Source organism: Hippoglossus hippoglossus, chromosome 1 (genome assembly GCF_009819705.1).
Source record: "Hippoglossus hippoglossus isolate fHipHip1 chromosome 1, fHipHip1.pri, whole genome shotgun sequence".
NCBI classification, from domain to species: domain Eukaryota; kingdom Metazoa; phylum Chordata; class Actinopteri; order Pleuronectiformes; family Pleuronectidae; genus Hippoglossus; species Hippoglossus hippoglossus.
In genome coordinates this window covers 7,286,783-7,492,770 of record NC_047151.1, presented here as the reverse complement: position 1 = coordinate 7,492,770, position 205,988 = coordinate 7,286,783, and the positions used below count along the sequence as shown (strand labels likewise).

Below are 205,988 nucleotides of genomic sequence, written 5' to 3'. Positions count from 1 at the left end.
CAAGAAATATTATTTCTCCACTTGAAATACACATCATAAACAGACTCCTGTAAGTTAGAGCAGAACGGTTGAATGTCACAAATTAAAATCTTAAACCTCTTATGATAGATAGATTTCTGAATATTCATGACCTGGTTCAAACTGTTAAACTAAGTCAAACATATTGTGCAATTTACGAAGATCAGCATGACCTGCGCATGTGTGTGTGCACGTGTGTAACACGTTGGAGCTTTATAGGATTTCTTCCACTGTTTGATGCGGAACAAGTTTACCAGGTAACGTGTAACTCGTCGGGCCACAGTGCAATCGGCCAATCGAAAACCTAAAGTAACACTTCCAGGTAGAGCTGTATAAATAAAATCTTTGGTGAAGGATGTGTGGTCACATGCAGGACCTTATATGGTTTTGTTCTGGTGACCCATGCAGGTGCTGGGCAGGATTCCCAGGATGACACTCTTGGTCTGTTTTTGTGTCCACCACCTCGTCCGAAATGAAACATCTAAATCATCATTGTTCATGATCACCAGAGGATGAATCCTACTGACGATGACCACGAACAGGTTAACGTTTTCGCTTATCCTGTAACATATTTGAATATTTACTTGATAGAATGGCTTTAGCAGGGTCTTTCTGTGAAGCGTTTACATGTTTTCGTGGCCTTGAGGATATTTCCTGGCATAGGTTGATTGTGTGACAGTGATGGTTTGTCTGTCAGCCCTGTGGTACACTGGCAACGTGTCCGGGGTGAGAAACAACATAAGACAATAGAAAAAGGAAGCATTTTAAAATTAATAAAAAGAGTGACATGGAGAATACAAATTAATTAATTAATTAAATACAAGATAAATTATAAAATAAAACAATAACAATACTTAGCGAAACACATTGAACACACATGAATGTGATAAGAACTACCTATGACCAATGACAAATGATATGGGTATATCAAATAAATGTATTTGAGGTGTACTTTTAGTTTGGCCCATGTCCCACCTGCTAACACGGAGGAGGCAGGGTTTATGACCTATTCCGCAGGCAGCCACTAGGGCGCGATTGAGCTCCATTGCCTTCACTTCCTGGCAGCTGTCATGTCGTCCATCTTTACACACAAAAAGAGAAAGTTTAACTCATTTTTGGGAATATAAGTTTCTAATTTCACCTATTTTACCTCCAGTTGTTTTTGATTCAAAAATGATGTACTGTATTTATTCTTATATTTATTTATAAGGCTTTCACTTTTGGTCTTGATTTTACTATTTGGCAAATTTGACTGTTTCTTCTTTGTGTTTTCTCTGTGTCTTGCAATGTTTTGAATGAATATAGAGTCTTATGGTTTATTCTAGTACCCTAAAGAAATTTGGAACAGCTGGTGTAAACATCAGTATGAGTCAGCAGTAGACAACAGCTGTGTGCGCTTATTGTATACATTTAAATAAGTTATTTTATTTTTAGATATATTCTCATGTGGCCCCTGTTAATTTTTTGGATCACAGCCTTTGATTTGTAATTTATTTTCAATCTTGTCTGTTGTACATACTTTGACTGCCACGGTATAAGATCTACAAGTATATATGAATAGCTTTTATGGGATGAGTGTGAAAGCAGCTCAGGTTTGTTGCTGTTAAATCTCCACACTGGTTTTACTGAGGCTGCTTCCTGTTAGAGGAGGAGGAGGAGGAGGGAGGAGGGAGGAGGAGGAGGAGGAGGAGGAGGAGGGGTCAGCCAGGGTGAGGATCCGACCCCATCTGAACCGATGAGCTGAGGGAAGAAGCGACACAGAGATGCGGAGCTGAGTTTTGTGAGGAGCAGAAACACCCAGACGAGCTGTGGAGCTCCACATGTCTCCTCTGTGACAGGATCCGAGCTTCTCATCACACAGCCCAGCTCCTGTTTGACTGTAAGTATCGTCTCCTCTGTAGTTTCACTTTACTGACACTGGCTCGAATCAGGAGAGTCCATAGTTTTTATCTTTGCACTATGTTGTGTGTGGTATTGAAAGTTGAATATTGTCTAGATTGTATTAGAGTTATCATCCTATATGTGAGTGAATTCATTTGATATCAACATCAACAACAAACCAACAAGCTGATCCGTCATCTATTTATGAAGTAGAGTTGACTTAAAATCTCGGTAGAGTTAAGTGTAAATGCCTGGTTAAAGTTATGATCACTGACTCCTAAACAAGTTCTAAAAAAGAAAATTTAAGATAATCGAACATTTCCAATCTTTCACTCTTTTTTTGAAACTTTTTTCAACCTTAAACTTTAAAAATATTCCATGAATTACTCTTTCAATTTGTTTGCACAGTGCATGCATTGATATAAATATGTTATATTGAACATTAACTGTTGAAATTACAGTTTTGATATCAAAACATCAAAATCGTGAATATATATCAAAGTCCCTTTATTACACTCAAATACTCATAAATATCTGTGTAATATTTAGTTTTATTATTCATTTTTGTATTATTCTTTCAATGTAAATACAGATGCAATATGTTAATTAAATGTTTTACAACATTATAAACAATTCCTCATCATATGTATTTGTGTATTTTCAACACTAGGTGGTGCCATTATCGTGTGTTTCACTCTGAACATCCAGCCAGCAGTGAGCTCCTGACAGACCCTGGAGCTTCCTGAGGTGTTTGTTGAGCATGATGGGTCAGCCCGTGGGAGCCATCATCCAGAGCCTGTCGGTGCCCCCCCTGCAGGGTGAGGAGGGACTTGAGTCCAGACCTCTGGGTGGGGCGTGTGGGTCCTTCACCGATGAAGCCGTTTCCATCCTGACCTCCACAAGCCAGCGAGCCCGAAGCCTCCTGAGTCGCACCTTTTTGCTCCAGCACAGAGAGAGCGCTGAATCTAAGGCTGGCAGCAGCTGCGATGAAGACAGCGGCAATAACATACGCCGCAAACGGGAGTTCATCCCCAGCGAGAAGAAAGACGACGGCTATTGGGACAAGAGAAGAAAAAACAACGAGGCCGCCAAGAGGTCCAGAGAGAGGCGGCGGGCCAATGACATGGTGCTGGAGAGGAGGGTCCTGGGTCTGCTGGAGGAGAACGCTCGCCTGAGGGCAGAGCTGTTGGCTCTGAAGTTTCGCTTTGGTCTGGTCAAGGATCCATCTGATGTGAGCATCCTGCCACTCTCTGTTCCCCTCTGTGCACACCCACCACCCACTACAACACATTACTACCAACCTCACACTGACGGACCCTTATACCTCAACACACAGCAAAGTCCCAGCACCCACCAAATCCCCTCCCACCCTCAGCAGCAGGCGTCCATCTATGGGCCGAGGGTAAGCGGGCCACTGTCAGGTCACTGTGTATCCGAGGATTCCGGTGTTTCCACCTCAAGTAGCTCAAACATGGGCAGCCCTGTGTTTTTTGATGACACGTTGAGTGAACGCGTCGAGCCTTCACCGAAGCAGGTGGCCGAGGAGCAACAGGGCTATGACTCCCACATATGTCCCGTGGAGGGGCAGTATGTAAACAAACAAGACTCCCATGACGGGTTAAGGAGTCTCCCGCACAAGCTCCGCTTCAAATGTATCGGTGTCAGCAGTGACGTAGGGGAGATGTCTCCTTCCTCTGATAACAGACACAGCGAACCACCTGTAGTGACGGTGGGGCCAAACATGCAGGTGAGGAACCACCAGCAGGCAGCGTGGGACAGTCGGGCAGCGAGTCAGGCCCCGTGGTCGAGGGAGGAGGCTGGTGGTGGACTCGGGCAGCAGCATCAGGCTCTGTCCTCTGGGTATTATAACTCCTCCTCTTTGCAGAACTCCCGGGACACTAAGCATACGACTGAGGACGTCAGTCTGAGGTCGCAGATCAGCTGCTTGTCTCAGGAAGTGGCTCAGCTCAAACGGCTCTTCTCTCAGCAGCTGATCTCCAAGGTCACTTAAAACCAGAACAGAGGAAGATCAGAGGCAAATCAATGCTAACGGACATGTTCCACCTCACATAGTACAAACTATCATCTATCTGGAACAATCCAACACTGCTTGAAGATACAACATTGGACATCAGATAGCTGGTGTCCACTGTTAGAAACAGCATTGCACCTGTGTGTGTCCGACATGACAGACTGTGCTTACATCCCCACCTGTTTCTCTGTAAAAACTCAGTTTAGTGATCTGTTTGTTCTGCGACGATCAGCACACCACAACCAGGAGAGACAACTTTTAAAATAATGCTCAACGACTGAAGAACTAAAGGGGATTCATGTGTGACTCATTGGATCAGGCTGAATTCCAGCGATTTGACAGACGCAGTAAAAAGAATGTTAAATATTAAGCATGCAAACCAAACCTCAGTCTCATCATGTTCCACACACATGTGAACATGTTAAAGTTTCTGTCAACACAAACAAACGGTTGTTCAACCTTTTCAAATAGAGTTATGTTGAGTATAACATTATACATTATAATATGTGATACATACGACGCTTTGGAGTTTACTGTGGTTTTGTGCTCTCTGCTATATCTGCTTCCCATTTATGACTGCAAGGTACATAGAAATCACTGTCATCATCACTGTCCAGCATTGTAACTGTATTTGAAAATAAAAGTATTTTGTCCAAGAGTCTAGTGAATTTTTTTAATTATTTTAGTATACCAAAATACTAATGTTGTATTTGTTCTAAAGGTAACATGCATTTTGAGCATGTTTCAACTGCAGTTTGTGTTACATCACAGACTCTGCGCAGCAGGGCAGAGGGAGCGATGTGAGCTATGGCACCACTGCTCAACAGTATGAATGATATCACAGTTTTCTTTGACAGCTGAAGTGATATCTTTTGAATTTCATGTATGGCCTTCCTCTCGTTAATAAATTCTGCTAAATGCTAATGCCACCTTGGCATCGACTAAGGTCATTGAAGGGAAGGGGGGGGCAGTGGCACTGACAGTGCCAGGGAGAAAGGGAGAGGAGTGAGATTACTCTGCATGACGCATCTTCCACGTCAGCAGTAGAAAGCTATTTTTAGGCCCCAAGTAGCTGCGGTGGAGAGTGATTGGCCCAAATCGGAGTGAAGGATGCAGGTTCAGACTACATTAACATCTGGAGACAGAATGGTACCGCAGATAGATTCTCAGAGCAGTGGAAATACTGCAGTAAACACTGAATAATGCATTTTAGTATGAATATGATTTATTCGAGTGAATTTTGTTATTCAGTTTGAATAGTTTCATCTATGGGACTCTATTTTTTGCATCAGCACCAGGTGGCGCCAAGTGCCTTTATCTGCACTGATCACTGACTCATTCATTCATTCATTCATTCACAGCAGTGTTACTACAGAGGTCATCTCCTCCATTGGGATTTCTGTAGTGCTACATTGTGTTTGAAGCAGAGCACTTCCACATTCAAATTATTAATTTCTTTCTCAATGCACGGTGATGCAGGAAGCTTGAGCTTGGAAATTACAATTGTGTGACCAATGCGAATAGATTGTGATGTTTAAGTGTGAGGTAGAACAGGTAACAGCAGACATGTGCTGCTGCAGAGACACGTTCTTTAGGCCATGGCCTTGTTTCTCTCTGCCTCCAAAACAACAACAACAACAACAACAACAAAGTGTTTGTAAGATCTTTTGTCTGTGATCAATCTCCATCCAGCCCAGTCTGCAACCCCCCATGCCACATAGGAACGAGCGAGAGCCTTTTGGTTGCTAGGCAGGCACCACCACAGTTGCCAAGGGAATGCCTGCATGCAGAGGCAGCTGCATGCGGAGATGGAGCAGTGTGTTGGGGGTTGGTGGTTCCAGCACAGATATGGTGGGGGGAGGAGGTAGACAAGTTCAAGGCCGCCGTTTCCCCCAACATGGTCTAATGGTGGGGGTGATGGTGTGTGTGTGTGTGTAGAGACAAGGAGGGGGAAGGGATGTAAGGGAGAGAATGGGTTGGAGGTGGATGTGTGCTTGATACAAAACAGGGCTGACGTAACCGCACATGAAGTATGGTGGTTCTGAGGACAACAGGCTTTGTGGGATAATAAATAGAAAAGCTCCTAAGCAGATGATACATTTCCTTTGCCTGTGTAGATAAACAAAAACAAAGAAGATGAAATGGTGAAATCCTGAAAGATAATGGAAATTATGTACTGTTGTTTGATGTAATGTTTTATTATTATATTATTTTATATCATAGTGATTTGATTGTCAATTTCTCAGCAAGGTTTCTTGGCAAAATTAAAATTATTTATATCAACAAAAATCTATTGATTTAAATCTTAATACTGACCATGGCAAAATAAATACATAATGAAATTGATATTTATATAAAGCAGGAGAAATAATCAAAATAATTCAAATTAAAAATAGCTTATGTTTTTACAATAATATCCTCTGCTGTCTGCCACTGCAAACGTGACTCTGATCCAACAGAAATAATCTGAAGGCCATCAGGATGAATTCACACCATGTGTATGAGCGAGACATAATAGAATAAACTAGAAAGGCATGCTTCCATAAAATATTCCCTGGAAATCAAGGTACATTTTCATAAACCTCCTATCTCACACTTTTAGGAGAGTGATAAAAAATTGAATGGATCCACCCACTGATCCGGGTCTGCACCAAAATGTTTCTCCACCGACACAAACAGGAAAAGGATGGTGACTGTCAGAATTAAAAAAACTTTTTAATAACATTATACACTTTATAATATATGTAACAGTGTTAGGGTGCTGGTGAAGATGTTTATACAATTTTCTCCCCACACGAGGGCTGGAAGAGGCATAGTCTTATAACCTGCTTATAATAATGTCGCAGTGGATTCACAAGTGTTGTATAAATCTGCTAGAATAAAAACAATATGCGAATATTATATCTATGCAACAGTATCAAACAAAACTGTTATAAATATAATGAAGAACAAGCATAGATGTGTTGTTGCTTGTACTTTGCGATATTTTGCGCTGTAGAAAGAAATAGCAATATACTACAATTTAAAGAACATTAGAAACATCAAGCTCCAATTGTATCTCTACGCAGCGGTGGAGTGAGTTTATTCTGTTTATATAGCTAAATATCCCCAATTATACATTTGCCTTAAAGAGAATGTTCACCGAAAAATGAAAATCCACCCACTATCTACTCAACACTATGCCGATGGAGGGGTGGGTGAAGTGTTTGAGTCCACAAACACTTGAGGAGTCTCAGGGGTAAACGGTTTTCAGCCAAAGTGACCTCTTCTTCAGACATAATATAAAAACATTAAAAAATGCCTCCATACTGTTCATGTGGTGTCATCCAAGTGTCCACAAGCCCCGACATTCATATTCGATCAAGTTTAAGCCTAAAAGTCCACTACCGGAAGTGACGATGCTAGCGGGTGCCATTGGGTGAGAGTGTGTGCGGTGTTCTGAGGAGGCCATCTGAGGACATTTAGATTTAAAACTTGGTGTAAATGACACTGTTTCAAGTCGAATATGATTGTCGGGGCTTGCAGACACTTGGATGACACCACAGGAGCAGTATGGAGGAATGCTATGTTGTATTGTTTTATTACGTCTGAGAAGATGTCACAATTGACTTCAATTGTATCTGATTCGGCTGCAATGCTGTTTACCCCTGAGACTCCAGAAGTGTTTTGTGGACTCAAACAATTCACCCACCCCTCCATCGGCATAGTGGTGAATAGATTAAGAGTGAATTTAAATTTTTCAGCGGACTATCCCTTTATGGTGCTTTCTAATATTTGCATACACACAGCACACCCTCTGATTTTAACTTGCCAGTAACAGTCCTGCATTAACAATCATACTAAAGCTAACAGAGGGGTTATCAGCAAATAGCACGTTAAGCATCCAAAGTAAAGTGTTCATTAACCAGCAGATTGCCTTGTACTCATATTATTTTACAATTATAAAGTATGTACAACTACTTTAAACAAAAATATATACTGTATTTATTCAAGGTGGAGCTTGTAACTACATATGTGCGTGAAATAACTATAAAAAGCGCAAAATTCCTCTGAAATCAAGTGGAAGGTAAAAGTACCTGGAAAGCATATGACCACTGCTAGCATGCCCCAGGCCTGTTGACATTTGGTTGATGAGGACAGTGATCTGTAGCTGGCCATGATCTAAAACAAAACAGTTTTTATGCAAACCCTGTATATATTATGTCATAGCTGCATTGTTACACACTCGCATTGTAGTTCTATCTGAGGACACTCAGTGACATAATACATTCCCTAGCCCCTTACCCTAACCTTAACCATCCAAACTAAATGCCTAACCCTAACCTAAACCTAATTCTAACATTTTAAACCGAGTCTTAACCCTCAAACAGCCCATTGAAAAAGCGAGGACCGGCCCAAATGTCCTCACTTTCCAAAAATGTCCTCACTTTCTAAAAATGTCCCCTTTCTATAAATGTCCCCACTTTCAAAAATGTCCTCACTCTGTAGGGTCTATGCTTGAAATGGTCCTCACAAAGATATGAGTACAGGAACACACGCACACACAAAGGTCATTATCGGGATGAATGAATTAAAGAAATAAATAATTGTGGTTTTGCATCAATAAACATCGACGATCACGAGATAAAAATACACGATGAGAGAAAATAGGTGCGCTGACACCGAGCCCCTGTTCAAGGACAGGCTGCTACATGCCATCAATGGACGCCTCGCTAACATGGTGCAAAACGCATCCATGTGCGTGTTGTGAACTTCAGCTCAGGGATGAAGGTGGAGAGAAAGCACGCACACACACACACACACACACACAGGGAGAGAGAGAGAGACAGATAGAGGGAGAGAGGTAGATCGAGAGAGGGCGTCGCGAGGAGAGACAGAGGACAAAAACGTGACTAGGCAGCATAAGAGCTGTTATGCAACCGCTGACCTACTAACACATATTTCTAGAAAGGGAGCCGGGGAACTGGAGCAAAGAGTCCGGCGGCACACAGCGCACAGGCAGCCCGAGCCAGGAGAGACTCACACCGCATCCAGCCCACCCGCTGACGGACCCCAGCACACACAGGACCGCAAACTTGTTTGTCTCCCATTTTTTCCCTCCGCTTTGCTTTTCGGGAGGTTTCCTGTAAGGAAAGAAAAAAAAAAGCAGCAGAGGGGAACAAGGAGACGAGGAAGCAGGAGCCAGACAGCTTTGTGTCGGGGAATCTTTTCTTTCTTCTCCTCCGAGGTACGTGTGAGCGAGCCGCTGCGTTCTCAGCCCTGTTGCGTTTTCTTTGTGTCCTCTACACACAATGTGTTGTGTGCTTGAACGTGCGTGTGTGACTGTGTGGACATGGGGACATGATGCTCTCGGGTGTTGTTCACATGGCGGCTCTCCGGGGTCTGAGCCGCGACCCGCGGACCTCGCGCCTCCGCCCGTGACTTTGAGACGTTCACGGCCGCTTTGTGTGGGATGACAGGGAAATGTGCGGAGCTGCTACTCCGCCGCTGTCGCGTTCTCCCCCTTTGTTTTCTACTCTGAACACGAGGCAGGAGCGGAACACGGGCGGCTGGCCACCCTCCACATTGTGTGCTCAATGTCAAGGCGACGTAATTTCCTCCATGCTGGTGTTTTCCAGGGAATGAGAGCGGCAGCCGCGTTGTCTGGTTAATGCAGACACACCGTGGTTTATTTTAGCTCGTGCACGTGGTCTGCTGCGCTATGTATGTACGTGTATGGTGTTCTCTGTTATTGCAGAGATTTTTAAAGGAATCTCTCCATCTGATGGAAACGTCACGGCTTCCTTTAACATACCAATTCATTTAGAATGTATTATTTTAGGGCACATTTGAACAAAATCTGTAAAAAAAATTAATGAAAGATTTAAGATCAATGAAGCCAATAAATAACATACATAAAAGATGGCAAACAGCATTATATTGTAAGAATATATATCCTTTATTATTATTATTATTATTACTGTTTAATATTTATAGTAGATACTACAGGAGAAACTGGATCAACTGAACATTTTCATGCTCAGGTCTCCATTAAATCCCCTGTTCCCCCACATGTGTCCATCATCACCGCTTTCAGGTTGCATCACTGTAATATATGTTAAAAGTAGAAATTAGCACACGTTGTCTGATTTCTGTTGTCTGAGTCAGTGGATGGATTTTTTTTGTTTGTTTGTCCTGAGGTGTGTTGAGTAAAGCACAGAGCCTCGCTTTCAGGGAGTTGGAGACTATGACATAACCAGGCACAGCAGGGAGAAGCCATAAACTGCAGCCCTCTCCTGGGACAGCGAGGCCAGTAATTGATTCCCGTTCACACCCTGTGCTTCCTTCCCACCCCTCCATACCCACAGTAACACACACACACTTATTACGGAGGGAGAGAGATGTTTAGGAAGATTGTATTTTACAGCCAATGCTTTTACCCGTGAGGTGACACAGCTGCTCGGTGTATGCGAGCTATTTTTAACTTGCTCAGTCTTTTCTGCTCTAGAGAAAACATGGAAGAAGAAAAAAGCAGAAGTGAGGCGAAACCAGATGTAACAGTGTTTCCTGTTTTGGGGCAACAAAAAAAATCTTGTCTCCCAAGATCCCAGCGAGGTCTTTGCCAGGGCCTTTGTTGTGAAATTAGAACAGCAAGTGAACATCCAGGATGTGATGCAATGTGTGGAAACTCCTGTGTGGCGAAGGGCAGGCATAGTTCTGGTGAGCTCTTAGTCCGCCCCGCTGCCAGCTGGTCTGGTTTTCAGGGGCGTCTGCATTGCTCTGTCCCAGCCAGCTCCCTGAATATAGGTCAGACGGGTTTCTGGGTGATGAGACACATGGGGTATACGGGGCAAGGCGTGGACTACTTTGTCCGCTCTGTCTGTCGCTCTCTGAGGAATCCAAGACCACATACTCATGCCGGGTTTAGCAACTCTAGCTATTTGCCCAGTTCTCTCACTTGACTGACTGTGAATCAATGTGTTAGTTCATTTGTTTAAGTTTTTGAATCTGCTGAGTGTAAGCAGGTAAAACCATTGACTGGTTAGTAAAGATGTGAAGATGTGGGAATTCAGATTTAAGTGGAAAAGATGTAGGTCACATGTTTCTAATTGAACAAGTAGGTTTAAAATGATTAAATAGCTAATATGTACTAATGAGTACATTTCAAGATAAGGTCAAAACCTTTTCCCAGAAAAGTGCATTTATCTGTAAGTTCCTGTAGCGGCTCACTACAAGTTGAAGTGCTTTTAGTCGTATATTCCTGTGAGGAAGTGTTAAACAACACACAGTCACGTAGGTCTCACTAACTAACCTGGTATGTCTGGATTAAAGCCTCCTCGTTTTTGTCTTTGGGCAAAATGGAGGCTACTTGCAGGGGCCCCTTCCACGTGTGTGGGGTTGGATCACTTAAAAGATGGAGGCGGGGAAGAGGATGCCTTGCGTTTTACTCACACTTGCCTCAGAGGAGGTCAGAGGTGAGGCATTCCTCCTCGAGCGGCAAGTGCCCGGGAACTACTTCCCTCACTGCGTTTAGTGAGAAAAACACAGAGACCCAGTGTTGTACAGTAGCTGCAGGGAATCATCCCTTTCTAATGGGAAATCAACCTCCACACAAAGAGCCAATTACACAGTGTACCTTGCCCAGTGTCTATTCTCTTTTTCAGTCAGGGAACAAAACACAGAGAGGAGAGTGAACAAGGGGAGATTTGAGGCATTCGCAGCCAGAAACCTGTAGCTTCTGCTGCTATGTAATATGCATGTGTTACAAAAGCCCTGCTCCGCCACAAGAGAAATTCAGAGCACGTACGCTACGAGCAACAACAGCAGCCCCTCCCCATGCAGTCCTGAGAGAGAGAGAGAGCCTGTTTTGTGTGAATTTGGCTGCAGAGATGGGTGTGTGCTCTGACGTCAATGCCATCTCTCCGTCTCTCGCCGTGGTTTTTCATCTGCCACCGGTTCATGTAGTTACGCTCTGCATTAGGCGGCGCAGGGTTTCCAGAGTGAACGGGAATTAATGTTGCATGAAAAATCACTGGGGCTGTCATAATCCGATTTTTTGGGCAGATGGCGTATTCAAGTTAGTGTCTTTTTTTCCCCTCTTTCTTATTCCCCCCCGCCACAGTTTGTGTAAAATTCCTCTCACTTCCACCCAACGAATTCCTCCCGTCACCCCATCGTTCCTATGCTTCCTCCCTCCCTCACCTCTGTCTGTCACTCTATTTTTAGCGTGCACTCTAATACTCTCTTTCCCTCTCCTGCCCTCCCTCCCATGCAGTTCCACTGACCTATTTTATGGCGCACCGTCAAAGACAGGAGGAGTGTTTACCGCTTAGCGCCGTTTCTAGGTCAGTGGGACAGCGCAGACGTATGCGTGCTTCCTTCCCGCCTGCCTTTGTTTCTCCCCCCCCCCCTGCCAGTCTTTATGAAATTTATTCGGGGTTGGGGGGGGAGAAATGGGGGCTGACCCTAACATTTTCCCACATCTGTTGGTGGCTGCGTCCAAATCCCCGTCTGTTCAGCATTGCTTCACCCTGGTCCTTCAAGAAAAGGAGACAAACAAGGGAGGGAGGAACTCATGTTTTGCCACTCACAAGAAGACTCGATTTGAAGAATAGCACCCAACCTATGTATCCCCTGAGCTACAATGTCACAGGCATGGTTTAATAGTTACGTAATTATTGTTAGCTGTAGCTAAACTGTTTCAAAGTCACAATGTGTTTTTTTTTTAAATGTGAGATTATGTAACAGGGTCATTGACTCCACGCCGAAGCAGAGAAGTGTTGTACGCAGTCTAGAGAAGACGTTCACTAGATTAAATAGTTGTGTGGCATTGACACTGGTGTTACGTCAGTAAGTGGTTTGTAAGTTTTGTTCCACCGGAGCACAAACACTTGTCTGGTCGTGATTTTCGGCTGTTCTTTTGCCCTCTTGCCATCACAGTTTAAATCACAGGAACTGTAGGGGGAGATTATTTGTTCAGGTCTCTGTCTTCTTTGCTTGCACCATGTCTGGTCAAAGTTTCCACACTTCATCATAGGACATGACAGAAATGGTGCCATGAACCGGGACCCGGAACTGTTTGTTTTTTATCAGCAACGCCCCAAAATTCCTCTAAATCTCCTCATGCCTGACTTCATCTTTACATGCAGAGTTATAGTAAATAAATAGTTTTCACTGATTGTAGGTCACCCTTTTGCCCTAAATTTTGCAAGGGTTTGTAATTCACTGTTGCGAATGAAAAGTGACACCAAAGGAGTCATTGTTACACACAGACCCGGTGACCTAGATTACTGCAGTGTGTGTGTGTTTGTGTGTGTGTGCGTGCGTCATTAAAATATGTTTTGATGTTTGTAATGCACTCCAGGTCTCAGTGTAATGATGTGTTATTAATTACCGCATATCCACTGTGTAATGCCGTGCAGTGAGGAATCAAGTCTAAACTAAGTGCAGATCCAGTTATTGCATAATACCGGACTGCCGTCAGCATCCTCTCATATCTGCACCTGGCTTGTTGTTCACTTTATGCCGCAAGACCAGTAGATTGGGCAAAGCTTCCCGTAGAGCTACGGTGTTGACACAACATAAGAAGGCTAAGCAGCTTGCAGTGTTGTGTAATTCCAGACAGTGTCACAGCTACAACAGAACCTGAGCCATTACAGATGTGACAGCCTAATATGACCTGACTAAAATGTAAATATACCACAGTATATACTCCAGTGCTAATCCAATTCTCTCTGCCTCTCTCCCTTTTCCTCTTGCTGTCTCCTTTCATAAACTAGGTAGTGGTCAGGAAACATCAGCACTAAAGCCACATCCTCACGGAGCCCCAAAGTAGACCGACTGACCTATATCCTGTGTAAGACGCTGAGGGAAGGAGGGCAGCAGCCTGACAGGCATCACAGTACGGCTGAAGATTGAGGATAAACTCAAAATCACCTCTAGTGAGGCCACAGAAGCTGCTTTGAACAAATCACCAAGCCAACTGGAAGACTCTCTGCTCAAAACCCAAACTTGTTACTTTTTTTGGAGTTCTTCGTACTCAACACTAGTTCAATGTCTGAGGTTTTTGTGGAGTTCCAACTCTTTTTAATCTTCCTGGCTAATTTGGATACTTGAACATTTTGATCTAAAAAAAATACGTAACAGAAATCAATGAGGCAATCGCTTCAAGGAGCACAACCTCATCCGGAAATTTTTGCTGATCCTGCGACATAGATCACACTTCTTATTAACAGAGCAGAAGGCTCCTACCTTTTCCCTTTGCTAGAGTCAAACTCTGGCCCCCAGTTGGGAAAAAATGGAAAGTCTCCATCTTCACCTTCCATCCTCCAGCAACAAGAATGCCATGGATGTAGACACTTTTTCTAACTACAGCGGAAGCCTCCCATCCCCTGATCCCGAAAGTGGAGGGCGTGGCAGTCGCCAATCTAAAGGTAGCAAGTCTGCTTTGACTTCTCGTCGCAAGCGAGAGTTCATTTCTGATGAGAAGAAAGATGCTTCCTATTGGGAAAAACGCAGGAAGAACAATGAAGCAGCCAAGCGCTCAAGGGAAAAGCGTCGCCTTAATGACATGGTGCTAGAGAACCGGGTCATGGCGCTGAATGAGGAGAATGTTCGTCTCAAGACAGAACTCCTTCAGCTCAAGTTACGCTTTGGCCTCATTAGCACAGCCGCCTACATGGAGAAAAGTCAGCAGATCTCCAACAGTGCTGCAAATGCCAACAGTGGTAGCAACGGGAGCAGCACCCCAAACAGTAACACCTACCTCTCAAGCAGTGGATACTCCAGTGCGTCCCAGGTGATGCTAAATTCAGACTCGTCGGAACCTGAGCAGTCGAGCCGTGGTGAGCGCCACACCATGCTCCACAAATACTCTCCCCGTGGCTCCATCTCTGACATGTCAGACAGTTCCTCCAGGGACAGCCCGGAACCTATGGGCTACAACATAAAGCAGGAGCCCTCAAGCTTGGAGATGGCCAGGTTAGAAAGCAACGAGATTCCAGATGGGCTCGCTAATGGGTTACCAAATGGAATGCCAACTGGGGCTTACCATGGCAGCCACACTGCTCTGGTTTCTCCTCACCAGCAGGGCACCCCATTGTCTGAAAGTTCCATGGACTACCAACACCACCAACTGCAGCAGCAACAGTGTCACATGGATGCCTCCAGCCCCGCTCCTCAGGCCACCTCTGCACAAAGGAGCGTTATCTTGTACCGCTCCAGCAGTGGCTGTTACCCCATGGAAAGCCAGAGGTCAGATGGCCAGCAGGTCCAGCAGAGCAGACCGCCACAGCTTTTCCAGCAACCCTCCACCTCCAAGTTCTCTGACTGCTCATTGACCATCACAGAGGTCGCTGAGAAGCTAGAGAGGACAAAGACCATGGACTCGCCTCAGTATGAATACACCAATGGTCATGCTGAGTCGGTAGAGGAGCTTCAGGAAAAGTACAATCCCAGTGCCCAACAGCAGCATTATAGCTACCAGGGTGAGGAGAGTGGTCGTCAGCAGGCAGAAAGACACCAGAACCCCTTTGCCCCTGAGCTGACCCACAACACTGAGGAGGGCAAGTCCTCCTTTGTGCAGCACAACGGCTACCTCAACACACTGGATGAAGAGCCCCCAGTGCTCACCTACGAGGGGGGCCCCCGAGCTGATGGTTTCTATCAGGAGACCTCCTCCACTAAGGACACCTCTTCCAGTGATGGGGACCCTCGTAGCTCTGACAAGGAGGGTTCCACAGATGATGAGTCACCCTCCTCGTCCTCCTCAGACATCAGCAGCTACCACCAGAAGGCAGCTGGGGCTGCCAGTTTTCATGTAGAGTGCCAAGCCGAGGTCAAAGCCACTGCCCTGCCACACAAGCTCCGTCTCAAGTACAGAGCACTGTCCAGTGGGGCAGCAGGAGCACAGATAGAGGGCCCAGTCCACATCTCCATGTCCCCCTCTCCCACCTTGCCCCAGCACCCGTACTTAGCTCTACCCAGCAACCCTCACAGCAGCCACGCCAATGGGGAGAGCAAAGAGGTAGAGAATGACACTGAGTATGCAGAAGTGGTTAAGACTGTAAATGAGAGGACGGACGCTAAGAAGGATGAACTAAAAAAGGGATCCAGCAGTGGGAGGGGTGGGCGTAATAAGAGGCGAGAATAAGGACAAATGGGAGCAGCTCGAGCATCTGCTCTTTGTTGTCTATAGCAGACAGACAACTACAACTCTGACTCACATCGCCACCTTACAAGACAGAAATGAAGACAGTGATTTGTGTGAGGTGTAGTTAGGATGTGATTTCACCATCAAGTTTCACTGGGTCACCTGTTCCCCTTCCCTGTACTCTCTCCTACCTCCCACATATCCCTCAATTTACAATAACAAATCTCTTAATGAGGGAGGGGAAAGAATGAAACTCTTCAGAGGTGGAGTCTGGGATATTTCCCTCGTGGAAAATTCAACAATATTCAATTATTCATTATTGTAAGCTGCCTGGGTGGCTGGTCCGCATTTACCGTGGCATTCTGGGAACATTCCTTTGACCAAAGATACACATCCTTCCTTTTTTGGCAAAGAGTGACATTCTTCCTCCCTCCGAACAGATCAGAACCATTTGATCCCAAACCCTCTCATCATCTGCACACAAGTTCTCTTACATTCTGAAGCACTTAGATTGTATATTACTGTGACATATAAATTTGCATATATGGAATATATTTTACGAATAAAAATGTGGCAAAAAAAAAAAAAATAAAGTAGTGGATAATGGAAGTTGTAGACTTTAAAGTGATCAGTTTGTTCTTGTGGAGACACCGTGTACAGTCCCTCTTTGTCTAGAAAATGACTCAAAGAATACTTTGAGTATGAGCCACAACTTATAAAAAAAAAAAAAGAAAAGGAAAAAAAAGTTTTTTTCAGACTCTGCTCCGGTTCCTCGTTCAGGTGATCCAAGCTCTTTGACACTCAAAGCTGTCAGAGCAGTCAAGGCCAGTTACTCTTGTATCAATCAAGGCTATGCAGTCACACATGCTGTCGGCAAAACCTGACAAGCACAAGGCGAGCCTCGTTTGCAGGCCGTTCACAAGAAATCAATACAACTTCATTTTCCAGACGAACATCGTCTGTCTAATAAATGAAATGGCTCTCCGGTCGTAACCAGCAAAGCTGCTCTCGCTTCATAAGGTGCCTCTTTATTGTGTTGTCCCTCGTCCCCTCAATGTCTAAACGACCCCACTCACCTCTGCACTGAGTTGTTTTAGCTACAGTAGCTGCAGTAGATCACACACGTCTGTACAACTGTTTCACTTCCTGGTGCCTGCCTTTGGTCACTATGTATAAATGTAAATTTGTCTCTATCTCTTGTATACTGCTGTCATTATTTTATTATTATTTTATTAATATTGTTATTTTCTATTATATTCTGTTATTATTTTGACTTTTATTATGTGTATTTTTATGTCATCCTGTTGTGTCATTTTGCTCAATGCTCTTCCTGGTTGTGCTGTGTATTAAACCCTTGCTGCCCTTTGCCCCAGTTACCATTTGTACTACGTGTTACTGTATAACCCTTGCTGTTTGCCGAAAGGCTGTTTCCGAAAATGGAAGACAAAAAAATTCAATAAGGCTTGTCCAGAAGTGATTATGTATTGCTATACTTCACGTGGATATGCAAAATGGTCAGAAAAAAAACACTCATTTTGGAATGTGAAAGATTCAAAATGGGGGGGAAAAAATAAAAAGGTTGTTGAATTTACAAATGTCTCTTTGGTACTTATTGAGTGGCTCTCTTATGAAATGCTTTCAGAACTGATGCACACACTCGCAACCAGACTAGCTTTTTTTCGGGGGGGGGTTGCAGAAGACCAAGTGGATGATTCACAACTCACAGACAGCAACATCTCAGTCTGCTGGTGCAGCTCAGTGAGAGACAACACAGACAGAAAAACATCACTGGTTCACCCAGTCATCACTGGAAGCCTGCTGCCTGTTGGCAGAGATTCTGTGAAATGGACTGAAATAGGAACAATACACAGACTGTGATATTTTAGCACAGGAGGAAATCTGTTGTCCAAACCTCTGCCTGAATATTCACGTCGTGGAACATTCACAAAATACACACGACTCCAATGTAAACGACAAAGTGAACCTCATATTTTACAAACAGTCTGTCTCCTCACAAGAGCCTATTCATTGGATGATATATATATATAATAAAAAAAACTATAAAAACGAAGAGTCAGGCAGTCAAATGAATACATAGAGTGAGAATGAAGTGAGAAATCTCAAAAGGCACAGATTGTGCCAATGCAGCCATTTGGGGAGGACACCCTTTCATACAGCTACTAAAACCTCTCTAACTTGTCTCTGCTTCGCTACATCTGCAGGATTTCCTACAGGGCTCTAAAATTGTACCTTTCTTTAAGGCGGAAATAAAATATTTACTTTATTTTGTGTTCTATCTAAATTTACTCTGACCCATTAATATCTAAACTGATGTGTACATCTTTGCAGGATTCACACAAGTGTTACCTTTATGTAGATACCAAGATAGATAGATACCTTTATATAGATACCATTATTCATATGGACCCTGCAGTTGCTGATATGTACTCTATTAATTTTAGGCTCGTCCTTCAGGGGCGTGGGATAAGGGTCTGTAAGAGGTTAACTCAAATAGAAAGGTACAAAAGAGAAAAATAGCTTCGACTGACTTAATAGCAGATGAAAACAAGAACCAAAGTTCTAAATACATGCAATTAAAATAATCTTGATTTTAATCGACTGAAATAATTGCAAACTGGCCACTTTTCATTTTCATACTTAACTGGAAGAGGGAAGGTCAGCAGTAAAACACACATACCACAGTGTTACATCAGAAAGTAGTTCAACATTAGCAAAGTTGCTTTATTCTGCTCTTTGTGTCTGGACAGTCCATTATTGCTCAACGCCATGAACCAGGGTCCTAGATGGATAAAAACCAGAAAAACAAATCACAGCGTGTATCAGAGTGCATCAAGCAAAAAACAAGTTACACAACTGTCTTGGGAGAAAACTGCGTCAGACTATAAAGTGCACGCAGCCTCCATCTGACCCTGCTGTTAATGGAACAATAGCTGATAGGAACTGAAAGCTGGCATGGGCAGAGCTTGCCACTGACGCGGGTTACATAAGAGTCATTAAGGCGAGGAGAGCCTATCAGATACAGGGGTGTTGCTGTTTGAGAAGGAAACACCCAAACTTAATGAGATTCTCAGGATGTCAACTCTGGAAACTAAAAATGATATATAAATAAGCAAGAAAGCATAAAACCACCTGTGGGCATGTTTTGATCCTCAGAGTTAGTTACCAGGGGGCTTCATGTTGTGCAAATCTGTGACACAATTCAAATGCACGCACCGTACTTTGGGTGTGAAGCGATAGGAGCTTACTCCCGCAACAGATAGAGGAAGGATGAAGGTGTTTGGAAGCAGCTGACCACACACTAATGTGCAGCTCTAATGTGCCTTCACTTCTGCTCTCCGTGTCACACACCAGTCAGTTGGAACAAGTGGCATTCCTGAGACAGCCGCAGTGCTTTGTGTTGCACTTTCCTCTCTCTCCTCCACCTTTTCTCTTTCCCACCTTTCACTATCCTCTCACTATCTCATGTTTTCTTTCTCTCTTTCTCTCTCTCTCTCTCTCTCTCCCCCCCCGTCTTTGAGCTGTAAAAGCTCCTTTGTGTTGTGCGGAGGCTTGTGAAAACAGGCCAGGAGAGTAAAAGTAGGTCAGTGAGGAGGGATGGGAGAGGAGGGGAAGGGGTGAGGAGCAAGAGAGAGAGAGAGAGAGAGAGAGAGAGAGAGAGAGAGAGGTATTCAGAGTGGAGAGCAGGGAGGGAGAGGGGGGGAGGAAAGAAGGGAGGGAGGGAGGGAGGGAGGGAGGATTACGTCACATGCCTCTACAGTGTAAACTTGAGCAAACTACTCAGAAAAAAAAGCCCCTATCTTGTTGATGCATGATGGAGCAAGTCAGTGGCACACACGCACGCACGCACGCACGCATTTATCAGTTTGACGTTGCATCAAGTTGACATTTATATTAAAAAGCATACACAGATTGATTTTGTCGTCAGAGCTAATAGAATTATGTAATAGAAAGCTCCATGACATGTTTATGGTTGTAAATTGTTATTGTTATTATCATTGTTATCGATGATTTTATCTGACCAACTTACTAGAAATTGGGTGGGGTATTTTTTAGTGTAGGCCACCTTTGAGGAAACACAATATGCACCAGATGACTGTTGTGTGATTAGATGCCAACATCTAAACATTCAAGTTTGACCTAAGTTGGAATTCTCTCAGCATTGTTCCAGCACATGCCATTTGAATCCACCTGTCTGGCAGGTGTGACCTGGAATATTAATTTCCTGTAAAATTAAGACGTTTATGAAAACTGGTAGGTCATGGCGAAGAGTGTGTGTGTGTGTGCGCTGGAGAGAGAGGGAGGGGCTGTTGGCCCTGTGCTGCCTGCGGTGATCAACAGCCCTGACTGGTTATGTAACTGGGATGCTGCAGTATGTAGGTCAGCAGCACAGGGAGAGCCAGGGATGGGGTAAGGAGGATGGAGCCGAGGAGTGTGCGTTGATATATATATATGGGTGCGTGCGTGTCTGTGTGTGCGTGTGCATTCACACCTCCGAATTTCATATTTCAGTCGTTTTTAGCTCGTCATCCTCACAGAGAGGATGTGCAGTTAACATCCTGCTGAGCAGATGTCAAATACCATCGCTCACTGCAGAAATCCCAGCTACAGTGAGTTGAAATTCACTGAATGGAGACGAGCAAATCATTGGGAGGCCAACGAGGCAGAAAAAACCTCATTGTGCAATGGAGCTAAACTGACCCAGCTTTGAATATGACATCAGTGTTTGCTAGTGTGCAGTTTGTTTTTCACAATCCAGCTCTCGCAAACACTGAGTCTTTCAGTTTTGTCTTCTTGTGGAAGAATATATGTTTTAAAAAAAGCATGGTCTCATCTGATCATATAAAAATCCTTATTTTAATTCAAACTTAAATCTGTGTGGATGATATGATTAAGATCAGCCATAAGCCGGTTACACTGAAAATAATTGGATATTATCCCAATTTCTTAAAATAAAGAATAAGTCACTCAGGAATGCAGTTAATCAATTATTAAGCCCGTTGCAGCATGGCTGGACATGGTGTTAACCAAGAGTCTCAAGTCCCCTCAGTGACTTATTTATAAACCTTTTCTGAATTTCATCCCTTACAGAAAATGTCCTTTGATCTTTATTGTAATTTGTAATAATAATTTGAATAAATGTGTTGTTGGGCCTCACTTTCCTACCTTTAGGGATTTCTGGATGTTTGGTAACACAATTTCAAAATCTCAAATTAAACCAAATCAACGCATGTGGTGCAACTGGCCACTGGGATATCTGCACCGCGAGATGTGACTCTGGTTTGCACACGCCTGCAGGAAGCCTTAGAGAGAAAACAGAGTGAGGGAGAAAACAACTCGTCTGTTGGACATGCTTGGTTGGCTGCTGTTCAAGGGGGAGTTATGTTGCCTGCCATGACCCATTCAATCCCCGCTCACTGCCTCTGCCCTACACAGCTCTGTAAAATAGGTCAGGAAATGTGGTGTGTGCGTGTGAGTGTTACGTACATGAGCAAAAATTATGATTTGAGGAAGGCCAGTGAGTGGCAGACTACACACACACGCACACACAGACACACACACACCGATGCATTTACATCACAACGTAAATATAGGCCACAAGAAACTTGTGCATTTCTGATATGAAAGTAGGCCACTGGGATGTTTGTATGTGAGCGATGATTCAGCTCCATGTTATGCAATGTAAAACCACCCTTGGGTCCCATTGCCATATCTTGTGCCCTTGTGCCACAGGAAGTAGCCTGTCCCTGCATGTTTGTGTGAGTGTTTGTCAAAATGGAGGAATAGGACCTTCATTTTCGTTCGGCCACTGACCCGAGCAATCTATCATCTGCTTTTTGTAAACACGTCAGCCTGTCTGTATCTGAACAGGATCACATGTCAGGAAGAGATTGTCGACATATTCCCCTTTTTTCAGGGTTTTTCCAGAGTTTCATAAGGCAAAACAAAAGGCAACACTTTAACAATTTTAAATGAACTGAATACTATTAGTTTAGATTTTTTAAGATTTTTCCATAGATTTAATTATTGGGATTCTTTTTTTAGAAAAAATAAAAGGCACAAATTTTACAATTTAAAAGGACCTAAATATTGCTAACATGTCTGTATGGTGAATGTGGAGCTACAGACAGCAGCTGGCTAGTTGAGCGTGAACATATTCCCATTTTTCAAGATCTTTCTCGAGACTTAAGCTTTTACTCTCTTTTTTCCGGCAACACAAAAGGCAAAAGGGAAGGTTTAATAATTGTCTGTAAGGTAAACATGAAGCTACAGCCAGCAGCTGCCCAGCAACCTCACCATGACAGCAGACTCCAGGTAGTCTGTGCACCAGCCAAGAGAAATCGTTGGGCATGTAACCGCCCGTAAAACCATTTATTATTATAAATTCTTTTTTGCAAATCAACAATTAAGCAAACTAAAATGAGTGGTGAGCTAATTTTATTACGAGTGGAAAGAGCGAGGCTTTCTGCTTCTCTTAAGCTCAGCCACGTGAACTCAAATGTCTTTCCCAGAATGTCAAACTAATTCCTATAAAAGAAACTACTCACTTTAATTTTTTTCTTTTTAAAATTGTTATTTAAGTCAAAACCTATATGCGCCTCATTATTAACAGAAATCATGAGGGAGGTTAATAAATATTGTAGGTTTGCTTAGGTTTTTGTATGTTTGCCGTCCTATTTTAAATTCAACAGGGTTTTACAGTGAGTTTCACGTTGCCCACCAAAGAAATGCGTCACACCATCTGATGTAATCACATACTGATTCCATCCAGACACACAAAGTTTCCCGCGTAGCTGCTGGAGAGCTCTGACTCAGACGTTGTGAAGACCTCTCCCTGTCTGCCACGTAAAAAGATCCATATTTGTGAGCTGTGTGTATCCACAGAGAAAATATCTCACTGACACCAGAGGAGCTCTGATGAACACGTGGCTTCGAGTGCACAGTTTTAAATCCAAGCTGCCAACATTGTTCCATAAATATTTTAAGTGGAACATCAGCGGAGATCAACACAGTTAATTAAACACAGAGAGGAGGTTGGCTGTACCTGCCCTCATGAGACACTTTACAGGAAAGCATGTATGTGTTGTTTCCAATGAAGATTTATTCATTATTATTATTATTACGAAACAGCCCTTGCTCTGGCCAAGCTCATATCAGACTTTAATTGTCTGGGTTTGCCAAAAGTGGAGAGTTTCTTCCAAACTTGTGTTAACTTTTAGTGCTACATTTCCTTTCTGGGTTAGTATACCTGCACTCTGGTGGTCTGCACAGCAAAGAATCTGTACTGGGAAACACGAGTGAATTTATTTCAAAAAAGCCTCTGAATTAGGATGAGAACTTGATTTGGTTGTTGCAGAGTGCTGGATAAGCCTGATGCAAGCTAATGATGGAGTCATGCTCGGAAAAGTCTCTATAAAGACAGTATTGACATGAAACTTTAACATTTCAATAAACATACGGGCATGTGAGCAGCATATTAATATGGAATGCAATAAATCTGAGGTTCTTCTATCCTACATATCTATCTGAAGTTGATTCATTCCACATAAGCCAACATAATTGGCGGCGGAGCGACCTGACAGACAACAACATGTTGGAGCTGTGGTGAGTGAGGTAACCTGCAGTTCTTCATGGTGGTTATTAAGTGGATTAACCCCCTTAGATTAGTCTCAGCCATTTCTCCCATCTGTCTTCTGTTACACCACAAACCTGATAATGTACAACCACTGCAGGACACACACACACACACACACACACACACACACAGAGGCTTTAGAAAAATGCGGAGATGACCATTTGAGCAAATCTTCTCCCACTGATCTACCTCGCTGTGTAACCGTTGCGTGACTGGACAGGCACACAACTCGCACACACACACACACAGACAGACGCTTGTTCACATCACATGCTCACATTTGACTGTAGACACACTCACACAGTGGCCACGGCCTCACATGCAAAAAAACACGCAGCCACACACTAATCTGTGATTAGTCGTTAGTTATTATTCTCAGTCGAGTGAACAGGAGACATGCATCCCGTTTACAGTACTGACACAACACGGTGGAGTTGGGGACCCATGACTTTGGACATGCGTGTCTGTGCGGAGGGATTTAGACTGAATGTATGAGCGTGTCACTGTGCGACACTGCTGAAGGTGCATACATTTACCTTTTAATTTAGTTTTTGTGAAGTTGGATTTAGCTTCTTCTAATGGAGGCCTAAAGAAAAAAATGAAAGAAAAACCCATTAAAAACACATGAAAGCTTTTCTACAGTTTCATGGGACCAGGGGTGGATATTCTCCACCATTCATCTTGATCTAAGAAATATATTGAAAATTAAATTAAAGTAATAACAGCAATACTCTTTTCTGAATACGTGAAACTCTCAACTTAATAATTTACCCCTGCATATCACAGTACTCATTGTGACACACAGTTGTCTCCACCACCAAGATTATATTTTCAATACTGTTGTTATTGTTACTGTCTGTCTTGTAAGCAGATATTTAAAAATGAAACACACTCAACAAATTTCAGTAAAATTAAAAAAAGGAAATGGAGCCAGATTTTGACCATGTAGCGTCCACACTGAGACCATTAGTAAAGCCCATAACGAATCTGAACTATCAAAGCAAACTAGTATTTTTGGGATTTCTTGGTTTCAAACCTGGGGCCACTAAGTACAAATCTGCTGAAATGAATAGTCTGGTCTTTAACGTATTCTCCTGATGATTTTAATTTGGGCTTCAGGCTTCATTTCTGCCATTAAAACAAACAAAGACTAATTACAGCGGCTTCTCTGAGTGAACCGTGGTTGAACTGAGACTAATTCACATTCAGCTCTCATACGACGCCAATCACCAAATGTTACTGAGCCTGAGTCGGTTGATGGAACAGTTTGTGCAGTCTAGAGGTTCATATCAGGGAAGACGCCTGACGTGACCCAGAGCACGCTGCAAGAAGTCAGTAAGAGTCAAGCCGCGACAAGGCCCGGTTCAGAGGAGGACATCAAAAAACCACAACCACGAGTGTAGAAAAAAAAAAAAAAGAGACGGCTTCTGCCCTCATAGGGAAAATCACATCTTTGTTGTTGGGAATTCTCTTAATGTGATAGAAGTAATCAATTGAGAGCAGGGGAATATCTAGGATTTTTCTGAATCGGGGGCCATAAAGGGGCCAATTATATGTCCAACATCCATATTGTTAGTATTGTCCCTGGGTGACTAGTTTATTTATTTAAAGACTACTGGCAGGGTAGAGGCACCTCAGGGGCCAACCAGTTTTTATGTGAAGCCAGTGCCCCCCAGGCCCCACCCCTAAATCCGCCCCTGGTTTAGAGTGAGGTGAGGACAGGATTGACGTGCGGCACTAGAAGAGAGACGCAGTGAATCTATAGCTAATGACTCACATATGAATGAGGTATGTTTACCATTTGATGTATGTAGATATACTAATGAATACAAAGCATAGTGCAGCTCCACATAATGAACACACAGGTAAACACAGGCTACATAAGCAATAGGGCTCTGAGATAAAAGGGAGAGCAGAGGAAAGAAACACGTCGTTCAAGATAAGCAGAGAGGAGGAAATAATAAAGTATGTTATTCTTTGCCTCCGAACGCGGAGTTCTTAGAAACCTCACCACACTCTGGGAGAGACATTAAATTGTCAAGAAGTCTGTTCAAAACTACGGAAACTGGACACAGGTCACAACTTCCCACCACCACCACGCACACAAACACATCTGTCACCGTGAACTTTGACCTCCCACATTGCTCAAGGCTTCATCATGGTGCAGAGGCAGGGAAGCGACCTCGCTGACCTGAACCCGCCTCTGCTCATTCTGCTCCAGCTGCAGCTTCAATCTGATGATCGGACGTGGGTTTGACTTTTATCTCCGTCTGATCTCTTTCAACAACATTGTTTCCCCCAAAAGGATTTGATCTGAATCTGCTTCACGTTGGACAAAATACAGGTCACTGCTATAAAGACTTGACTCTGGAATGAACCAGTTGTTTGTTTTTGAATGGAACCAGGAGGAACTGAGCAGGACAAAACATGCAATGTACTTGTGTGAGGCTCCCTCTAGCGGTCAAACTATGCCATGTTTATCCACTCAGTTTCAGTTATGAAATGACACACCCACACTGACTTACAAAACCCCAGTTCATATCCATTATATAATTATTAGCTTAGATATTAACCACCACAGTTGATTTCAGGTTGATACCAGATTGTGGCACAGAGGTAAATTGTAAAGTGACTTTATTAATGGACAATTAATGCTAATTATATACAAGTGCTTAGAATAAACTTTAAAATAAAGAATCTGTTGGAATAAAAATAAAAAAAACAATGACACATCAGACAAAATTATTGTGTGCATAATGTTGATAACTTCACTTATGTATCAAACACATAATATAGGAGAATTGACAATAATTGACAAAAGTCTACTAATTATAGTCGACAGACGGACGGACAGACAGACAGACAGACAGACAGACAGACAGACAGACAGACAGACAGACAGACAGACACTCTTCCTTCATATATTGCAGCTGCCACAGCTCATTACCAAACTTTAACCTCACATTCCACAACCACAGTATCTTTTAAACTGGACTCAGTGATGCAAAACTCTGCTCCTAACACAACAGGGTTTTCACCATCATGTGCACATCTTAAAAAAACATTTTTGGGACTATATCATCGATACTCTCTATTAGAACTCGCAGAAAGTTCCCTGGAAACTTTGGAGGAGGGTTTCACATCACTGAGACGATCATGTATAAGTCACATCAGTTCACGTACTGAGACGTTTCTTTTTCACGTACAAGAACCGTTAAAATCTCGTTCACAGCATTTTCACGTAGACAGGTGGAGTTAGCCATAGTCCGTTTACAGCAGAGGGCCTATTCTTGTGCTTTTGTTAAAATGGATCAGCAGCCTCGCCTGAATCCCAGCCTTCATTCAGTGAGTAACAGAGACACCTCCATGTCAACATGTCGGCTCCTCTGTGGACTTTCCAGACAACAACACTGAACATAAAGTTTTATAACACGCATTCACATAAAGTCTCCTTCATTCAACAACAGCAGACGGTAAAAATCTGCTCTCTTCATTCACACAATCTTCAGTTGAGCTTATTAGACACCAAAGTTTCAGACATGTACATCTAAGAATAGTGTGGATCTAAAATAAACTAAAACATATAAAACAGAAACATCGTTATCATTACCACGTTTGCTCTGAAAGCTGAATACTGAAATGCATTAAATAATTTTAGTTGATAAAATTACATTAAGTTAAATTAAAACATTTAAATTCTCAGCTAGAGAACAACAGAACAGGAGTGGCGGGCGGGGGGGGGCACATTTGACCCAGATCTATTCGGACTGTGAACATCCCATAATAAGTCCTTCTGAGTAACTTTTCTTCATGGTGTTTAGTGTTGGTGAGAAACTCAGCAGCTCCTGTTACTCATCCAACAAAACACACGCTGGAAATAACGGGTTGAAGCAGCGTCCCAGCGTGACGGCCTCACTCTGCAGCCACGCAGCCACATTCATCATGTTCCACTGACATGACACAGCAATGTTTCCTCAGACCAGCTGCTCCTCACGTCTGTAACTGGCTGACGTGGATGTGTTCGTCCAGGGTGAACCGGGAGTTACAATTCACAACGTGGCAAAAGTGTGTTCATGGGTAAATGTGTCTTGTTTATCCAAACACTGTCCGGATAAAAATCAGAGAATACCAAAATATCTCCTCAGGTTCTTCCTGGTGTCTCTCTTCTTTTCACAAGGACATTCTCCTCAAACTCTTCACAGTCGTGAATACTGTGTGATGTGAAACATTTCAACGTTGCTTCCAGTGCAGACGACCTCACGCTGAAAAACACTCCCTCAGGTCATTATTTTGAGTCGGAGCTCTCAGGTTTCTTGGGCTTCTCAGTGGCGGAGCAGCTCATACACTATCTGCTCTCCACTGACGACCACACAGCGATCAGAGGATACACACACAACCACAGACATGTTGTTGTTGCAGATGAGCACCTTGTCCGTGTCCCAGTTGTATTTCGAACCCGCAGTAGCTTATCACTTGGCGTGGCGACCCTTGGCTGGAGCTCCGGGGCTGAGAGAAGAGCCAGCATGTCTCCCGTGGCTCCTCCAGTGCTGGCGCAGGACAAAGTCATAGTTGGCAGTGGTGCACATGGCATAGAACACATTGGCTTTGTCGGGGATCTGGAGCTCTGAGGCAGAAAGAGAGATGAGGTGATGAGGTGTTGAAATTTGTTTCCTCTTAGTCTACTTCTACTTCCCTTACTACATCTCTAAGATTTATTATGAGGCGAGCAATTGTCTGAAATGTCTCCACTTTAACTGTTTGGAAAGAATGACAGCATAACTGAAGGCAGGGAGGAGCATTTGTTATTTTCTAGCTGACAGTTTTTACCCTGAAAGCATTATCATGTCTTGCAGCTGATTTGGATGATAGTATTTTACAGGCAGTGTCGGTGAAGGAACGTATCATGGCTTCCTCTACAGTGGATCTCCTGCTGTTTGTTATTAACACATTAAAAAAAGGCCAAAACGTTCCCTGCTTTCGAATTAAATACTGGCATTAATTATGCCAGTTAATACAGTTTGAAAAAGTTATAAATACAGTATCATTGGAGAATCCTATTCTAGAGAAAGACGTGTTAGAGTCAATCAGATTGTGAGCAATTTACACGGCTACCTCGAATTGACAGAGCAGATATTCACCTTTTCCGTTGTGGAGCATCTGGCAGAGGCTGAAGTCGTGGCAGCTGACGTCCTCCATGTTGTGTTTTTCAATAGCTCTCTGAATCACCTGAGGGGTGTGGTCCTGACTGGTCAGCTGGAGAGGACACATCACACTGACACTCAATACCTTTCATTATGAGCTGAGGTCATTGACATGCACAGCACATTCAGAAAGTATCCAGCCCCCCTCAGACTTTACACTTATTATTTATTATGTTATGTTATCATTGTAAATCCAGTTGTTGTTGAGTTATTCTGAGCGCACACACGCACACGCACACACACCACGAACTTCAACAAAGCAGGTAGGTCTCAAAACTGATTTTAAAAAATGTATCCCAGAATGCTTTTCTCAACTATTGAGAGCCTCTTAAATCCAGCTCCAAACAGCCGTGCTCTCATGACCCCAGAATCGAGTTTCCCTATAGAATGCAGGTGCTTGAACTGTGCTTAAGTGGACTCAAGCCTGAATACATATCAGACATGCTCAGGCCTTATTTAACTGTTCAAGAGGGAGGACGATGAAATACAGGGAGGTGCTGCTCCTCACCTTGGTAACATCCACGCTAAGGAGGTTGTGTTTTCCTCTGTGTTCGTTTGTTAATAGGATTTCACAAAAACTCAACCTACTCCCATTAAACTTGAAAATGCACGAACCAAAGAAGAACATATTACGTTTGGGTGCAAATCCTGATCAGTGTTTCTTTCACCTTCTTTAACGTTGCAAGACTGTCCTTGGTTTCAAGTAAAGGCCTTTTTATGGGACCGACATATTACCGACACTGTTGGGCCTTGGCAGAGGTATGTACTCCACTGAGTGACATTCTATTACTGTATTTTTATTGTATATTTAATAGAGATAACAGGATGTGGAAAGTTTCCAATTTTGTAATAAACTTGTGACAACACCAGTGTTACTGATTACCCAAGACAGACATTATACAAGAGAAGACATGGGTCCGTTCAGTATGTGTAGAGCACTTTGATCTGTAATATTAGATTTCACTGCGGGCAGTCTCACTGTCAAAGTTGAGTGAGTGTGTGTGTGTTGAGATTCGAAGTGTTACCTCGAGATCCTGTCCTTCAGACCACATAGTTTGCAGATTGCATCGCAAATGTTATCAGGTTCCTTTTTCGGTATGTGCGTTAAATACAAAATGTTTCCAAATATTTCCAATAACTCATCACGTGATAAGATTCCTGTGACACGACTCTTCTCTGCTGCAGCACGGAGCAGAGACATTCTTTTCAGTTACATTTTGTTGTTGTTTTCAACTTATAATGGATAGCTTGCATTTTACAAACGTTTTTTTTAATAGATTAATGTCGGTGCGAAGGCTAAATCATGAAAATGGACCAAAGGGTGGTGCCAGTAGAAACTTATGTAATCCAATCATTTGCTGGTTACATGACATTTGTTGACTTGATATTTAGCACCATCTACCTGCACTGAATATCATTACATTTTTAATACATTGAGTGACAGAACAAAGTCAATTGACTAAAGACAGTGAAAATAAGAGATCTGCGTGGACTGATTATGTTGATACAAGATGAAGGATTCCTTCATAAATCCTGGTTTAAATCAGTTTATAGTGTTTGCAAATGTCAGTAAAAACTGCTCAACAGTTAAGATTTCTTATCTTGGACAAAATGCTGTAGAAAAGTTGGTCAAAGGTAACCTTGCTTTAAATGCTCTTGGATGACAGGTCATTAACCAACACAAACCCCTCCCACTTCTGCTTTCTTTTTTGTTTCTTCTGCTTTTTTTTAGGAAGTGTCAAACTAAATCAGCCAACAACAGACAGAAAAAAAACACGATTACAAAACCCCTGCCCTCACCAGTATGCTCTTGTAGACGTTTCCATTGCTGACAGACTCCACACTGACCCTGACGATGCATGAGTCAGCGACCTGCTTGTTGTAGACGGGCAGCGAGGCCTGAGACGAGCAGCTGGATGATGACGACGACGACGACTCGGGGCTCAGCGCCAGAGAGGAGGAGCTGAGGTCCGGATGAGAGGAGCTGCAGGAGGAGGTGGAGAGGCTGGGAGAGGAGGAGGAGAAGTCCTCGGCTACGTCGAGAAGAGAACCGGACAGAGACTGAGGGGAGGACAGAGGAGAAAATATGCTTATTTTGTTCCAATTTCAAGCCAGTTTCCCAAATGTGTAAACCAACCAATGTCCCTGCGGTTCACAAACATGTGAGAGTCAAAGCTGTTGGTGTTTGTACCTTGAGTTTGAGTCTGAGGGGGGAAGGTTGAGGGGCGGAGAGGTCCTCCATGTCTGAACTGCTGGAGCCAGAGGACGACACACTGATCTGATCAGCATGGGTCTTCCTGATGGAGCTGTCACTGGCTGTTCGCAACCTGCACACACAATTTATATCACTGAATAGTAAAAATAAGTTTGAAGAACCACAAGTGCCACGAAAATAGTCATCAATAAAGTACATCTATCTCTGTTTTTAAATCTAAAACAATTCTGGGCCACAATTGTCTATAACGATGTGTTTTTTCATACAGACATTATTTACCACTACATTATTCTGAATAAATTGAAAGACATTCAGTTTTGACAGCTTTTATATAAAGTTGATTGCTCAGTCTTACGAGGCGAGCTTCTTCGTGAGCAGACTACTCCTCCAGGAGTTGGGGGAGCTGGGACACGGGTCAACTGGAGGCTCCAGGTCTCGGGACAGCTCATAGCTTCAAAAAGACAAAAAAACAGACTCTTAGATATGACACAATAGCGATGATTGCATTTATATCTTATTGCAGGGGTGTCGGTGCGTGTCCCACCTCTCCTGGTCTGTGAGCAGGGTGTGCGCCTGCAGCCAGGCTGTGATACGAGGGTTCACCGGGAGGCTGTAGTGGGAACAGGAAGCCTGAAGCTGTCGGATCTGGGAGAGGATCTCAAACTCCTGGAAAACAGAAGAAGAACAGACCATGAAATCAAAAAAAAGTGGAGCGTGTTGGTAGTCATTCACACAAGACACCACCAGGAGGCGACACCTACTCGTCTGCGTTTCTCAAAGTTGATGAGTCCACCCTGTGAGAAGGGAAGAACAACCAGTTCAATATGGCGTCAAGTGTGATAAAAAGATAAAATGCAAACAACAGCTTGGTCTGTGGGTGTGATGTGTTCTCACCTCCAATGTGTCAGTCAGTGCTGTGTCCAGCATGGTGAGGACGGTCAGATACGTGCCCAGGTACGGCACAATTCCACTGCTCAGGTTCTGGGAACAATAATCAAACCATGAGTTTACAACTGAAAAAAAATAGAATAAACATTTAGCTATTTTTGTTTAATAAAATGCATTGGCAAGACGTTGCAGATATGAGGGTAGTGATCTCCTAATTGTTCTCTCTTGGAGTAAGACTTGTTGGGATTAGCAGTACAAAATTATACTTTTTTATTCTTAAAATTCATAAGTAAGTTATCGTATAACTGCACAGCATTGCTACTAGCTCTCTGATAGCACATGATGAAGCTTATGATATAACTGAAAATTCTACATTGTTGACTTTTTAAGACCATAATAAATTTAATTTAAAACCTATGCCAAGTAAAACAGATTATAATTGAAGATATGGTGAAGTAGCCGAGTACTCAAACTACAGACAGAGGTATACGTAGTCTTTCCCACAGCCAAGCTGAGTGAACTGAAATAAATTCTGACGAAGGTGTTTGTAGATTATCAGTTCTCAGTTGCATGTTGGTCTTGTTTGTAATTGTAGTACAGGCAACCATAATATTTTATGAGGCAACGTGTGCATGACTACTGCCTATGGCCGTAGCCCTGGCTAGTGGAAAAGTCAAGCTAAACCTCTGGGATCGAGCCAGATTCTTAGATTGAAGTAAGAAATAACAAATTCCTTATATTAAATGGAGTAATAAGACTCTTGAGTCTGCGCAGACGATGTTACTGAGATCGCCCAATGTAATGACAATAAGAATCCAAAAATAAAACGGATAGAGAAACACAGACTGATTAAAAGATTTAAAAAAAATCAAATCATTTGAACAGGTTGAAGATTGGGTTGTAAAACATTTATACACAGCCCCACCCAGACTGAGTAAACTGGCAAGCTGTGGGAAACAATGCACGCACGTCAGCTTTTATTTAAAGGAGAATACCAACAGTGATACCAGTTCAGGTTAAGGGTTGGGTGCTGGGAATTGGCATATGACAGTACATACGAGTACAATGAATCATTATGATGAACGATGGCATGGGGCAAGGGAGGGGTACGTGGGTGTGTAACAGATTTACGAACATCTGACACCAACCCTGTTATACGAGTGGTTTTCTATTAAAAGAACAGATTGGAAACAAAGTGGAAAATGGGAATGAACTGACGTCTATTTAAGCAAAGTAAACCAGCTTGAGAACATGTGACTTTTAGAGAAGCACAAGTGATGACGCAGGCAGACACAAATATACCTCTTCCTTTCAGTTTTTACTGACTGGTGCAGCTGAAACAGTCACTTCACTTTGGTAGTCAAAACTTAAAACTGAGGAACCACAAGGTTATTTCCAAACCAAAAGGTTATTTTTCTTACCATCTGTTTGGACGTTGAGCAGAGCCGCGGTTTAGAGCCCGCGGTGACGCTGCTATCTGAGGGACTGTCATCCTGAAGGAAATGGGCGACAGTAATATTAGTATTTATAGAACAAAACAACAGAAATTCAGTGTCAATATTAGAGAGCTTGGCGTGAGAAGACAAAACTCGGACACACTAGATAAATGGTTGCTGCTGGGTGTTGAAGTGTCGGGCAGTGTGACAACTATTGTTCAGAGCCGGTCCCGTCCACAAGGTTACAGTCTGTTGTGTTATTTATGCCCTGAGGTGTGTACTGTATCAGACAGAATGTTCTCATGAAATCAATAACTGCTTATTAACTCGGCTTATGTCCAGCTAGCTATTTCTACTAGTGTTTGGTACGAAGAATGGCATTTTGATAATTCTTTAGAGACTAGGCAGCTGATAAGAGTAATAATCACTAAACACACATTCATATCTACTGCTTTTCAGTGCGGACAAAGGACACAGAGCAGCAAGAGGCCTGGACACCAAACACACATCCAGTCTCATGAGTTAAGGTGACAAAAGCACACAAAACAAAAGATGAGATTAGACCATTAAGGACAACCAGTTAACTACTAGGCCATTTCCTGCATAATACATCCAGCATTTTGGATTTATTACCTTCACCAAGAGGTTATATTTTCATTGCCGTTTGTTTGCCTGTTATTCAGCAGGATTACACAAAAACTATTGGACAGATTGTCACAAAACTTGGTGGAAGGATTTGGTATAGGTCAGAGAAGAACCCATTCAATTTTGGTGCAGATCCGGATCAGGGGGGAAATCCAGGATTCCCCCCCCTCCCCCACACACTTTTTTATTAACATTTTTAGATTGGGTGATTCTCAACATTTGTGTTGATTTCTCAAAGATTGATTCAGGGATCTTGATGAAAAAAATCTGGCATTTTTTCATTTGATATTTATGAGTGTGTGAAATTTGGTTCAGATCCAAATAAAAATCACGATGTGAATTTAAATGAGGTTTCATAAGGAGACTGTTGGGCCTTGGTGGAGGTTTGCATTCTAATGAGTGTCATTCTAGTTGTTATCTGGTCAGGAAAACCTTTTTTGAAATCATTCTTATTGGCCGACGTGTGTATAACACTTTTCACAATACACTGAAGCTGCAACTAACAATTGTTTTCAACTTTCTAGTATTCCTTTTCAATCAACAGATTGTGAATGGTATAAAATATCAGAAAATAGTGAAAAATGTCAACAGTGACATCAAATAAAGCTCCTGTTGATTCATAAAGTAAGCTCACACTTTCTTACTGCACTTCATTCAATGGAGCAATTTAATCCAATTCAACAGATCTTGCCCTCGTTCATTAGACATGCACTTACCTCCACGAGGATCTCTCTGGTGGTCAACACACAGTTTTCATCAGGAAAAGTGTCACACAGGTGTTCGAAGGTGGCCGCGCTCTCCCTGAAACCAAAACAGGTTCAGTCTGTTATGACACTTTCCTTCAATAGTCAAAATTCACCTTCAGAAAGGTTTCATGTAAAACTAGAAAGGCACTCAGAGAGTGCACGCCTTTGCCAAGGTGACCGCACTATCACGCCATGTTAAATAAAGTTAAAAACTAACTGAATCCTCCATCTATCTGAACTTCTCCCAGATTTCATCAGTTTTTTTGGGGGGTAATGCTCCACCCTTCTTTTTTTTTTTGAGTAATCTTGCTAACAATCAAAAAATCTAAACGCTGATGTAAACATGACTTCACTGGCGGAGTAAATAAAACAAACCTTTTTCTCAAGGAGAATAATACAATCCAGCCCGGGTTTGGAGTCAGTTGGTCAAATAACACGGAGGAGTAAAGTTTTGCACCCGTCTTGTGAATGTCCTGCTGTATTCTCACAAGAGACCACTCGTACATCATCCAGAGTTTTTACTAGGGTGCTGGCAGGAGAGATTTTCTGCGGCAACTGACTCAGATATTTGTCATATTCAGCCCGTCCGGATAACTTCAGAAGATTATCCAGACTTCAGTAAATGTCTGAAAGCAGCTGTACCGATGACTATATCAAAGGTGATTTAATATCGTTATTCTCTCGGCCAGTTTTCACTAATATTTTTCATTTTGTGCCATGAACACGGGTTTATTTAAAACAACTCTGTTCTCAATGTTCTCAGTAAAACAACCCTGCAGAGTCTTGAAGTGGTTTGCTGACCTGCTGACGGCTGCCCAGGTCTTCTTGAGGCGATACACAGCGTTGGACTGCAGTGCTGACAGGATCGCTCTCAAAGAGGAGAAATTCTTCAACTCTCTACACTCCTACACAGACACATAAAAAGGTTTTGTTATGCTTTTTTTTAAAAAAACGTACACTTATTTATGTCAGTAACATGAAATTACTTTCCACCCTGACCTGTGCAACAGTGATCCACCTCTCAATGATGCGTGCTCTGTGGGCAGGTCTGGCGTGCGTGCAGCGAGGTGAGCTCGGGGACGTGGAGGGGTACAGGAAGGGAGAGGAGATGGGCGATGAGATGGGAGAGGAAGTGGGAGGGCTGGGTGAGGACGGACAGAGGAGAGAGGTGATGACACGGTTGGTGATGGCGTTGAACTGGAAGATGGTGGCGCGGACGGTGGGCGCCAGGTTTCTGCTTTCTTTCTTGTCACGCTGGGACCAGACGCAGCCCAGGCAGTGGAAGGGCACCACTCTGACAAACAGATCCTGAGGGAAAGACCATGACAAGGACACACAGTGCGGGTTAGTGACCTGCTGTGACGCGGAAATAAGCTTTCAGATGTTTGTTAATGAAACCTACAGCGTCCAGTCTGGTCAGCTGCTCCGATATTTCTGTAACAGGGAAGTCCATAAAGCTGTGTTTGTCCTCCTCCTTAGCGGACGTGTCACCTCCGTCCTCCTCATCCCCTGGATCCTGCTGCAATGATTTATCACCGTGCTGTGACGCAGACCGGTTGCAATCTGTCACACACATAAAATCATAAATGAAAATCAAACAGGCTGCTCATGGAAACTTCACAAAACATTGACAAACATGCAATAATGCCTCACTTATATAGGAGAGAAAAATGGTGCCGGTATATTTTATCACCATATGTTAAACAACGGGTTTCATTTCACTGAATCATTTCAGCATATTGAGCCATGTAAAGCACATTTCTTTATTAATATACACTAGTGCAGTGCCTGTTCTAAATCTGTTTATTAATGCTCTGGAGCCACTTCAGATTTATTCCTTGTCATTAGTGAGTCCTCCTCAAACAGTTGTACAATATTCACTTTTTATTGTTTGTGTGCTGAACGTTGTGTGCAGAGCTGTTTATAGTCTATGGTGCAGTCAGAGTGGGTTCATCCTACCTTGTTTATCTGCAGTGAAGATTTTATGTTCAATGTTTTTTATCAAATGCCACGATCTTCAGACCCAAGTTCACAACTTTTCAAATTAAAAGCTCTGTAGTTCAGCCGGATATAAAACCCAGCAACAAAATAAACATTGAAGACAAATTGTGAAACAGGAAGTGAATCTGTGAATGTTGTGCCATGACGAAGATCTGCACCGGTAACTGGTCAGTCAGTTTGTGTCTGTGTCTCAGTCTAATATGTGAAATAAGTTGCCGACAGCTGCTGTAGTTTTTTGGGAGGAATGTAGAAGAAGACACGATCAACTCTGAAGGTACACAGCCTGCTACAGAAACCTGTTTTATTAAACCTTTTTTAATAATTAACGTATTAAGTTTCTAAAACTTCCAAACTCAGCACTGCACTTTGTTGGGCAATTTACAATACACATGCAAAGTGTGAAGCCGATTAGATGAACGCTTCTCAAGATGTGCATTCCACATACAGACAAAGAGACTTCTGTGAAATGTTTGTTCATATATATGTATATTCATGATTTAAAGGGTGGTGAACTGCTAATTTAAATATATTAATATGTTAATACAGTGATAATGTTCCTGCAATAATGACAATGTTTATCTGAAAACTTTGTTTTATGGTTGGTATTTGTGCCATGAAAGCAACAAGTCATACCTTTAATTATATTGTTTTAAAAGATGGTAGCAGAAATGTAATCGTGCTTAAACTTTGGTGCCTTTGCTCTATCAACCTCCGTAACACCAGTGCTATGTGCTTAACATGTTTATGTACAGCCCTGATCCTTGTTCACAGCCAAAGGCATTCCACTGTTCAGCTCAAGAGTCAATTACAGTGAACAGCTTTGAATATTGAGACACTGAGTTGCTTTAAATGCTAAATGAAGTTTTTCATATTACACACATCATGTATCAACAGTACACATGCACAGCCACCACCATCACCAGCAGGTCATGCACTGTGGTGCCAGGAGACAAACAGACAATACGTAACTGCACCTCCCATCCTCCTAAATACCTTGTTCCTGGAGCCTCTTGAGCAGGCTCTCAGCAGTCTGAGCCAGACGTCTGAAGCAGAGGCGATGCTGCAAGTGCGCACAAAGCAGCCTGAGGGCCTGGTACTTGGGGGGTTCATGGAAGTCTTCACTGTAGTCCTCCAGCCACAGCCGAATCACTGGGGGTAAGGTACTGAGGGGAGGAAGGGGAGGTTAGTTGATTCTACAGAAAGTATACAAAGGAAAAACTCAATAAACACGCTGGATGAAGGTGCCACAAAAATCGGAAGACCTGAATGTCAACACACCAGTTGATGCTCCCATAAACGTATCTATAGGTTCATAGGAAGTCAAATATATAAGCTGAAGCTTTTACTACACAAAATTATCCAAACTCAATTTGGATTGAAGGCAAAACTAGATGAATCTCACCTGCGAGGGCAGACAGTGCTATCCAGGTTGGCGATTGAGTCGTCTCTGTGGGAAAGGAGAACACAGTTATCAAAGGGCCTCATTCACCAATATCTTCTTATTGGGTTAGGTTAGGTTAGGTTCCTAAGAAAACGTCAGATTTATGACGCATTCTTATACTGCTTGTTTAATTGTTCGCATCTGTGATCTTATATTGATGAATGCCCTGTCTTCGTAAGTTAAAAGCGCGTGAATTTTTTTGAATTAGCATAGGGAAACACCCCACCAATGAAAAAAAGGGCATGAGACTGCATTGCCGTGTGCACACACAGAAATCACAGACACTGAAAAGAACATTTAAGAAGCCAGAAGTGATTGAATGAAAATCTAAAGACGCCGCCGCACCGGACTCAAACCGTGGAAAAAGCTGTTATAAAGTGTCAGCAGTGGACATAAAATACCAAAAAAAACGATACATGGAATGTAGATACACATTCATAACTGAAGTAAAAAAATTGTTTGATCTCCAATTTGAAGCCAAGATAAATATTGTCAAACACAGAAGAGAGAGGGGGAAGGGGAAAGAAAAGGAAGGAGTTATCTGAGCTGGAGCAGCGCATCACTGGAAACACTGCAGGTGAACCATCAGCTGAGCATCTGTGGACACTCGACCTGAGCCAGACAGGATCCATCAGGACCACACATGTCAAGACGGGTTCGGAGAAAATGTTTTCTGTGCACACACAGACCTGGGTGCGGTGCAGTGCGGTTGCATCTCCTGAGCCATCTCTCATCTCAGGATAGAAATAAACTCGTTTTCAGAATTAACAGGCTACACTTGGATGATCCCAGATAAGAAAAACATTGGTGAACGTCAGAATCTTCATAAAAACTGCATACGGGTTTAAAGATTTTTTTTTCCTCTTGAGAACAGTTGGTGAATGAGGCCCAATGACCTGGGAACTAAATATTCGTGGTGGGACAACACTGAGACATGGTGACAGAAAACATGTCCCTGAACTGATCGTCTATAGCAGCTTATCCTGTGGAAATGTAACCTACGGGTATTATTAAAAGAATATATAAGCTTTCGAACTAGAGCTGGGTTAGTCAATACTGTCAATAATCATTGCAATATAATTTTCATATATAGCAATATTAAAAATATTGATTGACATATTGCTTATACATTGTGTATTGAGGAGGTATAACACATAATACAAATACCTCAGAATTGTTTGTTTTGCTGTTTATCATGTTTGTCATTCTCTTCTCATAAAGAAGAGTTTTCAACCCCAAACTATATCCAGGAGCAAAAATCTTTAATTAATGTGATAATTATTGATACCGACTGAAATCTTTTATCAGTCCAGAACATTAAGGACAAGTCAAGAAAACAGCCAATTACAAACAGGGAGGTTTAGAACAGTTACTGTACTAGTTTAATCAAAATGTGACAAAAGAACCTGAATTTTGAAGTCCCGGTGTTTGTGCAATGTGCACAATCGGAGCAGATTATTGAGCGTGTTTGGAAGTTATAAGATAATGACAATCACCAAATAGCACCTATCAAGTTACAGTACAGGTGGTTTAAAAAACTAAATGTTTCCTGTACAAAATACTACAAGTCAAAGGAGGAAAAACCCACTTCCGAAGTTGTCCTGAGGCTGACCTCACAGGAAACCTGTTGCCACCAGCACCAGAGATATGAGGGCGACTGTTTGACACAATACAACAACTCTACAGAACGGTTTTATAACGGGAAGCAATTTGCAGCACAATAAGCAAAGATGAGCTTTGAAGAACGGACAAAGAACTGAGTTCTGTGGATTGTCTCCCCCACAGACGATTAATGACAGAGGAGTCTTGCTACGTCTAACTCTAACATGTATTAGTTGCAGAAAGGACATTCCTGCAGGTAATTTCTCAATCAAATCAATTCTCGATGCCAGAGATATAAAAACCACTCCGCTGGGCGTGGTGGGCGTAGCCATGGCCATTCAGTAATGGAACAAATCTCCCGGGGGGCTTTGTTGAGCTCATGACAATAATACCTGTCAAACTTGCAGAGCGTCAATAGAGACTCACTTCGAGAACAGCTGAGGCAACGTAAAAGAAGGTGTTACATTTCTATCTTTGGAGATTGATGTGTCATGCTGTAGAACTTGGTTTTGCATACAGTATGCTCTACTTACATCTGCACCTTTTAAAAATAGTATCACACACCAGAACAGGTATGTCTTCTGCAGAGAACACAGACCGAGAACATGCTGTGATGGAGCTCTGTAATGTACATTCAGAGGAAGCCTGTGAATCCTTCTTTTTTCTTTGTTCTCGAGACTGATTAAAATAAAGATGAAAAAGACTGATTCTTTTCAATAGTTTCTACTTTTCTTATTTTCAGTTTCACCAAGCCTGGCATCATCAGACCATTTTCAATTTCCAAAGGCATTATCAACAGTCGCAGAGCAGAGGAACAACCAGTCAGAGTAACAAAACATCAGAGACAGAAACATTTGAACACACTACAATGTGAAGTTTCTTGTTCTTCTTTCATAGAAAATATAGGCTCCCAGGCTCAAGTACTAAGTTAGTTTAAATCCGTCACATTGTAAAAACTATTTTACCATTATTACTGTTTTATTAACTTTTTTCCTTGTTAATATTTATCATGAATCCATATGGTTTAGCCTTCTGTATAGATTTTCCTGAGCACAACATTTTGAAAGGTCAACTGCACTTTTTTCTGTCTTATCAAGATTTAGACTAGACATTTTTTAAACAGTTAGCTGGTTCTGTTTGAAGGTAATAAAATCCTCCATAAAACTAAATGTTTTATTACATTTTTACACCTAAAATGTGTATATAAGTGGATTTTGTCATGTTATAAAATCCCTCTGGTTTTTGTTGCCATATGTCTCAGTTCAACACATTTCTGTATAGCGCCTCAGTGTGGACAGCTTCTCACCTCTGAAACAGCAGCTCGATGAGGGTGCTGGTGGAGGTGAAGGCCCTGTAGGTGGAGAGGAAGACACGGGTGAAGTCGGGCTCCTGGTGGTCAGGGTCCAGCAGGTGGGTGACCAGACGCTCCAGGGTGGCGGCCTTTAGCCGGCGCACCTTCACCGTGTGGTACTGGACGAAGCTGAAGGCCGTGGCCAGCTCTGGCATTTCGGAATTCGGCTGGACGGGCTCCCTGCGGAGCGTGATGCCAAACAAGGCCCCGTCCTCCTCCTCCTCCCCCCACTCCTGCACTGGGTCCTGCAGGGGAGAACGCAAGGTCATCAAGATCTGGCAAATGTCACATGCAAATACTTGATATTGCCTTTTTTTAAAATAATAATGTAGGTAAAACAGACGACTACGTAACACACTTAAGAGCTTGTCAAAAAAACATAATGGGAAAACACAAATTCCCTGAGCTTTATGGTGGAATCCTATAGTAGTGGTGCACTTTTTCAGTCTCCACGTGATCTTAATTTGTGCAGATATGCGAAGGCTAAACTAAGGAGCCTCTGTATGTTTCAAACTTCCCTGTACTTAATAACTACAACTATATCTTTCTAAACAGCCACGGAGCTCCCTCAACATTATCCACTTAACTGAATTACTGCGACAATCTCACATATCTGCAACAAATACCTCATGACAAATGCAATAAGCCTTCAAAATGAGCAATTTCATTTAAAAAGGGTCAAACTCAGCATCAATTAACCTCATTCTTCAGCTTCTGCTGGTGACCCAGTTTCGGACGTAGACATGGCACTCGGACCCATGAGCTGGCAAAGAGTCATTCACTTCCTTATGTGTTCATATGAACAAACAGGGGGAGAATTTATTGAACCATGACCCAGTTTTTTTTTCTTAATTCAGTTCTATCTTCGTACTTGTTACAGACAACAGCAGCCACACATTTTCCCTCTATGTGTTAGTGTCTTTGTTAGATGTGTCACTGCCTCTGGAAAATGTGAATGATAAGGGCAACTACAAATGAAAGGGTGCGGAAAAAAAATTCCATTACGATTGTAGTGACGGAATTTATCATATTCTCACGGTATTGTTAAAATGTGCTGAAAAGGTTCAAAATGTAAATTAAATCATATATTTATTCGAAATGAAATAACGTCATATCAAACTTGCAACGTTAACATTAAAGACGTCAAGTCAATTTTATTTTTAAAGCACATTTCATACACAGAGGTAGATTTAACATATTAGATTGCTAAAGAAGTCATTTCAGCACATCATGATAATGCTGATGACAGCAAATAAAAAATCTGTGTTTTCCAAAATTCAGTTCCCCTGACACCAAATTAGACTGACTCAAGATTTGTGTTCAACCATTTCCTGAACTACAGACAAACACAGGCAATGGTGTCACATAGTTACACTGGAAAATCCAACTGGTTTAATCAGCAGTGTTTTCTAAACCATTGTTGATGCTGGGGAGTATCAACCGAATCACCGCAGTATTTTTAGATGATTAAAAAGATTGAAATGGTGAATCTAACCATCGGGACGTGTATCACAGTTTAACATGTAACCATTTCATCCTTTTGGAAAACTATAATGTCACGATATTTATTCGAGCTTCAGCTCCACAACAGCAACTGCCATCACTTAACCATCATCACTACAGCACCCCAGTGACGTGTGAATGTTTTAGCTGCCTTCAGGGTGTTAGGGTGAGGATAAGTTTGGGTTCATAAGGTTAGGGGGAAATATAAATGTACGTGGAAAACTCCGATACAACACTGAAGCCAGATGCAGCTGTTTACAGTGAATCAATATTATTTAGGCCAAATCTGAGCCATTGTTGTTACAAGCTGGTCTGACAGCTAGAAACCAGCAGGCACATCTGGTTGGTTGACCAGCTACACAGAAATGCCAGGTTGTTGGTTTCAAACATGTAACATTTCCACACTATTACACATATTTTCAGTGAGTGGTGTCAACCAATCACAAGCCAAGACAAGCTGGACATATAACTGCTATAAAGCAGAAAAACTACGCCCTTTGGCACAGATAAAGATTGTTCGCAGAACTTTTTCATTTGTCATAACACGTCTCTGTAGATGATGATTTATGTAACAACTTAAATTTTGTACACAACTATAACAAAAATGTTTTTCAAAATGGCCCGATAATGGACCACACACCCCTGGCATTTTCATAAGATAATCTTAAGTATTTCTTATCTTACAGTCATGGCAAATATTGATAATTTTTCACTTGTAATTTAGCAGCAAAGAATGGAGAAAACAAATACCTCCAGATGACAGTTTATTTCATATTCATACTATTGATGATGATGAGCACTTATATTCAGCTATGACCAAGAACTGCGAGATGGATTCATACTGAAACACCACTTGACAAGTTACTGGATGATAAACACAAGAGAATAAATGCAAATCCTGCATGGCATGTAACTGAAGAGGACAATGTTTTAATCTAAAAAAAGATTTTATTATCATTATTATTATTATTAAAACAACAAGTTAAGGTTAAAGAGAGTGATTAAACAGAGCAAATTATATTAGAAATAAGTAACATTTACATGTCTTGACTGGTGTGTCTTTTATTTTGTACATCTAATTATTTAGCCTACATCTAAATCAGTAGGCTAAATAAGTAATACAAATATTTTTATAAAAATAAAAAATTTAATTAAATTCTAACCATCAAGGGGGTAGGATTAATTGTAGTACTGTTGGATCAGACTTCAGGAAGTTGTAATCAAGGTGAGCCTAATAATAATACTAATGTATGGACAGTGTCAGTGCACGTCCCAGGAGCCAGGCTGAGAAACACGAGTTGTTGTCAAAATGGAACACGCTGCTGGTCATAATATCTGCCTGTCACCCCACATCCAGCAAGTAGTCACAGCCCAGGAATGAGTCTCTAGCGCTGGACTGCCATCGGAAACAATGCGTCCATACAGACAAGTGGGATTTGTCACAGAAGCAGCAAACAAAAGAAGCAGCCAGTGTGCGAAAACACCTGATGACAAACTCCACACTAAAACCAGTGGGCTGACACCACTGGAGCATCTCAGACCAGTCTTTAAACTGGTGACCAGACAGACAACCAGGTCCACGTGTGGCTGACAACTAAACCTGGAATACAGATGAAAAAAGACTTCGCAATGACTCTGGGTCTCTGGTCGAGGACAGCCCGCTTACAGAAAGGAGAATCTAGAGAAACCTACCATAGATAAGTGCCATTTCCCCATGTTTGTCTGGCGAGTGGCTGAATCCCTGTGACGCGTGTACGGTCCCGCAGCTGTATGAGGCGGACAGATGTGCGGGGCAGCGGTCAGGAGGTCGGCTCCGTCCTCACACACTTTGCTACACACTCCTTCATGTCGGCTCGTGTCCAGGAGCTGCAGCTGAGCAGCGACTGAGAGAGAAGACGAGTCGACGGGAGAGGAATGAGCGGTATGCGGCGGGGGCGGGGCCAACCGGGCAGGTGTAGGCGGGGCTAACCGTACGAGCCAATGATAATTAGAGGATAAGAACAATTAAAAAAATAAACAAACACGAGGGCATAACTGTGAAAATAACTGGTATTGTCACTGCTGATTCAATGGATTATCGATTATTCAACTATAACATTGATTTCGTTTCATTTATTTGTTTATTTGACAGGGACAATGCTCATTAAAAGGGATGGTTCAACTCAAAATGAAAATCCCCTCATTATCTACTTAGCACTATGCCGATGGAGGGGTGGGTGAAGTGTTTGAGTCCACACAACACTTTTAGAGTTTCAGGGGTAAACAGTGTTGCAGCCATATCCAATACGATTCAAGTACATATACCTCCATACTGCTCCTGTGCTGTGATCCAAGTGTTCGGGAGCCCCGGCATTCGAATTCGACTTGAAACAGCATCATTTACACCAAGTCTTTAGCCTAAATGTCCTGATCTCTTCCTCTGGAGCAGCGCTCGCGTGCGGATCACAGAGGACATTTAGGTTAAAAACACAGTGTAAATGACCTCGTTTCAAATCGAATTTGAATGTCGGGGCTTACGGACACTTGGATGACAGCACAGGAGTAGTATGGAGGCATTTTCTGTTTTTTTCTGTTATGTGAATAAGTGGTCGCCCAGTAACTTGAATTGTATTGGATTTGGCTGCAATGCTGTTTACCCCTCACAATGATTCATCACAAAAGAACCCAGGTGACCATCTAAAGACCTGCAGTCCTCACTTCATGTCAGTGTTGTATGATTCTAGATTTTAAAAAAAGTAATCCATGGGAGAGTGGCAAGGCACAAACCACTGCTGACCAAGAAAAGCACAAAGGCTCATTCTCAGATTTGCCAAAAAACATCTTGATGACCCCCCCGAGACTTCTGAGACTTTCCTCGTTCATTGATACTAAGATTTTTGATATATCGTCATTAATGAGTCATTCAGCAGTGTGGTGTCGACCAGGAGAGCCACTACTCCCAGTTAGAGATGATCATGTAATGGTTTGTGTCATTTATGCTGGATTTATAAATCCAACCTCGCTTTTTTGGAAGTTGATAATAAAAAGTGTAGTTTCAACCCCACACATTATGACCAACATCATTGCTGTATTCTTATTGAGTTTTTGTATTAGACACACAATGCATCATGAATTATTATTACCTCTCCCTAGGAGGTTATGTTCCTTCTGCACTTGTTTGCTATTTAGCAGGATTATGCAAAAACTATTCAACCGATTTCCATTAAATTTTGTGGAGGAGTGGGACATGACTCAGGAAAGAACTCATTAAACCTTCGTACAGATCCAGGAATGTTTTTTCACTTTCTTTTAAATTGCGACACAGGGCGTTTTTCAACATTTTGGTAGATTTCTCCGAGAATAATTCACGAGTTTTAATGGGGGGAAAAATCCGGCAAGGGAACGATATTTATGAGTGAAAATCCAGAAAATCCAGATCTAGTGAATGTAAATGTGGTTTCCTCAGAGGGAGGAGGATGTAGGTTCTCTACTGAGTTTATGGTCCATTGACATACATGTGTGAAGGCCAATTGTTTGCATTCTTTTTTTAAATTGTCACCAAAACACTGGATCCAAGACACATAAACTGTGGGCATTTCCCAGCTATAGGTCCACTTGATGAGTTTCACTTCAATGAACATATTTACCTTCGCCAGGGAGTTTATGTTTTTGACTTTGTTTGTTAGTAAACAGGATTACACAAAATATACTGGACGGACTTCCATGAAACTGGTATAGATGAATAAACAACCTATTCAATTTGGAGTTGGGGGGATGGATCCAGGAATTTTTTTCACTGTCTTTAACATTGTGAGTTAAGGCGTCTTTCAAAATTTTTGGGAATCTCTCAAGAAATAATGCAGAGAGCTTAATGAAAAAATCAGGCATGTGTAGAGGGCTGATATCTATGAACAGGTGAAATTTGGTGTGGATCCATATAATGTGTATATACAATGTGGTGATGAAGTGGCCGATGTATACCCTCTAAAAGTTATTCTAGTTCTATAAACAGTATCTTTTTTCCACATTCTAACAGGCGATGCATATTTCCAGCTCTATAAAAGCACCAGCGATACTTTAACAGGAAGAGATCAAATGTAAGATACCAAAAAAAAGACTTATACAACTGGAAGCTGACTTAAGGCCAACATCCACATGCGAGGAACACTGCATTTCAGCGCCTCTGCCTTGAACAAAAATCCAGTCGGGACGGTTTTGTCCTCGTGGGCGTTTGTGCCTGCTCATACCACATACCACACGAAACAGGTCTGCTGCCTGCGCTCTGAAATGAGTCACCTCAACTCTGACTCCAAGAAAGCAGAAATCTCGAAAAAATTATTAAAATCTAGAGCTGAAAACACATTTCCCTCATAGACTTAAATTGTAATTGATGAGAGGCTAAATATTATCGTAACACTGACAAGCAGAGCAGATGGGACGTGATAGCTCCAAAAGAAGAATGAGCTTTTTGTTTCTCTAATGAGTTTCTGTCTCTCTCTGAACTGAACATCCACCCTCACTCTCCCACGTATGCCCGTACCACCCAGTCTCTCTCGGAGGCAGAACAAAAGAGCGGAGAGACAGCGCTATGCAGCAGAGACCTCAATTACTACTGATTAGACACATGAATGGGTGATGTGGTGGCAGGCAGGGCACAAACAAGAGCATGACTAAACCCCCTGGATTAGTCATTTAAGAGGATGTCCATACATGATGGTTGGAGTGATTTCCCTAAAAACGTCAAATGGCCAAAAGGGCTTTTTGAAGCATGGAAATACAATAAACGCAGCAAACTTCCTGGAGAGTCTGTTCAGATTCTTTCTTGGAGTCGCGAGTGGAATAATGTCCAGCTGAGTGGGAGCGATAGTGGAAGTTCCCACGACACAGAACATACGACACGGCTGTTCTGCCACAGATACAGATCGAGTGATACTGATACATCAGCAGTCAAATCAGCCTCGTGACTCATAAATCCTAGAGAACGGGGTAACCTCATCTCTGAAGAGTTAATCTAAGAGGTAGTGTAACAAAGACCACGCCAACACGCATACATGTTTCTTGTGTTGGTTTGTCAGTAAACCAATAAGTCAGGTGAGCAGGAAACTCATCAAACACTCTTCTGGAAACTCAATTACTCTTTTCAGTCAATTATTAAGGACAAATGTGAGACATCCGGTGCAGAGCTGCGCCGAGCCTCTTTACCACTGCTCAAAAAAAACCACTAACACTCGCTCACATCCGGCTTTTGTCTGCAGTGTGAATGGATTCAATCAGCATTCACTCCCGGGTCAAATGACTCTGCAGTTAACAAGAGTTTTTGTCGGCTCCAGCTCAGATCGACAGTGATGGAAACATTACACACGGGTGAAAGCATGAGCAAGAGAGCGGCTCAGTTTCAGCAAGGTGAGAGAGCGGCTCAGTTGTCGGTACATTCGTGACATCAAACACAATGCACTGGTGCAAAAAAATCCAAAAAGGAATATCCTCTACTGGCACTAGGAAAAGAGTCAATCTCCTTTTTACTGGGTTTACCTGCATTTAAAAGACTGTATATCTGCTAATTTTGGTGTAAAAGAGGTGTAAGCGAGAGGAGGGCTTCTCCAGGGGCCTTTCAGGCGAGGCTTGGGAAGTGAAAAAATAATACATAAGGTATCAAAAGGAGATCAAATAGAACAGGTTTAATGTGTTCAGAGGTAAGGTAAGAGATAGTTCAGAGGTATTTGGGTAGTTTTGGGTGAATTTGTTACCCAGAGTCAGACACTGATGAATGTTTTTTTTAGATAGACCTACTACTAGTACGTCTTTTACAACAAAATTAGCAGATAGTCGTGGTTTTTTAAAAACGTGGGTAAACCCACTAAAAGGCGATTGTCTCCTTTTCCCATTGGTGGTAGAGAAGTTTTCCTCCTGGTGCAACATGTTCGATGAACACACAAACAACTCTCTGACTTCGCTGTCTTGCCAGTGTTGTATTTTACCCGGTACAAATTCGGTAAATCATAAGCTGTTACAGTCAACAATAACTCACCTCATACTGTGCATCAGTGTCTATCAACTGGAAGCTCCTCAGCCACACGCCAGGCTCAGAGTCCATGTGCACGTCCACACAGGGATTGGTCCTGAGCCACAGCAGCTTCCTCATCCTGCCCATCCTGCCCATTTTGCTGCGGAGGCTGCGGGGCTCCCCTCCATCACCGCCTCCAAACGCCGGAAGAATGATCCTCATCTCCCCGGCTCTGTGTCACACCACGGGCCCACGCACTTCACGTCAGATCTCTCCCACACCTGCTGCCTCATCTGTGCCAGAGAGGAGAGCGTGAGTAGTTTCCTCATACCATCATTTTTCTGTAATCCTCTCTTTACTGCAAACATCGCCGTACTCAAAAAATCTCCTGTTTCCAGTCATGTGAAGTCCATTAGACAAAAAGAACAGCTCTAAAAACAGGGTCAGTGGTCGTTCAATAAGAACGTCTCATGATCACATTTACCATTGTAGCACAGAAATAAGGTTAATGCCTCAGACCAACTCAATTCATTAACGGCAGCAGCAGCAGCGACCCACTATGAGTTAAGTGACTTTAATTCACTGACCCTTCATAAAGAAAAGAAAAAACATACAACCAGCATAAAGACCAAATCTGTCTTCATGAATGGACAACTTGTCCCTTGAATTGCTGCCAATAATCTGTGTTACAAAGGAGACGATATACAAAGTTTCCTTTGTAACACAAATTGTTGCCAGCAATCAACTCCAGATATATAATTAACATAGTCATATATATAGCCTAAATATAGTATAAAATGTCAGAGTGCTGGAATAGTTTTGACTGAATTTACAAATCTGGCACGGTGTAAACTCTATATACAGAGTAACATTAATAATTAGGGGAATCTTTAACTGGCATCTTAATCCCTTATTGAAAATATAAAAAATATTATGAGAGATCCCTTTCTGGTCGATGTTCTACGTACTGAAAAAATATTTATTATAAATAATATATATTCCATATTGTCCAATTTGCTATACGAAGCACATACGTCTCATTACTTCTTTTAAATCAATCCTGAGAAAAATAAGATAAGACAACCCTTTATTGATGTGGATAATTCTTATATCACAGGAGCCCAGCAAGTTAAATACAGGTAAAAATATATATTATATATAATATAACTATTAAAACTATACTTTGTATGAAGTCAGAAAGCACATAGAACAGTCACTTAACTGTAATGGTTCCTCAGTTGAAGCAGCATGTTGTTGAATCCTGATGAAGAGCACGGTCAGAGCTGTATTCCTCCACAACACTATATTGTTATTGATGCGGAGACTAATGTGAAACTGCAGGATCGAGTCACTGAGAGCGAACTGCCTCTGCTTTGTGTTTGTGGGTGGATGATGATGATGATGATGATGCTCCTCTGTGGGCATGTGTGTTAACGCAGCGCAGCGTGCGCGTGTGTGCGCGCGTGCATGCATGTGTGTTGGAATGTTCTCAGTGACTAGATGCAATCTGAGAAAGATCTTTATCTCAACTCTGTTGTATTGAACATCCCATTGTTCCAGGTGGCTGCACCCCCCTCCTCTTCCTCATTAGAATGAACCTGCTGCTTCATTCTCTAACACATGTGGACGCTCTGATCCGGATTAAAAACATGGACAGTCATCCAGGATCATCCCTGTCACACTTTGTAGTGTGACTCTGATGTGAACGTCAGTGACTTGTTGATATTCAGTTGGTTGGTTGTGAGCTGATGTTTCTTACCTGTGTTTTGTGTTGGAATAAACAGCTCCTGACCAGCTGCGATCGCATGACGCCATGATGGCTGGACGACATGAACGCACAGAGATCACACAGACACGTTAGATCGACTCACGGTTGGCAGCAGATGAGAAACACGCTGTCACGCTGCTGGCTCCCATTCAAACTCAGCACCAGGAAGCGCAGCTCCGCCCCCTCTCTCTGATTGGTCGATGAAAAAAAATACACCAATTACACGTTTGTTTACCTCTTCAATACATATGCACCATACAGACTGATCTGCACTGTGTGCATGTAGGTCAGACAGTGTCTCCCATTATGGAGGTTCTTTAATTAACAAAAAAATACCTCTGCAGTGCCCCAACAAAGTCCCCTTGTGAAACCACAAAGAATGAATTCATTGGATCTGGATTTTTTTTTAATCAGATCTGCACGAAATTACACACACTCATATCAGTCCCCTAAACATGTATGATTGTTTTTCATCAAGATCCACGAATTATTCTCTGAGAAATCAATGAAAAGAGAAAGACCATTCCTGGATCTGCACCAACATTTAATTTGGTTCTTCCCTCAACAAGTTTTCCTGCTAATGCGTCCAGTAGTTTTTGCACAATATTGCTTACAAATAAACAAACCAACAAACTAACGGGCAGAGGTGAAAACATAACCTCCTTGGTGGATAGTAATGTTAATTTATTTAATATTTTATGCTGATGACACTATTTTGTACTGTACATTCTATGTTAAATCCCTTCAACACTGCTTCTCTGATTTACAAGTTGCACTTAATAACCAGAAGCTTTAGATCTCAGCGCAGACAAAACTACACTCATGTGCTTCACTGGAGCCAGAAATGTTGATTATAACGATCTGATCATCTCTACCACGAGTAGAACGAACATTGAAACTGTTAGAGTGGTGCCTTGGAATCTGGATTGATGAGAAGATAACTTTTTAATATCACCTTTCTAAACATGTGACCACCTTAAAAAGGAAAACAAGCTCCTCCTACAGAGACAAAACGTGCTTCCCTCTGACATTTTACACGTGCTTCAGATTACAACCCTCCTCTATCTTTCAATCAGCTTTGATATTCATTGCTGGTGATAATACAACAGTCATCATTGCGAGATGTACGCCGAGGTTGGATGGTCCTCCCTCTCTCTGTGCAGGAGGAACACGCTGTTATTGGTCCTTTACCCCCTGACATCACCTCACTGCTGTCTTTTAATGTGGCCTCTCATCAAACACGCTCAAATCACAGGATCACACTGCGGGTGACAACTGTTCGTACTCAGTGAATCCAGCTTTTCTTATCATGCACCTGCAACATGGAACAACACAGAAAAATCTAAAGCTCAACTGTACAATCACTGTCACCATTCTGCCTTGGCTCCTATGAACCTTTGAAGAAGACTGTTTTGGTTATGGACTCTTTAGTGTATGGACTTTTACCTTGGTTTCCTTGTGTTTAGTTGTTGTCCCTGAGCTCTCCTTTTCCAGTTTTATTTTAAGATTATGCTCCTTGTGTGTCTGCAGCTTGATTTCTGCCCTTCGCCGTTTTCTCGTCTGCACCTATTCCTAATGAGTTTGTGTTTAATCACCCCTGCCTCCTTCTATTTAAATCTCTGTGCTTCCCTTTGCCTTTGTCAGTCTTGTTCATCTTGTTTCTCTCGTTCCACTGTGTGTGTGTGCCTGTGCTTTTGGTTCTCCTCATGTTTCTTCAGGTATTGATTATTTTGGTCTTGGTTTTTTTGGACCCCGTTTTGATTAAAATATCTTTGGTTAAGACATTTTTGTTATTTTTCACCTGAACCTGGTTCCTGAATTTGGATTCTCCAGCGCGATTTATTTACAATTATGGCAAATGAGAGTAATATAAGTATAAAAAAGGAAAAGAAGTACAAAGATAAACAATTATGCAGGAGACAAACACAATGAAATAGACATTGGAGTTTTGATCTCCTCATGTGTCTCTGCCTCAGTTTTGTTGCCTTTGTGTTCAGCGTATGTTATGTTATGTGTGTTATTGTACTTTTTATGTTAAAGTTTAAGATTTTGAGCCTGATCCTGTCTCTGTATTTGTGTTGTCTTTTGTCTCAGGAAATATATCTGTGGCTACAAAGCAGAGCAGATGCTGTGATAAGATGGGTTTAAAAGGCACATGGCAAAGACAGTTCAATAATTCAGGCATATATACAAACAGGCATAAAAAGAGAAATACAGATGAGTGTAATAAATACAGTAAAATTAGCCTGTAGAAGTAAAGAATTGAGACAAAAGTGAAAATATATTTACATCTCATACACATGTATTTGTTTAGGGAAGATGAGGGGAAAATAAATTAGAAATGAACAAAATAAAAATAGACACTCACAGAACCATGAGACAAAATCAGGCTGAATTTAAATCAAATTTTAACTTAGATGTTGGATGGTGGGCAAAGACCTGACAGGTTAATGGGAGACTGGTCCAGCACTTGGGGGTCAGCATCAGAGTGTATGTGTATATAGACATTTGATTACTTAAGTATACATAGAAAATAATAAAGCAGTCAACAGTTAACCACTGATTGAATAATTGCAGAAAGATTGGCTTCAGAATAGTCACTTCCTGTGCTCCTGTCGATCAGCTTTCCGTCTGCTGCCGAGAGCCTGGTTGCATTTTGTAAACCATTCAGCCGCTGCGGCCATGGTAACAATCTGTGTGATGTCAGACAATAACAGGGAGAGAGATCATCACAGTACGTTGGAGTTAACCTCTAATGCGCAGGTATGCAAATATGAAGTTCTGCCAGTAGCTCAGTCTCAGAACCAGACGATCCTTCTTAACCGCAGAGCATTTGAGCAGAGAGGCAGAACCAATTCCTGACATGCAGAACATAGCAGACATAGTTCAGGTGTTGACGCTGCACTATGTGTGTCACAAACACAGGAGGGTTCAGCAGCTTTCTATCATGTCTTACAACAGAACAAAGCATGAGCGTCTTTAGCTTTGCTGTGATTCACCCATGAACAAAGGCTGCATTCGTCACAGGTGTTGGTTTTCAGCACACTTAGGGCCACGGTGCATCATGTCTGTAAAATAAAACCTATGATGCGCACAATGAAAAGGTTGCAATCAGGACAATAGCAGAAAATACCTTTGGGCACAGGTTACTTAGAAACAGGAGTTATTCAAAATAAGTGGAAGCATATCGGGATTGGTTTTACTTCTGTGAGGCTGCAGGGTGGAATTCTCCGCCTTGAAAAAAAAAGGTGACGTGAAAGGTGTTGGTACAACAGTGACACCTGACAGAGAACATTACTGTTGTCACAATAAATCCACTTATACAACAAGTAGCCAGCTTCAACGGCTCGATCTCTACAAAACAAATATCTACGAGCTGTTAAATTGGGCTCGTCTTTCAAAGAAGTCTTAAAATACATTTGTGTTTTCAGTCAAAATTTATTTGAAATGCAAGAATCTTTGTAGCAACGGACGACTGGAACATTAAATGATAAAAATAGTTGGCAAATGTGCTCAATTTTAGCTCTTTATTCACTTAAATGTTTTTTTGGTTCAGCACACTTGTTTTTCTGGAGTCTCGAGGTTGTGCTGTTGGATCATAACTTTCCCTTATTCTTCCAGGGCTTCTTCTTGGACTTGGCGTCAATGATCAGCTGAGACTGACGCTTCAGCGCCTCACGTGAGATGATGTCAGCTTCGTCCTCTTCACTCTCCTCCTCTGAGACACAAACAGTGACTGTTTTTAAAAAGCCAAAGCTATAGACAGCGTGTGTGTGTGTGTGTGTGTGTGTGTGCGGCTCCCGACTCACCGTCATTGAAGAGGTCAAGTCTTTGGTCCTCAGGGAGCTTGACTCGGGTGTTGTAAGCCGGTAGTTTCCCTTCAATCCTGACGTGGAACTGCTCAGAGCAACATACAGACACACGGTGCATAAAGTCATTGATCAATAACTGTCACCAGCGACATACCAGTATTTTCTTCCTTTCGTGATGTGATATTTCAATGATTAATATCTATTTACGATTAGAAATGCCACACTGCGGTTGTTTGTCTCTCCCAAAACAAGTGCTGTTTCAGTCTACATACATTTCTTTTCCCGACTCATGATGGCACTGGGACCTTTGATCACTGAAATCTAACCAGTTCATCTTTGAGTCCGAGTGACAACTGGTCAAAAGTTGAAGAAAATCCCTGAAGGTAAACTTGAGATTTCATGTTCAAGAGGCTAAAAACATGTTTTGTGAGGCCACGATAAACTTGACATGTGACCACCAAATTCCAATCAGTTCTTCCAGGAGTCGAAATGAACATCTATCTACCTCTTGTCTATCTATTATTGTTCAAAACTGAAATATGATTGAAATTTGAAAATCCCACAATTGATAATTACGATTCGCCGATATCAACATTTATAGGTTTATTTTTGGTGAATAGATTTTTAGACCTTTATGAACTTAATTTCAGATTTATCTACATTTTCTCATTCATTAGGAATGACTACATTTTTGAAGGAGTACATGGGAAACATGCAAGCTTAATTTGAAAAATGATTTATAAACTTGGTTTAGCCTATGAGACTGGGTCTGTCAATGGCAACTAAATCTGCTTAATTCAAACCTGGACAGCTGAGCCACACTCAACAGTAGCAGTCAAGCAAACAGAGCTGGGCTGATTTTCAAATTATCAGCTCAGAGTTTACGTCAGTTCTACAGATTACACCGTCTTAAAAACGGACCTGAGCGTAAAACAGTCAATGTCACGAGACTGTTGCATGTTTCCTATGGTACGCGCTGATATCCCCTGTTCTCAAACAGTGAAGGTGCTGCGGAGTGTTAATAATCAAGAACAAACACGTCAGGTTGCCTTTCCATTCAGATAAGACTTGAAAGAACAGCAGCAGGCCTGCATACATGCTCAGCCATGCTGTGTTCATGTGTCACACTGTGTCATGTTGTCCCAACGCGCCCTTTGTCAAAACTGCATTTACTGTTGGAAATTCAAGCTAGGGCTTTCTTTGGGTCACTAGCTGATTAATACCTACAGAAAAAGTATGACTGTAAAATGGAAGACCAGTCAAACCAATATTTGACTGGTCTTCCATTCAGAAATATTGAAGTTAGTTGGTTGGTTTGTAGGCAAGATTACACAAGATCAACTGAATGGATTTCTACAAAACTTGGTGGAAGGAGGATTTCTTTTCATTTAGGGGACTAATACCATATGAGTGTGTGAAGCTTGGGGCCGTTTGATTGAATTGAAGGGGACTGTTAGTCTTTTGCGAAGGTCTGTGCTCTACTAAGTGTCATTCTAGTTATATACTGTAATTGATTAAAATAAATCTCTACTTCAGTAAGAGGCAGAAAAGGCTGGATGAATAAACCATTTAGACATAAACCAGATTTGACTAAATCCAGTTTTTCAAAAATGTCCACCTGTCCACCAGGAGATGAAGATCTTCCAAGCTGCTGTAGTTATAGCAGCAGCAGTTTGCCATCGGTCTGATGGAGCTGACTGAGGAAGTTGAAACAGCCTCATGCCATCACATTCAAGACATTCGATAACCAACCAACAACCATTGTTCATTTAATCATTCTCATGTCCTCCCAGAGAACTCATTCCTCAAACATCAGGTCCTTTTCTAAAAAATTCTTTGACACAAACTAGTGTTTTTATGACATTCTCAAAAAGCTTCAATATCATTGGTTGTAGAGACATGTATTAGTGACAGGTGACATGTTGATCACATGATCGTTCAGTTGGGTGTTACGTGTAATGCTAATGTGTGCCAACATTCTGTGTTAATGAGAAAAGTATGTTCAGCGTGACTCATCTTTGGACCTGCCCATGTACTTCCTGCATACCTGTTAGTAAATCTGTGTAAAAACCTTCTGGGTACGTTTTCACCAACTACCTGTGAAAAGTGAACAACCCAGTCTCAGCACCTGAAGCTGTATTTTAAACCACTGATGGTGCCTGACAGTTTGTTGAGCTTCGTCTCACCTCCTCTTCCTCCATCTCCTTCATAATACCGGTGAGATCTTTTCCTTGGAGGTCGTCCTGAAGGAAGTTCAGCTTCCGATCGCACTGGGTCATCAGCAACAACACATACTCATCTGAGTGTGGAGACGCCTCCGCCGCTTGGTCCTCGCCCTAGAGAGATCACCAGAAATTCAAGGTGTATTATCCTCTGTCTAAAACCCTTGACTAGAGTGAGGAAAAACTACAGAAAAAATGCTTTTATCAGGGAAAAAGAACCAAGAAACGTCAGAGAGAGTCACAAGTGAGGGATCCCTCTCCCAGGATGCCTAGAAGTACAATATATGTTTTGTTTGTATCAGAGCACACCCACAAAACAACAATATTTATAACATTTATGAGAAAAGAGAGTGTCTAAGATAAATGGAGAGGTGTATAAATGTTTTGCATTTATACAAAGTAAAATGTCTGATAGAGATGAAGGGAGAGAGAGAGAGGGCATGGAAGGCAGAACATCAATGCAAATTGTAAAGATAGAGATATGTATGGTCTATGGTCAGTAAAAGTGGAACATGTGGACAGACACAATGTATATCTAGACAAGCTAGTTGTGATTATCACATAAGCAGCTGCCACAACAATCCAGGATGCGACTGAAGCTGGGATCCTGCATCTTAAACATCAGAGCAAAGCACAATCCAGGGGGAATCCAGGTGGAGAAGTCAAGTCAAGAAATGAATGTAGTCATTTCCTTCTATGTCTGTGTGGGCATGGTCACACATGCACGACAGCAAAGCAAATATCACGGGTTGAGGACCACAGCTGAACTCCACGCGAAGCCATGCTGCGATTCGCCTCACTAAAGAAGGCGAATGTTTGATTCGCCTCGCTACAGAAGGCAAATGTTTGATTCGCCCTGTTGCTCGCACAGATTGGAAGATCATAGCTCAAAGGGTTATTCTGTGAGAGTGGAAACCTGCTCTCTTTATTTTTAAAACTTCTTAATATCACAATTTATTTGCTTATATCTTGAAATTCGTTACACTCTGTTAGGCTCCTGCCCCAAGTTTCTAAAGAGTTGGGGACCTTTTATTGAGCATATTTGCATGAATAGACAGTCTGAGAACTGTGTGTATACTGTGTTTTTGCTTTTTACTGGATTGTCTTGTGTTGTGCCTGAACGTTGGGTGTTTCTGGCCTTCATTTTGGTCCTTCCTCAACCTCGCTTCTGAACATGCATAGATAGGTGTATTTTTTCTGTGATCAGGCAGTTAGTCTGTTTTGTTATCTATGTTTTGCTTCGTCTTGTTTGTTTGTTTGTTGTAAAATAGTAAAATATTTCATAAATAAGTATGGGGGAATAATGTATGGGGGAAAAAAAGGAATGAATGTGGTCAATGCTGTTAAGATGATATTTACCAGTGTGATGTGTTGAAGTTTGTCTGCCAGGTGCTCCACTCCGGCTCGGATGGTACTGAGCGTTTTAACAAGCCAATCCAGTCTCTCTTTAGCTGCTCTGCACCTCTGCTGCTGAGCCTGCAGCTGCTGCTCGCACTCCTCCAGCATCTGTTGGTCACTATAAAAGCAGCATATGAAGACATAAGCATCACACAGCCACACACACTAAGACCTTTGTCTCCCCTCCTACTGTTTCGTTGTCTCACCCGGAGAGTTTAGCCTCTCCAGAATATTTCATATCCTGAAACTGTTGGTTCAGCAGCTCCTTTTGCTCCTTCAGCTGCAGCAGGACTTTCTCATTTTCTCCCTTCAGCTTCTCCAGATGTTGTTGTGTCTCCTTTTGCGAGATAAAGCGCTTCACTATCTCCTACACACAGAGAAAAACCAGTATGAAATTATGAATTATTGCACAGCAGAAATAGCGATAATTTTTCTGTTCACATCCACACCTGTATGTTTGTGACTCCAGTGGCCTCCTTGATGCGCTGGAAGGCCTCCTCAAAAGTGGAGATGACCCTCTCCTCTTCAGCTGCCATCCTGGTGGTGCTGCGGTGGGCCTCACTGCTCAGTTCATCTGGCTGCATAGCTGTTCTCTGGGTGTGCAGGGAGCAGGGTAAATGTAAATTACTCATTTTCACCAAAGACAATGTCGCTGTTTTGAAGCAAATCACATTTTGTTTAGCAAAGATAAAGTGTTACATGTTTAATTACATGGCCAGCGATGAAGTTTTTGATCAAAAGATGGAAGAAGGGAACAAAATCTAAATAAAACACACAAGACACTAGAATAATATTCCCAAATTGTACATCCTGTGCAATATGTTCCACCACGTGTATCTTACCCTTCTATCGACTTTTTCAGCCTGGGCCTTGTGCTCCTCAACCTTTTTCCTGTAGCTGGCGATAATACGCTCTCTCTCTTTGCGTTCCTTGCAGAGCAGTTCCTCCAGCTGCTGTAACTCAGCCTAGCACAAAGAAGGGAGGGAAGGAGAAACGAAAACCAACAGATTGGGACAGCAGTGCATTAGTGATGAGGATGTAGGAGGCTGCGAGAACAAACACTGCACCTTCCCCCACCATGAGCGTTAGCTATGCACTGATTGTGAAGAAAGTAGACAGAGAAGTTGTCGTTTTGGGGCAAGATGGTTTGCAGAATGTGCAGTGATTAGGAATTTCTCATGTGGGTGAAATCTTAAGTTGTTTTAATCAAACTGAAAAGGTCACAGGTGAATGGAAGGGTGCTTGGAGAGCACACACCATTACGCCCTATCTCACCATGTTAAAGAGAGTGAATTCATCCAGATCCACTACAAATTTTAATGGTTTATTTATTGGGTCATACCCCACCCCTCAATTTTTTGGAAATTGGTTTATCCATTTTTGAGTAATCCTGCTGCCTGGAGGCAAGAAACACTGAAAAAGCCCTTGTAGCAACCGCACTCATATAACTTCATGTATATCAGTGTTGATGACAGTGGTGGTGAGGGAATCATCCCTCTGTGAGGAGGTCACCTTAGCAGCTTCTTTAGAGAGCTGGGCGTCGTTGTTCAAGACCTGCAGGCTGTGAAGCTCCTTCCTGTGCCTCAGGATCTCTGCCTCCAGACTGTCCAACTGGCCCTGGAAAGTCAGACTCTCGTCCTGAGTTGGTGAGAGTGGGGACACAAGTGAGGGACAGAAAAAATAAAGAGGGAATATGTGAAAAGGGAACGAGAGGAGAAAAATATATGAGAAAAGTCAAATACTTGACCTCTTTGCTCCTTATTACTGGCTTATTGTTACATGGTCTATTAAAGCCTAAGTTATACACATATTAAAATTAAAATTAAAATGCACATGAGACATCGAAGTGTGAATATGGTGCAGGTTGGAAAGTATTGAAGAAACAAGTTTCGGGAGACTATATTTTCTTGAATACCAGAAGTCAAGGTAAGTGCAGAGGTAAAGTGAGTTTGGGACAAGACGCCCTTTGAAAGTCTCACATCTCACTCGATATCACAGACACATGACACAGGCCAACACCGTGCCGAGCACTGCAGCACAACACCAAGCAACCACTGCTTCTGTGAATAATACCACAATGAGGTCATAAGCAGACTGTGTGCTTTCACTCTCATCCTCTGAAAGTTAATGCACTGTTACCATATTTGCACAATTAACGTGTTGTGCCTACAGTTAAAATGGCTACGTAAATAGCAAAATAATCTCTCCTATAGGTAACAGACACAAATCACCGGGGGAAACACTGGTAAATGGTTTGTATTTGTACAACACTTTTCAACTACTCAAAGTGTTACAAGTTGCATTCACCCATTCACGCACACATTCATGCAGCGATTCTATACGCAGCGCCTCTATCTGACACTGTCGACACTGCGATCAAGGGGCAATATGGAGTTCATTATCTTGTCCTTCAGAATGCAGACTGGAGGTGCCGGCCTTCTGATTAGTGTACAACCCTGTCTGTATTCCTCCTGAGCCACAGCCGCCCCCTGGTGTCAACACATACTACAGCAACATTTCCAGCAAGTAAGTGTGAGTTTATGTGGCGCAAAACATTATTTTAAAGCTAAAAATATGAATGTTTGACAAACCTGCAGGTGACCTTTGAGTTTCAGATAGTTAGTCGTGATGTTGTCAGCCTCCTTGCACTTAAACTTTGTCTTCTCCAGACTGTTCTCCAGTGCCCGCAGGTTCTGAGGACACACACACACACACAAAACATTTAAAGTTTTCTCTGATTGGACTCATCTGTCAACAGGAAGAAATTAAATTAGCACTTTCATGTTTTGCACATCTCTACATGAGTTTGAGGGCTAAGTACCATGGCATCTTCCTCTTTCTTCCGGGTGCGAGCATCAGCAGACTGTGCTCCACGGCTGCCCTCAGGTTTCAGTCTCTGCTGATCCACCCTCAGCTCTTCAAGGCGCTGCTGGTAGGTCTGGGTGGTGTGTTTGAGGGCATTGAGACGCTTCTTCTTAGTCAACATGCTCTGTTCTACTGTTGTCACAGCGGCCTGAGGAAGAGGCAGTAAAAAGAAAAGTGATAGTGAGCCGAGGCTGGAATACAGGCAGGGAGAGGGAGAGAGATCTTGTCTGAGGATATAATGGATTTTAAATTGTGTTGTAACAAAGCTAAAGATGCATGGACAGTTAGGACAAATATAGAACAAAACAACCCAGTCATATTTATTCTGCTTCAAGGTTGCCACACTTTTCAGGACAACAATTGGTCAAAAATGGTCATAAAATCTGATATATTTATAATATTGACACATTGAACCCCATTTCTATTCATTAGACATGTTTGTGTCTTGAATTGCTTGAATACTCACTTGAAATGTGTCAGTTGCTCTAAAAACACTGCAGCTCCCTGATGTGAACTTCAAACTTGGACCAAAAAATGACTTCTATAACCTCTATAACAATTTCAAAATGAAGGAAACCACACTATAAGGTAAACTGTTGTTGTTTCAACAAGTAATATTGTATGCACTCTCAGTAGGAGAGTGAACAGATTTCATTCTGTACAGCTTCTTACCAACCGTGAGCTTCATCTCAAACAAAACACATACTGAAGTTTACAGAGGCGATTTACAGAAGGGGTTAAAATACAGTAAATAAATACATGTCCAGGTTGTTCCCATGACTGTGCAGGGTTTTTTCCAGGATGTGTGAGAACCCTGTGCTTCCTCTCACCTTGCCTGACATGTTGCGGTAGGCGCTCTTCTCCATGCCTCTGCTGTGAAAGGCCTCTTTAATGACATGGTCATCACCCTGCAGGAGGCAAAACAGCCCAGTGTTAGTGCCAAGTGAGGTGTCACAGCTCTACTGTGTTCTGATGGTGATCAATGAGGACAGAACGAAGCAGAGCTGACAGATGAACCTCAGTCAGTTCACTCACTGTGTGAACCTCGGCCAGTTTCCTGTACAGCCTCTTGTTGTCCTGCCTCAGCTCCCGGATGTTCTCCGTGTTCTCCTTGATGCTGGACTGAGAGCTCTCATAGAAAGCGCTTCTGTCGCGCTCTAGTGGACATAATCAGTCATTACACCAGCAGCACACGGACATGGACGTCTCATTATTAATTTGCAGCTTTTAACTAAGTGTTATTCTCTTTGGTTTAGCGACATGTTTACAGTGGCTACTCACACAGCCACGTGTTAATCATGTGGCTAAATCAAGCTAACCACTAGCTAGCTAACTGTGGCACGTGCTTTATCATCAGCTAATATCAATGCTCAGACTAAAAAACACCAACTTACCCAGTAGTTGTATTTTACGCTGCATCTCCGCTATGTGCTCAAGCAGCGGAGGTTTCAGAGTGTCCCCACTGAAAGACATCATGTCTCTTACTGCTCGTTCCCTCGCTAAACTAGCATGTCCAGTTAGCCTGACCTGGACACAGTGTTGCCTAGCAACCTGTCAACACCAACGTGAGGCTCAGAGTTTGAAAGTGGAGCCATTAGTGAAAACATAAAAACTGGACCTTTAATCTCATTTACTGTCACAGCACTGACTTTAATCGCTTTTCATTCAAAATCATGTATTTACTGTATATAGGACTATGTTGAGACTCTTGTTTATTATTTAGTTTCAGCACTAAACTTTTTATATCATATAATTTAATGTAAAAAAATACCAGGCATGCTACTCTACAGTAAAATATTATGTTCATACTGTAAAAAGATATAAACACATAAAGGCCTGACCAAAAGTAGGAAGATAGAGCCTAAAAGAACAAAAAAGAAAGCACCTCTGGCCACTGGCTGTCGCTGGAGCGGACGCATAAAGTGATCTAAATGCTCTTATATTCAAACTCTGCTTCATGTATAGTTATTATTTTTCCCAGGGTTAGGCAACAATGTTAAAAACAGTGCATGATTTCATGTGTTATTTTACCTTAGAAGCAATTAACTCTTTTTCTTTCTCTTTTTCAACACCGGCATGGCAACACAGACCTTTATTAGTTTACAGCAAAACAGGAGGCAGTGCAAAACCTTTACAAACTAAACATTTGCATATTAACTATGGATATGTTTATGTTCAGTGGAGATAATAAACAAAATAGAACACAAGCTTTAAAATTAAGAACCGTAAAACACCTTGCGTCATCTGTAATCTCTCACGGCTTTATACTAAACTTTAAATTACCTGCTGTTTGGCAACTCTGCTTTGGTGAGTTAATTTTGAGTAGTGCAATATGCTTAGTTAATTTGATAAAGCATAACTTTACTCAGGCATCAGCAGGTTGAACCTGCAACAAACTGGAGACGTCACTAAAACATATATAAAACAGAATACACACAGAAATAAAAAATACCAAAATTTAAGACATGAGTTTTTTCAGGCAAACTTATTTAAATTGACATATCATATGTAACGCAAACTCCCAAACTTCCTTCTGTGATAAAATCACACTTGTTTAGCAGGTACAAGGAGACAAGGAAGACTTCGTAAGAACATAACAAAGGAACAGAAATGTACAGAATTAATAAATGAATCTCATTTGAAAGCAAAACACGTAAATTCTGTACCTACGTTCTGTAGCACAGAAAATGGCACTTCCTCCTATTGTTCATACAGACACAGACACAGACACACACACACACACACACACACACACACACACACACACACACACACACACACACACACAGCTATGACTTAATCTACAGACTTCGACTCCTCGTTGGACTTCTTCAGGAGGCTGAGCAGGTTCTGCGACATGAAATACGGCCTCTCTGCTGATCCATCATTGCGCTCCATGTCCTCCACTGTGACATGCGGACAGAGGAGGATGAGGAACATTTTCCCAACAGCATGCAAAGACTATCAATTACCCATGCTTGCATATATACATTGTCTATATACAATCAGTTTTGTCTTCAAGCTGTTAAAGAAACTAATCGTGTGATTTTTGGTTAGTCTTTAAATAATATGAAATAATGCTCCAAGTTCCCAGAAGCTTAGAGTATTTCTGTTACAAAGATAAGATAGTTTATTTTGTTTTGTGAAAGCTCAGGCACTGTAACGGCCACAGAAGACACTCAGACACTGTTTTGCACAGTTGTACTTCTGATGTCAGGATTCTTGTAGTGCCATTAAGACAAAGCCAGTCCTGTCTGATTTTGTTGGACACGTAGGTCCTGTTCAGACCTGGTATTGACGTACGTCCTGAGAGATCCAATCACACGTGGCGGTGTTTAGTTCCTCTGTTCACACCTGACATTGATAATGTGTCCTCAATGTGTCTCCTGTGACCATTTGTTATCGGAGCTCACTTCCCAGCTCTATTTGCAATTGGTCACGTATGTCATTTGTGTTCATGAAGACCAATGGATGTTGTTTTAACTCATTTTATATATACAGATGTGTGTGATGTCACTGAGAGAGAGAGTATGTGTGCGGAGCCAGGAGGGACTGAATGAATGAATGTGTGCAAATATTTAAGGAAAGCATTAATCCTTGTGTGGTGATCAGTGTTGAGTAGTGGTCATATTGTGGCCACAAACAGGTTGATCGGGACACTCAGGATGGACGTCAATACCAAGGTCTGAACTCAACTGCTTCCAAACACCAACTCGCCTTGACACACACATATTTACCCATAACAGAACCACTATGATTATAATACAATCACCTTTAATCAAGATTCACAGCCAATAAATATGGAATGTCAGCATTCATTTTAGTGGAAAATCAACTTACATCTTTCACAAGGTGACAATCAAGAGAAAAAGGTACAAAAGCATACAGAGGCTTAAGATGTTAGTTAAGAGCATTCAGGAGGTCATGTCAACACCATGCAGCACTTAAAGAGAGAGAAAGAGAAAGAGAGAGAGAGAGACAGAGGATAGGGAAAGAGCCAGGTAGTTATGGTCAGTAAACAACAGGGGGCGCTGGGTTCCACAGAGTCTGAGAGGTTGTGAGGGCTGCGTCGTCACGGCAACGCAGCAACAGCACTTAATGCCAGTCCAAGACATACCAAGGCAAGTAGGTGGCAATACAATACATGGGATCCCGTCTTGGCGAGGATCTCTACAAGACTGAAGCCAATAAATACACCATAGGCAAACGCTACTGTATATATACACAAGTTCCATAAGAAAAAAAAGATCCAATATTCATACAGTATATCAAATGTGTCTGTAAGGTTTTGGCGTCAGCTGGTTTTATTGTAAACAGTGAAAGAGATTCACCATCAGTGGAGAAGTGTTTGTTCTGACTGTACTAGTGTGACTCTGTATTGCATTCATTATAACAGGATTAAGACGACAGACATCAGTGACAGTAATCAGGCACAGGTTCAGCACTCACAATGTTTTACACATCGTCACAATATAAAAACCAACACTGTTCTAAAACCAACACAACAGAGCGTTTTTTTTTTTTTCAAGCTACAGAGATGCACTGGGCTTTTTTCACCTGCTTCACACGACCAACACAAACCTCCTCCGGCCGGACGTCAAGCCGCTCACAGAGAAAGGCCATTTGACATTTAAGCTTGTTGTATGCCGCACATTTATCAGGTCCATGTCACAAAGTTGAAGACAGTTCTTTCATTCTTTTTGAGGTTTACCAAGCCTCTCTTACATTACTGCTGACTTCTACTCCTGTGGTGCAGAGGGAGGATTTCCCTCCTTAGATTCCTCCTTTTCCTCTTCCTTTCCACCAGTCTCCTCTTTCTCAGCCTCCACAGCTGGTGGGGTCACCTCCTCCGTCTTTTCTTCCTGTTTTACCTCCTGCTTTTCTGCCTCTTCCTTCATCTCCGCGACTTCTTTCTTCTCAGCCTCCTCTGCTTGATCAACGGTCAGTTCCTCGCTCTTCTCCTCTTTCGGCTCCTCGGCGTCAGTGTTGGACTTCAGCGGTTGCTCCTCTTCTTTGTCCTGCTTCAGCACTACCTGCTCTGTCAGTTGGATCTCTCCGTCCTGCAGTTGCTGAAGAGGCGTCTCCTCCTCCAGTTTCACCTCATCTGCGGACTTCGCGGCATCCGCCTGCTCAACGCCATCGTGATCTTCCTCCGGCTTCTTTACTTTGGAGAGGATCTCGTGCAGCTCGGGGGACATGAAGTAAGGTCTCTCAGACGAGCCATCGTTTCTTTCCAGGTCCTCACCTTTTCAGTGTGTGGGGATGCATTTGTTGTGTTTGATTGGGTTAATGGAAATTAGGGGGGGCGAATGAAAACATGGAATAAAGGGAATGTGTAGAAATAAAAGTAAAGTGAAATTAACGGGGGAAACGAGACAAAGAGAAGTCAAGTCAGAAACATGGCAGGAAGAAGAAGCAGAACCAGCAGCTCAGTTTGAGACAGTTGTGTCAGTATTTGAAATCACGAAGAGTAGAGAAGATCTGCAGGAGGTTTTGCTATCAACTGAATGTAGAGTTACTCACAGAAGCAGAGGAAGAGTGTGTCCACACACATGGCGTACACACTGAAGAAGCCATGGGCGATGAGATAGGATCCCACTACCACTGTCTGGGTGAAAAAAATCACACACATAAAGACATGTTTAAATCATAGAATGCTTACAGACATGCACTGAACTCCTAGAGGGGCTGCATGTGAGAACACAAATGTCCGAGTGAGAGGATTTGGACTCTCACTGTTTCTCCTGCCAGCCCCTTAGTAAAAACTCCAGATAATGTCCATCTGAGCCCATGTGAGCACACAGCAGGAGATCCTCCGCAGGATTCACAGTGAGCTAGTGGGTGTGTTGATGGCGTTTTGTAATATGTGTAACAATTCAAAAAACAAAAAGAATACAGACATCTCAGGGTGGAAAATTGGTTTCACACACGTATATGACACAAACAAAGATGTCGAGAGAGTTTTTGGTGATGAGGGCTAACGCTGGTGTTGATGTGCTGTAAACAAAAACATGTGATCTCTACAGCGGAATTAATCTGGAGAATGTCAACACCCAATTGTCCGGACATTCTCTGGAGTTTGTCTAAAAATGGCAATAAAAATACATAGTAAACAGTTTTTTTTTTTATACCAGTATTGGCACCCAGTAGTAGTTCAGAGATGGAGCCGCATCCTCTACTGCTTTGATTCTCCCAGAGAAGAAGAAGAAAGAGAAGATCCCTGCGCAGAGAGAATAATAATGAGATGGATTTAAACTAGAAAGCCAGACAGCTATCTCTCTCCACTTGTTTAGAAATAGATACCTTTGGTCTAAAAAAAAACACACAGTCCCTTACCAACAATGCCAACAATGAGGAGCTTCCCAAGAAACAGCAGGAAGTCAGTCACTTTGTCGAGAACAGCCACTCTGAGGTGAAACGAGCAGAATATGAGCGTGCAGCAAATTAATCAGGCTAAGAACAGCTTCAATAGTGCACGGATGTATACGTAAGGTAATCCCACCTGAGGATGTTTCTCATGAGAAGGAAAAAGGCATCTCGAGCTGAAGCACAGAAACTCTTCCCATAGATGGCGACCTTACGAAAAACAAAATCAAAAAATGTAAATCTATCCAGATGCAGCATCTTTCCTGCAGCTGTATCCAGAGATTAGAACTCACCATGATGTAGGCGTTTCTGTTGAGGAACTTGATACATTTCTCCAGACACCAGAAGCAGCACTTCATGCAGGTCAACAGGAATTTAGCACACTTGTTCTGAGCACCTGAGGGATGAGAGACATTATGATAGAAAGCAGGAATGGGTTTACAACCACAGAATAACCTGACTGATCTATGATCAGGTCGTACTATGCACCTTTGATAACCTGTTGCATCTCTGTTACTATAAATACATCAGAAGTCACGTATAAGTTTAAAAAAGGTGCAATTGACACCAACGATAATAGACAGTGTTTGCCACTGTAACATATAGAATGTATCATAAAGAGTGTGTCCAGGTATTTTACAATCCATGTCTGAAAAACACCTGCTTTAATCCCATTCATGTTTTTATACATGCATGCATCGGATAGCCCGATTGAAGAATAACTGGTTTAACAAGAACAACCTAAATGTATAAAACCATAATTACTGATGAATATAGGCAATATTTATTGTGTTTATTTGTGCAATAAATTTCATCTGTGCAATGTCCCCTCAATTAAGATTTGTCACTATTTTCATATTTGTATATATATTCTATTTCACACTTTCCTTTACTTTAATGTCTTTCTGTCATGTGTGTTATTTAATAGGCATTTCTGTACAATAACAATTAAGATCTCCTGAATCTCTTGAATATAGGATAATGATAAAGATATGCAGTCAGTCAACAGCCATGTTCTAAACATGATGTTAAATCTTCTGACCTTTCAACTTTTGGTCCAGATACTCCAGAAGGACCCTGATGACCTGAACCACAGACAGGATCAGAGAGCCGAAAGCCAGGGAGCCTGTGTGGTATCTACACATGAGGAGGAAACAGGGACAGAGGTGGCATCAGACACTCTTTCTCTGTGATACAGGGCAGGACATAAAAATGACACCTTGAAACAGCCTGACTAACAGTTACTAAACCACATAGCAACATAGATCGCTCCCTTCAATGTCTAAACATATGTAATAGCACTTGCTATTTTCATATTATTAGACATTCACTGGGTTAATGCACAACTACATATATTGTACTGTACATGTATGATTACCTCCACCAAGGAGGTTCTCTTTTCACCCATGTCAATTTGTTTGTTGGTTTGTTTGGAAGCAAAATTACAAAAAAGAAAACTGATCACTCTCTAAGTGCCATTCTAGTTTGTATATGTACGTACAAATCCATCTTCAAACCTGAGGGCGCGTCCTAGTGAGGAGAAGATGGGGTAGGCGGGAATATCACCAGGCTTCTTGAAGGCCCAGTAATATGAAGCAAAGGCCCCCGCCAGGGTGACCTGGCCCAGGGCCGTCACGAAGTTGGCGCACCAGAAGAACAGGAAGATGTTGTAGAACTGGAACAGGATGAGATACTTGTGGTAGAGGGTCTCTCCGCCGTAGAAGGCAAACAGACACTCTGCATCTGGACACTGAGCAGAGATGTTGGAGATGTTGAATGTCTGGAGAAAGGGAGAGAAGGAGCGCACCACAGGGTTATTGGAAGATATGCACAAGGTTCTCTATCACAACAAAAATACAATTGAAGTTTAGTTTCCAGACCGCTGGAGGAGCTGCAACACAATAACTCTGCCCATTCTTAAAAACCTACTGACAAGTAATCATAACCTCTACCATGAAAATACTCCAAATCAAACAGGCACCTGAAACAAAATGTATTATTTTAGGTATATCTCTATCTGAACTCACATGAGAAATAGACAGATACAGGACACTGAGAACAGCGGCTATGAAACTGATAATGAGGAACTGGTAAAAACCCTATTCTACCTTTACTTAACAACTTGAAGACATATGTAAACAGCATTCAAGGACTGGAAAGAATAAACTATAGACTCAGAAATCAAGAACTAGAATATTTGAAATGATGGAATAACTGGATTAAATATATGAATCACAGCTAAATAATAAGACAGAATTCAAACCTGAAGAGTTATGGCTAAGGTTGTTATTCTATGTCATTATTGTGCATACATATTTCTGCAATATCCCTTTTTATTCACCATAAAATACATACATATTGTAAGAATTCTACAAGTATGACTAATATTATACAAGCAAATGCAAAACTCTGGCACTCCTACAATTAAGTACATAAAAAAAGAGACATACCTTGGGGTCACAGGTCTCTAGTGAGTACTCACACTCAGAGTTGTTGAAAACTTTGTACACCTGCTCATTAGAGGTGGACAAGAAACTGTCAGAGCTGTTAAGGAGACAACAAGGGGAGGACATCCCTGACAATGTCACAATTCAGTGATCTGCACCTGTTTATCATGCTACCCTGACACTTGCAGCATGGATAAAAGGGAATTAGAGAATAAAACTTAATATTATTTTGATCATCTTTAAATCCTCTCATGAAAAGTGAATGGATACACAGCAGTGATGGCCCAGTAGGCGATCACCACGGCCAGGAGGGCAAAGGTCAGCAGTGGGTAGAACAGCGATGACATCACGTGTCCAACAGCTCTGAAAAAGAAGACAACAGTCCAAGTGTTATTTTAACAAAGAAATGAAGCTTAGCTCTCCCTCACAGTGAAGGTGTGGTTCTCTACTGTAAGAACACAAATCAAAGTGTTGTTTGGCGTCAGCAGAACAATCTTTAAACGCAACATGGAGATTAAACTTTTTAAATGTGTTAAAATGGAAATAAAGTTAGCCTTGGCTCCGATGGCTCCACTTGTAAAATGCTCCCTGGATTAGCAACGCAGCTTGCCAAGCTAAACGGGAAGCCCAATGCAGTTGCGCCCTCTATAAAAGAGTGAGTCCAAAGCAAGGAATTGAGTTATATTTGCGGCTGTGATCGGTGTGTGACAGATTGGACTACAATTAACTGTCTGTCAGCTGATTACAGTGGGGGTGTATGACTTCTGTGTCCTGCATGAACGAACACAAAGCGTCTTTTATTTGAAGTTGTGTTTCTGGCTAGCTTCTGAATATTCCCTCTCCTTTTTAGCTCTGTTTTGGTCTCCATTGTCTGTGGAGGGACATATCTGGTTCTTTAGCTGTTAAGTGATTTACTGTGCTCACCCACCAGTTGCTAACTGCGTCTCTCTGCAGAATTGTGCTACTAAAACTAGCTCCCCCCTGTGGCAGGATACAAGAATGAAGAGATCTGTGACACCAAACAATACAGTTATGGGCTGGAAAACAAAATGAGCTATAATGCATGGTAGACCTGTGGGGAACTGCATGGTTGGGTGAATGTTTTCTGGGGGTTTCGTCTCTACAAAGCCGTTTTCACACATGCATAACACAGCCGGACGTTCTCTGCACAGACTCGCTCAACAGCATCAAACCCTCTGCATTATTCGGGTGAGAAGTAGAGGAGCAGGGTGCAGCAGGCAGAGGCAGGAAGTGACATTTTAACTCTGCTGCTGAGATCACCACAAACTCTCTTGACATCTTTGTCTGTGTCTTCTACCTGTGTGTTTTCTTTTAGTTTTTTCATTTTTGCATCTGTCCCCACCCCCCCCCCCGCTCACTATGAATCCAGCCTGGGATCCCTGCTGTGTTCACATATCGACTTCTCCTGGATTTCCAAGGACATTATACTAGGAGGCCAGACGGAGAAAGTCTGCAGAGACTGCTAAGCGTCTCACTCGGACATTTGCATTCCTCTGGAGAAAATACGGAGGAACTGCAGAGTTCAGTGCATGTCTCAAAGCAACTCAAGAGACTCTTTTAACTTCACACGGGTAATTGATTGAGTATAGGATGGATTTAAATTGGTGCAGCGTTGAAATTAGTGAGTGGGTCCTGTCACTTTTCCACCTTATCTGGGTAAACAGAAGAGAAAGATGCTGCACATTGCAAGACCAACTGACACTGACCTGCTGGCCTCTTTGATGAGAGCGATGGCGATCATGATTCTCTTCCGGAGGAAGATGAGTAGCAGGATGATGATGAATTCCACAATAGCCAAGATGATCACTGCAAAACAGAAAATAAAAAGCATTAACAGGATTCCTAAGCAGTTAATACAGAGTTGTATTACGAAGTGAAAGCATGTTTGTTCTTACTGAAGGCCAGCCAAGTCTGTCTGATCTGCAGATAGACTGAGAAGTCCGTCTGCAGGCCCAGGTCACGGATGGTGACGTCAGACCCAGGCTCTCCCTTCAGACTGGCAAATTCCATGTAACAGTGGAAAATACCTGAAGACATTGTAAAAATATTCAGTGGTGTATTTTTATAACAGTAAACACAAAGAAATCTTAAATAGAAACGTTATTATTTTCACAGACTGAAGACTTACCGTATCCAATGACAAGAATAACCAAAACAATCATGATCCAGACCATGATACCAGCCAGGAATCTCAGCAGGACGATGAAAATCAAGCTGACGACCATGGCTATCACCAGACCACTGGAGAGGGTGGACACATCAGATGTTTTAACATGATACTGTAGTTAAGACACTCTCTGAGCTGCAAGTTTCAACAGTCCAGGGTTTCCTCTAGGATTTGCTGCCGATGAGCGTAGCAAAATGTAACCGTAAATCATAGCATATTTAGTGGTTTGTATACAAAGGTCAGTCCCACTCATTGAGATGCTTTTTTACATATAATTAAGAACATATTTCAGCCCTAACTGTTTGTGCATCTGCTGCAGACTCATCCTGTCTACTGACAACAAAACCAGCAAATATTTTTAAACAGTTCTATCATTTTTTAATTTGTAATATTTTCCATTATCTTGTGTTATACTCTTGTTGTTGCATTTAACATGTTCTGTTACTGTAGCCAGCAGAGAGCAGACTTACAGCATTATCCAGTGCCAAGACTGTGTGTAGTCTTCAAAGATCCTCATGGCCACCTGGCGAGCTTCAACGACCACATTCGACTTCCTGTAGAAAAGGGAAATGGAGATAAAACCTTGATTTGAAATTTGATTTTGCATCAGTGTCCAAATCTGCCATGCATGGAGCCCTAAACTGAAAACATGTTTTAACAGGTGCTCAGACAAAAGAAGGCCTATAACTGAACCCATAACAAATAATACTATTCAGAATTGATTAATATGGTGAGTGTGTGTGTAATATCAGTGGAAATGTATAAACGACTGTATGGCTAGCTAGATTAAGTGAAAACATTGTTAGGTACATTTATCATAAAACTCCTCATCTAGCGTATGTATTGTTAATCACGAACATCATCATCGAACGTTGTCATGCAGACATACTTGTCATCTTGATGAATAACATTCAGGGAGTATTCCCCAGTGAGAACAACACAGATCAAAAAACACTGACACCAAGACCCTCCAGTCTGCCACTAACAAAGCAAGACCAAGGCAGGTACGAGCTGTAGCGTAGCTACGAGCACAAAGATCTTTAAATAGGATGTCAAATCAGAGCAGTGAGTTATCAGGACAATGTGATGTGTTATCTGTCAGCTGACACAGTACAGTATGATGTGGGACAAGAATGTTCAGGAAGAACCAGCTCATCTACCAATCTGAACACAGGGATTCTACAGGTCTCAACAAGTTATATGTAGGACTTGTCAAGACAATAGTTCATATATCAAGTATGAAAGATATGATGGAGTCCCAGAATTGTTAGTAGAGAATAACCTACAATATTCAACGTTATTTCTCAAACTACAGGCAGACAGTAAGTACCCATATGCCTTCCCACAACCAGTGTGTTAATATCTGTATCGTAATTGTAACATGATGGTATCTGTGTGTTAATCAAACAGCTTTGATGTTGTTATATTATTCATTTCTTTCGTGTGAATATACTGCACATGTTGACGCACAGTTAAAAAGACTCACTTCGATGCCTCCAGCACATCGGTGGCATTGATATTGACGCCCTCCCCGGAATCAAAAGTGGTTTCATTGCCCACCACCACGACCCCACCTTTCATGGTTCCCAAAGCAGGAAGGCAGCGACGCGTGACTGTGGAGGGAGGAGGAGGTGATCAGAGTTTACAAAGTTCTATTTGTTCTACTTCAATAGAAACCTGCGGACACAGCAGCTTGATGAAAACTAAGCACAGAGAATATTCTCACTTACAGGCTTTGCTGGGCATCAACAGGGCTGGACACAAGCCATCCCTCAGGATCTCAGGAGGACTCTGCAGAATGTAAAGCAGCCTTTCACGTAATCTTTTATATTTTTCTCATATTGTATGTGTATAATGTGAATAGTCAAATTATATACCAATTTAGCAAAGTTGACTCCTTCCTTGCAGAATTGTTTGTAGTATTCATGGTCTTCTGTGTTGCCTAACTTGGCTTTCACCAAGGTGAGATGCCTGTCAGGACAGCTCTCCACACATAACTGGACACAAATAACAACACACAGTCATGACAGTGAACATTACTGTTAGAAACCAGACCACAGTGGCAGTGAATATAAAGGATTAGCTGCTTGTTTCTAACCTGTGTGGTGGGACACTGGAACTCCAGCAGCGTCAGAGGACTGGCACATTTCAATATGTTGAAGTAGAACAGAAGAGGCTTCTTCCTGTTGTTTGAGAACAGTGAAACAAAGCTGTTAGTGGACCAACATCAGAAATAAAGTCCTGTTCAGACCTGGTATTAACATCTGTACAGAAAGATCCCATCACAAGTGACAGAGTAAAGTTCATCTGTATTAAAAATGTGTCCTGAACGTGTCTCCAGTATGCAAATAATTACGTAGGTCATTTGAATGCAAGGAAAAGTATCAATTATTGTGTGGTGATGACTGTTGATGTAGAAGCGTAAAAATACGTTTAAACTGTAGCAGGTCAGAGGATGTCTGAGTAGGTGGTCCTTCATTTGACCCCGGATGTATTTGTGTTCACACGGCGAAAAGAATGTGGCCACGTGTGTCCCAGACCACCTCTACATGTGGTCTGAGTGATCGGGTATCAACATGCATTCAGGACGCATTTGGGTGCATTCAGACCTGAACTTCCAGCTGACCACTTGTGATCGAATCACTCAGGATGGGTGTTCATACCAGGTCGGAAATGGGGTCTAAATGTCTCTTCAGTCCCAACTGAAGGGCATCACATCAATAGATATCATGTGAAGTGTACACAAGAAAAGCTGCACTCAAGCTGGTGTGATTACAGTGATGTTGCCATGTAACTTACTCCAGAGGTGTCCCAGCTTGTCCACAAAACTGCCCCCTGCTGTCTGTGGGATAGATCACTTTCCTGGGGTCACCCTGAGACCAGGCTGCACAAAGAAGAGTAAAGATTGAATTAAAACACTGAATTAAACGACAATATAATATTCTTTCTTATTGACAAATTGGCAAATTTGTAGGTATAAATATTTTCTGCTACCAATAAACTATATTAAAATCAAACCCCAGCACATGAGAACAGACTGTAAATACTGTGCCAAGGACATGGAATAACATTTGGTTTCTCAAAAAGCTCATAGCAAAGCATCATGTCTTAAATATGTAAACAATTCCTATAACAAACACACACACACACACACACACACACACACACACACACACACACACACACACACACACACACACAGCAATCTGCAGACCACTGTGACCTTCAATGTCCGCCCGTCAAAATAAAAACATGCTTTACAACTGCTCTCCAGGTCACCAAATGTCTTTGGTTCGCTTTTCTTCAGCATTGATTCATTGATCAGCTCTTTTATTGGCAATCAGTGCTTTGAAACAGTGTTTCATGATACGACTTGTACTCCTAGTTCATTTATGCTATATATACAGTATTCATTTTCACTTCTATTTCTCTTGGGCATTAAGATTCTAATAACAGTAAACATTGTACCTAAAAGTGGACAGCAAATAAGGAAACTGGAAACAACCTTGTACAAGACAGGCAAACAGTTTGGTGAGTAAACCTTGTATTAAAAGAAAATTGGTGTTACACTTTTTAATAGTGACTGGTCTTGTAAATGTAAACAAATAAATTCTGAACACAATTATAAAAGAATGGTTTCTCTGCTTTTCACTGAGGTGTCACAGTAGAGAAATAATACATATTAAAGTAATAAAGGCTCAGTCTTACCGATGATACCCACAGCAAAGTAGCCCAACAGGGCCAGGATGAAGAGAATGCAGCAGAGGACATCTGTGCAGCCCCTGAGCAGAGCCGAGGCACAATACTGTTACTCACTTCTCATACTGGAGAGAGAAAATAAATTATGATGAAGTAATAAAAACAATTGTCTCACCTGTTGTGGATTGGTCCCTTGAAGTTTGGATCAAACTTCCTGGATTCACCTTGGGATGAAACAGAAACAACAGACTTGTTATTCTTGATGTCCATAAACGGATATTTTAGAGATAAATATAAATGTCTCGCTTATGAACGGAGCACATGCATCATTAAGGCTAGTTGAGCAAAAACCTATGGTGTCACTTGAGGGACTAGAATGGCACGGTGGTGCAGTGGTTAGGGGTTAACACTGTCATCAAACAGCAAGAAGGTTCAGATTATCAGGCTACTTCCATTTTCCTTTATTTCTCTATAGTTACAACTAGACAGACATGTGTAGGATGTTTGGCTTTTGAGGAATGAGCTCTACTGCATGTCATTATAGTTTTATAAATTGAATTAGTTGCACTGCCTTATTGCTTTAATGAAATCGACACTGTCAGTATAAGTCGATTAGTTTCTGCACATGTCTGACAGACTCCAATACACAGACATGTTTGTCAGTGCATGGCTCTATCTTGTTTATTCTTTTAATTGCCCTCAACCAAATTGCTTTCGGGAGAAAACGCAACCTACTTGGTGGAGGCAAATATTTGTAATGTGTAATGCACTAGAGTACACAGAAACTAGAGTGGGTATTTGAGACCCACATGAGTACAATACATAATTGTAGGGCCCCGTATTGACAAAGACAAGACAATCTCCTGCACAAAAGGATTTTTCTGCCTGACTATCATGCCTAGCAACTGACAAAATGGCTCCCCAGCGATGGTGAACTCCCTGTCGACATCTCTAGCAGCCATGGAAACACCTCAGAAGCAGCAGAGGAGGAAACATCAACCGAGCGAGGCCGCTCTGCCCACGGTGAGATCATCATGAGCTAACTGTATGAGTCAACAATGAGCGTGGTATTCAGTGGCTTCTGAATCTTTTTTTTACAGTGATGCAACAACATAATCTCCTCAACTAAAATCCTCCAGTAAGGCAACCACAGAGCCGACTACACATCCTGTTATGTTACAGTAACTGCCTTGCACAGACATCATGGCAGTTCACATGCTGATGTAGCAGTAAACGGTTCTTTAAATGCTACAGTTAAAGCTAAGTCCACTTACTTGTTGTTGCTGCCTACATATTGACTGCCTCACACACTTCGCCCATCACTCACATACACACACACATACACAGGATGCAGTTTCTGCCTACATTTCAAACACGGGTGAAAGGCATAACACTGTATTTTTCAGTGAGCAATAGATGGAGCATTAGTCAACGTTACTAATACTAACTAACGTTACTATTACTCTTTCTGTCACGCTGGAGTCATGTCAACAACACATTCACCTTCAGCTAATGATAATAAATCTGTTACAGTACCTCGTCCATTGTGTTTAGCCATTCTCTCGTTATTTCGCTCAGGGACACTTTCATAGATTGCTCTCTCAGTGTGTGTTGTTTCTTCCTGTATGAGGTTTTCTTCCTCCAACCTCTAACTCTTCACTTCCTTCTTTCAGAGTATTCTGCTGCTCACTCAGCGTACTCCCTCTCTCATTGGTCCCTGTCTCGGCTGGTTGTGTGTCGGGGGAATTGCAGTATTGATAGGGGAATTGCAGGTGGAGCTCAAACCGGCAGGGGCTTGTGGCACCTGAGAAAATCCTGCTGCTAAACTTTGGAAATGTTTACACACATACACAAGACTAAAGTGTGCACATATTACACATCTGATGACAGGGAGTGTTAGTTCCAGTGGGACCTGCATCCTAACATGTTATTTAAGGCTTTGACTCAATTCATCAAATCAAAATGATGAACTGTGTTGTATGTTACCTTGTTTCCGCAGTTTGACAGTTTGCAGCATGTAGAGCAGCTGCACTCTCACCTCACTGCAAAACATATCTCACTCCACCAACACAGCACTGAAGACTAATAAGGGATAATTTGATCTTACCTTATCTTAACTCAACTCATCTTGACATGGCTACTGAAAACAAAAAACACACACTACAAAACCCTGCTATGAAACCCTAATAACCAATATCAAATTCAATTATATTCACTAGATTTCAAATTCAATTAAATTTTCTTCATTAAATCACAATATACACTTAGAGACTGTGGAGAGCAAAAACTCTGTCTTAACTGAACATCTAATGAGCAAGTGGACAGCCACTTGCTCATTAATAACCTTCTCTTGAAGTTTTCTCAGCTTCCTTTTTCTACTCCAAGGAAGCTGTAGTTTCCAGAGTTACAACACTTTGACAAAATAACTCCTAAAAAGTCCTTTAAATTCCAACTTCATTTCTGTAACTTCCTGGACAGTGGACAAGAGATTTCTTGAAATGGTTTCATTCGTTGCTAAAACAACCATTTGATTATGATGGATTGGGCTTGTTGGCGGACAAGAGGCGACGAGCTGAACTGCACATCAGAGATAAGATCGTCCTGCAAGTTCTCTGCTCAGCCCACCTCCACTGCCATGTGATGGACAAACAGCGTGCATGAAATACCAACTACTGACCACATACATGAGCAGTGCCACTTCCTACCAGATTCTTAAACCTGCCGCCGGTCGGATTCTGAAAATATGAGACTGATATCAACATATAAATTGGGAAATGTGCATATTTTCTTTCTTGCTAAGAGTGTGAGGAGCGAAATAGCACTAAATATAATAAACCTGCCGCCGGGGGAAGAATATTTACAGTCTTAGGCTCACTGATTAAAAGGCTTTATCCCATTTGTTTAAAGAGTGTGTTCACTCTGTCCCTGTTTAGTCCCTCGTTCCTCTCAGTGTGTGAGAGGAATGAGGTTTCTTCTCCTCCCACCATTACACCTGCACATCTCCACTTCTCATTCAACTCCCTGTCTCTGTGTTTAAGGACCAGGTCAGACGCCACTACTCTGTCAGAACGCCATCTTCTGTTGTGGTACTCACGCTTCAAACGAAACCCTGCTCTAGCTTTACTCTAGTTTTTTGGAAGTCTTGCCTCCCCTGTTCCCTTCACTATTTGGTGTAGGTGTGAGTCCTGTTATTGGTTAGCACCCCTCTGCTATACCCAAGAAGGTTATGTTGTCATTCACGTTTGTTTGTTTGTTTGTTTGTTTATCTGTTAGTAAGCAGGATTATGCAAAAACTACTGGACGGATTTCCAATACACTTGGTGGAAGAATGGGTTATGGAAGAACCTATTACATTTTGGTGCGGATCCAGATCATGGGTCTCAGAGAATAATTCATGGATCTGGATTTTTAAAAATAGGCATATTTAGGGGACTGGTACCAATGAGTGTGTGCAATTTGATGCAGATCTAATAAAAAATCTGGATCTAATGAATTTCACTGTGGTTTCATAAGGTGACTGATAGGCCTTAGTAGAGCTGCACTGTACTGAGTCACTCTAGTTTGAAGGCTGCGCCTCTGCCTCTGTGTTCTGCCATTGGGTCCTAAGTACACACCTCAACACCTCATACATGTCCTTTATGTGTCTGTACTCCAACTTATTGTTGCTAATTGTTCAATGTGTGAATATGAACATATCTTTGATATGCTCAAATGAGCTGATGAAACCAGTATCTAAAATACTGTAAAAGAAATCATAATTAGAAACCACTGTGTTTGAAACAGTTACTTATGACAGACATTTTAGATTTCCATATCTTTGTTAACCAAAGTTTAAAGTGTTTTCTGTCTGGCCTTACTCCCCGTCTCTGCCATCAGTACATTTTCTCATTCTTTACACCGACGGGAACAAACACTGAAAGTGATTTTTCCACCACCCTTTGATTTGTGGGACCATCTGTGTATGTGAGAGACACAGTTCCATTAGAGCTGGGCCAACATGCCCAGCTTTAACTCTTTTCCCATTTTGTGCCACGAACCAATCTTTGACTGCGCTGAGAAGCAATCCAGCAGATCTGTACAGCATAACAAAAGTCCTCTAAATGATAGTGTTTGTGAACATAATTGGCAAAATTAATGTTTTAGTGCTTTAGTGACGTCATTTTGCTACAGTACATAAAGAACTAAGGAATATTATTAAAAAGGTGTACACGTTTTAGGCTCTTTTTCCACATTTGGGTAAGCTGGTCTCACTAGGTTTACACGCCCTACCTGCACCCTACAGGGGCCTTGCATTGCCAGATTTGGTTTGTAGACTTGGTTGTATACTCTTGGTGTGTGTGTGTGTGTGTGTGTGTGTGTGTGTGTGTGTGTGTGTGTGTGTGCATTACAGGGAGTGATGATGTCATGGCTGATGTGATTCCCTAATAGGCCCAGAGGGGTTATCAGATGAGCCCTTCCCCGACTACCTTAATGGGTTAGTGGCCACTGTGGCTGTGCGTGTGCGTGTCTGTGTGTGCGTGTGCGTGTGCGTGTGTGTGTGTGTGTGTGTGTGCCTTTGTGTGTTCACAGATTGTACATGCATGGAGCAGGTTTAGTCTCCTGTGCTCTTATTCCTGACCAGTCTAACTTTCGATATAGGGAATGTAGATAAAGACAATTAATATGATATCGCTACAATCGCAGAACATATTACATAAGCTACTGGTCTACTTCTGTATCAAGTGGCTGCCAGCTGCTTCAAACTCCTCCTTGACTGCTACTAATGAGGTCATTGGCCTAGATACTGTTAAAAGACAAAGAGGAAAGAAATTAAAGTCTTGTTTGATGAGCTAAATACATAAAAAACTGACAACCACTGGCTCAGATCACATTCTCTGCTGGATGAAACAGCAACAGTGGGTCTCATTCTCCCAAAGCAACAGCCATGATCCAGACGACAAGCGGTCATTGTGAAACACTTAGCAGTGGTTGTCGTTGTGCATGCACGTGTGAATTGTGTGTGGTAATGCATCTGAGCGATTTCCAGCTTAATATTGACTGGAAGTCTTCTGACTGTGTCTGCTGTGTGGGAAGAGCAGGCAAGGCTGAACACAGTCCAGACGGTGCAGGCTGCAGCCTGCCTGCCTGCATGCATGCACATGGGCCAAGACAGAGGGAAATGGAGTAGCAACAGTTGTAGGAAAACTCTGCTATAAAAAACTACTGTTTAAGACTACTGGTGAGCTGCGATCTTTATTGTGTTCCTATTGGTGATTCCAGTTTAAAGGGGCTGTGGTCTTTGACCTTTTAGCTATAATGGGGGAAGGGGAGTAAGGGAAAAAGTGCTGTTTACATGGTAACAGGAAATCAACAAGGAAATGGTCTTCAGTGGGAGCTCTATGGATGGACATAAGAGGAGGTGTACGTAACATTGTGGGTGTGGGCTGAAGGGAGCATCTTACATTGTGAAAGAGGGAATAACTCCACAGTCAGACGGTATTAATGATGTATTCCTAATGAAATACCAGTGTGAGGATTGTGGCTAGCATTTCATTAAGACTGCCTATGGCCGTCCTTGCATGTAACAACACTGACAGGGGGAATTAAAGCTTAAAATAACACTGGATACAGACTTCATGACTAAGCAGTGCATATGGACCACAACCCAGCCCAGAGATAAGCTCCACATCAGGCTGACACCAGTGTTAGTGCTGGTGGTGGAAATGTGCATATGACACATATAACAATCGGCAGTGAGTCATGTGTTTGGCTGGGAAGGAGGATGGCTCCTCCATAATATACGCACAAAAGCAATTCAAATATGGGAAGTGCATGTGCCTCTCTGTTTGTGTGTGTGTGTGTGTCTGTGAAGGAAACAGAAATATGTCCAATTATAAAACACCAAATGGGTTTTGAGCCCAGAGGAAAAGACGGTAAATGAATAATAGCATCAGTGGATCTGTTTTTCTCCTCCTCCTCTGTGTTAGTTGTTGTTTGTCTGCAGTGCAAAGTACATGTAGTATACTTTAAACCCTCCTATTTCAGTAGGATCATTGACAACCTACTTTTTCTGAGCTTTATAGTTTAAAATACAGGCTGTTAAAATGGGGTAAACTAGTCAAATACAGCTTCCTGTCATAAACCTATTGCCTCCATTCACGGTTTACTGTTAGGTGATATATTAAAGATTAGATTAATAGACGTTTTCTGAGATTCTAGGTGTGGCCTCCTGTGAAAAACAAGCCGCCCGTGGTGGATGAGGATGCCTCCGGATCTGCACAGGAGCCATGAGGTCCACACCCATCCATCCACTGCAGTCATTGTTTCCATTGCTTCACAACAAGGATCCGGGAGAAAACGCGGAGACATGAGGAGTCGTCTTACCGTATTTACCGTCCGGCTTCTTCTCGTCCAGCTCCATTCTCACTGTTCACACCTCAGACAGGACAGTTACCATGGAAATGTGAGGGCAAGACCATCAGTAACAGTTCAAACCCAGAGAGAGATAGAGAGAGAGAGGGGGAGAGAGGCAGAGGGGGAGAGAGAGAGAGAGAGAGAGAGACCAAACCAAGCGGAGGCAGGGCGCATTCCTGGATAACAGAAATGAGACACAACCAATCAGAGAGCGGAGTTTAGTGAGTGACAGCTGCCACAGCCAATCACGCAGCGCTATAGCGTGACAAAAGCGTTTGTTTGGCAGTCGCTTAAATGGAATGTGTTGAGTGTGTGTTTGTGAAGAACCTGGTTGTATCTCAACATTTGATTAGAAAATATTCATTATAAATTGAGATAGTTTATTTATTTAGTCAAAAAAAATTGTATTTCAGAGGAAATAATAGTCCACATTTGCACCATCAGTGGTGGAGTATAACAAAGTACATTTACTCAAGTACACTCAAGGGTCGTCATTACTTCTACTAAGTGTTCCGTGCAGATTCATACCAACCCTCCAGGGGAACATTACACTATCTACTCTACTATTTGGACAGTATGTGTACGGTGTTTGCAAGTTTCATCTGCAGTTGGATTATTTTGCACACAAATCATAATAAGCTCTAAATTAAACCATAATATACACACAAAGTAATAACATGTGACCAAATAAACCATTAAAATGCCGAATATGCTGCTGTATTAAATAATAAATAATTCTCGTAAATAAAGAATAATAATAAAATGTCATAAAGACTTTAATCATGGGAGAAAAAAATCCCAGAGTAATCTATATGTGTCTACTGTCTGAAAATACAATTTCATGATACGTTACTCAAATAGACACTACAGCAACTTTTTGTGAACAAAAAAAAATAATTCATAAACAAAACCCAAACAAATTCAATAACATTCTTTAAAAAAAAAGAAACAGTGAAAGGCAAATTTCCTGTAGACTTCCTGTATCCTTAAATAACTCTGTTGGCTGGCGCTCTGCCCCACCTTTAGCCATGAGAGTGTCATGTGTACGTTTGCTGGTAAAGTAATGAATAATTCAAAGTCATGAAATACTAATAAGTTTCTTAAGAAAATAATGAGAGCATCTGAAATAACAACCAAACAAGCAAACCAAGCTTCCTGGTAACAATACATATTAATAGTTAATCAAAACTGGTTTATAATTCAATCGGCTGTTAAGATGTTACATTCATCTCTTCTCTTAAAAATGCTGGGATATTAAATAGTTTTAAAACAGAGCAGTTTGGTCTCTGGAAGTAGTTCACTTTTACTTAGTTAGTTTGTTAGTTGCCTCTTCCAAGGAGGTCATGTTTTCCCCCTGCTTGTTGGTTGGATGGTTGGCTTGATTGTAAACAAGATCATGAAAAAACTCCTTGATTGTTTTGCATGAAACTTGGAGGAAGGATGTTTTATGGGTCAGGGTAGAACTCATCAAAGTTTTGTGTGCATCAGGAGATGAATCCGGGATTTTTTTTTCACATACTGTAACTTGTGAGATCGGACAATTTTGATATATTCATTGCTTTCCCAGAGAATAGTTCATGAACCTTGATTACAAAAAATGAATGGAGGTAAACGCTCTACTGAGTGCCATTCAAGTTAGTTTCTTACTTTTCTTCATTAAATGTGTAGCATACATAAAAGCACCACATCTGGGATAAATATTATGGGGGCGCTGAAGGGCAAACGACAACGGCAAATAGAGAATTACAACAGCAAATCACAAAACACAACAAAAAGCAAAACACAGCAACAAATAGGGTATCACAACAACAAGACACAACAACAAAAGCAAAACTCACCTGCTATGACAAGGATCACTTCCTGATAGAAGCTAATCTCTCTTAAGTTTTTTGCTTTTTCGTTGCTGTGTGTCCTCATTTGCCATTTGCCATTCAGGGCCACCGTAAAATATCCCCACATTAAAACTACACAATAGAATAACTTCCGCCAAGGAGGTTACGTTTTCACCCCTGTCATTGTGTGGGTTTCCAAGTGTGATTTCCCAGAGAATAATTCAGAGATCTGAACTGAACAGATCTCTCTCTCTGTGTGTGTGTGTGTGTGTGTGTGTGTGTGTGTGTGTGTGTGTGTGTGTGTGTGTGTGTGTGTGTGTGTGAAGTTTGGTGCACTTTGATTGAATTTGAGGGACTGTTATGCCTCGTATGAAGTATGCATTCTGTTGCATTGTGGGTCTGCCAGCTGCAGTGTCACTTACTTAACTTGTGTACAGACTGTATGTAACAGGTACAGGGGCTCACAGGTTCAGTGCATGGCAAATCTTATTTTACCAGCCAATGAGCTGGGAGGGCCCGGGCCTCCACCCTCCACTGCCCACACACACCAGGCGAACACACGGCAACACCAGGCCGCCATTTTGAGTGAGGCCAAGTGTCGCTAATTCAATTTACACGCTTACTATAAATTAAACCACGTGCCCTGCAGGACACCGGAAGTAGGCTGTAGCATGCTGGATAGTTAAACTCACTGTGTTTTCAAAGTGTTTACTTCTCCACTGAGCTAGCTAGTTAGCAAGTTAGCTCGCGTTGTATAAATGCCTCACCTGTCATGGCGGACAGCAGCTCCCACATTTGCGGCGTTACGTATCCCTGTGACGTTGCACCGGCAGAAATATTACTTAAGCAACTTTCATAGCTCATTTCACCGCTGAGAAGTCATCAGATCATCACGTAAATCCACCGAGAGGAAAAAAGGTAAGTGGCAGACACTGGAGACTGAAAGAGAACTGCATGAGTGGGACGAGACTTACTGAAGCAAGGTCACTGAAAGATGTTACAGTGTGTTTACATTGTTGCACGGACATGTTGGTGCTGGTCTACCTGGTCTGTATGGGACCGTGTGTTCTGAAAGATCAAGATACAACTTTATTATTATTATTCTATTCCTGTGACATTCTAACACCCAAATCTCTGCCCTTTGTCATGCATGGAGTGATGATACTGTAGTAAGGACTGATCAATACACAATAAACACTTAACATGGGTTTATTAGCTTACAAAAATTACAATCACTGGGGGTTAATGATATTGCATATTGATATTGTATGTATTGTGGTTTGTGTTTGCCTGATTTGAACTGTTCTGGTTCCTCAACCTGTAACACAGGTACATAACAATGTTCCAATACCTGTCACACTCAGTCATATTCAAATATATTACAGCTCTAATAAATATGTCCTCCTCTCTTCCTCCATGCTCAGGAAACATGGCTCTCAGAAGTGCCGCGACCCGTCTGCTCTCCAGCAGCCAAAGATGTGCTGCTGTCACAGCGTCCAGAGCCCAGGGCACCATTGCAGCAGCTCCCAGAGGTACATTCAAAGTTATTCATTTATACAATATATACATAGACAGTGTGATGGTACGATAATGTTGGAGTGGCCATCCTTTTCACTGTTTTTCTTCTCTTCAGACGCTGAAGAAGTCAAGAAACCGACAAAGGCAGGTATGTTACGTGTTGAACATGGTCTGTCCAGATTCCTTTACATGTTCTGCTCCGGCATGTGATGGTGACATAACCCCTGTGTGTGTGTGTACATGTTTTTACCCTCAGCCAAGGTGCCATTCAACTGGCGGGACGCTCTGAACCTGGAGGGTCTGCTGACAGAGGAGGAGATCATGATCCGAGACTCCTTCCGTGATTACTGTCAGGAAAAACTCATGCCCCGTATCGTCATGGCCAACAGACATGAACGTGAGCTGAACACACATCCATGATCAGAGTATACCAGGTTTATACCATAGACTGTATCTACACAGACATTGTTGTTTATTTCTTGATCAAACAGGACAGAGCGGAATTTTGCACTGTAGAATAATTCAGTTTTGTTTGTTTCTATTAAAAGGTTTTTACAAGCTTGTCACCTTCTATTTCCCAACATGCATCGTGCTACAGATTTCCACCGTGAGATCGTCTCAGAGATGGGAGAGCTGGGCGTCCTGGGCCCAACTATTCAAGGTAAACAAAAATACTTACTTATACTCACTCAAGTCTTCAACTGATTGAACTGCGCAATAATAATTTTTGTATTTGTGCAAGACAAGTTCAATATCATACATGTACTTAATTGTTTTACTGTTTATATTTTGTTTACATTGTACATATTGCTGTCTTTTATAGTTATTTGTGTTTATATTGTATTTTTTACTTAGTTATTACCCTCTACTGAGTGTTTATTTCACTATTCCCTTTTTGCTGCTGTAACACTTTAAATGTCCTCTTAGTGGGACTATTAAAGGACCATCTTATCTTAGTTCCATCCTAAACATATTTGAACTGGGCAGTGTCGATATTCCTCACTGCGTCACTAAACCCAAGTTATTGTGGTTGTTTCATTCAGTGCAAAGTACATGTTCTTCAATGTATATAATCTATTCAATGTATTCAATCTATAAATGTGTTCATTTTTCTGTCTACGCTTCATGGTTTATTTTTGTCATGTTACGGTGGCCCTGAAAGCTCAATTCACTACACTTTAAGGAAACGTGCAAATATACAAAACACGTGCAAATGGGGAAAACATCTTCATCATTTTGACAAAACATGCACGGCAAATAGAAAACACCCTGCAAATACTCACAACACAACCAAATACTCACAAAACAACAGAAGTGACACACTTAGGGCACCAATTTAAATAATCTGTAGTATGGTTTATAGCTAGCTGACATGACTACAGCCTGTTTCTCAATCAGTTAAGAGTATTTCATCAGATTACTTGAATAATAAGCAGAAGGTTTACACAAGGTTCACAACATTCATCTGCAAAAATATCTGAATCATGTGATCACAATGTTAAAATAAATATTTATCTACTTTTCCAACAACACTTGCCAATTTCAACTAGTAACTTCACGAGTCACACACCATGGCAACAAGTGTATTTCAGCCATATTCACTTCACGTGTCTGCTGGAAACACATCCGTTGTGTAATGAGTATTAACAGCGTGTTTTCTATTTACTGTGAATGTGTTGTCAAACTGATGAAGATGTTTTTTTCTCCATTTGCATTTGTTCTGTCTGTTTGCTTTGTTTTTCTTAAGTTGCAGGCCGTTGACCCCCTCAGGGCCACTGTACCATATACATGGATGTTTTTTTTGCGGGACTGTACATTCCTATCTGTTTACCCTGCAGGATACGGCTGTGCTGGCACTAGTTACGTGGCGTACGGTCTAATCGCCAGAGAAGTCGAGAGAGTTGATAGCGGGTATCGGTCAGCCATGAGCGTCCAGTCTTCATTGGTCATGCACCCAATCAATGCTTACGGCACAGAGGCTCAGAAGGAGAAGTACCTGCCAAAGCTTGGTAACACACATTTTAACGCAACTCTGCATTCAATTTCAGAAACATCAGTATACTTTTATTTTAATCAGTATGGTGTGTTTGTGTTTTTTTTTATCTACAGCTCGTGGAGAAATCCTGGGCTGCTTTGGCTTGACAGAGCCAAACCACGGCAGTGATCCCAGCAGCATGGAGACCAAGGCCAAGTACAACCCATCCAGCGGCACCTTCACCGTCAGTGGAGCCAAGACCTGGTAGGTGGACAGACACACAAGAAGCACAGGCCCTTCTGATGGAGAGTTTGCTCAAAGCCACAAGACAACAAGAAGGGAGCTCAGAGAAAGCATACCTCCACCAAGGATTACATCCTATCCCGCCATGTGTAGTAGATCAAATAAAATTTAGAACATTTAATGGATTTTTCCATAGGTTATGCCCCACCCCTCCACAAAATGTTAAGGAATGGGTTTAATGGTTTTTGTGTAATCCTAACAAACAAAAGCGGTTTTCAGATATGAGCTGCGAGTAAAGTCCGGAGAATTGGATCCGGATTTGACCTGCAGTTTGCCTTCCACACATCCACAACACAGCAGGAGGTTTTGTGCACAGACAACAGCAACAATCCTCCACATTATTCAGGCGAGAGGTGGTGCCGCAGGCAGAGGCAAGAAGTGACGTATTATTTCCGCTGCAGAGATCATGTGATTGTCTTTACAACTCACAGACAACGGCGACAACTCTCCAGACATCTTCATCGGTGTCTTCTGTGTGAATGACATGTTTTTTTCACCAGGAGATATTTGTTTTCTTTTAGCTTTTTTGTGTTAGAAGCTTCATCAACATTCCCACTCGCTCGAGGTGAATCCAGCAGAGGATCCCCTGCTGTGCGTTCACATCGAATTCTCCAGACTTGCTGCTGACTTTATTCTAGGGGGCCAGGCGGAGAAAGTTCGCCGATAATCCGGAGGCTCTCACTCAGACATTTGTGTTCCCACATGCACCTTCTCCGTAGAAAGTGCAGAGAATCTCTGGAGTTCAGTGCATGTCTGAAAGCAGCTAAACAGACAAACAAGAGATTAAAACATAACCTGCTTGGTGGAGGTAAAAATACAGATGAGGACGCATAGTCCAGAAAATGATTTTAGTGATGTAATGCATATAAGAAAAATAGAAATGGTTTATTCAATTGCAAATTATATAAAATACCGTAAGGGACAATTCATTCTGTCTCAGTGTCCATTAGTTTTAGATCATAAATTAATTTTAAATATGAAGTAGGTCTGGTATTTGGAGAATAATAATATTAACAGATGTCGTGCTCCTCTCTTTGGGTTAGGTTAAAGCCAGACCAGCTTTTGTGTATCAGCTTAACTGCAACCCTGTGTTAAGTTCTTGGTGAATTCTCCTTCTTCTGCTAGGATCACAAATTCCCCCATAGCAGACATTGCAGTGGTCTGGGCCAAGTGTGAGGACGGCAGGGTGAGGGGTTTCATCCTGGAGCGTGAAATGAAGGGTTTTGCCACCCCCAAAATCGAGGGCAAGTTCTCACTGAGGGCGTCGGCCACTGGCATGATCATTATGGACGAAGTGGAAGTTCCCCAGGAGAACCTGTTGCCCAACGTCTCTGGTCTGGCTGTAAGTGGCTACTCACTCACACCAAGTTGAACAGAATAAGATCAAATGTACTTAAATGTAACAACATGAATGTTTCTCTGCGCTAATATCTTACATTTCTTTTGTTGTTGACCTTTGTGACCAGGGTCCCTTTGGCTGTCTCAACAACGCTCGGTATGGCATTGCCTGGGGAGCCCTGGGAGCGGCTGAATTCTGCTTCCATGCTGCCCGACAGTACACTCTGGACAGGTACGTTACATTCTGTGTTTGTGTGAACATCAAATCAAGTCAGAGGATCTGACAGAAGCTGTGTTTTGACAACAGAAACTCTTCCCAGGAAATGGGAACCTTTCCACCACAGGGTCTAAGTTGAGTTTTGGGAAAATGTTGTTACCTCTATCTGCTCAGGGATAGGACTTTGTAAAAGTAGTGGAACCCTTAGGCGTGGTTTGCAATGCTTAACATTTGTGCTTGATCAAGTACCTGAGGATTTTAATTTAACCCCCATTTTGCATTGCTTTTAGTGCCGGTCTCTTTCCCAGCATTGAGTAAATAATCTCAATGTTAAAGCAGTATAGTCTTGTTGTTGTATTGTCACCTGTTGGGCTGGAATGCAACAGCTTGTTGTAGCTTTTAGTTTTTCACATGTTAAGCAGCTCATTTGTCTAATCTCCCTGGGTATTCAGACTGCATTGGAACCAGGCAACCAACACTCTGAAGAAGCTTTGTAGTTGTTCCGAAAAGTTCCCGGGACTAAAGATATAAATCCAGTTTGAAAATGAGTGTGAAATTAGTATCATACTGCTCAGACTGTGTCCTCAAGTTCAGCCAGCCTCAGCTTTCTTTAGAGGTCTTTCATGTTTTTATATCCCCCCAATCAGAATCCAGTTTGGGGTGCCACTGGCCAGGAACCAGCTGATGCAGAAGAAGATGGCTGACATGCTGACAGAGATTACCATTGGTCTGCATTCATGCCTGGCCCTTGGAAGACTCATTGATGATAAGAAGTGAGTCTCTCTCTTTCTGTATTTAAATTTCTTTCACATTAGTTTTGGCCTCTGTAAACCACTGCAATAAAAACACTCTTCCTTCTCATTGTCATGGAACAGAGCGGCACCAGAGATGATCTCCATGCTGAAGAGGAATAGCTGTGGCAAGTCGCTGGATATCGCCAGACAAGCCCGAGACATGTTGGGAGGAAATGGCATCTCAGATGAGTATCACATTATCCGTCACGTCATGAACCTGGAGGCTGTCAACACATATGAGGGTAGGCACACACACATGAATGAGGGCACTGTTCTTAAATTGTAAAGATTTACCAAAGTACCACAACCTCCCAGTTGTAAGGCGAAAATGTAAGATATAATTGCAGTTATGTACGTCCACCACCAGAGGTCAGCAGTGTACAGATTGTTAGAGGTTGACAATTGATTAGTAAGGCACATTTTGAATGTCATTAAAGTTGACTAACTTGTTTTTAAAATGATATCTTTATGGATAACTCAAATATATCTTTAAATGAAAATAACTTAATTCATTACAATTAATGTTTTTATGTTTTATTTTTCCATAGGAACTCATGACATTCACGCCTTGATCCTGGGCAAAGCCATCACTGGACTGCAGTCTTTCACTGTTGGAAATTAAAGCTTTTCCGCTGTCTTCCTGAAACTGACTTTTTGTGGAATACTGCTGCTCATGTGCCCAGTGAGAGACATGTCATCTCTGGGCAGAACTCTATTTGTTGAAACATGATGAGCAATTATCCTCCTCACACGAGGAGCTATACCACGAATACTTCATTACATTTACAAAATATTTTTTGAACTACTGAAGGGAACCATCTATTACCACTTGGTACCACTAGTATCCGAATATGTAAGAACAAGTGAACAAAGCATTGGGTCCAAGTGAGATATTTGAGGGACGTTTGCACGGTTAATATAAGGTATTTATATCCATAACGCATGGAACAGTCAAGGCATTATGAGTTGTTTTTTCATAACTAAATAGTATGTAAATAAGCGGTTACAATGGGTTCTGAGATATGTGTGGCTGTGTGTGGAAACAAAACGATGTTATCTGTAATCAAAATAAATCTTTGTTACTGGTGGTTTAAAGATTGGCATCTCTGGTTTGATGGAATATGAAAGTACTGATGGCACATTTTGGCATGAAAACACGTAACAAATATAAAATGTTAACAACACAGAGCCAAATAACAAATAATATCGTGCTCTTGTATTCTGTAGTTTTATTCATGGGATCAACAGATATTGAAATGGAACATAAGTAAAACATGTATTTAGTTTTTGCTTTCTTTTTCTTTGACTGGAATCATGACCTGAAACCTGACCTGACCGACCTAGAGTCGCAGACAACTGTGTATTCTTGGAACAAGAGGAAGAAGAAAGAAGGAAGAGCAAAACCAGATGAGCAATCTTATCCAATCCAGCCTTTAGACAGACAACTTGAACTACTCTGAATACTCAATATAATAATAAACACAGGAACACAAACCTATTGATAATAAGATATTAATCAGTTCAATATCTAACAACAGTTACTAGTTTATGGGGACCCTGTCATTGTAATGGCCAGACCCTCTCTGAGCCCTGCCAGGGCCCGTTTGGCCTCCTGAAGCTCACGGCAGAGTTTAGTGCAGCTTTCCAGGACCTCAGACAAGTCCTGCAGCTTCACCTGCATCTCATTACTGTTCCCCTCGTAAACCATGTACATGTGCTCCTTCATCTGCTGACACCCCTCTCTCACCTGGAAAAAAAAACACATGACAATTAACCAGATGAGAACGTCTTTGCAGGGAGGGATAGTGCAGCACTCACAGTCATGGAAGTTGTGAAAGGAGTATTTGTTAAGCATGCGCCTAGTGGACCAGACAAAAAAACACAGATCAATTAAAAAAAAAGTTTTGTACCTTCTGCACCAACTTCTCATTAAAGCTGTCCAACACTTTCTGGTCACTGGTGCGGTCCTCGTTAATCTTTTCTACCAGCTCCTGCACCCTTTTGCTGATGGTGTCTATGCTTGAGCTATAGTAGATGCAAGTGTTGACAATAAAATCTAAATCAGTCTAATGTCTTAGTCAATGGTGGAACAATGAAGTACACCTCAGATGCTGAAAAAACACAACACTACATGAATTATTGTTGCAGTGTGTGCGTTGGTGTGTAGGTGATTGTTGACCTGGTGTGTTTCTCTTGAGCTTCAGTCATGCTCCCAGTTGAGAACTTCCCGAATGAGGAGTCATGGTTTGGTTCTGGTGTCTGTGACGCCAAGGACAAAAAAACCACAGTTATAAACAGCACAAAAATATTTTGATTTGGTCTGATGAGAACAAAATGTTAGTTTGGTGAAAGGTATTTTCAGTGGGGGCAGCATGGGATCAAGGTGTGTTGTGTGAACTAGTTATGATGAAAGGGTCTATTTTTCCATTTATGACTGAAACAGAACACAACAGTTCACATGATGCTGCCACATCTTAATCTCTCAAGGTCATTTTTCACACAGCATATGCAGGGTGGCCAGGTTCCTGGTCTCCTTGTGGAATCGCGCTACATTTGTGGTGTGGTCCACAGTTTGAGAAAATCTGTTTTTTATCGAGGGATCCCAGAGCATCAAAACAAGAGATAATGGAAAACATAAATAGTCCCATTAAAGAAGCTTTTCTGTTTTTTGCTGTACAGAGATCAGGTTCAGCCTTTTGCGAGATTAACAGGAAAGCTGAAATGATTTTCATTCCCTTCATTGTCTGTTTGCCCATAACTCACAAACTAAACAGTCCAGGCAGGATGGAGGAGGAAAAAGTTAAAAGAAAGAAAACACAAACAGTTTAGTTTGTGCATCTGTGAATTGGTCACCACATTCACAGAGTTATATTTTATTTCTGATAATACACAGTGTCTAATCACACAGGGCCATTGAGGGCCTCAGCTAGAGAACTGTCAAGGTGCATCTGCTGTTGATGCGTGGGCACTAAACCTTCATACTTTGTGCATATTACAGCTCATTCTGCAGTGATAGTGATGCTCTTGAGAAGCAATATGGCTGCTGTATGAGTGCTGGTAGCTGTCATGTGGCTGGTCTTGTCTCGCAGACCCGTCAACCCAGAACAGCTCTCTGTTTTTCCAAGAGAATCTCACTCCGACCAGCTCTCGTCTTGTTTTCACACCTTTAAAAATGCTGTATTCTGGTTTATTATAGGATTAAATGTTACCATCTGTGAGTCTCCGTGTCCGGTCTTAGGGGTGGACTGGGAGGTGGACGGTGATGCCATGTCCTCAAAGAAAAGATCCATTTTGGTCTGGTCGAACCTCGAGAGAAACCTGAATTAGAATAAATAATAATAATAAAAAAGAATAAACAACTGGGACAAATGTCTGCATCGTTTTCACACAGAGAAAACAGCATGTCAGTGCTGTTCTTTCACTTACAGCTAGCATTAGCACCATTAGCTTTAGCTAAAACCCCTTGGCTGTAAAACAGTAACTTTAGCTTCACACTTCCCCACAGAACAAATATAATTATTTATAACTTACACTTTACAGTGTCTCGCAAACCAATGGCTCCTTGTTTTACTTACAGGAATAAAGCTGCGATCAGGACTGAAGTGTTGAATAAGTGTAGCTGTCTCTGTAGTTATGCTAACCTATGCTAGCTAATCCGCTGGTTTCCTTCTATGTCATAACACAGGTGCTAAAATATACTGTATAATTTATACTGTTTATTTGACACAACATCAATTTTAAATACACTGATGAAATGTTAAAAATATGTGTGGGATGTGGTAGAAACCAATAATGACTTATAAGAAAACTAAAACCAAATCTTAGTCAAATGAAATAAATTAAAACTAAATAAAATAAAATGAAATACAAAACATTCAAAATCTTCCACATTTTGCGGGTAAAATGAGGAGGTGCTCCCAACTAGTAGCAGTTTAAAAAGAAATACTTAAATCATAAGAAAATATATTGTAATCAGAAAAACTTATGATGCTGCATCTTTTTGCTTTAGTGCCTTAATATTATTTTCTCTTATTTTATCACCGGACTGTTTTCAAGTAGATCAATGTGTAACAATTCAGCACAATTTCTAAATAAATACAATTTCGAACTATTATATTAAAGTTTTAATCTGCAAAAATAACAAACTGTCAGATATACGTGTTCTGCACAATATTTTCTTTTAATTGTAAAGGACAAGTGCAAAGAAGCATAAAACGCATATACTTGAGTAAAGTACAAGTACCTAAGTGGATTTAAATACACTCTTTTCCTGAGTTCACTGATTTGACCTTTGACACTCAAATGGTCAGGAATTGTTTTTAAAGAGACCTCCATGAGAAATTATATCACAGTGCAGTGTGTGTCGAGATAAATCTGGAAGTGGAGCAGGATTTCATTTCGGCCTTTTCAGACAGGAAGTCACTTCATGGAGGATTTAATTCTCATGACCTAAAAACAACTGAGAATTTGTTAGCAAACACTCTTTTTCCTTTGCTTCTTGGATATGTGTGTGTGTGTGTGTGTTTGTAATGTGTGTGTGTGTTTGCTGTGGATTAAGTCATCTCTGTGGGATAGGACGGTGGAGGGATGAAGGCCTGATTGATCGTGGCTGTGATTGGAAGTGTAATCCCCCCCTTCCTCTCTCTCTCTCTGTCTGTCCCTGTCACCGCCCACAGTCTGGATTATTGCAAGCAGGGAGGACACAGCACACGGCTGAAGGGCTGAAATGTCCCAGTGTCCCGTTGGCTTCAGGATGCACTGATGATAGTGATGTAGTAATGATCAAAGTAATAAACTGCTGTGTAGAGAGATGTCAGTGAGGCGGCACTGCAAAGATCCAAATGTGTGTAATCTGGAAGCTGCAAAAACTTGGTCTTGACAGGTGGGTGAATTTATTCCCTGGCCTATTTTCATATTGGTAGCTCATTACGCTTTAAAAATGTAAATAGAAAATGTAGATGCATTACATTCTCCTATTAAATCGTGTTGCTTCAGTTGAATTGAAATTTGATTTTATATCTGAGCAGTAGACCTAACCTAAACTCTGCTTCTCTGCATTTCAGGTATAGAGACATCTCAGCAAGTGGATAAATCAAATGAGGACCATTTTTACTTTGAATATAAATGTAACGGAGTAACTCTGGGAATATGGACAACTTTAATTTCACAGACATGGGAGGACAGTCTTTCCACTACTTGGTTCACAATGTGGAGCCTCTGTACAAGGAGTACAAGCCCCCGCCCAGGGACCTCATCCAGCTCCCCAAATCTGTTGTCTACCTCGTGATGGCCGCCCTGGTCGTGGTCGCCGTCGCTTACGCCATCGTGGGTCACCTCATCAAAGACCTCATGCTGGACATAACAGGTACTCAAGTCTGTGGGATGTACATCAATCCTCATTCATATACACAATACTGGATGATATTGTTTATCTATGTATAAATGCACTTATGTAGTGTTTAATTTTTCTCTCGACCTGTCCTCTGTTATTGATTTATTCCATTATTTATTATAATGTGAGGAATATTTCTACAGATAGTCCATTCATGAATAGGACATTTCACTTTAAGTAAACAAATATCTGGGTTAAATAATGATTTACATTCAACACCAAGCTCTTTATTCAATACAAATATTCAGTTAAAAATGTATTAATTAGTTTAAGTCGTCATTCAACAACTCAATGCATAATATGACCCAAATCTTAGCATTTTGAGCTGGTTCAGGTTTTTAATGGAAATGTAACAAAGCTAATTAGGCAATGTTTGATTTCACTGTGTTGAAAATGTGTAAATCTATGACACCATAATTAGTAGTATTAATAGTCGTTACGACCCCAATACAGGAATTAATTATTAAATGAAATAATTAAATAGCAGAAATAAAAGATTTTGGAGATTGTTAGTGAAATTTTCTGCAACAGTTAAACAAGACAAGACTTTAAATAACGATGGTAGGGACAACGTATTACCCCTGTCTGTTTACTTGTTGGTTGTTTTGTTTGTTTGTAACCAAAATTACACAAAAACAACTGCACGGATTTCCACGGAACCCGTTGGCAGGATGTGGTATGGGTTTGGGGAAGAAGCCATTCAATTTTGGTGTGTATCTGAATCCAGGATTTTTTTTTTTTTTTACTGTCTTTAACATTGCAAGATTTCCCAGGGAAAATTTAATGATCTTGATTTCAAAAAATTAAACTCATTTAGAGGACTGATGATGAGTGTGTGATATTTAGTGCAGTTTGATTGAATTCAAGGAGACAGTTGGGCCTTGTCGGAGGGTATGTGCTTGACTGAGTGTCATTCTAGTTTGGGTTAGTGTACAATCAAATTCTCATCTCTCCTCCCGTGTCCGTCCACAGACTGTTTGTTGGGCCCGGTTGATGACGACCTGAAAAAGGAGGCTGAGCTGGATCGAGTTAGCCAGCTGAACATGCCAGCTGGCCTCAGCCACTCCCACCCAAATGCGTTTCACGTGTGGGACCAGGATGACGTCCGCATCCCCATCACATCCCAAATCGAGAGCCCGGTGTCCAGCCCTATGATGGCCGTCATCCCGTACATACCCTCATTCTTGCCCAGCTCCCTCAGCATCGGGAGCCCGTCCCACAATCAGCCAATCCCGAAGGAGAGTGACGCATGAGTGAAAGGGTCCAAGGCAGTTTTCACGTGGTGCATCTTTACTGTCATCCTCCGTCTCCTCGTAAGGTGAACTTCTTTAGCTCCTTGTTCTCGCCTCTGAAACACCCTTTGCCCATCCACTGTTTTAAAGGTGAAAAATATTTTCTGGGAAAGCTGTGGAATAAAACAGTGAGTTTTGCAGGTCCAGTTTACCTGGAAACACATAAGGCCAATCAGGTCGAATGGATTTACTTCTGTTGGAGTGACGGATCTCTGTTTCTGACTCAGACAAAAACTCTGGAGTCTCTCAGGACAGAGCCTGGGATGCAAGAGCCTTCACTTGTTCCTTTTTCCCAGTGGATTTGTGCCAAGTCACCATCGTGATCATTCTCCTTCTCCTGCCAGTCTCACTTCCTACATGAGTCCGTTTGTTTGGATGTTGGATCTTTGCCTGATTCAACAAACTCCAGACGTAGCTGAGTTATTAGGAGCTTGTGACCACATTCAATGCAGAATACTCCAAATATATAATAACTTTTAACCACAAAACTCCAGTTAAAATCAATCTTTAAGCTACTCTGTCCTACTAGTTCTTTGCTGAGTATTGTAGACAGTGTGTTTGATAACCTGCAGAGAAATGGTGAAGAGATCAGTGTGCACGTCACAGTGCTGTATTCTCGTGTCGAATAAAGGTGAATACTAGTTACTTCTGAGATCATGTTTGCAAACACTTGTGTTTCAATCTTATTCTGATACTAAATATATTGTCTTTAGGAGGATCGGCCGTTATTACTTACTAATAGGGTGAAGTTAATTTAATTAGTGGCGGTGACCGCTTTAAGGTGACTGTGTGATACCTTTTAACAGCAGGTAGCTGTCACCTATACTAAAGATGAATATAGGGAATTATCTTAAAATAACAAAAAGTCACAAAGTGTCAGTAAATATCTGTTAAAGTGATGAATGTGATGATGTGAATTTTTAAGGCTCACAATTCTCTATTTTTGCTTGTTGGAAAAAAACACACACACGCACGCACACGGTCACACAGTCGGTCTCAATGACTTCAGAGGACATCACATTGACTTACATTGATTTCCTGGAGACTTATTCTAACCTTAACCCTTGTTACTTGCCTGGGTCTAAGATTAACCTAAATCTAATTTAACACCTAACTTTAACTTTAACCTAAACCTTAACTTAACATAACCTTAAAACATGCCTTCACCTTAAAATGTAATAGATTTCGTTATGGGGTCTTGTTTTTGCCCCCATTACGTGATGGTGTAAACAGATTTAGGTCCCCACAACATGAATAATACCAGGAGCACAAACACACACACACACACACACAGTTACATAACACAGAAATACGGATTTTAGGTTCTATTTTAAGCAGGATGTTGGCTGTGAAGCAGAAATACGGTTTCAAAATCACAAAAAGGTTGTGTGTCACAAACACACATATACACACATTTGCACGATATCAGCACTCCCATTAATCCCTCATTTCCTCTTTCACCTTCACTGACGCACTATCAATGTAATTACACACTAACTTTTTTTTTTTATCATCATTATTATTATCATTTGAGGTTTTGGGGAGAACTCTTATTTAGGCAACATTGCTCATTCCATCTGTGAGATCCAGAGAGCCTGTAGTCAGGGAGGGCTGGAGATTAGGGAGAGAAGATTAGATGAGCAGTTTAGCCTTTAATACAACGTCCTTTTATTACTTTTGAGCCGTGGAATTAGATAATCTGCCAGCAGCAGCAGCCCAATCTGAAACTCACCTTGTTATTGTGGTTGTGTGACGGGACTGATCCAGGCTCGGGAGGGCGCAGAGAGAGAAAGCAGAGATGCAGTGTCAGAGGAGAAGGGTGTTGAGTGAAGAGCAGAGGGGAGTCAGTGATGGATGGAGCAGGAAGAGCAGAGCGCAGCAGAAAGGCTCTGTTTTTATTGTAAAGCAGCAGGAGTGACTTGTGTGTGTGTGTGTGTGTGTGTGTGTGTGTGTGTGTGTGTGTGTGTGTGTGTGTTTCGTGATAGTGGGCTCTTTAAGATTATTGTTGGCCTGGGCAGAGGTCTCTGCTTCACTCATTGGGACTGGCCTGGAAAGAGAAATAGCAGCACTGAGACATTCGACATATTTTATCTAATGAGAGCTGATGTTTGAAGCAACCTGAAGGGAAAACAAGTGCACAGATGTGGCGGTGAGTGGGACTCGTGCTGCAGCTGTACAAGCTGAGGGGTGCACTGGTGCGGTGAGTGTGAAAGGACATGGAGCAGGCGTAGGAGGAGGGAGGTGGAAGTGAAACAACAGGTGAAAATTGAAAGTATTATAAATAAAAATTCAAGAAAAAGTTTAGTTAGAAAACTTGACTATGGATGATCTGATTTCAATTATATAAGTATTATTATGGGGAAAAAAAGAACTTTGAAACTCACAACTAGCCTTAGGATTTAGAAAAAAACAAGTGTGCCATCACTTCCTGTAGATTATATTATCTTCAAAGACCCTAAAAACACATTTGCTCTATCAGCTTCTTACTATTGAGGATGAGAGCTCTTATGAAAACACAATCTTCTGCCAAAGTAAGGGCAGTTTTATAAATTTGTGTAAAGTAGGTAGAGCTCAGTTGGAATTACATGATGTCATGTGTCATATACATGCACTGGTCAAGATTTAGCAGCTTCCTATTTGGTGCGCTGGCAACAAATAAACCCACGCTTGTGCCTTTATTTGAGGAAAACAACATGTTATATTTTAGATTAATTTAGAAAGAACTTTTCCTTTCTTCACTTGTGACTTGCGGTAAGATAAAAGGTTGGTTAATCCTATTTCCTCAAGCAGGAGATTTTAAAGCTCTTAACTTCTGACACGGTGGGGGGGGGGCGCACTGGCTGCACAGGATCTCCAACTGGAGCAGGGCGGGGGTTTGGGCTTAAGGTGGAGCTAATACAAAGGTCAGATTGAGAGAGAGATTCACTAAAGCTTCCAAACCACACAGCAATGACATCTTAACCCACTAATAAGGTTAAAACTAGAGGCTGAGCAGAAATATTTCATAATGTCCTCACTCTTATTATCTATCTATCTATATGTTGCATTACAGGTAATACAGGGTGATCATTTTAAATTTCCTGATGCTCATCATCACAGTGACAATGAGCATAGTGTGATGGCATAATGAAACAAATGAAAACACTGTTTACACAGGCCTAACTGCCTGCAGTGAGATCAGCCTTTTATCTGTGTCCACCATGGGAAGAGATGTTTTGGGATTAGAATTGTTGTCTGGGGATTTTGAAGCGGAACATGTGAGTGCAGGATTACTGCGCTGCACTTCCGTACATTTGGCAGCAGCTGGTAAAACCTAAAACATGCAACTGAATATAAACCTGTGAGCATGGGTTGGGCTGGGGCTGAATAAAACCCAACACGGTCACAAAAATTGTTCATGGTGATACTTGAATATGTTACAGATGTTAAAATACAACATGAAAAGACTCAAATTTAGGAGTAACTATATAAAAACCCAATAACAGAAGGAACTAGAGAACGCAATTCCCTGCCAAGGTCCAACAGTCCCCTCATGAAACCACATTTAAAATCACTATCCAGGTTTCTATTTGGATCGTCACCAAATTGCACACACTCATACATATCAGTCCTCTAAGCACGTCTCATTATTTTCATCAGGATCCAAAAATTATTTTGAGGAATGAAAATGTTGCAAAATTTCATGGAAATCAGTTGAGTTATTTTGTGTAATCCTGCTTACAAACAAACCAACAAACAAACAAATGCACGGTTGAAAAAGGTAAAAACACATTAGATAACATTACAGTTAGCAGCAACACAACATTGACATATCATCCATATGGTGAATTTATAAACAAACAGTTGCTATTTCACACAATTATGGCTCAACACTGTTGAATTTGGAGTTGTGTGTCCGGAAACACGATGATTGTTCATCTTTTAACTCCGTTTTTGGTCTCCACCAACATCAGAGACATACCCAGCTCTTTAGCTGCTAAATGCTCAACCAGCTACAGTCTCGTAACTAGGTCTGTCTGCTGCTTGGTACTGATCAGGTAGTGTACAGCTGTGAGTTTTATATCCTTTAGTCTGCTGTTGCTGAAATTGAGCTTAATAATGAGATGAACCTCACCACCCAGCTCAATGAAGCTAAAGGAGCTGCAGATTGGGGTTAAAATTATCTGTAGTTTCACCACTATGAGAGACTCCTGTCATATTGGTTTGAATTTGTTATATAGATTTGCAATGCCACATCCCAAAAACGACTCAAAACTCATCTTTTTAAAACTATGACCTGACTTAATGCAATCTGTCCAAAATCACTTCTGTGCACCTCCTTGACTTCGTCTTTGTCCCTTTAAATATGTAAAGCGTCCCTGAGTGTTAAAAAGTGTAATAAAAAGTTAAGTTATGATTACAACTATTATAATTTTGGATTTTAGCTGCTGAAATCAATTCAAATTGTTTACTTGCTTCTAACCTATTGGTGCACCCCTCAGGACCTGCAGATGACCTCATACATGTATATGAGCATAGAAATATCTGAGAGTGTCTAATCATCAGCCTGTCTGACTTGGCGAGGCTCCTTTTGGTCTACAGGTTAGTCCAGGTTAAGTGATCCTCACTAGTCCTTTATCCTCAGGTGATAGCTTCCTCTGAGCAGTGACTCAGTCCTGTCAGCCCTGACGAAGCATGACACCAGCAGATCATCCCATACCTGGACCAGGACCCCACGCACCAACAGTCATTAACCATGAAGTCGCCAATAAACAATAAAATGTCTTTATGCCAGGGGGGTGAACCTATAATCCAGCATACTGTGTGTGTGTTTGAATACATTTACTTTCTCTGTGCAGAATTGAAAAGTGACACTCTCTATAAAGATCTTCTTTCATCTCAGTGAAGCTCAACATCCAACATGTCAGCAAGAGAGAAGGGAGTAAAAAATAGAAACCCGTCTGCTGCGCTCTGTGCTTCGCTCCCAGGTTAATCGTCATTGGTTGGCTGGGTTTATCCTGGCCATGGTCACTGCCAATCTGCTGTCATCCAGCCTAATCCCGCATTGGCAGGCCAGGTGGCTCTCTGACGGGGGAAAGGAAGACTGCCGAAGTCTTGACCTCTCCTGTCCTTTAGCAGCAGCAGCCATGTCAGCATTTCCAATTCTGCATATATATGCTCCTGACATGATTAGCATAAAAACCACTGGATGTCCAGATTATTTACGGGCTGTGTGACAGGATGTAAATGAGTGACATGTTTGAATGCTGCAGATGATGTACAGGTATAAAATGATGCCTAAGAAAATTAGGGCAAAGCCACAGAATAGGTGAACAGCCAGAGCTGACACAATGTAAACAGAAATTTGACTAAGGGGCGACTGCTGGGCTCAGCCTGCTATGCATTAATGCATAATGTAAACCATAGGTGCTCCATATACATGCGTCACACAGCTCATTCTCTGATTTACTCTGGCAAATTGTATAACTACAAAATAAGCAGGAAAAGAGAGGGGGAAAATATAAGCCTTAGGGGAATTTTTTAATGTGTCAGATGTTTTCCGAGCTGCGAGTTCACTTGATATTAATAAACACTAACCTGATTTGACCAAGCACAGAACAAATGAGCCACTGTTTGTCTAGGCATAGTTACAATATAAGTAGACTTCTGTCTTCTCATGTCTCTCCAGAGATGTCCAAGAACATTTGTGTCTGTTCAAATATGACTGGAGTGCAACATTTGTGCATATGGAGCAATTTTACAAGACTCAAATAAGGTGCAAATTCACAACCCACCCAGCAGAAAGGCTGCAATTGCTTCGGACATGTAACCTGGCAACACTGCTCAGAACTGTAGGACTTGATTTCAGTCACAGTTTCATACAGTTTACTTTAAGAAACCGATTCTGACTGAACAGATTCACATCAGCAGAACACAAAGCACTTCTATAAAAAGCTTGAAGTCATCGGATCCTCCACACTCCACAAAGTATCAATACCTCAACTTCATTCAGCATTTCAGGAGCCTTGTTCAATCCTGCAATTTACATTTCAGAAATATTGCTACAGTCCCCAAAAACCTACAAATTATCCACACACTCATTTCCTCCTGCCTACACAACTACTTCATTATTCACCCGCCTGAATGAAGCAGCAGTTGCTCATTTAAAACAAAGGGGATGATGCTTTTAGCTCCAACACTGGAACAAACATCAGCAGAATCGGTGCTTCAGTTTAAAAAGCACCTGTAGAATAGTGTTCTTAGTTTCTTAAGTTCTTTTATATTTTTAACTTTGTTTTAATCTCCTTCGCTGTTTTGTTTTAAGGCATTGCCGAGTATAATCTGGTTTTCCTCACCTTTTCACTTTGATTTTTCAAGGCACCTTGTGGTGCTATAGAGCATCATTTACCATTATAGGCACTGGTAAAAATGTCGGTACACAATTTTTTACAAATTACAATTTATTCTTTTATCATACAAACATTTACATAAATGTTAAAACCAGTTGATTCTCTTTTAAAACATAATCAATTATTTTGAAATATTAATGCAGGATTTAAAATACAGGATTAACAGCCATTAGTCTGATCTCAAAGTACACTGTAGAATGATTCTGAGAGAGTCGACTGTTTCCCAGTCGCTCGTCTAGTCAAACTTCCTTTGAGAGAGGACGGTGCGATAGAGTGAGGTGCCCTTTGCCTGGTAAAAGGTCAGAAGCATCTTGTTCTTGGTGACCTCTGCATGGACAAAGCCTCCCAGCGTTGAAGCCTGGCCGGTGAAGAACTTCACAGAACCTTTAGGAACGTGCTTCCAGTGACGGACATCAGGATCCAGGAAGTTTCCAGCACCACTCACCACGTAGCCAACACCAGACTCTTCAATGTACTGAAGAGCACAGAGACAGGATTGAGACTGAAGCACATTTTTGAAAGCTCATAACATTTTTTTTTTTTTTGGAATTGTACCAACCTGCAGATTGTGGTCATGTCCACAGAGGTAGGCGGTGGCCTTGTATTTAATGAGCAGAGGATGAAGCCGCTGCAGCAGACACTCTGTGGGCCCGTGTTCCGACACCGACCACACGGGGTAGTGGCCAGCAACCAACAGGAAGTCCGCCTTGGACCGGGCCAGTCTCTCCCGCAGCCAGGTCACCTGTCGGTTGGCGTCCACAGCTCGCAGGGGGCCTCTGGGCTTCTCGTCAAGGAAGTCGTCAGAGTTGCCACACAGCATAATGGTGTCGAGCATGATGATGGTCAGAGTCTTCCCGGTGTTGGGGATGCGGAAGTTCAGCTCGTAGTAATATGAGGGAAACTTCCTGAGACGATGAAGAGCAAAGAAAGTGCAAGTGTCCGTCAGTTTCTTGGTGTCTGGACTTAATTCTACTTTCTCTAGTTGCTTCTCACCATCTGTCTGATTTTTGGCTGTAATCAATCTGGGCTTTGACGTTCCCTGCATGGTCGTGATTCCCAGCGAGCACATACCAGGGCACTCTGAGAGACTTTGCTGTGTACACAGTCTCAAACGTGTCCTGACGGGAAGATGCAAAAGACAAAGCCCAGTCAAATCCCATGCCACTTTACTCAGAACGCCAATTTCCACTCTTGCAGGTTCACTTAACTGACCTTAAACCGAGGAGAATCCACGCTGTCCACACCTTTATAGTAGAAGTTGTCGCCAAGGGACAGAACGAAGTCAGCTCCCATGTGCTCTGCTATTTTGCTCATCTCTCGAGCAGTAGCTTTCTGCACGGCAGTGATGTACGGGGGATAGGGCACGCCACCCCAGTCTCCTATAGCCAGGAACTTGATGGAAGTTCTGTTTTCTTTTTAAGAGGGACACAAGATATAAAAATCTGTAGAGTCCAAGAAGCATACTGAGAAATATTTAAACAATTTAAGCCAGTGAAAAACACTTACTGCCATTTCCCTCCAGGTCCTGGAAGGCAGTGGGATAGCAGTCGGCCACAGAGATGGCAGCGATTAGGATGGATACCAGAGTAAACGCCATCTTTAAAGATACAAATCTACAGAACTTAAAGAGAGACAACCACATTCGTCCATAACTGAAAGTGAACGAGTCCACAAGCAAAGAGCTGAGAAGAGGAACATAAAACAAGTGTGAGCAACCACAACTGCAGCTGCAGCTTACCACACAAGCCTACGCTTCCTGTCACCTTCCTCCTCATGACACCACGCTCTCTGGAGTTTTATGCCTTATGGTGACTTGTGATTGGCTGCAGCCCGGAGCTGACATGTCCCAGCTGCAGCTAATAGACGTTAATCAAAGTGTGTGTTTGTGTGTGTGTGTGTGTGTGTGTGTGTGTGTGAGAGAGAAAGAGAGAAAGAGAGAGAGGCTGAGAGCTTCAGGAATCACAAGGTCATGTTTCTTCAAGCTTATCATTCCACCCTTTTTTTCAAATGAGAATCACAAGTTATAAAAGCCACAGATCAAATGACCTTCACCGGCCTCAGCAGACAAACCACAACCCAAAAGTAAAGCAGAACGTGATGCATCACTCCTCTCTGACTCCTCTCCAAAACAAAAGTGACAGACAAGGAAAACAGCCAGAACGTGTGGTGTGAAGAAGAGATAGTAATGTCAAAGATAAAACACTCACAGCGGATAACTGCCCAGGATGACCTGATGGGACCCTCTCTGTCCTCGCAGCGCTCCTCCTGCCCTCCCTTTTATCAGGTCGCAGGAGGACGAGCCCTGGGACACGCCACAGGGACATGAGCATTGCTCACACCCTGACTCAGTCTTGGGACCAGCGGGTCACTTGGGCCACATGTGATCCGCAGAGATTATTATAGCTGGTGTCCAGACTCCACTTTTTCCACCGCTGTGTTAATCACTTGTTTTCCTCCTTCATTTGTAAAAATGTATTTTGGGATCATTTTGGAAAAGGAAATATAACAAGTATACATCAGCAGACTGATGGGTTGTGGCGAGTGCAAACTGCAGTTTCATAGAAAGCAGTCTTGTCATTTGTTTTGCATCATTAAACTTCCCGGTCCTATTTAATCTGTAAATGAAAACATGATTTACTGCAGTCTTCTCAATTTAACATGCAAATGCACATGACTGTCGGCTTCATGCTGAAATACCACTATACATTTTATTTCTATAGCACTTTAAGATTATAAAGTGCTTTACAAAATAAATAGGGATAAAACAACACACAACAAAAAAGAAAAATAACATAAAAGAAAATATTAAAATTGAAAGCAAAATCATTATTTAAAAATATGTTTCAAGCATTGATTTAAAAACAGGTGAAGTGCTGACGTTGAAGTTAGGAGATTCAGAGCCTGGTGGTCTTAATGGTCAAGGCATGGTTACCCTTAGTTACCAGCCTGATTTAAGAAACTACCAACAAGTGTTGGTTGAAAGAACTTAAATTACAGTTTGGATTATAGAGAGTTTGTTAGTTTGTAAATTAACTGAAAGGACCAGCTTTAAAAGTTATTAAAACATTAAAAAAATTAAAACTATACTTAACTTGCAGCTAATGAAGGGGGGTGAGAATAAGAGAGATACGAACACAACGCTTGGTGTTGGTTAAATGTGAGCAGCAGCGCCCTGCACCAGCCGAGGATAAATTGTGACTTGGTACTTTCTTGGTGCTTTAAATCACTTCCACTCACACAATCGAAGATATATATACACGTATATTTGGCCGAATGAAGCGGTGGTAATATAAGAAAATAAAGATTGGTACTGTGTATATACTACTCACATTAGCCTGATTAAAAAGGCACTTCACAAACGTGACGCTCAGGAGGCGTTCTCGTCAACTGCATGTTAATACAGCAGCATAATTTCCTCTTTGACTCTAGAGGCACTTTCTCAATTCTGAGAAAGTAACCCTGATGACACCACTATATGTCTATCTGTCTGCCTCTATCCATCATATCGGTCTGCCTTTGATGATCAAAAGACAGTTTGACTTTAAAAAGATGAATAAAAGATGTAATTGAGTAGAATAATGGGACATATGATATCAAGCTCTGGAACTTGACTCAAACCCTAGACTTAAATTCTGGATCTCAGTCTGTTGTTTCCATTTTGACCGTTTTTTATTTAAAATCAGTTCCACAACCTTTATGGAAGTTTAATACTAACAATGTGGAGGGCCCCTTTAGAAGGGGTCTAGGATTCATTCAGGTCTGTGGGTTTTAGGGTGATGATGTAGGTGTGCTTACTTTTTGCAAAGACAGTATGACGTCTTCAAATTATGCCCATACATATAAAATTTTATGTATTTCTCTTTTAATGATGATTTATTCTCCACCTGGCATTTACATTATCTCCATTATGTTCCATCTGTGTCCTTGTGCCATTAGTAATTCCTCCTGTGGAGCCTTTGCAGCTACAATGACCTCATTCCCCCACAGCGGCCAACAAGGCTTCATCCAGTCTTTGCTTACAACATAGCTGCACATGTGATATGACCATGCTACACAGTTATACTACACTGGGTGATAAAGTGAAGCATCTGCATACGCCGCAGAAGCCGCTTGCAGTTCCAAAACATTCCCAGTAACACAGATGTGAGGAATATCTGGGGAAGCTCAAGTTGACTCACAACATTTCAAATCCTACTGATGACAGCTCAACTCTGACTTGAGCTGGTATTTACAATATCCTAACTTTGTTCTTGTTTGTGAAATAGCAAGCTGATGGTCAGAAGTTTCGCTCCAAAGTCAGAATCATTTATTTCACTAGTTATTTGAGCATTTTGTGACACAAATAAACAAATCTTCAGTTTAAACTACAAGCAGCTTCAAATGTGCTGTAACAGAACCAGTGCGCTTTATTAAAATAACACAACAACCCAAGAAACAAGACAGAATGATAAACCAGGTATGTTCTTTTAAAACACGCTGACAGGTGTAGCAGTTAAAAGAAAACAGGGACTTGAATAAATCATAAACTTGAGCATCTGTCACCTAAAATTACTTTTACCAGACGCGAGAATAATAAACAGGTACAAAACAAAAACAGCAAAAATACAGTTTGAATGACAACACAAGCAATTTTCCTTTTCCTTTTGAGAAGTGGGATCCCCAGATCATATTCGAGGGGGAACAATCAGAGTCAGAAGATGGCAGAGTGAGGTGAGAAAGGCCGTAACATGACGTCATGACTAGTAATTCACGTTGCTGTATCCAGAGTACGAGCCCTGGTTTTGTCCTCCATAGCCCTGGTACGAGGTGTACCCCCCCTGCTGGTTACCCCAGGACGACTGGTTTCCCCAGCCTGTGGAATTAGATCAATTCCCATGTCAGATTTGTTTTTGTGTTTATACAGGACACATAAATGCAGCCACGGATCATTTTGAAGTGTGAATAGTTGCATCGGAGAAAGATTTGCTCCATCTTGACTCACCGTAATTATTATACACTTGGCCGCCCGTCACTGAGCTGGGGTAAGCGGTGCTGTACATGGAGTAGTTTCCTGCCTGGCCCTCGTTCTGGTTTTGTGTCAGCATCTTCTTCTTCTCGTCTCCATAGCCGTAGCTGTAGGGGCTCTCCTGATCGGCAGGGGGAGGCATCGACTGGTAGCTTTCTCCCTTGGCGGCGCTGGAGTCGGAGCTGGACATGGGTGGGCCGGAGTAGTTGGTGGTGCTGCCGCTGCTCTCGGAGTAAAAGGTGCCGCCGCTGCTCTCGGGGTAAAAGGTGCCGTAGCCGACGTTGCTGCCTGATCCGCCAGGTGCAGTGCTTTTGGCTGCGTTGTTACCGTAAAGTTTATCTAAAAATTAAAAAAAAATCACTGCTATGTAGAATTATTTGTCTCCAACTAAAAACAAATGTCCATTTTAATTTCCCAGGTCCCAAACTGTCATATGTAAATGGTTTGTTGAATCCAAACAATCAAATCCCCCCATCAAACACACAAAACACGTACAAATACTATTTGAGAAATTGATCAAACTTATTGACAGTTTTCTAGAAACTGTCTAATTGATTAATATCAAACTCTTTCAGCTGTATGTGTGACAAACTACAATTAAGTTCCTTCTATTATCCATCAATTAAAAGCTTCCATTTTATTTTTGTGTTACAATTTACTTATTAACTCCGCCCAGATTTTCATCTGTGTTTGTTAGTGAGCAGGATTACGCAAAATCTACGGAACAGGTTACCAGGAATCTTAGTGGAAGGATGGATCAGAGAAGAACCCATTCAATTTGGAGCAGATCTGGATCAGGGGGCGGATTCAGGAATTTTCCTTCACTTTCCTTAATAGTGTGAGATGGAATTCAATTTCCGTTGATGTCGTGGAGAATAATTCACGGCTCTTGATGAAAAATATCAGACATATTTATGAGTGTGTGCAATTTAGAGCAGATACAAATTAAAATCCAGATCTAGTGAATAAAACGTGGTTTCATATAGGGACTGTTGGGCCTTGGTGCAGGTCTGCACTCTAAGAATATGGGTTTATTTTCAATTTCACCATTGTGAAGTAAATGAAGGTTCTCACTTCTTTTAAGACTTAAGATTTTTCCCAGAAATATTTTGTTGCACTTCTTTATAATAAAAACAGTAATATTGTATTTGTAGACTAATTATTCAAATTTTGTATTTCTAAACAGCACAACCCTCTAAGGTGCGTCTCCACAGAGCTAACAGAGATGAGTAGTGTATACTTACAATGGCATGTGCCAGTGTTGCCCTCGTAACTGTAGTTGGCTGTTATGGAAAGAAAAGACTTCAGTGGATTTCCTCAAAGGTGTATGATGTAAATCTAAACAATCTTGTTTTTGTCTTTATACGACTGTCTTGTCTTTACACCTAGCGAGTGTAAAAGTGCTTACTCTTGTTATAGCTGGGTCCTCCGGTGAACTGTTTGCCTCGGCCCCTGCCTCGTCCTCTGTTGGGTCCCCAGCCACGGGATCCAGAGTCTGAAGGAATGCCACGAATTGTTCCAAACCCCGGGATGTGCTATTGATCAGTGACACAGAAAAATATTTAATGTAAAGTGTCCTTTATAATCAACTGAGTCTCACATTCTGATGATCACTGGCCTGAAACATTACCATGTCGGTGTAGGTGACCTTCTTCTTTGGAAGAAATCTGTTGGTGTTCGATTCCCCATCGTTTTCTGGGAACAGCTTCTCCAGAGCAGCGAGGGCAGCATAGGCCTTTGCCTCCTTCTTGTTAGAACCTCGCCCTTTAAACTTCTGCCCGTCCACCTCCACCTGACAGACAAGAAAGAGGGAACACTTCAACGTTTGGTTCCTTTTCAACTTTGCATACATCAGCGTTCATTCTTATTTGATTCTGCGAGATAGAAATGCTAACACACATCAGCTATTGGAGCTGTAATGCAGGGCAGATCCATTTACAGCAGAACCCACATTAAAAAGGTTTCATTTTCGTTTTTCAATACAAACTATCTTTGTAGTCTTGTTTTTGTGTTGTGATGGTGCTGACTCACCTCCATGACAAAGCACTTTTCATGGGAGCCCCCTGTCTCTGCAGACAGCTCGTACTTAAGGCTGCGACGCTTCTCATTTAGCTCCATCACAGGGTTTTTGCCATTTTTGGTCAAGATGGGGCCCTGGCCGCTCTGTTCATAACAAGTGGGCAAACAGAAATACAGATTTGGGTTACATTACTCTAGACTCTGAATTGAGCGTGAATGTGAATGGTGGCTTGTCTCTGTATGTTGGCCCTGCGATGGAGTGGCGACCTGTTCAAGGTGCACCCCGCCTCGCGCCAAATGTCAGCTGGGATTGGCTGCAGCTCCCTTAAAAGGGTAGGCGATATAAATGATGGATGGATTCTAAATTCAACACAACTGAAGGAGGAACACATGTGCGTACATCTTCTGACAAAGTAGAGGTCATCGTTGCATCTTTTACTGGTCCTTCAGCTTCGGCTATGGACTCTGGTTTAGAATCAGATCCCGTTGGCAGGCCGAGTTCCTGCAGGACCTGTGAATGACAAAAGTAAAACATGAACAACTCTTTACATCAATGCCCCGTTGGACTTTATGTCCGTAAACTACAACAGGAATACAGGTCAGAGAAAATGGCTTCTTCACTGTAGCCAGGACTGAGTGATTAACGTGCGTTTGTGAAACGAAGCATGAGTATCTTGCCTTGGTGGCTACGTTAAGCTTGGCAGCTCGTTTGGAAGGCCCGGTGGCCTCGTAGACGACCCCATTCAAGTCCACAGTCATGGTGAAGACGGGCTCGTGGACTGGACCAGTTTGAGATGTGAGCCGGTACTCCAGACCAGGTCTGTACTGGTTCAGACGCATCACAGCATTCATGCTAAAATCTTCTGTGACTACAAAGAAAAGGAATACAGGGTTTGTGAATGAATGAAATGTAAGACCTATGTCAAGTAGGACAGATATGAAGGAATATCAGAATACCAGAATTATTTACACTTGAAGTTGAAGATAAGGTGAAGTAGTAGAGAATAACCTTCAAAATGCCAAATCATCTCACAAACTACAACACTACTACAGAGACAGAAGGTATCAATAATATGTCCCACAGCCATTATCAGTGCCACATTGTTATTGTTTGTATATATTTTTAATATTTAAAGAATATATATATATATACACATACACATATATATATATATACACTACCCACATCAACAGCAGAAAAAACCCACAACGATATACCAAACACAACAAGAGGAAAAACAAAGATCTTGTTTGTAGTTTTATTACAGCATGATGCTCTCTGTATCGTTGAGAAAGAACTACAACACAAACATTACAAACTATGTTGGCCTCCAAAACAAAAAATATATTTTACAGGCAGTGGTGAGGTCTCTCGATACAAGCGGTCCCACAACGGAGCAGCCGGAGGATGGAGAGGGAGGAGAGCGCAGCGGCGGAGACGAACGCACTGGAGACAAGCGCAACTTGCGAAAAAGAAAACCCCCAGTGAAAAAGAGGCAAATAGGAAGACATGATGAATGTCAGTGTTCATTTTTCTTTAGGCTTGAGGTAGATTTTCTTCAGTTTTGTTTGGCTGCAGCCATCTGTCCATAACGCTGTGCTAATAAGCACCTACCTCTCAAGCGTATTAAATATAGACGCAGTCACAAGCCCTGCAATTATTTTCAGGCTGTGTAAATCACAATGTGTTTGCTAAATTAAAGTATTCTCGTCTACCCTTCTCTGCCCGATATTGCAGATTCATTAAGGCAAACGTACTAAATGGACAGCGCGGGTTATTCTGCATGCAATCCTCAGTGCGCAACGTTCAGCTTGCATGTTTTTTCGCGGGTGAAATAAAGTTTGCACACGTTTTTACACTCGCAAACCTTTAGTAGATCAGGCCCTAAGATTCTGTCAGCAGATTCAAAAATGTTCCCGATTCCATATTTGCATTGTTTACACCGATGCTGTGTTCACACCAAACGTGATGGGAATTTTTGTGCAATTTGACTGCACACAGTCAATGCAAAGATGCGTATAGACGTAAACTTCGTGTCACACATGCCGGACAATGTGAACGAGTCAAATTATTTGAAGAGTGAGCGAAAGATTTGCGTGATGTGATGTCGCAAAAGCCAATCAGCGTTGAGAAGGAAACTTACCAGTTAGCAGGTCATCAAACTGGCCGCTGGTCAGGTAGTGCTGGAAATGGCAGTCATCCAGACGCAGCTCCTGAAGAGGACGGAGAAATTCCCAAAGGTGTGGGCACCTTGAGATGGGCTAGTGGACCCACACACACTGGCTTCTCTGGCGTTTCCACAACATGTACAACACAGCAACTGTAGTTACTTCAGCCTAAAGTCCTCCTCTCCTCTTTTCCAAAGAGAACAGGCGAATGTTCGCGGGTTGTGGTTACTTGCGTTGCTCGAGTAAACACAAATGATCCTGCGGCCAAACTCACGCAGGTTACGCAACGCGGAAATTTGCTTCGTGTTTGGTGTGAACACAGCATATTGTGTACTCATGCACTATGGGAGTGAGGTGATTTGGTTAATCATAGAGTCCCGTTTTCAAATAACAGTCACGTATCCATGTGTGCTTTGAAACAATCTATGCTCATAATAATAATGAGAATTCATCACGGAGTTGAAGATTAAGACATTAATTAGGGTAATTTTCTCCAGTTCAGGAAACATTTAACATCTGCCAGGCCATGTCTCCACAATCAAAAGTGAAGCATTTGACATTCAAATTGCTCAGCCAATACAAAGATCTGTGATATTCATTACTGACATGATTTCCTCTGGAAGCGCTTCTGGAACTTGAGAAACTTCCTCTGTTTGCTGTTGAGTTGGGGCTCCTCCTCGTCTTTTTCCATCTCGGTGTAAGGTCTCTTCGCTGGCAGGGTGAAGTATCCAGCAGGAGCTATCTGGGCTGCAAAGAACAACAGAGACAAGCATTTTTTATTAAAGCATTACATGACTCATGAACTGTATGGAAAGGAGAAAGAGTCCAGACCGTTATTTACCTGTGTCCTCTCTGTTGCTGGCTCCCAGGGATTTCCGTGGCTTTACAGGTTTGTATTCCCTCCCCAACACCTTATGCATCTGTGCAAACGCACATAGCCTCAAAGCAAGCTGAGAAAAATATAGAAGTTAGATACTTTTTCGACAGGGTTCATGAATATGAGTGTGGTTGTGTTGGCCTGTATTTGCCTCGTCTTACTTGAGCACTCTGCGTGATGTCTTCACGCTGCTGCGGGGTCAGGTTTTCAGTGGCGTCGACTTCTTCCTTCTCACATGGATCTTTAATTCCAGGGCCATCTTTGCACATTGACAGATACATTTGTTCACTGATATTGAGGCCAAGGCATGAATGTTTGTTCTGGTTTGACTAACTCACCATATAAGAGAATTCCAGAGGCCACACACTCCAAAACCCGGCGGAAGGACTCGCCTGCTCCCATTGGTCTCTCAGACGTACAGATAGCCTTCTCGACCAGCAGTTCAAGAGGCTGTGTGGGGGAAACAAAAAAAGTATAAAATGCTGCAAATAAGAAAAAGTCAAGGATTTGATCACAGATATAGAAAGACCTCATCTGAGCTGCTGTTATAACTTAAGCTGTTTTCAATTCCGGAGAATGTCCACACAATGGAGTCCAGACTTTCTCCAGAGTTTGCCTTTCACACATGAATAATGCAGCAGGAGTTTCTTGGCTCGGAAATCTCCGGAGCATTCAGGTGAGGAGTGGTGCAGCATGTAGAGGCAGGACACAACGTATTAATTCCCCAGCAGATTTTACCCGTTTTTTACTTACAGCACATCAACACTGGCGAGTGGCGACAGTTCTTACCACTCTCGACATCTTTGGTTTCTTCTACATGTATGGCACCACTTTTTCATCCTGAGATATTTGTTGTCTTTTTCGCATCGGTCACGTGTTAGAAAGGTAATCAACACGCCACTTTGCTTTAGGAGAAGAGAGAAACTCCGGAGAAAGTCTGCAGGCTCTCACTCAGACATTTGCATTCTCACATGCAGCCCCTGCAGAGGTTGTCAGGAGATTATACAGACTTCAGTGCATGTCTAAAAGCGGCTATAATTTGCAACAACAGTTTCCTTACCCATCCTGAGAGTGGCGTCCAGGTCGGAACACGGTTACACAAGTCCCTCATGATCCGGATCACAACCACGGCAGAGTTCAGGTGGCTGACTTTGGCCTGGAGACACAAACAAAACCCAGTTCAGTCAGAGGAGCTGCCGCCTCCAATGGGACCTCACTCCTGTTTTTCTGGGTTCTCATGAAAAGAGCCGGAAAGCAAGGCAGCAAAGAAAGATCAGAACTGAGCCATCTCCAGATCAACAACTGTTGAAACCAAGAATTCTTTTTATTTTATATATTAGAAATGTATATCTACACGCACTTTTTAGCACAGGAGTACAAATTTAGAGAGTTCAGTCTGGCAGACGTCATTTTAATAAATCAAATTACATGCTGTGTCGATACCAATGATTTATTTAGTTTTGTCATTGGTATGGAACAGCAGATCATTCTCCCACTCTTCTCAAGTTCTTTCACATTTTGATATTTTAGGATCATTGAACAACATCTTGAAATGAAAACAGTTTAAGAAAGTGTTCTTGTCTCTAAAATGGAGAGAAAATAAAAGAAAATGTTTTAAAAGGAATAGATTCAACCTTATGTACAAATAAGGACGGGAATGCAAACCTGGAACCACTTGGCGTGGCGGAGAGACGCCAAGGCAGTTAGGCATTTCTGCCTGTCCAGAACGTCCGGCGGATCGATGACTGTTCGCATTTCTATTGACGAGGTGGGGTAAGAAGAAAAGGTACAGTTTGACCAAGGGGGTTGGCTCTGTCTTGCAGCTAAGGGAGTAGCAGCGCTCCACAAACCACCAGCAGCGGGGAGAGGGGGGTCAGAAATAGCTAGTGTGTTAAATGGTTGGTCCCAACAACCCTGACAGTCAAAGAGACCAGCTACCTTATCACCAGTGTTTGAAGGTGGAAGCAAAAAGACTGCCATAAAGTTAAGTAGTGTTTACTGTGTGTCAGTCTATGCGTTGGGTGTACAAACTGCATTAACCCCCCCCCTTCCCTCAGCCCCTTGGCTTGGGTTTGCTGCTTCCTTCCCCTCCTGAGACAGTTTGTCCAGTTGGTCAAAGGTCCAGCGTTCCTAAAAAAACTTGACAAACTAAAAAGGTAATCAGTTGTAAATCACAAGCATTTAGAGAATCTAAACGTCTGCCCCGTGCTGCAGCAAAACTGATGGAGCCCCTGTTCTAAAAGATGCTTTCTGAAGGTCTGGAAACACAGAGAGCCATACCAGCTGTGTGCAGCAGCTCATTCTACACACTAAAAATACAATTCAGCTAATCTGTCTGAAAACTGCATGTCATGTCTATACAGAGCCATTGTGAACTGTTGAAAACTGTCAAACAATGGTCAGCAGCAAATTAGCAGCAGAGCTGCATCATAATAACAATAATAATTTAAAATGATCATACTTGAGCATTTAATTCAATGTTGTATTTTAATTAAATAACATTTTAATGTGGTTAGCACTGCCAGGTCTGATTACAACTGGCATTCACAGTGTTCTTCTCTGGTATTTGATAGATCGTTGATGAAGACTTCGTCATTTACTGGCCCGGCATGCTTGTTTGACAACTTAGTAGTCGTTGCGGTGTTCTCTTCTGGACAAAAATATTTTAATTGAAGGCTGTGAGGAAGGGAATGGATTTATTATTGATGCTAAAATACTAAACACCATCATTGAGTGATCTTAAATGTGCAGCCCTGGTGTGAAGTGTCGTAACTGGACTAAAACTGCACTGAGACTGGTATGGTTCTGTTCTGTTCTGTATGTGGGGCTTCAGCAAACTCCCAATGACCAATAAACGAACTCACTGTAACTTTAGAATCTAGTGTAAATACTTTCCAGGTTGATTAACATGGAAGCTCAACAAACACTCCAATAACTGTCAAATTCCAACATAAACAGACAATCAGTCAGTCCTACCTCCTTTTTCCTGCGTGGTTGAATTTAAAGCCTCCCCTGAGAAACTGAAGGAAACTCCTAGCTGCAGATCAGTTTTGCTGCAGCTGGTGCCAAACATACATGTTCAGCATCAAATACATGCAATACGCGCTTGAACTTGTTATTCTTGAAAAAGCTTTCACTTTAAACATGAAAACAATTCTACAAGAATACACAAAGTGTTTTTTTTATGACTGAGGCAATGTTCTAAACAACATCAGCGACTTCAGAGGAAATGTAGGAGCTCAGAAACGATGAAAGGACTCTAGAGCGAGTGAAGAGCCAACACTGGTCGGTTGTTCACTGGCCTTGGTCTGAGACAGTCACTGTACAAGCTCCACTGAGGTTTGACACGCTGAAGGATTGAACCGTCAGAGCAGAGTTACAGATCAGTGGAGAAGTAGTGTCTGTATACTGAGAACACACAGATCAGCCCTGTGATGGTTGATGTCTAGTCTGAGGCTTGAACAACATATCTACCTTCTTCTTCTTCTACTGCTGCTGTTTCCGTCTTTTCTTCTGCTGCTGCTTCTGTCGTTTCTGCGTCTGCCACTTCTGGTTCTTCTGTCTTTTCTCCTTCTACTGCATCTTCTCCTCCTTCAGCCGCTTCTGCTTCTTCTTCTTCTGTCTTCTCTCCTTCTACTGAGTCTTCTCCTCCTTCTGCCGCTTCTGATTCTTCCTCTGCCTTCTCTCCTTCTACTGCTTCTTCTTCTTCTGCAGTTTTACATTCTTCCTCCATCCTGACAAGAGGTGATGTCAGGTGGATGGTAAGAGTCAGGGCTAACTCCGTTGTGCTCGTCACAACAATGGCCGCATCCCCCGGACACTGGCTTACTGTGTATGCCCCCGCTGAAATAGCCTATTGAAAAGAGGAAAAATAAATTAGAATTGCAAACACACTTTTTTGTTTAAAAAACAACCCAAATCTGCAATATCTGGTTTTTAATGGAGAGGGACATAACACAGCTGTAGTTACTGATTCCTACCTCTAACTGTGCCGTCAGTTTTTCAGCCACTTCTATAAGCAGGGTGATTGTTGGCTTGTTGGAACAAAGCAGCACCAGCTCCAAGTCTTTGTCTCCCTTCAACAGGAGTCCTTTGGCCACCAATCCAACCCTCATAACACCACGCAGGACACGGTCTTCTGAATCAGTACTTGGATGGTGAGAAGGAAAAAAGATTGAAAATATGATTTAATTATAAACATGAATAGGGAAAAATGCAGATTTAAAAGACTGAATTGAATTTGGATTCACTTTTTAGTCACTGGGACAGCTGCCACAGCTCATTTGGACACGTTGCTTACCTCTCTGTCTCTGTCTCCGTATCGTCTTTGTTTTCCTTTGAAGTGTCCATCTGGTCAGAGACAGTCTTCAGAGCACTCTCCACACGGGAGACAATTTCCTGCACAGCTTCCAGCTCCTCAGGTGTGGGATACACATCAGAATGTTTGGCCATTACGTGGCGATCATATGGTCCCTTGCTCACCTGGGAGGGTGCAGCCTCCTTCATTGGAAAAAAAACAACATTAGTCATAATATTGGTTTTAAAGTTTAGTTTTCAAACTAAAATTTTATTTTCCTTGAAATAACGTCTTCCTTGCCACTCCATAAAGGCAGTCGTTGCTCCACTGGCTAGTTCTGTTTTTAGAGCAGCAAAGAGGAAGTGAATGCTGGTGTGTTAGCGTTAGCCAGAGCGAGCTAAAGTAATTTGGAAATATTTCATCCTGGAAAGTCCCACAAGTATATTGGCCATGTGTGCTGTTTGCAAGACTTTGGTTTCGAGGGGTGGCTGGTATATTCCTAGATTTATTTTTTCAGTCAAATCCATACAGGGTTAATAGCACACAGCTATTAAAATAAGTCCAGGTACTTCTGTCTCTATGTGTATGTAAGTGGCATTTTGTATTTATATAAGACCTGCCCTACTCCGCCTGCGTGTATGTATAGAACTACACCGTGTACAAGTACTTTTCAAGCATCATCATAAACTTCAAACATAGCAATAATTCAAAATGACTGCTCGTTTTTGCAGTGCCTGTTCAACCTGTCCCGGTCTTTGCACGGCCCAGACCTGAAATCATCAGCTGGGGTAACCGCTTCACCATGAGTCTCCCCTGTCCTCAGTGGGATATTTAATACTGACCTAATATCTTCAGCAGATATGGCCTCATCTGACTCTGAGATGAGCCAGATGCTACAAGATAGAGAAGGCGCACAAGACCTCCCACAAACAACGGCTTGTCCAATTTCCGTGACTCAGATATGATAAAAAAAAGGTGAAAAAAGATAACGTTTAAAATGTATTACACAGGAGCCAAAAGACACAGAGAAAATGTTGGCATGCACATTTATTATGTGCTGGTTAAACTAAATAAAAAAATTAAAAAGTGATCCAGTGCAACCAACGTAAACATTTAGTCCTGGTTACGAAAAAGCATGATTTAAAAAACTTGGAAAAAGAAGTTGCATGCGCAGGATACAGCTTTTGTGCAGGTGGAAGAGCAATCTTTTTAAGGCACAAAAGGAAATAGAATGGTGACGGAAAACATTAGATGTTGAGTCTTAGGCCCAATCCCATTTCACCCCTTCTCCCGGCCCCTACCCCTTGTTTTTCGAGGGTTATCTTGCCCCTTGAAACAGAGTTACAAGGGGTAGTGGTTGAAATCTTCCCCTACGAATTGGGACAGCGCTTCAAGAAGCCGTTATGTCATCAGTAGTTGTCGCAGGAACCAGACACCAATCATAGTCATCAATAGTCGATGTAAATAGACGCAATAAAATGTTTTGCCGGGGATGTCATTGTAATAACATTGTCGAGATCTTAAATAAACCAATGCTATTGCTTGCATTTACTAAAGTGACAAACCTATAATATCCAAATAACAGCTATGCTAGAGCAGGTGAATCAAATTAGCATGTAAGTGCTCTGGACATATTTTCCTGCTTTCCCTCCATACTATGGCAATAATGGTAGAGCACAATGACATTTGCCATTCATACAATGGAAAATGAAAAGCTCCGATGCTCGGCATTATTTCACATATAAATCAAAAGCTCACTGATTGAGGCTGCTAGCAGTGGTGTGTAAGCAACCCTGCCTGGATGCTTTGTTATTAGAGGAGCAGTTAAATTCAATAAGCTTGCTGCTATACGCTGGTTAAATCAAGTGCATCGTGTATCTTCAAAAGAGCGCCATGAAATTATGTCAAAATACGGGATTATCGTGCATAAATCAGCAATAACGATGTTACGTTAGCATGCTAGCTACCGAGACCCTGGTAGGTGTAACGGTAGCATTTTCTTAAATGTTTGTTTAGAAAATAATTACCATAATACGTTGAAACGATATTAAACTAAGATATAACAATCATTATGGTAAATTTTTAATTCTTATTAATGGGGAATATACTACATTTGTTCCTGTGATTCGCAAGGCATCCTGGGAAAATTGTCTGCATAGCCCCAACACTTGCCCCTACCCATCCATCCCAACATGAATTGGGACACCCTACCCCTACGCGCTTTGGGGTAGGGAGAAGGGTTGAAATGGGATTGAGAGTGAAAGGAAAAAGTGGGTTAGATAAGTCAAAAAAAAAACTGAGCCCCTGGATAATCAAATCTTAATCGATTTAGCAGGTGAGAGAAGAACCTCATAATGCCGCTGATCCTCAATCTCCTCGACAGCAGCGATGTAGTCATGATACTGTCTGAGCTCCTCCTCGTAGCACAGGCAGTCATACCAGTAACGCAGCTCCTCATATCTGGAAGAATGAGAATTAGTATAAGTAAGATGTATGAAATGAGGACAACACTGAAGACAAGCTTAAAGGGATAGTTTATATTTCAAATTCGACTCGAAAAGGCATAATTTACACTGTGTTTTCGCCTAAATGTCCGCTACAGGAAGTAGCGCTGATACTGCGCACGCATTTGGTGGCAAATGCTAAGTAACATGTCAGAACAGTTATTAAAAATCCTGTGTAGCTTTATCTGATTTATAAAATAATCATATATTTAATTCAGCAGGCTGTAACAGTGTGTGATTTCATTTTGAAAAGGAAAATGCAGCATTAACAGATCAGCTCACTCACTGGCAAACTGCCCTTTAACTGAAATGAAACTGAAATGAAACTGAAACTGAGACCTGCTGCACACTTTGTGCTCAGTATATTACAAAGAAGGGATGAATTGCACAATAACACCACTTTGATCCTTATCTCTATATTGCACATAGAAAACAACCTTGTATACACGACATTACTTCTACTTTATTGTGTATATTTCTATTCTTCCTATATTTTCCCTTGTGTTGCTTCTTTATTGTGCTGCTGTCACTTGAGAATGTCTCATCTTATGTCTGCTGTAACCCCTGCAAATCACTAGATGTCGCTGTGTTTTCTTTCATTTCAGGTTCGTCTATGTGTGTGTATATACACTTTTTCTGTCAGTGTCATTTACTAAGATATATAGAAATGCCTGTGTGGTTGTATGGTGTTTGGGTGTGCCTGTTTATATACCTATCAAAATCATGCGGGAGGAGCCGGTGTCCCTCCTGGATCAGTCCGTCCCAGTACAGAAGCTCCTCATACGCCTGGTGCTCATCCCAATGTGGCGATCCAATGGCCGCCATGCTGTCACGACTGTGGGTCCGAGGCTAGCGCCTGTTTCAGCAGCAAAAGCATCTGTCAGAGCAGTGAGCGACGGACAGGAAACCGACACATGATTGAAACAGCAGATAAAACGTCCCCAGTGGCCTCCCGCTCTCTGTAGGGGGGGGGGGGGGGGGGGGGACCCAGCTGCAGGGAACAGCGACAGCTCGCTAGCTAATGTTTACAGAGCAGAGCATCCACTGGGGTTAGAGAGCGAGCTGCTGTTAGCACAATGCTAACACACAACACTGCTCCTTTGAGTGCAGCTTGGTTTGTGCAGTGAGGACTTACCTGTGAAGAAGAGCCAGTTAAAGGTGGAAACCTTCCTGATTTACTGTAGCCACCTTTTCTTCTTCTTCTTCTTCTACTGCTACAACGACTTACTCTGCTTCTTCTTCGCCGTCTCTTTCGTCCTACGGATAACATCCACCTTATTGGTGCATTACCGCCACCTTCTGCTCCGGAGGTTAAACTAGGGATTCACAATTTGTTCTCAGCCGAGGACCCCAGATACATAGTCAATATCCCGGGGACCCCCTCATGTCCCTTGGAACCTTTTCTTACACTTATATTTAATTATGTGAAAGAACCCGAGAAAAGTGTTGGATTACAAGTTAAAAAAGGTATCCACCATGTCAACACAGTATAATCATATATCAAGATAATTTTTAATGAATGAATCTGGAAACGTTTTGCAGACCCCCTGGCAGTGTGCAAAGGACCCCAGGGGTCAGAGGACCCCCTATTGGAGAACCAAACCTCCATGCTTCACACATTTAGTTTCTTATCAAGGGCCATTTTCTTTTTTTAAGGGCCATACTTTTTTTGTGTCTGTCATCACGTTTTGTTTGTTGTTTTAAATTATGCAGTTTTTGCAGTTTGTGATTGTTTTTTTTGTCTGTTAAAAGTTTAATAAAAATATTTTTTGTAATAAAGTTACAGCTGAAAAAGAAAAGCGTGAATCAGTCTCTTTTCCAATTACTGTACACATCAGCAACGCATCCATCCAAAATGTACTGTGTGGGACTTTTAAATGTATTTCTCCAGCCAAATGATGCCATATTTTACAATGATTATTTATTGGTGATGTATCAGGTGTGAGGTGTAGGAAGTGGGAGCAGTTACTTTTTAGGTGAAATTCAAAAGCCCACCTGAGACCTCCATGTACTCTGGTGGAACAGGAGGCTATAGTTGTAGTTATGGCCTACTTGTACATTTTATACATTTATAGCTAGTTTTTAAATTTTTACACATTTAAAACGCAACACCAGCTGCTGGCAGGGTTGTTGAGGACAAACTGTTGCAGCAGCAGATAACATCAGTGTGGTTGCACAGACATTATGCATGACAGGAAACAGATAAGACTGAAAAATGAGAATAATCGTATTTAAATTACACGGTGCCTCATCTAAAGACACTTTATAGAAACAGACTGCTTGACAGGACAATTGCCCCTGTAAGAAAGCAGACCACCCTCTTGATCTAACAGCCTATTTTCTGCACGGCCTTTCAGGGGATAATCATAGTCATCTGTGTAAAGTGAGGCCAAGGATGACTCTGCAGAAAATCCCACAATCCTCAGAGGAAATCCTGATCAACACTCACGCACAACCAAAAGTACAGATCTATCAATACTTTTGGGTAACAAAGAAGTTTTCATAGGATCATAGTTTACACTGAAAGCATTGGAGTAATTATCTGTAATACTTTACAACACCACTGTATGCAGTGTGGTACATTTATTAACCAGGCAATATATCCCCCTTCTCCACAAGGAACCATTTGATAGGAAAATAAAAATAAATTCAGGTTACATGTACACATCACATTAAATTGTTTTATTTACATCTCCTCAGTAAATTGAGGGTCGATTTCAAGTATCAACTTATAAAATTATAAAACTGTATAAACACATGAAAAGCATATTCAGACATTCATAAACTCCACAGTATATGAATATTAACATTCCTCTATGCAGTACATTCAGCAGAATACTTAAAATGATGCTTTTAATACTGGTGAAAAGCTGGTGACAATGAGGTTGAGATAATATTCAGTCCCTTTTTTAAATATCACTCCTGCAGCCGTCTGCAGCGTGGTTAATACTGCCTACATCTTTGTCATTATGAGTTTCCTAATGGGAATATAATAACAATAAGGAATGTTTACTTATTATAAGTAAACTGTACAAAGTTTATGATATTTTGTGCAAAATCACAGCATTAGCTAGCTTCCATTTGTAAGATCAGACGTTGAACACGCTGATAAACTTTGATGGAGTATGATGGAGAAAGTTTGAATCCATAACACATTTCTTTTGTGGATCATCTGAGAAATGTCAAATTTAACATCGAACTGGTCGGTTCCACTATCCCAGCCACAGAGTGGGTTCTTTCCAACTCTGTCTAATTGTCTTTTCATGTCAAGTTCTTCATTTGTTCAATAACGTGGTGAGAACACACATCCACAGAGTATCAATATCAGTCCTCCTCTCAGCTCACACGTGGTTGACGTCCTTCTTGTCCGAGCTAGGGAAAGACGTGGGCTCCCAGCGGCCCAACATGCTGCTCCTCAGGCCCACTTGGCATTTAGCGATGAGGTAGATTTTGCGGAGGACGGTGCGGCGTAGCAGGATGTAGACCCAGGGGTCGAGGATCTGGTTCCACGTGGCCAGCCTCACGCCCATCACCATCAGGGTTTTGTAGTTGGACAGGTTGTCCCCAATGGATCCCGTGAAGGAGTGGATCACAGACATCAGGCCAAAGATCTGCAGGCAAGAAAAACATGCTTGAAATTAATTTATGGTAAAAAATGAAAACGCTGCTGTTCGTGTTAAACTAGGATTCATTAAAACAAAACCTTTGCGGTTCTCACAACAACAAAGAAGTCGTCCACGTGCAACTGTACAAGCAGGGTATTGATTTGGTCTGTCTGTGTTTGTGCAAAATAAATCAAAAATGCATGGTCAGATTTTTACCAAACTTGGTGGGAATACTACTTGGGGGGGTATCTCCAGATGATTAAGAATTGGAGCTGATGGGTCAATGGCCATGGTCATAGTTAACAAAAATATGGTCCACAAAAAACTTTTCTAACATATCTGCAAATTGAAAAGAGCAACAGAGACAATCTAAATGTTTCATTGAAGAGAAAATAAATTTCCATAATATATAACAAGAGAGGTCAAGAAAAAGTCACAGAGGAGTCAGAAAATCACATCATGCATGGTTAAAAAATGCATTTATATTTTTCCTTGATCTGCATTCTATAGCTTATACAGATCAAAAAATATTTATGATGGTATCATTATGTAATGATGTCAGTTTATGTGATTATGTCAGTAAATGATGTAATAAAGTGTATTAATGCATTAACTCTTGTAACCAAGCATATTAAAGACACGATATACAGCTCTCTCATATGACCAATCATTGTTGTTCAGCACACATTATAAACAATGTCATGATGATGTCATTAGGAAATGGGCATTATGAAAATATGTAGGCTACAGTGTGCAAAGGGCCGGCATCGCCCCGCTGATGCTTTTCATTCTCAAAGTGATTCTATTTATTTAATACAAATAAACACATGAATGCACTTTCATTTTGGTATTCTTTGTGAAATACATACAACAACATTTTTTCCTACATTACAATATATCACAAATATTATCATTTTATACATTGAGGTTTTATTTATTTTTAATGTTTGTTTTATTTTTTTAGCATTGGTCATTCATTCTTTAGCTGGGCTCAGATTTTACTGATGTGTTTCATACCCTGTGATGTATTTTGAGTATGTGTGTATTTTCTTCTTGTCTATGTTGGTGGGTGAGCTTGCAAAAACAAATTGCAATCAACTCTGTTGATATAGCAATAAAGTATTAAGTTATAAAGTTAAAAGTTTTAAAGCCAAAGGTAGTGTTTTGTGAATATCCTCCCTCCTGTCACGTCACAGCTGGGCGTCACACTTCCTTGACCTGACATACACTTGAAGTGAAGGTCTGGTTCAATTCAGGCCCAGATGGACTGAAAAAAACACAATTCCTGCTATTACTTTATACCAATGTGGTTTCAATACAATTTTATGGCTTGATGGAGAGAATTGATACCAAGTCCTATGAGAATCAATATTGGATATATAGTTTTAATAAATAAAAAGTTTGAAATCTCAGAACTAATGATATTTGTCACCATATACAACAGGAACCAAGAGGACTGTGTCCAGACGAAGATCTAATGGATCACGTTTTTTGGGAATTGATCCTGGTGATGCTGAATAAGCATACATAGTCTTCCATCAGTGACCCTCTCGTTCTGATGACTGTGCACTGAAACCATTATCTGTGTTACCTATAGAAATTTCTATCATTATTACAGTCTTCCTTTTGAATTGCCATGTATTGCCTCCGCCTAATTTGTTTGTTAGTTTTGTGCAGAAACCACTCAATTGATTTCCATGGAATGTTTGAAGGGTTGGGCCATGACCCAAAGAAGAACACATTACATGTTTGGGTGGATCCAGGATTTTTTCCTTTACTTTCTTTATCATTGCAAAACAGGACATTTTTCAACATTTGTATTTATTTCTCAGAGGATAATTCATGGATCTTGAGGAAATAAATCAGGCATGTTTATGAGAGGGACATCCATGAGTGTGTGCAATCAAAATCCAGATCTAGTGAATTTAAATGTGCTTTCATGAGGAGACTGTTGGCGGATGTATATGCACTCTACTGGGTGCCGTTCTCGTTAGTGCTGTTTGTTTATTGACGTTTTTTGTGGTTTCCAATGGAATGTCATGAGAAAAGTCATTGAGGAAATAATGGAGCTGAAGGTGTCTGGTGTCTAATTGTATTAAGTGAAGAAACAGAGACCTGTCACAGGGTGAAGCACAGGTGTAAATATTAAATAACCTACTTGGACAGAGCCATTTTGAATATTATCAGAAACACCCGTGACTTTCCTACAATGACATGCCAAAATGTCTGCCGTGAAAAAAGGCCCGGGTCTCTCGTTTCAATTCCACAAAGAGAAGGTACTAGGCCGTAAAAAAGAGCCTGTACATTCATGCAGGTGTTTTCAGTTACCCTCAGCTTTTTAAGAGCTCGATCTGGTTCGAGTCGGGTGGGGGTCAGCTGGAAAACACAAATACTGATCACACACTATAATGCAGCAGGAGGTAAAGTGTAAGTTGTTGAAACAAACAAAGTCGAAGCTGTGAGGGAGCTGTCAAACATGCACAGTCCTGAGAGGAGCTCCACTCATGCAGGACGGACATTAGGGATGTGTTATTGTGCGTTCATGCGGTGGCGGAATAATTTTGAAAAAAATGAGTCCAGACTGGAAAAATTCACGTGATCGCCATCTAAAGTCGGAGCAACTTGGAAAGTTGGTGAAACGTTTTGTAAACGAGTTACTGACATCATCACTTATAAACCAATTAGCATCATTTTGCAATCAGCTCTAAATAGCTTTTAATGTGAACTTGGCAAATGTTGCACGTTTGTCACTTGTAATCAGTTTGTTCATCTCAGATTAGTGAGGCACTAACACCAGACTTTTTAGGCAACACAGAAGTTTTTATGTCTGTCAGATCTGATCCTTTTACTTTGCTATTTGTTACCATGCCAATATTAGAATGAGGTGTCATGGTGTTGTTTGAACGCTCTAAATACATTAACACAGCATATTTTGTTGACAGCCTTCATGTGTTTTTTTCCACATTCTGACTTCAAAGGCACATGGACACGCCAAAGTCGGAACAACAAGGTCACAACTCGAGGAAATGGGAGCTTCTGGGAAGCATGTGAATGCACCGTCAGTGAACTGCTCCTAGTGTCAGGACTCGAGGGAAAAATTCCACTGAGTTGATACTGCTTTCTAGAGCCAGATCAAAATGAAGCCTAGAAAGTAAATCATAAATGGACATGGATCGATAAAAGTTCTTGAATTCACACATTTTGTGCAAAAAGGGTTGAAGTTTTTGAAAATAATTTTATAACTTAGCATGATAATAAAAGTGTCACACAAACAGACTTCATGCCATTGTCTGAATGTGTCTCTGCTGCCGTCTCTTTGCTCTATGTTTTCAACTCTTTTTCTGTATCATTCAACATCAACAACATTTTCTTGTGCTGAGAAGTAAGAGACCACATAGTCTGCCGTCACTGTTGAAACACAGCATGACAGAGAAATGCTCACACATTCAAGCCTCTCTCTCTTTTTGTTCTACCGCAAGCGTCGATAAAGCTGCTAGTTCTAATGATATCATTTGTGGTGTAACAGGAATTAACCAAACTATGCTGTGTTGGGTTGTTGAATTTGGGCCTGGGGAGTCATTAGAAGTAAGGGTATGACCGACTTCTATTGATAAGTTACTCTGTACACCTGTGTGCACAAATACATGTGACGTTGATATTTTTGCTGTGACCTGGCCGTATGCCTCGCTGTCATTGTATTTCTGTATTTCCTGATACTCACCAGCAGAGGGCTCCAGCAGATGCACGAGGTGACCATGATGCCAACCAGCTGCACCACCATCTCTATGTCGTGGGACTTGGCCGAGCGATGGGAGCCGGGCTGCCTCCTGAGCCGTGCGAGCACCAGTGTCAGTCCACTGATGGTGTTACACACCAGCGCCACGGCGAGCGAGGTCAGACCGAGTCCAGAGAACAGCACCACGAACGCCACGTCCACCTCCTCAGTGTCACTGAGCACTTTAATGAAACACCAGGTCCCTGGGTCCTGGTAGGCGTAAGAGCCCAGGTGAAAGCAGGGCAGCATGGCCACACACAGAGCTGCCAGCCAGATGAGAGACAGGCAGATCTTTGTGCGCGTTTTGGTGACCAGGGATGAGTGTAGCAAAGGCCTTGTGACACCCAGGCAGCGCTCAGCAGCCATGGCACAGCCCATGAAGAGTGGGCACAGGCCAAAGAACACCATGCTGCCTCCCAAGAACTGACACATGCCATCAGACGTGTCAAAGTCCTCTGGGCGCACACCTCCATGGAGATAGAGCCGCAGAACCAGGACGCCAGGGATCACGTGGCCGACAAAATCTGTTACTACGAGTGAGGTGGCAAACAGAAGGAATGTGGCTTTGGAGCGCCGGCGCTGGAGGCAGTAGGCGTTAGCCAGGATAAACAGGGCCACAATGTTGGAGATGATGCCCAGTGTCATGGACAATACGACGACGATGACGCCACTTGTGGTAGGCTGCACCAAGGTGTAGTTCCCCTGCTGCGACAGCCCCTCCACGGCCACCCGGGCCTCCACCTTCCCTCCACTGTCATTGGAGAAGTGAGGGAGGAGCGGGGAGACTGAGGAGTTGTAGTGGCTCAGAGCTAACATCACTGATCTCTGAAGGTGCAGAGGTCCATAGTTAATCGAGGCTGCAAGACAAAGAAGAGGTACATCTGGATTATGAACCGAATCAAAGTCAAAATTCAACTGATTTGTCGATATTAAAAACAGTAAAGGTTACAGATGTAGGTTAAAAATGAATTATCACACATCATGAGGGTAAACAGAAGTGTTTGTTGAGTGGGAAAAGGTTGTGAATCACATTCCACGGCCTTCACAGTCACCAGCTAACCACAAATTCACCGAATGAGGAGTTATCTTTTAGAAGGAAGTTGTTTGTTCCTCCAGCAGAGTCCAGACATTTTATGACAAGGAGCAGGGAAGCTTTTTTTCGAAGCAAATGTTGAACCATCAACCTTATTAATAACCTATTATTATTTATAATTTTAAATTGTAAACTTTATAGATTAGAATCTAAGGTCATCTAACAAGGAGTAGTTAAAAACAGAAAGACCTGACTAGATTTTTATTCTGAAAATTATCTTGAACGTGACCCTAACAACCAGCTGAAGCAAACACTTTGAAGCAACCACAGAATCACAGAGAAGATGCGTCAATCACCACAACTGCCATGAGGCAGAATAGTTTGTCATTACTCAGGTTTGTTTTTTAACACCGGCTACAAACAGTCTTCACAACAAAACACTATCTAAAAGCAGATTTGTTTTTTTCTACAATCAAATAGATATGAATATTTTTTCTAATATGAAGAATCCTCATATCGGCTTTTGTGGTCTAAACTGACCTTACAGTCAGTTCTAATGTTCAGATTTATTCAGGAGTGAATTGTGATTTTTCTTTTTCAACTTTATGTTTATTGAATGTTAAACACACACATTTGATAGTTTTTATAACGTTTCCTCCTAATTTACAAGCCCCCCCTTAAGCTTTACTTTCATCCACGCACATTTTTAAACTCTACAGTCGCCCTACCCATAGTCCCTCTGTCCTCTCATCCGGATTCTGTTGACAGCACATTATAATCCAGGGAAGGTGTTTTTTACAAGCCTTACTTACCCAATAATAACAGAAAAATTAATTTATAAAATAAAAATAAAACCACAGAAGAAACTTTAAAACAAACAAAAGCTATCTTTATTTGTATATAAAAAATATCAGCTGCTGATAATGTTTTGGAAATAGTTATCATTGAGTCTAGTGTGATGCAGAAAATAGCTGTTTTTATGTCGGTTCTGCTGATTACAGAAAAAATCAATAATTCTTTTCCCTTTACAATTTCTAATGAAGCAGTTTATCGATTGTGTAAATAGATTTGCAGCTGTTTGCAGAATTAATATGCTGGTTGTTTTTTTAAAGTGTGTAAGAAACAATAAACAGGCAAATAAAGATAAATAAAACTGGATAAATGTTGTTTATCAGAGTTATTATTAAATTGCAAAGATGCAGTTTAGTCTTTAAAGTTGTAGTTCTTAGAAATAAAGTCAACTTTATCCATTACATTTATTATGAAGTTAAGATTTATGACGAAGCTCACCCCTGCATAGCTGTGATATCCTCCTCGGTCCAGCTGAACATCCAAACAGAGGGTTTTTCCTTGATTCACAGAAATCCAGAGATCCTCTCAGCACAAACAGTCCACACACACATGAGAAAATGTCTCGGAGTTTGGATCAGAAATCATGTTTCCCTCTGGTAAAGTGCAGCAGATCGACGTCCTGTGTGGGATACGATCCATGTGTGAGTGTGTCCGGCTGCTGCATGGTGTCTCCAGGGTTGTACAGGAGTGAAAGGATCCCCACTGACACTGAAACACAGAGGCACGTTTTTTTATAACACGTCTTTCCGCCGCCTTCAGGCTGTGAGGGCGTCTCTGCTGCTGCTGCCTCATCTCCCCCCTCTCTCTCTCCCCCTCTGTGTCGCTGCCTTGTGTTTACATTACAGTGTACAATCACTGAGCACTATACCTAATATTATTCACTTTATATGTGTCACCTACACTTCCAAGAAATGATCTCAAACATTATATTAATAATATCATACACAGAGCTAATATTCACAGAGCTGCTTGTATTGACCGACACTGCTGCAGATATCACAGGCACAACTTTGTCACCACATTGTTTGGATTTAAGCACTCGCTTATGAAACTGTTTTACAAGATGGGGCTCTACATATGACTTCTGCTTGTTGTAGCCTGTAATGGATCTGTGGTGAAGGTGTTTTGTCTTGTGAAGCCTGGATCCATGTGAACAGATTCAGTTTCACAGCCGAGATTAAATGTTTTTTTTCTCACTATTTAACACTGTGCTCAAAATAACCTGGAGGTATCAACTTACGGAAAGATCCAGCAGTCTTAATCAGGCTGCTGTTTTTCCTATTCTCTGTATATGTGACCTCAGTGCATGGGGAGTAGGTCAGACACTGAACAAAAAATATTTGATTAAATTATCTAAAAAGTTTGGTTTGCACTTGTGTTTTTGATTTTTTTGAAAAGACAAACAGCTACAAGTTTTGTAAACTCATTGGGACCAGTATGGAGAAGTGATATTCATCATCATGATAGATCCAGATGTTTCTCAAGGACTCTGATATTAGTCCTGAGGGTTTTTGCAGCTGCATTATGGAAAACATGTCAATTTTTCTTCCTGCTGATTGACAGTCTGAGAGGGAAAACCACGGCGAGGCATAATGTATCTCTGATTTTGGTTTCTTTTGCCGCATACTGGGGACAGGTGTTCGTGTTTGTTTTATTTTTAAGAGGACCTGGCAGCCCAGCTGGACACATACTTGCACAAGTTGTGGTTTGGAAACGGGGGAAAGAGCAACATCCCAATATTGGCTGGTGGTTCACAGGAGCCAGAGTGGAGGTACAGGCACTGACACGTAAATTGGTTTACAAAACTTAGAAAGAAAGGCAGCTGGAGGGAAGGTTTCACCGGCTGGCAACTCGGCTCTGTGTGATGGTCTTTTGAAGATAAATTGTACGATTTCACAACATGTTAAAATATCAAAAATGTCTATTAGGGAAGTATTCATTTGTAAAATTGCAAAGGGCATCTGTTGTCGGTTAAAGGAGTGAGGTCTGCAAAAGGCATTTGACAGCAGCAGACGGTGAGCTGGGGTTCACCAAACACTGAGTGAAAACACACCTGGTGTGACACATAACCACTTTCAGGAGCTTTGACTCTCGATGAAACAAGAGTCCACAGCCATGCTCTCGGCACATAATGGCTGCTTAGGTGCAGAGGTGCATTGAGGTCAATGCTATTGTCTGCATGCTTGTCACAATCTAAACATGTTGATGTCGGGCAGATGTTAGCTCGAGCTACTCTGCTCTTGACAAAAAGGGGGTGCCTTTAGTTTTGCAGGTACTAATGTTGCCCAGCTGTGGTATCCAGAGGAAAAGTCAGGGGGGCCACTAAAGAAGTTCTGAAAATCTTAAAAAAAAAATAAAATAAAATAAATGAAGCCGATCTAACCTGCAGCTGCAAAAATATTTCAGTGCAAATCCAAACTCTGGGGCCACCTTGGTAGCGGAGGTATTTAAGGTTCTAACCATGAACCACCTGGCTTCTGTTCGTCTGATGACCTTTTTCTTGTTCTTCCCTCTTTTTCTCTCTCTCTCCTTCTTTCTCTCCCTCACCTCATTTGACTGTTGACACTCTGGCAAACTCATAAAATGTAAAGGGGAAAAAAGCCTCTCAGTAATAAAGGTTTAAAATGCCACAAAGGTCTTTCAAATTAAACAAAATAGTCGACCTGGTGGTGCTAGGGGAAGAGTAAAAAGAGTTTACGTAAGTGGGATTCATCCTATGGGGATAATGAATGTCTGCATTACAGCATGGAAGTCCATTCTGAACTGTCAATATATTTTAGTCAGGACCAATATAAAGAACTGACAGATTGAAATACCATCCATAGAACCATGCTAAGAGTGTTGCAAGAAAGAATCGGAAAAAAAAACTTTTCTGGAGGCCAGTTTACCAGAACCTCCATCAAGGATGAACAATCATACACATGATTGTCTTGTTCTTATAGAAGGATTAAAAAAGTTAAGAGGCTCTGGTCTGACCACTTAAATTATTTATTACTTCCACCAATAAGTTATAATTGCTGTTTGTCCGACTGCAGGAATACACAAAAATCACTGAAACGATTTTCTTGAAACTTGGTGGAAGGGTGGGGGTGTGGTCCATGGAAGAACCCATTTGGAGCAGATTCAATTAAGGGAGCGGATCCAGGAGTAAAAAAAAAAAATATTTATGACAAAAGTCAGGCATATTTAAAGTGATAATATCTATGAACAATTGGAATTTAGTGAGGATCTGAATAATGATCTATATTCAGTCACATCACAGTAACAACCTTTCTACTGTATGAGAGACTGAAAATTCAGTTTGCAGAGAATTTCTATGTACTTGGATGGTGCATCTGATCTTACATGTTTATGCAATACAGTGGCAAATCAGTCTGTGCAGAGGTGTTAGCTCCCTGAGGACCCTTCTAGTTTCCTCAGTTTATTTGTCTGATTGTTAGTGAGCAGGATTACGAAAAACTACTTTTTGTGGAGGGGTGGAGCATAATGTAAATAACCTAGCCCTAGCATTAACCTTCTGTGCTCTCCAAGTGCCCTTCTAATCAGTAATAAAACATAGTTAAAGAAAGTGAAAAGACAAATCCCCCCCCCCCCCAGTTTGTGAATCATCCTGCTAACAAACCAACAAATGAATAAACCACCAAAAAGACACAGGTGAAAACACAACCTCTTTGGAAGACGTAACAAGTAGTAAAAGTCAGACACAAAAACAGCTTCCTGTGAATTTATGCACATCCGAGCAGACTTAGGCCAACAAAAGGAAATCAGCATTAGAAATGAGCTTGTTTTTTATTTTAAAAGCTTCATGCATGTTATCAGCATATAAAAGCGTTTCAGTATCTCTTGCTCTTGGACCAGAGAGCCAATTATTCCTAATCAGTCAGTTCCCAGTGCCCACGTAGACTCTTAAGTGCAACAATCAAGTGTTTGGCCACCACGTGTGTTAATCCTCTCTCTCTGAAAGGAGACTTTTTTTCCCTCATCAATTGCTCTCACAAATGGTGCCATTTGGCCTCTGCAGACCACTGGCTCTTCCAATATCAAGTCTGGGGTTTATGGGTTTGAGGTTCTTCTACACCCTTCCCCTCTCACTGACCACAGAGTGAAAAAAAACAACCCGCTGCCTGCATACCTGATGATCTTAGGAGCCCTCTGAGATGGAAGAGCCCTTCGGCCTGGAAAAGTTTACAGTGAGATATCTATCTTTTCTCGAGATGGAAATGTAACATTGAAGGAAAAGCGCCAGAGGTTTTCGTGTTGCATGTGCACGCAAGTATTCTGACTTGCTTCGAGACTCCAGACTCCCCCACCACAACTGTTTAACGGTTCCTCTCATCGGCCATTTTGCCAAAGCTTTCTGCAGAGCACATGCCTGTATGTCAGAGAGATTGAGTATTTCTTTACATGTGAGAAGCTTTGAAGCAGAGAGGAGTTTTGGTTTGCCAGTCACTATAATCTCCACTATCTGAAATATGACCCTTTTTATGACTGCAAGCAAACTCAGTCCTGGGACAGTAGTTTTCACAACTACAATGTGCTACTTTCAATAAAACAATATGACATCATATGATTGCTTGCAGTGTGGCAAGGGTAACCACGGGGTCATTGGCTTGTGCATTCCTCACTGTCATTTTAGGGAAATGCTGGCTATTACCAGTGGAAAGCCACACACTATCAGTCTGGGCGCCTTAGGAACTACTGGCCAAAACTGAAACAGTGGAATGCTCGCATGAGAATATTCATCAGCGTGTATAGGAGACAAACAAGCTGTCAAAGACAGAAACAAATTCAGCTACTTTTCCCTGATGAAACGCAAACTCTCCTCGGAGTGCAAATTGTTTAAAAACTGCTGTCTGGCTGCAGCCCAGAGGTCATTTCTAATATTTAGTTACTGTTTCGCACACTGTGCTGTTTGGTGGGAGGGTGCGCTCACTGTGCCAAGAGAAATAGCAAAATCATAATACAGTGAAATCCACAAATACTCACAGTTGTCCTTCATTCTGGGCAACGCAAAACGAGATGTTTATCACGGCTGATTTCCCTGTCTCCAGACAGGAACCCATTAAAAAGTAGTCATTTTAATCTGTATTCTTTGGATAGTTACCCAAGAGGCAATCGAGTCGCAGTACTTCCTTAAAAAGTATTAAATCTGTCACATCCACTTCAACAATAATGCAAGATATACATGTGAGGGTTGACAGCTAGGAGTTAGAGCACCGCCCTGGTAGGTGGGATTGGAGAGCTCCCCGTCTTTATGAGGACAGGTGTGCGGGCAATTACTGCCTCTTTGTCTGATGCCTGGTAGATGGTGACTGCTGTGTTTGTCCAGGTAAGGGAGACTGGGAGAAAGATAATTTATTTACCCGCTGGGAATCTATTGAGCAAGATTAAGTGCCAGACTGCTGCTTTGCCTAATTCCAGTGTTGTCTGACCACTGGTTTCTGCGTTGATTTTATCCTGTCGGTCCGACATCTCATCCATCACATTCCTGATGGACTGTTCAACCTTTAATCGTATTGATTGTTGTGTTTAAATAATTTATTGTGACCCTTTTAGGCAGCTGGACGAGCTAAAAGGTCGGGGAGTAGTTGTGGGATTCAAACCACTTTGCATGTAGGCCGAAAGGGTGGTGGTCACTTGAACAGTGTGTTGTGGTTTTGTCCTTGCAGTGTGAGTTGCAGTGGTAGTGATCAGTGTGCTCACGTGGTGGTGTCTATTGGGGTTTGTGATAGAATCTCCCCGTAGTAAGTACGCTGCCTACATAATGGTCCACGCTATTTAGGTTAAAGTGTGTTGTATCTCTGTGGTCACAGTATTTGTTGTTTTAGCTTTTATAAACATTCAGAAGTTAAAAGCTAATTGTTTTATTTATAATTGTCCATAATTTTTCCCTTTCTCAGGTCCCCCATTCTAGTCCTCCCATTATTAAATAAAGATTTAATTGTGAACTGAATGCACCTCTCTGCTCTTCTTGAACCCCTAAAATTTGATTGTGTCCATGCACACTGATCTCATTGGAGTCAAGCATGACCCATAGGCTGTTTTATTTCTAAAATAGTCATTCTAAACACTGTCAGGTCACATACATGTTCATGACAAATACAATCAAAGCAAGCAATTTGTGAGTGATGCATGTAGTCACAACAATATGGATTTTGATTTCAAGAGCATGTTCTTTCAGTTTGAGAGCAGGATTTATTGATTTCACGTTCAGATTTTGTAAGGCCTGCACTCTCACTGTAGCACCTGCTTGTGCTTAGATTTGGTCGGCTTGTACCCAAACTGGGCACTTGCACTCCGATATGTTGTTGCTTGACAGATGTCCTGCGTTCCAGCTTCAGCTCTTCCCCTCATTCAGCTTCTGTGCGTGCATGACACGTCTCTCGGAGGCTTTCAAGATTCCCCAACGAATATAATGCCAGGTGTAAGTTCACAGTTTGAGCACAAGCAGAGCAAATCCAAGTGTGTAGTGTAAGCGAATGGGTTTCGAGTGAAAGCATTATAAAATCTGAACGGGAAATCAAGACGTCCTGCTCTCAAACTGAAAGACCACGCTCTTGAACAAAGATTGGAAAAAACCAAGACACACCAAAGGCTCCTATACCTTAGTTTTTGGAGAGACAGATACAAATGAGCAGGAAGATTTACTCGATCTCAACTCGCTGTCTTGTGTTCACACCATAGACTGTATTTAAGAGGTTGACACATGCCGGTGAATATTTATTTGAGCATTTGAGTGTTTATACGGTAAAGCTTCAGCAGTCTGATCTGTTCAGCTTCTCTTTCTAACACAACACAGACTAACCCCCCACTGATCTGACATGATGTGAAAAAGAACAAAAAGGCCTCCATGTAAAGTTACTAATGGATGTCTCACATTCAAAATCCGTGAGTACCTTGAAATTATTCTGAGTCTGTGTTTCATTTAGACCTTGCAGAAGCTTCTCCAGACCAAATATTTTTTCTTGCAGTGTTAAAGCAGCTCCTGTTTTTGCTGCGCTTTTGGCTTTGAATGGTTGTGCTTTCTCCAAACTACAACATTTAGCAACGTAATCAGAGAAAGACTTGTCGGGAAACCTAGAAGTTTTCCTTGCGTCTATCCTCATCAGAAGGTCAAAATTTCCCTTATCCAGCAAAATATCTCAACATCTAATTGGCAGTCTGACACCGATTTTTGTGCAGGCACCAAGGAGCCTGTCAGATGGTTGAAAGGCACCTTTCCGATGTCAGAACCGGGCGCTGTGTCCGACAGTTTCCGTCAACTTTCTGAAAATCTGACATTCACACCCAGCTCATGCTTTTATTGGCCTGCGCAGTGTAGGTGATGTGGAGGATTTTGAATGTCTTCCAGGAGAGACTGTCCAAAATGTGTGCATCTTACTGTACGAACCCACAGCGCAGCCCTAACCTTAGTGAATCAATAACGTTGCCACCATGAAGCTGACATTGTAAGGTTGGTCTTGTCCAACAGCTGGATGCACTGAGAAGAAACAAACAAGATGCAGATACCACTTTGGTGGCCAGACCAACTGTGTCGAGCTCTTCCTGCAGAAAATGGAAACTGTAACGCACCATTCTCAGGCTATTTACATCCCTCTGTTTAAATAGCTGTGCTAACACATGGTTGCAGTCATATAATGTAAATGGAGATGGGTGATGAACCTCAAATGGCTCAGTAATCACAAATGTTGGCCAATTTCTTCACAACAAATCAGAGTTCATTAGGTTTCTGCCCAAAGAAATTTGTTCTGGAGGACAACTTTTTCCCTTTATTATAAACCTATCACTATGCAGATTTGACCGCGTGTCCTTAAAGTGTAAGTGTGTGTTGTTTATCTGTCTGTCAGGCTTTAGTAATAATAGTAAATTCCTACATGGCCTGTACCTACACCAGACGCAACCCAGATTTCGAAGCCTCATTTTGGCTCGTTAACGTTACCCATAACTGTGGTGGCAACATAATTTGTTAGCCTACAGCTAGCTAGTAGTTACGTCGAACTCGAGTCGACATGACAACAAAATACCTACAGCCAAACTTAATGAAGCGCCTGGCGACACGCAGGACACATTGGAAAGTAGAGTGATGCTCCGTGTAACCTCATGTCAAACACATCAGCCGACACTGTGGGCGTCCTTGGCCCCAGCGGTGGGGAGACAGTTGATGGCGAGTTTGGGGCTGGAGTACACTAAATTTCAAATTCTCACTAGCAATAAAAAAAACTGTTCTCATCGTCGACTTACATATGTACTTTTGTTGTTGTTGTAAGTATCTGTTCTTCAGAAAAAAACCAAGCGATACCCAACCCCACCAATGGCTGGACCTTCTGCTCAGTAAAGTAAAACAGGAGAGTAAAGACAGAGACTTCCTGTAGCCCCCAGCATCTGTCTACGGGGCTGATTAGTTGATGATGCCTTTATATGTTGGGAAAAATAAGCTTTCTGACTAAGCAATATGTCAAATGCTGGCAAAGCCAACACGATGAGCCTGTAAAATTAATGATCCGTGTCAGGGTTTAATTTATGAGCTGTTGGCAGGAGAGGAGACAGAAGAAGGCAAAGAGCAGTCCAGTTAGGAGAGTGAAAGAAATAAGTGTCGTGAAATTTTCAATGTAAAAAGAAGGAGAGAGGGAGAAAAAGAACATTACCGTGACTGGGACAGCAGCCTGGCTATTAGAGCCATCCAAGCACTCACATATGTAGGCTGTTTTAGCACTTAGTAATCCTTACCTGGAATTTGCCAAGTACAGGCACCGTCTTTACTGCTTTCCCATGCAATTTTTTTTATTCCTCCATTCACTTTTCCTGTCACAAAGCATCTTTCAAAATGTCCTCGAACGCCACTTATTCCTATGACAGCTCCATTTCCAATAAATTACACCAAAGCTCTGTGTGCTACTGATTTTCCAGAAATGAGAATATGCCCCTCATAACTTAGAAAAGTAAAGCACATTTGGGTGCTAAAATTCAAGGAAAAATCAAACTTCGTCCTTTAAAAATTCACGGTTAGTGATATTTCATAGCTGTTATAACCAAGCTCCCTGGACTCCAATTTAGTTCATGCGTTATATTCTCTGAGTTCACAGCAAGAACACTGTGACCTTTCTCTGAAGGACAGAGAAGACATTGGTTATGTATTCCCTTTTACCGTTAACTTGCAATTAAATGTCATGATGTATATTCATCAGCGCAAAAACAAAATGCAGATGCCAAGAAATACATCAAGCACAGGATCACCTTTTTCTACCAAATGCAGTTCTGAGAAGTGAAATACTCAAAACCTCTTTCCTGTTGTCTCTGCAAACAGTGAAACTGTGACCTTTCTGTGGCTTTTTTTGTCATAAATCTTATTTCACAGTGAAAACCCATGACAGGTTTCCATATCAGTGTTTAATGGTCTACATCAGAGCAAATTCTCCCTGCACGGCCTCGGCCAAGCTAAACCTGTGTTTAGTCAGTATCTGAATGAATCTGTGAGGAGACTGGCTGCGTCCAGCTGCATTGGCTGACGTGCTGCGCTTATCCTGGACAAAGACAGAGAATTTAATGCAAGAGTGGCAATGACAAACATAAATCCTGAGTAGAGGGACATACTTTCTGTTTGTGCGGCTTTATATATATGTTATTTTCTTAATTCCGTTCTAGACAGAGAAGACAAATCTACATCTTCATCTGCATCCTCTATGCACGAAGCGTAGCCAGAGAAATGAGCAGAAACTTTGCAGGGAGACTCAACATATCTGGACAAGTGAGCAGTCTGATGTATGACAACGGCGCCCACCATCATTCCACATGGGGCCGAGCGCTCGGTCGCTTTGTTGATGTGTGCGGTAATAAAAGTGAAGGCCTCGCCTCTGTGTAGTGATTAATGAGAGGTCCTGTCGGTGTGAATAAAAATGGGGAAGTGGTAATTGCAGTGGGTGTGCCGCAGTGCAAGATTTAAGGACCACAGCCTGCTAATCAAGTCAGCAGGGATGGTATTAATAGGAGACAACTCATCATCCGCACCCACACATAAACAGACAATTACTGCATCACATTCTCAGTGGCACACATTAACCTTTTACCTGGACCTAAGTAAGCAATGTATCAGAAACATTGGGCCTATAAAAACGTCACATTTAAAGCCCAACTATGCTATTTACTTGTTTTTTTACTTAGTATTTCGTACTTAACTAGTTTGACTGGATTTGAATTAATTCAAACCGCTTATTTTAAGAGGGAGCAATGAGCTGTATCTTAATGTAAAAGAATGTTTTTTGTTGAAATTTTTGTTGGTACCAGTCATGCCTCATACTTGTACAATAAGTATGAGGCTACAGTCGGCATCTACCTTAGCTTAGCACAAAGACTGAAAACAAGGGGAATCAGCTAGCGTCATTGGTTCTGTACAAAGCTAACAGAATTTGCAGACGAGCGCCTCCGAAGCAAAATGAAAATTTGTAAGTTAACAATTATCGAATTTGTTTAACTCTTGGACATACCGAGAAAGTTTTAATGCCCCTTTGTTTTCTAACATATGTACTGTTAGTTGTTGGCTTGAGTTGAAGCCTGATACTGAAACATTGGATGTCTCGTCACTTGTTGGCGCCATTATCTATTTGAAAAAGGGATTGTCACTGAAGCACAATGAATCCTGGGACATCATGGGCCGAAAAGGATCCAACCTTCGGAGCCTTCGTTTATCTGGATTGGACGAATGTACAGTCTAGTCGTGCCGCTGTCTCGCAGTTAGTCGTTAAATGCAACCTCTGAAGGATGCAGCCCCTGTATTGAGGCACAGCCACAGTCTTTATTTGGGAGTCACAGGTGAACTGGTGCAGGGAATCGTGATCAGGTGAAGCCACACAGTTTTGTTTTTGAGCTTGTTTTTTAATTATTCTTGAGAGCACCTGGCCTATAAAGTATTGACACACAGAGAGAAGATCTCTTGTTTGGCACCACCACATGTTGGGAAAGACTTCAGATTCCTCAAGTGGCTTTTAGTTTTTTGGCTGCCACTATAATCGGCATAAAGCTCTATTTAACGAAGACAAACTGAATTGAGCCTGAAACTATGAAACCATTAGCTGGTCCATTTGTGGTAAAGAGCCATGCCAGGAAATGAAACAAGGACTAACCAGTCCGCTTTCTTGTTATTCTCTGTTTCTGTCTTTTAACTCATAAACCTGGAAATAAAAAGGTGAATGGCATCAAGTTGTGCAGAAGTGTTTTCTGATTATTAGCCCGGGCAGTGTATGCTCTCACACATCGTAATTTTAAATTGTCAGAACCAAAGTGTGAAAAATAAAAAAGCAATTTTCCTTTTCTTTTTTGTTTTGTTGTCTTTTCTTCTTGTTTCCTTATAATTTCAGTTGACATTGTGATGGAAATACAAATACAAATACAAATACATTTGTATACCAAACCATCACCATTTAAACAAAATATTTACTGCAGGGCCTTTTTAATAAACTGTTTCCAGTTCAGAACAATTTAGACTGAAGATGTTGAGGTCTTGACCACTGCCTGTGGAGAGATACAAATGACTGGTTTGGAGACAGGCAGATTGTTATTGATCGGCAATTATCTTTAGAAACAGAGGTACCAAAGAGATTTAATATACCAATAATAATAGCAGCAGTTACAGTAGAGAGCTAGTTGGGATTTCGGAGCCATCCATCTCTTCAGCCCAGCTACATCTCTTGGTTTAGTTTCCATTCAATCATCAGTCCCACTGTCATGATGAAATGTCAGTGGCAGAGGCCTGCGGCTTGAGGCAGGGAATCAATAGGATTCGTCTGTACTTGTGGCAGCACTCATCATTGATCAAAATGGGCTTTTTCATTTGACGCAGAGAAAACAAACGCTTAACAGTGAAATCTTGAAAACCTTCCTCGTATATTCAAGAATAAATGCTCCAGAGTGGTTAGTCCGTCTGGGAAAAGGTTTGGACACTTGCTTCCTGTTACCATTTGTCTTCAGGCTGAGCGATTATGCAGGGATGAGTGTGCGGCACTGTGTGAGAGATTTAGTGCAGGCCGGCCGCGTTCTGCACACGGACAGATAACTCACACTCTCCTGACCTTGAAACTTGTGCTGCTCACAACTTGCTCAGCATTGTTCTCCCTGAGGTACACGCTGTACTGTGGTGACACAGCGAAAGCACTGAGCCAGCTCACCGCTTCTAGTAATGCTGCTGATGGTGATCATGCTGTGTTTACCTCCAGTCTGACCTTCTCCCTAAACTCTACTCACAGATGGAGGTTTTTTTCTCTCTACTTGCTGATTTGCCAGAGGGGCTCAGAACTATAGTAACAAGTTTGACCCGTTTCATCTGTTACATTAATCCAAAAAAGGCACTAATGTTAAATAAATTATTTAACCCCCTTACAACATGCATCATATGTAGGCTCTATAGTGAGTAATACTTTGTTTACGACACACTTTAACACAATTGAGCAGACGTAAAATAATTTATTAAATATTCTAAATGTTCTAAATGCGCTTCAATGTCGTGTCAAAAATACTGTGCTATAAAGTTATAATACATGTCCTTGACTCAGAGGCTTCAAGACCTCTGGTTGGCTCATTTGTCAAGAGATGTGAATTTATGATTGGATACATAACTCATACACAGATTTAATTAAAATTAAGTGACTTATTAGGAAATATAAAGTAAACACAAATAAACTTCTGATATATTCATAGGAGATGTCTTACAACCATGTTATCTCGTCAGTCATTCTAATTGTGTGTTTACACCAGTAATAGACACACACACACACACATACACACACACACACACACACACATTCATGTACTATTCTATTCTTGTACTTTCTATCTCAGTGAGGACATTGGCATAATGCATTCTGTAGCCATCACAACTAAATGACAAACACTGATCCTTACCCTGACCCTAAAAACTATAAAAGCCTTATGTCCTCACACACACACACACACACACACACACACACACACACACACACACACACACCGGGCTGTAGTTTTATGCCAGCGTTTATTTTGCCCGTTTAGTCTAATGCAAGTGAGACTTCTTATGAGACACCTCCTCAGACTAAATCAGCAGTCAGAGCCATGTTTCCACGGTAACAGTCGGGGACACCTGCTGACCAGTGACAAAAGCCTCATTGTTGAAGCCTCAGTGAGAAGGAAACTAGTTTAGTGGGCGCAGGTACTTATATTGGAAATACACAGCATGAGGACAGACTGTACCGAGCACATCACTGTACTGAGTTTTTTTTTTATTTCCAGTATAATATCCTTTTAGCGGTTGAATTTTCCAAAAGTCAAACATTTTCATATGGAGTATAGGGGGCTGGAAGGTTTGACTAATGACCCAGAAGTCATAGTAAATTTGCCCGACTTAAAGATCAAGAACCGTATAAAAACAGTTCCATGCTGTGTATGATTTCAGACTTCCATCTTCCATCCAATTAATAGTTTGATCTAAGCCATAGTCAAAGTCTATCTTTATGAATCCGGCTCCTGCTGTTCCAGGACTCTGGGACAGGCGCCCACTTTGCCCAGACAGTAATCCCGTTTTAGTGAAACCCCAAAAACAGACATCATCCTCCCTGAGATTCATTCATACAAAGCCTTTATCAGAACACAGGGTTTATTAATGTTGTCTCATAATGTATTAAGGACACAGTGGTTATATCTGTTTAATAGCCTTGATATACTGTAAATAGTAAAACCCCAGTCGTATTGGCATGGCTTCAGAGTCGTGGAGCTTTTAGTGCAGTTAATCAAAATCATCTGGAGTGTGAAGGCAGGACATGACATCATTCACAAACGGAACTCATGCCAAACTGATCATTTGTACTTTAAAGAAACGTGAAATCACCACTCTCTCTCACCATGGAGGTTCGACTAAACATCTTGCGAGGGCATCATTTATCGCATTTGGTAGTAATAGTGTTTCCACACCACAGCTGCTGCACCGAGGAGCCAGTTTCTTTCCGCTGCTCCGGTCCCACAAACAGCCCTGATGAGACTATTTTGGCCTCAAATGAACCTGTTGAGGCTTTGTTCAGGATCAAACCCTCGTCGCAGAGTGACATCTACGGTTCAAAGTGAAGTCAGTGGATCAGAGGCAAACATGGTCTGAAGCGTGATGTGAGGACCACAGCTGAACTTTGACACAGAAATGTGTTTACTCCAAATGACTGTCTTGCCTTCCATCATGTTAGCAGCCAAACATGCTGCACCACCCTGGCTCACAGGGCCCATCGCTGGTATGCACAACAAAGTAAAAAAAAAACAGATAATACAATCCGTATGATAAAAGGAGCCAACAGGAGAGACTTCATTAGATTAAACCACATGGTTTGGTGTTTCCGTAAACTATTTCGAAGCAGGAACATTGTCTCATGCAGGGGATTAGCACTGATGAGTCATAACCTGTGATTAGACTATGCTTCATTTAAGGTGTTGACTCTAAATGCCAACGTACATCTCGGTTTGCACATAATCCTGTGTTACAGTCCTCTGTTGTTTGTGAAGATCTGAAAGACCAAACAACAACTACATCCTTTTTAATTTTAAAGAACTAAATATGTTTATGATAAAAAGGCTTCACACACACACACACACACACACACACACACACACACACACACACACACACACACACACACACACATAGGTTTGCACAACTATCCTTAGTAGGACTTTGCATTGACTTCCATTCATTATATTCAGCCTAACCAAAGCATTATCCTGAACCACAACTATGAAAAAATCATGCCGAACCCTAACTTTAACCAAACCACAATTCACATCTTACACCGCATGAACTCGGAAAAGTAGTTTAGCCTCATTAGGGCAATGCCTTGGTCCCCATGAGATCTACTGGTCCTCACAAGGTCAGTGTTATTACTGGAAAGGTCCTATAAAGGTAATAAAAAAGTACACACACACACACACACACACAGTCAGATATATTCCTTCACACAAAGACACATATACATCCACACACTCTTTGGTGTGGCTGGAAGAGCATTTGTTCCATTCCTTTGTCTGATGGAGACGGTGATGTAGATTTGTTGGGGTGTAATGTTCACTCTGGAAAACTGCTGCCAGTTCCGTGTAGGTGGCCTGAAGCCGCCTCTGCCAAATTACTATAATACATACTGTTAATGTCTGAAAGCCGAAGCGGGATGGAAAAATATGAGAATGTGTGCATTTGTGTGTGTGAGTATATACATGAGTACGTTACGTGCAAGGGTGAAAGGAAAAGATCTCCCTCTGATTCTGTAAATCGTTAAACTTATTTAATGTACCTGCATTTTTTAAAGCAATACGTTTAGCGTTTGGAAAATACCCAAATGCACTTTCTTGCTGAGATGAGATGGGAAGATTGATACCACTCTCATATGTTTCTATGAAATATGAAGATACAGCCAGCAGCCTTTTAGCGAGTATATGTCATAAGGCTCGCTGAACATGTCTTCATAAGGACATTTTTTTTTTTCTTCGTAAAGATGATCTAATATTTAAGTTCCTTGGTCTAAACCAAAGACATTGAGTCTATGAGCGAGTCGGCGGGTCGTAGCCGGTTCAGACATGTCTGTAATAACAGCAGGAGGCAGGTTTCAGACAGCACAGATTACGGTCAACAAATTGGAAAAATGACTTTATAGAGGAGCCCTGATGAACTCTATGTGGACAAAGCATGAGACAAATAATTGCCACTCTAGTGAACCTTGCTCACAAACTAATCATTGTTGGCGTTGTGAAAAGCGCGAGGGTTTAAGTTTCTGATAGCAGCTGCCACAGAGGATGCCGATTTGACTTTGAATATCGGAAAGGAAACCGCAGGAATACGCTTATTTTTTTCAGAAAGCCCGATGAAGGAAAGAAAGGTCGCACTGAGTCACAGAAGCTGGCGGAACAAAGGCTAGCTTGTATTGTCATGCCTTCGGCTCTCTGTGGCTCAGTACATAAATCTCCCATAAAACCACAGCGTATGGCTTTTATACTTCCATTTTTGTCCGAATAAACAAAATATAACATGCTGTAGGCACCAGTTTGCAGATCGCTTTCAGTCCTTGGATAGTCCTTATGCTAATTAAGTCGAAGTAACTAACTGTGCTAGCGGCACAATAAGCTCTTATTTACAGACATCTTAGTTATCTTCTCGTATAACTAACAAATAAAAGTTGGTGTATTTCCTAGAAAGTCTGAGAGCATTTTTAAAATAAGAAATACCTGTTGTACATCTTTACATGTGAAATTACACCCGTTGCATAATGAAAATATCCCTGTTCTTCCTTGTGCAACAGAAACTCAACAGATGTGATCGGGCCAGATGTGGATCCACTTGCAATGAAAGATGAGTCAGCGGAGAAGAGAGGAATGATTTGACTTTATGCACTTTATTTTACAATGACAATTTAATCCAAGTGAAGGACGCGAGTTTGACTCCTGCCCTTTTGTCTTTCTCATGATGGAAAACTCAAAACATGTGGCCCGGTGAAATTTCAAAGCAGGAACGCTCCAGCGGGGCATTTCAGGCATATGTATGTTTTACCACTAAGTTACAAGATGTCAGTGTGCCCTCGCATCCTCACACACTAAACCTAAACCACATGTTTGGCACACAACGCTTCTCACCACAACCAGGGTCTGAGCCAGTAACTGCTACGTCCATGTAAGGGTAGTACAACTCACATTTTATGTGGTTAAGAAGTTGTTTCAGCTAAGCTTAGTTCTGCAGTGTATGTAACTCAAGATTTAATCTGCAGCCAAGTACCCATCCAAAGATCCCATAGAAATACAGTATTTGAGTGGATGAAAAAAAAAATTATGAATCAAGGTCCAGTAGTTGTTCAAAACACATATTAGTGATCCAGACTTCAAACCATCTGGAAAAAATCACAGGCAACTTAGTTGTTCCTAAAAGATCTGGGAAAGTTTTTAGATTTTTCTCGAGATTTCACGCACTTTAGGCAAGTGTGAGTAATAAATACATGTTATAATGGATAGTTCAAGCACAGTCGCAAAGGTCTTAAATTCTAAAAGTCTGGCTCTGGCGTTTCTTGGTTCACAGAGCCTGATGGGGGATAAATGATGTATCAGGTGGCTGTTCATGTCTCTGCAGCCATGTGTGTTTTTATATGGTCACATGCTCCGGACCAAGTGCTCTGTCTGCGTGTCTTGTCACTCGGCAGCATTTCAAAAGAAAAATGCAGCAATTTATTGTAACTCAGTCTCAGATTGCTTTTCCCTGTCAAAGTAGATATTCTGTTGAAAAACATGGGGACATGTAATGCTGGTTTAATTACCTCCGCCAAGGAGGTTATGTTTTCGTCTGGGTTCTTTTGTTTTTGTTTGTCTGTCTGTTATTTAGCAGAATTACGCAATCACTACAGGATGGATTATCATGGCACTGGGTGGAAGGATGTGGTCTGGGTCAGGGAAAAAGTCATTTAAAAGTTTACACTGATCTGGATCAGCGGGTAAATCCAGGAAATTTATTGTCACGTTCTTTAACACTGCGAGACAGGGCTTTTTTTATTTTATTTGCAACATTTTCATTGATTTCTCAAAGAATAGTTAATGGATCTTTGTGAAAAGAACAGGCGTGTTTAGAGGACTGATATTAATGAGTGTGTGTAATTTGGTGCCGATCCAAATAAAAATCCAGATCTACTGAATTCAACATGTAAAGTTGATTTTCTTATCTCCCCTTCAAGTACATTTTCTGTCTGTTAAAGTCTGTTATTTAGCAGGGTTAGACAAAAACTAATGGACAGATTAACTTGAAACTTGCTGGAAGGATGTGGTATGGTCAGGGAAGAACCAAATACATTTTGGTGCAGATCCACATGCGGGGGCGGGTCCGAGAATTTTTTGTCACTTATCTCTAACAGTGAAAATGTTTTAATATTTTCCTTCATTTCTCAGAGAATAATCTGCCATTTTTGGGGACTGATGGTGTAGATCCAAATAAAAATCAGGCTCTTGTGAAGGTACGAGTGCCCTTCTAGATATATAAGTGTAGCAATTAAGTGCCGACTCTTTTCCACTGTTTCCCAGGACACTCAACACAAAATCTAAAACAGATTTTTGAATCTGTCTATTGTAAACTTCACATGTAAGATTAATGAGGGTTATTCCAAACAACCGTCGAGAAGGCGTCTCTTCAGATTCAGCCCACGTGACCGGTTTCATGGTGGCAGCTCTCACAAACACAAACCTGGAAATACAGAGAGCCCATTTTTCACCACTAACATAATTACATTGAATCAATTTAAAAGCCTGTGGAAACTTGGAAGTGAATGCTGGTGGTGTGATGTTTAAAGCCCTCTGCGTGCTTCTCACAGAGTGTTTGTCAGATTGTCAAAATGGGAAAAGGAAGGAAAGCTGAACTTCTCTCTCAAGCTCTCTAGCTGCACTTTCAGCCCACCTTTGAATGTGGCTGTTCTATGGGAACGTCTTAAAGAGCACATTATGGCCGTGTTGCTTTCAGAGGGCGTCGCTCTTTGCAGTTTTTGGCGTCTTCTGCTGTGAATGATCGGTCACTCCCAGTCAGGACAGACTGATTGGCTCACAAATCACAAACCCTCCCCTAACTCGGTCAGCACCCACAGGTAAGTCCAAGCCTCAATTTCTTTCCCAGTTGGACCTCGCTAAAGGGGAAATCAATTTATGGTAGGCAGTGAAATTTGGACACAACTATTAAAAATTGGCTCCCAAACACGACTTGGTTCCCTTCAATTGAGCCAAGTGGCGTTTAAAAGCAAGGATCGCTCTCGTTACCATCACAAGTCTTTTTAAACACCTTTGCCTTGACTACAGGTCATATGAACTTGTACATTTTAGCCAGCATATCCTGGCTGAGCTAATTCCTGTGTGCCAGCTGTCGCCCTGCACTTCTTTGTGATGTTCGTGCCAATTCGAAGTAGGTCACGCTCTGACTTGTGCTCCTTTAGGTGTGCACCAAGCCTGAGTTCCTGTTAAATTAACAATGTTTTGGCATTGGCAGTTGTGATAACGTTTCTGCTGGAGAGAGAGGGGATGGAGGCAGCCATGACTGCAGGCTAGAGGAAGACAAAGGTGAAAGAATTCAAACTGCACTTTTAGTTTTTAATGATTTTCTTTTTTTGAATCTGAGGTTACAACAAATGGCTTTAATATGTTGATAGTTGCCATTATAATCATGTTTAAATTAGTACCAAGCCCTGAGGGCCTGAAGATACAGTCCTCCAGAAGAGGAGCTGAAGAATTTTTCCTTTGACATTTAGCAGACGCTTAAAGTCCTCGGTGTAATACACATCTGTACACCATGATCGCACTTTCCTCCTCGTTTTTCCTTTGAACGCAGATCTGTTGTAGGGCCCTGGCATTCGCTTTTCAGTCTTTATGTTGTACATGTCCATTAATTTGAAATGTGCAGTGTGGAAAAAATGAATCGTAGGGCAAACTGATCACCGTCCTAGTGATCAGCTACTTAGAACAGGAAATGGCCTGTGCAGCTAATAAAGTCGACTTCTCTATGTTCCTGTGCCCGACTGGTTTTATTTAAAAATCTGGAATCTAAATGAAGCTAATACTGAGAGATGAATGGTCCAACTGTTGGACTTTGCAGTTTCAACCAAATCAGGAAACTGAGCTGCTTTCTGGCCCACATTCGCTGGATATCCATACAATTGCAACAGCCCTTGAAAATCCATTAGGTTTTTTTATATGATGAGCCGATCAGATGCTAAATCCCTGAGGATACATTGTAATTGTCACTTATTTCCTAACTCTTGTGTCTGTGTTGACTACCTCAGAGGCTGAACTAGAAGTTAATGACCACAACAGATGTGCTCTTAAGTATTTCAGCCTTCTTCATTTGCAATCGACTGTTCACCAAGCCCTCTCTCCTAACAGTGATGATCTAATTCAAGATTCAATACTTTATTGCCATGTAAACAAAGTTGTTTGGAATTTGTCTGGGTGAACTCACCCAAACAAAGATGAGAAAAAATACACAGACTCAAAATACAATAGGGAGTATCCAGCCAACCGTTATCTATGCCATGGCATTGGCTGGAGCCAATCTCAGCTCACTGGGTGAGAGGTGAGGTACACCCTGGACAAGTTTCCAGCAAATAACAGGGCAACATCAAATCTGGGCCTTAAAGATATAATATAAACAATTCTTCATTGAAATATCTAAATATGAATAGACCTATGTTATATCAGGGTTTCCCAGAGAATTCCTTCAATCTATGGCAGTAATGGGGGGCATTATGCACGCTCACGAAGGCCACTCTCACACACAACAGATTCAGTGACTGCATTGATGCCACAACTGCAGCTGAATCTATCTGACCGTCTTCGTGGATGGTAAAAATGTTATTGACCATAGCTCAAGCACTCGGTAGGTCATGGTAGCGTGAGCACGTGGTAGCATGACAGTGAGAGCAAATAGCACTGCAAATATTGCTGCACAAACCAAGTAAGAGTGAGACGAGATCTCTTATGTTATTATGACAAGTGTAAAACAATGTTTGGTTCATTATGAAACGTGGGTGGGACAAATTAGAATATGGCGGGGCACCAAAGTTGAGATAATTCATGGGAATATATGTTTTGTTTACTTGTGTACTTACTTACATTATCCAAAATATTTCAACCATTGTTCAAACCCAAAGAAATCAACAATTTTATTCAAAGGAACAGACACATTTCCAAACTAGAATGGTACTAATACGTCCACCAAGGCCCAACAGTCTCCTTATGAATCCTAGATCTGTTTTTTTATTTGTGTTCAAATTGCACACACTCATAACTATCAGCTTCCCAAACATGTCTGACTTATTTTTTTTTTTTATCAAGGTCCATGAATTATTCTCAGGGAAATCAAGGAAATCTCACAATGTTAAGGAAAGTGGAAAAAAGATTCCTGTATCCACCTCTGCATCAAAACTTTACTAGAAACACCACATTAGAAATAAAAGTCCCTGGTGAGCCTTCTCCAGTGTAATTGTGATGTCCCCCATTTCAAAGTGGAAGAAACCTAATCTACAAACTCGAAAGAGAGACCAGGTTTTAGCAAAATTTGCTTGCCGGCTACAAAAGTAAAGTTGAAAATATTTTGTGTAGTATGACACAGTTTTCACTGCAAACTGTCTATATGCCATGCTGGAATGTAAAGGGTTGACGGGGGTGGTAACAGAAACTGAGGCAGGCAGGGCTTCCAGAATCATAAAATTGAGATTTCAAACCCCTTCTGAAAACATCTCGGCCAACATGAATGTGTTCAGCAGGTGCAACAGGGATGGGATGTGTTCTCTCTTTGTTCTTACTCACTGGGAAATTCTAGCCATTTGTAATCTTAACAGTCACAGCACGGTGATTTCTTCACCACACTACGTCTCCATGCTCTGAACCTGGGGCTTCTGAAATGCTTGAGCCCATGAATCACAGATCCCGGTGGAGAGGATGAAAGGGAGAAAGGAGCTGAGAGGTGAAAGCGGTTATGAAACTACATGGAAGGTTGATCCAATGGGTGTGAAGCTGAAAAATCCAGTTTCATGGATGTTAGGAGAGTACATTCATCTTAGGAGTTTTGTCCGATGTGTTGGCTGCCCTCTCTCTGTTCCTAAACTATTCACGGGAGATCTGAAATATCGCAATATCAGATCATATTTTCCCCCTTTTTTCCTGGTATGGGTGCGTCAGATTTTATAAACCATTGCACATAAATTTTCTAGTTTTTGCAGTTTGAGTGGTGCAGTGTGTTACTGTATGATTTTTATGGGAAATTTGGCAGGAAAATTAAGGATACAAAAAAACACTATCCACATGCAGCCCTTAGTTGGGGCGTTTAAAGTTTCCACCTTGAGGAAATTAAATAGAACTACCTCTGTGTTAATATATTGACTTGACTTATAGGTGTAGCGTGCTGTGGGTGGAGAGGACACCGGGTCACTGGGTTGGTGTGGTACAGTCAGAAAGGGAGCGTTGGAGTCTGCTGGCTGATCTCCATGACATCTAAAAACATCTCATGACACGTTTGAAGCAGAGAAACAGACAGAGGTGTGTGTGTGTGTGTATGTGTGACTCTGGTTGGTCAATTTATTTATTTGTATGTAGAGTCTGGTTTATTCTTCCTTTTACACACTTAACACTAAGCCTTGCCTTCAATTTGATTGGATCGATCCGTATTTAACCAACAGCCGCAGAAGCACGTCATCAATAACGCTGCCCCAACAGGTCTGCCAATATAGATCTGACCTCAGGAAGTAAACAAGATTCATCACGTAAAGGTCATTGGCATCTGTAATCTCAGGGGCCTTTAAAAATGGATTAAAGCGGCGGTGGGGGAATCTGTTTCCAATCAAGATCCATTTCAGTTTTTACAACCTCCTTCTAGTTAATTATTCAACACATATATCACGCTAACATCTCTAATGCAATGTCTGGAGTTGCTTCTCTGGTGATGAGGATGATGCCATATGAATTTAGCCAAAACAAAGACAATCAATAAAACCAAACTTACTGGAACAATGGACATTTAGGTTAAGAAACCATCTTATCTTTATGTATTTTGACTTTTTGGTTTGGTCTATGTCCCATTTGTTAACGTGGAGGAAGGAGGGTTTATGACCTATTCTGCAGTCAGCCTCTAGGTGGCAATCAATAATCTTTTTATACAAGCTGTTACAAATCAGTGGCACAGCGAAGGCCGAACTGAAATGTGACCGTCTGATCTACAGAACATCTTGTCGCCTAGCAACAGACCTGCAGTTGCACAAAATGAGAACGTTTAATGGCTCGTTACACACGTTTTTAACATGAGCACTGTTTGCTGCTCGGTTTAGTTGACGTGTGATCGTCTTGGCACTTGCCTTTGATGAACGGTTTGTCACTGAATCGCAATGACTCCTGAGATAGGTTGGCTCGAGCAGGATCCACATGGGAGCCTTCGTTTTGTGCCGATAAAAGGCCACAGTTGTGGATTTATTTGAAGGAGCGTTGGAAAATTGGACAGTCTAGTCGCGCCACTGTGACACAATCGGCCTTCAAATGCAGCCTCCGAAGAATGCAGCCCCTGAATTGAGACATATCTACAGTTTATGGATCCTATACCCAAAACGGCTGGCTGTGTCTGTCTGTTGTTTCATCACAGATTTCTAACTCTGTGTCCTTCAGTGTTTTTTCCTCAGTGTTTTTCCTGTGCTATATCAGTAATCTGCTCTGCGAGAAACTGACACTTTGGAACAATTGAACTTTGTCTGGTTCCAGCAGCTCCACAGCAGCAACAAGGCTCCTTCACTAATTCTCCCTCTGAGTGAGGTTTCAGCTTTTTTGCTGTTATCTCACTCACCACAAAACTCGCCTGCGTAACGTTGTCTCTGTCCCAGTGCAGCAATGTGATAGCTGCTTGTTGGGAACACTAACTCCAGGAAAGAGCATTAACTTTATCAAGAGCGTTTGTCTTTACAGCTCATCCAGTGTAGCTGCATGTTTCCAGCTGAAATGATGCTGGAGATTAGTCTTTTTCATAGCTAATATTGCATCCCTGCAAACTAGGTGAGGGTTTGTCCGTTTCTCTTCGAAAGCACAGAATTCTGCATCTGCTCTTCGTGACTGTGGGCAGGATGCTGGGCAGAGATGATACTAAACCAACCACGTGTGTTTCATTCACCCCGACTGTGATCTGACAGACATACAGCCAAGAGGGACCACCCTTGAGGACATGTTATTTTATTTTATTTCTGAGCTGCTTTTTTTTTGACTATTTATAAATTGTTTCACAGGCTGGATCAAACTGTCTCTTTGTGAAGGAGCCCCTGCCGAGGAGGAGGTGAGGAGAAACATGGTGAGACAAATTGGAGAGAAGAGGGAACAATCTGTTATGAAACAACATGAGTCAACTGCTGCTCAGCAGCCAAACTCTGCTTTTCCCTCAGCGGAATCAGGACGAGGCATCTATGTACAGCAGAGCGAGGCATCAGTGTAAACACCACAAAAATAAAATTACACAGCAAGCTTTCAGAGATTTTGGTCGCTCCCCAATATTAATGGCTCCATATTTGGAAGCCTGTGCGGCCCTGCGCAGCATCACGGCGCTGTGAAGGAGTCATGTGTTTATGTGACACAATGAAGAGTCACTGAATGCTATGTTCAAACTCCAAATGTGTAATTTCACCCCTCTGCTCTGCAAATGATGTGAGACGTACAAAAATGTCACACAAGGTTTTTACTTTTCAGAAAAAATTCCCTTCAACTCAGATGACTGATATGGAATGAATAAACAGTGCTGCATGTATCAAGGCCGTATAAGGCAGGTACTGTATACAGAATATGGGATTACTGTTGCTGACGTTGCTTTATAGTTTGCAGTATTTGACTTGACAAATTAAGTGTTGATCTTGAATAATTACAGAAAATAATAGGGTTTCCATTTGCCAAGTTAAACATTACGGACCAAATTCAATATCAGACTTGGTCTTTGCCTTAAAAACACCATATGTGCACGGAATTTTTAAACACTGATTTAGTCTGACTCACTGTTCATCCACTGGACCGGCTGTATGTTCCTCTGCTTCAGATGATCCATACCAAAGTGTCTGCTAACAATCACAGCCCCCAATTGTACTATACTGTACGACTTTCCTGGAACTTAATTGCATGGCTTAGTTGAGTCATTGTCTGGAGTTCACTGATGTAGAAGCAGACTCAGTTTGAATCAGTTACAGGTAGAGACTACACAGTCTCCAACACAGCCATGTGGATCTTAATCTACACAATCCACGTAGGAAGACAACATGCTGTGGGTCAACGCAGATATTAGTCACAAACATGCCTGGCCGAGCATGAGCTACACCTGGAAAACAACAAACCAGCAGGGTTTTAGATTTGTTGGTCATGTTTTGTTATTGCTGTATTTTATATTTAAGTATTTTACTCGTCTACTTTCAATAGTATGAGTAGTACTCAACAACATTTCCATGTCTGCAGGAGCTTTGAATGACTGAAGTGTTCCGCTCAAAAAGTCTGAATGTAACAACATGTGATAGGCCTTTTTTTACACAAGACATTTGAACATGTCACAGAAGGAAGAGATCAGGTGTCCATTTCTCCATTCCATATAGACTACATGGCCAACACGTCTCCACTTCCTCTCACTCTCCAGAAATAGCAGCAGCGACCAGGGGATGGAGTCGTGGTAGCGAGGCCCGCTCGACCAATCATCTGTCTCCACTGTCAATCATGATGTGTTTTTATCCCATCAAATCACTTATTAAAACCAACTCTATGAGCACTTGTACAAAGATCAGTGGGATAAGAACTACCAGAAATGACAGAAACCATCTTTGAGAAAAATAATGTCACATTCATTTTTATCTCCCTGATACATCATGTGTTTTCTCTCATTTTTTAACCCTATGCCCTGACGTCCTCGTGACTCATTAGTTCTGTTCGGGGTCTCAGAAACCCCAGTTTCGGAGACATGGTTAAATATAATGGACTGAATGAATTTCATATGCTCTATCTGTGATTCTTGCTGACAGTGCCTTTTATGCAGCACTAACCTTGTATGGATTTCTCTCTATTTAGTTTAACTGCTAGTCAGACCTCTTGACTTCTGATGCTAAATGACATTATGTGCGTTTCTGTAGCTGTGAATGGTTTTTTTATCAACCAAAAGAATACAGAATATTTACAGAATTTTTCATATGTAGCTATGCAACATATAAATCATAAAATATTTACCTATTTGGTGTTTGAAAATGCTTTATGACCTTTTCTGGATTTTATCACCTTAATCAAATATGTGAGCACAGCTTGTGGCAAACTGAAGGAACATTATACTAAAATACTAAATAATACTTTTCTTAATACCGAGTTTTTAAACTCTAAAGAAATAATTAAAGTAATACAAAATTTTGCTGCTGCGTGTGTTTTATTTGAACACACACTCAACAGTAGGATCTGAGGGAGGAAAGCCAGAGTCAACAAAACACTAGGGCTAATCTTCCCTGACACTAATTTAAAAAACTCTTGCTTAACAGACCCAGTAAGTTCCAGTTTTTTGGGACTGGAAGTGAAATATCTATTTTGCATGGCTTACACCAGATACTTCACTGCTTCCACATTACAGGAGCCACATTGGTCTGGAGCTGGAGTGGACTTGGCCCGGGGAGCGTCTATGTAATGAGCTGAGCTGCAGTGTCTGCCTGGGCCCTGTCACAGTATCCTACCAAGTTAAAAATGGTTCATGTAAGGTTATACAGCGATGGGAAGGAAGCGACAGCTTTTCATTGAACTGCTCGTAATTGGTGGAACTTCAGAGGCTTCGATGATTTACTTTGAATTTCAAGGATCTCTCGGCTCATTCATCCGAAACTCTCCCTGGGCCCATTCACACTGTGTGGTTAATGTGGAGGCGTGCTGTTGTGGGAGGGAATCCATGAATAAATGGTCTAGGATTCGGAGGCAGACGGAAGGCCTGGAAAATGCAATAGAGGATATTTATTGTGTCAAAGCTGCCGGGTTTTCAGCGCCCCCAACATTTCAACATGTACTGTATGTTTATATAGTCAAGTTCACACTTAGTACAGCTATTAACAGGAGTGACAGCTGGGGCCTGAATATTAGTTTTTTTTGTTGCCAAATACCTATTTCCTGAGAGAAGAAATGTGATGCCCCGTCACATCATCTCTTTTTATTTCCTATGAATGAATATCAATGTGACTCATATTGTGTCCATGTTTATTAGCACTGTGATGGACTGACTGGTGAACAGGCCTGGCGCTGCCCCTGGCCTCCAATTTAATGCCACAGAATGTTTTCTTGTCTTTGCACAGTAAAAACGTCAACATCAACGCACTCCAGATGGACAGGAAATAACGTGTAGGCCAAATAATTTCACTGGGAACTTTGTGTGCTGGTAAAAGATTCATGTTTTAAAACACAGAAAAGCAACCGTGTGATCTGGGGTTACAACGCAGCTCAATAAAGAAATTCAGTTTCGGTGTCACATAAAAATGTTTCAACTTGAGAATGAACCTACAAGAATTTAAATTGCTGACATGGTTTAAATGAAAATGGGCAATAAGTGGGAAACAATTTTTAAAAGGGAAATTATCCTTTAAATGTATTTTTCATGTTGAGATCATTGGGCCTTGGCTTATTTTCTGTGCGTGCGATCGTGTAAGCGTGTGTGTGGTCCGGGTGTTACAGGTATAACTAATGTTGTGGCGACTTGTCCATAAAGGGAAGAAAAGCAAGTCCCTTATAATGTGAAGAAATGTTTGAGGCTAAGTTTGAGATTAGGTTAAGGTTAAGGTTAAGGTTAAGATTATGGTTTAGGTTATGGTTTATGTTAAGGTTAGGGTTGAGGTTAAGGTTAAGGTTAAGGTTATGGTTATGGTTATGGTCCTGTTTAGGTATCGGTTAAGAACCCAGATGAGTGCTACAAGGGGCGGAGGCACAGAGGAACTGAATATGTTCCTTATTGAATCAATAGTGCGTTAATTAAAGGTTATGGTTAAGGGTAAGGTTTAGGTTTAGGGTTCGGCAAGTAGTAACTAAGTAAGTCTCCAGGAAATGAATGTAAGTCAATGTACTGTCCTCTGAAGTCATGGAGGCATGACTGTGTGTGTGTGTGTGTGTGTGTGTGAGTGTGTGTGTGTGTGTGTGTGTGTGTGTGTGTGTGTGTGTGTGTGTGTGTGCGTGCGTGTGATTGTGTGTGTGCGTGCGTGCGTGTGTGTGTTCATCATGGGGACCGCTTGTCCAACTGGGGACAGACGCTGTGTCCTGCAGCCACAGCTGAAAGAAATATGGTAACGCTCATCCTGTCTCACAGCTCGCGACATACAAATTCAAAAGATAAGTTTATGGTCTCACACTCTCGCACATCATTGTCACAGTTTAGATTTCCTTGCAGTCAGATTGTGTTGCATAAAGTAAAACCAGTTGTTTTGTTGTTTTTGTTGGATTTTGTTATTCATTTCCCCAAAGAGGTCATGTTTTCACCCCTGTCCATATGTTTGTTTATGGGTTGGTTAGTTTGTGTGCAGGATTATGCAAAAACGACATGATGGATTTCCACAAACCTTGGGGAAGGGCTGGGACATGGGCCAAGAGAGAACCCAATACATTTTGGCAAGGATCCGGTGGTTACCGGATATTTAATCTAATTTTCTTTAACATTGTTGTTTTTCAACATTTCTCCGAGAATAACTCATGGATCTTGATGAAAGAATGTATAGGGTACTGATATATACTGATATTTATGGGTGTGTATAATTTGGCAGGGATCCAAATGAAAGCTTCATAAGGGGACTATTGGGCCTTGGGCCTAAGTACGTGCTCTTATAAGTCCCATTCTAGTTCAAATGGTTTGAGCTGTCAGTGTACATGTCTCTTATCTCATTTTGTTAGGTCACTAAGTTTACTGAATGTCTCGTTTTCTTAGCAGGATTCCTAAGTGGGGTTCTGTTTGGTTGACCTCTTCCATGTTCCCAACAATCGACTTAATTTGCTTATTTTTCCATTGATTTGTATTTTTAGCATCTTCTGCCAAATACAAGGACAATCCCATTTTTTAAAAAGTAATCGTGTGGTCATTTGACTGCTTGGTCGATGACAACCCGCCACACACACACACACACACACACACACACACACACACACACACACACACACACACACACACACACACACACACACACACATGTTTCATCATAGCGCCGTAGACCCTGCCTACTCCTGCTATTCCCACACTCTTAAAATTTTGTAGTCGCGCAGGAACCTGCTCAATGTTATTTCAAAACACTTCTCACACTCTAACCCAGCTGCAAATTGAGGGTGGAACACAACAAATACAGCATTTTCACAATACATCAATAAATAATGCAAAAAGATTCTCCGCTCAGACGGATGTTCGAAGTGGACCGAGCTCCCAGAGAGTCAACAAAGAAAAAAAAGAGCCATGTGTAAATCTGTGGTCTCGGTTTACAAATCACACCAACCAACACCACACAAGGGTTAAATTCCTCTCAACAGCTATTGGACTCCAGTCAATACAAATCAAATGCAGTTGCACCGAAAAGAAAAAAAGGCCGGAGCTGCACATTTGAGGTAATTCATCTGTGGAACCAAAACCATTCCCCCTGAAAGACAAATGCATGATTAAGATGACCCAGTGATGAGAATGGCCTACTATGGCAATGCCACATAGTTTTGTAAATAGCGTGAGGAGTATTATGTGATAAGATAATGATCTCAGAGGAAATTTGTGAAAGATTGTAGTTACAGTCAAATATTTAGACAGTATGGGGCTTCATGAGGAAAGTGGATCAATAAGTTCCATTTAAGAGACGTGCATTTATCTGGGCTCATTTTCCTAATTACTGATGAAAATAGCCGCGGTGAATCACTGGGATGTGTAGCCATCCAGTTCCTGTGCCCAGGGGTTTGATGTTTTTGAGTGGTTAAGTGTTCTGCTCAGATGAAAGCTGTTAGGGAGAGAAAGAAAAATACTGGAAAGACACTTTATCTTCAGCTGGATTTGTTCTCATTTGGCACCGGTGTGTGGTTGGGTCTTTGCAGGAAATAAAGGGGACCTAACACTTCCATTGTACTTCCTCGCTGAGACTTTTTCAAACACTGATGCCTTTGAAGACACAGAGTTTTTTGTATTTGCGCTGATCCCTGAGGTCTGGTGGCCAATGATGTGAAGGGATTTACTGAAATGTTGCGTGACTGCTTTTCAGATGAAATTATGAGGGGAAATCCGGGGCCCATATTTGTCTCATTACAGAGGAAATTCTAACTAATGTAAAATTAGTCTGTTTCCTATTCTTAAATCAGGTATGATTCACATTCTTTATAACAACATTGGATCAAATGACTGTATTGTGAAATAAATCATTCATAGTGACAAACCAGAATCTGCTTTTCCACTTAAATGGTTTTATTGGGGTTTTATTGACTTTCACCTCATTGTTTTGGTTTTCAAGCTTCCAACTGAACATTGTTTCTGGCTCGTGCTCACTGCTCCTAGGGCTTTTTTTTTCTTCAGAGGAAAACCAGACGAACATTTAGCAGAAGTTGGTGCAGACCAAAACAGAGCAAGAAATAAAGTTAATGTTCTCCTTACTTTGAATCTTAAATGCATAGTTTCAGGAGACTATCTGGACTTCAGTGCATGTCTGAAAGCAGCTTTAGTAACTGCTTGTTAAGTTTAAATGCAGCAGATGTCGTCTTTTTTTGCCTTCTCAAAACCTGGTGTCTACATTACCCACAATGCAACACAATGGCTGAGAGTTTTTCTGGACATTTGGGCAGAATCTTAATATTTCCCTTGAGGACTTGAGCCCTGAGTGTGAGAGGCAGCAAGGGCTCGAAATGGAATAGGATTGGGATGGCACGATGCACCATATTATGTTACTTGACAACATCAAAATTTGTAGCTTAATTTGGCAAGTTTGCCTCTTTTTATTTTACATTGTTTATTTTCTTCAAAATAGCAATTATGCAAAAATTTAAAATTGATTAGACAAGGAACTACACAAACTTGAGCTCCTTCCATGCTTGTTTATTTATTTATTTACCAGTGGCTGCCTGCATCCGTTTAAAAAACACTAGTACTTGCGTACCGTGCTGTCAATGGATCGGGTCCAGTCTACATCACGCTATGAACTGTGGGTAATTCCCTTTGGCAAAGTCTGCACGCATGGAAATAGAAAGAGAGCATAAAAGGCTCATAAAAACAGCCAGGGAGCCCTCACGCACTTGATGATTTGACAATGGGAAAGCCCTGAGCCCTCAGGGACTGACTGGAGCCTTAAGGGTGGGACTGGGCCGTGGATGTTCAGGGTTAAGGAGAGGACTACAGAGATGTGGTAAGCTCACTTCTTTTAACTCCACACCCCCAGGTTTTTTTGTCATTTTCAAACTTGCAGTTGTCAGACGCGACAAATGCTGCCTCAAGTGACACTACCTCAGTCAATCAGATTAATGGACTGTAATTAAAGATGGACAGTTTGTGTCTCCACTTCCCCCTCTGACCATCGAGATATCCTAAAACCCAAAATATCCATGATATGAATGCGGCCATCTTGCACATTTGGATCCGCAGTCCGCCGATACACTCGCTCGGGCAATTGTGAGTTAGTCTCAGCCGTCCATCATGGCGTTACATGCTGCTTTTATAGCATTTAATAAATAATTAAAACAAACATCAATGTGATAAGACCTACATACAATAACAAAAAACATCTTTGACCACACCTTTTAGCTTGGTCAATGCCCCATCCATTAACATGGGGGAGGTGGATTTATGACATATACTGCAGCCTGTATTGGATGTTGCCCTTTAAGTTATTGAAGGTTTAACAGTCAGCGGTGTGAGAAATGAAATAGTTAAAAAGTTCTGACTGATATCTCCAAACACACACACACACATTTGTAATATCTCTCCTAGCTGTGCACCCCAGGTAGTGCTGAAGATGGCAAGATCCTCGTCCACTGCACCTGACTGTGATTTACACTGATGTTCCACCTCGATCATCATTGGTTTGTTTAGATTGTTGCAACAGACGTCCTGCATGGCTCCATCCACACACATGCTGTAGTCATTTGAGGGGGCAGATCACTTCAGGGGTCTCTCACACACACACACACACACACACACAGAGAACACACACAGGCAAGCGCACACACTACTACTGTATACGTGCTGAGCAAATGTGAGCTTCACTCTGTATCCACCCACACAAACACGCAGCTCAAATCCTCGGCTAGTTATCATAATGCATTGTGACAGAGGTCTGTTCTGAATCTCTCCAGCGGTCATAGTTTCATGGTCATATTTGTCTGGGGGATGGAATAATTATCTAAAATACTGAACCAATCGTTATCGCACATCAATCTGTAGAGAATTTAAAGCAGGGCTGCAATAAATGAGCTCTGTATCCAATTTGTGACTGGAACAGGAACACTGACATTTGACAAAAATAAGTATTTTTAATGAATGCATCAACGTAATGACAGCAGTTTGTGGCAGAGGGTGAAATCACGATTTCCTGACTTGAATTCAATTGTGAAGATTTATAGTTTTACCTAAGACGTAGGAAAACAGTGATGCTCAACATCCCGGTTATGTTCGCATGTCGCATGTTTGCAAACACTTATCTTCTTGTTGTCTCGCTGTGTACTGTCCGTCAGAGGTGCGGTTGCATCCTGTCCGACACACATCTGTTCAATCAGTTGGTTTGCTGGTGTCTCGCTTTGTTCTCCAGCATCGCACAGCTTTTGCTGGTTAACTTCTCGTAAAGTTCAGTTGTAATACACAAATATGAGCCTGGCCTGGATTTCCAAAAAGCATCTTGGCAGCGGGTTGTGTATTTGTTCCACTGTAAATCAGAGGGGTGATTAGTTGCTTGTGGCAAATAGGTTTCAGATTCTGTGCGACTGATCCAGGGTCTGTTTGGTGACCTCAAACCGGGAGTTACGTGAGGTCATCTGACCAGCCTGCAGGAAGACTGGCAGGCTGATACCTGCGACAGCAGCAGCATGGCCCTTTGCCTGGGAGACGCTCTGTGCATGTCTCTGGTGTCTCGTGTCTCGTGTCACTGCAAAACACACAGAGCAGCCAAGTGCACTCTGATGACCTAAACATAACCTGACCGCCTGAAAATGACAGCGCACCAAAATGCTAAATTTGGACTGTGTGATCCAAGGGTCTGTTAGACTTTACTTCTGCTGCACAAATCAAAGAAGAAATGCGATGTTTCATTAATTAAGGAAATTCCCAGTCATAATTGCACACACAGATGTGTGCACTGATCTGTGCTGGGACCAGTCCTGTGTGTGTGTGTATGTGTGTGTGTGTGTGTGTTTGTGTGTGCGTGTGCATGTGCGCGTGTGTGTGTGCGTGTGCATGCGTGCGTGTGTGCGAGTGTGAACGCTTATCCTCGAAACAAGCAGAGAGAAGAAACGGAAAAGTACAAATGAACCAATAATGCCAGAGTTGCACAGTTTTGGGGAATCTGTCCTCTCAGAGGGATGATTGCGAAGCCACAAGTTATGTGATAAAACTCCATCTTCTGCCAAGCCCCTTAAACATACTATAAATCATACAGGAGATGCTGGAAGAATGAACTTCCAGACACATGAGTCATAGACAAACTGGAGGAAGGAGAGAAAGCCTGCTCCACGTTTGATTCCCTCCCTCTCTTCCTCCTAAATAACAAAGCAATGGTCATAAGCATCTACCTTATCCTTCCCTCAGAGAGAGGGACGACAAGTAACTCTGTTTACCAGTTAATATAGTTCCTGTATCAGGTTATGGTGGATTGCATTGTGTTCTGGGTCACAAGATATTTAAAAATCTTAAGATTTAAGTATTATATTTAAAATATTACCATATTAAAATATTATAAATAATATAAAGTATAGTTTGTCTGCTGATGTTGTTATTTCTCTATGTATTACTTTACAGTGGTTGATCTACTATTTTTCTAAATTAGGGGCCACAAAAGGGCCACAATTTACAGGGGAGGGGGCGGAAATTTGTTCCTTGTTCCTTGTTTATTTAAACAAAGATTAGAAAATAAAAACTCTGAACACATTGTCATATTTATTGTTAGTAAGTGATTAGTTTATTTATTTGTTTAAACTAACAGGAAAGGGGAGGGTACTTCAGGGGCCAATCAGATCAGTGTCCCCCTTGGCTTGGCTCTGGTTATTTTCTCTTTCTTTGTCACAGACCATTACAACAGGAATGAGTTGACTTGGGACTCGTACGCTGAACAGTGACAAACTCACTCTGGTGCATTTAGCCGACTACACATTAAAGATGTTAAAGAAAACACTGCTGTCGCAGTTCAGCTGCACTGACTGACGTTTTGGTTGAGTACAGGCAGGACGTCATGCAGGATCTAAAGATCTCAACGTTTTATCGCCCTGCAAAGCTGCGATGACTAATGTGTTCATATTACAGAGCAACATCAGCATTCGCCTGGAGTCATGTTTTTGGCAAACATTCACGGTCGGAGAGAAAAAGAAAAAAAAAGGGTTAAAACAGTGGTTTTCTTTCATGTTTCCCTTTGGAAGCTGAAATAGAAAAGGATTCAGTGCAATACATCAGAACCTTCTCACAGCAGACACTTTGTCTTTTTGCAAAGGCGTGCAGCAGGAGAGACTGTTATTGGCTACACCTGCGTTAGACAAGTCAAAATGCTGGCGTTGCTTGCAAATCAAAAAAAAAAGCTGCGTGAGGCTCCAACGTTTAAGTAAAAGAAATGTGCGATTTTATTGTTTCCAAAGAGTCCAGGAATGTCACCTTAACTGCATCATCATTGTTGGAAAAATTATTTGTCATAATCGCATAAAGAAAGAGTCTAGTGTATGATTTTCTGGTCTGCTGTCATGCCTGCAGTCTTGTCAAGAGAAGCTCAATAAGGATTACACTTGACTACGAGAGTTGAGTGATTGCGCTCGACTATCCAACGTCCTTGCAAAGCGGAGCCATGATAAACCCACGGCGGTTTTAAAAGCCCATGAAGCACAGTCAGGAACCAGAAATTATGCCAGATCCTCCAAATCCCACAGCCCTGGGAGACAGATGTGCTCCTAATTCTGGCTCTCACTTCAATGAGCGCTTTGAAATCCCCCCCCCCCACTTGTGTATGTGAGGCGTTGATAGCTGTGAGCAACAGCCTGGCCTGATTTTGTCAGGTGGGATAACTCGCTCGCTCCGTAAGTGCCTGCGCATACCAGCGTTTATCCATCAGCAGGCTGGGGGCAGGCCTCCCTCTGGCAGTAAATCACACGTTATCAGTATTAAGACTTCAGGGAGCATCACTGTGGCGGTAATGTGTAACAGAGGCAGTGACAGAGAGACTGGAGACCATATACTGTCTATGGCGGAGACGGTAGAAAACAGAGTGTGTTTTGTTGCATGGAAACCTTTTATAGATCCTGCACAGCCTCACTGGTGAGAGAGGCGGACAGCACAGAGGAGGGTCCATCCAACAGCTCTTCAAGGTACATGTGCAGGACGATTTTTCCTTTTTTAAAACAGCAAGCATGTGTTGGACCCGCTCTATTATATCATGTGAGTGTTCCCAGACATAAACCTTGCAAAAATAAAGAATTCTATGTTTGCATATTCTTTTGTTGCTTGGAAGGAGAATGACAACTTTATCTGGGCTCAAAGCGCTGCCCCCCACTACACAGCAATGGCAGGAGAGAATAAATGACTGCACATTTTAGAGCATAGGACAAAATGGTGAAAATCACTTATGTTTGAAGGTATTTATGCACTAGTTTGATTACATTACATGTATCTAGCTCACGCTTTTATCCAAAGTGACGACCAATTAGTGCATTCATCTTCTATGAGGGGCCATTCAGGGTTCAGCATCTTGCCTAAGGACACTTGGCTGGGATTCAAGCCGCCGACCTTGTGGTTAGGGGAAGACCTCTCTACGCCCTCAGCCACAGCCACTTGATCTTAAGTTGCCGACCATCAGGAGACATTAGCGACCACCAGCAGATGTTAGGGACATATGATCAGTTGTGTAACTTTGTGTAATCGGGTGTTTCACCCTCTTCTAAGGTCGGCCCACCACAGGCTGATCAGACCTGGGTGTGTGTCCCCTACATCTTGAGGACCAGTTGGGGTCGTTCCTCTCTGCTGTGTTCTGCAACCCCCGGCTAGGCTTGCCTGTGGATTACTCGCTCTTTGAGAAATCTGATGGTGGAGGTTGAGAAAAACACATATCTCAAGCATTTAAGGACTGATGTATTTTTGGAAAGATGGGCCCCTGTAACTGAATATTTAAAACTGAAAAATGATGCAGAGTTCTACTGACATAATTGAAATTAGGCCGAATATGACATCCATCTTCAGGAAAAAATCTGTAACCGCTTAAGTTATTCTCACTATAGGGAATTTTCAGTGTAATTTTTTTCCTTCCATCTTTTGTTTTGTCATTACTTATTCTCCCCTGGCACTGAAGTCAAGACCGATATAAATCGAGTATTTCACTGTGCTTTGTCTTCGATGACAACAGCGGCTGTAAATGTGAAATGCACAAATGTTAATGTTTTTTTAAATTAAAAATTAAAAAAGCAAGTATGCTGGCCTCACCACTGTGCCAATGTGGCCACAAAGATGCAAATCACACTCATATCTTCTGGTTTTCAGGAAGTGCAAACCTAAAGCCTGCATCATACACGGTGAAGAGGTGCAAATCATAAGGACATATAAGAACCATAGGAACAGTGTTTGACCCATAACACTGGTTACATGGTCAAGCAGGGAGACCAAAGAAAGAGAACATTTTATGCACTAATACTTAATTGCCATCTGGTAAAATAAACCTGTATTCTAATTCCTTCATTCCTTATGTTATCAGGCTACTAAATGCTTGTTGATTGTTGTTGATGTTGATGTTTTTGTTGATTTGTCCGATTGCGGCTACTAATTGCTTTATTCTAATCAATCAATGAAGGGTTACAGAGTCTAACGTATTGTTCTTCTGGGATTATTAAATTGTCTAAATCTGAATCTGCATTTGAGTGAACTCAGTGCTGAACGAGGTGCACAGATATACAATCCCTAAGAGGTGTTGCATTTAAAACTTGGGCAATATAACTAGCGTGGTCCTGGAGGAAGATGAGTAACAAACTTTCACTCACATCTGGAAGACATCACAAGAAACTGGTTTGACACAACACCCATATGGACAATGGTTAGAAATACAGTAGTACACATATATGCGATGGAAAATATTACTTATTGTTTAGAGTGAAAGGCGTATTTACCAGATAATGTGATAAAATGGATAAGGTTTAGAGATAAAGACTATAATCAATATAAATTATTGAATAAAGAATCCTGATGAAGGTTAGATGCACTGAAAAGTGTCAGATGTAAAAATGTAAACCCTTTACAGTTGTTTCTTATTTCTTTTTTGTATATATATATATTTTTTTTTTAAAGCAGCAAAGACTAAAGTTGGGGGAAAAAAGAAAGATTTTCCTCTTCTCAGTGAAAAACAGATTTTTTAAACCTGAACACAAGAAGGAGAAAGTGAAGCAGAGGAGACACTTCATCAGTCTCACAGATTTCCATCTGATATCACTTTCATATTCATGGACATTGTAATAAAGAAATTTTGAATAATAAAGTGTTCAGTAATTTATTAGGATGTAAAAACGATGGCATGTTTTGAGAGAATCTAAGGGGATGAAGGAGGCATATCCTATTTTATGGACGTGTGCAGTTTTCTAAACCACGTTCCCTGAGCAGTTCACAGAGCATCTAAGATATCGTGGACTGCAGAATCCATACAGGTTGCAAGATTGATGACCCTGGAAAGAAGAGGGAATCAAATCAGAAGTCACACTGTGAATGTTATGGGACACGAGGGACAGCAGCTCAGAGATGTTTTGCTCTGACGACTGATATTTTAAAACTGATTTTAAAGTCCCTGCTGCTGGCATCAAGACACGTGAGGTGCACCCAAACGCCTGCAGGGGCTGGGGAGCTGCCCACTGCACACTCATGTTGGTGAGGTTCTGGTTTAGAAGAAAAACATGGCTCATAACTCTGACGCTGGACGTGTGGCTTCTCTCTCGGCTCTTTCCACAACTTTAAAGACAACAATGCTCCGAGGAACTGAAACGTTATCGTCTGAAATGTCTGCGAGCTTGAGATCTGTGGTTTACACAATTTAGAGATACTCTTATTCCAATCTGGCAGAGAAGACACTTGATTAGACTTGATTTTTCAAAGAATGTATAAACAATGGAACTTTTTTTTTTTCTATACAGGCGCCATGAGAAAAGCAGCAATCTGTTGGCGAGACTGTGGAGAGATACGTCCAGGGGTTAAAGTCTAAAGTATTTCTACAGCAACACTCACTTAAATCCTGGTCAGGCTGAGTGTGAAAGTTAAAAATGATAAATAGGCTTTCGACACAACAACAAGGTTTTGGATGAGAAGTAAAAGTGAGAATGGAATAAAAGGGTTTCTGCAGGTTTCAAGTACGACAGATATGAAGGAATATCATAGTCCCGGATATATCTACACTTCCCTATAACTGAAGATAAGGTGAAGTAGCTTAGTACAGAATAACCATTAATACGTTATCCCTCAAACTATAGACAGAGACAGTATCTATAGTCCTTCCCACAGCAAAGTCGAGTATAGAGACAAATTCTGAGCCAGGCTCTAGACTGAGATATCAGTTTCACATTGGTCTAGTTTTATTAAAGCAAACATGGTTTTTTTTTTCTCTAGAAAAAAGGAGAAACCCTTTTTTAAAGTGCAATGTAAGTAGCATTTAATGAGCATTGACAAAATTAAGACCTACTTTAAGATATTTAAGACGTAGGCCATAATATTTGAATTCATCAAAGACTTTAAGTTTTAATTAATTAAGCCATTAATTATTTATCATTCATAGCAACTCTTCAGGAACGACAGAAAACCATCTATCAGGAAGTGATTTCTCAACATACCGTCATGTGGGACCTGTGCTGCATGTCAATTGCAAAATTTCTACTAGGGACTCGAATAAAAGTATAAAATGCCCTACAAATTATAAAAATACACAGAAAAGGGAAAAATGTATTTAAATGAGAGATAGCAATATAAATGCGTTTGATCCCAGACACGAGAATCTGTGTGCTGAATTTCACAGAAAGTTCTTCCACAAATGAGATGGTAATAGAAACGGCTAAGACAAATATTGAGTCTTACAGTGGAAACTGTGCACGCTCATGTCCATTTATCTTCATTTGTACATAAAGATCATGTTTTGTACACAATACGTTTACATCCAAGACAGAATTTAATCCACAAAATGGTGTTAAAAAAGGAATGTAAAAAGAAATCGATAGTTTGTCATCAGCAATTATACCTGAACATGATGTGGGAACAGAAAGTGTCTATGGTCAAGATGGTTGGTGACATTACATTATGTTTTTTTATGTCGACCAGGATGAACCACTTAAACACACATTGTGTAACTTTCCGGTGTCAATGTTTCAGTATTAAATGTTTTCTGTTTGACGGATAAATTAAATTGCGGCGGATTTAAAAAGTAAAAGACTTAAAATGTACATTTTTAAAACAAGGCTTGATTCAAAGGAGAAATCGGACATCACAGTGAAATGGCGACCGTGCCAGTCTACTCAGGGGAACAAAAACAAAAACTGAAAATTCAATTTAAGCTCGGAATGTCCTCTTAATGTGGGCTGCGTTATTCATTTATGACATTAATCCCATTGAACACATTTAGAATTGGTACAAATGGAAGGAATGTACGGGCAGGAGGAATAAAGCACTGATGGTCAAAATGAGGAACTACTTTTTCCAGAAACACCCAAATCTGTTGGATTTTGTCTGAGTGGATTAAGAGCCCCCTGCTTTCTAATATGGCTCATGTTTGCAAGCCCCAGGTTAAGACAGAAACATCTATTTCACACTTTTCTGATGATATTGAACCTCATATTAAGCACTCCCCCTCCACTCTGACATGGTTAAAACGATGACCACGGGTGATATTAATTCGAGAGAGATCTCATGGACTAGACAGCGACTGGATCCACGAGTACAGGAGCTGCCACCGGTGCGGCAGGAGGAGACTCTTTGCCTTTGTAGCCCAACGACAGGATGTGTTTCTGGAGGTGTGTGATCCACTGCTCCTGAACAGACAGAGGGCCGTGGAACACCTCTTCACAGAACCTGAGCAGCAGGACAGACAGACAGATTTCATCCAAACTGAGGCTCAACAAATAATGCCATTAAACAACAGGGTGCAAGATTAGTGTTCACTATTTATCTATATAATTGCTATATTTATTTAAGTGAATTGTGACTCATAGTTGTGCTGTAACACAATGTAGTTTTGTTACCTCTGTCCGTTTTTCAGCATTATTATACAAAAACGACTGAACGGATTGTCATGATTGGTGGAGGGATGGGACACGGGTCAAGAAAGAACCCATTCAATTTTGGATCCAGACAAAGGGACAGATCTAGAGATAGGGCCCTTGGTGGAGGTATGCACACTACTGAGTGCCATTCTATTTACCACTTAAGTACCTTGAAGGTTGTTAAAATCATGTTTCATGATTATAGCTAGGTTTGGTAATCCTGGAAAGGTTAGAGCCGGCTATACTTCAAAAATATGCAACCGATGGATGGAAGGGGAGGGATGTCGTCCCCAAAACACATAAACGCACACTGCCTGACAACTGCTAGAAACCGACTTCTACGTGACTCGCTCGCTAACTTCTGGCTATTGTCTCTGCTTCAGGGTATGTGCAGGCAGGCAGGTCAGTAAGTGACATACAGGTACGCCAGCGACCTGCCATGTTCATTACCGTCCTGTGAGGGCCACAGAGACCAGCTTCCCCCCCCTCCAGATTTATTGATGCTATCAGAACATAAAGAGGATTTCAACAAATAAGATAAAATGTGTTTCAGAACCAACGCTGCTTTTAAAACCACGGTCTGACTTTGTAATATCCATTTAGCATCTTTTTTTGAAATATTCATTTTATACACAGAATTCAGCTCGATATACAGTTAAAATAAAGGTCTGAGAGGTTGACCAATGTAGTTGACAAATCAAGCTGCTGACAATCTCACTGCATGTGCTGATGGACTTGTCTTGACATCCTGTCCATCGTGAAGGACTTCTTGTATTCACTTAATACAATACAGTGACAATGTCGTTTTGAGCTTGATAGACTGACCTGCACTTGAGTGAGTAGATTTTGCCAACCAGCTTAACCAGTGGAGTGAGCGGAGGCTTTGGCAGCATAGCAGGGATGCTGCCAGACCGTGGTGGATGCTGGGAGTTGTTGTCCCGACTTTGTCCCCCCCTGGCCGCTATGTGTTTGGGCGGATGGACCCCTGCAATTTCACAGAGAGGAATTACAGTGGTGTCAAAAAAAAAAAGTAGGAATGTTTTTACTATCTACAGTATATCTGTATCCAGTCAGATTCCAGAGCCTTTCTTTTCTCACCCCTTGGTGAGCGCACACCAGGGTTGCTGTGGCCTGCAAGTGTCCGTGTGTGGCCTTGCGTTTGTCTGGATGAGCCTGCCATGACGCCCAGGTTCTCTCTGCCCGCCCTGGGCTCAAGCTTCAAGCTGGTGCCTGGCACAGAGTCAGAGTCTGTGGACAGAGAGGGCGAACCAGCAGGCTTCTGGACCTGAAAGAAAAAGAATGTGTTGTAAATGAGAATGTATTAGATACATCTGTGGATGTGTCCAAGTCTGACTGGGAACTACTTATTCTACAACATATTTTAGAGCTCAGCTCACCTTCTTGATGTACAGGTCTCCTGAACGGTAGCGGCGGGTTATTGCCGCCACTTTGACTGGGTCTCTCCGGATCAACTCACTGAGGAGCTCGATTGGCGAAGTAGCTCCGTCTGCCTTCCATTCAATGATTCCCAGCTGTCGGAGGTGGGCCCGCGCGTGACTGGCCAGGGCCTTGCGGTTTTCAAAATTAAACCCACAAAGCTCACAGGATGTGTCTGACACAAAGAAGATGAGACACTTTTTGGACGAGTATTTTTAGACGAGTATTAGTCATGTATTACCAATTTAGTGAGTTTCACAAATCATTTTGCCATGTTCGAAATACATAAATATGGACATTTATGGTACACTCCCCTCTAATGAACTGGCTTAATCCACAACTGCCTTCAGGGATTTCATCTGTAACACAATGCCATGAAATGTGTATCTGCATTTTGGTGCAAATACGTAGAAACAGCAACAGATAGTTAGAAAAGACAGTTGAGTAATGGCAAGAGTCTGTTTTTCTGCATTCTGGGGTCTCATGGGGTGAGATTATATGGAAAAAAGCAAAACCTATACAGTCAAGTCTGAGTTATTAAAGGAGATGATTGGTGTTGACTTCTTATTTTCCAACTGCATTTTCCTATCTGTTGCACTCTGCCAAAAACAGAGTTAAATTAATTTTTTAAGGCTCAGTAATTTCCTAAGACTGCTGCACAGATTTTACCAAGCATCAGGGATGCCACGTATGGACATTTTCACATCGTATAATAAAAATCTGACAACACTGGTGTGACCGTTAATACCGGACATTTAACAAGAACAGATGTGTGTTGGCTCAGTGTCTGTGCAACGTTTACTGAGCAAGACCTGCAACATTAGATTTTACTGGGGGAGGCCTCGGACTCCTCTGCTGCACTTGAAGTTGTGTGCAGTGTTTGATTACCTCAACTGTGACAGTCCACTTTTCAATACAACATAAAAGGCTTTAAGAGGCATTGGGCTGTTGCTTCATTGTAAAGTGCAGAACCCTCTGCACTGGTCTCTCTCGCTCTCAAACTAGAGTGAGCATACCCCACCTGTTGGGAACTGTCGGGAACCATCTGAACCCACTGGGAAAGATCAGGTTCATACAAAAATGTGACCCCAGTCGCACTCTTTCTAAACACACTGACCTGTGTGTTGTCGAGATGGTGGACGCGCAAAATATCCAACGTTGTGATCATGTTTTAACACCAAATCCTCATCATCCTTGTCTGTCAACTCCCATCTCATCATGTGATAAGACTGTTACTCTTGTGAGGTGACTCTGCTGCCGCGTGGAGCAGATACTTCACTTCATGACTGCAGTGTCAGACCGAATATAGATAATTAGTAGCGTGGGTGCTACCACTGATACACACAAGTGAGGCCGACGGTTTGGCTGGTGGGCAAGTTACAGGAGGTATAAGCCTGGACACCGGTAACACAGACTACGGCAGGAGGTATCCACTAACACATTCTTGGCGCTCTAGTGAGTATTTATGGTACCAGGACAGGGTACTTAGGATTGATTCAGTGCCCGTGTATGCCGGTCTACTTGTCATTTCACACATGCGTTATTTCTTAAACACAAATTGACCACGATGCAAGAAGACACTTTGTTCAGTGGAATATGACACAAAGAATGAATCTATTGCTCTACAGTGTTGCATGTCTTACCAGGGAACGAGGCCACACTCTTGCCAGGCGGAGATTTCTCTTTCATGGAATAGTCAAGAGGTGAGGTGCAGTTGTTGGAGGCTGGTTCCTTCGACAGGGGGCGCTCTGGGGGCTTTTTGGAGGCTTGAGGGGTCCACGTGGCTTTGCCTGATGCAGAACCTTTAAGGCCCTCTTCACCACGCAACATGACCTCTTTGAGGAGGTCGATCGGCGACGTTCTGATCGACCAGGTGAGGCCGAGCTGCCGCAGATGGGCGCGGACGTGGCAGGACAGGGCTTTGCGGGTGTCAAACAGCTGGCCACAGAAGTCACAAAGGACTGTAGGTGGGGATTGGACGTCTGTGGACGAAACAGAGAGGATACGTAAATGCACAAATACAAACTAACGGTTGGAAAAACAAGTGTGTTGGAGCATGAATCAAAATGCTTTACCTGCACTCAAAGGCTTTGAAGCAACAAGAGCCGGGGTCGACTTCTGAGGAGAGCTGCTGAGAGTGTTGGGTATCTCCGATGGAGCAGATACCTCAATCTCAACAGGCTCAGGCTTCAGCTTTCTGAGGAGGGGGTCCACTGCTAGCCGGAAGCCTTTCTTTGCCTTTGGGGCCTTATTAACCAGAGGTGGAGGAGAGTGAAGGCTCTTTACAGGGCGCTGTGACAGGCTCAGAGCTGGAGACCGAGCTGGGGATAGAGGACAGGCTGGGGATGTCGATGGCACTGATGAAGAGCTGGATGCACTGTTAGTTTTGGGGGGGTGCACGGCTTCTAACATGCCACTGCTGACCAGCTCCTGGATGGTGTCAAGTGCAGAGCCTTTCCCCATCAGGTCAGTCATCCCGAACTGACGCAGGTGAGAGCGAGCGTGGCTGGCCAGGCCTTTACGATTCTCAAACTCCTCCCCGCACAGAATACAGGTGCACTCTTTTGACGTTTTGGGACGTTTGCCTGGGGGAGATGCAGTGGGAGAGGTCAGCTCAGAGGGACGTTTGGAGGAAGACCCGGGGGCACTGTTTGTGGTGAGCGGCTCCTGCTGGTCAGTGCCGATTGGCTTCAGGTCCTCCTCCTCCATAATCCGGTGCAGAAAATCTATTGCGCTGCCCTTAATCTGGCTGTCAGGGATTCCAATCTGACGTATATGGGCCCGAGCATGACTGGACAGGCCCTTACGTGTCTCATACCAACAGCCACAAAGCTGGCAGACGTAGACTTCATCAGCGGTGTCAGAGGCTGCAAGAGTGAAGAAAATGAAGGAAGAAAAGTACCATGTCAGCAGGAGAGTACTGAGGACCTGATATTTACATCCATCCTGACAGATCTGATCACGATTAAAAAGCCTTAAGTTCACAGGGCATTAAAATGGGTCCTGAATGTAACTCATGTGACCACTTGGGATCTGATCTCACTTCCCTGCTCTATACACAGACATACAAACAAAATCAATGTATGGACACTGAGAAGCTTCAAAATATGTTCAAACTGTAGCAGGTCAGAGACGTCAGTCGAGTAGGCGGTCCCTCATATGTGACCCAAGATGAAATTGTGTTCACACATCTAAAAAAAATGTGGCCACATGCACCTCAGACCACTTCTGAATGTGCTCTGAGTGATCGGATCACAGGACACATTTAAGTGCGTTGACCACCGGAGATTGTATCACTCAGGATGGATGTTGATACCAGGTCTGAAGAGGGTCTGAGATGTACTTGATTCAAATGGAAATGTTACATCTACAGCCATGTATTTACACTAAATTAGGTATTTAAAGTTGTCTTCCACAGAGAGCTACTCACCTCGCTACTTACAACATTTCTTTAAGACAATTATTCAGAATTCAGCCGTACCCAAGGTAATAGGGGCATCAGTCTCCAGCGGTGCCCACAATGGCTTGGTTGGGGTTTGGTGCTCTGTGGCTGACGAGCTGCTGCCTTCAGAGAGCTTATGAGCAGAAGGAGATGACGGCAGGACAGTGGCTGCTGACTCTTTAGATCTAACTGGAGATCCCTGATGATCCATCTTGTGCGGAGATGTCACGACTCTAACCCCTGGATTGTTAGAGGGACCTTTGTCCTCCAGTTTTAAGGGAGTCCTGGACTCCTGCTGGCTGGTTTTCTTGAGGGGGCTCGGCTCAGGAGTGGAGGAGTCTGCTTTGAACTCGGGTAAGGAGCCACCTTTCTCCTGCATCAGCTGGTAGAGGAGCTCGATGGGAGCTCCGCTGCTTTCTGACGTCGTCACGCCAAGCTGCCGCAGATGGAGGCGGGCGTGGCTTGACAGTCCTCGTCGTGTCTCAAAGTATGTTCCACAGACTTTACATATGACTGGCTGTGGGCTTGCTGTGGGGAAGTGCAGATGGCAGGTTGTCACCACAAATTGCATCTCTAGTCAAGAAATAGCCGTTGTCTCTTTTTCCTGAATGTTCTGCTCATACTGTATATATTCTGTTTACACCGTATATAATAATTTTATTCTATTTTTATATTTCCTTGTGTTTATATTGCATGTTTACTTATTTAATATTGGTGTCTGTTTTCTTTTACTTTCTGCTTCACTGCAGCAACAGAGCCAATTTCCTCATTGTGGGACTAATACAGGATTATCTTATTTTATCCTATCTTAACTTCAAATGTGCAGCACATCTGTATCACACTGCATGGAGCTTGTTCAGATCAGTTTTCTGTAAAGTAACATGAAGCCCCAATAAGTGAATGTACGTCAGTGTCTGTCATATCAATCCAGCGGAGCTATCATCGATCTCGTTGATCAATAATATACTTGAGCCAGTGAAATGCACAATGACAAGCTCAGTATGAAATGGCCAATAATTACCCTCGCCAAGGAGGTTATGTTTTCACCCCTGTCCATTTGTTTGTTGGTTGTTTTGTATGTTTGTTTGATTTCCTCGGAACTTGGTGGAAGGATGCGAAAAGGGTCAGGGAAGAACCCATTAAAATGTTGGTGTGGATCCAAAGCAGGGGGCAGATCCTGTAATTTATTTCTCCTTCTTTAACAAATAAAAGCAGGGCGTATTTTCAAAAGTTTGACTGTTTTCCCAGGTAATAATTCATCGATGTTGATGACAAAATAAAAATCAGGTACGTTTAGTGAACTGATATCTATGAGCGTGTGACACTCGGTGCAGCTTGATTGAATTTAAGGGGACTGATTTCAAAAGAAATCAATCAACTACACTACCACAATTAAGATGTATTGACGGAGGTGTTCTCATGAATGAGTGCCCACCTCTTACCTTGTGCATCAGTGGCCGCAGACATGTTAAGTGAGACGATTGACTTCCTGCAGATCCTGTGAGATATAAGATGAAGAATTCACTGAAGTCAGTCCACTTAAAAAATGACAGAAGAAATAATGCTACTGCTGTTGTCAGGGACTTATGGGTTTACAGTTGTCAAGCTTTTCAAAATAAAAGATATAAGTAAAAATGACTTCTACAAACACAGTCTGAGGCAGAAATAGATACATTGAAGTACAACGTAGTTGCTGTGACTTTAAGTATCCGTTGGTATATTTCTGTACAGCTGTAGGCTGCAGCTTTTCACTGTTAAACTTCTTATTCGCGATTCTACGGTTTGTTTTTAACAACCACTAAAGGTCAGTAAGTTAATGGTAAAACTGTAGAAAAAGTGGTTTAATTTAACATTTGACAGCTAACTAAGCTACCTCTCTTTCACCCTTTGTATTATTCCTGAAGCATGCTAACGTTAGCTTCATGCTAGCCCGAATTACAGTTCATATGAAAAATATAAAATAAGTACAAATACTGCGCTGTCGACTAGAAAATACACTTCAATGATCAGTTAGTGAAGTAAAAGTAGATTTACCTAAAAGCCTGATCAGACTGTCTCAAAACATAACATCAGCTTCACACAAGGACTAGCTTAGCGGAAGTAGCGGTCGACACATTTCCGGGGCTGCTGGTCTTTCATAATAAAAGCCCTGAAGATTTATCAGCATTGGAGTGTCAGGGGATCACATGCGCCCTCTAGTGACTCTCCAGAAAAAAGGCCAACTCATATTCTCCAAAGAAGACGTTGTGATTACAAAGTGCTTCACGCGAGCCGGCAAATTAATACAACTTAAGATATATCATTCAATTTCATGACGACATAAAATTGATTTTAATATGAGATAAAATAAATAAAAGCACAAGAAATATAAACAGTAAATCCGTGTAAAATAAATTAAGAAAACACAGAGGGAAATCATGATATGCTCTCTAAGCATGTTTTATGCTATATATCCCCACACTTATCTCCTGTATAATGTCCAATTAGTATTAGTATTACTACTCTTTTTCTATTTAATTTTTCAGTGATTAATAACTATTGTTCCACTCAAAAGTCAACTGTTTAGTATTATTTTAAAGTAACCCATCGTTAAGTAAACTGAGTTGTCTGTGCAACCGTCAACATGAAAAAACATGTTTAACTATTAAAAACAGCTTGAATAAAAAAAATTGTTTTAACAAAAACGAAAGTAGTTTTTGACAAGTAATTTAAACTATAAATAAATGTGCTTATTTTCCTTAATTGTACTGATTGTTAATCCTTCCATTTTTATATTTCAAACTAACTGTATGGTGTAAAGTTATAGCTTTAAAAGAGTGTATTTTACTCTGACAGTTGGAAGTAAACGTGTCACCATTGAAAGCATCTTTCTGTATCTTAACAATGTGGTTGTGCAGTTAAGCCCTCAGGCAATCCTTGTTAATGAGATGAGATTCAAATAAATCTACATGTACTGTACGTGTTTGCTGTTAGATGGACTGTTGACTGGATCATGCTCTATGTAACCACAAATGACTTCATGTTGTGTTTATCTCATCTTGTCCTCCTCAGTCCAGAGAGAGAGAGCTGCTGGCCTCCCACTACGATGTGGAGGTATTTGTCTGTGAGGGGGCGTCGGGAAAGTGCACTGACACTGGGAACTAAAGAAAGGTGGCCAGCAAAATCAACAAAGATCACCCCTTCGTGCAACAACAACCACTGGAAGGGTAGAGTACAAACTGTTGGTTTATCAAAACTGAATCTGGAGTGTGCACGAAGACATATTTTATAATTACATCTATCACATTTCAAAACCAATCTAAATAATGGCTGTACAGTTTGTGTTTTAGGCGACAGAATAAATTGAATCTTTCATTTCTTCCGAAAGTTGCAAACTCTGGATCCAGAGAAATTCAACATAGTCCGATGGTCTGGCGAATTTTTCCATCAAGAGTTCAAATGTCTAAACTTTGAGCTGTAAGACGTTAATATGGGAGATTTCATGATGCAAACAAGGGATCAGCACTCATGACAGTTGTGCTTTCACTAACCCTTATGAAAGGATGGTCCAGCCATGGAGAGTCTACCAGCAAGAACCAGGGATAGTTAGATAACAGAGCTTCACTGCCACCAAGTGGAGTTTCCTTAAAACACATTAGTGTTGGGCACTGCAGTGGAAAAGTAGGTCAGCGGTCACTTAAAGGCTCAGTGTGTAAGATTTAGGTGAAAGGGATCTTTTGGCAGAAAGTGTGTTACATCTAAATTGTACAAATTTTTGTTTTCTTTACCCTAGAATGGGCCCTTTATATTTAAATACTTGATATTTACATCGGGAGACGGTCCTCTCTACGAAGGCCGCCATGTTTTTTAACAGTAGCCCACACTGGACAAACTAAAGACCTTTTGAGGTTTTATGAAAACTGACAGCTACCAGGGGTTCTCTTCTTTGTTGTGAAGGGGAGGGTGAGGTGAGGGGTATTCATCTGCAACATGCACCTTCACCACTAGATGTCCCTAAATTATACACACTGAACCTTTAAAGTGAAGAAATTTGAATTTAAGTACTTTGAAATTGTGCTTTGATTTAACTCGTCAATCTTCAGATCTTCATCCTCTGAGATTTCTCTCTTGCAGAGGTCAGTTTTCAATAAGATTTAGGTGGGAGCAAAACGCGAAATGGCGCTTCACAATTTAACTGCTGTTGGCTCGGGAGTCAATACGTGTGTATAAAATTACACCCCCTTCCCCTCCTTACCCGCATACCCCCATGCCCCTCAAAGGATAAACAGCATAGAAGATGTATGGAGGGATGGAAAATACACATCATTTGATTAGTGATTCGGTAACTCTCATAGGCAGTCATATCATTTTCTGCACGTTAATGTTGTATTTTCTAATGTTGTTAAATGTTTAACATTATTTAGTTAGAGGCTTTAAAACAATGAATTTTGTTTGAATTTGTAATCTTTGCAAATGAATGAATTATAAAAAATGTTTAATATATATATACTGAACTTGACAAAATCTATTTACACCACTGTTTGTTGTGTATGGATTTCAGTGCACATAACTCTGTGATTGATGTAAGATCATTTAATTAACAGAATAATTTGAATTCATTTAAGTCTCATAAGATTTTCTGTGGTTCACCCGGACCGAGGGAGGCAGATGCACAATCAAATCCCAACTCTTACTTTGAAGGGGAGTCATTTTGACTTCCGCTCCTGCCTCCTTCTTGCTGTCGCCTCCTCGCTCCTCCTCTCTCTTCTTCTCCTCTCTCCTCCACGGAGCCGACACTTCTCCACGACTTTACTCAAACGCAGGTGAGTGTGAACTGAACCTTTGCGCCACGTCTCCCTCGGAGAACGTGTCTTATTTACCCGCACGGTTCGGACCGGTGCAGCTGTTCAGGCGGGAACAAAGCCGAGCTCGAAACAAGCCGGTCCGGTGGCCGAAGCTAACCGTGAGCTAACTGTGTGCTAGCTAACCGGGCGCTGCGGGTCTGTTGCTCCTCTGTAGTGAAAGTGTGTGGGCCTGTTTCTGGCTCAGTCTGTTGTCTGAGGCTCACAGACCCACTCCTGGTCGCTGACCTCCTCCGCGTAGCGACCTGGAGCTGCAGAGGAACTGTGACCGAGCGGCGTCTGCTGCGCGTCGCTTACACAAACCATTGAGACCGACAGAGCAGCGTTAGCCTTTGTCTGCCTCTCACTATGTCCATGACACACAAATGAGGGTATTTCTTAGTGTGCACTTGATTCACTGCACCGCTGAGCTGCAGCAACTTCAGGGACTCGATTAGTTGGATCAGTGGTGCTTGAATATCAAACTTTAACCACGATTAACCTAACTGGTTCGCCTGATCGCGATTATGTAAGCTTCCTAATGCGCTGTTGTTCCCTGCACGGCTCAACATGACTTGCATGTGACTGCACGAGCTGCTCAACCCTGCACTCCAGGATCCGTGAAATCCGCCCCTGCTTCGACCTCAGGCACTAAACGTCCAAACGTCATGTTTGCTCTTTGGCTGCAGCGTGTAGATGGTTTTGTTATCGCAGCCCCAGATGGTGCCCCCCCCCCCAGGCTCCACCCAGCTGCTGCACTTATCTTACAATGGCCTTTGAGCTGCATGAATTTGTCCTGAGTTACTTATGTTTGTCCCGTCTCACCCTCAGTCATTGGTCACCACCATGTCTTCTGGAAATGCCACGATTGGGAAGCCTGCCCCAGACTTTAAAGCCACGGCCGTAGTGGATGGGCAGTTCAAGGACATCAAGCTGTCAGACTACAAGGGTAAGTGTTCTAATGAATGTACGGAGACGGTGGTAGGGGTCCTTGGTACATTTGTCCATTTGTCCGGCGCTGCTTCAGGATTGGGGCAGACGCACACATTAGGCCTGGTTGCCTTTTACCGTGCTCCGGTGTTTCCTTCTTCCCCACTTTCCTGTTGGCCTGCGCTTACTTTGCACTTTAACAATTAACGTCAACACTAATCTGAAGTTATTAGGACCTGTCTGTTTGGTTCGCTCTGGATTTTATGAGGCACACATGTCCCATAAACACCTGGGGGGGGTCCATCATTTTGTGTGCATGCAGTTCACCTGCCACACACCACATGAGACACCAACATTCAGGACAAGAGGGTTGAAGCGGACCCTAATGATTCAGATTCGCGATCTGACACCATTGATAAATTACTAAATAAATGTGATATTAGTAAAGAGTGTCAGAGAAGAGCAGACGCACACTGCAGACTGGAGAGAAGTGGGCAACATGGGACCGTATTTATAGAGCGCTTTTCCAACTTTATCAGGAAAAAATTGAAAGAACTTTACACTACAAGCCACTTTCACACTGTGCAACTATATTTGATTTTATTTATCACACACCATTCACTGACTGCACAGCAGTCTGGGACAATTTTAGCATCAGAAATCTTGTCCACGGGTACTTCTGCAGGAGTTAGGGATCGAACCACCGCCCTTCTGGTTATCAGATGAACTGCTCCACGTATGTTGATGAAGGAAAATAATACACTTAAAATGAGCACAGAGCTGCAACATAATAGAAGAAGAAACAAGTTTGAAAGGTCTGAATTCCCTGCGTGTGTGTGTATGATTATATCTGTTTATGTATAGCAAACGATTTTCAATTCAGATCATATGGGAACCTTGCCACCAAAAGTCACAGCAAATATGTCTCCACACTTAGTTCCGGTATGCGTCATGTGGCGTTAAGTCTGTTGCTGGTTCATGCATTAAATTAATGCTTTTCTAGTCATGAAAATGGGGAAGTTTAATGGTTAGTGGCTTGTAAATGACTAGTTCTATGGTGCCAGGGTCTGGAAGTGCTAATGAAGCAAACCACTCTGTGTCAAATCTTTCAAACATGGGACAATGGGGATCAAGGTGGTGGGGTCTTAACCAAGTTTAGTCCTAAATTTAATATCAAGTGGCACTAAAAAGGTCTTAAAGTCTGTAACTTAACCTGTTTTTAGCATTAGACACCCTGTTTATCATTTGTGATGAGTAAAAGCTCTTCAATTTAACCATATGAATTTTAGACCTACTCTGACCCACTTGGTTTCAGATTATTAACATTTATTTTTCAGCCTTCTCCTATGTGGTTGCATCAAACTTAATACTTTCCTTGTTTTTTTCCCCCTGGTGCTCTTTAGGGAAGTATGTTGTCTTCTTCTTCTACCCCTTGGACTTCACCTTTGTGTGCCCCACTGAGATTGTGGCTTTCAGCGACAGGGCAGAAGAGTTCCGCAATATCGGCTGCGAGGTTATCGGCTGCTCCGTAGACTCTCACTTCAGTCACTTGGCATGGTGAGGATTCTCACTAGCTGGAAGGAAATCTCGACTTGAGTTCAACTGTAATTAGTGGGATTAGTGAGATTGTATGCTGTGGGAACATGACTACCTCAGTGGTCCTGAGCCAACACTTAGGAAATAATAACATTCCCTCTGACATGTGTCAGCAGGTGATTTCATTGCACTGGAACTGCTTGTTAAATACTTTTGTTTTGATACATTTTAACATTTGTATCGTTCCTCCAAATCCTGTCTCCACCAACTCAAAACAATGCACACAAATATTCTAAACACTGACACCGGGAAAGCTGTTGCAACCTAAGAAAATAGCACAAGGACTCCAGTAAATCCAGCTGTGGTTAAAACTTGACTTTAGCTTTGGCATTTTCAACTTTTTATGAAGGTGTCCTTTAGGGGTAGTGTGCACTAGTATCTTTAATATGGATGGGGGGGGGGGGTGTATTTGATCAGTACTTTGTAGATATCATCAGATTATCAAATGACTCGGGAGGGCATCCATAGTTGACAGTTTTCACAATACACCGTTAACCCTGAAGATTGTTGGCAGATCTGAAGCAGGATCCTAGTTAATTGTTTATCTCCTGTCACTCAGCTTCTCTGCGTAGTCTTGATAAGTTCTGAATTAAACTGCTCTTCATGTGAGGAGTAAGGACATTTGGGGCAGGAACTGCACAACATTCACAAATCTTAATGCAGTGTATTGTTTTCGAGTTTCGATTTATTTAATTTGAAATTGTTTGTGGAAATTTCACTCACTTGGGCCACGCTCTGTCTGTTTGACTTAATATGTCAAGGTTTGAAGGAACCATCTTTACTCATTGGTTTCATGTATTCTAAATACAATTTAAGCAGCAGGAGTTCTGTTCTTTGGTTAGATTTTTTCTGGATTGTACTTTAAGTAGAATACTTTATAAGTACACATGCGTTTTATGTGCTGTTAGTGCTGCTGCACCATATTTACCTACAATGGATTGTTGCTTTTCTAATTGGACTTTAATTTGTCATACAGGATCAACACTCCAAGGAAGCAGGGAGGTCTGGGTAAGATGAAGATTCCTCTTGTGGCAGATCTCACCAAGTCAATCTCCAGAGACTACGGTGTGCTGAAGGAGGATGATGGCATCGCATATAGGTCAGACCACTTGTCATTTAAATACCGCAACAGCCCAGTAGTCTCTGTCTAGTGTGGGCATGGTAACATGTATTTCCTCTGCCCTATGATTACTATAATGACTAAGTAAGCACTGAAAGTGTGGAGATGTTATAATTTTGTGCAGTATTTTAACCTCAGTTCGTGCTTCTCAGGGGTCTGTTTGTGATTGACGACAAGGGCACCTTGAGGCAGATCACCATCAACGACTTGCCTGTGGGACGCTCTGTGGACGAAACTCTGCGCCTGGTCCAGGCCTTCCAGCACACTGACAAACACGGAGAGGGTGAGGAAAATGAATTGATATTTTCAACTTTAGATGTCTTGCACTGCACATTTCACATCTAGCATGTTGATATTTAGTGGGAAAACGTTTTAAGTTAAAATTGTTTTATTTTTTTATACTAAATTCTCGGCTGTTAGACGTCGCACCAGCATTTTGGACCCAAACAATCCTTGTTTTGTCACAATTTGTCCATCCCTTTGTCTTCTCAGCAAGGTTCTACCTATATTGTCCTGTCTATGGGTGTTGCCAAGCTCAGTCACCGTGGCACCTAAACACACAGCCAGAAGCACAACTGAATTAAGTTACTCTGTGTACATGAGGGCTTGCGTTGTTAGTTTACCCTCCTGGGTATTAACACATGTACTTTGTCCTCTGGGTTTGCAACTTTTATTGTTTGCCATTGACGCCTTATTTTGCACTTTGTCCCTTCTCCCTCTTCAGTTTGCCCTGCTGGCTGGAAACCTGGTAGTGACACCATCATCCCTGATGTCGACAAGAGCAAAGAGTTCTTCTCCAAGCAGTAAACGTGAAAGTGTCCTTGCTGATTTGTAGCACTTGCCTTCAGATGAGGTGTCCCTGTGAAGCAGTATCTCATGGCGTCCAGTCTAATCTATTAAACTCGGCAAAGTTTCTGAACTTGTTGGGGGAAAAAACCTTTGTTGCAACTCTTATCTTTGTATTTACAGTTGTTGGGGCGACCACATAGTCTTAAGCACTGAAATAATAGTATTGTTCCTTTTTCAGAAAACTTTCAGATTATTTTCCTTGTCATGAATAATTCCTGTTACATCTTTATTAAAGCACTGGGGGAAAAATGCAACTGTTTTGTCTCGTAAATATATCTGTGGCACTCAATATATTCTGATCATTCCAAATGTGACCTCTAGGTGGTGCCATAGATCTTCCTGAATCACTTCTAGATTGGTGACTACATTGGAAAATATATTTTTGCGAGCAGACATTTATGAAATCTACTTGGTGTCGGTCCTGTGCGTGGCAGAGGCTGTGCCTACGTCATGAGGCTGAGAAGTCTTGGTTAATATTGGAGTTCTTGTGGTGGCTGACTCAGCACAACAACCTGGTGTTGCCAAATGGCACCGAGAAGCTCATTGGGAAAGATTGGATTGTTAAATGATTTAACACAGACGAACACGACTGTCATATCTAGGGGTACCTCAGAGGATGTCTTGTGATTGAAAGACTGAAACATCTGATGACTCTTAAGATACACAACCGATTCATCCTTAACATCTGTTGATCCCTGACAACTAAACGTGTAACTAGTGCGGAAGAACTTCAAACGCCCAATATTCACCATCTTGTCCTACGTTCTTAAATGATTTGATCAATGTATATTTATCCCACTGTTAATAGTGTAATACCATTATCTTCTGAGGAAGAAACATTGGATGACACCTGAGAAAACTATTTAGTGGAATATATCACTACTCTGAAGTAATCCTGATATGTTAAGTTTAATCATGTTTTTTGGCACTTTTGTTGTCTGGATCCTACTAGCTGGCAGTTATTTCTGCCAGTGAATGTTGCCACCAATTCTTGTAATTTCAGGCCAGCTCTTTTACCATCACAGTCTGATGACTTCTGCATGTTTGTATGGAACTTTTTTTTTTGCAACCTTTTTTTCCTGTTCTCACAACTTGTTTTTGGGAAACTGAAAGCCGAATGGGGAAACTCCATTAACTCGAATCAACCACTCATTGACAAACCTTTATCTATACACACACACACACACACACACACACGCACACACACACACACATATTGTGGTGTGAAGTGGAGAGCGCAGCGTCTCTGCCGGGCAATGTAGGAGGGAGTTCCCGGAAACCTTTTCTGTTACGTGACGTGTGTCAGCTAAACTGACCATATATGGAGTGACGCATGTACGTCAATAGGGAAACAGTCCTACGCTGGGACGTCTCCAACGTGGAGGAACTGCTGTAAACTTTACTGACCAGAAATAACAGCAGCACTGAGCCACTTTATTCACCGAGTCCTAATAAATGTCATTTAAACACAGTTGATGTGAATAAGAAAAACACCAGATATGTTTCTTAGTTTGATAATTTCATTTACTTAAATATACTGTACAAGTAAAAAAAGACCGGCTCATCAAGTTCAACCTGATAAACTCAAATAACTTACATAAGAGGCATCACAATATGCAGTCAAATAAAATGTAAACAGGCAAAGCCAAGACGACACTTTTAAAAACGTATTCAAAAATGCCCGAAGTGTTTTTTGTTGTTGTTATAGTCTCTGTTCCCTGTGAGGAGGGTTGTTCCCTTTCAGCCAGAGGAGCCACACAGGTCCAGCTCTGTCACACAGTCTATGGAGTTCATGGTGTAGTCAGTGCAGTCCTTGTCCAGTGTTTGTTGTTGAAAGTGCATCGTTTCTTCAGTAAGACTTGACTTTGGGCGCCAACATGAGCTGGCAGCCACTGCTCACATGTGTCATGACTTTCTGTTTGAGCTGGGCCACCTGCTCCCTCAGCACAGAGGCCGTGCTCGAGAGTCCGGCGTTGTCCGTTTTCAGGACCTTCACCTTGTCCTCCAGACGCGAGATGCGCTCCAGCTTGCGCCGCCGACACTTGGAGGCTGCGAGCCGGTTCCTCAGCCGCTTGCGCTCCGTTTTGATCTTCTCCTGGTTCTCCATGTTGATGGGGGACATCGGCGGGGAGCTGTCGCTGCTGTGCGTGTCGGGCACCGTCTGCGGCTCCTCTTTCAGCCCAGCGTAGCGCTGCGAGTGGAGGCCGGCGCTTGCCAGCGAGTGCTGGAAGTGGTGGGACCCGTGCGCAACGGCCTGGTGATGCGGGTGGTACTGGTGGTGCGGCAGGTAGCTGATGGTGGTGGACGGATAGCTGGCGGCGGCGGACAGGCCGGGGTTGTTGTTGCAGCTGCTCAGGGTGGTGTACTCCAGCTGCTCCGGCTGCATGGAGGAGCCGAACACGGAGCCCGGAACCGGGCAGCCGACGCCGCCGTTGCCGATGGACACGTTTGGAGGCGCCATCTGGTTCATCTTGTGCAGGTCGTCAAGCGCTTTGACGAAACCCTCCGCGAAGCCCTCCTGCTCCTCTGTGATGCCGCGGCTGTAGAGGAACTGGCCGGGTGTCGGCGTCGTAGTGATGACCCCGTTACTGTTCTGGATGATCAGTCGCTCCAGCTCAGGAGAGGCGAGCTTCAGAGAGCCCACGTCCGCCGCCGCCGCTGCAGCTGCCGCAGCCGCTGGATAGAAATCAGTGTCGGCGCCGCGCAGGTGCTGGGACTTGAAGTTTGAGCTCCGATATGAGTCGGAGAAGTTCAGGTTCATATTCTGCTTTAGCAGCTTGTAGTCGTGCAGTGCTGCGCCTGGATGGCCATAAGCAGAGAGAAACGAGTCGTCATAAAAAGGCTGTTCCATTATTGTGGACATATTTCAAATCAGACAGTCAAATACAAGAGTGCGCTGCAGCAGACGCTGGACACCGAGGCTTCAGTGTCCCGACCGAGTTATCAAAAGCAGAGCAAAACTTCCAAATGAGTGGAACTGTACTGTACCAAGTCGTCGATTTGTACCTTTTGGGTCGCAGTGACTAAATCAGACGTTTTCAATCCACTCGTCTATCGGAGCTCCGCGTGTGTTTCCCCTGTTAGTGACAAGCTGCCCGAGCCGCTCCTCTGCATTTATAAGATCCGGCTCCACATGCGCTCCAAGCAGCCCCGTGATTGGCTGTTTCTCTTCCCCGCCTCCGGGGTGTCACGCCGATCTGATGACGTTGTTGCCAGGAACAAGGACTGTAAACAAGACGAGGCCTATTCAGCTTGTGTGTGGAGTGGGAATCTAAACCCAGGTACCGGCGCACAAAACCTGCCTCCAGAGAGCACCCGCGCTCCCCCTCTCTTTATTACTAAGTCACCTTAACGGTTCCCCACCTCCCACACTCACTTCAAACACACGGAAGGCTGGTCCTGGGACTCCTAAAACACCACAGCAACCACTTTCCCCCAGTTTCCCCTCCACATCAGGCACCCATGGGTTTTAGGATATATACTCTGGTGCTGAGTCATGCGATCCAAACTGATATCGAGCAGTCCATATTTGGGTATCCTGGCGCAACCAGTTCCTCCCTGACAGGAGCGGGAAGCCAATCCCATCCTGGCGCGCCTCCAGTTCTCTGGGATGTGGGAGGTGGAGGAGGCGCGCACTGCTGCCGCTGCCGCCCTCCCTCACCCTGCAGGCAGGGAGAGGATGGGTATAAGTGGTGTTAAGTCTTGGGCGTGATGTCTTCAAAAAAAAAAAATAAACGCACCAAGCATATTGAGTGTCTGGCAAGGGAGGACACACGCTCAGGGGATCAGACAGAACAATGTTATTCATGTGATGAAGACAAATATTAGGAGATTATACCCAGCTAAACCCAGCGGGGTACTTTTAATCCATCCTGTAAAATGTAGTTTAGAAAATAGGAAGAAATGTTGAATATCCCTTGTACTTTGGAAGGTCTTCTGTAGAATTTAGGTTACCAAGTGTCAGTAGATGTTAGCAGGTGTTAGTGGCCACCAACGGATGTTAGGGACATACATTCAGTTGTGCACCATAGGGAGTGTTGTGGGCTTGTAATCAATGATACAGGCCGAACTTGAGGGTACGCTGAGGCTAAAGGTAAATCTCACTGGCTACTGGCTTGTATGACAGTACTATGAAAGCCATGTGAGTAGATCCCGCTCAGTAGATCAGACATCATTACCTCTATGCCTTAGTATCATTATTAACCCAACTGGGCCTTGCTTTTATAGCTAGTTGTCGTGTGGGTTTGTTGTGTGTCCTGAATTCAATATCTGTAATCTATAGAGATTAGAGCAGTGTAAACACATGACACAGCCTCGGAGATATTTGAGTTTAAAAACATGCTCCTTGAGCTGAACACCTGTTTGATAGAAAGACGTCTTTGTCTTGTCTGAATCACTTCCCAGAGGGCCGCACGCCCCGTATACGTGTGTGTGTGTGTGTGTGTGTGTGTGTGTGTGTGTGTGTGTGTGTGTGTGTGTGTGTGTGTGTGTGTGTGTGTGTGTGTGTGTGTGTGCGTGTGCGTGTGTGCGTGTTTGGTGTAAACACACATGAGATTACACCATTGTAAGACATATGAATATGAATGATATGAGTGAATCTAAGTTTATTTATGTTTATTTCATATTCACTAACGATTTAATCAAAAATAATATGAATTAAATCTATTTCTGAGTTATGTATTTGTTTTCCTCCCATTATGGCAGGACTTTAGCATGAATACTTTTGAGATGCAATCATTTGGTGTAATCATTAAAAGATAACCATATAAGATTTTTAATTAGAATTTAAAACGTGCATATTTTCTAAGTTCATGATTTACCGTAATAAGTTAATGTAAAAGCACTTTTCCGCCCCCACTCCTGCCTCAGAAAGTCATTAAGGTCTCTCGCATATCAGCTGTAACATTTAACAGATTGGTAATAACAACTTGAGCTAACCCACACCATTAAAGTTAATGGAAAAATCACAAAATTGCTCTGCGAGTTAGACAATCCAAATGTAGCTTCATTATCTTCTGTGTTTTTTTATTAAGAGCTGAGTGCACACACAGCCACAGAGACGTCAGCATAGAAAATGGGTCGCATAATAGGATAGTTACAGCAGTTTTGGACACCTGATGTGATGAAGTTTTACATAATAATAATAATAATAATTTTAAAAAACGTTATTTATATAGCATTTTTTAAAACAGAGTTTACAAAGTGCTTTGTCGGCAAAGCAAGAAAAGTATGTATAAGAGAAATAACAATCAGCAGGATGCAATGTGACAAGGAGGCCAGACAACCACGTTTAGGTGGTCGGGAAACAAGGTATAGTGTTCAAATCACATGAATAAATATAAAGCTAGGTCACATGAAAACTTGAACAATCAAAGTAATATGACAATACAAAGTAAAATAAAAGGGGGAAATTAAATGATAAAAACACAGTAAAAACAAGATTACATGAAAGCAAGTCTATAAAAATGGGTGATTTAAAAGAAGACATTGAACACTTTCTTCTGTTTGGAGCTGTGAAAAGATGAGCTTTAAAGTAACACTAGTGTTTTAGTATTTTTCTCAAATAAACCCTAACTGACTCACAGACTCAGATTTTAAAAGGAATGGTGAAAATTGAGGCGGCAGAGGCCAAGATATCCATTCATATATTCAGTTTACTAAATTTCCTTTAGGCCCTGTTCAGACCTGGTATTAACATGCCGATTGTCTAACTTCCCCGTTCTACATATAAAATACACACATAAATCAATTTGGTTTGCACAGACCACATTCTTACCACATAGTATAAAGATGTGTCTGTTGTCTGTTTTTCGGCATGAGCAAGGGAGCAGTAGAGAGAGGGTGGAGCATGCAAGATTTTTGAAAACATAGAAATCATTGTGTGGTGATCAGTGTTGATACTGTGACAGTGGCCACAAAAAAAAAAAAAATCAACGTATGTGCACTGAGATACAATACACTCCGTTTATCATGAAGCGAGGACATTAGCTGAGTAGGTGGTTGTTCAGATGGAAGAATAGGGCCACATGCATCCAAGACCTCCTCCGAACGTGGTCTGACGGATCGGACCGCGTTACACATTTGTTTTCGCACATGAAATTCTGTTAAATCCATACTAATATGTTTTCGTTTGAAAACACATCAACTCTGCTACCGATACGCCTGCCATCCACACTATTCTGAAGTTTTAGAGCCGCTAAAAACATAAAGCTAACCTCCACTGACTTGTCATGCTCCTATCACATGACCCTTCCAGAAGAAAACAACCAACATTAGCCTCGGCTACGAGTGTAGAACAAAACATGGATGATTAATGACTAGCATTTATGACCATGTTGTCTTTGCTAACAGCTGTTTGGCAGTAACATTTTTTTATTTAAGTTAAGCGATCGGTTTAGTTTGAAAACTCTGTTTTCAAATACAAACATAGTGGTATGAATGGAGCCTGAGTGCTGACCACTTGTGATCAGGTCACTCAGGACACATTTTTTTCAAGTCCCTAGTTGACATCACCATGATGTCATCTGGAATGTTTTTCTCAGACTTCCCAAAGCTTGGTGGAATGCTTCCTTAATGTGTATTTTGCTCTGTGGGTACTTGGTCATGTACATTTCAGCAGTTCATGTGATACTGAATTGGAATGATAGGTTATTCTCTTCTGTGAAACTGTGAAACCCCCCCTCAAATAATAAGACCAGGTTGACCTTTGAACCGTTGCCACTATCATTGCTCCAACACGCCTTACGTGAAATGATAAATGTTACGGTGAAACAGAACGGCTGCTTTTTGCATTAAGCTAGTTTATTAGAATATTTGTTGCAACATCAGTCCTGTCCTCCACTTCCTCAGTTTGTGGTAGTCGCAGAATTCAAAGGTTTGGCCGGCCGTCATGTAAGCTGTGGTCAGTTTGGGCTGAGCTCCTCCCACTCAAACATGTGATGATGTGGGAGGTGGTCAGTTTGGGCTGAGCTCCTCCCACTCAAACATGTGATGATGTGCCTGTCAGAGAAGAAAACATCAGGGGGGAAACTGAAGTAGTTTCAGGGAAACAGAGTGAAGTATCAGCCATCGGTCAGTTCCAGTTTCAGAGTGACCTCATCCACTTTCCTTATGGTCATTAGAGTCACTGCTTTGAGATATCAGTAAAAACTGTGAGCTCTTTTCATCAGGTTTGATGAATGTTTTCTTCTGATAAGAGGATGAACGAATCAAAATATCCTCAGTAATATTTCATTTGATTGACATATTGTTTTTGATCATGTGACTGACCATCTCTGCCTTGTCATTGTTAAATCTGCAGGTACTAGAAACTCTACTGTGCAGGGGGAGATCATGGGGCAGGGAAGGGGGGGGGGCACTGGCCCCAGCTGAAATCTGGCTGGCCCCTGATGTGTCCCTGTCCTGTCTGTAACAAAAAAATCACTTCAGGCTGCTGCACACTAGAGGGTTTTCAACTCTTGATTGATTTTCAAAACGTGGAAGACCTCAGATATAATGACAGATTTAATCATCACAACACACACACACTAGTTGATTTGGCCACAACATAAGTGTGGTCTTATGTTGTGGCCCTTTGTAGGAAACGATTTCACAGTGGCGATCCCAGAAACTTGGAATCTCACAGAAACTCGCCACATTATTCACATGACTTCAAAAGGAAAAACCAACATGGCGGAGAACCAACGTTGTGTGTTCGGTTTTACAGCGAAAAAAGGAAAAAAACTATGGATGAAATCACAGCTGAGAAGGTGGAATTCAGCTCTCATTGGCTATTGCAGGTTTCTGTCGGAGCCGATAATCAAGCATGTTGGATATTTACGATTCGAGATTGGGGAGCTTCTGACTCAATCGGTAGCATTTTTGTAAACCCCTCAAACCCCCCCGATTGTCGGAAGGGGAAAATTGGGTCAGAAATCCGCCCGATTATCCTCTAGTGTGCAACAATACTAACAATAATAATAATAATACTGTGCTGAGAATGCTTATATCTAAGCTTTTTTCAAGTACACAATGTGCTTAAGGAAAACAATTGTAGATATATTCAATGATGTGTAGCTTTGCTCATAGCTAACAGTAAACGAGGAACCACTCGAATGTGTATCTTACTGAATCAGGAATTGTGCATGAATGTTGCACATAAAATTGGCACCTCTGTGTAAATTCTGGGCCCTGATTTAAAAAAAAAACATAGATCCGCCACTGGTGGACTATTCAGGTTGAGAGAGAACAAGAGCAGCAGCTGAATTATGAAGAGAAAACAAACATGAAAGCAACAGAGGTGCGTTAAGGTTCAGTTAGTCTCCGCGGTGCAGACGGCCCCTGTGGCTGAGCCATATAAAGACACTTTTTCCGTCAGCTTTTAGCACATCACTGATGACCGCCGGCCATGCCTGGGAGAGATACCGAGGGCAGGGGAACTGAACTGTGAGAAGGAGAAATTAATTGAATTTGACACATTACTGTACAAATGGGTCATTTGTAGCAAATGTAGCATAATGTCAACCAGACACCTGTACTCCTTCAGTTATGAATCATGTTTCTGAAAATATAAGAATTCAGCTATCTGGAAGCAGCCAGGACCACGGACAGAGCTGGTTTAACCACAGTGTGGTGTGAAGGGCAAAATCATGAAGTATCTCAGTCAGGGTTTCTTTGGAGTGTGGGAGGAAGCAGGAGTACCCGTGGAAAACCCTCACACACACGGGGAGAACATGCCAACTCCACAGGAGCAGTTTTTTACTGGGGTTGTACGTGAAAACGCAAATGTCAGAATCAGAGGCTTTGGACTTTTCCAGAGTTTGTCCAGCCAGCGCCCAAGAACTCCGGAGAATGTCCGATTGAGCTGATGTGAGATCCTCCGCAGGATTCATTGTGATTGAGCGGGTAAGTAGATGATGTTTCTAACACATGACAGATGCAAAAATAAGAAGAATGTCTGGAGAATGTCCTGATGCAATGTTTATTTGTGAAAAGCAAACTCTGCACAATTGCATCCGACTGAATCAGGATCCAAACTGGGAACCCTTTTGCTGTGAGGTGACAGTGATACACACTGTACCACTGTGCCACACTCAAATTGTAATATGGATTTACAAAACTTGGTTTGTGCTCTTTATTCACCAGGAGAAATGTGATGCTTTGAATTTGCTTGTATGAATATTCACATACGAGAAAAACAAACTGATGGGTATGGTCCGCTCTGAACTGTTCTCTGTAATTACTTCACTGACTTCCACTTCTGTCAGAAAAGGACAAAACTGAAGATCGCCTGAGAGCTGCTGATGCTCATTTGGCCTTCATTACGACTTTAACTCCTTCCTCTCCCTCTCGCCCCATAACATTGCCACTACAACCTCTGCAGCTCACTCAGGCACTAAAACACATTGCCGGGATTTATTAAATGAACCAGAAGTAACGTTTCTCCTGCGTCTTTGGCAAGGTCTTCCACGGTGCAAGCTTGATGACCTGGAAGCGGCCTGTAGGTGTGGTGAGTCAGGTAGGGGTGTTCGTCAGGAGTTGGCTGTCCCCGCGAGGAGAGGACAGCTCACTCCCTCACGAAGCGTATTCAGTCAGAGGACTGTTCGTCAGTCCTTTAAGAGAGTGAGGTTGGCTTAAATGAATGCTTACAAGCAGCCATTGTAGATGTCTCTTTCACAGCGTCCTCCTCTCTCTGAACTGAACCCCCTCCCCTGCATCAAAAGCCGTTTCCTTTTGTCGTCTTCCCCTTCATCGTTATTTGGCTGCCTGTGGGAAATTGAACCGCCTTGTGCATGTAATCGCTTTAATGAAGGCATGTTTAATCAGCATATTCTTCGTCTGTAGCTCGCAGATAGTGCCAAGGAGCCTTGTAGCAATGAGAGACCTTTAGCACAAGACAAGATGATTGCTGGGGCCAAATGAGTGTGGCAGGAAAAGACAGTCAGACCCGGCTGTCCCCTCAGGCAGACGTAACGCATATGGAGCTGTCCTTACCACTTCCCCTCCATCTACACGGACGCTTAAACTCCCTGTCACTCTGCCCGTCTGTAAAAAGAGCAAATTATTATTTATTTTTTTTAGGCGAGGGGCGGGGCTAATACATTCTAATCTGATTTCACATGCCCATTTGGTTTATTAATTGAGCTTGCTCATCCTTGCCTTTTTTGTTGCATAAATACAAAAATGTGAACTTCATAATGAGTGGGGGTGGAACTGTGAGCAGAACAGTGGCAAAATAAGAGGTTAGGTTTTCTAATTACCTCTAAACACAAAGTACAATGGAGGCTGATGTAAATATCATTATATTACATCATAAACCAAAATAGGGATGCAATTTAGGGTTATTTTTATTGTCATTATCCTATGAATACTGCTCGCAATTTGGCTGAATAAATTATGTCACAGTGATTTATTGTTTAACTATAACAGAATATTAGGGCCATGCCGAAGATTTTGAGGATCAAGTCTTAATTTTAGGCTTAGTGCCATTTTACAAGGGAATATCAGAAAATCAGCCTGTCCCCTGCGTTAAAATGTTACGTTACGTTATAGTTACACAAATAATGCAATACTTAATAGTTGGACTTATCAGCACATCAACATATTGAGTGCAAGAAGCTGAGTCTATAAGAATAACAAACTTGGAGGAAATTGCCTCTTGTGTGGAGGAGGAGATATTTTGTAGTCGACTGTGTGGTTATTGTTGGTAACATCTGTGTAAAGGTTTCATAATTTCTCAAGAAGCAGAGAGATTAGTAATCAAGATTTTGGATGCAGAGGGAGTGGACTTCTCTGAACAAAGGCTCTTCTGCTTATTTCCAAAGAAATGTCGTTTTTTTTACTTTATTCTCGCAAAATTACCACTTTGTATTTTATCTTTTTATAATATTATGACTTTATCCTTGTAATATTACGTATTTCCTCATATCATTTTTCTTGAAATCTAAGATTTCTTTTGCTTCAATACTCCTTCATATTTATCAGAATTATTGATGATCATTTTTCTGATGATCAGCCAAACAATGAATCCTCAAATTGTTGTAGCTGTGCTTGATGAAAAGTCAAGGCATCACTAAAGAAACTTCATCCTGAGGGGAGCATGACTGTGTGGACCACATTTCATGGCTATCCATCCAATCGAGTTTTGAGTTTTGCTAAAATTGTGTAATGACCAATAGTCCAACATATCCATCCCTACATTCCTCTGGTATCAGTTTTACTGTATCTGTTGAATCTGCATATGTACATTTATGTGTATTTAGTCATGAACAAAAACTGCTATCTGATAAAAAAAGAATCAGATTTTCCCGACTCGTATGGGAGGAGTGCCTGAAGTGGAAATGAGCAACAATTACAAAAAGGAACCGAGAGGTCAGAGTTTGATGTCAAATGAGCGACACAGTAAAAGTGAGTAAGAAGCTAAACACAGCTCTTTCTGCAAATGCACCCAAACAAGACACATCATACGTTTGCTGTGAAACTGTGACTAGAAGGTTTGCTGCCAGTGCTCTGAGGCTATCATTATGAATACAATAAAAAATATTCATATAAAACAATGTGTACCTTATTACACAGCCTGAGACTGCCTGTGTTTTAAACCTAAAGAAGTCCTATCAAGATGAATGGATTCAGATTTGTTCTGAAGTGTTGGATCGAGGAGGAGAGGTGGGATGTGCTGCAGATGTTGAATTCCTATATCTGACGCCGGCCAAGAGTTCCTCTTTGTGAGAATAGGAGAAGTGAGTGTGGGGTGACAGGAGGCCAGGGTGTGGAGGATTTGGGTAAACCACATTTTCATTTCCTCAATAAAGTGTGTGGCAACGGGCCAGCTGTGGTGCCAGTGTGGCAACAGCAGCCTCGAAAGGTTCAGGCCAGAAATCACGTTAACAGACACATCACATTGGCAGATAACCAGTACTGATATAATTACAGGAAGTGTTCAAATGAAATGTTAGAGAAGAGTTTTACAGTAAATCATACCACTGCTCCTTGATTAACCTCCACTAGTCACAACATGTCAATTTCTAATTATATAGTGCTATTCTTCGTCATTTTGAAATAAATCAAACTTTCATATTTATGCTATTATGCTATCACATGTTTATTAGAAAATGATTGTCCAAAACACTTTAGAAATGATTTCAAGTTGCTATTTGGGGAGTGAGGCTGGGAGCTGGGATTGCCTGCAGCCACTGTTGATTTCCTGGCAAATGCATGGTGACAAACAAGACTCCGGTGTTTATGCTAAGCTGAGCCATCCCCTGGCTCCAGCTTCACATTTAGTTATATATCATCTCATCTAACTCTCAGGAAGACAGAAAACAAGTTCACTTACCAAAACTTTTCCTTTAATAGTGGAATTTGTACACGATATCAAAATCTGGGCTCCGCATGAGCTTGTCTTTGTGACAAGGTATGTTGTGGCATACCAAGGTCAGTGGTTCAATCCCTAACTCTGAAGAGTCCTTGGGCAAGATGCTGAAGCCCAAATCCCCCCTGATGGCTGTGCTGACAGTGTAGGAAGGATTTAATAGAAAAAATACTGCGAATTGAAGAGTATCAGTCTGTGTGTGGAAATGGGTGAATGTGGCTTTTACTGTGAACAAGTGGTCGAAAAGAGTGAAAAAGCTCCATGTAAATACAATCCATTTAGCGTTCACCCATGTGTGTTGGTTTGTTTGTTCATTTGTTAGCAGGATTATGCTAAAACTACTGAAACCACTTTGCAGCAAACTTTATGGAGGGATGGGGCCTATACGTCTAAAAAGAACCCGTTAGAATTTGGTACAGATGTGGATTGTTCTTTTAATTATATTTGATGATAAATCCCTTAGGTTATCTGCTTCGTTTTTTCTTCTGTATTTCTGTTATAAGAACTAGACAATTGTGTGCCTGCTTGTTTGGACATGGCTCTACTCCGAGTCAATCCATTTTTTTGTTTTTTATTTTCCTTTGGGATAATTCAGTGTTGTTGTTCTGAGGCTGTTTTAAGTATTTGATCATTTTCCATCATCCCTTAATTCAGACCTAACGCATGGTCATTAAATTACCCCTGTGCAGTGTGACCCTGTGTAAATATCTCACCCTCCTGCTCCCCATGTCTGCAACATTCCTCTACTCAAACCCATTGCCCCTGTGAAAATAACCATGTGGAGAACATAAGTCTTGACCTGTGAGAAAGCGAGCTCATTTAGACGAGGGCAGACTGTGACATTAATCACAGTAGATGGTGTATGACTTGTCTTGTTTACTCTTGACGCGGAGAATGAGAAGCTGCGGTATCGGTTCGAGGTTAGAGGCCTCACTTCAGCCTACACAATTTCCCAGCAGGATATTTAAATGAGAGATGGTAGATGTCTATCTATCAGGGCAGAGACAGTGTCGGTAGATTATGTTACCGATAAAGATATTTCAAAAACGATTAGGGTTAGTGAAAGCTGATTTCCAAGAACTATTGTTTCTCTAATGAATCTCCTTCTATAAGTACTAATATGTATTTATATAGATAATAATAGTCTACTCATATACCAGTCATATTGTGCCTTCTTTTTATTTTATTTGCATGTGTGGGACCAGCATTCCTGCCCACAACTGAGAGCGCCTGTGTTATGAGAAATGTTTACCAAGGAGACACAGATACAGGGAAAGGACAGTGAGTCTAATCGCGTGGTTAGTGGCGAGATCAATGGTGCGAGTTGGGCTGAAACTGTGTAGGCGCCTCGAGCACATTCAGATGCACTGCCGCTGATGATCATTGAGACTCAGCGCTCAGAGACGTCGCTGCTTCCAGGAAATAAAGCAGAGAGACATGAGCAGAAGTGGATACTATGAGTCTGAAAATAGGCACGGTAAAAGTCCTGAATGGCTGGCGTCACAGTGAACAAAAGAGGAGTATGTAGAGCATGTGTGGATTTTTATTCTGTGTCAGTGTTTCAATATGTAACATCTGTTCTCACCCCGAGCAACAGAGGAGTTCAAAGTCAGTTTTCCACCTCACTCATTCATCAGAGCAGCGCGTAGATCTCACTGTACCCCACAGACTGATGTACATTTTGATAACGCAGTGTGCCCACCCACATACAATATGAATCAGTCATATCTAATTCAGCACACAGCAAAACAAGATAATATTTATCTCAAAATGAAATAATCCACGGTGAGAATTGTTAGAGTCATATTACATGCTCACCTAATCCCCTAATTAGTCATTCAAACCCCTCAAACTTTCATCTGGATTCCACAACAGCAGAGACTTTTCACTCCACCTCATTATTTACTGCCTGTTTCACCAGCAAGCACAGCCCACTTCTATTTTATTTACCTACACAAACACCCAGACAGGAACATTCCTCTCAAAATGGAGTTGTTCTCTCTAAGAAAGCGTAAAAAAGGCTGTCAAAGGCGACAGCTTTTTATATCTATGTGCGTTGAATGCCTCCTCTCACAGCTATAAGTAGGATCGTAGAAGAATTATTTCAGCCTTTCTATGAATATGAGACAGTGAGGACAAGGGTTTCAGCCAGTGATTGAGCAGCAATGAGTAGCTGTGCTATCCTGAGTTGTCCTCTGAAAGCTGAAGATTCGAATCGTCACTTGACCCGAATGTTCAAGTGCAGTATTTAGTTGTTGTTTTTTTAGTTTCCAAGGATTCTTCTGTGGCTGCGTAGACCCAGACCCAGGGTGAGTCTGAGTGAGAGGGAGGCAGCTGCCCGTACAAGCTCCGAGATCACATCATCATCCGCCTTCTGCTTAGAAGTGATGAATCTACAGCTCACAGCACCTTTACTTATTTACTGCACTTAAGTACATTTTTCACATATCATGTGTCTTCAGGTACTTTTCACTTTTACTCCACTACATATATCAGCAAATATCTGCACTTTCTGCTCCACTACATTTTTACAATGCATTTTGTCAGGTGTTCACATAGTTTTTTTATATATTTTTTAATTAATCATTAACGAGAGGGGAACTGGTCCATGGATGTGTTTGGAATGGTCTGTTAACTTGGCCTGCGGTGATGCTGGTTGCAGCTTTTTCTCTGAAACTGTAAAAGTGACCTGCAGTAATGGAGCCGCAGCAAGTGAAGACCAGCAGACAGTTCACAAAACCCTGAAGCTGCGTCTCCCCTGCTGCACAAAGAGCTGTTCACCTGTTTATTAAAAGACTGAAAGTTTATTACACTGAACCACAAACTGTTGTCATCATCAACAAAGGACTTCTTATCTTATCTTATCTTATCTTATCTTATCTTATCTTATCAACGACATCACTTACTTTGATAAGTCCCAGCCGCCGCTGTTACGGTGCTCTGATCACAGCTTTATTCAAAGTTTATAAATGTTGAATGTATCACGTTTCCTAATTGCACCAAATTCAACACAGCACTTTCTTGGACCCTTAACAATTCAATACAGTTCTCGAGATATGCGTTCCGTGCACAGTCAGACAGACAGACAATGATTAGTGGAAATAGTAGATAGATTAGACCATGCAGGTAACATTAAGTCCCACCTCCTGCAACAGCAGCATCACTGGTGTAGAATAAACACCTGAAATGGATTTGGGAGAGGCCGATACTCATGAGGTAAAAGGTTACATTCTTCAAAAGCTTTTACTTTTAATACTTTAACTATAATTAAAAGCAAGTACCTACTTTTACTCCAGTAGAATTAGTAGAAGTTAAGGTATTAGTTTTACTATTACTTGAATACATTTTTGTCTATTTATTTGTACTTTTACTTAAGTAAAATATTTGAGTATTTCCTCCACCGCTGATTGTTGACTATTTGTATTAAATCTGATTCTGCTGATAAAACTCTGCCTTAGTTTGATCATTTACTGTATCTGCTGTTTAAGTCCTTGAGCTGACTTTCACTGTGTGTATGTGTGGGATCATTCAGTGTCAGCCTTTAGTTCTCAGATGTCTTTTAACTGATGGTTTGATAATCAAGAAGAATTTCCTGATAAATGAGTCACCATCAGTGTGAAGGCTATGACTGGTATGACTGGTAGTGTTGGGCTGCCACATATTGAGCAGCACACAACAAATAACAAATTGCACATATTAGCTTGAAATGTTAGTGCACAGCATAACGCTTTGCGTCTCATGAGAAACACAAGCCCAGGTACTTGTAAACATGCAACTCATTTATGTCGGCTGTACATTCACATTCTCTGTTCAGTGCCCTGCTAACATGACACATACGTGCACAGTTTTTCAGGTTTTGTATATTTCACAATCATCCATCTTGAGTGCTGGGAGACGTACATGTACAAAAATGTACATTTCTGAGTTTGTCTTTAATATTCTATTAACCTTTTATGAACATATAGCTGAACTGATGATTTAACTCATATAGCTCTTAAATGTGTTTCTTTGTTTGATTAAAGAGAGACTCTAGGATTTTAAAAGAACATAAAATAACTCAATCTCTCTCTTACAATTAAAAAGCTAAGTTATACATTTTATATTTTATTACTTTCGCTCAGAGGTTCTGCTGCTTATTTCTTCTAGTATGACCAGTAACCTATGTTGGCCAATTCAAATTTAAGATAAATTATCTTGTGTAACTGATATTACTGACTTGATGATCTTCTCTACTTGTGCTACTCTAAAGAAAAAAATATTCTTTAGACTTGATGGTTGTAACTCAGCACAGTTTTCTTTTTTTGTCTTTACTTCGCTTTTATTGAAAAGTCTGGCCAGTGTTTCATCAATGCAAGTATTAAAGATGCAAGAATTCATTAATGCAAGTTATTATCCATTTTACACAACATGTAAGGGCTCATTCATCAATTCATAAAGGATTTCTTCACATTTGGTTTCCAACTTATGTCCAACTAATGATCAACTTTACTCTAAGCCGTCATATTTACTCCCCTCACATTCCCATGAGAGTAAAAGGGACAAAGAAACACAGCATGGGGGGAAATCGCTGAGTCATTTGTGTACAGTCACCTCATCGAAAGGCATCCCATATGCACAAGCACTGAAGTCAGCAAGTGGTGAGCACAAGAGATGAAGCACATATGCTCGTCTCATTAACTGAGTTTTATCAGGACATTTAGTTTCATTTCAGGGAAGTGCAGGTTCAACAGATTCACACCACCATTGTTAATGAGTGACTTCAAGAGGCGTCCTCGCGTGGCTCAGTAATCTGTCAGGTAGTGGTAGAGACAGGCGTGACAGGGAGAGGTCGATAGCGACACTTTCATCACTGCTCATCGGATTGAAACTACTAATACATAGAGACTGAGAGAGACAGCTTTTAGTCAGACAACCACAGCCAGCTCAACTCTGTCCGGCAGTGAAACGGTTAAACTGCACTTTCGCTTTTTTTCTCCCTCCCAGCTGTCTGGTTTTACTGGTGGCGTCCTGTGCCCAGAAATGAGGTGGAGGACTTATCACTCAATCAGATGGGTACGATAGTTACCATCAGGCAATGTGTAAAAGGATCTATACTTGGCTTTGGGGTTTTCTCTGAAATACAGCGTCCTTTTGTTCCTCGTAGGTCGTCTTCTCTTTATCTATCTGTCCTTCTATCTGTCTGTTTGTCAGTCTTTATTTCTCTCCCTGTGTACATGGGCGCATTAGGTGTGCTTTGCTGAGCATGCTGTTTGACCTCAGGGTGTTTTTCTAAGAAGACATTCTTGGCACAAGCAGTGTATTTAAAATTCTGCCCAGGGGCAACACTTGACCCTTGTTTACAATGCAGGAACACATAGGTGCATGCACGATAATGATGAGACAAAGTGTTCTTGTCATGCAGTTTCTTGATCAAAACAAACGCGTCCAAAAGCAAACATTCAGACGATGTTCTGCAGACAGTTGGCTAATTGACTCCTTGGTTTTACAACAATAACAGTAAATTTAGTCTTTTCAAAGAAATGTTTTTACTTTTTCATTAATTCAATAGAAGAAGGCTTTGTCTTACTATTTAATCTGGTCCATGTTCCATCAACCAACACGGAGAAGGCTAGGTTTATAACCTACACTGCATCCAGCCACCAAGTGGAGATCGAGCCGCTTTGGCTCCACTTTTTGGGAGCGGTCATGTTGTCCATCTTTATATACAGTTTATGGTAGAAATGGCATTATTGGTCTGGAATGTAATGCTAGGTTGCAGTTAGCAAGCTAGTTAGTCTAGCACGATTAACTCTTAGATTAGAGCAGTGGCTGCCTATAAACCGAAGTGTGTTTACCATGTTCCTGAAAAGAGTTCAAAATGCACACATTTTGAATTACTACGAAAAATTGATTTAATCAGCTCAATCTAAATAAGTATTGGTATAGTTAACATTGAGAAATGTGAGTCATTTTTCTTAGGATACTTCCTGTTTTTAATTGACTATCTTATATTTGACACTAGAACTAGTAAACATCATTTGTATAAACTCAGATTTTCATTCTTCAAACACGTGGGGCAGGAGAATGACTTGTAATGATAATTACATTGATGTAGTACTTCAGAGGTGCTGTGACTGAGACTGTGGTCCACAGTGAGAGTGGCTCTCATTCATAATACACTTTAAACACGCTGAGTTACTAACCTCACTTCCTGTGACAAATGCAGCAGGAAATGCTTCATTTCCTGTAGTGAAGTGTGGGTGGGGGCTATAGGGTGTGTGTGTGCGTGCGTGCGTGTGTGTGTGTTAATCTGACACACTAGGGGTCTGTATTTGTATGTTAGTGCAAACATTTAATTGACATATAAGGGTCCATCAACCAGAGCATACACTTTTCTCAGAAACATTTCCTGAGAGCAGCCCTTCATTAAACACGATAAATTAGGACATCCTGTTTATTTTTGGGGATAATGGCTTCCTCTTAATGATTATTAGGTTCCCGCAGATGGAGTAGAGTCATTAGCAAGTTGGAAATTGCAGAGAAGTGTGAAATTTATTTAATCAGCAAACCCAATGACCCACTAAGCAGTAAAGGAAATGCATCTGATATGGTCGAATCCTCCAGATTTGTCATCATCTTCATGTCATTGCCCCAAAATGACGACAATGAATTTCCGAACAGACGACAGATTTGACTCTGTGAAATCTTATGTGACTGTGTTGTATAACAAATACAAACGTGTGCTGTATTTTAAGGGCTATTGAAACCTCTCCTCAAATATATTATCCCACCCATATCGCACAAGAGTGTTGTTTCAGGGACTTTACCAAACATGATGTCTTATTTAAGATGATCACAACAAAGTTATGACTCTGGAAGTGACGTAAAACTGAATTCACCAGAATAAGTGACCTTGTTTTGTAATTTTTTGGAACATCCCTCTTGACTAAACAAGCTGCTGTGTTGAACACGCACACACACACAGATCATACGCATACATGTACTTGTGCGCACAACTGCCACCTCTGATCCCTCAAAATACTATACTGTTGTCAAGGAAACAGCCACAGCCTATTAAATGATGTGTGTGTGTGTGTGTGTGTGTGTGTGTGTGTGTGTGTGTGTGTGTGTGTTGTACATCTTGGAATAGCTTCAGTGACGCATACATTTGCTCCCAAACACCATGCCAGCAAACCGCCCTCTTTCACCTCCCTTTTTCGCTGTTACAACATACATCCATCTGTCTACCCATCTTTTCCTCTTTTCCTTACTTTTCTTTACTTATCTTTGATTTTATTATCTTTTCGTTTAAACTCTTCTCTCCTCTCCTCTCCTCTCCTGTTGTATTTAGGCTACTGTGAAACGCTCTCTCCTCCCACCTCATGGAAAATATGAAACAGAATCAGACATTTCCCTAAACCCACAGATTCCTGTTCTTCTTCGATCATCATGTTTGATCAGCTATTTATCCTCCTGAGAGCTACAAGAGAAACATGATCAATCCTGATCATATTGTCTGATTTGACCAATTTCCTAAAAAGAAATTTCCACCGAGAAAAGAACAATGCACCACGGGCTGCCAAAGCTTGTTAGTTTGTGATATCGCTGTTAGCAGGTCTGCTTCGGAGGCACGTAAGGTTTATTTTTACAGCCAGTAAAATCTCATGAGGGAGCGATGATTTCATATCGTCTCTGATTAGTGGTTCTACACGAGGATGGGGGCTGAATGTGAAAACTCAGCCAAAATCCCTTCCCCTCCATCCCTTTAAGGCATCTATAACCTACTTTCATACAACAACCACGCTCTGGTGTCAAAATGTTGTCTTGTTTTCGTATCTGACTGTTGAGGAAAACGTTGTCCAGCTGATATTTTACATGTGACATGAATCTCAATGTTGTTGATCAGATAATTATCCCCAAAAATAACAAATATAGGTGTCAGTTGCTCCGAGATCTCGAGGAACAGGTTTGGCATGTTTGAGGCTCTATCATCTAATGTGGATTAATTTTGACGTGACAACAATAGCTAAATTTAAATACTAATCCCTAATCCACCATCAAAGAAGCTGAGGAACTCGTACCTTTCATTACTGATAAATATAAACTTAAGCTCTGTGTTCACATTTTCACTTTTACGGCTTCTACATCAAATACATGCGATTGATACATTTTTAGCCACATGAACAAAACAACGTAGATAAAAAGGATGATTTCAGGCCACATGTGACGGCAGATCAGGAGACGTGTCATCAGACAATTCCCCGCTCTCTTATTGGTGAGTCCTTCTGCTTTAACCCTCATCCTCAACATAACAGCACTCACCGTGATCGACTCGCATCATCCACACGAGCTCAGAGGACCAATAAAGTTTGCCACAGTTCTGGCATTTTGGCAAGTGATTGCGTGTATGTGAGAGTTTGTGATGTGTGTGCGTACGTATGACTCGTTGTGAGTCACTAGCTGTCCCCCTGGGTGCACAGCCCGGCCAATGCAGAAGGGTTTCTGTGTGAGTGTGTGTTTGAGAAAGAGAGGAGAGTGTGTAGATAGGCCTATCTGTATGCATGTGTGCACAATAGCATCCATACATTTGTGTGTACGTGTGAGTGTGTGTGTGTGTGTTTGTTTGTCCCGTGGAGCTGCCCAGACCTGAACTCCCTCCTCTGATGACTCAAGACTGTGACTGCCTCAACACTGACTCTTTCTGTTTCAACTGTCCAAGTCTATGTTCTTTAAAAATGTTGTTTTCTAGTCCATCATTTTGAAGGGAATATTCAATATTTTACTTATTGTTAACGAATCATATAAAAAAAGTCAGCTGTGGGGTAACTACAAAAAAACACACCCATGTTCCCTTAGCATGTAGGTTACCTAATTAACGTAGTTAACTTTGAATGAATCCCACACACACCATCCTGCTGCCATGAAAACTCATAAAAGCTCAAAATGTGTATTCATCCACAGTTTTAAATAGTCCCCAGCTAGGCTACCAAAATGCACTATTTTAACGTAAGAAACATTTGCTGAAAATAACAGTGTCCCCCCTTTTTTTTTTTAAGTACTTTTGTGATTTATTTTGTAGGATTTTTGACCTCATTTAATCCAGCCGTATACTGTGAGGTAATAATAAGCTGTGTTCAGACATTCACTGAAGTTTAATTATTTTCCTGAGGGGCTGTGTGCTGGAACGGAAATGTCCGAGTCAGTTGTTCTGGACATTTTCTGGAAATGTCAGAGCGAGCCCATGTGAGAATTCAGTTTTGGCGGGTAGATGATGTTTCTAACACATGACAGATGTAAAACTGGAAAATTACAAACATCTCAGGATGAAAAACAGGAGCCAGGCACGTAGAAGACGTGGATGAAGATTAACTTGGAAAGACAACAAGATATGAGAGCATTTGGTGACGAGGACGGGCGCTGGTGGTTTTTTTTTTCTGGACTTGATGTCAGAGAGCAGCTATATGGAGAAATCGAATGTGAATGGTCACTCTAATCTTCTGCTGACTGAAAACTCTGACGCCTCAAATAAAACAAGATAACTAGAAGATAAAGAAACAAAAAGCCAAAACAAGAGGGCCTGAGCCAGCTGGTCTGAACATGTGATCTGCCATTAATCAGGCAGTCAATCGAGTCTGTTGCGTGTGAACAGACTAGACTGATATCCTGGTCCACCTGAACTCGAGTGTGTGACTCAGTGGGACCAGCAGGGGAGTGGGCAAGGAGCAGATCCGATGGGCTCTTCCTCACCAGAGCCAATTAAGCCGTCAGCTTGTGTGTGTGTGTGATTGGAGCGGGACCCACTGTCTGTGACTCAGGATGCTGCTGCCTCTATGAAGCACATGGAAAAGCAGCATCATTTCAGGGGCTTGAGTCTGTTTTTTGGGGGGGGGCCTCTGTCTGGACTGGACTGACGGGAGTAGACGGAAAGATGAAAAGATTGAGAGAAGGAGGGTTGGTTGTTTCCTGGCAGCATTGCGGGGAAAGAAAACATGACAGAGGTCTGTTACAGAAACTCGGCTGAGATTAATCGTGTGGCTCGGTGTAATTCCCGTCTGATTATGCGTGTAATTTTATGGTTGTGTGTTTGTGTGTTAAACGTTTTCTCCTTCTGACCATTGAGGATAACTGACAAACTGTGTTGACGTTAATAAAATAACATATAGTGACCTGCAGTTGAACTCAGCAGATGAGTGACTATCACTTTCAGACAAGCCGTCAGTCAGTGAATGTGTTGTTTTACTAACGGCTGAGCAAATAGCAGGAGGTGGGATGAAAGACGGAGAGTGGCCCCGTCAACGGCGTTCGCCCGAGCGGACCCACGGAGGTTAAAGGCTCCACGTGTAGACGTTCACATATGACACGTCTGGAACTAAAAAGGAGCAGTTTCAAACTGCTGCCGTGACTCACGGCTCCTTCTCCGAGCTTTACGGGAAGTGGAATGTGTTTTTAATTCCTCAGTACTGCCCCCCCGCTCTCCTTGGGT

General features: G+C 41.8%; 13 protein-coding genes and 1 long non-coding RNA gene across 27 annotated transcripts; 5 read left to right on the top strand and 9 right to left on the bottom strand.

Moving 5' to 3' along the window:
- The first annotated feature begins 1,746 nt into the window (after nucleotides 1-1,746).
- LOC117767809 (nuclear factor interleukin-3-regulated protein-like) lies at nucleotides 1,747-4,589 on the top strand. Its single transcript, XM_034595716.1, has 3 exons — nucleotides 1,747-1,897; nucleotides 2,570-4,020; nucleotides 4,085-4,589. The coding sequence occupies exon 2, from the start codon at nucleotides 2,660-2,662 to the stop codon at nucleotides 3,908-3,910; it is 1,251 nt and encodes a 416-aa protein (XP_034451607.1). The 5' UTR covers nucleotides 1,747-1,897; nucleotides 2,570-2,659; the 3' UTR covers nucleotides 3,911-4,020; nucleotides 4,085-4,589.
- Nucleotides 4,590-8,711: 4,122 nt separating this feature from the next.
- On the top strand, nucleotides 8,712-17,656 carry nfil3-5 (nuclear factor, interleukin 3 regulated, member 5). The gene is made up of 2 exons (XM_034588491.1): nucleotides 8,712-9,158; nucleotides 13,690-17,656. Exon 2 carries the CDS (start codon nucleotides 14,208-14,210, stop codon nucleotides 16,059-16,061), a length of 1,854 nt encoding a protein of 617 aa, XP_034444382.1. The 5' UTR covers nucleotides 8,712-9,158; nucleotides 13,690-14,207; the 3' UTR covers nucleotides 16,062-17,656.
- An 8,944-nt stretch (nucleotides 17,657-26,600) lies between these two features.
- On the bottom strand, nucleotides 26,601-50,582 carry rgl3a (ral guanine nucleotide dissociation stimulator-like 3a). Of its 5 annotated transcripts, none has more exons than XR_004611927.1 (19): nucleotides 49,950-50,088; nucleotides 48,752-49,020; nucleotides 41,197-41,486; nucleotides 38,250-38,294; nucleotides 37,841-38,010; nucleotides 36,249-36,409; nucleotides 35,846-36,154; nucleotides 35,648-35,751; nucleotides 34,817-34,901; nucleotides 33,441-33,512; nucleotides 32,026-32,112; nucleotides 31,893-31,925; nucleotides 31,676-31,797; nucleotides 31,487-31,582; nucleotides 31,108-31,243; nucleotides 30,717-30,977; nucleotides 28,854-28,968; nucleotides 27,157-28,339; nucleotides 26,601-27,051 (listed from the first exon to the last, which is right to left on the bottom strand). XR_004611927.1 is itself a non-coding variant. In XM_034568840.1 (19 exons), the coding sequence occupies exons 3-19, from the start codon at nucleotides 48,947-48,949 to the stop codon at nucleotides 28,185-28,187; spliced, it is 2,439 nt and encodes an 812-aa protein (XP_034424731.1). In that variant the 5' UTR covers nucleotides 48,950-49,020; nucleotides 49,950-50,028; nucleotides 50,487-50,525; the 3' UTR covers nucleotides 26,601-28,184. The 5 variants fall into 5 exon arrangements, 4 of the variants coding, with proteins under 4 accessions (XP_034424731.1, XP_034424861.1, XP_034424638.1 ...); XM_034568840.1 differs by adding an exon at nucleotides 50,487-50,525 and having other exon boundaries at nucleotides 26,601-28,339; nucleotides 49,950-50,028; XM_034568970.1 differs by lacking the exon at nucleotides 49,950-50,088 and adding an exon at nucleotides 50,487-50,582 and having other exon boundaries at nucleotides 26,601-28,339.
- A 3,336-nt stretch (nucleotides 50,583-53,918) lies between these two features.
- On the bottom strand, nucleotides 53,919-62,669 carry ccdc151 (coiled-coil domain containing 151). The gene is made up of 13 exons (XM_034569150.1): nucleotides 62,187-62,669; nucleotides 61,828-61,949; nucleotides 61,623-61,700; nucleotides 60,749-60,940; nucleotides 60,519-60,620; nucleotides 59,440-59,565; nucleotides 58,770-58,892; nucleotides 58,377-58,520; nucleotides 58,134-58,294; nucleotides 57,889-58,045; nucleotides 56,494-56,643; nucleotides 54,305-54,392; nucleotides 53,919-54,213 (listed from the first exon to the last, which is right to left on the bottom strand). Exons 1-13 carry the CDS (start codon nucleotides 62,266-62,268, stop codon nucleotides 54,092-54,094), a joined length of 1,647 nt encoding a protein of 548 aa, XP_034425041.1. The 5' UTR covers nucleotides 62,269-62,669; the 3' UTR covers nucleotides 53,919-54,091.
- A 186-nt stretch (nucleotides 62,670-62,855) lies between these two features.
- Nucleotides 62,856-82,018, bottom strand: slc44a2 (solute carrier family 44 member 2). 3 transcript variants are annotated; one of them, XM_034568627.1, is made up of 22 exons: nucleotides 81,856-82,018; nucleotides 75,668-75,716; nucleotides 75,502-75,575; nucleotides 74,593-74,677; nucleotides 73,892-73,976; nucleotides 73,671-73,790; nucleotides 73,524-73,584; nucleotides 73,280-73,406; nucleotides 72,264-72,347; nucleotides 71,755-71,867; nucleotides 71,522-71,653; nucleotides 71,333-71,432; nucleotides 69,876-69,968; nucleotides 69,609-69,693; nucleotides 68,676-68,938; nucleotides 68,201-68,295; nucleotides 67,452-67,555; nucleotides 67,295-67,368; nucleotides 67,129-67,199; nucleotides 66,924-67,012; nucleotides 66,316-66,400; nucleotides 62,856-63,698 (listed from the first exon to the last, which is right to left on the bottom strand). In XM_034568627.1, exons 1-22 carry the CDS (start codon nucleotides 81,890-81,892, stop codon nucleotides 63,589-63,591), a joined length of 2,136 nt encoding a protein of 711 aa, XP_034424518.1. In that variant the 5' UTR covers nucleotides 81,893-82,018; the 3' UTR covers nucleotides 62,856-63,588. The 3 variants fall into 3 exon arrangements, with proteins under 3 accessions (XP_034424518.1, XP_034471357.1, XP_034471450.1); XM_034615466.1 differs by lacking the exon at nucleotides 62,856-63,698 and adding an exon at nucleotides 63,897-66,037; XM_034615559.1 differs by lacking the exons at nucleotides 62,856-63,698; nucleotides 81,856-82,018 and adding exons at nucleotides 63,897-66,037; nucleotides 77,029-77,175.
- Nucleotides 82,019-84,248: 2,230 nt separating this feature from the next.
- Nucleotides 84,249-90,957, top strand: gcdha (glutaryl-CoA dehydrogenase a). Its single transcript, XM_034569269.1, has 12 exons — nucleotides 84,249-84,635; nucleotides 85,142-85,249; nucleotides 85,351-85,383; nucleotides 85,492-85,632; nucleotides 85,834-85,896; nucleotides 87,074-87,244; nucleotides 87,345-87,474; nucleotides 88,639-88,855; nucleotides 88,980-89,083; nucleotides 89,716-89,841; nucleotides 89,944-90,104; nucleotides 90,411-90,957. The coding sequence occupies exons 2-12, from the start codon at nucleotides 85,147-85,149 to the stop codon at nucleotides 90,482-90,484; spliced, it is 1,323 nt and encodes a 440-aa protein (XP_034425160.1). The 5' UTR covers nucleotides 84,249-84,635; nucleotides 85,142-85,146; the 3' UTR covers nucleotides 90,485-90,957.
- Nucleotides 90,958-91,408: 451 nt separating this feature from the next.
- On the bottom strand, nucleotides 91,409-93,518 carry syce2 (synaptonemal complex central element protein 2). Its single transcript, XM_034602445.1, has 5 exons — nucleotides 93,394-93,518; nucleotides 93,072-93,180; nucleotides 92,042-92,121; nucleotides 91,773-91,887; nucleotides 91,409-91,609 (listed from the first exon to the last, which is right to left on the bottom strand). Exons 2-5 carry the CDS (start codon nucleotides 93,150-93,152, stop codon nucleotides 91,409-91,411), a joined length of 477 nt encoding a protein of 158 aa, XP_034458336.1. The 5' UTR covers nucleotides 93,153-93,180; nucleotides 93,394-93,518.
- A 5,919-nt stretch (nucleotides 93,519-99,437) lies between these two features.
- On the top strand, nucleotides 99,438-119,275 carry LOC117771324. The gene is made up of 3 exons (XR_004615569.1): nucleotides 99,438-99,449; nucleotides 103,866-103,870; nucleotides 119,192-119,275. It is a non-coding gene; the product is annotated as an uncharacterized LOC117771324 (long non-coding RNA).
- Nucleotides 102,969-104,741, bottom strand: acp5a (acid phosphatase 5a, tartrate resistant). Of its 3 annotated transcripts, none has more exons than XM_034601527.1 (6): nucleotides 104,674-104,741; nucleotides 104,442-104,532; nucleotides 104,148-104,347; nucleotides 103,929-104,053; nucleotides 103,495-103,840; nucleotides 102,969-103,410 (listed from the first exon to the last, which is right to left on the bottom strand). In XM_034601527.1, the coding sequence occupies exons 2-6, from the start codon at nucleotides 104,530-104,532 to the stop codon at nucleotides 103,171-103,173; spliced, it is 1,002 nt and encodes a 333-aa protein (XP_034457418.1). In that variant the 5' UTR covers nucleotides 104,674-104,741; the 3' UTR covers nucleotides 102,969-103,170. The 3 variants fall into 3 exon arrangements, with proteins under 3 accessions (XP_034457418.1, XP_034457428.1, XP_034457437.1); XM_034601537.1 differs by having other exon boundaries at nucleotides 104,442-104,548; nucleotides 104,674-104,703; XM_034601546.1 differs by lacking the exon at nucleotides 104,674-104,741 and having other exon boundaries at nucleotides 104,442-104,551.
- LOC117771277 (interleukin enhancer-binding factor 3-like) lies at nucleotides 107,219-121,069 on the bottom strand. 4 transcript variants are annotated; one of them, XM_034601452.1, is made up of 20 exons: nucleotides 120,942-121,069; nucleotides 120,519-120,662; nucleotides 119,651-119,762; nucleotides 117,306-117,505; nucleotides 116,986-117,154; nucleotides 116,480-116,858; nucleotides 114,671-114,762; nucleotides 114,066-114,161; nucleotides 113,344-113,455; nucleotides 113,167-113,264; nucleotides 112,970-113,078; nucleotides 112,735-112,875; nucleotides 110,638-110,828; nucleotides 110,360-110,470; nucleotides 109,972-110,103; nucleotides 109,571-109,732; nucleotides 109,349-109,475; nucleotides 109,191-109,223; nucleotides 107,917-108,279; nucleotides 107,219-107,787 (listed from the first exon to the last, which is right to left on the bottom strand). In XM_034601452.1, the coding sequence occupies exons 2-20, from the start codon at nucleotides 120,629-120,631 to the stop codon at nucleotides 107,675-107,677; spliced, it is 2,853 nt and encodes a 950-aa protein (XP_034457343.1). In that variant the 5' UTR covers nucleotides 120,632-120,662; nucleotides 120,942-121,069; the 3' UTR covers nucleotides 107,219-107,674. The 4 variants fall into 4 exon arrangements, with proteins under 4 accessions (XP_034457343.1, XP_034457360.1, XP_034457352.1 ...); XM_034601469.1 differs by having other exon boundaries at nucleotides 113,167-113,246; XM_034601461.1 differs by having other exon boundaries at nucleotides 120,519-120,683; nucleotides 120,942-121,053.
- Nucleotides 121,070-122,137: 1,068 nt separating this feature from the next.
- On the bottom strand, nucleotides 122,138-129,779 carry LOC117771305 (prostaglandin E2 receptor EP1 subtype-like). Its single transcript, XM_034601515.1, has 3 exons — nucleotides 129,510-129,779; nucleotides 127,133-128,043; nucleotides 122,138-123,417 (listed from the first exon to the last, which is right to left on the bottom strand). Exons 2-3 carry the CDS (start codon nucleotides 128,000-128,002, stop codon nucleotides 123,148-123,150), a joined length of 1,140 nt encoding a protein of 379 aa, XP_034457406.1. The 5' UTR covers nucleotides 128,003-128,043; nucleotides 129,510-129,779; the 3' UTR covers nucleotides 122,138-123,147.
- A 36,248-nt stretch (nucleotides 129,780-166,027) lies between these two features.
- On the bottom strand, nucleotides 166,028-175,999 carry LOC117771293 (protein Wiz-like). Of its 2 annotated transcripts, XM_034601502.1 has the most exons (10): nucleotides 175,897-175,989; nucleotides 175,305-175,360; nucleotides 173,902-174,390; nucleotides 172,496-173,287; nucleotides 172,064-172,402; nucleotides 170,381-170,595; nucleotides 170,082-170,268; nucleotides 169,809-169,968; nucleotides 168,601-168,792; nucleotides 166,028-166,412 (listed from the first exon to the last, which is right to left on the bottom strand). In XM_034601502.1, the coding sequence occupies exons 2-9, from the start codon at nucleotides 175,327-175,329 to the stop codon at nucleotides 168,636-168,638; spliced, it is 2,364 nt and encodes a 787-aa protein (XP_034457393.1). In that variant the 5' UTR covers nucleotides 175,330-175,360; nucleotides 175,897-175,989; the 3' UTR covers nucleotides 166,028-166,412; nucleotides 168,601-168,635. The 2 variants fall into 2 exon arrangements, with proteins under 2 accessions (XP_034457393.1, XP_034457384.1); XM_034601493.1 differs by lacking the exon at nucleotides 166,028-166,412 and having other exon boundaries at nucleotides 168,081-168,792; nucleotides 175,897-175,999.
- Nucleotides 176,000-178,553: 2,554 nt separating this feature from the next.
- On the top strand, nucleotides 178,554-183,431 carry prdx2 (peroxiredoxin 2). The gene is made up of 6 exons (XM_034601440.1): nucleotides 178,554-178,664; nucleotides 179,514-179,631; nucleotides 181,016-181,169; nucleotides 182,185-182,307; nucleotides 182,481-182,611; nucleotides 183,053-183,431. Exons 2-6 carry the CDS (start codon nucleotides 179,529-179,531, stop codon nucleotides 183,133-183,135), a joined length of 594 nt encoding a protein of 197 aa, XP_034457331.1. The 5' UTR covers nucleotides 178,554-178,664; nucleotides 179,514-179,528; the 3' UTR covers nucleotides 183,136-183,431.
- Nucleotides 183,432-184,677: 1,246 nt separating this feature from the next.
- On the bottom strand, nucleotides 184,678-186,344 carry LOC117771258 (transcription factor jun-B-like). 2 transcript variants are annotated; one of them, XM_034601430.1, is made up of 2 exons: nucleotides 186,184-186,344; nucleotides 184,678-185,976 (listed from the first exon to the last, which is right to left on the bottom strand). In XM_034601430.1, exon 2 carries the CDS (start codon nucleotides 185,936-185,938, stop codon nucleotides 185,027-185,029), a length of 912 nt encoding a protein of 303 aa, XP_034457321.1. In that variant the 5' UTR covers nucleotides 185,939-185,976; nucleotides 186,184-186,344; the 3' UTR covers nucleotides 184,678-185,026. The 2 variants fall into 2 exon arrangements, with proteins under 2 accessions (XP_034457321.1, XP_034457311.1); XM_034601420.1 differs by having other exon boundaries at nucleotides 184,678-186,272.
- Nucleotides 186,345-205,988: the final 19,644 nt, after the last annotated feature.

Bases quoted from the DNA above. Each gene is read 5' to 3' on its own strand.
- slc44a2 (XM_034615466.1), bottom strand. From the start codon at position 81,892: ATGGAGCTGGACGAGAAGAAGCCGGACGGTAAATACG. The intron at 74,678-75,501 runs GTAAGACTGAGC...TTCTTTGTGCAG, and splicing joins CTTTGCTGTGGGTATCATCG to CCTGGTCTCAGGGTGACCCC. The intron at 67,200-67,294 runs GTGGGATTACCT...GTTTCACCTCAG, and splicing joins CTCATGAGAAACATCCTCAG to AGTGGCTGTTCTCGACAAAG.
- rgl3a (XM_034568970.1), bottom strand. From the start codon at position 48,949: ATGAGGATCATTCTTCCGGCGTTTGGAGGCGGTGATGGAGGGGAGCCC. The intron at 36,410-37,840 runs GTATTTAGGAGG...TGTGTGTGACAG, and splicing joins CAAGAGGCTCCAGGAACAAG to ATTGCAACCGGTCTGCGTCA. The intron at 34,902-35,647 runs GTCAGCAAACCA...TTTTGGTTTCAG, and splicing joins ACCTGGGCAGCCGTCAGCAG to GGAGAGCGCGGCCACCTTCG.
- ccdc151 (XM_034569150.1), bottom strand. From the start codon at position 62,268: ATGATGTCTTTCAGTGGGGACACTCTGAAACCTCCGCTGCTTGAGCAC. The intron at 61,950-62,186 runs GTAAGTTGGTGT...TATGTCCACTAG, and splicing joins GCGTAAAATACAACTACTGG to AGCGCGACAGAAGCGCTTTC. The intron at 61,701-61,827 runs GTGAGTGAACTG...TGCCTCCTGCAG, and splicing joins AACTGGCCGAGGTTCACACA to GGTGATGACCATGTCATTAA.
- LOC117767809 (XM_034595716.1), top strand. From the start codon at position 2,660: ATGATGGGTCAGCCCGTGGGAGCCATCATCCAGAGCCTGTCGGTGCCC.
- LOC117771305 (XM_034601515.1), bottom strand. From the start codon at position 128,002: ATGTTAGCTCTGAGCCACTACAACTCCTCAGTCTCCCCGCTCCTCCCT. The intron at 123,418-127,132 runs GTGAGTATCAGG...TCTTGCCTGCAG, and splicing joins TCTGCTGGAGCCCTCTGCTG to ATCTTTGGCCTGATGTCTGT.
- gcdha (XM_034569269.1), top strand. From the start codon at position 85,147: ATGGCTCTCAGAAGTGCCGCGACCCGTCTGCTCTCCAGCAGCCAAAGA. The intron at 87,245-87,344 runs GTAACACACATT...TTTTATCTACAG, and splicing joins GAAGTACCTGCCAAAGCTTG to CTCGTGGAGAAATCCTGGGC. The intron at 89,084-89,715 runs GTACGTTACATT...CCCCCCAATCAG, and splicing joins CGACAGTACACTCTGGACAG to AATCCAGTTTGGGGTGCCAC.
- syce2 (XM_034602445.1), bottom strand. From the start codon at position 93,152: ATGGATCTTTTCTTTGAGGACATGGCATCACCGTCCACCTCCCAGTCC. The intron at 92,122-93,071 runs GTAACATTTAAT...TTGGCGTCACAG, and splicing joins GACACGGAGACTCACAGATG to ACACCAGAACCAAACCATGA. The intron at 91,610-91,772 runs GTACAAAACTTT...TTTTTTTTCCAG, and splicing joins ATGAGAAGTTGGTGCAGAAG to GTGAGAGAGGGGTGTCAGCA.
- nfil3-5 (XM_034588491.1), top strand. From the start codon at position 14,208: ATGGAAAGTCTCCATCTTCACCTTCCATCCTCCAGCAACAAGAATGCC.
- prdx2 (XM_034601440.1), top strand. From the start codon at position 179,529: ATGTCTTCTGGAAATGCCACGATTGGGAAGCCTGCCCCAGACTTTAAA. The intron at 179,632-181,015 runs GTAAGTGTTCTA...GGTGCTCTTTAG, and splicing joins CAAGCTGTCAGACTACAAGG to GGAAGTATGTTGTCTTCTTC. The intron at 181,170-182,184 runs GTGAGGATTCTC...TTTGTCATACAG, and splicing joins CACTTCAGTCACTTGGCATG to GATCAACACTCCAAGGAAGC.
- LOC117771277 (XM_034601452.1), bottom strand. From the start codon at position 120,631: ATGGCGGCCATTGGATCGCCACATTGGGATGAGCACCAGGCGTATGAG. The intron at 113,079-113,166 runs GTAAGACGAGGC...TATTTTTCTCAG, and splicing joins ACATCACGCAGAGTGCTCAA to CTTGCTTTGAGGCTATGTGC. The intron at 107,788-107,916 runs GTGAGTCAAGAT...CTAATTCCACAG, and splicing joins CCAAGTGTATAATAATTACG to GCTGGGGAAACCAGTCGTCC.
- LOC117771293 (XM_034601493.1), bottom strand. From the start codon at position 175,329: ATGTCTGCGGCCACTGATGCACAAG. The intron at 172,403-172,495 runs GTAAAGCATTTT...TTTCGTCCACAG, and splicing joins TTCAAAGCCTTTGAGTGCAG to ACGTCCAATCCCCACCTACA. The intron at 170,596-172,063 runs GTAAGACATGCA...TCTTTGTGTCAG, and splicing joins GAGTGTGGCCTCGTTCCCTG to ACACATCCTGTGAGCTTTGT.
- acp5a (XM_034601527.1), bottom strand. From the start codon at position 104,532: ATGGCGTTTACTCTGGTATCCATCCTAATCGCTGCCATCTCTGTGGCC. The intron at 104,054-104,147 runs GTCAGTTAAGTG...TCTTCCCGTCAG, and splicing joins TGGATTCTCCTCGGTTTAAG to GACACGTTTGAGACTGTGTA. The intron at 103,411-103,494 runs GTTGGTACAATT...TGTGCTCTTCAG, and splicing joins GACATGACCACAATCTGCAG to TACATTGAAGAGTCTGGTGT.
- LOC117771258 (XM_034601420.1), bottom strand. From the start codon at position 186,040: ATGTCCACAATAATGGAACAGCCTTTTTATGACGACTCGTTTCTCTCT.